This window comes from Mytilus californianus, unplaced genomic scaffold, assembly GCF_021869535.1.
Source record: "Mytilus californianus isolate M0D057914Y unplaced genomic scaffold, xbMytCali1.0.p SCAF_14, whole genome shotgun sequence".
NCBI lineage: Eukaryota > Metazoa > Mollusca > Bivalvia > Mytilida > Mytilidae > Mytilus > Mytilus californianus.
Genome location: NW_026262626.1, coordinates 41,524,879 through 41,813,236, shown reverse-complemented (window position 1 = coordinate 41,813,236; position 288,358 = coordinate 41,524,879). Strand labels below are relative to the sequence as shown.

The following is a 288,358-nucleotide window of genomic DNA, read 5'->3' as shown; positions in this document are numbered from 1 at the left end:
ATTTTCTTCGAAAATGCCTGTTCCAAGTCGGAATATGGCAGTTGTTTTTCACTTGTTCCATTGAAATGATTACATTTGATTTTGTCAGTTTAAATGGACTTCCCCTTTTTGACTTAGAGTTCCGTATTTTTGTTGTACTTTTTCACACCTCACTTTCGGTTCAAGACGGTCCCAAGCAGTCCTGTGCGATCTTCAAACAAAATAGCTGATAAAAAAAGAAAATAAAACTTTATTAATTTTATGCATCCAAAGCAATTTCTGGATTTACCTTCATGAGGAACACCTCTCAACAAAGCCATTTTTGTCAAGCTTGTGAAATTTATTTAGCGAAAGCGAGACAAAGCGATCCTAGATGTTAAAGTTTTTTTGGACATCAATAACTTTGTCAAACATACATGGAATTTTATGAAATTGGGACAGAAGCTTGTTTGAGACCAAAATACAGTATCCAGGGAAAAATTTTGAAAATGTTTATTATCATTTTTCGGTATTTTACTAATAAATGGACTTATTTTTTTTTTCAATTTACTTCAGATTTTGTCTGAGCTTAAAGTTTTTCAGTCATCAATAATTTTGTCAAACCTTCATGGAATTTTATAAAATTTGGACAGAAGCTTGTTTATGACCAAATGACAGTATCTAGAGCAAAATTTTGCAAATATTTATATTCATTTTTCCGTATTCTACTGATAAATGGACTTAGCATTTTTACAGTTAACACTCAGGCTCAGTCTGAAGTTAAAGTTTTTCAGTCATCAATAATTTTGTCAAACCTTCATGGAATTTTATAAAATTTGGACAGAAGCTTGTTTATGACCAAATGACAGTATCTAGAGCATAATTTTGCAAATATTTATTTTCATTTTTCCGTATTTTACTGATGAATGGAATTAGTATTTTTACAGTTAACACTCAGGCTCAGTCTGAAGTTAAAAGTTATTCAGTCATCAGTAACTTTGTCAAAGCTTCGTGGAAATTTATGAAATTTGGATAGAGGCTTGTTTATGACCAAAATATAGTATCCAGAGCAAAATTTTGGAAATATTTATTTTCATTTTCCCGTATTTTACTGATAAATGGACTTAGTTTTTTTAAAGTTAACAAGTAGATACAATCTGGGGTTAAAGTTTGTTACACATCAATTACTTTGTTAAACCTTCATAGAATTTTATGAAACTTTGGCAGTAGCTTTTTAATGGTTAAGAGATAATGTCTGAAGTAAACCTTTGAAAATATATTTTTTTCATTTTTAGTATTTTTCTGATAGATGGACTTCATTTTTTACAGTTAACATTTATAGACAGTCTAGGATAATGATAGATTTATAAACCTTAATGGATTGTTATGAAACTTGTACAGAAGCTAATCTTCAAGACCAAAAAATAGCATCTAAATAAAAATTTGCTGATAAGTCAGCGGGGCAGGACTCACTTCTTAAGTCAACATTACACTTTAACACTGACAGCAGCAATCATAGGCAAGACACAGGGTTCCACGGAACCCCTTATGAATTTTTTTTTAAATCCAAGGAAGTATAAGATATTTATAGAAATGCATTACTTATTTGTCTGTTGAAATGTAAATAAATAAGCATCACGATCAGAGAAAAAAAATATAGTCCTGACTACTGTAGAAAAAAACCCAACTGAAGTCAATTTACTCAGAGGTCTATTGTGATCGTTTTGTTTTGTATACTTTTGATTGTCTTTTGATTGTTTTTTTTTTTGCCATGGCTATGTCCGTTTTCTCTTGATTTATGAGTTTGAATGTCACTTTGGTATCTTTCGTCTCTTTTACCAGTATTAAATAAATTTTCTATTTTCGTATGTTATAATATTTTGATAGCTACATGTAATTTACACTTTAAATAGATCAATCAATCATACATGTGTGTCTGTTGTGTGTTATATCAACATTGATAATCTCTTTATTCCATCCCATCCTAGAATTTTCTGTGTAAATTAAGTTATTACAATTGATTTTTTATCTTTCAGAATAGAAAAAAAAACCCACCTGTTTAAAGAAAACTAAATTCTTCAAGCCATTATTAAATAGAATATCTGCCTTTTGAGTTTTTTTTTTTATCTTTCAGATATTATTTTGCATGTCATAAAAATATTGGTAATTTTTCAAATCACAAAACATTTTCTGAGTTATTTCCCTTGGTGTACTGATGTTTTATTTTATTTTTCAGGTAAGACTTTGTGTATTAAGAAATAGTAAGGTAGGATTTATATTTGATGTCAATAAGAGTTAAAAAACATTAATGTGTGTGATGTTTAATATAATGTTGATGATATAATCATGAGGAAATAAAATCTTGTTTTACTCAAGATATATATGCTTGAGTCATTCAAACAAGGTGTGCAGAGTGTCCAGATACCATAGATAGTGACATCGTTTTTATATATATTCACATTTTCCACAATGTTTTCCTCGCATCGAGTATGTAAATAGTCAACGGTACAAAAATACTTCCCTGGGAGGACTGTACTTTACCGGAAGAAGAAGAAGATATATAAATAGGTGTGAACATGCATGTGATGCAAATTTTAAAAAGTCCTTAGATCTCACACCTATTCATTTCCATGGCTTTCTCATTTCCTTCTATCAATATTGACGAGTCTGTTGAGTATAATTTGTGGAACTTTGGTTTTTAAATTTTCATAACATCCATTTTGATAATAACATAGATGTCTGGGAAAAGAGTAAGTAGTTATCTATATAATGCTCTTGAGGAAACCAGATTTTTACTTTTCAGCTTTAAAAACATTTAGAAGACAAGAAATGGCATTGGCATTTCAGAATATATATATCTCCCATTTCCATTTACACAAACTTGAAATATGATATAAAATTTGTTACTTATATCATAGACCGAGTGGTCTAAACAGTTCATGTAGGGTGGAAGTTGGGGCCATAAAAAAGAATATGTTTGTTTGCCCTAACCCTACCTTGACCCAGAAAATAGCTGCCTACTCAAAATCTTTTATTGTCCTGATGTGAAAAAGTTTTTTTTTTTAATTAGATAGGCATGAAGATTAAAAAACATCTGACACTTCAATTTCTCTTTGGGAAAAAAAAAAGAAAATTCCTACCTACCTTAACTCACTGTCTCTACCTTTGGGTAGGGTTTGGGCAAACCAAAATATTTTAAAGTGTGGCCTGAACGATTGGAATTTGAATTGACTTGGATTGCATGTTTTCATGCTGAAGGTTGGTGGTTCTCTTTGGACATTCTAGCTTCCCCTACCAACAAAAACTAGATGCCAAGTCACATACCCAATAGTTCTGAAAGTGGCGTTAAACATCAACAATCAATCAATCAAGGTTTCTTATGTGGCTTAGAATTGTGGCTGTACATTTGCTATACGTTATGTTCTATTTCTTAATTTATTATCCTGTTTTAGACATTTTACCTCCCCCTTTTTATAGCCACTTATGAATTAGTGTATAGGAGTCATGATCAAATGAAGCCTAACTTGAATGATATAAAGTGGGTTTTTTTTTTCATAAAAATTACCAAAGAAAGACAAGAATTATCAAACTTTGTATTTATAATACAACAATGAAAAAAATTGTACCCTCAAAACATCTGTTATGTGACTTTATGTCAAGCCAACTTGATATTATGTTTTTTTTCAAAGAAAATATTGGTTTTGCGATTTGACTGTAGAATTGTAACAAAATGTCTTTCATATTCCGGGAGATTTTGACTAGAATTGTAACAAAATGTCTTTTACTTTCTTGGAGATTTGACTGTAAAATTGTAATAAAATGTCTTTTATATTCTGGGAGATTTGACTAGAATCGTAACAATTAATGTTTTTCATATTCTGGGAGATTTGACTGTAGAATTACCCTTGAACCAATTTGCATGAAACTTTGGTGAATTGTTTATAGCTATTGACGTGAGCTCCTTTTCGATTTTTATAAATTTTAGATTTTATGTTTCCGAGTTGTGGAGTTTTATTCATTAAAAAAGGGTGATTTTCCAGTTTTCAGACAATAACTCAAAAACACTTTCACCAATTTGCAAAAAACTTTGGTGAATTGATTATATCTTATGGTGTGAGCTCCCTTTCGATTTTTATGAATTTTAGATTTTACATTTCCGAGTTATGGGGTTTTATTCATTAAAAAAGGGGGATTTTCCAGTTTTCAGACAATAACTCAAAAATGCTTTGAGCAGTTTTCATGAAACTTTGGTGAATTGTTTATATTTATTAAGGTAAACTCCCTTTTGATTTTTATAAATTTTAGGTTTTACGTTTCTGAGTTATGGGATTTTATTCATTAAAAAAGGGGTAATTTTCCAATTTTCAGACAATAACTCAAAAGTGCTTTGAGTCTAAGTTTTCATGAAACTTTGGTGACTGGTTTATATCTATTAAAATAACCTCCCTTTAGTTTTTTTTTATAAATTTCTGATATGACATTGAGGAGTTATGGAACTTTATTCTTTGGAAAAGCGATGGGTGTATCATGCGCTCATGGCGCAGCTCTTTATTTTTTCATTTTGCCTATTATCTTGAAAATAGTTATAGATAGAAAGAAAGTGAAAATGCAAAAATGATTAGCAAGACAAGTTCTACTAATAAGTCTGAAAGTTGATATTGTCAGTTGCTTCCTTATTAGAGTTATTGCCCTTTGATGAGGATTTTTACCAGTTTTTTGCGTTTTTGCCTTATATCTTAAAAATTCTAATAGATAGATAGAAACTTAAATAAACAAAAATGATCAGCAAGGCAAGGTCTACAATTAAGGTTATATGGTGGAAATTCTCCGTCGACTCCTTATTGGAGTTATTGCCCTTTAATGATGATTTTTACCATTTTTTTTGCGTTTTGCCTAAATCAATACTTTAAATCACAAAAAAGATCCACAAGGCAAGATCTACTAACAAGTAAAATTTTGCCAATATACTTAGTAGACTGTCACTCTTTATAGGAGTGATTGCCCTTATATGAGGAATTTTTTTTACCCTCTTCTGTGTTTTGAGCAAAAACTAAAGAAGATAGAGAGAAACTAAACAGACTTAATGAGCAGCCATACAAGATCAACAAAACAGAGATTTTTTTCATGAGTTCTATTCTCTTCTACAATGTTGGAGAGTGTCCTTTGTTGAATATGCACATACACCAAGGTGAGTGACACAGGCTCTTTAGACCCTCTAGTTTTATAAGCAAAATCTTCTCCTCCACTATTTAAAGCAACAGTGACTTTAGAAGTAGAGTTTTTGTTTGTACAGTGGTATTTAGTAATACCAACAGTTGACAATATCTTGGATGAATCATCAGGTCATAAAAAGTTAATATGGCTCATTATTAATGGTCAGTAATGATTCTCAGGACAATTGTCAATACTGGACACATCTGCTGGTCAGTTATATTGACATGGTGATGTGTTGATGTTATTAGTCTCAAATTAGAGGCTAAATAAGGACACTGGATGCTGATCATTATTCTGATATTTGTTTTGAAGTTGAAGGTTACGGGACAAGGGAATGTTACATGAAAAATGAGGACAAACTTTTAAAGGGCAGTGGGTAGCTGTTTCATATGTGAAAAAAACACCAAAAACAAATACAGAAATGTTATATAATTTTTTCATTCAAAAAATCTTTTCATTTTGTTGACTTAAGTAAAACAAACAGACTTGATTGGACAGAGCTTTAATGGGTCACCATTGTATATTGATATTGAAATAGGACGTTTATATAAAATATAAATATCTGCTTTTTATGTTAAATCATTTGAAATTGCTCACATGCAGATTGAGTGTTTATGCACACACAAATATGAATAAAAGAAGATGTTGGACAGAAAACTATTTGTTCACAATTTTAAAGACAAATTTTGTCCAGAATAAAAGATTCTATATGATTGATAGTCATTGAATTTTTGGGCATATCATTTTTCAAATGTTTTTTTAGGTTATAAATGTTGGGTGGCTGTCTTATTGACACATACTTAGGCAAATGTCCTTTTATTCTTATATATTTGAGCCATGCATTTGGTTATATTAGAAATTTTTCCTGTTAGATATTATATATATTTGATATTGATTTTTATGGAATATAACTTGAAGTTTTAAGTACATTACTTTGCTATTCTTTATGATGAACAAGGAATCCTTTGGTTTTTAATTAACTGAGATAAAATTAAAAGTTAGGAATAATTAAAGAAGATAAATGTGTCATCTCACTCATCTGTTGAACTTCATCATTACAAATTAATTAGTCTTTTAATCCTTGTAAATTGCCTTGTGGACAGGGATAGCCTAGAACTGCTGTAGATGAGGTTGGTCTTGGACAATGAAAGTGGTCAGTGATAGATCTATAATACTGGACATCTGTCTTGACCAATAAAATGGACAATTGATCAACTTTAACTTTCTGTTAATAAGTTAATAATTGATTTCAGTTAATTGAATTTTGTTCCAGAGAAAATGCCACATATATATTGGTATTCGGAGCCCTTGAGGAAACCCAATGAGTTTAGAAAAAAATAGAAGCCTGAAAATCTGAAATCTGTAGCCAGAAACTACTGTTTTGTGGTTTAAGGCTTGAAATTTCTGGAAATTGAACAGAAAGATAATTGCAATGAGAAATTACATGCAGTACTTAATTTTTTTATTTTTATAATAAATTCCACTGATTTATATAATATATAGAGAAAATATGACTTGAAGGTATGATGATATATTTCATAATAATTCATAAATATTGTCTTACTGTAAATCATTTGTCGTAACCCATAATACATTTTTGTATTGATTCCTTCCCCTCTTCCTGTTGGATTTTATCTTTTTAGTTTATTATTTTGAGAATTGAAAATAAGTTTTATCGGAACTTGATTAGATTTTCTGTTTTTTTTTTTTTAAGAAATAAACAAATGGTAAGAAAGGCAGCTACTAAACAACAATGAAAATATTTACCTGCAAACTTAATAGATATAGGAAGATGTGGTATGAGTGCCAATGAGACAACTCTCCATCCAAGTTACAATTTATAAAAGTAAACCATTATAGGTCAAGGTACGGCCTTCAACACGTAGCATTCCAGGCTCACACCGAACAGCAAGCTATAAAGAGCCCCAAAAAATTACCAGTGTAAAACCATTCAAACGGAAAAACCAACGGTCTAATCTATATAAAAACGAGAAACGCGTATGAACTACATAAACAGACAACAACTACTGTAATCAGATTCCTGACTTAGGACAGGTGCAAACATTTGCAGCGGGATTAAACGTTTTAATGGTACCAAACCTTCTCCCTTTTCTGAAACAATAGTATAACATCTCAACATAGAAAAACACACTATAAAATATCAATTGGAAGGCTTAACTCAATCAAAAAACGTAAATAAACACACAATAAACGAATAAATTTGACCTGTGACACCTGAATGCAAATACACAGTTAATAAAAAATTACAAGCGATAAATAATTAAAGTCAAAAGTAAATAAACAGGTTTAAACAAAGTTAATGTCTGTTCACCTTTTTGTTAGGCTATGGTATTACTTGAAAAAATTGTAAGTGACTCAGTGATTTGGGAAAAAAACAATACAGCATTTTCAAAGATGCTTTCATTAAAGATGTATTTCAGCAGACAAAACTGTTGCTCTAGGCTAGAAAAATGAAATTCCTATGGAAAGTGAAATTAACACATGGGATGATTCATCTGTTGATTAAGACACTTCTTCATTTGACAAAATACCCATAATTGGTCTAAATTGACAACCGTGCAGCAAATAGCTCTGCCGTGCACTAGACGTACAAGCGCTTAGAGTTATATTAATGAACCAATTTCCCTTTGTAAATCATCTTTTTGATTCAATTAAAAGATGTGGAGCATATTTCTGCTGTCATTTTTTTGTCATTTTTATAGCGGTCATTTGATGTTTATTATGAATTTTTTATGGAGGAACTTTTGTAAAAATGGAAAATCTGCTTAAAATTGGATTAGTATTTGTGAAGAAATATGTGATATTGGTGATTTTGACATAATTGATGCCAGAAAAATGAACCAAAATGTAGATTAATGTTAATGGACTTTAGAGGCTTTGACACTGGAAGATAATTGTCAAAAGAGAATTTTGCAAGTTTGCAGTGGGATTTTGATATCTTGCAGTGCATTTTTATAAAAGTACTATAATAAATATTTTGGATTTTTAATAAATCAAAATTATGTTTTATTCAGAAAGTCCTTATGAAGTCAGGATGACAAAATGAAAGTGATTTAAGTTTAACTTAATTTTCCTTGTTTTGTGATGCAGATAACTTTCCTAGCAATTAGAATAAAAATTACTGTGATTAAATGGAATTAAATGAGACGAAAAAATTAAAACATATGTGTCTATCAGTTTTTATTAAAATGGTACTTAGAAAAAATAAAAATCAAGTGTTACTATGAGTTTTATGAAATGGGAACATTATTAGGTGTTTTGGAGAAAATGTTGAAATTAATTTGTAAGGATTCGTCAGTAAGAAGAGTGCACGTCACAAAAAAGGTAAGTTTAAATGTTGTAATATTTCATGCATGTTGATAAAAGGAGATGTGTGTGAACTTCGGTGAGAGTATTTAAGTAACCACACAATGGAAGTTCACCAAAAATTAGTCACTTATCTGATATATCAGTGTGTTAGATCTTACAATTTGACATCAAACTTTGAATGTCCTAAACATGCATGAAATATTTGCTGCTGGACATTAAAACAAGGAATTATTTGAATTTGGAATAATTTTAAATTCTGGAAAATTGATGAGAACTGCCTGATGAAGACTAACCTAATTAAGGAGGGTTAGCCATGCATGCATGGCTTAAAGGGGGGGGGGGGTTAAGTTAGCTCATACTGAAATATTAGTAAAAGTAAAATGAACCTTAGCCATGAGCACATGGCTAACCCTATTTAGTTGGGTTTATGTTCTACATGCTTTGCTCGTTCAAACATAAATTATTTCAGGTTCTATATAAAGAAACAACAAAGACTAATATGGCAGGAGGTAACAGACCAAACAGTTTTATTTCTTTCGAAATAAACCAATTGAATATTGAAGTCCATACATCATACGTCATATTATTCATCTCACTGTTCATACTAATATCTACAAAAAGAAAATGCAAAGAATTAGGATTTATACAAAGCATAATATTACAATCTAAATGTAAGAAAGTTACATCAAACAAGTTTGGTGTGTGAAATCTTGATGAAATGAAAGGGGCACGTAAAATAGTATATAAAGTCCGAAAACCCATTTACTCAGTATTGCGCAACAGAAATAGTAAGAAATCTCAAAATGAAAAGAAATACAATTATCTAAGTTTTAATCATAAATTTTTAAGTAATTTTCCAGAATTTAAAATTATTCCAGATTCAAATAATTCCTTGTTTTAAGCAACCAACCGTCAATCAATCAATCAAACTTGGAATCAACCATAAAAAAATCAATAAAAACACATTAACAGCCACTTAACATATACCTTCCTACTTTTTCAAGATTTAAAGTAGATTATGTTAGATCTGGAATATGGGAATAACCACCTGATAATCTTGTTATCTGTTTTTAAGAATGAGATTTTTTGTTTGAGTCTAGAGGGAGGAAATTCCTTCTAATAATAGTTGAGCTTTCTTAAAGGTCCTCACTGGATATAGAGTGATTTGGAAAACAATTTATTTTTACACCTGATTTCTTAGTAGACATATTTTCTACTGAACTATATTGAGTTATCTCCCTTTGATTAATTCATAGAAATTTTCAGTGACTGATTATTTGGTTGAATCAAATTGCAGTTGAAATTGTTTGATGACCCCTAATGAAGTAATACTGTGGTAGTGAAGCTCACAGTAAACTGTTTGCTATTCTAATTTCTAAACAGGAGATTTCTCGGTTAATTTATGCCTAAGTTTTTAGGAGAACTTAAAATGAAAGTGCAAAAAGTTAATGACTTAAAATGAGTGCTTAATATTACTGACCATTCAAGATTCAAGAATATATTTCATAAAAATTCAAATAGAAATAAGAATAGCAAACAGTTTACAGCTCCACTGAAATAAACACAGAAATGCCTGATTCACCAGTCTAACCAATGAAAATTAGTACATGTACAATGTCAAATAGTTATTAAACAACAGTTATTGCAACCAAAACAACACATGAACAGAACATCCAGTTTACTGTAATGTTGTTTTGGTTGTCCAATTAAAAATAATTCTCAGCTTTATATATATATTGTCCATCTGTGAAGGTTTGGGAGCAAGAAGACAGGTGGGAAAGGGCACATTTGTCGACCCCCTTTTCTTTCACATGTGATATATATATAAACAAGTCTAAATTGAAAAAAACGTTCAAACCTATGATTTTGTTGCCAAATAAACGGATCACAAGATGTAACAAAATAGATCTTATTATTAATTTATTACCAAACAGAAAACAATAAACTTGTGGAAAAGATGGTATAACCGCAAACATGAGGTGCAAAAATTTGTACACCAATCTGGATTTCGACAATTAATGTCTCTTCAGTGATGTTAGGAATCGAAACGGTATTTGGAAGACCATATAATTTACCTCAATTTAGGATAGACTCTTGAATTTTGAAAGAGTCAAAATAGGATGAACGGATCATATAAACCCGAGAGGCAAATATAAAACAAGCCCAAACGAAAAAATATAAACAAGTCTAAATTGAAAACAATGTTCAAACTTATGATTGCGTTAAATAAAAACCGCAATTTTTATATGTGTGCATGCAAAATAAATCTCCTGGTAGAGGGGTTAAATACAGCACAAACAACATTTTCCAAAAGACCAAATGAGTGAAAAAGTATATTTTAACAAACGCATTTGACTAACAGGTCGAACAACTGATGTTCTTAAACCCTGCTGACTGCCGTTGGCGATTGCCAAATAAACGGATCACAAGATGTAACAAAATAGATCTTATTATTTATTTATTACCAAACAGAAAACAATAAACTTGCAGAAAAGATGGTATACCGCAAACATGAGGTGCAAAATTTGTATCTATACTATTAAACGAGAAGACCTCATTTTGTGTGTCGCTTCTCTTCCTTCCACAATAAATAAATCATCATGCCTCTGTGTCCTATAGGTACCTTGCATAGTGGCATTTGTCATCCATTCTTATGATTATTCAGTTTGGGTTATTTAGGGAGAAAAACGAAAATAAAGACGTCGGATATAATGTTTCCGTCATCAGACAGACTTTTAAGTAATAGACAAGACTTCCGGTTTTAAAATTACAATTAATTTTCATGAGTCCTCGGGGACAGGACAATCATTTTCGCGTTTATCTGCATGTATACTATGATTATACTACTATAATATATAGAGACTCAATAGATTATAGCAGTGATCGCCGTGGAGAAGAAACTTGAAATTGATAGTTAATAGCACATACACATTATTTATAATATACGTATGTTCATAGTAAACAGAAACGCGAAATAATGGAATTCAACAGAAAACAAAAAAAAATAACTGACTTTGGAAAAAAGAGAGAGGTCTTAAAAATATTGTCCTGTCTCCAAGTACCTATGATTTTAAATTTTGATACATTTTCTGAAATTGTCCAGACATAACAGTGGCGGATCCAGAAATTTTCATAAGGGTGGGGGGCACTGACTGCCTAAGAGGGGTCCCGCTCCAGTCATGCATCATTGATTCCCTATATAATCAACACATTTTTCCCACAAAGGGGGAGGGGTCGGAGCCCCCTGAAAAACCCTCTAAATCCGCCTCTGCATGTAATATTTTACAAAAATTCATCCTACAACAGTTTACATTACTTTCAACCAAGCTCTAAATGCCCTCTTCTTCGCGGGTGTGTTTTAGTATATATATATATGTATACTACATTAGGAAGGACACAAATATAAGTTGAATACTACATGAGAGTGTACACTTCACTTTTTTCAAGAGGTTGTAACTTTCCTTAAGAGGAGCCATAAGTCCCAAGATGTCATGAAGGGCGTAATGGATCCAAACCTCTTATATGTGCTATAGTGACTTGTGGTTAATTGGCAGTTTTAATTAGTTGAATGTTTTCTTCCGATTACAACATCTTTATGTACTCAGGCCTATATGTCATAATTATGAATAGACTGGTAATATTTCCCAAGTTATAATTATTGAACATTTCGTCTTCGTTAAGATTTTCTCCTCATAAAACCATGGCATCAAAGAATCTGGTAATACTTCACAAGTCTTTTTTCTTTATTGTAGTCACATTTTTTGGGGAAATGATCATTTCTAAACACATCAACACATTTGTGAAGTTGGTTCTTTATTACATGAAACATTTCAGCTATTGTACAAATTATATGACATTATACGTACCCTGTGGTTGTTTTGTTTGGAATTTAGAGTTATTTGCTGGACTAAAGTTATGATTTCTTGTTGGTAATTTTTCAAGTATTTTTAGCTATAAGTGCCAAGTAACAATCTTTTTACGTCGTAGCCAATCCTCATGAGCATTTTTGTACATTTTCTTGTTTGTTTTAATCACATTTTTCTTTTTCATTCTTGAATACAAATTACTACTTTTTCGGAAGGACACCGGTGAGATTTTCATTTTTCGTACTTTTATAGCATCCAAATGTCGGACTGACACTAAGATAGGATCTTGTTAAATACTTGATATGTATTTCCCTACTTTTTCGATTCATGGAAAATGATCATTGACTTCAATTATCAAGGATTGTATTGATACCATGGACTGTGTAAAGGTAGCATATAAATATTTTTTAATTTCGAAAACATTTTACTTTGAAGTTTTGAAATCTTTAAATTTTCAGTGTGAAATTTCTTGAAATTTAATTTCCACAAATGAGTGACGAGTGACACTACCCAGCAACACATCATTATCACAAAATGATACTGTGAACTTTTAATTAAATATATGTGTAAAATGTGACTTTCATTACTGGATTAAAAAATATAGTTAAAACATTACAACTTGTAAGATTTTGATTGTAGAAACAGATACTTTTTTAAAATATACCAAAAAAAAAAGAAACTTATATTTAAGAAATGATTTATGTGTTATAGTACCAGACATCAGATTTCAGAGTATGGGAAAATATGGGGATTGAAATTTTCTCAGATTGTCGAATTTCATCATTTTGGGATTAAATATACTTTTACTGAATCAGATATGTGGACAGTTTTGTTGGCATGAGAAATAGGACACTGACTCACTCATTAGAACTTTCGCCTATCCTGAAGTATCCATTTGGTATTGATGATGAAATTGATTTTATGAATGAATCAGCTGATTGAAGGGGAATCCCCTAATTCCATGACCTGCTGTGATCTTAATTATCCTCAATCAATATTCCATATCAAGTTACATCATTGGACTTTGTAGTATATGTGGTCACTGGCCTGGGATAATGAATTGACCAACTGACCATATGGTTTTCGTAGTTTTAGGTGTAAACAGAAGTTGTAAAATGGACTGCAATGTTTGGGTTTATTAAGATGTTTAGTAAACAATTCCATTTTGGAGAAAGTAGAATTTGAAATTATTGATCAGTGAGAATTTAATTATCTGCATTTAGTGCTCAGGAGGGATTATAAATTATTTAAGGATAAATATTTCTTGATTTTACTAACAAACTAAATTCAAGTTAACTGTGGTTAAGAAAATGTTTGTGAAATGAAAGTGTGTTTTAAATGCAAAAAGAAAATAGTGTTTATAATTGAATATTTCGAAGAAAAGTAAATATTTATGGATTTAATGGAGAATTATCAAAGGATTACATTTCATTGTGAAACAAATATTTGGAGAAAAATTATTAAGTAATTACTGACAAGATTACAGTGAGAAAGATGAAAGGTTTACCCAAATACTTTGAAAGCATTAAGGTAAGGTTAGATTAACTGATGAAACAGCATAATCTGTCTAATGGGCATGTCTTATAGAAATTATAGTTAAAAGTTGGGCTCCGCTGTCAGTCACAGTGGTGTCCATCTATTACAAAGCAGGGTATTTTCATTATCACATTAGCATGTTATCTTCCTCAGGTATTATGATATGTATGTAATATTTGCTGCTTGACATTAAATGCCCATCAATCAATTGATCTAGCTAGCTGTCCTACAATTTATATATTTTTAGTGAGAGAAATTTTTATACAGGAAATGAATTCTGTAAATTCAGAAATAATAATGTGCGCATTTATTATTATTGCGATTTTGGAGAATCTACAAAAATGGGAGATTTATTATTGTCGTTTCAGGAAAAACTTCATACAGATAGTATGTATCAGATATCAGAATGCCAATTCTTATTATTGTGATACTCTAACAGTCGCATTATTCACATTAATAAAAACCTTGAAATAATTTCTGAATTTACAATATTGCTCTAGATAGTAGAACAATTTTAAAAAACTAAATCTGACTGAGAATGGTCCAGTAAGTAGGAGATAACATGGTTTAGTCTTTTTGTGGAATAGTTTATGTCATTTATCAGCAGAAGGCAGTCGGACAGATGGCCCTAGCCAGGATGTCTCTGATAGGATTATTGTGAATATCTGACTTTGATAGTCTTTAAGATATTTTTAGGTTTCAGTGTTGGGTTTGTTCCTTTCCTAACACCCACTCCCCCGGCTTAATGGTAGTGAAAGGTTTAATCCATTTTCATTGTAATTATTTTGAAAACATTTAAATATCTGTACAAGACGCAGACAGACTGTTTAATTTTCATAAAGTAAAACATTTTAATAAATATTTTTTTATAATATGTAATGAAAGCAATGGAATAACTGGTGATAAAAGAAAATTCAGACTACAGAGATTGCTGTTGTATGGTTGCTGTCATCTGCTGTACTGTCCTATATTTTTTGGAAATTCCTGTTATATCCCTTTAATTCAATGTATTATCTTCTTGCATAAACATTAACATATCACAATAGAAAAAAATCTGGGATCCATGTGAATAAAATTAATTCAACAAGTTTGAGGTCCACATGTGACATTCATATTTATCATAAATTTCCTTAATAATGCCTCTAACAGTCACAGTCTTTCATGTCTTCTTCACAGAGGTCAACATGTTTCTTAAATTGTCTCCAACGGTCCCAGTCTCTGATGTCTTGTTCCTTAGGTCAACATGTGACCTTCATAATTTCTTTGATTATCTCCCAAGTTGTGTCCAGTCACACTGGACAACATCTGACCTTCCTGATTTCTTTAATCGCCTCCCACAGTCCCTGAGTCTCTCATGTTTTGTTCCCAGAGGTCAGCATGTGACCTTCATAATTTTTTTAATTGCCTCCCACAGTCCCTGTCTCTCATGTCTTTTGCCCAGAGGTCATCATGTGACCTTCATGATTTCTTTAATTGCCTCCCACAGTCCCTAAGTCTCTCATGTCTTGTTCCCAGAGGTCTGCATGTGACCTTCATAATTTCTTAAATTGCCTTCCACAGTTCCAGCCACTCATGTCTTGTGCCCAGAGGTCATTTTCTTTGATTACCTCCTACAGTCCCATCTCCTAAGTTGTGTCCTCAGAGGACAACATGATACTCTGACCTTCATGATTTCTTAAATTGCCTCCCACAGTTCAAGTCTTCCAAAGTTATACATTACCCTGAGAATTTGATCTATAGTGGAAATCCCCTAAAAGTTTTTTAATATTTTTGGCTCAAATACTAAATTGTCTGCATTATTTTTTGTGATGTGTTCATTTTCATGGATTAAGTTGCAAAAGGCAAAAGTACAAATTTAACTGTTCAGAGAAATATAATTTTCTTATATGCTCTTACAGAAGTATGCTGAATATCTTAAGAGCTCCATTTTTTTCCTGAATCAACAAGAATATATATGGTACCCATGATATAGAGAATTCACTGTCTTAAAATGCTGAGATAACTATTAATATTCCCCCTGGTCAGTCCTAATCACCAGCTGTCCAACATAACTTACAATACAACATGAGATGTACCTGATAACAAATTAGTGCCAGCAGGATTTACATACTCCCTGATGATAGGGAAATTGACCAATTAATGATTTGTGTATTGGGGTCAGTTGGCAGTTATTTTGTTGGATAAATGTACTGTTGATTTGGTCCGGGCATTACAATTCACAGTTCAGTCTGTTATATAGATCACAATATAGGAGAGTTTAAGGGGTCTTAATTTCTGTCTAAATTTTTTGCCCATAATATTCTTTGTTCTTTTAATTTTAGCACTCCTTTATTCTCTATTTATTAATTTTGTTGCCTTTTATTCTCTATTATCCCATTTTTTTGCCTGTTAATTATTCTCTATTCTGTATACCCCTTCCAGGCTCTCATTTTAAGACAACACATAATGGAGCTCAGAATTAAAACTGGTTTGAGGAAACTCAGACTCAGTATGAACATGTTCAACTATGATGATGATGATATATTAAGAACTTCATTTGCTGTTTGACAATTGTTGAAGACCATTGTTTGGCATATGTCCAAAATATCTTTTTATTTATGATTAAAAATCGACATTGCACTCATTTGAATTTTCACTTTAACTGACCTTTATCATGTTTATAAATAAAGTTTGCCTGAACTAACAATTTACAACTCATGTCAATCCTACCTACAGACAATTAAGAGGCAATTGTACATTTTCTAATATTTCTATTTGCACATCTGAGGATTTACCTCAGAATACACATTGTTAATTACATTATTGCATGTTTAGATGTAATTTACAAGATAAAAAACTAATCAATTATACAACAGCATGTTTAATGATAAGTATTGAAACATTCCAACCAAGTTTAATTACTACTGAACATGCAAAATATAGATTAAGTGGTTTCTTTGAACCAGATATGGGCATGTATAACTGAGTTAAACCTGTAAATAAAGATCACCCTTGGTAACAATTAAACTGACCTTACTAGATTTAGAGGACCTTTGAAATGAGGTTCAAAAAGTTATTACTACAGCACCGCAAGAAGAGGGGTGACCTGAGTGACAAAACAGGGTTTCCCTTAAAAAGAGGTGATCTTTAAAGCAGGTTTGACTCTATTTATGAGTAAACTGGAGATGTGGGGTTGAATGGTCTTCAGCAAAGACTAAACATTATATATGTATGCAGTACACATCAAAACAGCAAACTCTATATTGTCCTCAGTCTAGAAAAGTAATGAATGAATATTACAGAGACTATCTAAAATCTGCCATCATGGAAAGACGACTACAGAATTAGTTGTTGAAGCATATACATACATGAAAGGGGGTTCAAAAGGAAGTCTTGCCCTACCATAAACACCTCGAAGAACAAAAACCTTGTTCCAGAAATAATAAATCAATGCTCTTTATCATGTTTATAGCTAATTTCCCCTTGCTGTTCGGTGTGAGCCAAGGCTCTGTGTTGAAGGCCGTACTTTGACCTATAATTGTTTGCTTTTTATACATTGTGACTTGGATGGAGAGTTGTCTCATAGGCACTCATACCACATCTTCTTATTAATATTTTTTTTATGAAAAACGAATAAGTATAAGGTTATTCAAGTCACTTGGTAAAAATGCCACAGCCAACCTACATTAATGTAGGTCAAGCTTAAAATATATTGCTTATAATAATAGCTCTTTATGTTAAATATTATTTAGATTGAACTGAACAGTTGCTGTTAAACTTATTAACACCTGAATGAGTTTGGGTGTAAAAATATTATTAGAATTGTTATTTTGCACAATTACTTAGTTAGCTCAGGTGCTGAGACAAATGTTTCCTATTTTTCCTGATACTTCGAGAAACCACTACAGATAAGTTCCACAGCATTTGCCAAAAATTACATTGTCTACTTTGATACTAAAATCATACCTGTATAAAATATCTCATTAAGGAATATCATCTGTTTAAGACAAAAGGAATTAAAATGTTATTAGTGGATTTTTATTTATTTATCAGCTGTTTCTTAACTTCTTTTCTTTCTATTCTGGTATTTGTACAGGTGTGTGTGTTATTTCAAACATTTCTTTGTACTTTAAAACTGGAGGAGTTACTTTCCTTTTTATATAAGCATTAAAATCAGAGATTCAGAAAAACACCAAATAGGGTGATGGAGAAAGTTGACTAAAACTGGCATGATTGCCAATGAGACAGCTGAAGACTCCACCAGAGATCAAATGATGTAGAAGTTAGCAATTATGTGTTATGACCTTGAACAAAGCCCATACCTCATAATCATCAAAGTCATCAGTGATTGTCTCCAGTTACATCTATTTTTTATGCCCCCTCAACTGAAAGTTGGGGGGCATATTGTTTTACCCCTGTCCTTTTTTCTGTCCGTCCTTCCGTCTGTCTTTCCGTCCATCCATCCCATTATGGGTATATAGTTATTCCAGATACCCCCCCCCCCCTACAGTTTGAATGCTAGAAAGTTTTCACTTTGCTGGCTGTTTGTACATACATTGTACATACATTGAAGGTGTGCATGTGGTCAGAGTTTTGATTTTTATTAATATTTATGCTCTTTTGGGAGATAGTTGAACTTTGTCATTTTTTTTAGTATTTCATTTGCTTAAGAGGTGCATAGCGTTTCGGGATATCTCCTATTACAGTTTGAATGCTAGGAAGTTTTCACTTTGCTGGCTCTTTGTACATGTATTGAAGGTGTGCATGTGGTCAGGGTTTTGATTTTTATTAATATTTGCTCTTTTGGGAGATAGTTGAACTTTGTCATTTTTGGAGTATATACTTGCATAAGAGGTGCATAGTGTTTCCGGATAACTCCTCCTACAGTGAACCATAGACCTATGTGCTCCCACGCTCAACTTTGTGTATTTTAAAATAACACTTTGCATCCCAGACACAATAATATCTCAAAGGAAGTACTACATTGACTTTGTAATGATACAGTTACTTCAGAGTGGAGTGCAGGGGCCTCACTTTGTCTAAGAGTGGAGTGCAGGGACCTCACTTTGTCTAGTTTCTTTTAGTCTTTTATCAAATTTGGTGTTCATTGCAGAGCTTTGATGATTGAGTCATGTGTCCTCTACACTCAAGGTAATATCAGAGCTGTATTTAAAGTGTTTTATGTTGAAGACCAAACTTAGGTTGACCCTTAGATCTGTTGGTTTTTTCTTAAAACTTGAGGTCTTAAAATAAAAATATTTGTGTCGAGTATCAGTCTACCCTGTTTGTTTACCCCTCAATCTAATTTTTTTTATCATTTCTATTCAGGCCACCAATGGCTGGTCTTCATTATGCAGCGAGAAAATCCCACATCCAGAGGAGGGCCTAAACTGGCCTCTAAAAATAATTTATAGTAGTTCAGCAAAATGGACGCCACACTAAACTCTGAAACATACAAATGAACCAAAATAAAAAAAAAAAACAAAAAAAAAACACCAGACTTAAACACCAGCTAGAGATTCCTGACTAATGGGACAGACGCAAACAGTTAAACATGAGATCTCAACCCTGAGCCTCTATTAATACCTTTAGTCAATGTGGAATAAACAAACACACAGCAAAACGCACAGTAAGACTCACTTTAAAAAAAATCAGAGCATATATATGTCTATTTTTTTTTGGCCTGAATGAAATAATTAAGAATTGACAATTTGCTTTATTTTTGTATCTTAGATATTTATCTTGTTTACAAGTGCACTTTAACCACTGCTATTTTAACCTAAATAAAAAACTAGGCAACCACAAAAACCTCGACATGCATTAAAAATATATCTGATTAAATTGTAATCTGATTTGCAAACTGCTGCATTAGTTTTACATAAGTAGTGTTGTTTAGGGTGCAATCATATATACAGATCTTACGGCCTTTGAAATGATATAACTTTGTAGAAGATGCTTGGTTTAATTGAGTGCAGCATGGACAAGATTCTCTCAACATCTGGTTGTGTTTGTTTAAGGTACATCTATGGATCAATGGTTACACATAGAATGATGCTGTTGAGGGAGGATTTTAATCAGTTTTTGTCTTTCTGGAATTGATTTATAGCAGTTGCTTGACTTGGTGACTGAGCTAGAAACTAGAATGTTTTTTTTTTATGTATTACAGATTTTTTTAAAGCAAAATCATCTCTCCTGCTCCATTCCCCCACTCAACTTGTGTTGTTATATAGCATATATGACAAAAAAAGTGTATTTTGGAGGTGACAGCTTTGAACAGAAAAACTTTTTCTCAATTTTTGTTTTCAAATACATGAGCAGAACAATAAGTTACAATTTATATGTACATATTAGATCAATAGTATATGGTGAAAAGGGGGAATGTTGAAAAAGAAAAGGTAGAGGGGGTGGCAGCAGCAAGAAGATTTTCACAATAAGTTTATGCTGTAATAGACACATGTTTGAATCAATATTTGCAACATAAAAAGTTTGATTGATTGATTAATGTTTGCTTAATGTCATTTTATGCATGTTGAACAGGACAAGACTAGAAATACAAAAATTCATTAATATTTGTGGGATACCGTAGCTTTGCTGGATTATTCATTGTTATAAGAAATTTACAATTTAAATATTCAACAAATCAAAAATTTTCTATAGACTTGTAGCAGACTTTTGCAAAACCATGAAATGACGACTCTTCCTCTATCCAAGAATTATGGTACCAACGAAAAGTATATTAATCCACAGTAGGTACATGTAGGTCCTGCTTATAGAGTCCAGCAGGATCAGAAGTACATGTACTGGTCCTGCTTAGAGAGTCCAGCAGGATCAGTAGGTACATGTAGGTCCTGCTTAGAGAGTCCAGCAGGATCAGTAGGTACATGTAGGTCCTGCTTCATAGAGAGTCCAGCAGGATGAAGGGAGAGAAATTTGGAATGTCAATAGAAAATGAGAATATGTTTTATAAAGCGTGTCACTCTCTCTACACAAGGCATCAGATTTAATGTCCCATTTTGACAGGACGTGGCTGGGAATTATACATCCAACAGAGCCAAATGGATGTCCCACTTTGGCAAGGGTTTTGCTGCGGATCGGAAGAAGAAAAAGGGATGACCATAATTCTATACCCCAGTCAACCCTCAGGGTCTTTTAGATTTTTTATGTGGGAGAAGAAATGTAGGATGCAAAAATGGTTTGGGTGTCATTAATGGAGCATATTATGGATGACACGTATTATGGATGACACATATTATGGATGACTGTCTGGTAGAATGGGTAATATGATGACAACTGGACTGAGGAAGATTGATACCATGGACTTAGTTCCCCTTCCCTCCAAAAAATAAACATGTATACATTGAAATAATTATACCCCACGCAACGAGTTGCGGAGGGTATAATGTTTTTGACCCGTCCGTCCCTCCGTCAGTCCGTCAGTCCTGTTTCTTGTCATCGCAACTCCTCTCAAACCACACAACAGAATTTCACGAAAACTTTTTAGATAATAAGGACATACTATGTAGTTGTGCATATCGACAGGAAATTATGATTCAATTCTTTTTCTAGGAGTTACTCCCCTTTGAACTTATTACTTTAATGTACTACTGCAACAGTTTGTCATCGCAACTCCTCTCAAACCACACAACAGAATTTCATGAAACCTTTTCAGATAATAAGGACATACTACGTAGATGTGCATATCGACAGCAAATTACGATTCAATTTTTTTCTCCAGGAGCAGCCCCTTTGAACTTATTTGCCCAATATACTACTGCAACCTTTTGTCATCGCAACTCCTCTCAAACCACACAACAGAATTTCATGAAACCTTTTCAGATAATAAGGACATACTACGTAGATGTGCATATTGACAGGAAATTACGATTCAATTTTTTTCTCCAAGAGCACAGCCCCTTTTAACTTATTTGCCCAATATACTACTGCAACCTTTTGTCATCCCAACTCCTCTCAAACCACACAACAGAATTTCATGAAACCTTTTCAGATAATAAGGACATACTACGTAGATGTGCATATCGACAGGAAATTACGATTCAATTTTATTTCCAGGAGTTACGCCCCTTTGAACTTTTTTGCCCAATATACTACTGCAACCTTTTGTCATCGCAACTCCTCTCAAACCACACAACAGAATTTCATGAAACCTTTTCAGATAATAAGGACATACTATGTAGATGTGCATATCGACAGCAAATTACGATTCAATTTTTTTTCCAGGAGTTATGCCCCTTTGAACTTATTTGCCCAATATACTACTGCAACCTTTTGTCATCGCAACTCCTTTCAAACCACACAACAGAATTTCATGAAACTGTGTAGATAATAAGGACATACTATGTAGATGTGCATATTGACAGGAAATTATGATTCAATTTTTTTTCTGATACAATTTTTTTTTTCTTACACTTATTTTATTTCTCCAAAATAAATTTTATTGGAAATCACTTGTAAGTCCAGAATAATTTCAGATAAGAATTGTAAACCAACTTGTATTTGTTTTTCATTTATTCTTTTCAGTACATGAATCAGGCCGTTAAAATTTTCTTGATTAAATTGTTTTACATTGTGTTTCTGGGCTTTATTTAGCTTGCTTATATTATGCATTATAGGTTTTGCTCATTTTTGAAGGCTGTACATTAACCTATAGTTGCTTACTTCTATATCATTTGGTCTTTGATGGAGAGTTTTCTCATTTGCAATCATATCAAATTTTCTTATTTTTATATCCTATAAGTTGTGAAAACAAACTTTAACAAAGGCAGTACTTAAAAGTTGGTTGAAGGATTAGTGATTTCATTTGCTTGTTTTATATCTGTATAGACAATCCCAGAAAACCAGCAAAGCTTTTATATCTGTTAAACAAATAAGACTTTCACTATCTATATTGACCATCTATTCTGTTTTATAGTACAACCCAGATGGTTTCTTCTCATCTTCATAAACAAATGATCAGCTAACATATCTAATGGCTTTATAAATTTGTTGATTGAAGCATATTGCACTTTGTAGAGTACATGATAAATGTTGTGTTTCTTTGGTAATAGGATGTCTCTCAAAAGGTTTACTTCCTGTGTTTGCTTTTCTAAATGAAAATTTGGCAGTTAAGGGAAGAAATCTACAATTATGAACCCTTTTCCGCAATATTTTTTATCTTTTTTCTTTTTTAATCTCATTGATTTTTTCTTCCATTTCAATCGTTTTTTGAAATAATTTGAATTGAATATGCGAGTTTAGGAGCTCAAGTAAGAGGCATGTATATATGTTAAATATTTGCACAAATTTTGTTCATCCTTAGACTATATGCCGTCTTACTGATTTTGAATCAGACCTAGACTGTCATAATATGATGGCTTTAGCAATGGCGAGAGTAATGGCTTTTATTGTTAAGTGTCAAATACCCTAATGTCAATGAGCTTAAAGTGTACATGATCACATTATAATTTTTGTCCCAGGAGTGCAACACGTTGCGGGGGACATAGAAATACCGGGTGCCCGTCCGTCCAGTCTTGTTAGCGCTCTCACATGTACAATTCTGGCCAGAATTTTATGAAACTTATATCATAGGTTTATATCAGCAATGTCTTGGACAAGTTCGAAAAGCAGTGCTGATCAATAATTTTTAAAAGAGTTATGCCCTTGGAAACATTAATTATATGGAAAGTTGCATCGTTAGCGCTCTAATGTGTACAATTCTTGACATATTTTTATGAAACTTATATCTTAGGTTTATATTAGCAACTGTCTTAGATGAGTTTAAAAATCAGTGCCAATCAATTATTTTTAAAAGAGTTATGTCTCTTGGAAACATTAATTATATGAAAAATTGCATTGTTTAAGCGCTCTCATGTGTACAATTCCTGCCAGAATTTTATGAAACTTAAATCATAGGTTTATATTAGCAATGTCATTGATGAGTTCAAAAAATTAGTGCTGATCTATAGTTTTTAAAAGAGTTATGCCCCTTAGAATTATTAATTATATGGAAAATTGCCTTATGAGCTCTCTAAGGTGTACAATTCTTGCCAGATTTTTAGGAAATTTAAATTATATGTTTATATCATCAATGTCTTTGATGAGTTCAAAAATCAGTGCTGATCAATTAATGTTAAAAGAGTTATGTCCCTTTGAAATATTGATTATATGGAAAATTGCATTGTCAGCACTCTCATGTGTACAATTATTGCCAAAATTTTATGAAACTTTAATCAGAGGTTTCTATATCAGCAATTATCTTTGACACTTTCGAAAATAAGAGCTGATCAAATATTTTTAATGAGTTATGCCCCTTGGAAATATTAGTTATAATGGAAATCACACTGCATTTGCTCTGAAGCCTTCATTTCTCTAAGATATTGATAAAAAGTTTTAAAGAACGAAAAAAAAATATTTTTTTTTTAGGTATTGCCCTTGTAACTTAGGTAGATAAAATATGTGTAATGCAGGCCAGTGTTCTTTTATTATTCTTAACTGTTAGCTATTAAGAAAATAAAAAATTATACTTTTTTAATAAAAATGTATCCATTGAACTTAGTAACCAGGCTTTTTTCACCCCATTATATCTGGGATTGGGCCAGAGTATACCATGTAAGTCCCCAAAAAAGAGAGAACAAAATCGTAATACATTATTATTATTAAGTTTTGGTGCATAACAATTTAATAACTGCACTGACGAGAACACAGGAACAATAAATGTGATATTTCAAGTGGGCAAGACACATTAATAATTTAAGTACATTAAATGCCAACCGAACCCAACTTCCATCAATTACTTAATTTCCTACAGAAATTTGTTTATGACACAAGAGATCAGGAAGCCAAAAATAATCATCAGACTTAAAAGTTACCAGTAAGTTAACAAAAGGAAACCAGATCACCCATAACAAAAGGAAACCAGATCACCTTAGTGTCATCTTAAATTAAATGAATTATCTGCACACCTGATAAGCAATGGTTAAATCTGGGAAGGGTTTGGTGGAAAATGTCAGAATATGTTTTCACATTTATTTTTTCAGCAAAGGTTAGGTTAATAAATGATTACAGGATGAAAGAGTGATCATTGGAAACTATATTAACATTCAGACATTTTAATGAACGAATAATTGAAAAGTAATATTGTATCTTCAATTAATCTTGGTTCAAATGTTTACAGAAATTGAAGACTTATAATGATGATGATACTCCAAACCATGGTTTCTGGGTTCCTAACAATTTGGGTTCCAGACACCGCATATTTGATGTCCTCCACCCTTAAGAAAGGGTTGATAAGGCTCAATACACATGACTCTAGAATAAATTTCATTTTAGAGACTATGTCATTTCTCCAAAAGAAGAAGCTTAGTTAGTATAAAATTAGATGTATTTGCTAATGATTTTTGGTCTCTTAACGAGAAGAGTAAGAAATGTTAGATATGAAAGAAAATCTAACCTGAAGGACGTCTAACATTTTTATATGACCGCAAAAAAAATTTGTGGTCGTATATTGGTATGACGTTGGCGTCGTCGTTGTTGTCGTTCGTCGTCCGAAGACACATTAGTTTTCGCACTCTAACTTTAGTTTAAGTGAATGGATCTCAATGAAATTTTACCATAAGGTTCAATACCACAAAAGGAAGGTGGGGATTGATTTTGGGGGTTATGGTACCCACAGTTAAGGAATTAGGGGCCAAAAAGGGGCCAAAAATAAGCATTTTTGTAACTTCCAGACATAACTTGTGTGTAAGTGTATGGATCTCTCTGACATTGTACCACAAGGTTTCATATCACAAAGGGAATGCTGGGATTGATTTTGGGGGTAATTGCCTCCAAATTTTAGGAATTAGGGGCCAAAAAGGGGCAAAAAACAAGCATTTTTCTAGTTTCATGACAATAACTTGTGTGTAAGTGTATGGATCTCTCTGACATTGTATCACAAGGTTCCATATCACAAAGGGAATGCTGGGATTGATTTTGGGGGTAATTGCCTCCAAATTTTAGGAATTAGGGGCCAAAAAGGGGCAAAAAACAAGCATTTTTCTAGTTTCATGACAATAACTTGTGTGTAAGTGTATGGATCTCTCTGAAATTGTACTGCAAGGTACCATATCACAAAGGAAAGGCTTGGATTGATATTGGGGGTAATTGCCTCAAAATTTTAGAAATAAGGGGCCATTATTAAAAGGGCAAAAAACAAGCATATTTCTAGTTTCAGGACAATAACTTGTGTGTAAGTGTATGGATCTTTATGAAATTGTACTGCAAGGTTCCATATCACAAAGGGAAAGCTGGGTTTGAGTTTGGGGGTAATTGCCCTAAACGTTTAGGAATTTGGGGCCAAAAAGGGGCCAAAAAACAAGCATTTTTCTAGTTTCCAGACAATAGCTTGTGTTCAAGTGTATGGATCTCTCTGAAATTGTACTGCAAGGTACCATACCACAAAGGGAAAGCTGGGATTGAGTTTGGGGGTGATGAATCATAAGGGGGTTCAAAAAATTGGGGGGGATTTTTTTTTCCTTTTTTTTCTTTAGAATTTTCCATTTTAAATTGGTTATTTCTGATTTATATATAAAAGCAAATAATAATGATATGGTTTGAATAGGTAAATTAAAAAATTTTAAGTTCTTAGACCACTTTTATTCTGTGTGAGAAACCTATGCTGTGTCAAATATTTAATTACAATCCAAATTCAGTGCTGTATCAGGCTTGAATGTTGTGTCCATACTTGCCCCAACTGTTCAGGGTTCGACCTCTGAGGTCGTATCAAGCTGCGCCCCAGCGGAGCATTTTATCTAATATATCTTGCAAAATATCGTCTGGTATTTTATTCTTTTTCTCACCATTTGTCACAAGGATTTGCATTGTTTTGTATTTGATTAATATTGTAGTTTAAAGGCTTTTGAAACAGATGAATTTAACCAGATGTGACATTTTTTGATATTTTATAATAATGTTGAAATTCACGGCCATATATGACTCCAATGAACAATGGCCCTTCATCAGCTTTTTTTAACACATTTTATTTAAAATATTAAAGCTTTTGTGATTGGTTGATATTTCTGAGTTTTGAACAAGGTTGGAGATTCAGTCGACATCTAAAAATGCTTTATGAAAGTACATTTGTATCGCAATTTTATCTTCATATGTGTTTTAGTGTCTTCTTTTCTTTGTGTCTAAATTTTGATTTTCTTTGGGATCAGAATAAAAGAATATAAATCTATCATGCATCGTGCATTTTGAATCATAAAGTAGTTTTTGCAGGTGCTCGATTACATTTGATATGCACCTTTATAATTTGTAGATCTCATTTTATTTAAAAGTGATGAGCTATTGGCAGATAAATTCCTAGATTTGTATTTTATTGTTAAATCTATTGATATGGCTGTTGCTTTGATGAAAATGTATGTATTCAAAAGGTTCAGTTTCATGACTTTGTGCAGTATTTATACACTTTTGCCAAAAAAACAAATTATTGAGATTTCAAATTTGTATTTAATTTATAATAGAAAAAAAAACTTGGAAAAACTATAAACCTGGTATAATTTAGATTGAAGACTGTAAATATCTCATGAATGTTCCAGTTATAACACTGAAAAAAGATAATTTCAGTTTAAAAAAAAAACAAATCAATGAAATTGTGAGTCTTCAGATCTAATTACAATCACATTATGAGAAAGAAGAGATTTCACCATTGATTTTTATGGTTGGGTTTATTCAGGTGGCTCAATTTAAAAAAAAACATGTGTAATGTTTCTTGGACTGCTGTTTGTCTGTCTTAACTTTGGGTGTTATCTGTCTTCTCCACTTTTTGTTTCTGATATTCCCCTAGAGGTATTATCTCCCTTTTTATGCTCACGTCGTAGCGGATAGAGCATTTAGTGTTACCCTTGTCCGTATGTACGTACGTACGTACATCCTGAAATTGGTTTCCATTTTCTAACTTAAGTTTGCCTCAACCAAATGTTATGAAACTTATATACAAAATGCTTATTACCACAAAACACAGATCAAGTTTGAATTTGGGTCGCGTCACTTTTACCATTCTAGAGTTATGCCCCTTTACAAATGGAAAAATTGCTGAATTTTTCATTTCCATTCTTTAACTTATTTACCTCAATCAAATTTTATGAAACTTAAACACAATGCTTATTACCACAAAACTCAGATCAAGTTCGAATATGGGTGGCGTCACTTTAAAAGTTCTTAAGTTATGTCCCTTTATAATGATATATGCAAGCTGGGGCATCATAATAAATGTATCTCATGGAAACATTCTCAATTTATTCCTACAGAAAAGCATGAAAAGAAATATCGCTAGGACTCCTTAAATGTAGAAAAAAAGGGAATAATTATACCCCTGCTTTAAAAAAGGGGGGGGTATACTGTTTTACCTCTGTCTGTCCTTCCGTCAGTCCGTCAGTCCATCCGCCCGTCCCATGATTATTTTCGTCGCATTTTTCTCAGGAACTACTAAACAAGGGTTTCTGAAATTTGGTTTCAGGGTTTATATAAGTAAGTTACACCGTGTGATGCGTTTTCAGATTCATCACTCAACAACTTCCTGTTTACCGAACACTTGTATTATTTTACACATGATAGCCAAGTTGAAAATTTTCGTCACATTTTTCTCAGGAACTACTTGACAAGCATTTCTGAAATTTGGTTTCAGGGTTTATATAAGTAAGTTACACCCTGTGATGCATTTTCAGATTCATCACTCAACAACTTCCTGTTTACTGAAATATTTCGGCAGGGGTATCATCAGTGAGCAGTAGCTCACAGTTTTACTTGTTTTAACAGAATTCGTGACAGATCTACCTTTAACACAATATTTCCCAAAATGACAAAAAAACAACAGTTAAAAACAAGGTTTATGTTTATTGGAACTGTAAGCCACATGATCGTGCTCAAATTGAACCCAAAGTTTAGACATTAGGTTCAAATAAATTAGGTCCGAGTACACAGTTATCGTCCTTTGATTTTCGTTGTCCACGAATAAAGTCCCTAGTGTGGACAGTGTGTTGCTTGCCAATTTTTTTAGTACCCCTTCCAAATGTATTCCTTCATGTTTTATGCCTCAAATAGCAAGTAGGGGGATGAAATTACACTGTAAAAAAATTTGGGTCATGAATTGTAAAGTAAAGTAGTGATTTGGTCCAGCTGAAAAAGGTTAAAAATTAGCACTTCGGAAGCTGTCAAAAGATTTCAAGACCCCCTTAACATAGAATTGTCCATATTTTGAGTTAGAGCCGATGAAGTTTTCTATAATTTTGATATAATTTGTCCCAAAAGTAGTACAACACACTGTAAAAATATTATTGAGAAAGCGCAGGTGGGATTTTTTTTATTTTCATTTATTGTCTAAAAGAAATGCACTACGAAATAACTGTGTACTCGGACCTAAGAGGCGAAATCAGTAAATATAGAATCTGTACTTTGGCAACTTCCCTGAATGATTTAATGGTGTCAATTTGTCAGATAGCATGAAACTAAAGGATTTAAACTTTTATTTGATAGAAATTCTGCAAAAATTACCCATTTTGGCATTATATGGTCAAAATAAGCATTTCAAAGCTTTTTCAATTTTGATGCATAAGTGGCATTCTGACTTTCTATGTGACAGGTTTTCCTGTGTCAATATTTGTGTTTCTATGCTTTAACCCAGTTGTATTACTCATTTGTGAACTCTGAATCTACAGAAAATAAGATTATCTCAGACAATATGTGCAAAATGTGTTGTATAAATGACCCTCGTGTAACGGCCTGTTTGGATCAAGTTAAATGTGAGGACCTAGGTACATAAAAGTTGAAGTCCATAATAAAGATTTCACTAAATTTGTATTAAAAGCACTTCACAATGTCTTTTGTACCTGTTTCATTTCACATAGTATCTTTCTTTTCTTATGTTAAATAGCAAGTGGTTCAAATATAAGCCTGCTGAGGCTAAAATTGCATGCGAGTTTTTCACTAAAAAGTGAAAAATCTTTGTATCAGACCATACTGTCTGCTAAAAAAGTAGAATGCAAGAGTCCCTTTATGCTCAGATTTATTGTATCATGTAACCTGAGTATAGAAATTATAAAAAAGACACAAATTTTTATTTCCTATAGCTTCAGTATGCATTTTTAAATGTAAATATGTGCTACGGCCTAAATTGACCCTAAATTATTTTCAGTCTTACTTGGCTTAAGACCCTTTTATACTAATATGGTATGCTATTTGTAATTTTTCTTTCCATTTAAAGTACATTTAATACATATGTAAGGATTATTTATAACCAAAAAACTCCACAAATTTAAAATTGCTGGAAAATAATACATCTTCATGTAAGGCCCCCCTTCATTGGAAAACCTCCATTTTTTGGCACAGGCTCATATAAATTTGACTTTTAAATAATTGTGATAAGTCTGATAAATCAAATGAGTATTCTATTGCTTTAAATACATAATATGTCATATATAAAGCCCTTTAAAATGTAATTTTTTGCAATATTTTAATTTTTAAAGCCCCAAATGTTGATAGTTGAAATTTTTCAATTTAAACGTCAAAATTTAACACGCGAAGTTGAATATAGAATTTATCATATTGTCTATAATATATATCCTATTGCCATGAAACTTTGTCAGCAGTCTCATAATTTATTAAGCTTTAGTCATACCAAGTTTTATTAAGATTGGTCAAATTTTTCTATCCTATTAGGTCCGAGTACACAGTTATCGTCCTTTGATTTTCGTTGTCCACGAATAAAGTCCCTAGTGTGGACAGTGTGTTGCTTGCCAATTTTTTTAGTACCCCTTCCAAATGTATTCCTTCATGTTTTATGCCTCAAATAGCAAGTAGGGGGATGAAATTACACTGTAAAAAAATTTGGGTCATGAATTGTAAAGTAAAGTAGTGATTTGGTCCAGCTGAAAAAGGTTAAAAATTAGCACTTCGGAAGCTGTCAAAAGATTTCAAGACCCCCTTAACATAGAATTGTCCATATTTTGAGTTAGAGCCGATGAAGTTTTCTATAATTTTGATATAATTTGTCCCAAAAGTAGTACAACACACTGTAAAAATATTATTGAGAAAGCGCAGGTGGGATTTTTTTTATTTTCATTTATTGTCTAAAAGAAATGCACTACGAAATAACTGTGTACTCGGACCTAAGAGGCGAAATCAGTAAATATAGAATCTGTACTTTGGCAACTTCCCTGAATGATTTAATGGTGTCAATTTGTCAGATAGCATGAAACTAAAGGATTTAAACTTTTATTTGATAGAAATTCTGCAAAAATTACCCATTTTGGCATTATATGGTCAAAATAAGCATTTCAAAGCTTTTTCAATTTTGATGCATAAGTGGCATTCTGACTTTCTATGTGACAGGTTTTCCTGTGTCAATATTTGTGTTTCTATGCTTTAACCCAGTTGTATTACTCATTTGTGAACTCTGAATCTACAGAAAATAAGATTATCTCAGACAATATGTGCAAAATGTGTTGTATAAATGACCCTCGTGTAACGGCCTGTTTGGATCAAGTTAAATGTGAGGACCTAGGTACATAAAAGTTGAAGTCCATAATAAAGATTTCACTAAATTTGTATTAAAAGCACTTCACAATGTCTTTTGTACCTGTTTCATTTCACATAGTATCTTTCTTTTCTTATGTTAAATAGCAAGTGGTTCAAATATAAGCCTGCTGAGGCTAAAATTGCATGCGAGTTTTTCACTAAAAAGTGAAAAATCTTTGTATCAGACCATACTGTCTGCTAAAAAAGTAGAATGCAAGAGTCCCTTTATGCTCAGATTTATTGTATCATGTAACCTGAGTATAGAAATTATAAAAAAGACACAAATTTTTATTTCCTATAGCTTCAGTATGCATTTTTAAATGTAAATATGTGCTACGGCCTAAATTGACCCTAAATTATTTTCAGTCTTACTTGGCTTAAGACCCTTTTATACTAATATGGTATGCTATTTGTAATTTTTCTTTCCATTTAAAGTACATTTAATACATATGTAAGGATTATTTATAACCAAAAAACTCCACAAATTTAAAATTGCTGGAAAATAATACATCTTCATGTAAGGCCCCCCTTCATTGGAAAACCTCCATTTTTTGGCACAGGCTCATATAAATTTGACTTTTAAATAATTGTGATAAGTCTGATAAATCAAATGAGTATTCTATTGCTTTAAATACATAATATGTCATATATAAAGCCCTTTAAAATGTAATTTTTTGCAATATTTTAATTTTTAAAGCCCCAAATGTTGATAGTTGAAATTTTTCAATTTAAACGTCAAAATTTAACACGCGAAGTTGAATATAGAATTTATCATATTGTCTATAATATATATCCTATTGCCATGAAACTTTGTCAGCAGTCTCATAATTTATTAAGCTTTAGTCATACCAAGTTTTATTAAGATTGGTCAAATTTTTCTATCCTATTAGGTCCGAGTACACAGTTATCGTCCTTTGATTTTCGTTGTCCACGAATAAAGTCCCTAGTGTGGACAGTGTGTTGCTTGCCAATTTTTTTAGTACCCCTTCCAAATGTATTCCTTCATGTTTTATGCCTCAAATAGCAAGTAAGGGGATGAAATTACACTGTAAAAAAATTTGGGTCATGAATTGTAAAGTAAAGTAGTGATTTGGTCCAGCTGAAAAAGGTTAAAAATTAGCACTTCGGAAGCTGTCAAAAGATTTCAAGACCCCCTTAACATAGAATTGTCCATATTTTGAGTTAGAGCCGATGAAGTTTTCTATAATTTTGATATAATTTGTCCCAAAAGTAGTACAACACACTGTAAAAATATTATTGAGAAAGCGCAGGTGGGATTTTTTTTATTTTCATTTATTGTCTAAAAGAAATGCACTACGAAATAACTGTGTACTCGGACCAAATTATACAGAGACTACACTAAGATTCTGTCGTTAACACTTAAAATTCTTAACAAAAAAAAAAACCTAAGGTAAGACAACTTAAATGATGAGGTTCCTGACTCTTTGAAAGGAGTATTAGTTCCTTCAGTAAGGGCCATATTTTGGCTCGATTATAAAGGTGTAAATTACCACCAAATCATAGTACGTCACATCCAGTTGCATATGAAAAAAGGGTTGACAAAAAAATATTCCCTTGAATTTGACAGTTGTTGGAAATTAATCCTACATTTCAATGCAGTAAAAAATTTCTGAGTCATAAACATATATCTTGGGTGTTTCAAAGCACCATTCTTTTTTTATTTGGTGTTTTTATAGAATATTTTGGAAACTTGAGGTTACATGGTTACTATAGCTTGTACACAGGAAAAAAAGGGGTGAACATTTGATTGGTTAACTTCCAGTGATGGTTATTATCTTATATGCAATGAAATGTTATGTGACATTTTGTCTGTAGTACTGGAAAAGATAAAACTTTACTCATGTATTTCTTTATTTGAAACAAAGATAAATTCTGCACAATTTTTTGAAAAGTGCAAATTTAACAAAGACTAATAGGGGAAAAACAATGGTGGTACAAATTGTATTACACCTTAAGTTCAATGTTTCAAGATAAAAAATGTTTTAGTGTGACTTGACTGTATTAAGTGTTGCTTTCCACCTATTGCAATTTATTTAAAATTCTGACCAAATTGCAATTTGTTTTATCAAACCAAATTGTTCAACTGGTCAGAAATTTTAACAAACAGCAGTTTGTTAAAATTTCTGACCAGTTGAACAGTTTAAGTTTGATAAAAATAAATTGCAATTTGGTCAGAATTTTAAATAAACTGCAATAGGTGGAGAGCAACACTTACAGTCAACAAGGATTTGTATAGTAAGATGCAAAGTCTATGCAAAAGTTCATGAGATTCCAATCCTTCTTACTATACAAATCCTTGCAGTCAAGTGACAGTAAGTTGTTAGACATGAAGAGTGAGGAAAGTTAACCAGAACTATGTTTGTCAAAGTTGTATTTTAAAGCGTTGTTTTTTACATCCCAAATAGGTCATTAATAGATTTTTGCAAAATTGGCGGGATTTCAACCAATTTAATTACTATAGGAAATATAGAGCTACTCAGGCGTTGACAAACTAAATAGAGTTGTAAAATGTCGTAATAAACATTATTTTACAAGATCTTTTTTGTCAAGTAGTGTGCTCTAATAATATGTTTCCTGTTCAAAAATCAATGTTAATTTACCGTGTTTTCGTTTAATTTTCATGGAAAATCAAAATAAAATCAAAATGAGAGCTATTTGTGACGTCATGATGAGAAGGCAAGTATGTAAATTTTCAACAAAAAGACATATTTCCTATCTAGTCACTGTATTAGCTATGATTCAATGCAATATCGGTCAATAAATCCCATTTAGAATATAAGCTAAAAAAGGGGCCATTTTATGGCCTTATGGAACCTACTCCTTAAATGCCATCTGATTTTTCAACAAGGAAATTGTTCTATCAAAGAAATAATTGTCTCAGATATAAATCAAATATTGACTGCCCCATATTGAACAGAAAAGCTTATAAATATATGAATACATTATACATTTTTGATAACTTGATAGATAAATTAGTCAATATATAGAAATAAGAAGATGTGGTATGAGTGCCAATGAGACAACTCTCCATCCAAGTCACAATGTGTAAAAAGTAAACAATTATAGGTCAAAGTACGGCCTTCAACACGGAGCCTTGGCTCACACCGAACAGCAAGCTATAAAAGGCCCCAAAATGACTAGTGTAAAACAATTCAAACAGGAAAACCAGCGGTTTAATCTATATAAAAAATTAGAAACGAAACAATTAAGTAATAGGTTCCTGACTTAGGACAGGTGCAAACAAATGCAGTGGGTTTAAACGTTTTAACAGGCGCCAACCTTCACCCTAACCTGAAATAGTAGTGTAACATTACAACATAGAAAGACACACTATAAAATATCAATTGAAATATAACCTTTTCAGAAATTGGTGTTGTTCAATTCAAAATCTGTGTCCAAGAGATGTTTGACTGTACACTTGTACAGATGTGCATTTTTGCTTCTGTCATGGCATTTTTAGTGTAGAAGCATGCACATTTTTGTCATTTTCTTTGGTATGACAACACTAGAGGTTTATTACTGTTGTCAGCAAAGTATCTTGTCCTCAACATCTGGTTGGTAATTATACTGATCCACATCATAATTCCATTCTTTACTCTGTCGTGCAGTTTTGCTATTTCTCTTTTCTTGTCATCTCTCTATCTCTGTATTGTTGTTGACAGCAGATTGTCTTGTCCTCAACATATGTTAGATACATACAAATACTACTTACTTCAGCATAGATCATTGTCTCCCAAGGTTAAATGTTTAGGTGTCTCTATCTAGAAACATCTGGGAGCTATTGTTGGTAGATTATTTTAAAGATATTGTCTGAAGCATCAATATTTTCTCAGCTGTTTGTATTAATTTTTGAGGTAAACATTTTCCCCAGCCTATATTTCTTTGGTATTGCTTCTTTAACTCCACAGCTGGACACTTAAAGATCATTGACCAGGACGTCTTTAAACTTAAACTTTCATCAGAAACTTGTGTACACTGAAAACCTGCATCAGAAACTTGTGTAAACTGAAAACCTGCATCAGAAACTTGTGTAAACTGAAAACCTGCATCAGAAACTTGTGTAAACTTAAAACCTGCATCAGAAACTTGTGTAAACTGAAAACCTGCATCAGAAACTTGTGTAAACTGAAAACCTGCATCAGAAACTTGTGTACACTGAAAACCTGCATCAGAAACTTGTGTAAACTTAAAACCTGCATCAAAACTTGTGTACACTGAAAACCTGCATCAGAAACTTGTGTACACTGAAAACCTGCATCAAAACTTGTGTACACTGAAAACCTGCATCTGAAACTTGTGTTAACTGAAAACCTGCATCAGAAACTTATGTAAACTTAAAACCTGCATCAGAAACTTGTGTACACTGAAAACCTGCATCAGAAACTTGTGTAAACTTAAAACCTGCATCAAAACTTGTGTACACTGAAAACCTGCATCAGAAACTTGTGTACACTGAAAACCTGCATCAAAACTTGTGTACACTGAAAACCTGCATCTGAAACTTGTGTTAACTGAAAACCTGCATCAGAAACTTATGTAAACTTAAAACCTGCATCAGAAACTTGTGTACACTGAAAACCTGCATCAAAACTTGTGTACACTGAAAACCTGCATCTGAAACTTGTGTTAACTGAAAACCTGCATCAGAAACTTATGTAAACTTAAAACCTGCATCAGAAACTTGTGTACACTGAAAACCTGCATCAGAAACTTGTGTAAACTTAAAACCTGCATCAAAACTTGTGTACACTGAAAACCTGCATCAGAAACTTGTGTACACTGAAAACCTGCATCAGAAACTTGTGTAAACTTAAAACCTGCATCAGAAACTTGTGTACACTGAAAACCTGCATCAGAAACTTGTGTACACTGAAAACCTGCATCAGAAACTTATGTAAACTCAAAACATGCATCAAATACTTGTGTAAACTGAAAACCTGAATCAGAAACTTGTGTACACTGAAAACCTGCATCAGAAACTTGTGTAAACTCAAAACATGCATCAAATACTTGTGTAAACTGAAAACCTGAATCAGAAACTATGTAAACTTAATACGATTCACTTGAAAGCTGTGTCAATAATTTTCTATGATACAGAGTCGTATTAGCCAGTTTCAGTTTATTCAACAGTGTGTCCTACCATAGTTTTGTGCTGATAAATTATTTTATTATACAGTCCAGCAGCAGAACCCAGATTTTTTGTAGGGTTCAAATCAGAACATTGAACTAAAAACTTTTTTTTTTTAGCTGAAAAGGGGGATGGAGGCTGTCATGTTTGTGCTGCCCTGCTTGGTTTACCCCTACAATAAGGAAAAATCGACTTTTCAAAATCTATAATAATTTGATTTCGAAAAAAGAGATGTGAAGTAGAAAAACTTAACTAGCTTGATTTACATAATACATTTTGGGTGGTCACATTTACACATGCTCATGAATTTTAATTTGGCTTACTGGTAATTTAGGAGATTTTTCCCATTAAGATTAAGTGTTGAATAAACATGTTTGTAAAAAATGGAGAATTTTTCTTTTTTTGCTTCTGTATATATATACAATTGGTTACCATAAGCATTATTCCCTTGACAAATGTAAAATTCTATTCCCGAACAGGTGGCTAAATTCCACAGATATGATATTCTAGAAATCAGAGATAAAGTTTTTAAACACTTGAATAGCAATTATATTTGCATGCTCTTGCAATTTGAAATGTAATCAGGGGAAATCTCTTGCTTGAAATAGCAAATTTGTCATAATTAAAGGTTGACTTTCTCTTTCAAACCCATTAGGAAGTAACAGAAGATTTACTGCCAATTTTTTTTTATTCATTCATAAAAACAATAGCTTTGATGTTTGTGCCAGCCAATGAAATTGAAGATTTTGGTCGTCTGCTTGTGCATAGTGTAGTTATGGTGCATTTGAATAATTATTAGTCACTTAAGAAAGTGAATCAGTGAGATAATCTATATAATGGATTACAAATGATTACAAGACGTAAATTTGACCTTGAATGACATTGTAACATGGTCTTGGAGTATATAGTGACCGTCTGGGATGCTGAGGAACCAAAGATTTGTACACAAATAGAATATAATTGTCAGGTAAGAAAGATGGTTATTTTCTTTTCCCTTTTCAAGGAGGAATCGGTCTCACTGGTTTCAATAGATTTATGATAGGCTGAGCCTCCGTTTGTGTTTATTTTTTAATACCATGTTTTAAGGCACTGCATTCAGTCTATTAGGTAACCATAGATCCAAAAGGTGACCGAGTTGCATGTAAATAGTAAATTTGTGAAAAAATTTTCCATCAATTTTTTTACTACCAGAAAAGTTTTGAACATAAGGGAAAGGGCTCACCCAGAAAGGACTTAGGCACGAAAATCACTAATAAGTTGTAAGAGATTTTCATGAAAAGACTCCTTGCTGTATATACAGCTACAAAGTTCATCATCTCCCTGAAAGAGTACTATGTACTGATTTTAAAGACTGAGCCCTTTTTAAACTTTGATTTCATTGTTAAAATTGCTTTGTACTGCTTTTGCATAGCATTTAATAAATACACATGGTTACAAGATTAAAAAAAAACCTTCATGCTACATGTTGATATGCACATAAACACAAATTATAATTGTCAGGTATGAATGTTAAAGTATGTTTTTGATTAAATCTTATCTAAAAATTTCAAAAAAGATATTGTTTTTTTGTGTTTCATTCAGATTTTAATTTTCTAAGCCAATAGATTTTTGAAAACCTCTTAATCTTCTATTTTTTAAAGCTGTATTTGATATGAAGCAATCTATTGAAAATTTTTCAATTATTGAAAAGAAACATTGAATGTTATTTGCTTTTCAATATTCGGGCCTAAAGTTATTTTTCGTTAACTAATCTCAAGTCTTGCAGTTAACCTTTTCAGTATGAATAAATGTTGCAATTTTAAAAAAGAAGATACATGGGCCTCATGCAGTCATACCTTCAGACTGATAACAAGTTAAAAGATTCAAACTATTCTTTTTCATATTCAGATGTATTTCTTAAATGTGGCTTAAATTTATTAGATTGGATTTTTCTGTAATAACTGCACCAAATTTAAGGAACAGGAAAGAACCTTAATAAGGGTCTATCTCCTCTGGCTGAGTGTAGCTGGTATTGGGTCTCATTAATTACATTATTAGATGTCCAACCCTTTCTAATGTTCCATCATGTTCCAAAATTGTAATAAAAATGTTTTCCAGACACCCGGGCACCCTCTCTTTTAAAACAGAAGGCCTGTTCAGCAAATTGGTAGATCTATAGGTCATATGGAACTGATCTAGACCTTCAGTAATAAAAGTTTAAAAGACCATGCAGATGGGTTATCTTTGGTTTAAAATTATTCAGCATTATTTTTGGTATTTAAAAGCTTCAATGATCAATTAAAAGTTGTGTATTTTACTTTTTTAATCATCTTTGTATAATCTATTGATATTTTTTATCCTGAATACTTATACCTTTAACTCAACTTCTGTTTTGAAGGCCCCAACTTCAACAAATGGCCAGTTTTTCAGTTTCTAGTGGAAAGATACACAGGATATCAGTGACATTGAAGTTATTGGGCACCCCCATGACAGAAAAAGCGCTGTTGAGCAAACGGGCTTCATAATCTTTCAGGTCCAGTAGAACACCGAAGGTTCAAGGCCATCACTACCTATCTTTAATACAAATACCACAGAAATATTTATCTTTTTTTATTACATCATAAGCAAATAACATAGATGACTCTTCACAGACTTTTGTAGAAATATTCCTAAGGTTAATTTCCAAAGCATACTGTAGGATTCGTCATAAGTAAAACAAGTGTTCATAACATTTTAATAAGACGAAGGTGTTGAAGCATTACGAGCTATCCTTACGTCACAGCATCTGTTTACAATCCATGATATTACTGCGCTCATCTATTTTGATTGTAAATTGAGAGAGGTACATCTTATTGAGAGGATCTTGTCTTAAAGATTCATTCCATATTGTTTTTGTATTTTTTGTAGATTTTCTTCTAGAATATTTAAAATAAAATCAATCTTGATCTACTTCGTTGAGTGTTTGAAATCAGTGTTTGTTGAGTTGCTACAGTCTTCATTGAAAATGCTGTGAATGTCCTGAGAATGAACATTTTTTTTCCATAATTTTTTTTATATTTAGTTGTACTATTTACTCCAGCATTAGTGCTGTTATAATGTTGTGTATACCTTTTTCTCTTATTCTGTTTGCATGTAAAACCATTCCACTTCTGCATTCTATGGTTTTTCACCAGATTGTTTATCATGTTTACAAAATTATTATGCAGATGTAACCCAAATTATATACAGTATTTCATCGTTAGAAATTTATCTTTATGTGCATGTATCTTGCAGTGACATTGTCGGTCATTTTGTGGCTATTTGTAAAATTTTGTGTGGACATTATGACTGAAGGGTTCTTAAAACAATGACATTGATAAGATGGGACAACGATCCTTGAAATATCTTGCATTTATTAATAACATACTCCATGATGGAGGTTATCCCAAATTGGATCTAGATAATGAAGAAGAGGAATAATATTTGTGACATCACAGAGTCTACTGTTGGGGGAATTTCAACAAATAATTGCAAAGAAAGTCAAGGGGGAATTTCAATAAATTATTGCAAAGAAAGTCAAAGTCCACAAGAGGTGGTTTCAAATGTGAGAAAAACCTGCAAAGTTTGAATTACATCTTTTTTTCAGTTTAAGACAAATGTTTCCTGAAAGATTTGAAAATTCCTTTCTAAAGAATTATAACTAAAGGTTGTTATCAATAAATATGATTATAGCTGACTATACGATGTGGGTTTTGATCATTGTTGAAGATTACAGTTACCTATAGTTGCCTACATCCACATGTTTTGAACTTGTGAATAATTATCTTGAAGGGCGAATTTATACCAAATCTCTTTATTATTTTTATTATATAATAAAATAGTAAAAACACACAAAGCAGAAAATTTGAAAATATTAAAAAAAAAAAAATTTCCATCATTAGAATTATTGTGCCAAGTAATGCAGAAGATAATTACACAACTAATTGTTATCTGGAAATTTTTCGATGGTTACAGAACTAGCTTTTAAATTGATGAATCTTGTCAAAAATTACCATGATGGCCACAAATTTGTGATCTGATTGATGAACGAATGCTGAAACAATGTAAGTGATGTAATGTATGGACGAGGTTATACCTTAATGAGAGAAAATTGATTCTGAGGAAGAAGTTAACAGATAGATTGATAGGATCCTGCAGTAAAAGACCACAAATTGGGAATCTTCATTTTGTGTCATGTGAAAAGCTTTGAGTCATTCCATTTTGATAAATGAGTTTTACTTGTCAAAAATTAGGTTGATTAGGTTTCATATTTGCCTGTATTTCTAGCTGAAATTTCAAATTATAAAATTTTAATGGCATTTATAACACTGTATCATGATTAGATAAGAACTAGATGTAAAAGCTTGAAGCCATTTTTAGGAGTGGAAATTTTCAAAGTCCAAAGCACGTAATTTCGGCACAAATCAGCAAAGCATAACCAAACTTAAACTGGATCTGTAACTAATCATAGTAGACTTGCATACTAAAAATCAGCTCAATATGTGAAGGCGTTTAGAAAAAAAGTCTGTATAACTGTTATTTTCAGGAAGTTTTCAAAGTCCAAATCCCATAATTTTTGCAAAAATCACGGAAGCGAAACCAAACGTAACCTCGATCCGTAATTCATCACATACTAAGATCAGCTCAATGTGTGAAGGGCGTTTAGAAAAAAGTCTGTGTAAATGTTTGTTGTGGAAAGACAGAATGATGGACAAGGATAAAACTAAATTATGGCCCTTCCTAAGTTGGCGTGCCATAAAAATACCTTTTTAAAAATTAATGTAACAGCATTCTTTTTTTGTATCTAAAAAAATACAGCATAGATTTCAGTTTTCCACCAAGCTCAATGAAAGCATACTCATTTAGCTCTTACTGAAAACATACAGTGCAATTTTGTCACCAAGAAATATCGAGCATTTGTCCGTCCGGTGTTGTTAGCGTTCTCACGTGTACAATTCTTACCAGATTTATAGGTTTATATCAGCAATTTCTTGGACAAGTTCGAAAATCAGTGCCAATCATTTATTTTTAAAAGAGTTATGCCCCTTGGAAACATTAATTATATGGAAAATTGCACTGTTAGCGCTCTCAATTCTTGCCAGATTTTTATGAAACTTATATCATAGGTTTGTATTAGCATTTAATATTTATATCAACAGTTATCAACCTCACCCCTTCTTAACCATCCATATGATATCTCATTCACTGTAATAATAAGTCGAGGAGCTATTCAGTGAAAAACTTTATCCCAAAGTTTAAAAATCTTTTACACCCAATCACGTTTACCAATCCTTATTTTTTCTATGTCAGTTTTGATAAACAGAAATGGGTTAGTAAGTAATTAAATTATTCTCATTTTTCAGTAGAAGCAATAAAAATTAAAAAAAATTCAAGATTTCTTTTGAATTGAACATTACATAACAAAAGTTCTGATAAACAACTGTGCAACTCCCACCTTCTATAGGCATATCATGTTTGTTCTGCAGGGCTAAAAAATGTTAGTCACTTGAATGTTTTAAAGCATATTAATGAGCTGTAAGTATCAAAGGTCTTTCCCTGTATCAACATGTGGTTATTCTTGACAGGACCACCTCTCAAAGACTCCCAGAAGTTGTAATTGGTATATGATAGCAGGAAATTGAGCATTTGAATGTAGTTGGGTGGTTCAAAATTTGAAAAATTGTTGTCTCTTAAAAATTGACTCAATCAAAATTTGGTTCAACCACAATAATATTTATTGAACAAGTAAAGAACAGAAAATTTATTGTTATCAGAAACATCAGAAACAGATATGTCAGCTTTTTAAAGGAGTACTGTTTCACCTTTGGGGGGAGGTGGATGGAAGAGGTCTGGGAGAGCGGTTCCACCTTTTTGCTGATTTTTGAAACACCTCTTGACAGGTTGCTTTGCAAATTTGTTGAAGTAAAATATTGTGCATAATTATGTGTAATGGGATGAAATGAGAAAATATAATATAATATATAAAGGGCGGCAATCATAAGTAGACATGGGTGACTTTTATGTGGACTCATACTTTTCCAATCTTAGAGGGTGATTTTTTTTTTAGTTTAAAAGAGTTACTGTTCTGAGTTACCACCTCATATTCAAAAGCCTGAGTTGAAGAAAAATGATTTATTTTGATCATCCAATGACAAAAGCAGCCTTATTTCTAGTGGCAGTTATCCTACTTATCTTTCATACTTTCTCTCTAATTTGTTCTGGTTCTAAAAATTTTCCCATTGGACGTTGAGCAAACAAAAATCAAACTGACTAAAAATTATTGCCTCAATGGCATTTTTAATGAGATAATGAATATCTAGTGATATATAAAAAGGATAACTCGAAAACATACTACACAATGCAACCACCAACACCTCAGAAAAAAGAGACGTACAAACAAAACGAGGTTACAACTAACAACACATTGTTCAGATAGCGACTCGCGGTACAGGCTCAAAATGGGGTTGCCAGGTTTATCAGTTTTACGGTATATATTTAAACTTTGTTTCATTTGGGATTTGTCTGAATACCATATTATTCGCAGAAGAATTTAGGTTGAAATCAAACAATAAATGATATGAGAAATCAAAAGATCAGAACAATTTTTTCATGGTCGATGATCTTCCAAGTAACGAAAAACTTTGATACAATGTATTTTATCTGACACACTTTTATCTCTGAGCTTCTGGAGAACAGATCAAACTCAATCGTTGATTCCAAATTGGTGCTGTTATTACACAAATTTACAAACACAAAAACCTTCACCCTTGAACAGCACCAATCTGCTAACAGGTACATCCAATTACCTAATTTCAAACTTCAATGAAAAGCCTTCACAAACAGTCATTGATTTGTTTATCATATGGAAAGATATTCATAATTTTCAAATTAACGATTATGATCAGTTGTGACATCACTTGGTGGGAGGCTGAGTTGTTAGATGATTTTCTTTAACACCTACCATATTAAACTCTGTAGGGCCCCTTAGATCATTGACAAATTGACCAGTTAAGCTGCTGTTTTGTTTGTAAAAGTCTGCCAGGTTCATCTAATCTGTTTTTTGTATAATCAATGTTATGAGAGTGCTTTGAAGCACTCTTGGATTTCTTGGCAATTAAAAAAAGATCTGTGTATAGAAATGGATTTTATTCATAAGAAGATATGGAGATACCTAGAGGTCACTGTCAATGTATATTTGTTCCGCCTCACAGATGTTCCACTGGATTAAACTTTGTTATAAACAATGTCATAACATCAGTTCCTGTTGGAACAAATATTCTATACCATTTATTCCGTTAGGAACATATACTGTAATATTTATTCCAGTGGAAATAATATTCCATAAAATTGAGAATGGAAATGGGGAATGTGTCAAAGAGACAACAACCCGACCATAGAGCAGACTACAGCTGAAGGCCACCAATAGGTCTTCAATGCAGCGAGAAACTTCCGCACCCGAAGGTGTCCTTCAGTCCTTCACTCAGAATACTTTTTCCATTTAGAACTTATATTATGAAGGAACTTTCTTAATAAGGAGTTGTGTAAATTACTTAAATTTTACAATTTGTTAAAATGTTCTGTTGACTTGTAAAGAGTTATTTCCCTTAGTGATATGTACAGTGAATCTCTATGATAAAGTGAAATCAAGTTGTGGTTGATAATTGATCGTTTTATTTCTTTCTTTTGTCATTAAAACTTAACATGATGTCTTCCATAAATATCATCTTGGAAACCTGGCGAAACTCTAATACAAACTATGTCATCTGTTGCAAGATGTTGAACTAATAAAAAGATCATTGCCTTTCACTGAAAAAAAAACATATCACTTTGAAAGTGCAGTGTTCAGTTTTTTTCAATAAATTCAAAGGAAATAAAAAAAATGCTTATTTTAGTGTCAGTCGCATTACGTAATGAATGTTTTAACCCAAGCTCATAGGTAACCCAGTTTTTTCTTGTTATATCATTGGCAGCAATTCAGAACAATTGTATGTATATTATAGGATATGACAAAATCTTGTCTTAGCAGATGATAATAGTAGCAGTTATCTTTCACATCTATCATCTTCAGGAACATATGTAGCTATGATTTCTCACTGACTATCATCCTGCTCAATTATTACAATATTTTTACGATAAAGATACGATAAATAGATATGGCATTAATTGTATATGTAAACAAACAAATGCATATATTAACTTACTCTATACATCAATATGATTTGGTGAAGGTTGAGAAATTTTTAAAGAGATGTTAGACAAGGCAGTTTGAAGCTTGACACATGTCTATTGTTGAAGATTGTTTTTTAGTCCCCTATCAACCATGTTGAAGGTGACTAGGTTTGCACTGCATCCGTCCGTCTGTCTCTCACAGTCCATCCGTTCATCCGTCATGCAGTCCTGCATATCAGTTTTCCACACTTTTTTTCTTTGTGCTTGGAAATATTGATTTGATATATGGTGTATTGTTTTATCATGACAAGTCATGAAGTTACAGATCAGTTTGAAATTTAGTTCCGGTCTGATGATTTTGTGCAGAGTTATGGTCCTTGGACTTAGAAAATTCACTCAAATAATCATTTTTCCTAGCTTTTTCGTCATGCTTGAAGATATTGAATGGATAATTGGTATATATTATTTATCCCTTATAATTTTTATTAACTATGTATTTGCATTCAGGTATCACAGATCAAATTTATTTGTTCATTGTGTGTTAATTTACATTTTTTGATTGAGTTAAGCCTTCCAATTGATATTTTATAGTGTGTCTTTCTATGTTATGATGTTATACTATTGTTTAAGAAAAGGGAGAAGGTTTGGTACCATTAAAACGTTTAATCCCGCTGCAAATGTTTGCACCTTTCCTAAGTCAGGAATCTGATGTACAGTAGTTGTCGTCTGTTTATGTATATAGTTCATACATGTTTCTCGTTTCTCATTTTTATATAGATTAGACCGTTGGTTTTCCCGTTTGAATGGTTTTACACTAGTAATTTTTTGGGGCCCTTTATAGCTTGCTGTTCGGTGTGAGCCAACGCTCCGTGTTGAAGGCTGTACGTACCTTGACCTATAATGGTTTTCTTTTATAAATTGTAACATGGATGGAGAGTTGTCTCATTGGCACTCATACCACATCTTCCTATATCTATATAGTTTTATCATGACAAGTTACAGATCAAGTTCAAATTTTGTTCTGGTCTAATGATTTTGTGCAGAGTTATGGTCCTTGGACCTAGAAAATTCACTTAAATAACCAGTTTTCAACACTTTTTTTCATCATGCTTGAAGATATTGACTTGATATTTGTTATAAAGTTTACACCATGACAAGATATAGATCAAGTTAGCATTTTGTTCCAGTACAATGAATTTTTAACTGGTACAGGACTATGTATTGCCATGCAATACTCTCAGAATGCTTGTTTATATTCAAATGTCTTTTGTTTTGTTTTTGTGTGTTTAAGGTTGCTGTCTCAGTTAGATGTAGATAAAACAGACATCTCCATTTTTTTAGACTAAATAGTTATGGTTGACAGGGGCTAATGTAAGATTTGAGATGTTTTGGGGGGTTGGGGTGTTCAACCCTAAAATTTGAATTAGCTGTCTGTCTGTCTGTCTGTCCATCCGTCAGTCCGACAATTCAGTTTTCCACACTTTTTTTCTTTGTTCTTGAAGATATTGATTTGATATTTGGTATAATTTTTAATCATGATAAGCTACAGATCAAGTTTAAATTTTGTTCCCGTCTGATGAAAATGTGCAGAGTTATGGTCCTTGAATTTAGAAAATTCACTGAAATAATCAGTTTTTTGCACTTTTTTTCGTCATGTTTGTAGATATTTATTTGATAATTGATATATAGTCTACACCATAACAAGTTATAGATCAAGTTAGCATTTTGTATAAGTACAATGAATTTATATTATGTCTCTGACATGACACATATAAAACAGGAAAAAGCACTGGTATAAAGAAAAGACAAATTTAGCTTACCATTATTGCTTATAGCTAAGTGTTAAAACCCAATAATGATACAGCAAGTCTTTGTCAGATAGATACTTGATTGAGTCTGACATTTCTCTGTCCAGACAAACAGACAGTAAATAACATCTTCTCCATAAAAATATAATGGTTTTATGTCTGAAGGTACTTTGATCATATATTGGTTAGCAGATTGACCTGACTTAAAAGTATTCTGCTCTTTGGAAGATTAGCTTGTACTCAGACTATGAATTATTTAGTCTGAAGTCAAATCAGAGTTTTTTCTGGTACTAAAGTATTATTTATGGGGGTACCAGTGTTGATGTATAAGCGGTTATAATTAAATCAACACATTTTAAAACTTACACAAAATGCAAATTGTTCATCAATTTTGATGCCATTGTTAAGTTTTTAAACCTTTGCAAGTCAGCATGATATAATAAATATACATAAAGGAAATGGTGATCCACTGAGAGCAGATTGTTACCCTGAGAAAGTTACTTACCAAACTTGAGGTTTACAGACCATTTTTTTCTCATGCAGGGTAAACAATCTGCTCTATTGGCCACTCTCTCAGCTATGTGTATCTTATTAAAGCAAATGTTCTGTTGTTATCTTTTAAATTTGAAATCATGGTCTTTTAAATTATTTGTGCTAAATATGAATATTTTTCAACAATGTCTCAAAATTTGATAGTCAAAAATTTCCTAAACCCTTATAATTATGCTTTGATTTGAAAATTGTCAGATATATTAAAGACTGCAGAATTTTTGAAACCTAAGATAAGTGTTAAGGAGAGATTGGTCTGATTACTTAACAATGTTTCAAGGGAGATTACTCCAATTGCTTTTTTAGTATCACTGTATTGTATCAAGCTGCTTTCTATCATTAAAATTGAAAAAAAATATTTTAACAGATGGAAAAACTAATTTATCTTAAAAAGTTACAAATTTCAGGATGAGAATTGATTCAAGATTTAGCTTTATGTACTTTCGCTGATGAATACTTTTTGCTGTACTTAATGTATTATGATTTCCTTTTTTATTTGGTGGATCAGGTGTTTGAGTTTATTCAGAAGATTAACGAGAACATGCACTAATACAGATCTGTGTCAGTTGTAAGCTTTAATTTCCTGTTCAAAAATCATCTGAAAAAGCATCTTAAAAACCCATAAAGCTTGATTAATTGGATATTTGATTGATGCTGTGTTTTATCTTTTAGGATCAAGATTTACCTCCCTTTCTGTCAGTACTTTGTAGTTCTGTATCTTTTGTTTTAAAAGGTGTAAATAGCTTATTTTTTAAAGATTGTTACTGACTCTCAGTCTAAAGATTTATTTGTTTCCTTTCCATAAGTCATTTCAGAATTTCTATTTAGCTCTAACCGTGAAATAAGAATTAATATGTGTAGGATATATACTTACCCTGTTTTTTATTTCTCAAAATTCCTACCTTAAGTTTTTTTTGTCACTATCGGTGGAGAAAATTGAAGGTCTCTGTCACCATTATACTCATGGTTTAAAAAAAAGAGCAAAATAGAAAAGACTTCCTTGGTTGACCGTTATGGAATATCTGTGTTACAGTTGACCACTGATATGTTCCAATTGTTATAACTAAAATACTGTCCTCTTTTCCCCGATCGTGACATCACCGAAAGCAAATTGTCACCAAGTTTGTACCTTCTTTCAATGAGTAACACGACGGGTGCCTGACTTAAGTGGAGCAGGATCTGCTTACACTTCTTAAGCACCTGAGAACATGTGAACCCCAGTTGTTAGCGGGGTTTTTTTGCTTTGTCTTTGGGTTTTTTATGTAGTGTTTTGTGAATTGTTTTTGTCATCATTTGTTTTTACCATGGCGTTGTCAGTTTCTCCCGCCTTATGAGTTTTAGATGTCCCCTTGGTACCGTATATTCCGCTTCTTTCTTACCTGCCCTCTTTTTCACTGTCATATAACCAATAGTATTTGTTTATAATTTTAAAATTGCAACTGACTTTGTTAGGATAAGCACATTTTGTGGAAAGAACTGCAGAAGGAGATCGCTTTAAGATAAGATTTGTCCCAGTAAATAACATTTCCTTTATAATTGTCTAATAGTTTGTATCTTTCCAATAATAGATATAACTAAATACATTAAACACGACTTCATCAAGATTTCTACGATTATGATATGTTTATATTTCATTATGTTTTCTTACAAGCTACAATTAAGCTTCTTTTAATTACCGATCGGTTGTGCAAATTAATAGCAGTCTTTTGCTTTCTACCTGAAATTACCGGTATTAGAAAATGTAAAAAAAATTGGCAAATCTCCAGGTATAATCATATGTCAATGTTTCAACACTAATGGAGAATAGTAGAGATTTTTTGTACACAGAAGACTTTAAAGATAGCTTTCATTCAAGTGTAATTACCGATCGCTTTTCTTTACTTCTAAACAGCAATTAACAAAGAAAAAATTCTAAATGTTTTGTTTTTGGTTTGAGATATGTTTCTGTCAAAAGTTTAATAAAGACGTTATGATTGATTCCCTTTGAAATTTTTCGACATGAGCATATTTTATATGATGTTCTCCATCAGAAATTTTGGCACAAGTTATTGGTTTTGTTTTGGAAAAACTATAAAGCAGGTTTCATTCATTATTTTAACTCCTAAAACATTTCTTGTGTTATTTCAGCTGTTTAATAAATAAAATTCAAAATGTTCAACCATCAAATAAAATGAAATAGTAATAGATGTTTCTTACTGCAGCAACTAAAAATAAAATGTTTTGCCCTTGACCTTAATTTTACTTGCCAAGTAGGTTACAGTATGTTAATATTTTTGACATCACACTTAGCCCTGTTTTAAAATGGTATTGGACCCTCTGAAGAGTCTATGATGTAGTTAAATATAATTGGTTGAATTAGTCCACCATCATTTCAATATGATATATCCATTTTCTTCCATTATGTTGGATTACAGTCTTTAAGTTATGGGTAACCCACATATCCCTTTATGCTTGTCATTGAGTTCAACTTTGGTTATCTGTAGTTAATCTGAATAATTCAGCCCCTCCCCCTTAACCCTTTATTCTTGTCATTGAGTTCAGCTTTGGCTATCTGTAGTTAATCTGAATAGTTCAGCCCCTCCCCCTTAACCCTTTATTCTTGTCATTGAGTTCAGCTTTGGCTATCTGTAGTTAATCTGAATAATTCAGCCCCTCCCCCTTAACCCTTTATTCTTGTCATTGAGTCAGCTTTGGTTATCTATAGTTAATCTGAATAATTCAGCCCCTCCCCCTTAACCCTTTATTCTTGTCATTGAGTGCAGCTTTGGTTATCTGTAGTTAATCTGAATAATTCAGCCCCTTCCCCTTAACCCTTTATTCTTGTCATTGAGTGCAGCTTTGGTTATCTGTAGTTAATCTGAATAATTCAGCCCCTCCCCCTTATCTCCCTTATCCATCTTTATATAAGAGGAGGGGAAGATAACAACTGAATAAAATAATTTGTTTTGATTTCCTAGTTAATAGTATTTGAGTCAGCTTAAGATTTTCTGATGAACAAAGTACAGCTAAAACATGACAAAGTACACCTAAAACATGACAAAGTACACATAAAACATGACAAAGTACACCTAAAACATGACAGAGTACACCTAAAACATGACAAAGTACACATAAAACATGAAGACTGTTAGCCCTCCTCTCCCATTTTTCACAATTCTCAAAATGCCAAACAATCAATGTTCATAGTGTTTTCATGGTCAGGTGAAAATTTGGCATAAAAATGCCACTAAGCTTGTAGTGACCGGTATGTAATCTTTTCTCTCCATCAATTAATTACTTAAACATGTCTGCCTAATTGAGATAAATGAAAAACTTAAAAAAGATTCAACAAATGTAAGAAAATGTTGAGAGCAAATAGAAAAACAAAACTTGACAATATAGAATTGTTCTTTATAATCACAGTCAACAGGGAAGTTGCATTAATTATAAGTAAACAATGAAAAAATTCCTATAAATACTTCCCATTCATCAAAAAAAGCTGTGGATATAATTATTGTACTAATTGTATTGTATATGTGTATCATCAATATGCAAAAGTGATAAAAAATGGCAACTTAATATAATGACCCCAGCTGTTTGTGTGTTAGAGTGGTTACAACAGGAAGATTCTTTTCCTTTTGCTCCGTCAATCATACTTGAATATTAATGATGTTTTTGCATACCTGACGATTTAATTATTTTGATTGTGTTCGCATATTGCACAATTATTGGGATTTTTAATCAATTTTTTCCTTGAATCTCGACCTGAACTTGATATTGAAAGGATTATATACTATGAATGTGTGATTAATTTATTCATAAACTGATTTTGATAAGTCTGATATCGATATAACACAAATTGTGAAATGGAAGATGAAATCGAGAAAAAATGCTCAGTAAGTAATTATTTTTTGGATATCTTTTATGTGTTTATATTTATTTAAATGATTGTTACATGATTATAATTTTTGAAGAAAATGACAAAGGGAAAATGGGTTAATTTTACATTTTACAATTGCATTTAAGTGCTGTAATATTGACAACTGAAAAGAATCAAAGTACTGAAGTACTGAACATCGGATGACCGCAGGTTCTTGTGGATGGTCAAAAGCACATGTCACAGAAACAGATCACATCTCTATACCTGAAACTGACGTTAATTTACAGAGATTTTTTTTTCTTATACAAGTTCGTGCTTGGATGATGAATAAATGACAGGAAATTCAACCTCACCGTAATAACTATTATATTGTAGTGATACAAATCAGTATACCTTAGACTATTATACTAATATAATAATAGTTCCAGAGAATACACTGGTTTGTTGTTATATATTATATTAATATTACGGTTGCATGTATATATAATGTTCATCTATTTGTATATCATACTATTCTACTATTATTATAGTGTAATGCAAGTGCATGGTGGACACTCTTCTGTAAAAAAAAATCAAAGTCTTAAAGGCTGTAAAAGCAATTGCTGCCATGTTAATGTTTTGTGGACTTTTATTTTTCATCCATATATATAAGAATTAAACCTGACAGGACAGGAGTGTTGACTAGTGAGAAGCAAGACGGTTTTAACTTTATATCAATATAAGACTTTAGCAGGAAATCATTTTAAATATGTTTTATATTTTACAAGGAGACAACAAGTTTACCAGGCTAAAGTTGGGGTTAATTGTACATGTGCTGAAACATATAACTGAAAAAAAATCATTATGGATTATCCCCTGGTAGTGTTTGTAACTGGGCAATAATTTCCTTTATTGATTTAATTTTAACCATTTTCATAATTAATTTAAATTAACCATTCAGTTCAAACATTTCAACTTTCCAGACGCAAATGTTGAAAAACGGGACAGAAATAAAATATCTTACAAGACATAAACATGTAAAAAATAAATATATATTTCAGCTTACTAAAAATATTTTCATAATGTTACTTTGACATCATTTCTTAAAACTAAGTCCCAAACATAATTGCTCAGTTGACATGCGTCATCCTCATGCGATACGAGATAACTATAATTCTGATGCAATCCCGAAAAGGGGGGTCATCACAAACAAACATGACATTAAATTGTCATTATACGAACTAGAACAAACAGCTCTATGTTGCTTTGATATTTATCAATTTTCAGGAAACATGTGAAATAAATTTCAGGTCCATTTCATTATAGTGCCTAACAAGATTGTGTGAGGTAGACGAAATTGACCTTAAAACGATCGTATTGTCTTTTGATGTCCAAAAATAGGCAGATCGGACATATAAGGACTTTATCTAATGACTACATAAATTTGGGAATTATTATTATTATAATATTCTAATGAAACTGAAAATTATATTTTTTTTTTAGGATAAACAACAATTTTACCTGGCGTAGCCGTTCATAAATGTTTTTCTGCATTTATCTTCGAAAAATGGCGTATTTAATGGAATAGAACGTTAATACAGTAAACTTTCTCTTTTTTCTCCGCAATAGGCTATCAAAAATAATTTATCTAATGTGTATGTGGAAAATTATGTGAAAAGATAAAAAGTGGCAATTGTTACCTTTCATACCTTAAGTTTCGTTCATCTGATTCTGACCAATGCTTATATACTAAATATCTATTTATATGCCGCTATTATTGTTGTTGTTACCAATTATGTAAATCAATTGTATCTGATTTTATGCCCTTTATGGGCCCTGTAATTTGGGAAATAAAAAAAAATCTATTCATTGATAAAACGTAATATGGACTGGTCCAGTGTCCAGTTTGCAGGTCATTTAATTTTCTGTACACATTCATGCACGCTCTGATTTAATCAATATACTCGTACGAAAAAGCATGAACAGTTTGAAGGTAATCTAATAATTATAACTTAATCCAATCAAATTGCATAAGATTCAATAACAATGTCAAGTCCACATCATAATGAATTATAGAGGTAAACTGGGTAGGGAGAAAATGACAGATATTTCAAGTTAATATTTATGCAATAACGAATTAAAATTTGTCAACCAAAAGTTTTGCTACAATTTCAAAAACATGTCGTTCTGTATGGGTATAGTTTTCGGATCTTTCATTAGCGTATTTAAGGCTATAAAAAGTTTGGGCTTCAAAAGTTCACACAATTATTGACTTTATACAGAAAATTCGTCCTTGTAAAACATTTAATAGTTCACAAATGATACTCGATTTTAAAGTAAAATTATTTCTTAAAACACTGCAAAAAATTTCATTCATATTGATAAAATGGTATCGTCATAAAGTGCGTTGAAATGAACAGTGGTATAGCAAACATCGAATTCCCTCACAAAATGTTATCACACACTACAGTAAGGGGAGTCAGTTAAGTTTGTCTATTTTTAGATACTATACAGGTAATCTGCGTATACAACCTGTGTGACCGGTGTAGTGATTTTGATTTTACGATAAATTCATGAATGAACGATAATTTTATGAATGAACATGAGCACCTGACCTCTTTCTTAAACACCTATTAAACATATAAAACCGTATTTAATAAGGAGATAATTCAGTCAAATTTTCAGTACTAAATCAACAACTGAAATGATTCCATTTTTTGATGAAACATCGTACGAACGGAGAACGGAATCGCAGGTATAAAAATGCACTTTTTTCCCTTGTAATGACCGCGGATCTATAATTTTTATAGATCGGTTGAAATCCCAAAACTAATTTGCATAATGGAAATTTAGGCGATAGCAATACATCGGAATGACCTCAAGGTCATCCTCTGTAATAAAAAGGATTATAATTCTACGAAATAAATTTATCCAACTAGTTTGGGTTACATGCTGATGATCTTCTACAGGATTTTCCATCCAGTTGTAGTTGACTTTTCAACCATTTGTTTTTCTATAAAACAATTAAATACTTATACAGTATGACGTTTTTTATTTTCTTTTTCTTATTGTAACTGAGCAGTTTGATTTTAAAGACACTTGGTTTCCGGACAGTTACTTTAGTTTAAGTGTATGGATCTCTATGAAATTTAATCAAAGGGAAGGTTCAATACCACAAAAGGAAGGTTGGGATTGTTTTTGGGGGTGATGGTCCCAACCGTTTAGGAATTAGGGGCCAAAAAGGGGCCCAAAACAAGCATTTTTCTAGTTTCAGGACAATAACTTGTGTATAAGTATTTTGATTGCTCTGAAATTGTGTAGGATTTAATAATGTACCCCATGAAATAATGTCCACGGGACAATATTTACTTATTTAAATGTGTCCGGACACAATTTCCTATGAAAATATGTCCTCAGGTATGAAAAAGTGTCCATGAACATGGACATTATTTAATACTATAATTCTGTCCAGATGGACATTTTTTCACAGGACATTATTTCCACCAGAACATTTTATTATATGATTAAAGTATTAAATGATATCCATTGCCATGTTATTACTGGACGTATTTTAACCTATAATTGCTAACTTTTAATACATTGTTACTTTGACAGAGAGTTAATTGTCTCATTGGAATTCATACCATCCTTATCTTCTTATTTATATTTTTTAATAAATATACATGTATGATGATTTAAATTCAAACAAGTAACAGATGTTAATTGTTCAGTAATATTTTCCTTGGAGGACACAATTCAATAACAATTACTACGAAAAATTGTCCTGTAGGTGGACCATATTTCATAACTGTTGCTGTAAAATGCTGTCCACTTAGGGGACAATATTTCATGGCAATGGACAAAATTAAATATCAAAATTCTTTTTTTCTTTTGCCTTCTTCTCATAATAAATATAGTAAAGTTCTTCACATTTGATTTTATACTTTACACACTTCCTTCTTGTTGTTCTTCTTTCATTGTCATTTATAGCATTAGCTGGGTATTTCTTAGAACTTAAATGTCTCTATATTCACTTCCATCCATTATTTGTTTGTTTACATTTGTATATTAATCAATTTCCAATCAATCGTTCAGATTTTATTAAAATTCAAGAATAATAAAACTTTTTAAAGACCTTTGTATTACTTCCCTTGGAGGACACAATTTAATAGCAACTGCTATGAAAACCTGTTCTGGGTGGACACTATTTCATAACTTTTGCAGTAAAAATCTGTCCACTTGAGGGACAATATTTCATGGCAATGGACATTGTTTAATACCAAAATTCTATGAAAAACTCCAGGTGGACACTTTTTCACAGGACACTATTATGTCTTACAATTGTACCACAAGGTTCAATACCACAAGTAGAAGGTTGGGATTCATTTTGGGGGTAATTGCCCAAACCAAAATTTTTTTTGGGGGAGCCGGGGGGTGTCAATTTTTTTTCCCTCAAGATTTAAGAAATTGTCAATTTTCCAAAGAAAAATTGGAGGTCACAATTTATTTTGCTAATTCTTTGTATATCGTCTGAAAACAGATTTACTAAGTATTGCGCAACAGCACAGTCACTTGTGTATTGCACAACAGCAAGAAATCTTCAATTGAATATAAATTCAAATCATATAACCAATTTCAAGTTCTTTGACTACATTTATTCTGTGTCAGAAACCTATAATGTGTCAAATATTTAATTACAATCCAAATTCAGACCTGTATCAAGCTTGAATATTGTGTCCATTTTTGCCCCAACTGTTCAGGGTTGGACCTCTGCGGTCGTATCCAGCTGCGCTCGGCAAAGCAGTTTATTAGATTTTAGATTTACATTCTTCAATAGGGGGAGATGATCATTAAGGTCATGGTATTGTCTGTTTTCCTTCGACTTATGATTTATGATTTCCCCTGTTGTCTTTAACTCCCCTTTTTAGCTCACCTGACCTGAAAGGTCAAGTGAGCTTTTCTCATCACTTTGCGTCCGTCGTCCGTCGTCCGTCGTCCGTAAACTTTTACAAAAATCTTCTCCTCTGAAACTACTGGGCCAAATTTAACCAAACTTGGCCACAATCATCATTTGGGTATCTAGTTTAAAAAATGTGTCCGATGACCCCGCCAACCAACCAAGATGGCCGCCATGGCTAAAAATAGAACATAGGGGTAAAATGTAGATTATGGCTTATATCTCTGAAACCAAAGCATTTAGAGCAAATCTGATGGTATAAAATTGTTCATTAGGTCAAGATCTATCTGCCCTGAAATTTTCAGACCAATCAGGCAACATGTTGTTGGGTTGCTGCCCCTGAATTGGTAATTTTAAGAAAATTTTGCAGCTTTTGGTTATTATCTTGAATATTATTATAGATAGAGATAAACTGTAAACAGCAATAATGTACAGCAAAGTTAGATCTACAAATAAGTCAACATGACCAAAATTGTCAATTGACCCCTTAAGGAGTTATTGCCCTTTATAGTCAATTTTTTACAATTTTCATAAATTTTGTAAATTTTTGTAAATTTTTACAAAATATTTTCCACTGTAACTACTGGGCCAAGTTCATTATAGATAGAGATAATAGTAAGTAGCAAGAATGTTCAGTAAAGTAAGATCTACAAACACATCACCATCACCAAAACACAATTTTGTCATGAATCCATCTGTGTCCATTGTTTAATATGCACATAGACCAAGGTGAGCGACACAGGCTCTTTAGAGCCTCTAGTTTCTCAATGTTTTTAGACATCTTTTGATCTCAGAATATTCCACTTTTGGAGAAGTAACTGCTGACCATTATAAACACCTGAGTCTGACCTGTTTTGGGGGAGTTTTTTTGTTCTGCTCAGTTTTTGGTTTTCTCTGATTGTTTTGTGGATTATGTTTTTTGTCTGTTTTTTCACCATGGTGTCTTTCTTCAATTTAAAGTTTTTGATTCTCGATTACGTATCTTCTATTTATTATTTTTAAACAAATGAAAATTGTTAAAAATAACTTTTTCTAAGTTCTAGCAATCAGTTTAACAAGTACTAAATTTGTTGATTTTATGAAAAAAATTGTGCATGTTGTCATTCAACATTCAGACATCAAAGGGAAATAACTCTCATGTCAAATTATATTAACAGAACAAAAATGGATGAATCTTAATTTGTCATTGACAATGCCTTATATATAAATCCCTTTATCAAATATTCTTTGAAAATTATATATTGATAAGACTTGGTTCTTCTTTGCACAGATGAAGTGTTGAAACATCTAGAAGACAATTCTGTTCAAACTTGTAGTAATGTTTGAGCTTTTATTCAATGTTGAAGGTCTCACCGTAGTTATTAGTGGAAGAACAGCAATAAAAGTACTCATGTCATAAATGTGTAGGGATTTACAGTGTCATGAATTAATACACAACATTCCTCCTTTCCCTTTGGTAATAAAAAAAATCAAAAACCCATAAATGGCCTCATACCTGGTAACAAGATTGGAGGTAAATCCCTTTGATGTGCATAGTGTTGATGCTAGTTTTACATATTGTATATGTCATTGAAGCTGGCATGACAAGACTAATAGATATGTAGATAATATGATGTCAGGGTGATATGATTTTATTAGAAGCTAATGTCAGAGTTCCTCTTTTACCTGGTTGATGAGGTAAATTCCTCTGCAATTTGTCTTTTTAGAATCTTAAACATTCTGGGAAATATATTTTCAAAAGAATGATATAACATTGCGATTTGTTAATTAGGTCCTAAACAATGAAAATTGAACCAATGATATGGTGGTATTTTTATTTTGGGGTTTGAACAATGATATTTCTCTAGGCCTGTAGGGGAAGACAAATATTTTTTTATTAACCCTCTTTACACTGTCATTCATATCCGTAATATTTACAGAAATTGTCATGGTTACAGAAGGGGAATGTTATAGGTCAAATATTTTCAGGGTTGTAGGATGTTGTAATATGTAAAAAGCTGTTAAAGGGTGACAGTATGGTTAAGGCCAGAGTTGGAATTGTTACTGTCCTGGCAGTTAAAATGGTAAAACAATTAATTCATGGTCATTATAAAAGGTCCCATAAGAATGACTAAAAGTTTATCATACTTGAATGATGCAATACCAATATGGCTAAATGAGATTATCAGTTGTCATGGGGTCAGGGGTCACATGGTATAAGACTCGCAGATAATTGTCGGGGGATATTTTTGAATAATTTTTTTCATTTTTTATACGACTGCAAAAAAATTTTGAGGTCTTATATTGGTATGACGTTGGCGTCATCTTCGTCTTCGTGGTCGTCCGAAGACACATTGGTTTTCGCACTCTAACTTTAGTTTAAGCGAATGGATCTCTATGAAATTTTTACCATAAGGTTTAATACCACAAAAGAAAGGTTGGGATTGATTTTTGGGGTTATGGTACCAACAGTTAAGGAATTAGGGGCCAAAAAAAAGCATTTTTGTAACTTCCAGACATAACTTGTGTGTTAGTGTATGGATCTCTCTGACATTGTACCACAAGGTTCCATATCACAAAGGGAATGTTGGGATTGATTTTGGGGGTAATTGCCTCAAAATTTTAGGAATTAGGGGCCTAAAAGGGGCAAAAAACAAGCATTTTTCTAGTTTCATGACAATAACTTGTGCGTAAGTGTATGGATCTTTCTGAAATTGTACTACAAGGTTCCATATCACAAAGGGAAAGCTGGAATTGAGTTTGGGGGTAATTGCCCAAAACGTTTAGGAATAAGGGTCCAAAAAGGGGCCAAAAATAAGCATTTTTCTAGTTTCCAGACAATAACTTGTGTTCAAGTGTATGGATCTCTCTGAAATTGTACTGCAAGGTGATACAATAACTTGTGTGTAAGTGTATGGATCTTTATGAAATTGTACTACAAGGTTCCATATCACAAAGGGAAAGCTGGGTTAGAGTTTGGGGGTAATTGCCCTAATCGTTTAGGAATTTGGGGCCAAAAAGGGGCCTAAAAACGAGCATTTATCTAGTTTCCAGGCAATAACTTGTGTTCAAGTGTATTGATCTCTCTGAAATTGTACAGCAAGGTACCATACCACAAAGGAAAGGCTGGGATTGAGTTTGGGAGAATGAATCATAAGGGGGTTCAAAAAATTTGGGGGAGGGATTTTTTTTTCCTTTTTTTTCCTTTTTTTTTCTTTAAAATTTTCCATTTTAAATTGGTTATTTCTGATTTATATATAAAAGCAAATAATAATGATATGGTTTGAATAGGTAAATTAAAAATTTTTAAGTTCTTAGACCATATTCATTTTGTGTCAGAAACCTATGCTGTGTCAAATATTTAATCACAATCCAAATTCAGTGCTGTATCAAGCTTGAATGTTGTGTCCATACTTGCCCCAACTGTTCAGGGTTCGACCTCTGCGGTCGTATCAAGCTGCGCCCAGTGGAGCATTTTATTTAATTTTCAGTAAAAAATATTTGTTTTAGAAAAGACAGGCGAAAGATACCAACTAGACATTCAAACTCATAAGTTGAAAATAAACTGACAACGCTATGGCAAAAAAGAAAAAGACCAGAAAACAAATAACAGTATACAAAACACAACATAGCATAAAAAAAAGACTGAGCAACACAAGCCACTTATAAAACAATTGGTGATCTCAGGTGCTCTGGAAGGGTAAGCAGATCCTGCTCCACATGTGGCACCCATTGTGTTTATGTAAGTACAAAAATGGTGATAAGTCTAATTCGATAGGTCACATCTGGGGGTGGAGAATTGAATAGAAGGAATGTGAAAAAAATCAGTTTGTAATTATTGAAAATTAATAAACAAGAAAAATGATTTATTTGAAGAAAAAATTTCTTGCCCAGAAAAAAAAATCTTTTGTTAATTAATTAGATTGGGAAAAAAAATTGTCCCAAAAAATTGCTTTCCCCCACACACTTAAATAAGACAAAAATGGATAATCTGCCTCATAATTCCAGGGTGTGATTATAGTGTTGTATCAGGAGAAAGTCATGATGAACAATGATAATCATTGAATCAGACAATTGATAATTATCATTGAATCAGACGATGATGATATCATTGAATTAGATGATCGATGATAATCATTGAATCAGACAATTGATGATAATCATTGAATCAGACAATTGATAATAATCATTGAATTAGATGATCGATGATAATCATTGAATTAGACGATCGATGATAATCATTGAATTAGACGATCGATGATAATCATTGAATTAGACGATCGATGATAATCATTGAATTAGACGATCGATGATAATCATTGAATCAGACAATTGATAATAATCATTGAATTAGATGATCGATAATAATCATTGAATTAGATGATCGATGATAATCATTGAATTAGACGATCGATGATAATCATTGAATCAGACAATTGATAATAATCATTGAATTAGATGATCATTAATAATCATTGAATTAGATGATTGATGATAATCATTGAATTAGACGATCGATGATAATCATTGAATTAGACGATCGATGATAATCATTGAATCAGCCAATTGATGATAATCATTTAATCAGACAATCAATGACAATCAATTTATCAGATAGTCATTAAAGTAGATGGTTATCATTGAATCAGGCAATCAATGATAATCATTGAATCAGATGATCGATGGTAACCAATGAATCTGATAGTTATGATAATAGATAATAATCATTGAATCAAGATAATCTATGATAATCATTGAATCAGTTAATCGTATATAATTAATGAATCAGATAGTCATGATAATCAATGATTATCATTTATTACAGATTGAGATAATCCTTGGAGTGTCTAGTGTTTTTGTTGTAGAGTTTTTTGTACTATTCAACTAAAACAACAAATAATTTCAACTAAAACGACAAATAATTTCAACTAAAACAACAAATAATTTGCGAAAGTATTGCTTTGTTATGCATCTGATGTGAAAATCCATGGTTGGTACCAGCGGGATTCGAACCCTCAATCTCGGGATCTAAAGGCAGCGCTCTAACCAATTGAGCCAAAGAAGATCTTCCCTAACTCAACTAGTTAGACTACCTTTATAATCTCCATAAGATAAAAATTAAACAAATGAAACTTGAGCCTGGCACCATAATTTTCTGTATATTAAATCTTTGATGTAAATTGATTTCCAATATAAGATAAATCTTGACTGATTTCAGAATGATAATTTAAAACTTTTGTTATTAGCTGTAACTTCCTTATTTACTTGGAAACAGTTTTTTAAGTGTCGTGTCACGTTCTGTATCCTTTAAATCAATGGCGTACTTCCTATTTAGGTCAGTTTAATTCACGATTAATGGACGTCTCAACCATGATGTCATTAGTGGCCAGGATCTTGAAAACAATATTGATTTAAAAGATAATACACTGCATTGTTTATATAAATACTTATTTGTGTAAGATATAGTTTTGTTTTCTGTCCCAAATATGCACTTATTATCTGAATCTTAGGTAAAAGTACATTTCCACTGATTTAGATAACAGAAATTTGTTGTAAATTTTAGGTTTTTACAGTGTTCTTGATAAAGGTATATCCAGAAAAGTATTGCAAACACAATTTATAAAGTGCTATTTTCATTTACTCTGCACTGGGTGGATGCTAATTCTGGTGGAATGTTTAGTCCCTAATCGTATCTTCAGCTCTGTAGTGACATGATTTAAAGCCATATTTTTTAAGATTCCCTGTTGATGAATTAGGGTTCCAACTTCCTATATGGAGATTTTTTGACCTTACGATCTCAGGCATCAGGTTCACTGACATTGAAACTTGAATTAGCAAAGTTTTCATGTTAAACTTTGTGATTAGATCAGTTTAAGATGAACCACTAATGGTAATTAAGTCATTGATGTTTGGTATGCAGTTGCATTAGCATAAGCACATCTCTTTCTATGGGTATTATTATATACTTGTCCCCTTAGTCATGATTTTTCAACTGTGGAAAAAAAAAAAAACCAGCACTTAATAAATTTCATGCTTCTGAAACACTTTTCTGGATTTACCTTTATCCGGAATGCTCAAAGCTGAATATTTGAAAGCCAAGGATTTATAAGAACTGAAACAGTTGAAGTCTTGCTGATATGACAAAAAAGAATTTGAAAATAATAGCCAACTCCATCTAAGGTCAACTTTGCCTGATGGTGTTGCAAACTAAATAAATTTATAAACGGACAATTTTAGGAGGGTTTGTTACAAATTAAACTGCCGCCGTTGGAAGCAGTAATACCTTAGTCTGAGATCATTTTTGACTCCCTCATGATGACCACTTATTGGAGTTGTTCTTTTTGATGATGATTTTTACCATTTTTTGGTGTTTTTGCCTACTATCTGAAAAACTATATAAAATAGATAGAAACTTAAATAAACAAAAATGATCAGCAAGACTATATCTGTCATAAATTCTATTCTAGTCCACAAAGATGGAGAGTGTCCATTGTTGAAGATGTACATAGAACTAGGTGAGCGACACACCCTGGCTCTTTGAATTAGGCCGTTTACGTTTTCTCGTTTGAATTGTTTTACATTTGTCATTTCGGGGCCTTTTATAGCTGACTATGCGGTATGGGCTTTGCTCATTGTTGAAGGCCGTACAGTGACCTATATTTGTTAATTTCTGCGTCATAAAGTGGTCTCCTGTGAAGAGTTGTCTCATTGGCAATCATACCACATCTTCTTTTTTATATCTAGTTGATTTATGTAAAAACTATAAATCAAATTTAATCTAATCAACATGATCAAATCAAATTATTTATTGATGTAAAATCCAAATTATGAAATCTTACAAAGACATACATTACATACAAATGACAATATTTACAAACATAAAAAATACAAAGATAACAAACATTTATAGTAATAATAAGTATATCATATATATATCATATTTTGGAGGACTGGTGATACTTTTGCAAATTAAAAATAAAAGTTCAATATTCTTATTATTTTTTTGAAAAGATTGTTATGAAATATGACACAACAAATATATATGTAATAAAAAACTAATAATCACAAATTTGTATAACATAATTCTAGTTTTTCTTGTCAGCAGGGTTATTTCTAAGTATATATAAATCACTAACCCCCTTACCAATAGCTTAATTTAGTTACATCTTACTCTTTAAATGTAAACATAAATGTAAATTTTTCATTATCAGACATTTTGTTGAAAGATTGAACAATACTTTCTACTTCCTAAAAAACTAAATGTTGCCTATGCTTTTCTAAAATTTGACCTTATCAAGCAAAATGAAGTTCATCTTCAATCCCCTTTCTACAGAGGGAACATGATATACCTGTGAATCCCTTTGTTAGATAATTTAGCATTTATTTGACCTATATGATTATTATTGATTTGTGTAACATCTATCTTATAGTAGAACTACCATGAGGAAACCCCTTTAATACTCATTTTTGTAACATCTCTCAGAGCTACCTTCAGGAAATCCTCTTTCTGTTAGATTTTCATCTTTTTTATATGTATTTAATTGACCTTTATAACATATTTAACTGATCTACAACAATGTGAGACCTATAAATCTGCTGAGTTAATCACCTCATTAGAGTAGCAACATTCAATCTTCCTGTAAACAGATGGTACTGGTCAACTTTTATTTTCTATGATGCAGTTTGGCCAGGTGGTGTAAAATAGTTGTAAAAAACCAATTGCAAAATTACTTGTAGAAGTGGAGTGGGATATGGAGAAGGTGGGGTATGGAGAAGGTGGGGTGTGTAGAAGGTGGGGTGCGGAGGAGGTGGGGTATGGAGGAGGTGGGATATGGAGGCCTCAGGCAGGGTATGGAGAAGGTGGGGTATGGAGGAGGTGTGATATGGAGAAGGTGGGGTGCGGAGGAGGTGGGGTATGGAGGAGGTGGGGAACACTAATTAAGATGTAATCAGGTGTAAAAAATCAAATGACACTTTCTTTAAAGGAACAAATATTATGAAACCATATGACGTTTTAGTTCCAGGAAAATATCTTATGAAGGTGGAAATAATATTATTTATCACATATTTGTTACGAATACGTTGGGTTTTGCATATGTAATAACCTCAAAATTGCCCGGGGCAAAAAAGAGGTTATTGGTTATTGTGCCCTGATTCCAAATGACGTGACGTCATTGTGTCCTTAATGACGATGCACAACCAACAGTTATAGATTTAGCCCCAATTATGCCAAATTCTCGCGTTTGTGTATTGTCATATTCCAAAATAAGTCGAAATGTGACAATAAATTTCTATGAAGTAAATGATAAAAACTAAATTTGAAAATGTGATAAAACTTTTGTGATAAAATTTTTAAGATGTTACCTGTTATATTTCATTAAATTGTTATAATTGAACTTTTTTCTCTTTTCTGCAGAACTTAAATATGTGATAAATAGATTATAACATATCTTTTCCATATTGGCCCTGGTATCATCCCTCGACCCATATTGGCCCTCGGCTAAAGCCTCGAGGCCGATATGGGAGTCTCGGGATGATACCAGGGCCAATATGGAAAAGGGCATGTTATAATCTATACGTAATGTTTGTTCCCAAGAACTTTTATTATCCATAGTTTTGTTCCAGGGGGAACAAGTATTATGCGGAACAAATATATGTTCACACATGTAGGTCCACTTGGTGAAAATATTTAAGTGCAGTCTAAATAAGTCATTTTGGTAGGTTTGATAACAGAGAGTACTGTATATTGAAAACACTAATTTTATATGTTAATAAGAAACTACTGCATAAAAATCTTGCTCACTAGAATGATATTAACCTTTAATGGCATTTTAATTGACTACTTGTGGCAAAAATATAGAGTCTAATGTCTAATCTAATGTCTTTACTAACCTACTATTATCAAAACTTACGAAATAATATTTACCTGTAAATAATAGAAACATTGAATGATAGAAAACACATTTAAGTTAACATGTCATATCAGATTTGTTTCAACTTATTTTTTTTTTACTATGTTGGACATCAATATAGATTATTGACTGTCAATATAAATAAGAAGATGTGGTATGAGTGCCAAGTGTCAAGGCTATACTAAGACAGGTAAAGATAATAAATAAATCAAGGTACACTTAATCTATATATAAACTAAAACAAGGAAGTAAAATCCAGCAGACATATTAGATTTTTACACTAATTAGTTATGGCCCATGGAGGTGGACAGGTTCCAGTTTTCTGTAGCCTTTGTGAGGAGGATACTAGAATAACATGGAAGTGCTTGAACTGTGACATGCTCATGTGTGACAAGTGTAAAGAAAAAATTCATGTGAAATTCAAATTTGCAAAGGATCACAAAGTTGTTTCAATTGAGGAGTTGGGGCTCCATGAGGATGAAATAGATTTGTCTAATATAAATTGTAAAACCCATGCAGGCCAAACTTGTGTTTTGTTTTGTCAGTCTTGTGTCTACTTAGTATGTCCACTATGTATCTCTGAAACCCATAATGGACATGGTTTGGTAACCATAAAAGAGGGATATGAAATCCTGATAAGCAAATTAAAGACAAGAGGAAAGAATATCGGAACTAATATTCATGAATTGGAAAAAAGAAAAGAAGAAGTGAAGGATGTCGATAGAGCTGAACTTTCCCAATTTGAAAACACTCTGAAGAAAATCAAAGATCAGAATGTCCAGCTTAAGAAGGAAGTCGATCAACATACTAAAAAATTGGAGACTGAGCTAATTAAAAAGTGGGAAGATTTACATCGATGTACTGAAACAGAAGAAAAAGAGGTGTCCCTGCTCATTGAAAGTCTGGCATCCAAAAAGTCAGTAGTTGATGATATCATCCAATCCAATGATGGTAAAAGAATTTTTGTTGATGGTTTGGAGTTAGTTCAATCAATGGAGGAAACAGTCACATCACCTTGTTCAAAGTTTGATTCTATTCCAACATTTCTTCCTGGAGAGATAACTGCTTATAACATTGGTTCACTAGAAAATGTTTCTACTAAGGGTGAAATTAAAATTATAAAACAATTTGATACTGAAATCTCTAATGTTATGTTTATGGCAGCTTGTTCTGAAGATACATTGTGGATTACTAACCAGGAAGTATTACAGAAAGTGAAAATAGAAGGGAGGAGTTTGAAGATAATTGATCAAAAAAACATTAAAATCTATGGTATGGCATGTACTCCATCTGAAGATCTTCTTTTGGTTACTGCAGGAGGATCTGTACTGAAGCAGATCAGTGGTCAGACAGGTGAAATGACTGATTCTAAGTATAAGGTAAAAGGTTTTGTGCTATCAACTGTTCATGTTAACTCAGATGGAAAAGTCACTACTGGTGCTTATAGTGGGGAAATAGTTTACCCAGCTGTAGGAAGAAGGGTTGTGGTTGTGATGGATAAAAGTGGGAAACATGATACTACTATTGAATATGACACTCAAGGAAAGTCTATATTTACATATGTGATGAATATAACCAGAACAAATAATGGTAATATCTGTGTAGTGGACCAGTTATCTGAAGATTGGAGAGGTAGAGTGGTAATACTGAGTGAAGATGGTGATGTTCTGAATACCTTCAATGGCAATCCAGAAGTTAACACAGACAAAATACCTTTCGAACCAATATATGTATTAACTACTCCATTTGACAATATTATAGTTTCTAACCGAAACCATAACATTTTATATTTCCTAAATAATTCTGGGAATTATATCAGATATTGTGACACAAGAAAACCGGGAATACTATATCCACGCCCTTTCTGTAGTACAGAAGCCGGACATACTTATGTAGGATGTGTCACACCTATAGACAGTAGTGATAAGGCCAAAATATATGAAGTGGATATTTTGTGAGTTAGAAAAGTTTAAGTTCATGTGAGGGAAGTTAGATTCTTTTGATACTTGTTCAGAGACCGTGTTTGACATTGTTGTAATTGCCTTGTAAATAAATATGATTTAGATATTTGTTACAGTATAAATATAGTAAAAAATGTGGGGTAAATATTAAAGGGATATATATATACACTTAAATTTATCAAAAATGGACTCCGGAAGTTTATCTTATAGATGTCATGCAGACAAAACCTTCACCATTTAAATAAAATTTTATATCCATTCGAGACAAGACAAGTTCACAGTTATTGAAATTAAAATTCAGAGACAGCGAGACCCTAGATTATATAAGTGTCTGACCACCAATTCAAAATCTCTATATTCAAACAAATTTTACAATTTTCACAGCTTTCTTAATATTTTACCTTAAGTTTAACTTCATAGAAACAAGGTATATCCTGAATTGTACATGTATCACCTTTCTACATGCCAACAAAGAACTGCCTTTGGAGGCCGAGTTCTACTACAAATAACATATGGTTTTCTGGCAATCTTAAATAAGTATACTATGGAACACATTAATCCTCAATTTTTAATGCAAACTCATAGACAAGTATATTTTGGCTCAAAATGGTCTACATATATTTCTCTTTCACCAAAAGTTTCATTTCTTCAAATTTGTTGGTTATAGTTTAAGTAAACAATGACATCAAAAGCACCATTTTTTGTCAGAGGAGGACTACTTTTACATAGGTTCTAAATTGGAGGGAGTAATTGGTGGTATGACACCTAAACGACAATATGATAGATATGGACATTTATATGTTTTTGAAATCCTCTTTATAACTCCAGATGCACCCTATAACTTAATTGAATTCTATTTATTTTTGAAATTTTTTTAAAAAAAAATCAGTGAAGAAAAAAGCTAAAATGGTAGAATCCAGACATATGAAGAAAAAAAATGTATTTGTGTGTATAAATGTCAATCATGCTGCCAATCAAGGGCCCTTAAATCGAAACATTGAATTATTATATTGACTTCTATGATTGGAACAATAAATATTCATTTTACCTTTAATTCTTATATATATAAGTACAAACAAAATGTATTAGAATGACCACCTGTGCCAAATACAGAAAAGAATAAAACAGAAACAAAAAATATGATTGAAAGGATCTTGGTTGTTTTAAGGACATTGAATAAAACTGTACAGGATATATATGTGTATAAAGTTTAAATTCCAAATTTAAAAGAAAAAGGTGACAATAAGGTGTAATCCAACAAGTTGCAAAAGGACATAAAAGTGAACATTTTATTACAGGTTACTCTATTGATTGTAATAATCATTTTGTCTTAAAGAAGGAGGAGACACCAAGGGGGAAATCAAAAACCATAAGTCTAATAGTAAGAGAACACCATAAAGAAAATTTACAATCACACTACACAGATAACTTGAGACTGAAGGAAACGAACCCCATCAAAATCCAGGGGAGTGAACTCAGGTGAATATCTGAAGGATATGCAGATCCTACTCCACTTTAACCACCCATTGTTTAACACCTGATAATTATTTTTCTATAAATAGAATAGATTTTTTTTAATACTTGGAACTTCATAGTTTTGACTGGTTCTAATTGGTCAAAGTGAAATTTTTGAGGATGCTTAGATTGAAATTATTTTTATACCCCCGTTATATATAGTATACCGTTGTCCGTCCATCTGTCCGTCGTCAACATGTCGGACAATAACTCAAAAACGCTTCAACCAGTTTGCATGAAACTTTGGTGAATTGTTTATATCTATTGAATTGCGCTTCCTTTGATTTTTATAAATTTTGGGTTTTACGTCTCCGAGTTATTAGGTTTTATTCATTAAATAAGGGGGATTTTCCAGTTTTCTGACAATAACTCAAAAATGCTTTGAGCAGTTTTCATGAAACTTTGGTGAATTGTTTATGTCTATTAATGTGAGCTCCCTTTCGATTTTAATAAATTATTGATTTTATTTTTCCGAGTTGTAGGGTTTTAATCATTAAAAAAGGGGAATTTTCCAGTTTTCGGACAATAACTCAAAAATGCTTTGAGCAGTTTTCATGAAACTTTGGTGAATTGTTTATATCTATTGACGTGAGCTCCCTTTTGATTTTTATAATTTTAGATTTACTTTTCTAAGTTATGGGGTTTTTAATTCTTTAAAAAAGGGTGACTTTCCAGTTTTCAGACAATAACTCAAAAGTTCTTTGAGCAGTTTTCATGAAACTTGGTGACTGGTTTATATCTATTAGAATAACCTCCCTTTAGTTTTTTTTATAAATTTCTGATATGACATTGAGGAGTTATGGAACTTTATTCTTGTTAAAGCTATGGGCTTATCATGCGATAAACCATGAGGAAAGCCCAGGGTGTAGAAGTTTGCCCCATGCATCCCAACTCCCTATTCCCTCAACTCGTCTCCAGTGTAATATTTGCACCCTACCTTTCTCTGATAAGATGGAAATTTTAAGAATTTGAATGACAATGAATGATGAAGAAAAAAACGGGAGAAAAGTTTTTTCCATTAACAGGAAACAAAATTGTCGATCAGAAATTAAAGTATGAATTTACTCTATAGATATTTTCAGTGTCACAAAATAATTTACAATTTATCATATGACCATATAACTCATGTTTCAGCCTCCTGATCAGTTTATATTTAATTATAAAACATCCAACATGCATGTAAACATGGTTTTTCCATTATTAAGTGTGGATTGTTTTATCAGGATGTGGTCATAATATAACATGGACTTCATTGTTAATTAATTGTTCAAGTGTCAATACTGTCTGGGCTACAGACTGAATCAATATCTGGAACAAGTATGATAGAATAACCTCCCTTTATAATCTGATTCAGCAGATGTGTATTTTTAAATAGAAACAGAGTTATCTCCCATATGGGATTATTTTCAGAAATTTGAAATTGAATTACTTCCCTTTGATCATATAAATAATCCTAATTCATTCTACTATTGATCTGATAATTTTAATGGGAAGCTGATGTATTTTTGTGAGCAGTATCCTCTGGAGATGAATAACATTTAGATCTTGGTGAAGGATAAAACCTTAGGGATTTCTGGTGTTTGATCTGCTAAAGATGTGACTAATAACCTATAAAAGTTCTGCATTCTAATGCAGTTTGAGTGTCTGCTAATAGGACATAAACATGACATGGTTGGATTAAGATCTTCTCATATAAGTGCATAATAGCTCCTCAATATTTACATTCCCCTCTTTCTTATTGAGTGGTATATAGTTATAGGTTAGTCCTTCCATATACCTGTCCAGTTGTTTGTTTGTCCTTCTGTCCCACTTTGATATCCACAAATGGTTCTGAATCGTTTCACAGAATTTTTATTCACATGATGTACTTTTGCAGCTCCTATTTTGTTTTATGATCTTAATGATTTTGGGGGTTTCCTTTGTGATAACATGGACTTTGTCATATCTGCACATTAAAGTACACATTTGTATTTGCTACTCCGTAACCATGACTTATCAAACTTAACCCATTTTATTTTTTGGTCAAAATATTTGTTAGGGGCATTTAATTCCCTTAAGCAAATCATGAACTTTGCAAGTGGCCATCGAATCGTTTTGTGAGCTTTGCATGCAGTACCTCTAGGTAAAGATTATATTTAGTTGAAATATATTGCAAATTTCCAGACAAAAAATGAAAAAGGGATTTCCATCTTCAGAAAAACACAGAAAGCTTCACAACAAAGTTATAATCAAATTAACAGATAAACCTGTGACAATTTCTGCTTCCTATATATGGTACTTAAAGAAGATTAAAAAACCTAAAATGACCCCATGATTATTTTTGGAAAAAATGAGCCGGCTTTCATGAATTATGTTGTGAAAATTGTAAGTTGTGTATATATACTTATGTCCATGTGTCCATGTATATTTGTACCTCCTAACAATACCGAACTATGTTATAAATAAACAATATCAAATATCTGTTCCTGTTGGAATAAATATTCTATGTCCTTGATTCCGTTAGAAACAGATACTTGCATTTATTTGCCTCATACTAAATGACTCCATGCCAAGTTTTATTTATTGGTCAATAACCAGATGTTTACATTTGACAGATGATGGTAAGGACTATATATTCTTATGAAGATGACATTTTTGTATCTGTCTAATTATTAAGTTCTGTAACACACATTTCTATTGGCTTTGCACTATACCATATGTCCCTCCTACAGTGAAGAGTTAACACTAACAATTTACAAATGACAAAATACATGATAAAATTCATCTGGTAGCATATCTGGTGTGGGCATATGGTGAATAATGTAAAAAGATGTAGATATGATGAGTTTTTTTCATAATTAGACAGTTCAGCCTCAGTAACAGTATTATTACTATGTCTTTATACAATGAATGACAGTATTTGTAGTAAAGCCTTATCAGTTATTTATATGATTTATTGAACTTTTGTGATTGTTGATTCTAGAACTTTTGTGTGCTATTGTTTGTCTGTTTGTCTTTTTCTTTTTAACCCTTGGGGTTGTCAGTAATTTGATGTTAAAGGGGCACTAGCTGTCAAATTCATGTTCACCGAATTGACTCAAATTCTCATGTTTGATTTATAACAATGTAAAACATTTATCCAAACTATTAAAAGTCTAAAATAAACAGTTAACAGGACATGGGCATGATAACACGTAGCTTCGTTTCGTGTGTATTTTAGTCTAGACGCCATCTAATTAACTATCGAGTTGACCTCCAAAGTCATCCGATGGCCATATAAGCGATGTAAATATAAATAAAGATATAAATAGATTAAGCGAACTCGTGCTATTGGACTTTTCTAGGTCTGTTTAATTTCATATTATAGATTAAAAATATATGTTTATCATCGTTTTTACCTGTATAAGAATGATTTTTTGTGGATCGGATCAGTCAAACAAATGATTTACCTTTGTTTCACTTTCAATGTTGACATTCTTTTCCTTTAAATAACTTTACACATACAATTCATGTGTTATCCATCTCTAGGGGGTTAGGGGTTAAATTGAAGTTCACATGAATACGGATTCAATGAGGTCGAATTATTCACTTATAAGTGAATAATTCATCATCAATGTTTCTTAGCTTATTTTGACAAAATTGAACCATACTGGCGGCTAAAAGCGAATAATTATTTCACTATTTCACTTTCATTAATAATTGAACAAAAAAAAATCATATATTAGATTTTTTATATATCTCGTAGCTAGTGTCCCTTTAAAGAAAAGCAATAAGTGTACCCAACTCTTCCATAGATTTTAGTTTGTGTTAAATTTATTCACAATTTTTTTAGACAGCAATCAATTCAAAGTTTGTTGACCTTTGGAGGTCTTTTGGTTATTAATATTGTAACGTTTGCTGTCTCATCAATGTATAACCCAACATATTTTGATGCCACCGATGTAGAGGAGGGTCATTAAGTTTTTCCCTTGTCCATCTGTATAACAATGTACATCCGTACGTCCCGAAATTGGTTTCCTTTCTCTAAGTTTAGTTTGCCTCAACCAAATGTTATGTAACTGATACACAATGCTTATTACCACCAAAAAAACAGATCAAGTTTGAATTTTGGTGGCTTCACTATTACCATTCTAGAGTTATGCTCCTTTACAAATGGAAAAGTTGCTGAATTTTTCGTTTCCATTCTCTCTAACTCAAGTTTACCTCAACCAAATGTGATGAAACTTAATAGAATGCTTATTACCACAAAACTCAGATCAAGTACGAATTTGGGTAGCGTCATTTTTACCGTTCTTCAGTTATGTCCCTTTGTAACGTTATATGCAAGCGGGGTCATCATCTGTCCCATGGACACATTTTCCATTTATTTTTATATTTCTTGATGAAAGCAGGACTTCCCTAAAGAAAAAGTGAGTTCAGCTGTACTTGTATACCTTTGAAGTACTTTACTCTAAACTTGTAATAGTTTTGTTATTAGAACAGTTTTGGAGTCAGTTTTCACATAGATTTAACTTAAGATGAAAAGTTTTGACAATTTCCAGACATTCTAACTCCGATATATACCGCTACACCTCAAAGTTTTGAATGATACAGGCACATCATCTAGAGGGAACACATACTTCAATGATTCAATGAACACTCTAAATATCTTTTTTTTTGTAATTGTGTTGCTGTCTCATTGATATTATACCAGCATTCCTTTTATTCATTCTGTGTGATTAAATGTCAAGGACAACTTCATGAAATAGTAAAACTGATCAAGATCTACAAAAATGTCACTAAATAAAATTTACAAATAAGCAAACATATCTGATTGCAATAAATGTCAAAATGGCATATTTTTACCAGGTGAGCAATTCAGATTCTTCAATGAGCCTCTTGTTTTATTGCCAAAACAAGAGTATGACTACAATTATTTTTAAATTTGTATACCTATCTAGTCCTTGTACACAAATATCCCCCCCCCCCAAAAAAAAAAAAAAAACCAACACGAGAATTCTGGATTATGTCAGATAAACATGGTAACAATTACATATGAACATCACATTTTTTTTTCATTATTTATTTTAGTTATATATTTCAGTATTTTTAATAATTACGCAGAGTGCTTTGCTATTAATAATAAACAATATTAAGGAATATACTGATATTTCATAAATTTTAATGACATGAATAATATTTATGATTAATATATCTGTTTTACTATAATTAAATATCAGAGGTTACCATATGGTTAGAAAGGCAAATGTAAAATGTGGGATTGCATTGTGGAATGGTTTTGTCATCTATTGTTTCCATGCTGTATTTAGGGCATTGATATGTCTTCTGAGTACCTCCTGATATTCTTTTGGCGGAAGTGGATATATTCTTTTTTTTTTCAGAACTCTTTACTGAAAAAAGCCTGCCTTCTCATAAATGATTATCATGAGATTATGTACGAACACATGGAGCTACTGAATCAAGGGGGCATGTTAACATAATGAATGATAACTCCAGTTTCATTATTAATTCCTTTACTTTACTGTCTGTTAGAAATGTGTCTTCAGGTCAATGTTTGTTTGTCACTGACCAAGGCATTAAAGCTTTTAGATTTGTATAGAATTTTTTTTGATAAATTTGGGATGAAAAATGAAAAAAATCTTTACTCCTGAGAATAAATTCAAAACACACAATTTCTGTTTAATTTAGTATAATTTTTTATTTATCATCACTGATCTGAGTTCCATTCTATGAGCAAACATTCCAGAAGATCATCCACCTTTTTGCCTTTACCCTTTTACAAAAGATTTTCTAATATAATTGAACATTAAATTGTAGTTGTTTCCCTGAAGCAGTATAATCAGAAGAAAACAGTGTTGTTATATTGGCATGGATTCAAACAAGAAACAAGTCTGTTGTCGGAAACAAGATATCGTCTTGGTTTTTTTACATTTATGAACTTAAGCAAGGTTTTTTAATTTGTTGGTGTACGGATCCGCCTATCTGAATTTTCCCATTTTCAGAAGAAAAAAAAATTAAAATTAAAATTTATTGGTTTTTTTTATTCGGCCTAACTCTAGGACAGGCGCAAAAATGTGGCAGGGTTAACAATTTTTTGTGAGATCTCAACCCTCTTCCTGTAACCTCTAGCCAATGTGGAATAAACAAACACACAGCAATGCACACAGTAAAACTCAGTTCAGAAGAAGTCCAAGTTTGCTGTTAGAATACGGGTAACAGAAGAAACTAAGCAAAATGACAATAATCAACATAAATTAACAAAGGAGTATACATGCAGTTACTGACAGTGCCTGCTACATGTTGAATAGAAAATCTATTTAATTTTTGTTGTTGAAATTATTATCAAGCCAAATTGACTACAAAAGTTTACCGGGAAGACAGTGTTTTCCAAGAGTAATCCATATATATAATGTTCAACACACGAAAAAGAAGTGAAACTAATTAGGAGCTTATGAAAGAGCTAAAGACCAAGGCATATTAATGTAAACTACAGGTCACTGTTATGGTCCTTAACAAACAGTATTATAAATAAATATGCTAGTGATATTTAAATATAAAACAATTTAAAACGAAAAATACAACTGCAAACATTTTTCAAAACTCTTTTTAAAAGTTGTGAGTAAAGTAACAAGATAATTTTAACCAAGATTCTGCTAACAATTTGATGTTATGTTTTTAATGTTTTCTTTGTCTGTTGTGGTGTCTCAGAAGCAGAGAGAATCAGGGATGTGTAATTATTCATGATATAACAGTAGAATTTGTTCACTTTACAATAATTATTACCTTAATTAAATGCATATTGCTATCTATTTACTTGTTTAAACATCTGGTCGCTCAAAAATACCATTTGCAATTTTTGTTTTTTTATGTATGAGATACATGTATGTTACGTATTCAAGAGTTAAGTTAATTTTTTGTTGTTGATAAAACTGATAATTAAAAGTCAAATTTTATTTATTCTTTTTCTTTTTTTTAAGTTAGAAAAAATGTCAGCTTTCATTTAAGTCAAAAAAACTTATAAAAGATACCTGGGCTTATAATTTTATACGCCAGACATACTGTTCATCTACAAAAGACTCATCAGTGACGCTCAAATAAAAAAGGTTAAAAGTCCAAATAAAGCAAGATGTTGAGCGTTTGAGGACCCAAAATTCTGAAAGGTTTTGCCAAATGCAGCTAAGGTAATCTATTCCTGGGCTAGAAAATCATTAGTATTTCAAACATTTCATTTTTTATAAACGCTTCAGCGAACAAGTAAGTAATTAAGTATTAATTACTATTATCCTTATTCAAACTGGGAGAGTAATATTCTGATGGTTCATTCCTCCTATTCCCACTTTTTATAAATCTTGTAAGAAAAGTTAAAATTTCATGTGGGAATAGGGGGAAAACTTGTGCAAACAAAGGATTATACTGTATAAACATTGTTTATTCAACTTTTAATTGACAAGTGTTTTTTTGGATAATAATAGGTTATTTTTTTATGTATATGAATTCAGTTTTTCTGACTATTTTTAAGTTATTCTTTGAATAAGAAAAAAAAAACATATTACAAATAAAAAGTGTTTTAAATTTTTTTTTTAAATAATATTATACTTAACAGTGTAAGAAATATGTTTTCTTTTAAAAAATACAGGTAAATCTTAGGTGAATTTTTGATTAACCTTGATTGTTATAAAAACAAATTATTTATCAAAACATCTATTGTTATTTTCAAGTGGGAATAGAAGGAATAGTGATTTTTAAAAAGTGGGAATAGGAGGAAGACACCATTCTGATCTTTTTAAGCAATGAATTAGAGAACCAGAAAATCATATAGAAGCAACATGACTTGTGGAAATAGATTTGTTTAATGTATTTCATGATGTTATTATCAATACTTAAAGTCAAAGGACTGTTAAGATTCATTTGGCTCCAGTTCATTTCTAAAAGATATATCATGTCCATTTTAATATGAATTTGATATAGAAATAATTGGATACCTTAAAGTGAAAAATTGTAGAAAAGTGTTTTTTTTTTTTACTGTTGTAATTTTATTATTTTAAGCATTCGGAATAATTGGTTAAGAGGTAGAAAAAAAATAAAAGTGATAGACTTATTTATGAAGAAAACGAGAATTTCATTAGGTTAGATGACTTAGCTGTAACAAAATGTATAATGAAACAAGCAGTTTTTATGGTCCTATGAAACTGATTAAGAAATATTTTCCCATAAGAACCATTATAACATATAAATTTCAGTTTCTGTGTTAGAATATGTACATCTTATAAACATTCATGGTCAAATTAACTATAAAAGCTATGGAGAAATCGATTGTTTTAGGAATAAACAGTTATGAAGGAAGCAATGGTAGATATAACACTAGGATTTTTTTTCTTCACGTTATTATCCCATCCGATTATATTGATTTGACAATGTTTCTATTTACTGAGGTCCAATTTATCAATAATATCCTGTTTAGATATTTTATCCTATCTTATCCTTCGTCTAATAACTTCATCATTATTCAAATGAACGTGGAACTTTTACATTTAACGTAAACATAAGAAAACTTCACCAGGAGTCAAACTGATCTAAAAAGGCTACATAATTGCATTGAAGATGGGTTTCGTAAAACATCTTGTTGATTGCTAATGTGACTTTGATTAAATTAGATGCACACACCAGGTCGTGTAACGGTTCTAATAATAAAGGCTCGTGCTAATGTTCCATAGATCATGACTTTATGTTTCTGAATATTTAATAAAATGCTTCTAATGAAATTGGTTCCAGAGAATGAGGGAAGTTCTCTTGGATCAAACTGTTTGATGATATATTGGTTGAGATGGAATGGATTTATTTAGTGTTCTTTGACTCATAGTGCTATTAAAAACAGCAGTGCTTTTTTTTTCCTTTAAGTAGGAGGGATTTGTTGCTCAAGATTGTTTATTATTTGCTGAAAATGAAAATTTTCATTAATTGCTTTTATTTTCATCATTAAAGCAGATTTAAAAGTTGCAACCATGCAAATGATGAGATATTTCTTGGCAGAAATTTTTTATGGATTTTAATTGAAAAGTGTTATTATTTGTTAAACAGATACAGCATACATTAATTATTAAAAAGTGAAATATAAGAGTGCATTTTTGCTATTGATATTATTATAAAAAATAGGTGAATTGGTAAATTATCTATTTCCAATGTTTTGCAGAACAATAAATAATCGTATAATTCTAAACAGTAAAAGCAGAATATTGGAAATAAACATTGTTGATATTGACATAATTGGGGAGGAAATGAATATGTGGATTTGTGTAGAACAAGAGGGGTTATTTAGTTAAAAATAGTAAATGCTGCATGAATATTGGAAATTATAAAACAGTGTTCAAATATATATTGACATGATGAATTTGTGAAGAAAAATGGCTTAGAAAGGCATTGAGGTTAAAGGCATTATTCAGCATGGAATACTTATTTAACATATATGGAACGCTGTGATTTGTACAGTTAATTGAGTAATGTTTTGTTTTTGTTTAATTTGTGCGCTGATTGGATATATTTTTTAAAATGGGTACTTCATCCAGTACATTAGAAAGTCCAAATATAGACATACATGATGTGTTTAATGATCAATACAGGATTAAGGTAAATATGTCTTTTGGTTATTCTTGTCATTGGGTTGCTGTCTCATTGACACATACCTCACATCTCTTTGTTTAAATGAGTTGTGTATAATTGTGCATTTTAGGGATCCTCAATAAAAGTGATACTTAAAGATTTAAAGAGGATTAAGTCATTTTAGAGCGAAGGGAGTTGTTTGAATTTAAGGCATACAGTTTTTAAACAGGGGTAATAACTTGAATAGATGATTGGGATATCCAAATATAGATGTACATCAGGTGTCATTGAATATTGGATTTAAAATGAATGTCTCAATGCACTCAACTTAATATCAATGCTATTGACTTGGAAAACCATCAATTTGAATTTGAGTGGTTCTTAATTTAAAAAAGAATCAAAATTGAATTATTTTACTTGGTATTGGTGAAACATCCAAATATTATTTTCAGCTCTTGATTCAAATTTGAAACTTTTTAGATATCAACCACTGTGTGTTCAATGTTGCATCTTATTTTGCACAGTATTAAAACATCTATTTTCTTCTTTTTCGTGTTTTGCCATAATGGCGTCAGCATTCTTCGACTTATGAGTTTTGAATGTCCACTTGGTATCTTCCGCCTCTTTTTTATGTTGTGAATCTTGCATTTGTATATTTGAAAGAAAGTCAATAGTTTTTTAAGGAAAAAATTTGTGAGTAAAATTTATATTGAATTGAGTGATATTTCTAGTAACTTTAAGATTAATAGTATGTGGAAGTGTTACCTACAGACGTATGTGAGTCCAAATATTTATTTTCTGGTTCTTAGAGGATCTGACACTTATGTGGGTGGTGTTAATACATTTGAAAAGATTTGTTTTTTCACCATCTAAAGGACAATACTTGTAACATTGTTGTTCACTGGTGCCATAAGGCCTTAAAGATGGAGGATTGTAGAAGTAGATAATGACAGAAATGTTTTTCTTATTATAAATATTTGTTAAATGAAACTATTATGCATTTGATCTTAGTGAATCTTGGTATGTAGGTGATGAGATTGGAATTTGTTTATCAACAAATGTAAGTAATTGTTGTCAATCAATTGATGTAAACAGTGGTACTCTCTCAGTCTTGATACTTTGATAGTAATGTCATTCACTGAAACACTTAATTGCTAATTGACAATATAAGAACAGAACTATTAACTTTTATGAAATTCTTATAGCTTTTTACAACAGTATATTAATAAATCTGAAAATTAATGAGCAATGGCATTCATGGCAGATCTTTGATAATCCAGTGTCAGATCCAGTAGATGTTGTATTCAAACCCCCTCTGATCCCTTAAAAAGTTTTAAATCTCATGTTTCTAACAAGTTATATGATTTTTTTACCTTAAAATCATCCCAAAAAAATTTGCAGTATCTTAATTATCATGTTTTTCAGAATTACACCCCAGCCTTTCAAAAATCCTGGATCCACCCCTGTAATCTGTGTTAAATTTGTTATTACTTACAAAGAGATTGACATATTGTGTAGAGGCTGGACTATTCTTAAACTTGTTTATTGACTTCTAGTCTTATGTCTGTTGGATTACATGTTTTCTGTCCGTCATTGAGAATATAGCCCCCCCCCCCCCCCCCCCAATCCCACATCTTGTTGTATGTGTAGTGAATTGAAAAAGTGCTCTTGAAGGATGAAATTAAAAAGGAAGAAAGGAAAGAAAAAATTTGGTAAATTAAGAAAATAAAATAAAAAGTGGGGTGTGATAAACTGCACAAAGGGAAGCATTAGGTTAAATCATCAAAACTTTGTCATAGCATTGTATTTTAATGTGTTTCTTTTTGCATTAAACTAATGTTATTTTCTGATTGTAGATCTATACAGATTGGGCAAACCATTACTTGGAAAAGGCTCGTAATAAAAGGTTCATCAGTGATCTCCAACAAGATGTTTCTGATGGTGTCCTCTTAGCAGATGTCATAGAGGCTGTCAGTAAGTATCTCTATCATTCCTCAACTCACACCTCCAGTCATAGCTACCTAGACATTTCTGATGGTGTCCTCTTAGCAGATGTCATAGAGGCTGTCAGTAAGTGTCTCTATCAATTCTCAACTCACACCTCCATCCATCAGGCCTATACCTACCTAAACATTTCTGATAGTGTCCTCTGAGCAGATGTCATAGAGGCTGTCAGTAAGTATCTCTATCATTCCTCAACTCACACCTCCAGTCATACTACCTAGACATTTCTGATGGTGTCCTCTTAGCAGACGTCATAGAGGCTGTCAGTAAGTATCCCTATCATTCCTCAACTCACACCTCCAGTCATAACTACCTAGACATTTCTGATGGTGTCCTCTTAGCAGATGTCATAGAGGCTGTCAGTAAGTATCCATATCATTCCTCAACTCACACCTCCAGTCATAGCTACCTAGACATTTCTGATGGTGTCCTCTTAGCAGATGTCATAGAGGCTGTCAGTAAGTATCTCTATCATTCCTCAACTCACACCTCCAGTCATAGCTACCTAGACATTTCTGATGGTGTCCTCTTAGCAGATGTCATAGAGGCTGTCAGTAAGTATCCATATCATTCCTCAACTCACACCTCCAGTCATAGCTACCTAGACATTTCTGATGGTGTCCTCTTAGCAGATGTCATAGAGGCTGTCAGTAAGTATCTCTATCATTCCTCAACTCACACCTCCAGTCATAGCTACCTAGACATTTCTGATGGTGTCCTCTTAGCAGATGTCATAGAGGCTGTCAGTAAGTATCCATATCATTCCTCAACTCACACCTCCAGTCATAACTACCTAGACATTTCTGATTAAAATATCTGATAAAAAACAGTGAATGCAAACGATATGGACCTATGAAGTCTTATACTATAGGAGTAGAGGTCAAGCTATTTTACCTTACAATACTGAAATGGACATTGAGAAATTTTTTGAATAACCCATGTTAAAATTCAAATTGAACTGACCTGATTCAAGAAATTAGTTAACACATGAACATTTTCTGGTGTAAAAAATTACCATTCCACTGTAATACACTTACAGTAACTACTTCATAATTGAATTGATTAGTAGATAATTATTCAATGGTGTAGATACTTCACTCCCTCATTATGATGGAGTTGACAGGTTTATATATTCTGTAATTACTCTAATATTCAAACAATGTACTTTACTAATAAATACCAATTAACTTATATTACTGCTTTGTCTTCCCAGCATGCATAGACTTCGTACTAATGGGGGCTTTTAAAATTATTATAGCTTGCTATGCTGTATGTGTTTTGCTCATTGTTGAAGGCCATACGGTTGTTAAAGTCTATGTCATTTGGTCTCTGGTTGAGAGTTGTTTCATTGGCACTCATATCACATCTTCTTATTTCTATATTTAAAAATAATTTACAATATTGTAGATGATTATCATGGGTGAAAAATGAAATAATTCCACACTCTGCAACTTTGGGTACCTTAAAAAAATAATAAGAATTTAATGCATTTAAATGAACAGTGAAAAGTTTATGTAGGTTAAATTTTGCAGTAAAAGACACATTGAGGAAGGTTTCCCATATACGATATAATAGTTTGTTATTGTAATGATGTTCGATATAAACTTGTATCTAATGGCACAACTCATTATATCGGTAACTTGTTTTGAGGATAGGGTATCAGGAACTGGGTGGACTATTTCAGTTTTTAACAAATATGTTTGATGGCTTTTAAGCAAGTTTTTATAGCTTGCAAAATAAATTTTCAATAAACTCTTGATCATGCAGTGTTTTATATTAAATAGAAGACCTCACTAAAAAGAAAGCCATTACATGTAAAAGATAGTATGAATTAAATACCATGGGAAATCTATCTAATTTTGTATTGGCTTTATGCGTTAATTGTTTTCTTAATTGTCCATTGATTTTCATGAAGATGACATAAAAATGGCTTCTTTCCCTGATTCTGATATTACTACAGAATTAAAAGTGTAAAGTCCATTTGCTATTTGTTATAATTGAAGTTGTTGATTTTTTTATCTATGAGGATCTTACAGGGAGGTTTCAATTATTATTTGTTTTACGGAAAATATATATTTTATGCTGGGTACATGTAATTTGTTCCGTCCAAAATGTCTGTTTATTTGACATTGTACCAACGAAATTTACAGACCTATCTAATGGCAGAATTTACTGGAATTGACTGTATTTTAATTGACCTTTGACCTACTATACGACTATGGTAAAAAGATGATGTTGACCTTCTATTTTGACCACTGGTTCTGCATCTTAGGCAATTATAATTGATATACTTATAATGTGGAAGTTATTTTGTTTTCAGGTCTATCCACCTGTGAGTCCTTCCATTATAAAGTTAAAATTGTTTGATTTCAATTAGTTAACCATTAGTTTTGTTTCGAATAGAATGGAAGAATTAGTCATTGTTACATTGTAAGAGAAATTACCCTTTAGGAACCTCATCAAACTTGCCAAAGTTCAATGGAATTTGTGTATTGGGTTTCTTTCTGGAGATACAATGTTCTTTTTCAACACCTGACTTCATTATTTTATTGAAAATGATGGATCCTAATTACAATATTCTTGGACGTATTACGATTACAGTCATATCCTGCCTCAGTCAATCTAACCAACTTCTTATACATTTACCCTTAATCAATCTCTCTAATTGGTTCTCATTATGTAAACTCAGTTTTGATTGGTTAATTCAAATTTTACATCTGAAATGATTGGTTGACATAGATTTGTTTTGAATTATGATGGAATTTCTCTTTTGTTATAGTAATTGGTAATTAAATCATGGTTAAGGATGTGGTTTTTAGTTGTTCTTATCATATTTTATTGTCCATTTAGTTTATGAGGTTTGTCAGAAGATGTATTTAGACAGAAGATTGCAACACTAGATGTGATTAGTTATAATTTAGCTTTTCTTGCAATCCAATTATGAGGACATTTTTATGAAAGATAATATCTTGTAACAAGAGTGAAATGCCAAGATTATGATCTAATCAATTTTTTTAATTGGTCTGAAATTTTCTCATTTTAAAAGATTTTGTTAAGATTAAGGTACTTGTAATATGGAAATTTAAAGTACACACATGCATATAATATGGCCAACAATTTCATGAATGGTGACAATTGTTGTATATTCATAAAAATAGGGAATATAAGACTTTACAAATTCAAACACCATGATATTTAAATAAAAAAATCAGTGTCCACTTGACTATATTGCTTTAAACAAAAGTCTCTAATCCTACTGCAGTCATCACTTTAAAATAAAGTTCTGCTAGCCATTAGGCAACTAGTAACTTTAACTTGAGCAGTAGATCCTTTTCACAAAGGAACATTCTTGAATAGAAATGTAACATTTTTCACCAGAAATATACAGTACACTGGGGTTCAAATTTGCTTAGAATAATTAAAGGTCCGGGACGATTTGAAGTTCTAAGTAAAAGGTCCTCCATAAGAAAACAATGTTCATGTATAAAGCATCAGTGTAAAGAATGATAGGTCCTTGACTTTTGTAATTTAAAAATGAAAAGTCCTCTCCTAGAAAAGACAGGTCCCTGACCTTGGACCCACACTAATTTGAACCCCTGCAGTAATGTTCATTCAACAATTTAGAGGAAGATATATTATTCTTGTCAACCTGATGTTATTCTTGTAATGACAACAATTATCCAATGATTGCATGCCTGGTTTATTACTCAATAAGTCTATAATGCTTTCATGTATCTGACTGATTTGAAAACATACAAAAACTTGATGATGATGGATGGCTGTTTAACGTCCAGCGACAAATTAAATGCATATTCAGGACGAGAACATGTTAATGTAATATGAATATTAACCCTGCTTTGTACTAGACGCTGAGCTGGATTTTTTACGTGCTAGTTCTCAAGGTAACAGTCTGCAGGAAGACAATGTTACCCTACTTGAAAATATTATTCTGACTCTGAGCCAACCAGTGTTTACTTTACTCTTACTCCTTAATGCCTTGTGCTAAGCAGAGAAGCAGCAAATACCAATTTTAAAGTCTTTGGTTTGAACCTGCCGGGGTTTCGAACCCTCGACCTCCTACACTTGAGGCAAATGCGAGACCACCCAGGCGGTCATAAACTTAATATGTTAACCTTTAGATGTCACCTGGTTTTGTTCTGTTATTAGGTTGCTGTCTCATTGACTTCTACTGATCATATACATGTACACATAAAAAAAGATATATGTATATGTTTGTATTTGGAATACTCTCTTAATGGACACAATCCAAATCTACATAATTTGAATGAAAATTTGAAGGATTTCTATAGAAAAAGAATCAAAATTTTAAATCGTCTAATATGATATAAAGATTAAAAAAATTATTATGATTGCCAGTGAGACAACTATCCACTTGAGAGACCAAAAACATAGATGTAAGCAAGTCCATTCTCTTGATTAAACTCATTTATTCCAGTTCAAATTTATGACAAAAAGTCAGTGTCACATGACATATATAACCAAATTTAGGAATAATAACTGTACTCTATAAAGATAAAAGGATGATGTGCATCAGAAAATCGTAGCAGATGTTAATTACTCAATGGTCTGTTTCTAAGATTGAAATACTCTTGCCTTAGAGATTATAGTATGTTAAGACTCTTTTAAAACTCTACAGTACTTCAGGTTCCCTTCTCATACATGTTTAGTCACTATATGACCCTTAACAATGAGCAACCCGTATCATATGAAATAAACTATAAAATGCTCAGAGAAAATAAGATGTGAATCAATTCACAAGAGAAACTATTTATGATAGCCTGATTAAATGTTTGGTAAGTAATAAGATTTTAATTCACTGCTAATAAGTAGACTGTATCCTTGTTGGGTTAAACAGTATAAAGAGTAATTTATCATGTATTATGCTTGGCACCAGTTCAGACAATAATTCTCTACTGAATTATTTAGTTGAACAATTAATCGCTTAAGAGCCGATTGTGAGAAATATTTTCTGTGTATTTTATGATTTGGTCAGACAATTGAATCGCTGTGAAGCGGACACTTTATATCTATAGGTTTAATAATTACTTCGGAGAATAAAATTTAATCTTCATTTTCTACTAATTCAATCAACTACAATTGTAATAAAGTTGTATCTGCAGCATTTTTCTCCATTAACCCTTTATCAGGAATATCTGAGAGTGAAAAATTACAGAGAAAAAGATGCACGATTATATTTAGTGGGAATAATTTTTAAAAGGGTTCTAAAATAACAAGGTCATATCGACCTTTCTATGAAATAATATGGATTAATCAAGTGCCATTGTTGTATTAAACTGGGATATTATAAATAAAAGGAGATTAGGGGTTTTATTTCAATGAAACAGAAGATTTCAAGGGACAATTAGAGGCCTGGCCATTGGGTCTTCAACAAGTTATATGAATAAAAAGAACATTAAGTACATAGGTTGAGTAAGATGGTGAGCTGAGCTTAAAAATATGGCATCTAAAGATCAAGCTCTAAATTGTCCCAAGTCTCTTAAAAAATAAATTTTAAAATCTGCTATCAACACCAAATTCCATAAATGTCAAAACAGTAAGGTATAACTAAAGATAGTCACAGGTGAGGTTCAGAATCTAGGACAGGCACTAGTCTGAGATTGCTAAGATGTCTGCATGACCCCTAAACCTCTCCCCCCCAACAATAACAAAAATGCTGTCAGATATCAAAACATGGTTGGAGTAGACAGGCACGCAAACAGTATCACATGGTGATGAGGAAAAGCCATTGAAATTCTACACATGACAGCCATCTGCACACGAAATCGTAATACATCATTAAACAAAGGTTTTATAAATTATAAACACCAAAACTACCAACTGTTTTCATACCTATTCCACCTGGATTTGTTGATAAGGTATATTTTCAAATTCTGTCTTTCTTCTCTTTTCAGCAAATGAAAAAATCAGGGAAATAAAGTCCAAACCAAAGAATACAGCTCAAATGGTGAGTCATTTTGTCTATATATATATATATATCATACATGTGCTATACAATAACATATATATATATATGGTATACAATAATATATATGTGTTATACAATAATATATACACATGTACGTATTATACAGGATTTAATAGAGTCCAGTTGTGTGTAACTTTCAGTATAAAATTATTTTAGATATTAACAGCTAATTTAATTTTGGATGTAACACGTCTTCTGATTGGCTGACATTGTTTTGTTTATCAGTTCATAGACATAATTTTGTCATTTGACCGTGACGTCTTCAACGTTTTTTCATGGTTTACTACGGTTTAAAATGGAATTTAGAATTAAATTATAAGAAATGACTGTAATATTTTTTCTGTCTATTTGAAATAACATAAAAAATGTGGTGCACACTTTAAAATAACCCGCTACGCGCGTTATTCAGTGTGTACCACATTTTTTATGTTATTTCTTCATAGACAGAAAAAATATTACAGTCATTCCTTAATTAACTTATGGAAATTTGTCATATTTTATGCTGTGTTGTAAAGATGTTTTTGTGTTTTTTTTTCTGTTTTCTGAAAAGTGAAGCAGTATTTTTATTGGGGTGTTCAGAGAAAGCATTGTTCTATTGGGGTGCTCAGAGAAGACATTGTTTTATTGGTGTGTTCAGAGAAAGCATTGTTTATTGGGGTGTTCAGAGAAAGTATTGTTTTATTGGGATGTTCAGAGAAAGCATTGTTTTATTGGGGTGTTCAGAGTAAGCATTGTTTTATTGGGGTGTTCAGAGAAAGCATTGCTTCATTGGGGCATTCATAGAAAGCATTGTTTTATTGGGGTATTCAGAGAAAGCATTGTTTGAGGTCTTTAATGGTATTTTAGATAATGCTTTGCAGGCCAGAGATTATTGTCATTTCCTGAGATGTTTAAATTGATTTTCTTGGTGTTGTTCAAAGATACTATTTTCTCACTTGTTTTGAGATATTCTAATTGTAGTGATAACAAATAGCTTTTTTCTTAGATGTCTTGTGGTTTCTAATGGTATTTTTTATTGTCACTTTTGTACTTATTTATAATCATTTCCTGCATTTTGTTTGGCAGTATTCATTAGCATCCAGTTTTGGGCAATATAAAAATAAGATGTGGTATGATTGCCAATGAGACAACTATCCAACAAAGTTCAAATGAAGTGGACGTAAGCAATTATAGGCAACCGTACTGCCTTCAACAATGAGAAAAACCCATACAGTATAGTCGGCTATAAAAGGCCCAGATATGAAATATATTAAACAATTAAGTTTTTTTTTCAGTTCTAAGCAGGCCAGAATATTTCATTTTCCAAAATCCTCCAGGCCTGACCTACCCCCTCCCCCCATTCTCCCACAGGATATCAAATGATCGTACCCTAGGTAAACAATTTTCCCTTTTGAAGAGAAAGAAAACACAGAATGATACACACAGTCGGAATTAAAAAGTATCCTTTTTGCCACATTTTGAATTTTAAAATTTGCTTGAAAAACTGAAAATTTGATTTGTATGGCCTTTTGAGGATTTATTTTTGCTATTGAAAAGTGCAACAGTAGTCACAATAGATTTTTTTTTTCAAATCATCTAACAATTTTTAATGTTATTTTTACAGAATTTTTAAATATTGTTTTATACTGCAAAAAATTATGGCCTTTTGAGGATTTATTTTTGCTATTGAAAAGTGCAGCAGTAGTCACAATAGAATTTTTTTTTCAAATCATCTAACAATTTTTAATGTTAATTTTACAGAATTTTTAAATATCGTTTTATACTGCAAAAAATACAGTTTGGCCTTGACTTTAGGAATTATTTTGAAAAAAATATTGATTTACCTGTTGTTTCTATAGAAACAGTTATCAATCATCAATAATTATTAAATATGGATTAGAAATTGTAAAGCTGCATGTAACAATTGAATATTTATAAATCTTTGATTAGCTTCATAGGAAACTGGATCGCATTATTGATAAACTTGTTTCATTGTGCAAGGTGTTAGCTCCCTTTCTTCAAGGTAACATGACCATGTCGATATCTCTTCTCACCTGGTGGTAATTAAAATTTTAGGAAGTACAGTTTACCTGGTGTTAATAATGTCAACATCTGTTTTTCGCTTCATATTTATTTATTAAGTTTAAAAAGAGCATAGAGTCAGTCGGGTGGCATGACAAAGGCATTGTGTGTACCACCCTTTGATCTTTGATATTTATCTCTGATGACTGTGGTTTCTTTCTTTCCTTAGCCAGTTTTCCTTTAAAGTGCTTGAACCTAAAGATTAAAGTATAATGATGGTAAAAGTTTTAAAAGATAAAACTTATTCTTTACTGGTGTTGGGTGTAACACTGTGATTTAGAGTGATAACACTGTGGTTTAGAGTGATACAACTGTGATTTAGATTGATAACACTGTGGTTTCAAAGAGTGATAACACTGTGATTTAGAGTGATAACACTGTGGTTATCAACCCTGTTTTGTTTGTTTGTTTGTTTGTTGGTGTTGAACACCACTTTTAGCACTCTTGGTTAATATCACGATGGCCAGTTTTTATTGGTGAATTAAGGACAATGTAGTATCATGGGGCAGAGAGAGAGAGCTGTCAACCATTACTGGTAGCAGACTGGCATTCCTTGTCAATTAAATCAGAGTCGAAAGCTCTTTGCTACAAGCAGGGTTGGAAACTGAGTGTTGACAGGCTATGTTATCCCTAAAGATAACCTACTTGTAGCACTTGACCATCGAGGCCCAGATTAACAACCCTGTTATATATATGTAATACTTACATGATATATACAGAGAGACAGACAGTGGGAAAAATCACCCTCTACAGTATTTCTACCCTAAAGCATAGACATATTTGGCCAAACTTTTATGAACTTTTAGGTTTTCGATGTGTTTCCCCTTTTTGAATTGATTTGTGTAAAAACTTGAGCACTGATGCTGAGTCTTGTGTAGACAAAACCTGCTTCTGCCATACTAAAAGGTATGAGGGTTTTTTCAGATTATTTTAACCTTATTTGTATTGTTCAATATTTTTAACTACTGTAAATTCAGAAATTATTGCGATTTTTGTGGAAAGGATTGCGATTGCAGGAAAATCTGAATATCGTTATATATATCTGATATCAGATTATTGCGATACTCACTCAATAGCATTGTTCGCATTAATAAAAACCTGGCAATAATTTCTGAATTTACAGTATTTGTTCCGGGTTATGATTCAAAATTTGAAAATTTTTAGATATACATTTTGTTTGACAATGTTATTGTAGTAGTTAAATGTATTCCAGCTGTCACTCAGCTTTCTACAGAGGCCCCAGAGGGAGACCATAATTTGATAATTATAGTTTTTTTGTTGATTTTCCAATTTCAACGTTTTTCATTCTGATCCCAAATGTAATGATTATTTTGCTATAAAAGCCATATGACAATTGACAATTTTCAGTTTTATGCCTTTTAACTTAATTACTGATGCCAAGAAAAAATGAAATTGATTGACATTGGTGAAATCCTAACATCTGTCTTCCTCATTGATTGTAAACAAAGTAAAGTATTACTTTAACACCTGTAATCACGATTACATCACGATTCTGTAACTTTTGTCTGGAAGGCAGGTAAGATGCTCATGTTTGTTTTTATTTTTGTTTGTTTATTTTGAAATGAAGGTTACAAATGAATTGCTGACGCTGTTAATTCAAAACTGTTACTGATTTGGATTAAATGAAGGTGTATTTTTTAATCATCTACAATTTAAACATGTGTGAATTTAGTTAGTATCAAATAATATTGAAAATTAGATAGCATTTAGATATGAATAAATGGAAGTATTGCTTACTATAACCTCAATGGCACAGCAAACCAACAAGACAAAAAGCAAAAAGAAATTGAGAGGTCAATTTTTAACAGTGGTTAGCATAGACAGGTGATCATACAATATGTCACTATGTCATTTCATTGAGCATGTTTCACACAATATAACAGATTTAAAGGACAGGACATAGGCTGTTGGGGAAATTGAGGGGGGGGGGGGGGGGGGCAAGGTGTGAAGAAGAACATTACAAAATTTCAAATAGTTCAAGCACCTGTCAAGCATTATAAAGTTCTAAGCTTAACTGAGGAAAGCATTACTACTGTTACATGTTTTTCCCATTGAGCATATTAAGTTAACTTTCCTCAGTTTCATACTTTTAGAAGAAAAAAATGGGAGATATATTATGATTTGATATACACTGTTAACCTCTAGAAATTATTTATGTATATTTGTGTCATTGGGTTACTGTCATTTATATATATATACCCCACATTTTCTTTATTTTATAACCATATTAAATGATGATCAGCCACAGAAATCGACTGCTGGATATAAAAATCGACAGTTGGATAGAAATTGACCGTATGCACATGAATATCAATTACTTCTATTAACTTATTTCTGGTTGAAAATATCTTGATGAAAGTCTGTAAACTTAATTACAGTTATAAAAATGAGTCGATATAAGAACCCTGCAAAACAGACCGAAATTCATCTTTTATTTAGTATTTGAATGTTCCAAAATTAATCAAAGTCTTATGCTTGTTGATTTCTATCCGACACAGCTCACTTGTTTAAATGCATTAAAGAACAGTTTCAAAATGTTGCATTCATTTGATGCTGCCTCAGGGAATAGAGTTGAAGTAGCTTTTTTTTTTAATTTATATCGTTTTGGATGGAGATCTTCAAAACTAAGGGCCATTTGTCATAGATTTCAAATGTTCAGACCTATTAGGGCAGCAATTTTTTATTGGTTATAATTAAAGATATAGCCATTTTGTTGTCTTTCATCTCTGATTTTACAATGGATTGAGTCAATATTTTGTATTATTAACATACTTTAATTAGAGAACAATCAAGTAAGATGTTTGACTAATTTAGTAACAAATGTCAGAGTGAATCCAATAAAAGTCTCATTGAACTTTTCCAAACAGAATCCAGCAGAAGATAAACATCCCTGATTTACAAGGTTCGGAATATCTAATTTGACTTTAACTCAATTATCGAATTAATTTTTTTTTTTAGAGAAAAATGAACTCGAGGGAAGAATGTTTTTCAAAATTAACTTCTTAATCAAGATATATTCAAAATCAATACTGGCATGACTCAATTCTTCCGATTCTTGGAATGACTAGTGCTTTAATAGAAGTACATAGAATTGATTGTTGTCCCTTTTTTTCTTCATTCTGAACTTTTGACTTGACAATGGTCGTGTCCATCTGGTGATGGTAAAGTGTCCACTTCAGTATGACCGTGAACGAGATGGCTAAAAGTGTCAAAACAATAGAATCCATCAGTATTAAGTGCAGGCATGTCTCTCACAGGGATTCGTAGAAATTTCCTCACAGGAGTGAAAATCTATCATTATAATCATGTAAATATCATAGGGTATAATTTACAAGGAAATTAGATACAAGTCAAATGATGCTTCATTAAGCTGATTAATCCAGAGAGTTTGAGAAAAGAAAGAATCATGGACATGGATTCATGGTCTCTGTTGTTGCATTGGAAAATACCCAATGTTCAGATATTTTAAATATCACCAATCAACTGTCTTAGATAGAATCAGTGATTACATGCACCAATTGTTAGAAAATTAATGAATGAATAATTTAGTTGACCTTTTTATGTCACATTCACAGATCTGAGGATTGCAGAGTTCATCCTTGGCTGCAGACAAAAAAAATATTACTTGGGAATTGTAGTATCAACTAAAATGTTTATCTAAGGTACTTAATGATTTTGAAAATATATAAGATTGCAAAAAATAAATGAACAAGATTTGACAAAAAACAGAAATTTTCAGTATTTAAGTTTTCAGAACATGTAACCTTAACAAAGGTGAAGGTCGCAAGCACTCAGAAACCATTTTCTATTCAACCACTTGAAGTAAGATGATTGCTATTAAGTTAAGCTTACAAATTTCCATTTATCTGGTTTCTTAGATGATAAAACATCTTTAAGAATTTCAATATAAGATGTAGAACTGTGGGATGCTTCATTAAAAACCTAAGATTATTGTAAACAGAAGATAGACCTATCTTACCATTAGTAAATATAGAAGTTTGATGAATTGTTTATATATCGCATGGGTATATTCAATCATTCCTGGTAATACAATGGTTATTGTCACTGAACATGCAATGGTGATTGTCACTGAACATATAATGGTGATTGTCACTGAACATGTAATGGTTATTGTCACTGAACATACAATGGTGATTATCACTGAACATACAATGGTTATTGTCACTGAACATACAATGGTTATTGTCACTGAACATGTAATGGTTATTGTCACTGAACATACAATGGTTATTGTCACTGAACATACAATGGTGATTATCACTGAACATACAATGGTTATTGTCACTGAACATACAATGGTTATTGTCACTGAACATGTAATGGTTATTGTCACTGAACATACAATGGTTATTGTCACTGAACATACAATGGTTATTGTCACTGAACATACAATGGTGATTATCACTGAACATACAATGGTTATTGTCACTGAACATACAATGGTGATTATCACTGAACATACAATGGTTATTGTCACTGAACATACAATGGTGATTATCACTGAACATGCAATGGTTATTGTCACTGAGCATACAATGGTGATTATCACTGAACATGCAATGGTTATTGTCACTGAACATACAATGGTTATTGTCACTGAACATACAATGGTTATAGTCACTGAACATACAATGGTGATTATCACTGAGAATGTAAGGGTTATTGTCACTGAACATACAATGGTTATTGTCACTGAACATGCAATGGTTATTGTCACTGAACATACAATGGTTATTGTCACTGAACATACAATTGTTATTGTCACTGAACATACAATGGTTATTGTCACTGAACATGTAATGGTTATTGTCACTGAACATACAATGGTTATTGTCACTGAACATACAATGGTGATTATCACTGAGAATGTAATGGTTATTGTCACTGAACATACAATGGTGATTGTCACTGAACATACAATGGTGATTGTCACTGAACATACAATGGTAATTGTCACTGAACATAAAATGGTTATTGTCACTGAGCATGCAATGGTTATTGTCACTGAACATACAATGGTTATTGTCACTGAACATACAATGGTTATTGTCACTGAACATGCAATGGTTATGGTCACTGAACATACAATGGTTATTGTCACTGAACATGCAATGGTTATTGTCACTGAACATACAATGGTTATGGTCACTGAACATACAATGGTTATTGTCACTGAACATACAATGGTTATTGTCACTGAATATACAATGGTTATTGTCACTGAACATACAATGGTTATTGTCACTGAACATACAATGGTTATTGTCACTGAATATGCAATGGCAACAATCATTTTATAAGTGAGGGGCCAGCCATGTGCAAATGTTTGTAAAAAAATGTATTGGAAAAATATTCATGTTTATATTATAACCTATATGGAGTTATATCCTTTCAGAACAACAGGTTATTCTTTTGAAGAAACAACCTAGGTCAGTCTTTCATTTGATCAATCCTGACACCCCTCAGTGTGTAATATGACAAGAAAAACCTATAAATATGTATTATCTATAACGTATTTTAACTATTTTATAATCCATGGATAAAAATTAATTTAATGCTATTTCTTTATGCTAATAATTTACAGCAAAATTTACAAAAACTCCATACCACTGCCCCAGTGACCTCCCCCCCCCCCCCCCCCCCCCCCCCCAGAAAAAGAACTTTGCTATTTATTTCATTGTCCTATACACAATTGTTTTCAACTTGTCATATGAATACAGCTCTGCATTATAGACCATAAAATACTTACTATATTATTGTCTTTATATTTGAAAATAAGAAGATGTAGTATGATTGCCAATGAGACAACTCTCCACAAGAGATCATCAAATGACACAGAAATTAACATGTATAGGTCACTGAACGGCCTTCAACAATGAGTAAAACCCATACCGCATAGTCAGCTATAAAAGGCCCGAAATGGCAAATGTAAAACAGTTCAAACAAGAAAACTTAACCTCCTGATTTATATGTACAAAATGATAAATGAACAAAAAAACAAATATGATATACAGCAACAAATGACAACCGCTGTTTTTACTCATTTGGGAAAATTTGTTAAGAATGCATATTCTTTCATTATAAGTCTGTATTTGATTTATCTACATTTTTTTCTAGACAATGATTTGATAATTGTATTCTAAGATACTTGTCTATTTATGAAACTATGTATGTTTTTGTGTTGTTAGATTGCTGTCTCATTTACATATACCCCAATCTTCCTTTTATTCATACAAACATGTACTAACATGTAAAATTGACAAGCTTTCCATTACACCACTGATATATTGCAGCATCATTTTGCAGATTCAGATACTTCAGTTTCAATTTGTTTACTTTTTGTATTAATTGTTTGATCTCTTTAATGAAGACTTTTATTGCATCCTGTGTTGGCAACATTTTATTTCATGGAATATTTCAAACATTTTATAATGCTAATTAAAATCATACAGATTCTCATCAAAGTCGGTTAATTGCATAATCTTGAATTTGGTTTTCTTACTTATTTTGTTGAAGATGGGAATTTAAAGTTTTGACTTTCATTTTAATTTTAAAAGGTTCACATGTACTTGTTTCAATTTGTAGAAGGAGAAGAGAATTCAATAGTTTTATTATTGATTGTCTCCCCTGGTATTATCTTTCTTTTTTTATAGACCTATTTTAAAAGTTGTTATGAGATTGAGTATTATTAAAAAGAGATCATAATAATGCAATGTTCAATGTCAATGGGACACTCACTCATGCTTCCGAACAGTTTTCTGTAAAGAATATCAAGTAATCAGTGATGGTCCGTATATGGGGTTCTTAATTTCTGTATTCTTAAAATATTTTTAGTTCATCATTCTGTATCTCTGTTCTATAAATAGCTCATGAAAATGATGTTACTATCAACTTTTCTATGTATTTTATGATTTCTTTTATATCATTTTTGCTAGCCAAGGATTATGATCCAGTCCCCTCTTTTCCACCCTTGGCAGATTAAGCCAAGATTTGTATTTACAATGCTTGGGCATCTACAAGTGGATATAAGTCATGCCCATTCTGACTACACCATTCTTGACCAATCAGGCAGCACTTGAACTCTCTTCAGTGTGGAGTTGTAAAAAAGGTTGTGTCTAGTGATTACAAATTTCGTGAAGCAGAAACCGAAAATATACGTTGACATGCCAACATTTGCTAGAGAAATATACACAGGAACTGTAATTAGTTCATTAAGAACTTTAAAATTGTCAGTAACTATTGTCCTATGATTTGGGGGTAAAGACTTGTTTCACAATCAACACATGGCAATTGTTTATTTAAATTTTCTACATTTTCACCTGATCATCTTAAAGGGGCTTGTTTGATTGGATGCAGCCAGCTACATTACTGCGACCAATAGAAATCATTACCTCTTGGATCCACAATTCTATCTTAATCCGCCAAGGGTGGACAACAGGGGACTGGATCGTAACCCTTGGCTAGCGAAGATGCTTTAATCAGTATTATCATTCATTTCTGTAATCAGTATTTTAATTTATTACCTAATTCTTTTATTTTCTGCAATTATTCTTTATACTATTGCACCTCATTATTCTCTATTTTTTTTTTTTTTTTTTGCTCATTTTTCACTATTCATTATTTATTTTTGCGATTATTCTCTATTCTATAAACCCCATCCAGGCCCTGTTTAGCTCATAGCTCAGATTTTTTGGTAATTTTTTCAAGATATTGTTTCATATCATGATAAAAAATCTGTTTATTATTCTGTGTCTTAATTTTGATGTAAGCTCCTTTTAAAGATTTTTTTTATTATTTTGAAGTACACAACTTTATTGGGTATTATAATCCTCAGCTGTCGGAGTTCTCCATCAATACAGCTGTTTAATAAGAATATGACAACATCTGCAAGTCTCTTTTAAAATCTTCTCTAAGGTATTATACAGTTTTGAAATGTCTTATTCTCTGTGTGTAAGCAGTCTCTGTCTTCTAAAATGAGGGGCCTGATGGGGGGGGGGGGGGGTCTCATCACGATTCACGAGTTGATTTTTTTGTCAATCACGATTCACAGAAAATAAATTTCCATGATCACAGATCACGAAAATATAAAAAAAATAATAAATCTGTAGAAAAACAGATCACGATAGCGAAAATGCGCCGATCACGAAGAACGAAAATAACCCATCAGGCCCCTCTAAAATGATTACTGTGTTTGTGTCCTGTAAATAAATGTATGGGTGAATTAAATTATTTTTCAGGTTGATTAAAGAGCTTTTAGCAAGTTAAATTGATATTAAGCTTGTAGCAGAAGAAATGTACTTTAAGACTTTTGATGAATACAGGATAAATGGATAGCACATAATCAAAACCATAATCCTTATATTATGTTTTAGTGAAAACTAAGAATATGATTTAAAAATCTCAAGACTAACATTCAATGTCAAGTTTAAGCAGTCTTAAAACCCTGGGCGCATATATATATATTTTTCAAGCCAAGATGTTTGATAAACAATTGATGTTTGTCAGCTATTTAAATCTATTGAGTTGTTTAACTACTAAAATATTACAATTCCTAGTTTTACATTAAAGGAGATGAGACTCTGAAATTCTCAGCTTCGGTATAAAGGTAATCAGAGGCTGAGACTCTGTGATTCGGTTCTTAGAATTTATTCACAGAATGTATACACGTGTACCTGTTTATGTTTTGTTTTGATACAAACATGGCTATTGTATAACTTTCCAAGGGTCTAGGAGGCATTATTTCATATTAGAAAATTAATTTTTTTCAGCAGTTTTTGTTCAGTAACTTTGAGCAGTGTTTGTCATGGTATGTTTTATTGTCTGGTTTTGTTTTTGCAATGCTTTTGCTGTCTACATGGTACAGTTAAAATCATTGAGTTAAGTGCTTTACTTGAGTTAAATTTCCTGTACTGAATTTTATTGCATCTTTTGTTAGTCCTCTGATTGATAATAAAGAAAAAAGGGGGAGGCTAACGTTCTCCAAAAACTAGTTTCGGCCTGCCATGTTGTCAAGTGTCTGTCCAAAGTCAGGTACCATTAATTTATTTACAAGTTTTCGCACTTCAACAATTAAGGTAGAGAATTAAACTAGTTTTTATAGTGAAAATTTGGCTTTTTTTCATAGTTTTATCTGACAGAAGGTAGAAAGTCTGCCACACTTCAAGTTCTATTATACTAAGCTTCATGTTTATGCAATTTGAAAGAAATAGTCTAATAGATTTTCAAAACTTGCAAGATTCTTTAAAACTGAAGCCTTCCAGCTCACAGAATTACTCTGTTGCTGCTAAGCAATCATAATAATAACCCCAAACATTGATTTAATGGTCATTTTACATGCAATAAAGTTATTTCTGGAAGACCTAATATTCACTGCAGCAGAGCTGACACATGTAAAAAGTCTTATTCAATTATTCCCTAAGAAAATAATATCTGATTTAATTATCGCAGTACATACTTAATAGAAGTCTGTAAGCCAACCTTTAACACCTAGCTTCCTCAGAAAATCGTAATTTCTTTTGATGTCTTACGGCCTCTATCTTGTATCTATCTATTATCTGCGGCTAAATGATGCCAAATGATTCGGAAGGGAGAATATCTAATCATGTAATGGCCAAAGATAAATACAAAAAAGTAAATTGTATTTTACCTAAAAGTTTGAGAATGGGTCTATTCTAAATGAACTCGCCTGACTCATATAATATATAAACTCCCATATATGATATCTGCATTCAATGGAGACACCATTTTAAAATTCCTCTAAATTTATACAAGTTGTAAAAACTTAAAAACCCATATGAATAATGGAAGGTGTGTCTGATTTTATGACAATGAGACTGAGCAACCTAACAATACAAAACAACAAAAGATATCTAGATCTAACTACTGTAAATTTAGAAATTATTGCGAGGTTTTTATTAATGCGAATAATGCGACTACTTTAGTATCGCAATAATAAGAATTCTCATTCTGATATCAAATACATATATCTGTATGTAGCTTTTCCTAAAATCGCAATAATTAAACTCGCATTTTTGTTATTTTTTTTAAAATCGCAATAATAAATGCATGCAATAATTTCTGAATTTACAGTAAGTCACACAAATTCTTGTCTTCATCAATTGCAGATGTCTTAAACTGTTGTATGTCTATATCAGTTTAAAGGAAATCCAATCCTGGTTTTTGGCCAATAAACAAATTTGAAAGATTTCATTCCTTTTCAAATTGTATCCACTCATAATGATTTTCATATATCGCTCTCTATCTTGCCAACCAATGTTACCTACTCTGGTAACATGATAACCTCTCTCTCTATCTTGCCAACCAATGTTACCTACTGTGGTAACATGATAACCTCTCTCTCTATATTGCCAACCAATGTTACCTACTCTGGTAACATGATAACCTCGCTCTCTATCTTGCCAACCAATGTTACCTACTCTGGTAACATGATAACCTCGCTCTCTATCTTGCCAACCAATGTTACCTACTCTGGTAACATGATAACCTCGCTCTCTATCTTGCCAACCAATGTTACCTACTCTGGTAACATGATAACCTCGCTCTCTATCTTGCCAACCAATGTTACCTACTCTGGTACCATGATAACCTCGCTCTCTATCTTGCCAACCAATGTTACCTACTCTGGTAACATGATAACCGTGCTCTCTATCTTGCCAACCAATGTTACCTACCCTGGTACCATGATAACCTTGCTCTCTATCTTGCCAACCAATGTTACCTACTCTGGTACCATGATAACCTTGCTCTCTATCTTGCCAACCAATGTTACCTACTCTGATACCATGATAACCTCCCTCTCTATCTTGCCAACCAATGTTACCTACTCTGGTAACATGATAACCTTGCTCTCTATCTTGCCAACCAATGTTACCTACTCTGGTAACATGATAACCTTGCTCTCTATCTTGCCAACCAATGTTACCTACTCTGGTACCATGATAACCTTGCTCTCTATCTTGCCAACCAATGTTACCTACTCTGGTAACATGATAACCTTGCTCTCTATCTTGCCAACCAATGTTACCTACTCTGGTACCATGATAACCTTGCTCTCTATCTTGCCAACCAATGTTACCTACACTGGTAACATGATAACCTTGCTCTCTATCTTGCCAACCAATGTTACCTACTCTGGTAACATGATAACCTTACTCTCTATCTTGCCAACCAATGTTACCTACTCTGGTAACATGATAACCTTGCTCTCTATCTTGCCAACCAATGTTACCTACTCTGGTACCATGATAACCTTGCTCTCTATCTTGCCAACCAATGTTACCTACTCTGATAACATGATAACCTCGCTCTCTATCTTGCCAACCAATGTTACCTACTCTGGTAACATGATAACCTTGCTCTCTATCTTGCCAACCAATGTTATCTACTCTGGTCACATGATAACCTCTCTCTCTATTTTGCCAACCAATGTTACCTACTCTGGTAACATGATAACCTCTCTCTCTATCTTGCCAACCAATGTTACCTACTCTGGTAACATGATAACCTTGCTCTCTATCTTGCCAACCAATGTTACCTACTCTGGTACCATGATAACCTTGCTCTCTATCTTGCCAACCAATGTTACCTACGCTGGTAAACATGATAACCTCACTCTCTTTCTTGCCAACCAATTCTACTATAATTCATTAGATATGCAAATTTTCTTTGTTCTAAATTTCTTATATTCATTAAAATTGAAATCCCTTGGCGCTTGAATTCTTAATACTTAAAATACATGTACTGTTTATGTTAAAATGAATATCATTTTGACCGGGACTATAAAAAAGGCAAATATTGAGCCTTCGACTTGTTTGTGACAGTTTCCAATATACATATAGAGTGGACCAAACACTACAAGTAGAAGAATTATATCCCTGCACTTCCAAAATCTAGAGAGGATTTTACGCACGAATCGTTAACAAAGATGGATATTGAGACAAATAAATTTGATAATTTTGTACAGGTTAATGATAAACAAACTGGAATAATTATTCTTACATGTGTAACCAATCTTCAATGTTTATGCAGTGTGCAAGAAATTCTTCTACCTCCCCGTGGTGAGCAGGCGGTAAAAATTTTATATCTGGCGATCAGAAGGAGTACTCCTTCATCATTCTTAATTTTTTTTCGCTCAAATGTACTATGCTTAATTTTATTTTTCCTCCAATGTCCTAAAACTTTCGGCACTCAAATGTCTTATACTTCTCAAATAAGGTATATGAAAATAGCACTTAATCAGTTTCGGGTGACCACCGTGCTTTTCTGGACTTCCCTTCATCAGGAACTCTCAAACTAAAACATCTGAAAGCCAAGGATGTGTAAATGTATGACTAAAGTAATTTTTCTCTTTTACCAATGATAACCTACTGTATTAAAAAGTATCTATGAACATTAAGTTGGTTTACAGTAAAGGCATATAGAATATAAAACATCATTTATGCAAATTTCTCATGATTGAAAACTTGTTTGCTTAAATGGTCATCATGTTTACCAGAGTAGGTAACATTGGTTGGCAAGATAGAGAGAGAGGTTATCATGTTACCAGAGTAGGTAACATTGGTTGGCAAGATAGAGAGCAAGGTTATAATGTTACCAGAGTAGATAACATTGATTGTCAAGATAGAGAGCAAGGTTATCATGGTATCAGAGTAGGTAACATTGGTTGGCAAGATAGAGAGAGAGGTTATCATGTTACCAGAGTAGGTAACATTGGTTGGCAAGATAGAGAGAGAGGTTATCATGTTACCAGAGTAGGTAACATTGGTTGGCAAAATAGAGAGAGAGGTTATCATGTGACCAGAGTAGGTAACATTGGTTGGCAAGATAGAGAGCAAGGTTATCATGTTACCAGAGTAGGTAACATTGGTTGGCAAGATAGAGAGCGAGGTTATCATGTTACCAGAGTAGGTAACATTGGTTTGCAAGATAGAGAGCGAGGTTATCCTGTTACCAGAGTAAGTAACATTGGTTGGCAAGATAGAGAGCGAGGTTATCATGTTACCAGAGTAGGTAACATTGGTTGGCAAGATAGAGAGCGAGGTTATCATGGCACCACAGTAGGTAACATTGGCTGGCAAGATAGAGAGCGAGGTTATCATGTTTACCAGAGTAGGTAACATTGGTTGGCAAGATAGAGAGCGAGGTTATCATGGTACCAGATTAGGTAACATTGGTTGGCAAGATAGAGAGTGAGGTTATCATGTTTACCAGAGTAGGTAACATTGGTTGGCAAGATAGAGAGCGAGGTTATCATGGTACCAGAGTAGGTAACATTGGTTGGCAAGAAAGAGAGTGAGGTTATCATGTTTACCAGCGTAGGTAACATTGGTTGGCAAGATAGAGAGCAAGGTTATCATGTTATCAGAGTAGGTAACATTGGTTGGCAAGATAGAGAGCAAGGTTATCATGGTACCAGAGTAGGTAATTAAATCAATGTTTGGGGTTATTATTATGATTGCTTAGCATATTTTTTTGTTGCTATTTAATGTTTTCTTTTAAGAGAAGATGCAGTAAGTTTGACATATTCACATCATTTCTATGCACAAAATTCCCATTTATGATTTCTTAGAAATTAAGTCGCTTTACCCTTTTTATCTTAATGTTGCAGGCTGTTTTTTTAAATCAACAGACAAGTTACGGTTTGATTAAGTCCATTTCTATGAAGGAAAGGAGTTAATTTGTATAATTTGGCATTTTCTGATGCAGTCTAATTTTATCTAATGAGAAAAAGGGAACTTAATATGAAGATCACATTGGTTTTTGTCTAGACTTAATAACATCAGACTGACTTATATATACTCAAAAGTGTCACTAATAAAAGGTACATTAGCCTTTTCTTAAGTCTCAAGAATCTTATCCTTTTTTAATTAAATTCGTCTAGGCAGAAATATCCAAACTGATTTCCAGAATTTATTTTCATTTTCAAGTTTGAATTTGATATGTAAAGGTTATACAACAAATGTTGTAGAAGAAAGTAATAATACATTTGAATTTTCTGCTGTAATAACTTCATATGAAAAAGTTACATATATATGTCAATAAGTCGGCAACCCAGGCCTACTTCGATTCGTCCAACTCTGGTTGACTAGAGTTATAAAATGAGTGTTATTACCCATGTGAATTCGCGAAATCAAAGTGAAAAACTCTTCTCGAGTTGACTCTCAAAAGGGTGGATATAAATATGCAGTAGTTAATTCTTTTTATAGACGTCGATAATAAACAACTTTATGTTTGTTTAAATTTGTAACATTAAATTAAAGAACTTTTATCATTTAATCATTTACAGTTCTTCCCATGCAGGTTACTACATTCATTTTAAAACTTGCGTTGTAAGTAAAGAGAATGGATTGTCGTAATTACATTCACATCTTACTCTCTAAGCAACTCAAATTCACGAAAATATCTTTTTTCTCTGCTCTATTTATAAACATCACCGACAGTATTTACACACAAAAAATATTTATTTCATACTCTTCTTTGCTGTTCTTGTTTTTCACCATTTTGTAACTCTAGTAAACCTGCCTCAACCCATGGTTACTGTCGAGTTAACTCAGGTAGGTTCAAAAGGTCAAACTCGGGGAGTTTGATTGTCAGTCGAGTTTACTTGACAGACTCTACTAACCCGAGTTGGACCAATCAAAGTAGGCCCCAATGACACAACAACCCAATAGACATCTAGAGGTATGATAATGGTAAATGGCAATTTTGTCACATGATGACCTTGTAATCATACTTGAACTTTGTCTTTAAAAGCAAATCATTCTGATATCCAAAAATTTGCTGTAAAATTAGTTCTTAGCTGTATGACGAATAAAAGGAATCGTTGCAATTTCATCTTGAAGATGACCTGATTTTACTCAGAATATTATCTTGCAGAAAAATTAATCATACAGATATCTTTGCCTTGTTGAACTTTCATAATTGACCATACAAAGTCATCTGCAATTTTTCATCCTAACTTTTCGACATTTCTTTAATTCATCATAAAGTTATGAGGGAATTCTGATACAAACTTTCAATATTTACAAATGATTCATTTTCCAATGATTCATTGTGACAATTAGGAACATCCTCGGTGAAGTGGTGCCGAGAGATCTTCGATAAGTCTGGCAGAGCTCCGCTCTGACTTACAATTTGATAATGTCTGAATTAGCAAGTTCTGCAAATATCAGTACAATTGTGTGTAGTCTGTTTCATCATATATCTTTTACAGATGGGAGTCAAAATTATATTGGATTTTTTCGTAACATATAACTTCTTGCTAATTAATAACAAATGAGAGAGCCTTATATTATTGGTGATTCATGGAAGATGTTTTTGGTAGAAGGGGGCGTGCAAATTAGAAATGTCGATGAAAGAAGTAATTTTTTTTATAGACAGGGATATTAAATTGATGTGAATCATAGGAGGATTTCCTAAAGTAAAAATTTCTTAAGTGAGGATACATCACAGAATATAGGATTAATTTAATGTTCCCTCTTAAAAATGAGTGAAAAAAAGGAGGAAGAACATTTCTTTCTCCAGCTGTCTTTTCTCTTTTCACTGTTAGCATAAATAAGTAAGAGAATTATCTCCCCTTTTAGGTTTATATTTTCATACATCACTGATAATTTTGATTTTTTGTTGGTTTTTTTTTTCAAAATTTCTATTTCATTCACCTATGACCTTCTGCTATAATACATTGAACCTCTGACCCCTCCCACCAAAAAAAATATATAAATTTTACAATAGCTAAAAAATTTCAACCATGCAGCGACACTAGATCCTTAAAATTGAGTGTGGGTGTTTATAAAATATAAAAAATATGTAAACAGTACATGCTGAATGTTACTATATGTGAGGGGCCTGATGGGGGGGGGGGTCTCATCACGATTCACGAGTTGATTTTTTTGTCAATCACGATTCACAGAAAATAAATTTCCATGATAACGGATCACGAAAATATATAAAATAAAATAAATCTGTAGAAAAACGGATCAGGATAGCGAAAATGAGCCGATCACGAAGAACGAAAATAACCCATCAGGCCCCTCATATGCCACAACAACATTTAAAAGCACCTTTTTACCATGTCATTTTAATTAAACTGTCAGTTAAAGATAACAAATTGATAATTAACGACTTTTATTGATGAGTCTGATTGACAAGATTGATGATCTAATAACTAAAAGTTTATACAATAATTTTATGTTTTGAATTTACAGCAAAAGGACTATAGTCCCTTTTCTAGGAATTTGTCTCCTTTAATTATTCAAATATGATGTAAATTGCAAAAATCAAAACTGTCAAAATAATTTGTAATTATAAATGAAATATTTTACTGTAAAACTTAATAATTGCTGATTCATTGATTGTTGCAGTAAAAGCAGCATTTCAGATCTTTTTGTTCAAAACAGATCACTAATTAGAGCTTTCATGCGGATTGCAAAGAATTTCTAATTTGTATAAATGCAGCCGAGATAATTAATTTAAACAATTTCCTGCAGATAACAACTAATTTCAATTTAGTCCAGCATTATCATTTGAAAATCTTGTGTCCTAGCTGGTTTAGTCTGCTGTTCAGAGAAAAACTGTTACTTTAGTGAAAAATCGATAGAACACATTTGCTTTGTTTCATTGACAAAGACTGTTATGTTGGAGGGATGTGTTGAATCCTTTAATGAAGACTTCTTGAATTGTCCCAATAGAAAATCGAAAAAATCTTTCAATTATCTGGTTTAATTTCATAGCCAAAACATATTTTATAATCCTTACACATGCACTGTAGTATATAAATGGATTAATCATAATTAATATTTATAATGTTTGTGTCATGGTGATTTAAGATTTTTGATTGAGAACAAAATCAACATCAGTTAAGGTCATGTTCGCTCCTCTTGTTTTTGAATTTTTGCCAGATATTCAGAATCCTCTGGTTTTATCGATGTAGTACCATTAAAAAATTTTGCCCACAAACCCCTACTTTTCTTTTCATATTTTAATTATGTATAGTTTTAAAAGCATTTTTTGAAAATCTTTAAAAATCCTTATTATTTTTTCATAGTTTTTGAAAGAGAAAAGGTGCAAATGTTAAATGCATGAAAATCTAGAGAGAATCACTTCCCGCCAAATTTTCAATGGCTTATATCTTGAAAACAAGCACACGGACCCTTCATTTTTTTCTGCTTTGTTTAAGTTCCTTTATTCATATACTTTCAATTTATAACAGTCTTTTAAAAATCTTGTTATAATTTTGAAACAGAGTAGAGAACATCCTTAAATATGCATCTGCTACCCGAGTTTACAGACTTAATTACTTATGTTTACCAGCCAATGATAAATGCTATGAAACAAAGATAATAAATGCATATTGTGCATATAGTTGCACTTTGTTTACATTGGCTGTTAAATAAATATTTGCAGTCTTTTAATTTTATTTTATATCCTCATAATATAATCAATCATATTTTACCTGATAAATAGTAAATTGGGAGACCAGTGATTTTGTAGTGAGTTTTAATATTAACATTATCAACTTTGTAATTTGTTTTGTTTATATTGAGAAAATATTTGCAAACTATTAATTTTATCATAAGAGTAAACTTTGCAGTCAAGGGGAGCTATGCAATGTGTTACTAAAGCCTCAGGACAACATTGAATTGAAGAACAGCAATAAAACTGCTGTTCCTTTGCTTTGGGTTTTGTGTATTGGGATTTTGTGTCATGTCTTATTATGTGTCATGTCTTGTAATGTGTCATGTCTTATTATGTGTCATGCCTTGTTATGTGTCGTGTCATGTCTTATTATGTGTCATGTCTTATTATGTGTCATGTCGTGTTATGTGTCATGTCTTATTATGTGTCATGTATTATTATGTGTCATGTCTTGTTATGTGTCATGTCTAATAGTATGTAAAAAAACAAACTTAGACCTATCATCTTCCATTTTGTTCCCATCCTTCTGTTTTATGATAAGAATTTTATTCACCAGATTAGGACCCACAGGACAGAGCATATAGAACATAAACAATATGATTGAAGGAACATTTGCAGAACAATAATATATTCTATCTAGACATAAAAAAAGCATGTATTGTAAGTTCAGAAATTATTGCGATGCTTTTATTAATGCGAAAAATGCAGCAGCATCCGAGTTTCACAATTATAATAACTTGCATTCATAATTTCAGTAGGGATTTATCATCATAATATTTTTGCAATTGCATTAATTAGATTTTGTCGAAGATCAATTATTTGCAGTTATAAATGCACATCAATTTCAGAATTTACAGTAATATAATTGAAAAAAAAAACCAAAAAAAAAACCAGCAACATATACATCATTCAGTTTTTCAAATGTTTTGAGATTGAGTCTTCCTGATGAAGATCGATCCAGAGTAGCACTTAATTGATCTGCACCAAAAAGTTGGTGGCGAAGTGGTCAAAGTAGTTTAACTACTATATCACTAGCCTGTCAACACTGAGGTTGTTGTAAGTTCAAAACCTGCAGGTGTGTTTGACTCCAATCTTAATTGACTAATATGGTCAGTTTTTCTGCCTAAGGTTGGTGGTTTTCATGGTGCACATCAGCTTCCTGACCACCAATACAAACTGGTAACCAAGAAATAGCCTATTAATGATTCTAAACACCAATAAATAGACCAATCAATCAATTTTTCATTTTTTTTTTCTTCTTAAAAACTTCAATGAACAGCAATTTAAACACCAAACATCTTTCAGTTATTTGTTTTACGAGACGTCCTGTTAATTCTGCTCTTTGAGAAATAGTAAGCTTATAGATGGGTAATAAAAAAACCAAAACAGTCCAGTATAAACTACTTACGGTGACCTATAGTTGTTAACTTCTATGTCATTTGTTGTCTGGTGGAGAGAAAATGATAATGTCTCATTGAAAAAATTATACCACATCTTTTTATTTTTATACTTATTTTCTCATGTTAGAATAAACACAAAAGGTGGTTGAAAAAACATTTCACTCTATGTCTGTATTGCCTAAAGGTCAGAATTCTCTAAATACTTATTTCCTCATGTTAAAATAACAGAAAAGGTGGTTGAAAAAACATTTCATTCCATGCCTGTCTTGTAAAAAGGTCAGAAATTACTTCAATGATAGATTTCGAGTGTTGAAACATTTGTAAAAAGTCAAGAATTGCAAATAAACCAAAATATTTAGTTACAAGTTAACATAGAAAGATGTTGACCTTATCAGGTGACCTGTCAACACTTTGATATACATCACCTGTATCTTTCACCTTCTGTAACCTTTCAAAAAAATTACCAGATAAAACTTATCCTCAAATCTGAAGTTATCTGATTAGGGTATATACCTATATGTGGATGCCTATTCTGGATTGGAGATGTATGAAAGTAAAAACTTTCCTTCAAACCTTGTTTTTTTATCAGTGCAAAATTATAGTGTTTCTAAGATATATGTGCAAAAATTTGTTAAAACAGCTACTTCATTATAGTGACAACCGATTGCAGGGGGCAGATCCAGAAATTTTTTAATTGGGGGTGAGGGCGTAATTTCATAAAATGAATTAAATATAGCAAAATTTTGGATGATTTCATCCTAAAAAAATGATATAAATCGTGGAAAAAATGATATAATACTTTTTGGCAATCAAGGGTGAAAGGGGGGTTACATCCTGTACACCCCCTGGATCCGCCACTGGATTCTTGTGACTGACAATGTAATATTGTAAACATAAACCTTGTTTTGGAATACCTCAGATGATTGTCAGTGACCAGACTAGGACCCATTAAAACTTTGTGGAGAATTGATCAATAAATCAACCAAAGATTTCATCAGTATGCCAGTCAAAACTGTTATCAAAAGGGAACAAGAGTGTCTTCTAATAGGTTCTCTTTGATTGATGTGCAAGTGGTGTCTTCTCATAGATTCTCTTTGATTGATGTGCAAGTTGTGTCCTCTTGGAGATTTTCTTTTTGATTGATCAGCTGATTTTTGTTGACATAGACTGCACTGAAACATAGATATGTCAATATCAATTGCTTAAACGTCAGTTTCATTTCCTGAAATATACATGCTTCAGGAAATTTGTAAGATATTTTTGTCTAGGGTTAAATGTCCAAATCAATACAAGGTATTTTGGGTCCATTTAAAGTAGAAATTTATCAACAAAACATGACTTTTACATTATTTTTACACAAATCAGAGAAATTTATGGACTTTTCCTAATGACATTGACATTTTAAATGCAAGTTAATTTGGAAAGAAATTGGTTAGCAGTTACCAATATTTGTAGAAATTGCACTTTGGGGGATTTCCGTACAATTTTTTTTTTTTTAGCAAATTAGAAAGATAGAATTTGATTAGATAGAAATAAATAGTGAAAGTTCTGTCTTTTTTCTGTTTTATACAGTTTTATAAAGTTCAGTCTGTTTTCTCAAATTCAGAGTTTTATATATCATGTATGTTTGTTAAAGCCATTGGCCCATATAGGCGTAAAGCGCTTTTTCATTAAAGAATAAAATTAAGATAAAAAATTTAGAAGAAAAAACAATTCGTTAAAAAAGACTCAGAGTTAAATTTTGACAAAAAAAATCATCATTGTAAAGAAAAAGATCAGTAATAAAAGAGAGTTGAAAGATCCAAAAGTGACATTCAAACTCATAAGTCGAAAATAAACTGACAACGCCATGGCAAAAAACAAAAAAAGATCAAAAGACAAACAACAGTATACAAAACACAACGTAGAAAACTAAAGGCTGAGCAAAAATCGAGGGTGATCCCTGAGGTGCTGCAGAAGAAAATAGACAATTATGCTGTTTATGATAAGTAAAATAGGGTAAAACTCATTTTATGCTAACTAAATGCTATCCAGTGATCTGTAGTTCTTAACTCTTTGGTCAGTCACTAACAAAATGTTTTAAAAAACATTACTTCATTGTTTTTTGTACACACTGAGGTATAAATATTTTTATATACCTATAGGGAGTTATTTCAGAATGTTAGGTCATTCTAACCTGGACGATTAATAAGTTTCAATGAAAATTCTTCTTTGGGTGTCAGGATTGCCCACAGGAAGTCCTCCTTACAGTGGTCGGTCTTTCATTTGAACAATTTTGACACCCCTCAGCATGTTTTACAACAAGAAAAAATATGCATTTATCTTTTATGTAACTATTAGCAAAGTCTGAACTGAATTGTACTGAGACATTAGTTAATGTTTATCTAGTTATACCTATTTGTATCCACATGGTATAGATTTTATCTCATTACATAAAGCATCATCAGTAATGTCTTCAATTGTAACTCTGTTGAAAAATGTATATACAGATTTACATGTTTTTAGCATTACAGAAGATGTGACAAAACCTCAAATTAACAAGCTGCTGTAATTAAGTCAGAATTAAGAATCACATCAAACAGATGTGGATGGCTATTAACTTCCATCTTTAGATTTTACACATGATGGTTCTACAGTTTATGATGTCTTCTCACATAATAGTAAAATTAATGGTATGGTTTTTGTAGAACTGACTGACCTTTTGTGACAGGACTTTCATGTTCTCACTAATATTGGTGGATTTTGTTGTCTGTAACATTAGATTTTACAATCACACACCCCCCCTTCCCAGCCATGGTTCTCCCCTTATTACATGTTTGGTCAGCAATATCAATATCTTTAATGTACAGAGTGTTTGACCAGTTGTGGTAGGTAATTGACTTCAAGGCTCCTGCTTTAGTCTTCAAGTTTATTGTAAGTGTGTGGTGCTATCAATTTCAAAATAAAAATGTTTTTTCCAGGTTCTTTTGAAATGAGTGCTGTTACAAGTATGTGTAGTCATACATATAGACTAAGGAAGGGGATGACACACTATGAGATGATAGATAATTAGAGGGTAAAAAAATAGGATCTGGGAAAAAGAAAGGGGGAAAAGTGGGGTAAAAAAAACTGAAATAGCAGGATTTGGTAATGAGCATCCCTGTGTTAAACCACCCCACCCACCCCCCTTTTTCCACTAAGGTAATTTACTTCCTGGCGACTAACTGCCAGTTTTGCTGTTGATGTGTGTACTGTTGTGTCACAGGAAGTTGTGGAAGTATTTATGCTATTATTTGGTAGTTTTGACTTCAAGCCTCTTTCAGTTATACTTGTAGACTTAAGTTTTCATACTGACAATTGTATGAAATAATAAAATTATATTATAAAGCTGATTTTCAATTTTACCATTGAAAGGTTTAAAATTACAGCTTTTCAATGTTTGTATAAGGTTTTTGATTACAAATATTTTGGCCTCTAATATCACTGAAGAGATATTAGTTGTTGTAAATAGCATGTAGTGAATTACTATAATACTTGATTGACAGTTAAACTGGTACCCTTTAATGTCTTGATTGACAGTTAAACTGGTACTGTCTTGATTTACATATTGAGGTTAAGATCTCACCATTGGGTTTAAAGTACTACTGTCAATCAAATTAAATTGCAGCTTTATAGTAATGAGGCATTCATCAGATGTCATAACTGTTTCATATAATTCTTAATCTATTTGTGCATTATACTTCCAATTGTATTAAAAGTATGATTTATTTGTTATTGCAGGTTGAAAATATCAACACTTGTCTTACATTCCTGGCCAATCTTGGTGTAAGTGTAGAAGGACTCTCAGCTAAAGGTTTGTATGTTAGGGAAAAAAAGGGGGAAATAATTTATCATTAACCTTATTACAATATGTTTTACTTCTTACCAGTAATGTTAAAACTAAGCTAGTATTATTAACACATGCAGTATTACTAGCAATATTTTAAGACAAATAATTATGGTCAAGAGATTTTTAAAGTTTTCCTCATCTATTGATTGATTGATTGTTGGTTGCTTAACGTCCAGTGGCTTTCTTCATCGAAAATCATTGACTAAATTGCAGCTGAGTGAATATAATTTAACATCAATATTTAGAATTTAGCACAGTTAGCTTTGGTTTGAAGATCTGCATTTTTAACAAAAGTGACATTGAGTTTTATATAAAGATATGGGTAAGTGCCTTGAATTTCTGCCTAAATATGTACTTATAAAAATCAGAAGATGTGGTATGATTGCCAATGAGGAACCGAATGATGTAGAAGGTAAGCCATTAAAGGTCATCCTAAGAACTTCATCAATGAACAAGTCCCATTCCGCATAGCAAGCTATTCATATATATATTTTTCAGATAAAAAAAGATGGAAACTTCAAGCTATATTCATTAGTACAAGAATAAGAAAATGAGACAACTGTATCCATAAAACCAAAGGATGTAATTAATTAAAGGTCACTGTATGGTCTTGAACAATGAGCAAGCCCATCTAATAGCATCTAAGGTTCCAAATGAAAATATATGTGTGGTTCCAGTTACATCCTGAAAAAAAATAGGGTCTGTAGGTCAGAATTTTTTTTTTTTTTTTTTGGATTGTCAAAAAACAGGAGAAAAAAATTGTGTGTCCAATTCTGAAATTTATACATCCCTACCGAAAATTCACCATTTTCTATAATCAGTAAAATAACAAAAATACCGAACTCCAAGGAAAATTCAAAACTATATGTTTGGTTGTAAAAATAACGTGTTATGGTTTTAGTTAATTTTGTTGAATTTTTAGCCGTAGTGGATACGTCTAATGGAAATTCAGATGACAGAAGTCTGTGAATTTAAATTATTGAAATTCACATTCCACAAAATAGGATCTTTCAAAATTCATTTTTATACGACCGCAAAAAAATTTTGTGGTCGTATATTGGTATGACGTTGGCGTCGTCGTCGTCGTCGTCGTCGTCGTCGTCCGGCGTCGTCGTCCGAATACATATTGGTTTTCGCACTCTAACTTTAGTTTAAGTGAATGGATCTTTTTGAAATTTTACCATAAGGTTAAATACCACAAAAGGAAGGTTGGGATTGATTTTGGGGGTTATGGTACCAACAGTTAAGGAATTAGGGGCCAAAAAGGGGCCAAAAATGAGCATTTTCTAGTTTCCAGACAATAACTGTGGAACGGTGTATGGATCTCTCTGAAATTATACTACAAGTTTCCATACCACAAAGGGATGGTTAGGATTTGCTTTGGGGGGTTATGGCTCAAACCGTTTAGGAATTAGGGGCAAAAAAGGGGGAAAAACAAGGTTGTCCTGGTTAATGGACAAATACTTTAGTACAAAACATAATTTAAAGCAGTGTAAGGGAGATAAATCAAATACATCATTGAAATTATCTCCCTTACACTGCTTTTAAATTATGTATAAAGTAATGGTTAATGAACAATAAAGATAATCTAAAATAGTGTAAGGGAGGTAATCCAAATACAACGTTTTGGTTACTTCCCTTACACTGCTTTTAAATTATGTTTAAAGAAATGCATATTTATAAAGGAAGACCAGTAAAAATATCTGCAAATGTTTTCATCTTTTTTTTTTACAAAAAAATCCATATGAAAGATTTGACACTATATTTTTATTAATTCTATTATAAATTAGATTAAGTTAGCACTATGGTAAATTTAAATGGGTAATTATGGTTGCCAACTCCATTGGAAATTTGAATTGAGATTATGACCATATCTTGAGGGAAAGAATTTTTTTGGGGGAAAAAGAGGGGGGGGGGATAAAAAGAAATTGTGGGGGGCCAATTTTTTCTCATTTCAGATTTCAGAAATTAAAAAGAATTATTCTTCAAATATTTTTTTTTTTTTCAAATTTCAAATATTGAAAAATTTCAAGAAGTAATCTTTAATTGCACAGTATGGCGCATTAGATTTGTAAAATCTTTGATCACATTTATTTATTTGTTATGCCGAATCTAACAGTGTATTTAGATTTTTAATTTTGGGTCCAGTTTTCAAATTGGTCTACATTAATGTCCAAAGGGTCCAAAATTAAACTTTGTTTGATTTTAGCAAAAATTGAATATATGAGGTTCTTTGATATGCTGAATCTAAACATGTATTTAGATTTTTGATTTTTGGCCCAGTTTTCAAGTTGGTCCAAATTGGGGTCCAAAATTAAACTTTGTTTGATTTCAACAAAAATTGAATATATGGGGTTCTTTGATATGCTGAATCTAACCATGTATTTAGATTTTTTATTTGTGGACCCCGTTATCTAATTGGTTCATATTGAGGTCAAAAGGGTCCAAAATTAAACTTTGTTTGATTTCATCTAAAATTGAATTATTGGGGTTCTTTGATATTCCAAATCTAACTGTGTATTTAGGTTTTTAATTTTGGGTCCTGTTTTTTAAATTGGTCTACATTGAGGTCCAAAGGGTCCAAAATTAAACTTAGTTTGATTTTAACAAAAATTGAATTCTTGGGGTTCTTTGATTTGCTGAATCTAAACATGTGTTTAGATTTTTGATTATGGGCCCAGTTTTCAAGTTGGTCCAAGATAGGGTCCAGTATTTAAACTTTGTTTGATTTCAACAAAAATTGAATAAATGGGGTTCTTTGATATGCTGAATCTAAACATGTATTTAGATTTTTGATTATGGGCCCAGTTTTCAAGTTGGTCCAAATTGGGGTCCAAAATTAAACTTTGTTTGATTTCAACAAAAATTGAATATATGAGGTTCTTTGATATGCTGAATCTAACCATGTATTTAGATTTTTTATTTGTGGGCCCTGCTATCAAATTGGTTCATATTGAGGTCAAAAGGGTCCAAAATTAAACTTTGTTTGATTTCATCAAAAATTGAATTATTGGGGTTCTTTGATATTCCAAATCTAACCGTGTATTTAGATTTTTAATTTTAAGTCCCGTTTTTTAAATTGGTCTTCATTGAGGTCCAAAGGGTCCAAAATTAAACTTAGTTTGATTTTAACAAAAATTGAATTCTTGGGGTTCTTTGATATGCTGAATCTAAACATGTGTTTAGATTTTTGATTATGGGCCCAGTTTTCAAGTTGGTCCAAGTTGGGGTCCAAAATTAAACTTTTTTTGATTTCAACAAAAATTGAATATATGGGGTTCTTTGATATGCTGAATCTAACCATGAATTTAGAATTTTTATTTGTGGGCCCCGCTATCAAATTGGTTCATATTGAGGTCAAAAGGGTCCAAAATTAAACTTTGTTTGATTTCATCAAAAATTGAATTATTGGGGTTCTTTGATATTCCAAATCTAACCGTGTATTTAGATTTTTAATTTTAAGTCCCGTTTTTTAAATTGGTCTACATTAAGGTCCAAAGGGTCCAAAATTAAACTTAGTTTGATTTTAGCAAAAATTGAATTCTTGGGGTTCTTTGATATGCTGAATCTAAACATGTGTTTAGATTTTTGATTATGGGCCCAGTTTTCAAGTTTGTCCAAGTTGGGGTCCAAAATTAAACTTTGTTTGATTTTAACAAAAATTGAATATATGGGGTTCTTTGATATGCTGAATCTAACCATGTATTTTGATTTTGGACATTGGACCATAATAGGTAAATTAAAAAAATTCAAGTTCTTAGACCACATTCTTTCTGTGTCAGAAACCTATGCTGTGTCAAATATTTAATAACAATCCAAATTCAGAGCTGTATCAAGCTTGAATGTTGTGTCCATACTTGCCCCAACTGTTCAGGGTTCGACCTCTGCGGTCGTATCAAGCTGCGCCCCAGCGAAGCATTTTATTCAGAAATGGAAAAAAAGAGTACTAGGGTAGGTCAGGTAACTGGAACCACACATATGTTTTTATTCCCCCGCCATAGCAGAGGGGCATTAAATTTTACCCTTCTCCGTCCGTCTTTACATCTGTACGACCCAAAATTGGTTTCCATTCTCTAACTTTAGTTCACCTCAACCAAATGTTAGGAAACTTATACACAATGCTTATTACCTCAAACACAGACCAAGTTTGAATTTGGGTGGTGTCACCTTTACCGTTCTAGAGTTATGCCCCTTTACAATAGAAAATTGCTGAATTTTTTGTTTCCGTTCTCTAACTTAAGTTTGCCTTAACCAAATGTTATGAATCTTATACACAATGCTCATTACCACAAAACTCAGATCAAATACGAATTTTTGTAGCGTCACTTTTACGGTTCTTGAGTTATGTCTCTTTATAATGTTATATGCAAGTGGGGGCATCATCTGTGTCCCATGGACACATTCCCCATTTATCTTATTTAGCCTTACCTATAAAAAGCCCTGGTGTGACAAAATGTGAAACAATTCAAAAGAAAATATCATGTTTTTCAGTCTGTTTGTACATATTACTATTTTTCAGATATAAAAGATGGGAATCTTAAAGCTATATTAGGCCTGTTCTTTAGTTTGTCACGATTCAAACAACAGCAGAAGACACAGCAGAAACAGGAACACAATAAATGTCATTCAGGGGAGACAACTCACCAGTCAAGTGGCAGCAGCAAAAACCAGCTCAGTAGTAGTGATTCACAATCAAGGTTTATATCATATTATATTATTATATATTATTATTATCAATCTGTTAATCGTCACCTGTTAGGATCTTGACTTTTTTATGTTATTTCAAGAATTTGTTTTTCATGCGAGATTTTTGTTATGCCCCTGCCATGGCGGAGGGGGCATTAAGTTTTACCCTTGTCCGTCTGTACGTCCGTACGTACGTCCCAAAATTGGTTAACATTCTCTAACTTTAGTTTGCCTCAACCAAATGTTATGAAACTTATACACTATGTGTATTACCACAATACACAGATCAAGTCTGAATTTTGGTGGCATCACTTTTACCGTTCTAGAGTTATGCCTCTTTACAAATGGAAAAATTGCTGAATTTTTTGTTTCCGTTCTCTAACTTAAGTTTGCCTCAATTAAATGTTATGAAACATATACACAATGATTATTACCACAAAACTTAGTTCACAGTGGCGTAGCTAGACTTTTATTGAACTGCACGCAGAAGTTGCTGAGCGTAGCTAGGCAAAAAATTTTGCTGAGAGGAGCGAGGCGAAAAAAGTTTGGACCCTTTTTTACAGAAAATGAATCTTTTTTCGATCTAAGATGGTTAAATTTGAAGTGAAGTATGCACAGTTGAGTGTTTTGCTATACTAGTATATCAAATCAAAGACCTAAAACTGACTAAAAAATTCTAAAAACTTTGCAATGCTCGCCAATTTATTATGCTTCAAAGAAAGAAAGGGCTAGAGAACTGGATCCTCTCATGACATATATGTTAACATACGAAAACAAAGCAATTCAAACAATCAATTTTTAATTTGGTGATATATGAATGTGACGTTCGTATGTAAGACCGTATGTAAGACTGAAGTTAACAACCGAGGTCCTTTAGGAGAGTAACATTTTCATTTGCCTAGCATTGTTAAACGTGTCAATAACTTCTTTAGTGTCAATGTCAAAATCAGAATAAACGTGCAGCAGTGCAAGTAAAGAAAGTCTTTCTTGTCCCATGGTCGATCTCAGATACGTTTTTACGCATTTTAGAGCGCTGAAAGAGTGTTCAGCAGTAGAGGTTGAGGGTGGAATGGTGAGAAGTATTTGCAGAATACAGAATATATTTGGGCAAAGTTCTTTCGGCATCATCTTCAATGTTGCACAGAGATGGTCTGGTTTCTTAGATGGATAAATATCCCATCGCGCAACCCACCTTTTAATTTTGAGAAGAAACTGATCTTCTGACTGAAGATCAGACTCGTAGGCGCGAAATATGCAAATTTGATGGTCCCGATTCAAACTTTTCCGATTGTTTGGAAGAAGCATCTGGGCAAGAAAACGTTCTTCCGAATAGACAAGACGATCTCGTTGTTCGTTTTAAATTAGTAGATAGTCTAAAAATTGTATATACCGATGTACGCACAACAAAACTGAACTGATAGAAAACACGGAAACCTTTCTGACAAGTTGAAACACCTATATATACAAAGTGACAGTCAATCGCACTCTTTCTTTTTTTGACTGCTATGATTTTTTAATTATGATTTTTTTTGGGGCCATTTCGTTTGTGCACGCTAGTGCGTCGTTGCGTCAATGGTAGCTACGCCACTGGTTCAAGTACAAATTTGGGTAGTGTCACGTTTACAGTTCTTGAGTTATGTCCCTTTTTAACGTTATATGCAAGAGGGGGCTTCATCTGTGTCCCATGGACACATTCCCCATTTATTTGTCTCAATCAAGGTTTATATCAGTCTGTCATGTGTCTGTACCATGTTAGGACCATCTTTTTCTTTCATATTTCTTTAAAAGAATTTATCCCAAAAATGTATCTTCTCCTTTCTCCTATATTTAATGTAACTAAAGCTTCTATTTTGATCTCTCTAAATTCACATGGCATAACTTATCTTTTACTAGACCATCTCTTCGCCAATAAAAATGGATTACCTTTCAAACTACCAGTACATGAATTTATAAAAAGTCTTTTTTCTATTTTATCCTATTTTGTTTGCCATTTGTTGTTCTTATTAGAATTATTAATATTTGTCATAGCACAATTCCTTGGATTTTATTTAGAATAGAAACAGCACATTTGTGAGTTTATCAAGCTTGAGATTGAATTGTTTAAATTAGTCATTTTTTGTGCTAAAACCATTTAGCTGTTAACTATGCCCATTAAAGTAAGAGACATCACTATAATTGAATAACATCCCTCCTGAGGATTTCTTGTAGATTTATATTCATATAAAAATTTGATTATTGTCCTCAGCAGACGTTTTGAATATATTTTTTGTGTCTTGTACATCATGAATAAATTTAATTTACTGCATCTGACAGTAGCATGATAACTTCCTGTAATGGAAAAAGTTTCATTTGATTTTATGATTGAGAAAATGTGTCGATCATTCATTTGGATTGCCAGACATGCCATTCGTCTACCAAATAAAGATATTTTGTTAATTTTAGCATTTTACATCATTTAAAAAGATTGTGGTTAAAACTTAAATAATAAAAGTGACCTTGAAGTGAACTTTGATTTCACTGAACATTATAAAAACAAAGACTGCAAGAGGATGTTCAAAAGTTATAAGTCAAAGATACCAAGAGGAAGTTTAAAAATTATATAAGTCAAAGATACCAATAGAATGTTCAAAAACTATAAGTCAAAAATACCAAGAGGATGTTCAAAAAATTATAAGTCAAAGATACCAAGAGGATGTTCAAAAATAAATTATAAGTCAAAGATAAACTTGCAATGGCAAAAAGAATAAGACTAGATACCAACAAGTCCACAAAACACTATTTAAACTCAAGACTTAGCAACATGAACCCCACAAAAAACTGGGGGTGCTTTTGAGGTGTAAACACCTTATCCTACATCTGAGGAGTTGTTCCATTGGCTGTTCAACATGTTGTAAATAACTAATCAATTGTTCGTTCATCTTTTATCTTTTTATAGGCTTCCATCTCCATTTAAGTCAGGGAATAGTAAATGTCCTACCATAACTAATCCATCAACCAAACCATCATCCGGTAGTAAATCAACCAGCAAATCATCAGCCGACAAGCATCTCAACCAACAGAACAACAACCAACAATCAGCTACATTACCAGCAGGTAAGTAAAACAACCGACATGAGGGTCGTAATGGGGGTACCTTCATGACCAATAATGGTATCAAATCTTGCTAAATAAAGTTAACGGTTATTTTTGGTGCATGACGATAAAATGTACATTTTCTGTATGACATGTTATTTTCGACAAATCATGTTAAATTCTTTCCAAAAATAATGGTAACAGATAATTATTCAAGACTTCTGACAAATCATGATAGGGATAGTTTGACAAATCACGATAAAATTTTAACCAATTTGACGCTAACAGTAGACGAAAATGATCGTTTGAAACCTGACGGTAAAGGGCATTCCTACCCTCCAACATCAAGGTTGATTGTAAATTCAAGCAACAGTCAGCTTTAGAAGATCTGTACTAACCTATGTATCATAAAAATCACTAATACCAAAGATAAATTATCAAATTGGAGGGAAAAAATTAAGGGTCATGCACTGTTCATCTTAGCAAGAAATCGGTTATACAAATTATATTCAGAAAAGTTTACAACTTAAAATCTGATATTGCAGCTGACAAAGTGTTAGTCAGTGATTAGCATACAAGGAGATCATGACAGACAAAGCTGTCAACCATCAGTTACCATAAACATTAAGCATACCACCAAAAATCATGACAACAGCTAGCAACAAAAAACAACAAATTCATGACCTAAACAACAACATTACAAAAGTTGCCAACATTCAGCATACAACCAGAATTCCTAACCAACAAACATCAAACAACTAGAAATCATAAGCAACAAACATTTCTACTATGGTAAAACCCAGACATATTCTTTTCAACTTTTAAAAGATGAGACGTTAAAATTAACAATTAGGAATTATAATGTTTAAAAATGGAGCTGTCTTTATTGGATTATCTTTGTACTGTCTATGAATGTCACTTAAAAGCCTCTGTGCATTATGGGTAAATCAGATTATATGAAATGATTGTCAGAGAATCTTTTCCCGTGAGACTTGCATGATTTGAGAATAAATGGAGTTATTTAGGAATTCTTCTAAGAATTCTTATGAAATAATGTTGATTTACCATCTGTCTGCAAATGTTTCTATGATTAAAGATCTTGTTCAATAGAAAGTATTATTGTTTATGAATTCCTTTAGTTATACTACTTGAAACATATTAGATTTGATGACCATTTGATATATAATCCTAAGAACTCACTAAAAGCTTACAAGTTTAATTTTCAAAAAGGTGAAGTTTTCAATTTAAATCTTTGAAGTGTATTAACAAAATTGAAAACGAAGTTGAAAAGTACTTTAGTTTGTAGACGTTGTTGACCCTGATTTGAGGTTAATAATGCAAATTGAAAGAATTTGTTTGCTGTTTATTGACGAAGTCTGTCAAGTGTTTTTCTACATAAGAAACGGAACCAGTCGTGTTGACACAATTGACATTTAAATTGGCATATAAGTAGTTGTAAGAAAAGAAAGCATTTTTCAAGTGCCATAATTAAATCAGTTTCACATAAGGAAAATTTCAATTGACTTTTTGCCTTTAAATGAGACAAATTAAAAGTGTCTCCTATAAGTCCAGAACATTCTGGCTTTAATTATTCCAGATTATAATTTATTTACCTAAAAGTTATGTAAAGGGAGGACAAACATCAGGAGTTCATTGTCAATCTACATTTTGAAATTGACAAGTGCGTAACTTGACATTCGTTTATAATTGATGTGTGTAGTATTGATGTGTTCTTGAATAAATGTTGCAGTCGACACCCTGTTCATGTCACTCAGTGTCAAATTCTCAAATTTTTATCCAAAATTGATTTGAATCATGTTTGGAAACATACATCAAACTTTTTTACCCCACAAATTTAAATGGTATCAAAATGTGTTTTTGTTTCCGTATATAGTTCTTGTTGTTATTAAATTATGAAAAGAAAAGTAGGGGTTCAAGCGGGCAAAATTTTTATTGGCACTAAATGGATAAAACTAGAGGATTGACAACAGAATATATGATGAAAAGTCAAAAATAAGAGTAGCTGACATCCTTAAATACTTTTTTTGTAATTTGGCATACAGGATGCAGGATTTTCAAAAAGAGAGGGGAAGGGGGAAGTTGAAAGCATTACAAAAACAAATAAATGTTAGGTGCCTAGGGGTGAGGAGGCTTTAGCCCTCCCCTAGATCTAGCCTTAATATACTAGTTACTGCTTTCCAATATAAAAATAATATTATAAAAAAGGCAGTAGCAGTACTAAAAAAGTTTTAAGCTAGAATTAAACTTGCCTCAGGCTTTCTATTAAAAAAATAATAAAACAAACAAAAAAACATCATACATCATCGCCCTTTTTGTTAGAATAAATTATCAAGGCTGAATGGTTAATCAATACGTACATACCTTACTGACCCAATGAGATATACATGTATTGGAAATAGATTTGACCACTTAATAAGTATTCAACATAAAACCATCATAAATAGGGAAAAATAGAACTGGATAAATATCCAATAGTCCATCAATGTCTGCTTAGTGTAAAATTTGATACCAGGTTAATTGTGTATCTATCAAGATTTGTGTCAACCTAATATTTACTTTTGACACTTTGATGAACATTTTCAGCCTGCAGCTCTTTGGAACCTTGAGGTGTGATAAGTTTGAACAGGTAGTAAATATACATGGAAAGTCCTTAGTTAAATCTCATTTCACTTTATTATCAGCTGATCAAAATTAATCGAAAGGTAAAAATAATGATAAAACCTTTAAACAAGAGAGATTTGGTGCCCACCTGGACATGAAGACGTAAGTGTTGTTGTATATAGCTGAAAATAGATCGAAGATATAGTAGTATGAAATTTAATCAATTAAACCAATTTTTCTTTGTATTGAGTGTTTTCAGATGAAGTTATAATTACTTATCGGAGGTTTATTTTTACTTAAAGATTTTTTGCACTGCCTGCATAAAGGTATATTGAGTTTGATTTTTATGGCGAAAAATTGATCTGTGAGTTTTTGTCTTTCACAGCTGTGGCATTTTTACCTTGTTTGTATATATAGGAAAGTGATATGAAATTTTTCATTTTTCTTCGGATGAAATATACAGGATTACTGGTTACAAAATTGAGCAATTTGTTTTATGAATGTGTGAAAAAAAGATAGAAAGACAATCGTTTCTATATGCTTATAAAAAGGCTAGTGTAAACACTTTATTGTGGAACATTTAATACTAACAATGGTGCTGGTGGATTAACAAGTTTTTCTCACATACAGACAAATAAAGGCCTGTTTGTTCAGTAAATAGACTGTACTGATTCTCTTCTGTCAACAAAGAGAATTGATTAATGATTTTGAGATCTATATCTCTAAAAGTATCCTAGCCATTTTATGCAGTTGGTTTAATTATATTTTATTTCACAAACAAATACTTTGATTTTAATGCCTGCAGTTTTTGTTTTGACGAACTGATTGGAATCTTAATAGCAGATCTGAAAATAGTGTTTTTTCACAAACAGCTGATGTTGTATGAACGATATTGATTTTTTTTCTCGGTACATTTAAAGTGATGTGGTTCTTTGTATGCCCAATAAAGACGTGGATGTAATTATTGACAATTAAGGCTAATATTATACACTCGATTTGGACCTTTTTCAAAGAACGTGAGTAGCTAATATTACATTCGTGTTATTATATTTATAAAGCAATGATATTTTATATATGATGGACATCAAATAGTAAGGAAACAAAGGGGGGAGGGGAGGGGAGATAACTGGACATACACTATTAACCCAAACAAAGAGAGAGGTTTTGAGAGAAATTAACATGAAATAACAGGCATAGTTGAAATAATATAAGCATGATGATGTATACATAAATATCTAAGGGTTCCCTGTTCTCAGTTCAAATGTCAGCTCTTTAACAAGTAAAGGAGCTTAACTTATTTTGCTGATACTGGCGTTGAAAGGTATAGTAAATATAAAAGTTTTCCCACTTAAGACAAGATTTTTAAAAATTTCATTTGTAAATAATCCTTGGTTATTATCAGTATTTTATATTTGATATTATATGATAACCATCTTGTAAGCACTGTCGAGGTAACTTTGGGATTTTCCCAAAAATTTAAACGAAGTTTTCTTTTTTTTCTGGCACATTTCAAGGCACAAAATCCCAGCACACTTAATGGACAAAACCGAAAGCAATGAAACATACTTTATTGCTGTATTTCACATGAGAGTCATATGGTCAGGCTTTCAATGCAGAGCAAAGGCTGACACCTTACTGCAAGTACAAGATGCCCCTAGCTTTGATTTATATTCCTCCACAATGACTTCGCTTGTTTTTGGCATGTTTGGTTATTTTGTATTTTATGTAATCAAAATCTCCTTACAGCAAATATATTTGGATATAAATAATCGTACATAGGAAGTACATGGTATAAAATGCATTATTTTTGGACAGGTAGATCAGTACACCTATAGTTTTACCTATAACAGGTAAATATATCAGGAAACAATTAGGAAGGATTGGGGATCACTTCAGGTGAAAATGACAGCATTATAATTATATGGTTTAGTTCCATTGATGTCATTCAGTGTATAAAAGTGGTTATTATTTAGCTGAAATAAATACCCCATGTTTATTTTGACAATTTAAAGATCAGGTACTCACTGATTTCAATTGTGATAAAGACCACTTTTTTGGTTAAGACATAGAAATTACTCAGATATACATGTAGGTTTTTTCTCTGTGGTTGAACCTGGGAACAGTATATCTAACAATATATATGTTCCTGGTTGTACAGATTGTAGGGAGAAAAGTGTAGTAAAAGTGGATTTTTTTTCTTGAAAATTGTGGCATTGAATGAAATATTTTCTAAAGATTGTGAATAGAAGTTAGAATATTACAATAATTCTGTGGAATATTTGTTTTAGTGGAAAAACACTTGTGTAATATTTTTTATTAGTGAGTATTGAAATTTCAGTGGAATAAAATATATTACAAACCCTTGTTTGTAAGGTGAAGCTATAGAAATTCTAAAAAAATATTCTAAAGATTCTATAGAAATTCTAGAAAGTGGAAATAAGGCTTTATAAATTTCCTCTGCCCAATGCGCTTTCTGGATTTACCTTCATCGGGAACGTTCAAACCTAAATAAAACAGAAAATGTATTCAAGGTATACTGTACCCCGAGGTAGTGTATGTAATTTTTGTAGATAATATTTATGTTGAAAGTTACCTTGAGGGACATAACATGTTGGCACCAGCTGTAAGACTTTCATAATTGTGTATCATAATGTTTCACACCTCACTCACACTTGTGTGAAGTTATACAGAGGTTTAATTTGACAGTGGAGTTTATTTGTAGTCTATTCTGTGAATTTCATTTATTTTCATTGGTACCAATTTTCAGGGATTTATAAATAAAGTATTTTTGTGGAAACATGATTTTTTGCATTCTGTTACAAGCTTAAAGGTAATTGTATTTTGTGGGAAACTTAAAATTTGGGGTTCAACTATGCATATAAAATTCATAAAAATGAGTACCCACAAATAATTGTAAACTCACAGTATTTTTAAAAAGATGATAGCATTATTTAAATGCAAAATACTTGATTCAGTGATGGATACAGTGTTTTGCCCCTTAAATGTATACAATTTTTCCAATTGTGACTTTATATGTAAAAAAAAAAAGAAAAATGGTATTTCATCAAGATGAATGGAAAAGGGGCTGAACCGTTCTCATATTTTAAGTGTTTCACAAGATAAAGGGGCTAAAGGGTGTGACTTTATCTCTTTTTGTTACTGATTTTTTGTCATACTAAAAGCCAAAAAATTCCTTTGCCAAATTATGTCAGGTTCTTTGGTAAATTAACTTCTCTCCCCAACACCTAAAAAAAAAAAGAAAGTAAAGAATTAATGGTGTGAATATCAGAAACTACAATTTGTTATCTGAAAAGAGATATAATATTACTAACAATTATAGTGGTCATCAGGAAATGGCAAAATAAATGGTATTTCAGGAAAAAAGAAAATTGTCTTGTATCAAAACATTGATAGCTGTCAGTTAGATAGATAAGTCACAGCTGTTGTTCTCTACTGGTTCACTGATTCTAATTACTTTTTTATCTTAACATTTCAAAAAAAGAAATGGACATGCACATGTTGATTTCAAAGTTTTTTGACATTACAGCTTGGTCTGATCTTTCAACCTGGGTAATGAAAGGTAAACATTTGGACTACAAACAATAATAAAAAATGTTTTTAAAGCTGAGATTTAATATTTGTGTTTATTTTATGGATTAGTTGGTACTAGCTAGAGTTAAGGATTTGTATATATTTTTTATGTGGACTACAGATGTTGTCCAGTACCAAGCTGTGACAGTAATAACAATATTATATAAATATTGAATATGAAAAATCAAAGAGAGAAATTTATATAAAAATCTTCAAGGACAATATTGTTGATTAATCTTTCAATTAGTTAGAATTTTTATTTAGATTAGTAACATTAGTGGCAAAACAAAATGAAAAACTTTATAAAGCTGAAAGAAAACTATTTATGTGTATTTTATGGATTTATTGGCAATGTTACACCATCTGCAAAGTGGGTATTCTTTCCACTCATCTGCAAAAGTTGCAAATTGACTCCACTCCTGTACAAAAAGTGGCAAACTCATTCACTCCACTCCACTCATATGCAAAAGTGGCACACTCACTCCACTCATCTCCACTCGTCTTTTTTTGCTCACTGTAAAAGTGGCAAACTCATTCACTCCACTCCACTCATCTGCAAAAGTGGAACACTCCACTCCACTCATCTGCAAAAGTGGCATACTCACTCCAATCATCTGCAAAAGTGGCACACTTACTCCACTTCACTCCACTCACATGCAAAAGTGGCACACTCACTCCACTCCACTCCACTCATTTGCAAAAATGCCATCATTTTGCTCACTGTAAAAGTGGCATACTCACTCCTCTCATCTGTAAAAGTAGCAAACTCTCTCTTAGCAGATCATCTGCATAAATGACAAGGCAGACCTCATTTTTGTAATAAAGTTTATCAGGTGTGTGCATAAGATGGGCTGTTTACCCACATCATAGATTTGTTTTTATTTGTGACGCAACCAACTATCATGAGTATAGGTAAACCACAAAATCAAATATCAATGAAATAAAAGATGTCTTTAGGTTAGTATTATGAAGACTTTGGCAAAGATTTGAACCACAAATCAAATATCAAGGAAAGTACATTTAAATTATTTATTCTTAATTAAAAAAAAAACAGATGAATCCACAATTAATAGATTCATTGATTTACCGCAGTAGATCAGAATTATAGGAATTGAATCTACACATGTCCTGTGCACTACTAAATGAAAGGTTATTTGGATTTTTTCTGTCTATAAACATGTCAAGTTTTGTCACAGTATACACTTCTATACTTCTTAAAATAATATAACTTAATAAGATAGGAATTAGCTTTTGTTTGAAGTTTCTAAAAATTTCTGTCTTCAAATGAATTTGAACTGACCACAACTGTCTTACACAGCAGGTGCTAAACCATGGGATAATTATACAAACAAGGAGCCCTTTGACCAGTTCACAGTTTTACATTGTAATAATTTTTCTCCCTCAACCATGACTAATTTTACTGCTGATTGTTTTTATTAGAAATAATTTGGTAAATCATGTAAGGCCACACCAAATAATTATGATAATTGCACCCATCTTCCCTTCAAAGGCCCTGATTATGTATTGATTGATATCATTTATTACATGTTTTTTTTTTTTTTTTTAACTTTATAATATATATAACAAGTTTGTATTCAATTATGGCAACCCCCCCCCCTTTTTTTCTCAAAAAGGTTTCAAATGAAATAAAATTTAAAATTTAAGGATAAAAAAGTGCTGATGACAAAACAGAAAATCAGGATTAACAATTTTGAAAATCTCTTCAAACAGTTATCATTGAATGTTAATGTTCAAAGGGGGGACGAAGGATACCAGAGGGACAGTCGAACTGATAGATCGTATATTTGATAGTTCAGACCTCAGTAGCAGAGGCAGATTTAGGGGCCCCCTTTTGTTGGAAAAATTTGGTTCATTATTTAGGGAATCACTGAAGTATGACTGGAGCAGTAAATGTTTGTACACCAGGAAATGTTTGGCCTTGCCTGGTAATTTTGGTCATATTTGATAGTTCTGATCTCTGTAAATGTTTATACACCAGGCAATGTTTGGCCTGGCCTGATTATGGTTATATTTGATAGTTCAGACCTCATTAAACGTTTAAACACCAGGAAATGTTTGGCCTGGCCTGATTATGGTTATATATGATAGTTCAGACCTCAGTAAATGTTTAAACACCAGGAAATGTTTGGCCTGGCCTGATTATGGTTATATTTGATAGTTCAGACCTCAGTAACAGTTTAAACACCAGGAAATGTTTGGCCTGGCCTGATTATGGTTATATTTGATAGTTCAGATCTCTATCATTTGTTTACCTAGGTGTTTACTGAGAACACTGCTGTGTTTTGTACATTCCTGATAAACAGTTAATTACATGTAAACAGAACAGCTGGCCCTTGTCTTTGTCCCTGGACAGTGGTCATTTTAATCTGACCAGCAGGAAGTTTGACCATTTTATAGACAGGATAATTTTTGTTGGGATTATATGCTTGTCATGGAGGTAGGAATTACTAGGATGGTTTAATTTAAAATCTGTTTAATTTGGAATGAATTTTAATGATTTTGAATTAAACTCCAGTTTGAATGGGTAATTTAATGATTTTAAATTTTGATTAAAGTTTTTGTTGAACATTGAATTTATAATTTTAAGAGTTGTAACAGAGGTTATAAGGAACATATTTTAAATATTTTTACTGGATTTTAAGAAGGAAAACCTCTAGTTTCAAGTAATTTATATGCAATTGCTCAAACATGTAGGAAATTATAAAAAAATATTTTATAAATTGTTGGTAAAAAGGAAACAGCAAGGTACATAAAAAGCTAATTTTATGAAAAATACTTTTTTTCTCACCCGTCTCCTCAATGAATCAAAACTTTTAATCTTTAACGATGAATACTTGATTAATTTGGGTTTTATTTTGAAACTCTATAGATACAATGTAGGTAAATTTATTTTGAAAATGATTAACTTTGACAATCCCATATGTAAAGAATTATAAATAGAACTGCCACCCTTGTTAAATATTACCCCTCCTGACAAGATAATCCTGCAGATCTAATGAGAAGTCTTATGTCCATCCTGATTATAGACCAAGGTGATAAGCCTTTACAAATAAACTGCCAACCATAATAACTATTACATGTTGATGTCACTTCCTTTACTATCCTGGGGGAGGGGGGATAAAAGTTTGATTTGTTCATTTCTTATTTAAGACTTTTATTATTATTACTTTCAAAAATAAAAGTGTCTCCTAGTTTAAAATTTTTAAAAAGCTAATTTAATGAAAAATTATAAATTTTCAGTACCTGAGTATTGGTCCGTGGGACGATATTAAAAACCTGTATGTAACAACAAGGCTGTTTATGATCTGGCTTTTTGCATGCTCATGGTGCTAGTATTTTTGTATGAATATATTTATAATCATTTTGAGCTAATACAAATTTTGTGTTAAACATATTTAATAAGCTATAGGGCATTAACAAATTTAAATTTAATTACTCAGCAACAACATTATGCACTATTAAATTAAATGTATATATTCCTGGAATTCACATCAAAATCCATATTAAATCTTTTTTGTGAAATTCACATAAAATAAGCAAAATAAAGTAAATTTTAAAGAAATTTCAGATGTAAGCTTGATTCTGGTTACTGTACTTGAAATTTATCATATAGATTTCATAGAAACCCTGTACATGGAATTAAATTAGTTTTGTTGGTTCAATCCGAAAAAAATGTTCCACTTTATATGGTAATTATTGAATAAAGGATAACATGCCTCAAGGGCAACAATCATTGAGCTATTGACTGGTTCCTGAACAAATATTATCCCACTGGTACGGTACTATCCTCCATTGTTTTTGTCCTGAGGGCAAGAATTAGCTCATGGTTTTCACATTCCTTGACAAATCAGTGGAGACATATAGATCTGCTGGTTTAAAGAAGTGTGCTATTGTATCTACTCTCCTGGAAAATGAAAACATGTCAATTCCAGTTGATTTGGAGAGAGAATTCTTGGGTATTTAAAGGATTTGGTGTTTTAATCTAGATATTGCATGATGTTCAAGGCAAAATTTGTTTGGAAAAAAATTCGTTGTTTAGATTATCATACAGGAAGTTAAGAAATTTTTTTCTGTTTCAATTAGAAATTTCTCTGGTTTTCATTCAGACAGCAACCCAATGATACAGATAACCAATAGTTATCTAGAGGCCTGTGATTCATTGGATGCTCTATATTGTCTTGAAACTAAGTGAAAATTTACAGAGACTAAAATGTACTTTTGTTTGTATTGTTGGGTTGGTGTATACCATATCTCTCTTTATTCAGACATAAGAAAAAATAGCTTGCTTCAATAAAATCACCGATTTTTTTTTTTCGCACAATAGTAAATCATGGTTTATTATTCCATTTTTCACAACCACATTTTACACTTAAATATGTAAAAATGATTGTATCCATCTCAAGGACAACCTTCGTTATAATTTATAGATTTTCCTGTTTAATCCAACCCATTTATTTTGTAATAATTCAGAGGGTTTTAATTTTCAGTTTACTGGTGAAATTATAATGTTTGCGTTTAATTAATGGCTTTATAATTAGAAGGTTATTTGCCAGAAGTCAAAGGTCATCTGTAACTGAGTTAATCGATCAATCTAAAACTGATTTTAGGTTAAAATTTCAAAGTAAAACTGTAATTGAACACAGTGCAGCAGATTTTATCACAGATTCATGTTTCAGTGGAGGCTCGTATCGTTCACTCTGTTCACTTCGTGGTTTAGGTTGCCCTGATCATTTTCAACAATGTATTGTGGTCACACATGTTATATTTATATGCTAATTAAGCTGATGTAGATCTTTTATAAATGTTTTGTTTTGGATATTTGATAGGAGTCCTTGGAAAAGATATTATATATTTATATGTACATTAATTTTGCACATCTGTTGCATAATCAGATATTACATGTAAATATTGCATGTTATTTGCAGTTGTTGCATGGGATAATATAACGAATTGGGAGGGGGAGGGGGGAAATAGCTATAGGTATGTTATAAAATCGACACGAATTAGTATTAATCTGTGCAAAAAGTAAAACCCTGACAGGTTAAAAGGGGAGCCAATGTACAGGCACTTGACATTAGAAATATTTTCACCGAACTGAACCCCAACCATCATGTGCATATATCTCCATACACCCAGCCAATTTTTTTTTAGTGTATTTTTGCGAACATTATTTTCAGAATAAATGTGTAATTGACAGATAAAAAGTTTGAACAGGGTATTAATTAAATGTGTTACTGTCATGACTGTAATCCTCTTTTTCCATAAGCCTGGATACACAGTCAGATTAGAGTTATCTTTCTTGATTTCATTCTGCATTCTTTATCAGAATGGGATTTTACGACCTTTTAAATTGTGTAAAGAATGATGTCATTGTGACATTTTATTGACAAAATTTGGTCTAGTTACAAAACTTTAAGAGACAGACACTTTTATGAGACCAATGTTTATGACCTGCCCAAAGAATTTCCACACTATAATTACCTATATTTTATCAAAGCAGCATGGTGCCTCTTTTTACCTGCTCAGGTAATCTTCAGTTGCATAAGAATCTCGTTAATTACAAAGTTTGCAACAGATTTCGTGTTTACCCTCACCATAGGAATATTTGTCTAAGTCATAGCAGATAAATATTGCTTGTTGACATGAACTGACTTTGTGTATGATAATTCCATGTTTCTTTTGAGAATGAGTAAAACCATCTTTGAAATTTTACCTGATGCAAACAGTATTTTTCTTTGATAGTTTGTGACTTTATAAAGAAATAATACAGACTCAAATTTGGAAAGACTTCCTTTTTAACACCCCTCTGTTTACACAATTAGCATGTTTTCCTCAAATTTATGTATTTTATTTGACCAATCAAAGACTTATGACATAACAGTGACCCAGTGACTGGGACATTTTTTTTTTTATACTTTACTTATACATGTACTTCACTTTATCAGTGGTATAACCGGGGAGGGTGGGGGGAGCATATTGTGTACTATGGTTGCTTGGCTCCACGTCATTTGTCTCCATATCTCCTTAATTATATATTATTCCTTTTGTTTTCCATGAGTTAGGAGAAAGACGAAATTAATATATATTTGCTTTTTTTTTTGTGTTTATTTAGACTTTCAGACATGCTGAAATTTTTATTCCAGGTTTAACTTTTTTCAATAAAGGTTTGAAGATTGATTGATTCCTCATATTTTGAAGGTTGCTATTTGATCAGATAAAAACACCAGGGATCAAAAAAAAAAATAAAACCCAAAGAATTTTGGAAATTGTTACCAATATTTGAAGTGTTATTGGCAATCTAACTTTGAGACTGTTGACACATTAATCTTCATAACAAAAGGTTAACATTTTTCAAAGGTGAATCGCTGATAAAGATCAAATTTGGACATTTTAAAAAATGATTGAAGATGATTAGGTAGATAAGGGGGTCAGAAGCCAGGTGATAGTCCCTGACTAAGGAATGTTCTCACCTGTCCAAACATTTCTCTTTGAAGTTTACCTGAGGGATCGTTACAGGGATCTATTTAATATTATATGCGATTAGATCAACAAGATATTGACAAGTTCATCATATTTTATTTATTTAATATACATGACAAGTGATTTGTAAATAACAGGATTATTATAATGAAAAACACATAAATTAGGGATGATTGCAGCTGCCAAAATAACAGGTATTGTTATAATTTATTTTTTTAAATAGAATTTTCAAAGAATTTATTTTCTTTTAATTAGGGAAAGTAGCAAGTATCATAGGTATTGCTATCAGTAGAATTATACTTTAAAAACCCACAGATTTAGATAGTAAAATATAGATAAATTTATTTCCAATAGAGGGCCCATTATAGGCATAGTCACAGTACATTAATATATTTTACTATATAAAAATGGACATTATAGGGGCCCCCAGAGGGCCTGCATCCGTTCCTGGGCATTTGAAACAGAACAATATGATTGGAACATTTACATAACAATAATATGTTTTCAATAACAATTTTAAAGCTACATCAGTATTAAAGGTGACCCTTAATGCATGGACTGTCCTGTGTACGTTTGACCAGAAACATATAAAACTCTTGTTAGATTGGCAACATGACAAAATCTTGTAATATCATGAAAGTTTGACACAAGACATTATGAAACTTCGTAAAATCTGATGAGTTCATTGAAAATGGAAAAAGTAGAAATTAAAATCTCATTTCCTTAAGAATCAATAAAAATTTTAAAATGATAACTGCAATACCCTATCAAGAAATCATTTTAGATTTCCATGTATTATAACTTTTACCCTTTACTAAAATGTGTTTATACTTTAAGGTTTAATGTTGGAATGTTATGTAAAAATATTGTATTTTGTGATTAACTCGTCATATTTGTAAAGTGTATAGCCCTGCTGACCTAATTTGTAAAATGAAATATCTTACCTTATCTTGTAACATAAATATATTTTTATTATCAAAAAAAAAAAAAAAAAAAAGAAAGATTGTTACCATACCATATTGAATGAAATTCAGATACATTTAAAAAAACATCTATATGAGTAAAAAGTCTCAGTATACCTCTGTATATATCTTTAAATTTCATTCATCTTAGTACTTAAAACTTTTCAGATTTACATGTTAGCATTTAATTGTAAATTCAGATTTTTATTTTTCATTTAAAATCATAGTCCTTGACATAGGTTTATATCACAATCCTTCAATACTTTCAAAAGCCATACAATTTTCAGTGCAGTTATTGTGACACATTCCCAAATTACAACATACCATTCATATAAAAAAAATCACTCTTATTTTCTCATTTAATGGTTCATTTTCTAAACTATTATGGAGTGTACAAAAAGCCAACATTTTTACCGATCCTACATAATGTTTTGGCTGTTACAGTTATGATTGATATTAAAGGTTACATACTTATTGAAAACACAAACGATGCTGTAAAAGTAATTTAGATCACATTTTATCAGGAATAAAACTGTCAACCAGAATATAGACATGTGGTTTGTTTGTAAATCTTACAATAGTTAGGGAGGAGTGTACAGAGACAAAGACAGGTACAGTTTTCATTTGTTCTTACCATTCTTTACAATTGGCATAATTTTCTTTGAACTCATAAGAGCTTAATTTTATGCCCCTGCCAAAGGCAATATGGGCATTAAGTGTTTCCCTTGACTGTCCTTCTTTGCGTTCCATTTTCGTTTGTTTAAAGCTTGAGTGGGGGCATTCATGTCCTCGGCCACATTCTTCTTTAGCTATATCAAATACACAACAGATGTGGACCGGGATTCGAGAGGGGTACAAAACCAGTTATGGCCACTATTAAGGCTAATTTTTCATATATTTGTATTTGTTACCTAAAATTCAGGGGTCAAGTGCATACTTAGGGCATCCCAGATCAGTCCCTTTGCTTAGGTACACTCCTCACAGTATATGATTTACTCCAAATAATTGTTTTAGTTATATTTAGGTAGGATTTATAGAAAATTAATATTTGATTAATAATTCACATTTTCACATTATTTATTAAATATACTATTATACTTATTGACTCTTAATGCAGAAGTATTGATTTGTCACCAATAAAAGTGACATTTAAAAGTTTACATGTAATATCATAAATTTGTATACTTTTGATAAATTGAATTAATTTGATATAGATATTTAAATAATTGAAATTGATGACCCTCTTTATAGAGGTTAATACCCCATAAAAATGGAAATCTTAAATAGTTCTTTGACCCATTAGTCTGACAAAGAGAAGATTTGAGAAGATAATGAGGGCCTATCATATTTTCGGAGGAGATAATATCTAAGCTACCCAGCCTTGCTATAAAAACTCACTTTTATCTAGAATCTTAAGGGTAAAGATAAATAATCTTTTATAATTTCAGTGAAAATGAACTTTTATCTGATGGGAGTTAATCTTGATGTATAGGGGTTTTAGTTATTTGGGAAAAAAATGGGAAATATGACACACTTTGTTTGTTATTTGACAAATTTGATATATGAATTATTAAAAGAGAAAAGAAAGCCATTCGACCATCTTAAAGAGATTTCACAGTTATAATTGAACTGTCAGTTATGCTTAAAGAGGATGGTATACACAAAAACAAGATAAACATTTTGGAATGGGTATTCTAGATGTCTTTACTGTTATTATATAAAAGTGCCGTTGTATTCCAGTGTCCGGACATTATTTATTTCTATTATTCGTAGTTTTTGGCTAGCCCTTTTATAACCTGAATAATTCAGTCCCTCCCCGTGATTGACTCTCCCACTCGCGAGGGCCTGAACTCTTTATACGATAAAAACGCGTCACGAATCCAGGATTTTGATTGGTGCTCTCTGTGAGAGAGAGCCAATCAGCTAATAGCTAAATGTTATCAAGATAGGTAAATCACGAGCTAATTCCGAATGATTTTTTGATGATTTTTCATTGACTAGGCCTTCAGGCGTTAATGTAGCCATCGTAGAGCAGTGGAATATAACGACTGAATTATTCGGGTTAGCCCTTTTAATGTCTTGATGCTTTGTAGTTTGGATGCTGTCACTTTGATATACATAAATCTATCATTTGGCAATGCCTAGCCCTTGAAACTTTTTGATTCTCAAATTGCAAGATCAACTAAAATTATTTCAGAAAAATCTACTTCTCTTTTTAAAATGTGTAGAAATTTTCCATTTTTATAACAACAAATGTTTTGTTATGGAGTTTATAACCCATATTGGTACTTTTTCGTGGTTGAAACAGAAAGTTTTGTTTAGAGTATACCCCAGCTAGGGTTAATTGTTTCATAGTGACGTGTTATCAATCAATCAAACAATAAATTTTGTTTCATAGTATAAACTTTAAGTAATAACTTTCTGGCAATCGTCCATTAAGTTCCAGTCCAAAAGTCCATGCAATATTTTAAAGCTGTTTTTCTTTTATCAGAGTTTCTAAGGTGAAATCAAAATTATGCAATGATCAATTATTTTGAAATAAAATACTAGTTTACAATTTTGTACATAATTAAGAGAAAAATGGAGGAACTTGCTATTTTCTCTTGTGAATTTACATATTGAATGTCTTTGGTATTTCAACTTTTATCAGACAGTGTTAAGCAAAGTAAATTCCTTGTTCTAACTGATTGATTTGAGTTTTTGGAATGTCAGGTAAAACTTAGGTCAAAGGTCATTCAGGTAAGTTTTTGTTTGTTTTCATTTTAATGTAAAACACTTAATATCTCTAATTGTATATAAATATACAGTATTACCTAAAGGGAATATATTTTTTGTGGTAAATTAATACAAGTTTATCTGGTGCCGTTCTGTTGTATGTGACTTAAGTTTAGATGAACTTGATCTACATGGAGATATACATGTATTGTTATGAGTAAGTAAACTTCAGAATTTAAAAGTTAGACAGTCACAAATAATTTGACTCTATTTTGAGTTAGCAATGATGCCGGATTGATTCTGCTTGACATTTGGTCCAGTGAACAATTATTATAAACGGGTCCCATCAAAATTCTGACTAAAAAATCTACAATTTATATATTTCTGAAAATTTCAAAAGTTTTATCCAACATTTGGACCACTAAAAGTTTATAATATTGTTCCGACAATTTACATTTTATTTGTTCTGTTAATCCCAGTGAAGTTTGTAATGTTGTCAATGTATATTTGTTCCGCCTAACAGAAGATCCAGTGGAAACTTTGTTATAAATAATGCCATAATATCTGTTCCTGTTGGAACAAATATTCTATACCATTTATTCCATTAGGAACATATACTGTTATACATATTCCTGTGGAAATATTATTCCAGAATATTTTTTTCTATTTTGAACTTATATTATGAAGGAACTTCTATTTTGTGACAATGTGAATATTGTTATTGATATATTCACAATGTTTCTATCTGGAGTCAGAAGGGGGAGGAAGGGGGTTCAGATCTAGATATGATGTGTGGTGCTTCACAATTGTTGAAATTTGTATTGTAACCTGCAGATTTCTCATTTTTGGGTAAACTTGTATTGATGGGTTACTGTGCCATGTATATCGTGACAAATCGGAATCCATACTTTTTATACGTTTGCATGTCAGATCAGATAGCTGAATCAAAGGAGAACATGCATCATTACATTTATGATCCAATCTAGTCCCTTGATAAAGCGGGCCAACTTAAAAGGGGTTCAAATCACTTTCTAACCACTTTGTGGTTTAGTGGAAGTATTTAATTGCTGTAATGGTACCAATGTTTTGTCAAAATGACTTCCTAAATTATGTTTTCACAGATCATTAGGCGACCTTTAATTGTTTACTATCGGAGATTTCGAGGTTCGTGTATATTTGTTTAAACCCAAGACCACACAGTAAAATTGGGACAAAAACAAAAACAGCATGGGGTCGGACAAAAGACATGGAAAGTTGACATTGTTTGTTTTGTCTGATGGCCATTGTGACTGATGGTATAGTTCAAACTTCACAAAGAAGCAGACGTTTAATGACTTATCCTTTACAGCCCGCCAAATATCATCTTCAGTTGTGCGTTTTACCTGATCCAAAAACGACACACCTGTTGTTGTCACATCAAAACATCAAAAACAATATTTTCTTAGTCTCTAAAAAAAAAACCACAGCTGGTAATATTGTCCAAAGGGATTCGAGTTATAAGGATTATAATACTGCATTCAGGCCTTTGATGTGGTGAAAAATTCGAAATTTGAAACAAATGTCCTGTAAAAATTGTATGCGACAATGTGAAATTTTTATCATCTAGATTAAAAAAGATTAATCGTATGGATTTTAGTCATATTATGATATTTAAATGATATGATACGGTTTGGGGATGTTACAGTTCACCTTAGGAGACATTGTTTAAGAATGTAACTTGGATTTTTACGATACTTTGTTTAAGAACATAATTTTTTAACGTAACTGTTGGAATTTTGGGGATATTGTTTAAGAACATCATTTTGAATGTAACTGTTGGATTTTAAAAGACATTGTTTAAGGACATTATTTTGAACGTAACTGTTGGATGTTTATAGGTTCAACAAACATGCATGATAGAGGTAAGGAGAAAGAATATTTGTTGCTTTTTGTATAAATAGTTAATAGAAATTTATCTTTAATTTTATACAGCTTTACTTATTGTTGGAGAGGGGTGTTGCTATCTTTAATATAGATTTTGTAAAAATATGTATATATATATATATATATATATTGAATATCCTTTTTATGCCCCTGCTGTAGCGGAGGGGGCATTAAGTTTTACCCTTGTACATCTGTCCACAACCAACTGTTATGTAACTTATACACAATGCTTATTACCACAAAACACAGATAAGTTTGAATTTTTGTGGCTTCACTTTTACCGTTCTAGAGTTATGCCCCTTTACAAATGGAAAAATTGCTGAATTTTTCGTTTCCGTTCTCTAACTTAAGTATGCCTCAACAAAATGTTATGAAACTTATACACAATGCTTATTACCACAAAACTCAGATCAAGTACGAATTTGGGTAGCATCACTTTTACCGTTCTTGAGTTATGTCCCTTTGTAACATTATATGCAAGCAGGGGCATCATCCGTGTCCCATGGACACATTCCCTATTTATTTATACATGAAATGAATTTGACAGTGATATTGATTGTTGGGCAACTTACATGTATGACTGTATTTGTAAGATTTATTTGTCTCATATAAGTTTTAATTTGTTGATAGTCCCTGCAGCTGTGTTTGTCAATAAACACATGTAGGCAGTGTGGTCAGCATCTAGCATAGATTTCACCTCAAACTCAGATGCAGTCCAGGATTTTTAAAAGGAGGGGGGAAGGAGTGGAACAATGTTTTGGTGTGGAACATGTAAAAGTCTATGTATTAACCATATATGTAGCTCCATAAGGGGCCCTGGGCACCCCTTCCCCCCTCCTTTTTCCCCTTAATCTGCCTTTGAAACTGATAGTACTGTATGAGCACCTTAAACTTGAAATGATGTAGAGTTTTTGGCTTGGTGTTTTTAAGACCTCAAGATTATTTATACCTAAAGGATTGAAATGACTTGAAACCAGCAATTAGAAATATACCAGGGAAAAACGATTAATGACTACAAGCTTTCTGTATTTACCAATATTTCAACAATACCGGTATTTGGGCAAAATGAATATTTTTTAAGGGTACTGTTTGTCAAGAATATTTAATACACTAACTTTTGCCAGGATAATTATACACATGTAAAATATTTTATACACAAAGGTTTGCAAATAGGATGGTTACTTAGTACCATATATGATATTACTTTCGATAGATTTTTGTTGAAAAAAGGTTAAATTTTTATTTTCATTGAACAACGACAGCTGTTATAAAAAAATTATTTGACACTCTTATTTCTGTAAATCTTACGATTAAAATTGATCCTTAATTATACTGAAATGTGTATTTTTACTTGTAAGATTTTATGTGAAAAGCGCTGCATGTCCTTATAACAAATGTATAATGGTTGAAAAGTAAAAGAAAAAACAACACTGCAAAGAAGTACTTCCCTGTGAAGACTAAAATAGCACAAAGACAATCATAATGACAAAACAGATTAACTTTGTTGTCTGTTTTTTACCTGAGACAATATTTAACTACATACCTGGAAACTAATAAGTTTTTACCTGTTGACCTCATTGTACTTTTCAATAAAAATCATTTACTATGTCATTTGGTTAAATACCTGTTAAGAGAAATAAAGTTAAGTAAATATTCGCATGTTTGATTAAAGAATAAGAAATGTATTTGATCTTACTGACAAATTTAAAGGGACCAACTTTTATGTTGATTAGAGTGCTGAAAATATGTAGAATTTGGTTGAGACTAAATCACCTGACCAATGAAGAGTTATTTATATAGTTTTTGTGCTGATGAGGTGGTTTTCTCTTGGAAATGAATTGAAATTAAATTGTTGGTTATATCTCTTTGGTTTCATCCACCACCTGCTGTTTATTTTACAAGACTAATGGTTTTGTTGATTATACATGATTTTTTGTTGTCGTACTTGCAACACCACTTTCAGCTACTATGGCTGTATCGTGGTGGCCATTTTTTATTGGTTGAGAGATGATTAAGCAGGAGTACCCTGAGAGAACCACGACCCATTTTCAGGAAAATTGGCAATCGTTCTCTATTACAATTGGAATAAAACAAATTTCGCAGGGTACAAACTCATAAACTTAGTGTGGACAAAATATCAACTCACAAACTTAGTGTTGACAAATTATCATAGTCATTAAAACGTACTTCACTCTTTTTCAGGTTCTTCTTTGAATACTGTTAAAAGCAGTCATCCATCATCCCGAGCTACATCACCCGCTGTTCCAGGATCTGGTATTCCAACTCCTGGTGGTCGCTCTTTGACTACACCGAGACCATCTGGAGAGAAACAGCCAAGAGTCGTCAGTACAGGAAGTACGACCTCAACAAGTTCAACTGCTTCAAACAAAAGTACTTCACAGAAATCGGCACCACAAAATAAAAACTCTATGTTGGATAAATTTAAATTTTTCAACTCCAAGGACAAATCCAAGGGCAAAAGTGGAGTTCCTAAAAGCACTTCAAAAACAAGTACTGGTAGTACTGCGAGCACAAGTTCCTCATCCTTAGCTTTGAGTAGCGATAGGGATTCTAGAATCAGTACAGATACCAGGTCAAGTACTGCTAGTGCAAGAAGTTCAAGTTCTACTGATCCTGGTGCTATAAGTTTTTCACCAGAATCAGAAAGTCCCAAACTTCCACCAAAAACTAAGTCCCTTGGAAAAACGGTTAACAAGAAGGAGCACCCATCTACGTTGCCTTTGGCACAGAATGAGAAACTTTATTCATCATCTGCTTCTGATCATGGATCTGGAGTTAAAAAATCATCAAGTAAAACAGATTTAAAATCAGGACAAAAAGGGACAAAAATTGGAACTCTCATCCCATCAAAGTCTGCATCTAAATCATCGAAATCCACATCATCAACGCCAACGAGCACAGGTATACGGACACCGACAAGCATTCCAAAACCAGGAAAATCTCGTAGTAAAGATGAGAAATCCAAAAGTCATTCTCAGTCGTCGTCTGCAGCTACATCACCATCAGTGTCAGGAGTGCCATCAACAAAACATTCAGGATTAAGTGCATATGGGTCACCATCAGTAGGGTCACATTCAAAACAACACTATGAAACAATAAGTGACCACTCAAAAACAAGTGTGCAGGATTCAGACAAGATGTTACAGATGAAAGGTAGATACACAGAAATTGACTATTCTGACGGGAAAATAGACCGAGTTGGTGATGGCCAATATTCTAAAAGTAGTTCCAAAATGTCTGGATATCAGAGTGGTATTCAAAAGCCTTCAGTGAATAAAGAAGGAAACTTACAACAAACAGTCAATGTTGTAAAACCAACATGTTCGGTGGCTAATACTCAAATGCATGCCATGACTGGCATATCTGATCTCAATACACAATCAGGAATAATAAACCGTGCATTACCTCCACCTCTCCCAAAGACAGAACCGCCCCCTAGGAGTAACACACCCTCAATGAAAGATCATAGTAATAACTCTGTGCCACATGGTGCTAAAAACGAGAGTCCCGGTTCTCCGACAGGACAATCATCAATATCAGGCCATAAAAGTGATTCCACATCGTCATCGTCTAGTCATAGCGGACCTAGTGGTAATAATAGTAACTCGTCAACGGAAAGTGTGATATATCGTCCGTCAGACTCAGGCTCTGATGTTGGAAGTATTAGTGCTACAAGTTCACCGAGGCTAGGATTGAAAGTGTTACAGCCTCAACAACCAATAAATAAATCAGCAAACAATGTGGCAATCGTTCAACCACGACATGGTGAAAAAGTGGAAACAACATTTGATTCTGAAGTCAGGACAAAAACTGTGAATAAAGACAAAGAAAAAAGTTCAAAAGAGACTACTTTTTCTGAAAAAGAGACAACATTTGTGGACGATTCTGGTGAAGCAATGGATATTAAGCCGATGCAGCCGATATTAAGAGCAATGCCATATGGGACAGGATATTTACGAGGGTACACTACTCCACCAGGAAAAATCTTTCACAATCCAGGTTATGCTACTCCTACTGCAACTTACTTCGCTAGCACAAGCCGGTTAGGTATGAATCGTCCTCTAATGGATCATGGGAAATTTTATTCTGGTCCGATAAGAAAAACACCATCTAGTGGATTAAATAGTTCATTTGATGGAGATTATAGTTCTGATTATGAAAGCTTTGATTACATATCTGGATATATGTCAGATGGGGATATACTTAAAGGAAGTCAAAACAAAGTGGATGAAATGAATTGTGGGTACATGAGTGAAGGTGGCGCTTCACTTTATGCCAGACGTTTACAACAGAGGTTCAGAGAAGGGATGCAAGCTGTTAAAGAATCCATGCAGAAAAATAACGGCATGATTGATGATGATAGGTATTCTACTTTTATTGAATTTTGAACTTTGACCTCAATTGACCTTAAAGTTAAAAGAAAAAAAGTAACCAATAACCACACAACAACTTAAAAAAATAACAATAAGAATGAAATCTTTAAAATAATCTTTAAGTTTTGATATTTTTAGTGTTAGCCATGTTATTAAGCCATAAAAGGGTTGTGAATTCAATATCTGATTTTGAAATTGGTAAAACCCATATTTTGCTCCATCTCTGTCAAGCATACAATATTTTGGTCAGTTCATAACAACACAAAATACTTTGCCTAACCTTTACTTACTCAGCAAAAAAAAACATATGTTTTAAGGTTGGTATGGAGAAGACTGTCTGACACTAAAAAATATATGTTTTGCCTTAGCAGTTCTTATCAATAAGTTAAAAAAGAGTTTTTAGTGGACATGGGCAGGTTGGTCACTGTGAACTGGTGTAAAAGGCAAAATTGATACAAGATCATAAAGATGTAGTTTAGTTAAGAACACATGTATTAAAATAGTTGCCTTATCAATAATAAACAATACTAAAAGTGTGAAAATAGACAAGTTATCAAGTTTATAGAAACTATCAATCAAAAATTTCAAACAAAACTAAAATTATTTACATAATATTTCACACTTAACAGCTATTTAAAATCAGGATTCCCATGTGGGCTAGACAAAACAAATGTTACTGTATGTTAATTATGTAAATATTTATTTATAATGGTGTTTAATGTTTATGCTAAAGGATGATTGATTGAAATTTAGTTCCATTTGGATGATAGATGGATAGTCTGTGACATAATCAAAGTTAGAGTTATCTCCCTTCCCTGCCATGTTGGAGGGCAAACTGGTTGATTTGACTAACAAAATTTAAATATGGTATGAGCCAATCTGATAAAAGAACCTTACTAAATAGTACTGATGATTTGTAAAATGTTCAGAAAATAACTTTTCTAACGTTAAGTGGTCAATATGTCAAGGTGAATTTTGTTGATTTAGTGTTGGAACTTGCTCATTTTGCCCCTCGGAATGCAGAAAAGGGAAATAACTCTTAACTCAAATTACATTATTGGAAAACTATCAATTAATGAGATTATGATATTCTTCTGTTAGACAACATCACAGAAAGTTTCAGCCAAAAAGGAGGCAATCTGTTCCCAGATCTGTTCGGTAAATTTTGTTACAAAATATCCTTGGTGGAAAGCTGGTACATGATCTGGTATACCCTGCTTGGTTTAAGGGCTTAATTTTGTATGAAGTTAAAAAAAATTAAATATGAATATATTTTTTGCTTAGTTTACAGCAGAATAAGCCAGGAATTGTTCATCTTTAAATATATTTTCTTTCAAGTGGTCAGTTCGTTTTCAATATAATTGATAATTTTAAGGAATTGTAAGATATGAAACCTTCATCGGATGTCACCAAACCTTTAGCTCTACATTAATGCATTCAACCTAATTGAATATTTTTTTTAAAAATAGCTTATTGATTTTTTTTCTTCAAATTGGTCTTAATAGAATTAGAATTTCATTGACTGACCACTTGCAAGTAAATAGATATCCTCACAATGTCAGGTGTCCTGTCATGCCTGTGTCCACTTTCTGACATGAGAGGACACAGGACACCTGCCAATTTGAAAAGTGGAACTTGATTAAATTGTGATGTCAGAAGTGAATTGTTTCTGATGTATAGGCCTACCTAGGGTTGCCCAGTCCCTATAACTTTTGGTGAAAAGCTAGATCATATATCCTATATAATAAAAGTAATAAATAGATGGTGGCAAAGTATGTGCATGAAATTGAAAAAAAAATTGTCTGGCATGAACATGGTAGATTATGGTGAAAGGGAAGTAACTCTAATTATTTTTGCATGACTTCTGTGAAAGTTTAGGTGATTATATATGTTGAGCAAAAAATCACTCTGAAACAAATGAAAATTTCTGGTATGAACATATTCTGTTGAGTTAATGACAGAAACCTCTTAGGAGAAGTGAAAGAGATAATTTGTTGAATGATTTTACCATCTTGTGGATGAAACACTTACAATTAATGGAAATTCCTTGAACAACAAAACATAAGTGTTTCCAGATTATTATTTATCCAAAACATTGTTTATTTTCGTTTGTATTTGTGTTTTTGTGTTTTTCATTAAAAGAAAGATAAAAGCATAAGTACTTTTGGTAATTGAAAAATTAAACCAATTTTAGATTGGCAAAAATAAATTAGATTTAGAAATTATGGCTTGTAAGGGACACTCAAGTATGAAATAAGTAAAAGCAGCTTAGTAAAGTTTTGTGTGTGATGTAACTTTACGCTATATTTGCTGGTGTACACATAAGCAAGAGCTTGTATCATCATAACCTCTTAATATATTATTCTTTAAATGCAATATCTTGACAAAATAGAGGTCTCCAAAATTAACAATTACATTTTAATTTTCAGTCATGAAATTAAGTGGAAAATTCTATTTTCAATTTTTTATTTGTCAAATTTTACCATGATGAAATCTTTGTCGTAGCAGTTTGGTAACTGTATATTTAAAACCTAACTCCTGTTTTTAGAAAAAAAGATATACTTATATTCATATTTTGTTTTTATACTCTCTTTGAAAGTTTTCCGTTATATTAAGTTTAATGGTTTTAAATTATACTACTTTTGTTTTTCTTGATGCGCAATGAAATCCGACAAAAATATGGAAAGTTGAGAAGATGCAAACATCAGCGTCTTTGAAAATATAAGAAAAAAAGTTAATTAGCAGAAAAAAATAAGTTGGATATGTTTTGAAATAGTTTAATCTCTGTTACCAAGGGAGTGATGTAAACAATGGTAATGACACGGCTTATTATCTCACAGATTACTTATACAGATAGTCGTTAACAGACTTTAGGTGGTTTTAATATAGAAACTCAGTATTGGAAGCTTAAACATTAGACCCATCAACATCAGATCAATTATATTTTGAATTGAGCAGCGAGCCAGAATCCTAAGATTAGAAAATGCCATCATCCAGTTATTCCCCTTTGTGTAAATTAATTAAAACTAAAAGAGCATACAGAAATTATTTGTAATAGATTGATTATGTTGTGATATCATCTGATAAATGTTCGGTCTGTCTGTTGACAACAATGGATGTCCAGTTACTCCAGTAGCCAGATGAATTATGGGTAGTTCATGGTCATGGTAATGTTTTATCTGATGATGATGAGGGTGGTTTTAACGACCTTGACTACCCATGAGGGTCTTGCACGGTCGGTTTATCTGATGTCCCTGCATTATAATGTGGTGTTATAAAAAGTTCAGTGTCATTTCTGATTGCCATTTATTAAGGTTTACTATTTCAGCTTTACTTCCTCAAGGTCATTTGTTGCAGCTTTTTGCTATGTTTTTTTTTCAGACATGGCATATGAGGTTGCTCAATGGAAAATTCTTATTTTTTTTTTTTTTTATTATTTTAGAAAATTTACACAGAAATTCAAAACTAATGCTCAAAGTTAAAAAAAATATTAGAAACCAAACATATGGAAAGAATAATTGAGCTGAAGTTTGATAAGACAGCAAGGCCAGCTTTTTGTTTTACCATGTTCACTGAGAATGTTTGTACAGTGTACATTTTAGGATATTCTCTCATGTTCCATTTACTGCTGTTATCAAATCATTTTAAAATATTATATTTAAGTTTTATCTCTGACAATATCTGAAAATCTATCATCTATTTTATTGAAAATCATTTTGAAAGTTATGTATTTTTATTGGAGAACTGAAAAGGCTCCCAATGGAAATTCAGTCCTGAATAATTTATAGCCATCACACACTTTCTACAATATGATGGTATAAAAGTGTTCATTTTAGAACAGAAAACCATGTGAAATCGTGTTGGATCTTGTCAGTGGTTGACGGCTGCTGGGTGTTGGGTAGGAATAATTGATATGATGATTGTAAATCAAGGATACGTTCAATAGAGTTTGGATTACTCATTCTCTATTGATCCAGTACCTGCGTCTGAGGTTTCCTATAAATTTTATAAAGTGCTATAGTTTCTCATAAATATCTATAAAATGGCGCTATTACGTGTAAAATCAAGCCAAATAGACGGATTGGGCTTTTCTATTAAGTTTCCTGAATCAATTTATTCAATTTCATTGGAAAATCATAGAATTTATTCAAGTCAGTATAGACGTGTTTGATACAATTTACAATTGCTATGGTCACCAGGGGTCTGAAATTTTTTAGTTTTACAAATTATCAGTTCCAGATGGAAAATTATAAACATTAAAGTCTAAAGTAATGGGTTCAAAGTTATTTGACTTTTTTTAAATGGAAATGACTTTGATTGATGAATGACATCTCCATGGTATCTTTTTTTTATTTTTCCCCTGTTGTGAATTTTCATTTGTTTGGTTTTTTTTTCATTTTACATTGAGCAGGTCCAACTCATTTGAAATATTATTAAAGTAAATAAGTTTTGAAGTGTTTAGAATTTAACAATGATATTTACTACAATTAGTCTCTGAGTCATAGGTGTTATGGTTGATTCAGTTGGGAACCAAGGATTACAACTAAAAATAACAGAAGTTAAGAAAAATCATGTAGTTATCTCCCTTGGCAAAATTAATTGAAAGCAAAACATTTAGTAATTAATTGTGACATATTAATTAATGTTATGATAACATCGCCTGTGAATGTTGATATGTTTATATCTGCCTTGTACATTAATGCTTCCTGCATAATAAGTCAGCAGGGTTCCCTGACAAAATCATTGTAAGGTTAACCAGAGTTTTCAAGGTAAGACACAAGTTTATTTTTAAATCATCAAATTACTGTAAGGATTTTTTTTCTAGTCAATTAAACTAAGAATCAGAAATAATGTCTTTTTCAGTAGATAATGTACAATACCTTAAAGTTATGAAACAATAGAGATAAGTCCAACTGTCCATGGACTCATGTTATCTTTTGAAGCTACAAAAGAGGCATGGCTAAAAAAAAGTTTGCATTTCAGTCTAAAGGGTTTGAACTATACATTTGTGACTGATTTGCATAAAGCTTGGTGTATCGGTGTATCACATTCTGTAAATTCAAGACGTATATGTATTGGTTACGATTCCTCTGCATTATAAATGTCATCAGAAAATTTTGAGTAGCAAGACTTTTAAATTCAGCTTATATATAGGTGCCCTGGAATTTGCTTTGCAAGATTTAATTGTTGTACTCAAAAGTTCTTAAACATAACATTTGCATAGAAATGAGGGTGATCAAATCTATGATAGCTGTACACATGAGTTAATGCAGGTTTTTGTGTAAAATTATTTGTCACCCAAATTTTCTTGAATGGAATCTTTTCACATTTCAAACATCAGTTGTATTATTTTGTCAGCTCTGAATAGAGGTACAAAACCTGGCTTAAATCTGACTTGAACATTTGTAATAGGCTAAGGGCCGTAACTTAAATAAAGAAAAAGCAAAGTTATAAATGAATTGTAACGGTGACTATATGTTTGGATATGTCTATTTGGCTTCCTTAAGAAAATGTACTGTATATTAGGATTGTAGTTAAAGATTAGGAGGGGCACATGCAGTAATATTAGGAGGGGCAAATGCAGTAAGATTAGGAGGGGCATATGCAGTAAGTTTAGGAGGGGCACATGCAGTAAGATTAGGAAGGGCATATGCAGTAAGATTAGGAGGGGCATATGTAGTAAGATTAGGAGGGGTACATGCAGTAAGATATGGAGTGGCACACGCAGTAAGATTAGGAGGGGCACATGCAGTAAGTTTAGAAGGGGCACATGCAGTAAGTTTAGGAGGGCACATGCGGTAAGATTAGGAGGTGCACATGCAGTAAGACTAGGAGGTGCACATGCAGTAAGACTAGGAGGGGCACATGCAGTAAGATTAGTAGGTGCACATGCAGTAAGACTAGGAGGTGCAGATGCAGTAAGATTAGGAGGGGCACATGCAGTAAGATTAGGAGGTGCACATGCAGTAAGATTAGGAGGTGCACATGCAGTAAGACTAGGAGGTGCAGATGCAGTAAGATTAGGAGGCGCACATGCAGTAAGATTTAAAGGAGGGCACATGCAGTAAGATTAGGAGGTGCACATGCAGTAAGATTAGGAGGGGCACATGCAGTAAGATTAGGAGGTGCACATGCAGTAAGATTAGGAGGTGCACATGCAGTAAGATTAGGAGGGGCACATGCAGTAAGATTAGGAGGTGCACATGCAGTAAGATTAGGAGGGGCACATGCAGTAATATTAGGAGGTGCACATGCAGTAAGATTAGGAGGTGCACATGCAGTAAGATTAGGAGGGGCACATGCAGTAAGATTAGGAGGTGCACATGCAGTAATATTAGGAGGGGCACATGCAGTAAGATTAGGAGGTGCACATGCAGTAAGATTAGGAGGTGCACATGCAGTAAGATTAGGAGGCACACACATGCCATATCAGATTTTTGTTATTCTTATGGGCACTTTACGAAATTTTTTAGTATGGCAAATGGTAGATCTATGCTCATCCATTTAAATGGACTTTTGACTTTCAAATTAAAACTGCAAAAGGTCTTCAATAAACTTTATAAAGTTCCATATCTGGGACCTACACATTTTTGGGCCTGGGTCAAACATTCCAATATGAGGAAGAGCTGTTGAGTACTTTATGGTGAAAGTAAAAATTAATGAGGTACTTTAATGAAAGTGTGCAATATAATGTAAGAAACAGATGCTAGAAAAAATAATTTTAGGATGTGTTTTAAGAAAATATCATAAAAATCAATAATTAACAAAGACTTATGGTATTTCTTGATAATTTAACCACCATTAGACACATGTGTTGAATGGATTTTCGTCAAGGCTGACAGCGAAGGTTTTCATGTAGATTTGGCACCTTGTCCTACTATTCTTGGCTGCTTTTCAGCAACGTTAAAAAGCATGATAATGTAATAATGGAGAAATTTATGATTTAATTGGTAAACAAGTACTTTGATCTTTTAATGTAATTATGTATATTGGATAACACTTGATAGGTAATTAATAAATGTCTTGGAGAAATTCCTGGGTAAATAACATGTTCTGTAATTTGTTTTTATATAATTTTTTTTGGGGGGAGGGGGGGGGGTTGTTGTTGTATAGAAAAGGAGTTAGGCCCTACTGTCCTGTGTTATGTTAAGTGGCCCTCATTTACTTTAGAAGACCCTGTACTTAGAATTAGGCTTCCCAGGGTTTTAAGGAATAGGGTACTTAGGATTAGGCTTCCCAGGGTTTTAAGGAATAGGGTAAGGTAAGGGTTCTCATTTATGGTTTGAGCTGAGTCCTTTGCCTCATGGATTTCACGAAAAACAAACATTTTCTATTCAGAGATGTAAAGTATGATAAGACATTTAGTGCCCAAAAACCATGTTATCTATATAAAAATAAAGTGATGTACTTGTAGTATGATTTCCATTGATACCACTTTGGCCCAGAGACCAAAGGAAATGTATGTTAAGCAACTATATACTTGTTCATGGCTGTACATCCTTCAACAGTGAGCAAAACCCATACTGTATAGTAAGCTATAAAAGGCCCGACATTACAAAAATGTAAAACTATTCAATCCAGAAGACCAACGGCCTGATTTATGAAAAAAAAACAACAAACAAAACACACAGCAACCAACGGTAACCACTGATTTATAGGCTCCTGACTTTTGGACAGGTACATATAGACCACTGATTTATAGGCTCCTGACTTTTGGACAGGTGCATATAGAATGTGGCAGGTTAAACTATGGTTGCAAGCCCTCAATCCTCCCCCTAACCTAGTTGGACAGTGGTATATCAGCACAACATCAAGAACAAAGTGCACAAAACAATTTAAAGTGGGCTATCAGATTGGACTAAAGTACAATTAACATTTAACAAGAAGCTATCAGATTGGACTAAAGTACAATTAACATTTAACAAGAAGCTATCAGATTGGACTAAAGTACAATTAACACTTAACAAGGAGGGGAAAGACACCATCTTCCTTTTATCAGCAAGATAGTGATACAGAAAAAAATAAACAAATGATTACTTTATCTCTTGTTTTATCATTGTTTGAAATTATCATTTTTTTAAATTTTACAATATAAATATCAAATTTTATTCTGGGAATACTCGCTCAAAAATTCTAGTTATAATTTCACTGGTTATATGGATGTAACTTTATTACTCAAATTGCAATTAGTTGAGTAGCTTTGAATAATTTTCAATCAATACTTGAATAATACTAATGTTAAAAATTCAAATCTCTGGAGAACCCTTAAGCACTTACATTTCTGTGGTAACTTTGAATTCCCTGTAAAGGCATGAAATATAAGATATATAAATGATTCCAATTTTGTCAATTACAGTAAAAACATAAATTGAAGAAACTTTTCATGAGTCAGTGCCAGTTTGGTTGAATAAAATAAATAGTAAGTTGATACATAAATAGATTCAAATTGACCTTTTAGATAAGATTTTATTGGTTTAATTTTTTTTAAGATGACAGTGGTGAAAAGTTTACATTTCATGTTTTATCTGGCTTGTCAATAAGGTTGAAATCTCTGAATGTCAGTCAATAAAACAATAAAAAAAAAATAATTGAAATTCCCATTGGTAAAGGTCAGACTGGTCGTTAAAGGTTTGAAATGAAAGTGCTATATTGATCATGACCTTAGCATAAAAAGATGTTGTGAATACCAGACCTGACAAGATGCTGCAGATCAATACACAGAATCTGTATTCTATCAATCAGACAGAAACTCTACAATCAATATACACAGGAAATGTATATCTAAGAAGCCATTAAAATGCATCTTCTCGCCTCAAAAAATGTTGATGCTTTCTCTGTTTTAATTTAATTTAGGAAAAATTAATTTTGTCAGACTTTGATGACTCATATGTTTAAAAAATAATTGTTCATCTCTAATTACCTCCCTTTGTTGGTCTACTGAAGACTATCATGTTTGTTTGTCAGCATCGCTATTAACCCTGTGATAAAAGTCTTCATGCATAGATTATACTGCACAAGATTGCATGGGAAACTAAATTATTTATCAAGCATTCAGTAATTACAATAAATTGGAATTCTTATTGGAAGTTACAAAAAGACTTTTTCTGTGGAGTCTTAATTTTTTATAATGTGATTATTCTGTCAGAATTATAAAATTATCTGCTAATGAATCAGCTGTTTAAGGATTGTTGACATAAAAAGAATTATCCATTATGAGAACTAATGGTGCATTTCTTCGAACATCATTTGATTCACGGAGGCCAAGAAGGGGTACAAATGAGGGTTCCAAAAGTGACGGGGAACAGCCCCAATATGGGGCTTCTTACTGGAATACATCTTCCTCATCTGGGTAAGATTTTGTATACTATAAATCTATGAAATTAAAAAAAAAGGGGGAGGGTAATTGAAGAATTTGTTTTTAAAAGGAAATGTAAAAAACTTATTATAAATTTATGTAGAAAATTGACCTTCAGTGATTGTATAGTAATAAACCTATCTAAGTTTAATGTAGTTACTTTCGGTTAAATTCTAACTTAACTCATTTATTGTTATTCTTTGGTGTAAGAATCAGAGATTTGGTTGAATTTGGTCACATGTAGTCAAGATGAGTTAAAACTCTCAATTTAATGTCATAGGTTGTCTATCATTTAAGACTTAAGGTACAGAGCTTGCTGGATGTTAACTTAAAGTGATTTAGCTAGACTTCAGGAGTCTAGATGAATTTCTGTTTATATGCCCACCTACAGTAATAGTGGGGCATTATTTTTTCTGGTCTGTCACATCTGTCAATCCTGTTCATTTTGAAGTGATTATTAGCCAATTTATGGGTTTGACCCAAATTCTACAGTTTACTGACCATGGAAATGTGATTATATGTGAAACCAGTACATTCTAAGGTTAACTATTTGGTGTAAGTAAAGTTGTGGTCACATCAACTTGAAACTTAATACACATTTTCATTATGATGTGTACTTTTTAAATTATCTATGTCAAATTACAGTTCATGTTTCACTGAACAAGGACAATTATAGTGCATTTTATTATTTAGTGGGGCTTGGTGTGTTATGGACATATTTTCTTGTTGTAAAAGTTCTTTTTTTGTCAGGTTGTGCTGTTAGGTAGATTTTCATTGATGTATACTCAGGTACCCTAAATTTGCTTTTTGTTCATAAATATGTAAGGAGACATAAAAGCATAAAATCCATTTCTCCACAAGAGACCAAATGACACAGAAATTAACAACTATAGGTCACCGTACGGCCTTCAACAATGAGCAAAGCCCATACCGCACAGTCAGCTATAAAAGGCCCCGAAATGACGATGTAAAACAATTCAAACAAGAAAACTCACGGCCTAATTTATGTACAAAAAATGAATGAAAAACAAATATGTAACACATAAACAAACGACAACCACTGAATTACAGGCTCCTGACTTGGGACAGGCACATACATACAGAATATGGCGGGGTTAAACATGTTAGCAGAATCCCAACCCTCCCCTTACCTGGGACAGTGGTGTAACAGTACAACATAAGAACGAACTATAGAAATCAGTTGAAAGAGGCTTAACTCATCAGATAGATAAAAATACAAACACAAGTGGACGTGGCCGGGTACTTGTACATCCAAACAACAAAAAGACACTAAGTACAGATCTGAGAGTACTCGCAGTTACTGATAGCTAGTTCAAAGCCACTAACAACTAATAAAAAAAATCATGCATCTAAGAAACTTATTTGTATTGAACCCTGAATAAACTGGATGTCTGTTTAGATTGAATTGAGTCCTATATATTAACTGAATACCTTGAAATTGAGTGTTAAACGAAATGAAAAATTATCATAGAATTTAATGCAGAATTTGTCAATTAATATCAATGAGAATAAATACAGTCCAAATAGTTGTTAGGTCATGGATCATGTCCATATTCTGTACTTTAAATAAATAAGTTGTAAAGTTAAAAAAATATTGAAAAAATGAAAATACTTTAAGGTCACTTATAAGATAAGATAAGATAAGATATTTTATTTCCAATTATGGGCCCCAAAGGGCATAAACATTACAACATCAATAATTTTTTCATAATACAATACAAACAATGAGATAAAAAAAAAAAAAAAAGTTAAACGAGAACTATTTAAGTTCTTAAAGAATACGTAGATAAAGAATCTATAGTATGTTGTTTTTTTTAATACTAATGCATTTTATTGCAAGTGTGGTTGATATAGATAACAAACAAGCAGCCCAAAAAGAAAAAAAGAAAAATAGATATCCACATATGTATAGTACACAAAAAGTTGGATCAATTAAATATATAATAAATAATATAAGTAAACCAAGATGCTATAAACTCCTTAATGATGTTCGCTCTTCTTGTTTTTAAATTTTTGTCTGATATTTAAGAATCCTCTGGTTTTTATCCATGTAGTATGCCTTAAAAAAATTTGCCCGCTTACCCCAATTTTCTTTTTATAATTTTATTACATATAGTTTATAAAGCCATATTTGAAAATCTTATAAAATCCTTCTTATTTTTTCATAGTTTTTGAAAGAGAAAAGGTACCAATGTTAAATGTATGAAATATCTAGAGAGAATCATTTCCAGCCAAATTTTCAATTGATTATATCTCAAAAACAAGAACACATACAGGTTATTTTTTTTAGACTTTTTAAGTTCCGTTTAATATAATGTATATACTATCAATATATATCAGTCTTTTAAAATGCTTGTGTAATCTTAGAACAGAGGAGCGAATATCCTTAAAGGACAAAATAGTTTCCTAGAATAACCCCAAAATCCTTAAGATTTTAGTGAAATAATTGATATACATTGTCTATTTCATTTCCACCTTTTATTAGCACCATATCTGTAAGAAATGAGACTGCAAAGAAAAAGTTCCTGCATTAGGAATCGAGGCTCAGACAAAAAATAAACGGTTTTGACTTACCCTATTAAAAGCAAGTAAATTTCAGACAATGTCATCTTGATTTAGACCTCCTAATTTTCTTTGCATTATATCTGTATTTTTTGACAAGTTTATTTCCTGTGCATTCAGACTGCAGAACAAATATGTTACCTTTGGGAAGCTGTGATCCTAGCAGATGGATTTGGAAGACATCTTGGATTAGCAGAAGATGTTTTTGTGTTACATAATAATGACAGGATTGATTTTAAAGTTACAATGGGGCATCTGTTAACTAGCATTAATTGTTATATAATACAATGCCCCCTGAGTAAAGAGTGATTAAGTCTAGGGGTCTTAAAAAATCTTTCTTTGTTCCAAGAAATTTACAAAGAAAATTTTATTTCCGAAGTTTTGTATTTATGATTGACAGGCTGAACAAAATTAGATTTTAAAACTTGGATTATTTACTAATTTGGTAAGTTATGGGCCTTAATAACATACAGATTTACAATTTTTCCTTCAAAAAAATTAATGATTTTGCATTGTGCTTTTATGGTTGCATCAAAATTCTGCAGGTGTTAATCTTAACTGATCTTAATTTGTTGGGAAAGTTTACAATTTTGAAAATGAATTAATTATATTTTATCAAAATTCATAAATCAAATATATTTGTGAATCATAACTCATAAATTGGATGAAAAGAAAGCTGTAAGGAGAGCATACTTTATGTATAAGATACACATTGAGTCTGTGTTAGCCGGAATGGGTGTATCTTATTTACACAATATTTTATTATTTTTATTGTTAATGCAGAATGATAGTTTGCAATAATTTAGGAGGGAGTCTTTACCATATGTTATTGAAAGTTTATTATACAATTTCATTTAAAGACATCTTGGTGTAAACTCAGAAATTTTTGCATGCATTTATTATAAGATTTGTTGAACAATGAACAAAAATGCTGCATAAAAATAATGCTAACAGAATTTAAAATATGACGTTATTTATGAAAAATATACAATTGCAATTTATGCAATAATAAAAACTTTTAATTGCATAAATTTAACAGTATGTGTAGTTCTATGACAGCATTGTATAGTTTTTCATTTTCTTCTTGGGTTTTTTTTTCTCTTACTTTTTATTACTTCTAAGAAAGGTTTACTTATTATACAGATTATTTTCTTGTGAATAGTTAAGTAAAATTGCCATTGCAAAACTCGACACAATCAAATTTACAATTACTTTCCCTCCGTTTAAGTGAGCTCTATTTTAAAATCGTTTAATTTTAGTAAATCTATATTTGATGGTATTATGCATAAAGATTTGTAATTGAACATCACCGATTTTGAAAGTCTTATGGCAAAACCTAAAAAGTAAAGAAAAACCCTGCAGCTGAATACTGATAGTTTATCATTGACTGTAAGATACCAGCTGACAGAAGATGCCATCATTTTCTTTGATGTTTTCTACCTCATTTACCAGTTCTTTCACTTAACATTCAATTTTCTACACAATAAATCTGACTTATCATTTGTTTGATAAGCTTTTGACATTTCTCAATAATCAAACGCACCTCAACCTAATTAATGGCTTTATAGAGTACACCTTAAATGTGTCTACCTGTGATAAACTAATTTGATTAAGGATGTCTATTTCTTATATCAGTGTTAACTTGTTTGAGGTGGGCTTCAGCTGGTCATTACACAATAATGTATACTAGTTCAGCGAAATAGATGTCATGCTCCAAAACATACAAATGACGGAAATTTGAAAAAAGAAAAGTATTATATAAATTGCCTGAAATTTCTTAAAGAAAAATATTAGTTCCTAAATAAGGAAGAACCCAATTCCAACATCTGGCCTAAATTTGAACAGGTATTTGATTCAATCCCTGCATACCTGGTCAAAAATTTTTTTTTAAATTTTGAAATTTGGGTCCTCAATGCTTTTCAAATTCGACTTTATTTGGCCTTTTAGCATTTTTGATTTGAGCGTCACTGCTGAGTCTTCTGTAGAAGAAATGCCTGGCATATAAAATTTTAATTTTGATCTGTTCATTTAAGGATAAAAATGTTCAAGAAACCGAAATTGAGTAAATGTCTAAAATTTCGCCCCCATTTATCTCTAAAAGTAGTACATGAAGGTATGTTTTTTATTACATATTTGAATTGACTAGGTTAAAAAAAGCTTGTATGCACATTCACCGTGGGATCAAAACTGTATCGTATGCCCTTAAACCTCTATCTATCCCTGCTAGAAACTATTTAAAGGAAGCATATTTTAAGGGATGGAGGCTGATAAAGAGTTTTATCAATTTGAAAATTTCTAAATTGAAACGGATAAATATCTAAAATAAAGAATGGGGGCCCAAATATGCACAATCCCTCTAGGGAAAAAATGTATCTTACACCCTTATAATTTATTCTTTTTCATTCTGCCACATACAAAGTGAACACTGAAGGGAATTTTGAAAATACCAAACATTTTTTTAAGTAATGCCAATTGTCTAGAAAGAGTATACTGTTGAAGAAGTAATTCATCATGTTAACCTTGTTACAACATCAAAAAGTAAAAATCTCATTTTAAATCAGAAACCATCCTTTCCCTGGGGATACAGTTCTTATGTTTCCATTCCTGAAACAAGAGCTAGGTCATGTTTTCAGTTACAAACATACAGGATTTTGCCTGGGAGCAGTTGTTTTTCTAAGAATTTGCCTAGGAGCAGTTGTTTTTCAAAGAAGTGTAAATAGACGAATGTTTTAATGATGAATTATAATATTTAAACAAATGACTACAAAAGGAAATTAACTTTTTGTATATTATGAACACATTAATATTAGTTCATTGTCAAATTAATAAGTTTTGTGTGTGAGGTTAGCAGCTGCTTGGAAAACAACATGAAGTTCATTGTGAAGCCTGCAGCTCGTAAAAAGTTGAGGTAATTTCTTTTTTTTTTTTTTTTTTGCTTTTTACTTTGAATAATTTACGTTTTCAGAAACTTATAAGAAACGAAAACTGAATTCTTCCAAAATTATAAATTTTAGTATTGATAAAAGAAAGAAAATGATTATTTTGTGATTTAAAATTAAATAGTAAATATCAAAACAAGGACTGGGTTACACAAGATCAGTTTGAGTTTCTGATTCTTTCATCCTGAAAATACATGAAAGATTTGCCACTGGACATATATGAAGCAAGCAAGTTAGCAATCAATAAGAATTTAAATTTATTTTCTTCTAAATAAACACAGTTAAGTTGGAAATCCCAGAAAATGTATAAAATATATATCAACAAGTCATGAAAAATTACCTCCATTTACTAAAGATTTACAGTAGAAACCATTAATGTGTTAATCAATTGTTGTTGTAAGTATCAGTATATATCAACACAGAAGTGGTTGAAATTAAAATTATTTAAGTTTAAGAAGTACCATCTTATTAATTAATGTTGATTGCAAAAACTATTAGTTTTTAGGCAGCTCTCGTAAAAACTTGCATGCGGTAAATTGAAAACTTGCAAAAAATGGGTAATCAAAGGATTAGTTTTTGTTGTGATCATACAATTGAAGTCATATTAGTTATTTACATAAATATGATTAATGAAATCTTAGTGATATCAGACAGTGTCTTGAATCCTTGGAGGGAAGTTTTCTGGATTCTTGTGCTAATATACAGGAAAACTGATAGATCTTTTGCAGATATTTTAATATGTTGCTAAGCAACTGTAACATCAAAACGTTTTCCATCATATAAGCAGTAAATGATCTTGTCTTTTGATATGATGTCCTATTGTGTGAATAAATGATGAAGACTGTTAGAGTTACTTCCCTTTGTTTGTTCTGTGGTTATGTAATATTAATTAATTTTGTTTGAGAATATGATCTTACTGATATTTTGGTTTCCTTTTCAACAATAAGATTAATAGCCTTGATGAAACTTGAGTGTATAATGGCTGATTTATATAATCATTTCCAAACAAAGTGAGAAAATCCAGGGTGTGCAATAAATATGAACAATCTGCTGTTTATAATTGAGTTTTTGACCTTTTTGACTTTATTTTCATGTAAAGTAAAACATCATTTACAGTTAAAAGAAAAGTTTTTATTTTGATAAAATATTAAAGGCTGGTTGTTATTTACATATAAGGACATCTTGATTTATGGACAAAATGGAAAACAAGGGATGTATGAGGTTTTGGATAGGGTGTACAGAATAAACAATAGAAGACATGAGGGTCTGAATAGGGTGTACAGAATAAACAATGGAAGACATGAGGGTCTGAATAGGGTGTACAGAATAAACAATAGAAGACATGAGGGTCTGAATAGGGGGTACAAAATAAACAATAGAAGACATGAGGGTCTAGGTAGGGTTTACAGAATAAACAATAGAAGACATGAGGGTCTGGATAGGGTGTACAGAATAAACAATAGAAGACACGAGGGTTTAGATAGGGTTTACAGAATAAACAATAGAAGACATGAGGGTCTGGATAGGGTTTACAGTATAAGCAATAGAAGACAAAAAACAAAGAAAAAAATATGGGATTTTAAATTTTTTTAGAATAGAGACTTGTGAGCAAAAAACCCCAAAGAATAGAGATAAATGGCCTACAAAATTAAAGAATATAAAAATGATGCCCTTCCCCATTCAGACTCTCACAAAATTGTCCCTTCTAGTGTTTGATCTTGATCTTTTCTGCTGTCCCTGTGACATCTCCACTTAAAGCCGAGATTTACCCTTTTGTGAACCAAAGTTTTTAGGAACAATGAATTTAACATGCACACTGAATTTAGCTTTATTTACAACTGTGTGATAACTTGATGTATTCTAGTGAACAACAAAAAAGCATTATCATTAAATTGAATGATGAAGTATGATAACTTCGAAAATAGTGATAATTTCTTTTCAATTATAAGTTCAAGCATTATAGAATTTTATTTAAATGAGATATTATTTGTAATTTTCAGTTTTGATGACAGCAGTTCCATCAGTAGCGGTGAGATCAGTGATGCTGTCAACGAGATTAGTACAGATGATGGAAATTTAACGGGAGGATCATCACAAAGTGATACCAATCCTTATCATAGTCTGAAACGAGCTCCTCAGAAAGATGTACGTCAACAAGGACAGTTTCCCGTCAAAAGGGCACCGAATCTCGGAACCAGTGCTTTTATGGGTTCTGACTACGGTGGTGAAAGTGGTCCAATTTCTGGTTGGCGCAAATACTCACTACCTCAAACTAATAGACTGCTAAGCAGCGATCCTGCTGATTATGCATATCTTTATAATAATTATGAACAGTTACACTCGTGGCGGACTAATCAAGCAAATCAACTGAGAAAATTGTCTAACGTTAGTCAGCCAGAAATACATCATTACCGCAGACATAGTGATGATTACGCAAATAGTGAAACATCAAATAAACGGGATTCTGAAACAAACACAGACCAATCTCATCTGCTAGAATCAAGTATGAGAAGAATGCAACAGGGACGTCCCGGTTCTGGTGGGTCAATAGGTCAGGGCATATATGGTTACCGAAGACCAACAAGTAATACGAGTACGTCATCAGCAGGAAGTGGCAAAGGTGAAGAGGTCATTAAGAGTTCAACTGTTGGAGGTAGACTGGCTAGACATGCAATAGATTCCAATGGTAACCGGAATGAAAATGCACATGGCATACCACGACCGGGGAGTGCTCAGGCTCTGCGTTGTACCACACCAGTGAAAACAGATATGGGACCCGATGGATATGGAGCATCAACTTTAGAGAGGCGAAAGAAAGGCAGCATGTCAAGTTTAAAATCCTCAAATTCAGCACAGACTGATAGTGAAATATATAAATCTAATACACTTGGAAGAACTAAAAAGGGATACGGGAACGGAATAGTGAAAGGGCCCCCACAAGGTGAAAATGGAAATATGTGTTCTAGTACTATTATATCTAATCCTCATGCTACATACGGTAAAAATTTGACCAATGGTAGCGGGAATTATGTTGCTATGGAATATGGTAGTCCTAGAAACTCAAATCATGGTATATGGTTGAAAAGTGCTAATGGGAATGTTAACACGGCTATGGGGCATGTTCCATCCCATCTGTCTGAAACTGAGAGTATGGATTCCATATCATCGCATGCTTCTAGTATCCAAGCACAGATTCAGCAAGCTCGTGCTTTAAGTGGCGCTAGTGCACGAATCCTATCCAGAGACAGTTTGCCTGGAAATGGTATGGGACTATCACGGTCCAATAGCGTCAAATCTACTCACTCAGATTCGGCGTATGCCAGTGCACAGCAATATATGTCTGATCATGAAGCCTCATTTTCACAAATTCCCAGTCCTCAGCCTCCTTCCTCACCTACACCTAGCAATAGTTCGTCCTCACGCTTCACGTATCCCATGACTGCTTATGGTAGCCCTAGTGCCTTTTCCAGTCCTGGTATGTCACAAAACATGGTGCGATCCAATACTCAGACGAGTCTTCCTCCTTATGGTAGCTTGGCACTATCCAAGATCAATCGGGACGAAGATGGCAGTCGTAAGTTGTCAGAGAGAACTGTGTCCCTGAAAAACCAGTTCAAAATGTTTATAAATTGGGGAACACCATGCTTTATCATACCATTATTTTAAATTTTTTTGAGTTTTTTCCCTTCAAGGAGCCTTTTGATTCATTCACACCAGGTTTAAAAATACCATTGGAAGATTTGAATATCAAGTATCAAACAAACTTTTTTGGTGTTTGTTCCTTTTTGTAGATCACAAGCTTATTATTCTGTAATAAATCAGCAGTTGTCTAGCATTTTTGAAATTTTGACCGCTAACCCCTACTTTTCTTTTCATAATTTTATTACATATAGTTTAAAACTCCATTTTTGAAAATCTTATGAAATCCTTGTTATTTTTCATTGTTTTTGAAAGAAAAATTGTCCTATGTTAAATGTATGAAAAATCTAGATAGAATCATTTCCAGCCAAATTTTCAGTTGATTATATCTCAAAAACAAGGACACGGACCTATCATTGTTTTTTAATTTTTAAGTTCCCTTATTTATATTCTATCAATTTATAACAGTCTTTTAAAAAGCTTGTTATTTTGAAACAGAGGAGCAAACATCTTTAAGTCAGTACATTGTCACAGACCTGCCAACTATCCCGATTTTGGCGGTATCATCCCGATTTTCATGCCTCAACCCGAATCCCGATATTGGGATCGTAAAACAAGTCAAAATACCAATTTTCACAATGATTGTATAAACTTATTTGAGAATTTCAAAAATTGATAGCTGTTGAAATTGAAATTTCAAGTAAAAAACTTTGAAACTCTTGGAACTATAATATAATTTCATTAGCTGGTAATTTTTTAAATAGCTCTTGATAAAATCAAATTACATCTTACTTTGGCAAGAAAATATGTGTAATATCAGTACATTTGATTCTGTTTAAATTGATTCTGCACTAATTATTATAGATTTAATTACACCATGCTGACAAATGTGATTTATTTACTGCCTACAAGTTTACATTTGAATTTAATTAGATGAAATAATGATATTTTCCTTAAGGGATTTAAGATAACTCCACAAAATGCAAGAAGATTGTTGTCAAATTATTTTGACATTTTACTTGTCAGGGAAAGAACTCAAAATCTCTATTTTTTTTTGTTTTTTGTTGTCACTTTACAATATGCAGAAAATATTATATTTGATATTTTTAAGAATATTTACATATTGTGTAATGTTCTGTTATAGTATAGGGGAGATAACTCTAATTTGAACTGGTTGACATTTTGAACTGATATTTTTCAGAGAAATTCATGTGTATATTGTTTGTACTTTACCAGTAATTTACTTATGATTAACTTATGTTTATCTGCATGCTTAACTCTATTTGCATTTACTCTTATTGCACAAATCTGCCTTTAAAATAATATGTTATGTGACCAAAAACCTTATTTCTAAGACTTGAAAACTATTCCATTTAAAGGGGTATTTAGCTGTCAAATTCATGTACACTGATTTGACTCAAATTCTCATATTTGATTTATAACATATTAAAGCTTACATCAAAATAATCAAAAGTCTAAAATAAACAATTATCAATGCATGGACTAGATAATATGTACCAGCATTTCGTTTTTTATTTTTGTCTAGACGCCATCTAATTATTAAACCATGGAGATGACCTCAGAGATGACCTCCGAAGAATTCCGACAGTCATATAATCCGATATAAACATGAATATAAATATAAATAGATAGCCACCACATGCAATTTTATTTTCCTAGGTCTGTTTGATTTCATATTGTACGTTTAAAAAACATGTTTATCATCATTTTTACCTGTGTAAGAATGATTTTTTTTTTGTGAATTGAATCAGTCAACCAAATGGTTCATCCATGTTTCACTTTCAATGTTGAGGTTTTATTCATTTTAATAGCTGAATACATGCGTAACCCATCTCAAGCTAAGGGGTTAATTTAAAGGTCACTTGAATATGAATACAATGAGGTTGAATTATTCACTTGCAAGTGAAATAATTCATCAGCAATGTTTCTTAGCTTATTTTTGACAAATTTGAACCAAATTGGCCACTAAAAGCAAACTATAATTTCAGTATTTCACTTTCATTCATGATTGAATAAAAAAAGTTCATATAATTTTTTTTTATATATCTCGTAGCTAATGCCCCTTAATGTTTAAGACTTAAAAAGATAATTTTCCTCTGCCCTTAATATTCAGTTACAGTTTGAATAACTGTAAAAATGTTGGAAACTTTGAAATGATATCACATCTTTAATCCATTTATATTTTATAAGGTTTATTTGTTTATATGACTCAATCAAATATTACTATAAAGTATGTCAAGTTTTCTAAGACGGAGATCCCCACAATCAATAAAGTTTAATCAAAAAGTGACATTCTATCTTGCATGAAAAATTGATGAACCAAGTTTACATGTTATGATGGAAGGAAATCTTAAGTAATCAAAAAGGGTCTTATGTAATAGTTAAACAGGGTTAAGATCTGTGCAGTGGATCACAGCAATTTGTCATTGTGTCATGTTACCAATTTGGGAATATGATCGACCTTAGAGTACTGATAATCAACTGCCTTTATTACATTTTATAATGTTTCATTTGTGACAAGTCATAGATTCTTTATTTAACCAATTTAACAAATTGCTTTCCATTTATAGAATCTTTTATTTAACCAATGAAACAATCTCTAAGAAGTCACAGCTAATGAACCAATGAAACTTCTTCTTCTATTGCATGGATATCCTTCCAATCATGGAACACCACATACAGCTGTGTATGTGTATTGAAACGTGTCACACAATTTGAAAATTTATTTATACTAATAAATTTAAAATCTAAAAGGACACTTTTATACAGTATAAGTTGGGGAATAAATTATAAAATTTATATATACAAAAAAATCTCTAAGAAGTCACAGCTAATGAACCAATGAAATAATCTTGAAGAAATCTCAGATTAATGAACCAATGAAACAATCTCTCAAGAAATCACAGATAATGAAACAATTTAAAGTTGATTGGCATATAATGCAAAGTACCATTTTGAATTTGAAATAAAAATTATTTTCATCAATCTTTTGAAGAAACTTCAGACCTGCCAACTATCCTGAATTATGGGGGATATCCCCCATGAGAGGTGTTGACCTCAATTATGAAATTCTTTATTATACAAACTGAACACCTAAAAACAGGACTTCAAATGAGTTAATACGGTATTTAAGCACATACATACTCATCCAAACAATATAGAAGTAGATTAAGGACACTTATGACAATATAAGAGGAGCATTAGGTCCTTTGTGCTTAAAATCCCCCATGGAGATTTTGAAAAGTTGGCAGGTATGAAACTTTTAGTCCTGTTAATTTGTATATTAATAGTTGTATTATCTGAAATTAAAACTTTTTTTGAGAAAAAAATGTTCTGTTAGGGAGTGAATTAGATACTGTAAAAAAAATATGTAAGAGTTTGACTCTAAAAATATTATTATGTTACAAGTTATTTCCCTCTTTAGAATGTAACGATTGTTTTCTTGCAATGAGAGCAAGGTTGGAAATATACTTTTTACTCAGAAATGATTTGGGAAGAATTAATAAGGAATATGTCCCTCTAGCTGTTGCTCTTCACTGCAGCCAAACAGTAATCTTATCAAATTATAATTTTAGAGTCAAATTCAGACTTGAGGAAATGTCTTTCAGGAAAGTTTTAACAACATTACTGTCTTAAACTTACTAATTAAATAATTAAGGTGATTGATTAGTAATTTATCAACCAGTTTCATTTCAATTTTTTAAAATGATGAAATGTATGGAATAATATAAAATTTTATATTTTTAACCATAGAACATTTGCATGAAGTAGAAGTAGATTTGTAGATCACATTTTAAGGTCACTGTAACCTACTTTAAGATTAAAAACTGGATCACTTCAAGCTATTTTTATTAAACAGGTCTAACAAAATCAGCGACTTTGGATTATTCTTTTTCTGACTATGACTACACCTCGGGTAAGTCGTTGTCAGATTTCTCGGTCAGTGTTTTCCTGAAATAATTTATATAAGTCTCGTTTATAATTTCCAAGATAAAGCAAATTGAATATCATGCAAATATAAGTACAAAAGTGTATAGAATGCATGTAAAGTATATTAAAAGATTTATGAATAATTTGACTTAAAATAGCCTTTTCAAAAACCATCAATTAATACTTTTAACATCAAAATTGTTTTACATGTAGAATTTCTTTGTAAAAATAATTTTCATTTATTTGAATTTTAAGGGCCACCAATCTTTTCTCTTGTTCTGTGTCTTTTTTTTAACAGGGAAAACACTGATTCTGTTGTGGACTATATGTTGTTTTGTCAATTCATATTTTAACATAGGAGACAGAAAATATTAAAGAATAGAAAATCATTTTCACAAAATTTCAGATTTGCTCAATGTATAGAGTTAAATTGAATTTTACAAATAAACTTTAACGTTAAATGGATTAAAAAAAGTACATTTGTATAAGAAAACTATTTTACCATTGTTCAGAATTTATAATTTTCATTTTGAATATGATAAAAAAGATGCATAAAATTTGAAAAAAAAACTGAGGAAATAGCAAAAATCTTTTAGGAAATAATTTAGAAAACACTGGTTCTATAGATCAAAATAACGCACTGCTCTTTATTCTGAAATTTACTCATCATAAAAGATTTTCATTTTAAAGATTTACTACTTACAGAATTTAAGAAAATCCAGTTTAAAGTTCCTTAATTAAAAGGTGTGAAATACCTGCAATTTGGCAGAAAGGGGTAGAAATATTGAGCCAGTTGGGAACACTGAATTGGAGTAAAACATTTCAAGACTGCTATTTTTTAAATGGTTTTAAAGATAACCATATACTAGTACTGTGGATTCGGGGTTTTTTTCAGGGGTACAAATTTTTGTGAATTAAGGCAAAATCATATTTTCGTAGATACTTGATTTCGTGATATTGCCAAAGTTTGCATAGAAGCCAAAAGATAATTCGTACTTTGTAATTGAACATTTGAATTAGTGGTTAGCCCCTAATGAATCCACTGTAGTGTTTTTGGATACCCTTGACATTATATATACACTAATGCATGTATACTTGTTTGTCTGTTGTTTATTACTGTAACTTTATCATTTCAGTCCATGGATCCAATCTATCTCTGGTGTCCAGCGCTTCCTCACACTACTCGACAGTAAGTCTTCATTATAGCAGTATCACTATGAACTTATGATGAAAGAACAGCAATAAAAGCACAGTTGCTTTGCTTCTGGTCTTGTCAAATATATGGATTTTGTGTTGTGAATTAATACACCATATTCATTCTTTTCTATTATAATAAGATATTAATGGCTAAATAATGAACTTTGAAGAGACAATACTTTAAAGTATGCCAACAAAAAATCCCACCAAAAAAAACAAAAAAACAAATGTAGATTACAAATAAAAGCAAATTCAAGCTGAAGTTTCACATTATGAAAAAAACAAATTTCCCTTCCTATTTACACACATAACAGAAATCAACAAAAATATTGAACGTATATAAATAGACCTCACTAACCTCCAAATCCTGTAAAAGAATAGACATACAAACAAGGACAAGCTACGTTTTACAACATGGGTTAGATATGCTAATCGTAGATTTTCATGTTAAACATGCTTGTTTTCAACTAGAAAACAGCTCATAAGAGTTGCTTATTTTCTACAGATTTCTAAGAGAATGAAAGGTTTTGGCCTGAATACTTCTGAAAGTACCAATGCAAACTACTCTCAATATTAATACCAAGACTGAATTGACTATTTTCATCATTTTTACTGTGAGAAGTAAAGTACAAAAACGAACTGATCTGAAGTGATTATTTTTCAATGTGAGAATTAAGGAATTGATTAATATATGTATTTTTTGTAGGCTGAAGAGAAACAGAATGCTGAGGTATGCAAGAGTTATCTTTCTTTACACACTTACATCAAAGATTCTATCTGCATCTTGTATTATGTATAAATGACTCAATTTGACTATTTTTTACACTAAATCTTGTGTTGTACATTTAAAAAAAAATATGCCAGAATTTATTTTGATTATATTACATCAGATGGTTTAAAAGTTTGATGAAAAAATGTACAAGTTACTTTTCTACAATCTAAACATTTTGTAACAGCAAAAAGTCTAAACAATTCTTTTTTACCTTGTCACTTTCATGATTTCAATAAATTTAAATTTATAACATTCGAAAGAGAATTATAAACTTCATTAGCTCTTATACTTGTCTTTTCAAAATGGATACAATAAATTACTGGATATCCTCAAGGATATACTTGATTTACCTCCCTTTTTACATTGAGTTGCTTGCCTGTCATGCATCTATAAAACAATGGACATACTTATTTGTAAATGCAGTAATGCCATGATAAAACAATGGAAAAGTGATTAAGGTGGATATATTTAACCATAGTCACACTTCAATAATTTACCTTATCACCATGTCACATTTAGTTTTCTCCCTTATAATGTTTAGTAACATCACCTCTAATCTTTGATCTTTAAAACATGTATCATTGGTACAAGGACATCATTTGTAAATATAAATCAACATGCAGACATCTTATACATTCAGGTATTTCACATCCAATCTTTTATGGTAATATTCTATACAAAGCACAAAAATGTCGACATTCACCTCAAAAGCTAACCAAATCTTTAAACAGACTTATTCAGAAGGGATATAGTTATGATACTGTTGTCAGGTCATTAAAGATGGCATATTTTGGTATTAATATTGATTCACTCATAGGGTCTTTGCATCGGAAATAAACACATTTATTCTAAAACCAGTTATTGGCATGATACGGGTTATGTTCTTCTCATATATTTTATGATGGTATGATACTGAGCCCCTAACGGGAGGGATTGTACTTGATTTTCATATGATGAAGACATAATCTTTCAATCAGTTTAGTTGAGGTCTGGAGCTGGCATGTCAGTAACTGCTAGTAGTCATTGTTTATTTATGTATCATTGTCATTTTGCTTAGTTTCTTTTGTTACCTATTCTGAAATCGGATTCAGACTTCTTTTAAACTGAGTTTTACTGTGCGTATTGCTGTGTGTTTGTTTATTCTACATTGGCTAGAGGTATAGGGTTGAGGTCTCACAAAACATGTTTAACCCTGCCGCATTTTTATGCCTGTCCCAAGTCTGGAGCCTCTGGCCTTTGTTAGTCTTGTATGTTTTTTAATTTTAGTTCATTTATATGTTTTGGAGTTTAGTGTGATGTCCATTTTCATTGAACTAGTTCACATTTTTGTTCAGGGGTCAGCTGAAGCCAGCCTCCGGGTGCAGGATTTTCTCGCTGTGATGAAGACCCATTGGTGGCCTTCGGCTGTTCTCTGCTCTTCAGTCAGGTTGTTGTCTCTTTGACACATTCCTCATTTCCATTCTCAATTTTATGAACCAATAAAAGGTGGATACATTTGACTTACCTCCCTTTTCAAATTAGAATGTGTCCATTTTCAAATGGATTTGCTTTCATTATCATGTATACACACTTCAGAACTAAGGTGCATAAAACATTTGTACAGGAGTTGAAGTGAATAAACTTGACTTGTCTCCCTTTTCACATTAAATACTTCTCTTATTGATAGATACCCACACTTCAGAACTTTGAGACATGATACATTAAAACATTTGTAAAGGAATAAGAGTTGTCTCCCTTTTCACATTCAATGCTTCTCTTATTGATAGCAGCCCACACATCAGAACTTTGATATAGGATACATTAACACATTTGTAAAGGAATTAAAGTTGTCTTCCTTTTCACATCAAATTGCTTCTCTTATACTTCAGAACTTTGACTTATCAATCAAACAGTGGTGATAAGTGATTAAAATCACTACTCAATTATTACTGTATTATTTATTTCAATATCTCATTAGAACATAGTTGTTAGATTTTTTATCAGAACAAACAATTTACAAAGTTCTCAATCTTTATAATGGACATACCATTTGTTCCATATAACCCATTCAGTATTTAGGCTATCCTGCTGTTTTTTTTGTCTGTTTGCCAGAAAAATGATATATTTGTTATATTTTTATGAAGAAAATACAGAAATAAGAAGTTGTGATATGATTGCCAATGAGAGAACTCTCCGTCTGACCAAATGACATAGAAAATACAGTAATAAATATGTAGAAATAGAACATTGATATAATGGGAAATGTAGACAGCTCTCTTGCAAGCTAAAAACTGTAACTGTAAAAGTATGTTTTTGGGTATAGAACAAAGAGACAGCTACCCAAAAAGATTTGGCAAAATGTTTTGGAATTTTGGCTTCTCAATGCTCTTCAACTTCATACTTTATTTGGCCTTTTAACTTAATTTTTTGAGTCTTTTGTAGACAAAACATTTCTGGCATACAAAGTGATTTTGTTGTCACCTAATTGACAGCTATGGATAATCTCCCCCCTATCAGCAATTTGTGAGGGGATTCATTTTGCAAAAATTGCAAGTTAGGTGCAGAATGAGTAAAAGAAGATGTGGGGTACAATGTCAGTCAGACAGCAACCCAATGACAAAAAATAATACAAAAAACTAAAAGGCTAAATACAGGTGTTAATACCATATACTAGTGTACCGGCTAAGGAAGGGTCCACTAAATTATAACTCGACTCCGAGTATAATCTAATCAATAGATAGACAAGGGAGGATTGCCTCACCTGACTCACTGTGACACAAAATGATGTAGACATGTATAAATAAGTGTAATATGTAAATCCAATTATTATTATTACCTGCCATCAACACTAAACCTTCGAAACAATAAAGATTGGACATCAAACACCATAACTAGGTTCTGGACATAGGACAGCCAGATAAATAAACACTGATTTTAAACAGCAAGCTTTGTAAATTCCAAATTCACGGTCAATAGTACTGCAAGAACTACAGAATATGAAGTCAAAATTCAGGGTTACATTAAACATGTTATATTTGAAATACAGGTATATTTATCATAATTTTTATTTTAAAAATGACTAAAAGGTTAGAGATAAAAGGTTATTACTGCACAAGGTTCAAAGTTAAGTCAATGCCTTCTTTAAGATGCACTTTAGATATGCTATCGGAATTATGTTTAATGTGTTTTAATCATTGATAACAAATATAATCAATAAAAACATGAATCTCCTCAAAATGTTATTGTTTAAACAAGTGTGTAATCATATAAACACTGCTTAGTTGTCAGGAAAAAAACGGAAAAAAATGCTCTGGATACAAGCTTGTTTTACTGATGCAGTATTTTTAACGATTCTCAATCAATGTTATCATTTCGGCAGATAAGTGAAATTACATGGTAATATTGCCTGCTAAAAATATTCATATTAGAATTCCTTTAATTTCTTAAAGATCTACTTAACAGAAAATTACTTTTTAAGTTGATTTTTCTTTTTGAACTTTACTGGCGGACTTTGAAAAGCAATTGGATTTTTAGATGTACTGTGGATTTTGTTATTGTACCCTCGTGGATTGTGGAAATTATGAAATATTTTGTAGTTTTATTATGACATAATTTGAATAAAATGAAGATAGAGATGTTGCATTGATTGCCAATGTTGTTATGACATAACGTTAATATCGTTGATATCGTTAATTAGCCTGTGGTTTTGAACTTGATGGAGTACATTTCCTACTTGTAGGTTCGTAAATTACGCAGAGAGCTGGAGGCTGCACAGGAAAAAGTGTCAACGCTGACAACACAACTCAGCACAAATGTAAGTTTTTAATTATTATTTTCTAGAAAAAAAACAAGATTCCAATTTTCGATTTTATGAATTAACTGCCCCGGTTGACCTGGGGTCATTTGGGGGAATACTCATCATAGCACAGTGTGACATAAAGATATTTGCTTTGTGAAGTCAAATTTTTTTGGGAGAAAGCATCAATTGGAAAATCATGTATAGAGGCTTTCTAAAGACAAGAATTATTTATTATTGATCCTTGTGAAGGAAATATTTAATCACCTGTAAACATTAACAACATGAGGACTGAATTTTTTAGTTCAGCAATAAAGTCAAAGATATTTGTTTCTATAAATTTCACAAGTTATAAATAAATACAAGGACAGGATAATGGCTCATATCTTGAGGGTACCATTCGAAACAGTTATTTGTAATGTAAACCCGAAAAAAATGTTTTCTGAAACAGATATTTGTACTGTTAAACTTAAAAAATATTATTTGAAACTGACGTTTGTACTGAAAAACCTAAAAAATATTATCTGAAACAGATATTTGTACTGTAAAACCTGAAAAATATTATCTGAAACAGATTTTTGTACTGTAAAACCTGAAAAACCTTTTTTTTTAAATCATTTGTGGCAGTACTGTCAGTAAGATGTAAATATGTAGTATTCTGTTAGGTTAAGTTGCTGAGGTTTGGTAATATGTCAAGTAAGGTGAAATGTTGAGAAACATAAGCTACTCATAAACCAATTTGTGTGTGTGTGTGTGTGTGTGTGTTTTGTTTTTTATGTAAGTAGTTGAACTAGAGTTTAAGTAACAGAACTTTGTTAATTCCTAAGGAGCACTGAAATGACCAGCAGCCGGTTGTACGAACGTGTCATTAGTCTAATCAGTCATTAAGTCTTCATTAGCCTAATGCATCATAAAGGCTTAATGAAGACTTAATGACCCATTAGGCTAATGCCACGTTCGTACAACCGGCTGCTCAACAAAAGTTTAGAAAGCTTATCTGCTAATAACTTTGTTTTGGTTCCTTTTGACAGAGAAAAAGTCTTCAGCTGATGAAGAAAAATTAAAGCAGATGAATTTTCATATTTATAATGTTTCACATAATTTTATTCGTCTACTTTGGAATGAAAATGATAGAAATAGTTATTATAATCTCAATAACCAATTTCAATCAGGACTTGTTTGCTTAATGTTAGTGAAATTGAAACAAAATATAATGAGATAAACTGAGGTCTTTTACTTTATAATCCATTGAAATTGATTCCATGTCTGTTCAGTTTTTCTTGTAATGGCTCTGCATTTAATGTGTGTATTATCTGTACAACTTTGAAGGAATATTATTTGATAACCACAAAGTAACTTTGAAAGTATCTGAAAAATATCCAACTACTGATAATGCTAGAGTTACTCCCCTTTGAACAGTTTCCAATATCTGACACTTGAATGAAATGTACTCAAATAGCCTTGATTCAGATAAAGTTCTATATTTTGATGAAAAAATGAGATAAACTAGGAAATCTGAGGAAATCTGCCAGTACATTTGATGAAAACTTGATAGATATTTTATTAGAGGTAGTCATCTGTATTTATCTCCTCCAACTGTTTTATGCAGGATAGCACTGTAATTAAGATATATTTCCCATTCAGTTTTGTTAGATATGTGTATTAATTCCAGTAGTTCTGGTGGCATGTCTTTATGATAACCATGCATGTTAAAAGTAGTGTCAGCTGATTGGTACTTACTTTTTCAAAGCTTTAAGTTCAATATTGATTTAAATGCCTTGGTTGTTTCGTGGCAGCATGCTGACTTTCAGTGGATGAGGTAATGGGTTTGATTCATGGACGACTTTAAAATTGGTGTTTGCTGGTTCCCTGCTGAGCAAGTAACATGTAGGAGTAAGAGCATAACATTATCAGATTGAGAATAAGAATAATGTGTCATAGTAGGATGACATGTCTTCCTCCAAACTGTTACCTTGTGAACTAGCACATTATAAATTGGCTCATTGTGTCATAGTAGAATGACATGTCTTCATACAAACTCACTAAACAGTTACCTTGTGAACTAGCACATGATAAAGCTGGCTCATTGTGTCATAGTAGAATGACATGTCTTCATACAAACTCACTAAACAGTTACCTTGTTAACTAGCACATGATAAAGCTGGCTCATTGTGTCATAGTAGAATGACATGTCTTCATACAAACTCACTAAACAGTTACCTTGTGAACTAGCACATGATAAAGCTGTCTCATTGTGTCATAGTAGAATGACATGTCTTCATACAAACTCACTAAACAGTTACCTTGTGAACTAGCACATGATAAAGCTGGCTCATTGTGTCATAGTAGAATGACATGTCTTCATACAAACTCACTAAACAGTTACCTTGTGAACTAGCACATGATAAAGCTGGCTCATTGTGTCATAGTAGAATGACATGTCTTCATACAAACTCACTAAACTGTTACCTTGTGAACTAGCACATGATAAAGCTGGCTCATTGTGTCATAGTAGAATGACATCCTACAAACTGTTACCTTGTGAACTAGCACATTTTAAAGCTGGCTCAATATGTCAGTGAATTTCAAAGCAAGGTTCATATTGATATCATATGAACACGCTGTCGTCCTGATATGTATGTAATATTAACCACTGGACATTAATCACTAATCCACCCATTCTTCCTTCAATTTATTTTTTGGATTATTACATATTACATAAAAATAAATGAAATGTTGAATAGAGTTAAAATCATATTTAAAAATTTTTGAATATTCCTAAATTGTAAAGATTTCTTAAATTTCTTGTTAGAAAACTAAATTATAAAATTATGCTGAAAAATATGAGTTCATATTAAAACGAACCCCACAATTTACATGATCTATCCAATGTCTTGAAAAACACAGCAGAAGATGTCAGCTATGAAAATTTACATCGATGCATGTAATTTGTTTTAACATTACATGGTGTTGTCTCCCTTTATGCTATAAACCAGTTGAAAAAAAAGATAATTATCTCCTTTAAATGCTATTATACAATGTTCCATTGCAACTAAATTTGGAAAGTTTATGATTTTAATGAAAACTCGTTTGCATCCCACATGAAAACATTCAAGAATTCCTTCATGTTTTTATTTTGATATTCAAAATTTAATGAATTACAGTTTCTCCATCATCTGAAAAATAAATTTGAAGCAAGAGTTACTCCCCCTCATATATGTATATAGCATAGGGAAAACATTAGACAATGTTCAAAATTTTTCTTATCACTACAGTTCCCTTGCATTACAATGGAGACAACCTAATTGTAAGTTAACATCATCAGTCATCAAAACAAGAAATTGTCAGCAGGATTCTGGTGATTTCTTAGCAGGCAAGGTTAATTAATGGGAGAAAAACAACATTTTTCATGTGTAAATTATAGGTTAATTCTTCAGGTGAAAGACAGCAGATAGCTCTATTAATAGATAATAATGTTCAAATCGTATAAATATTTAGAGGGATTACTGCATAAGCTTTGTATCAGTATAGTTTAATGCAATATGTCTGATTTTATTACGATATTTACATCAGTTCATTAAAAAATAATTAGTGAACTCTTACTTCTATTCAAGATGGAAATTGGTTCATAAACTAAAATTTACAATAGCAATATAATATGAGTGTTAATTATGGTTTTGAGGTTTATAAAATCCTAAATATGCATTTAATTTGCCACTGGACGTTAAACAGCCATCCGTTGTCATCCTTATCAAGTTTAAAGTCCTGAACATTCATTTAATTTGCCACTGGACGTAAAAAATAGCCATCTTATCATCATCATCTTTATCATCATAGTCATCATCATCGTTAAGTTTAAGTTTTAGAATTACTAGTTCATGATACTGTGGATACTGTAACTTCAGAAATGTTGACTTATCTAGAACATATATCATATAGGTAAAACACTCCATAAAAAACATCCTTACGTCCAGCTACAAAAAGAGGAATATTGGTAGAAATGTAAGATTCTGATTACATAAGCATTGTCTAATGCAATGTTGACTTTTCTTGAAACATTTGGGGAAATCACACTTTTTGAGTTAGGGTATTTGTAAAATGTAGGAATGTGTAAATAAGAATATGTTAAAAATTATAGAAAATTTGATTTCACAATGATTGGAATATTGTTTAAAGACCTGGACAGTGGTCACCTGTGTACAGTGTAGGATGAATGTCAGCACAAATAAGATAAAATGATAAGGAGACAAAACTTGTTTCATGAAAGAAATTTTCCATCACTTTGCCACTGAATAAACAGAAAAGAAAGGGGATTTTTTTCTCTCTTTCTTCAAAATTGAGAAAAGTTTACCAATAAAATTGAGAATGGAGACAGAGAATGTGTCAAAGAGACAACAATCCAACCAAAGAGTAGAAAACAGCCCAAGGCCACTAATGAATCTTCAACACAGCGAGAAAATCCTGCACCCGGAGTTGGGCTTCAGATGGCCCTAAACAATAATGTATACTAATTCAGCGTAATACACGTCACTTAAAACTCTGAAACATATAAATGAACCAAAATTACAAAAACATGCAAGACTAACAAGGCAAGGGGTTCCTGACTTGGGACAGGCGCAAAAATGCAGCAGGGTTAAACAATTTTTGCGAATTCTCAACCCTCCCCTCTAGCCAATGTGGAATAAACAAACACACAGCAAATACGCACAGTAAAACTCAGTTTAAAAGAAGTCTGAGTCCGATGTTAGGATAGGGAACAGAAGAAACTAAGCAACATGGCAGTGATACATGCCAAGTTAGTTTCCATTAAAAGGACTAAACTGGTTCATCACTTCATCAGATTTTCTCATGTTCATCAAGAAAAATAATGTTTTTTACTATTTTAATGAAATGGCTTTTAATAGCTTGTTTATCCATGATGAGGAATTTAGGGGAACAAAATGAATATTGCTCTTGTGAAATTGCTGAAAATTATGCAGCTGGAAAAGTGTAAGAGCCTTTGATGTGAAAATGTATTTCTTTCATGGGTTATTATTGATTAAAAATTTTGAATTAAAATAGAAACACAAATATTTTGAGATGTTTTCCATGGTGCTGAAATTATTATATTACATAATCTTTCATCAAAATCACATAAACTGATGTATTTAAAAAGATTTTATTGTAATTACATCCAGAAGTTTAATTTCAATGAAATTTGTAATTTTTTATCAGCTGGGAGATTAAATTAGTTTGTGTCTGCTAAAAATAGTGATCCCTGCCCAGAAATAAGATCAGATTAAAGTCTTCTTAAATCATGGAGATAAAAAGGGTTTAAAAAATCTTCAATGTGATCATCAGATCTAAAGTTACTGAGACATATTAAAAGGTTCTTGAGTGTGAATCATTCCAGCTAAAATAAATGTCTTCCTGAATGAAAAACAATGAATCATGAGAGAATTAGATGTTCATGTAGAATATCTTCAAATTTAGATAATTAAAAAATTCATAACTGTGTTCTGTTGCAATTAATCTAAAGGCTTTGCAGGGAGAATGACCATTTAATGAAATCCATCATTGAACATGACCAATGACTTCAACTATACTAACATGAGGTAATATTGCAAAGATCAGGTGTGGAATTATGTTTTTTTTTATTATTCATTCATTATTGCTGTCCTCACAATTTGACTCTTTATACCTGTCTTAGTATGTACAGTTTGACGCTTTGTATTTCCCTGAGTACAAATTGACTCTTTACAACTGTCAATGTACATTTTGACTCATTGTGACTGTCCTTGTACAATTTGTATCTTTGTGAATCTCTTGTACAGTTTGACACTGTGTTTGCCAGAGTACAATTTGACTTATTGTGATTGCCTGTATACAACTTGACTCTTTGTGATTGCCAGTTTACAATTTGACTCTTTGTGATTATATATATATACACCCAATTTTGACTCTTTTGACTCTTTGTGACGATTGGTGCTCTTAGACTCTTTTTGACTGCTAGTGAACAATTTAACTCTTTATTACTGGCAGTGTACAATTGACTCTAAATGGCTGCCAGTGAAATCAGTTTGACTCTTTAGTTTGTGATTGCTGGTGTACAAGTTGACTCTTTTAAATGTGTGATTGCTGGTGTACAAGTTGACTTATAGTTTGTGATTGCCGGTGTACAAGTTGACTCTCTAGTTTGTGTTTGCTGGTGTACAAGTTGACTCTTTGTGACTGTCAGTGTACAATTTGCCTATTTGTGACAGCTAGTGATCACTTTGACTGTTTTTGACTTCTAGTGTACAGTTTGACTCTTTGTGACTGCCATTGTACAAGTTGACTCTTTGTGATTGCTGGTGTACAAGTTTACTCTTTGTGACTGCAAGTGTACAATTTGCCTATTTGTGACTGCTAGTGTACAGTTTGACTCTTTGTGACTGCCAGTGCATACAAATTGACTCTTTGTGAATGCAGATGCACAGTTTAGCTCTATGTGATCACTAATGTACATTTTGACTCTTTGTGACTGCCTGTTCATTTAACCATTTCTATTTGTACATTGGCAGTTTGTATTTGTATTTTATGTTTTGCATAAAACCTGGATGTATTTGGATAAAATAAAAAGAGTAAGTTATGTTCTCCCATCCCTACATTATGTAGCCTTCAACTTCACTCCCTTTTGGTAGAGTTTAATATGGTTTGAGCCAATTAAATAGATACCTGCAGGATAGAGGTGATATTTTGCCAATTACCACTGGCTTCAAACATTGTGAAAAGTGTTCAGTAGCTATTTTTGAATGTTGTGTTTTTGTCAGATAAGATGAGATGTTGCAGCAGTTATGTGTCCATACATACCAAAGAATCCTTATCTTTAAAGAACAGCTTATCTTTTTTCCTTGGCAGCAGCACTGAACATATCATATCACATAGAAAAATCGGCACACAAACTTCTAAAAGATAGCCCATCTAATGCTTAAAGATATGAAATATGCTGATATCTTTACCCTAAAAAATTCTCAAATATTTTATCATATAGAAGCTTTTCTAGTTTTTAAGTTTGTTCTCCTTGATAAGTGTGGATTTTAATTATTTCGAATTGAAGAGGTTAATGGAGGGAGATAACTCTCGTTGTAAGTCTATGTATGACAATGAATGGAACACCAGAGCTGAGATGTATAACCCTTATCATTCCTACCATGATGATCAGGCAAGTTTTATTGTTTTATTTTTCTGAGATAATAATTCTATGAATATCTATAATATTTACATTCAAAAGCCATAAATTTAGAAAACCTTCATTGTGATATCTCTTAAGGGTTTCAAGATCACTAAAAACATTTTTTTTGTAAGCTAGTCAGATTTGGATAAAAGCTAGATGTGGTAAACATCAATAAGATGGCAACTTAACAAAATGAATAATGGAAAGACTAGAAGAGGGCAAAACAAGGTATTCAACAAAAGACAGGTGTCTATACAATATAGTTCTAAAGCATTCCTTAAGTCTAAAAGGTTGTGATTAAATTCAACTGAAACTAAATGTATGTCATCAAAATCTATAAATAACAAACTAATTGCCAAGTATTTTCATGACAACCACTGACATGGTTCCTGATTTTGAACAGACACATGAATATGAGGCATTGCCTTTGTGTAAAGAGGAAAAGTTACTACTTAAATGGGATTAATGAATTGCACAGCATATTTTGTCGAAGAAATGTTCTTCTTTAAATTAAGGATGTCATGCTGGTTCCTCAAAGGGAAATAATTCCTTTTAAATCTATAACTAAAATAATCTTAATTCATCAAGACTAATTCTTATAATACAAAATTTGAAATTGATACATGTAGTAAGGTTTGTTTTGACACTGAGTTTCAGTTTTTAGATTTTTTAAACTTTTTTAATATTTTTTTAAATACTTCTCATATATGATGAACTTTAGTAGTGTCTTGTTTTGTTTTGTGTTCTATTGGATCATTCCCTTGAAATTATTAATTTTAATTTTCTATAATGAATATTCTGTTCTGTCATACTAGTAGTAACTATAGAATTAATTAAATTTTCAATGTTCAACAGTTTTATAAAAAAAAACTTTCCTGTAAATTGGAAATAATTTTAGAGTAAGCTTCAAGAGTTGTCTCCCTTTTAAATCTACAGCTTGTTTTTATATAATTCTCTGGAATTATGCCCTAAAAATCAATCTAGTTAAAAACCACCTGCAAATATCAGTAGAACTCTAAATACATTTGGAAATTTCATGTGGTTATGGGTCACTTCTCACGTAAGATATTTAATCACCATCTGTGCAACGATAATCTGTTCTCATCATTTGGAAAATTAGTTAAGGAAATGAATGCCATCATCAAATGCAATCCTTTCTACACTTTAATGATCATGTAGAAAATTTTCTAGTGCGTTTTCTTCCTCAACCAAAACACCAACATTTAGATTTGATATGATGTTTTACAGGATAAATGGGAAAATCATACAGTACTTATTTATTTAGCTTTAGTAGTGAATTGGAAGAAAAATTAAATCTTTATGTGATTTCGTGTGAAAAATAGTTGTTTTGTACAGCAATCCAAAAAAATTATTTAGCTTTAGTCTCGAAATGGAAGAAAAATTAAATCTTTGTGTGATTTAGTATGAAAAATAGGTGTTTTGTACAGCAATCCAACAACACAAGCCTTAAATCATCTGAGCTTCAACAATTATAATATCTCTCTACCATATCGATGTCAAGGCAACATTTATGGGAAGGAAGGGAAACATGTAATTGGTTGTTTAATTAAGCATCATGCTTCTTGAATGCACATGTGTAGTGTTATCCACATCTAGAAAAGTTTTGAGCTCATGCTGGTGCTGTGGAATGTGTAGATCTTCCAGTGAAGTGTGGGCCTTTCCTAGCATTTTGAAGGCCTCATTGTAACTTTGAGTTTAAAAAGTTTTGTTTATTTTCTTTAGCTTTGTATGTGTAATGATTTTGTGTCATGAAATAATATACCATCTTCTTTTTGTCCAATTAAAGTAAATTAGTTTAATCTTCATTTCAAGGTCATTTATCTGCTGTTGTAAAAAGTTCAAGGTCAGAAATAGGATAACTAGGAAGGATGTTATTAATGTTGTTTGTTAGTCACGAAGTTACCTTGGAAATAATTTATTTACTTGTTTTAGAATTGCTTCTTTTAATTGCTAACATGTATTTGAAAATTGTCAGCTTTAATATTTGCCAAAACAAAATTTGGTAAAAATGAAAAGATCAGCAACTCAAAATAAAAACAAATAAAATGGCATCTACTGGTCAAATGATTATCATGATCAACAAGCTGAGAACATAAATGTATAAACCTCATCAAACAAGCACCTCTTTTGAAAATTTCTTTAACCTCTTTGCCCCCAATCCCGCCTGTAGTCGTGATGGCTACCACCATTCTTTGATGGCCCGTATGACTCTCCATACTTTTTTAGAACTGCCCCAGCTGAACTGTCTTGACAGCAGGGACTTCAACCATGCAATTCATGGTCCATAAACTCTTCTCAGATGTGTTTTTGTGAAAATATGGCAACTTTAACGGCCTTTTAGGTTAAGAGTTCAAAATCGGAAAAATGTGAAAAGTAGCCAAAATCAGGTGGGGGTGGGCGTTGTTTGATGGCCATAACATTACTAGTATGGGCTGTAGGTATAAACTATTATCATAAATACATGCATAGGTGGTACAGGAACACAAGGAGGTATAATATGGCCAAAAGAGATCTGGTCTGTAAAATCTAGGTAACCGTCTTGGCTTGAGACCTTAAGTCTTGCCGATATATTATTTTTGTGGGTTAATATCTCATACAACACATATCCTTTTATTCCTATATATCTTATTACAAGTATTTCTTTATTAATCTTATTTCAGAAATTATATAATCATATTAAGAAATAATTCATTTCCTGATTATCATCAGAATCTATGTTATTTATTAGTAGTGTTGTCTGATTCATAATGATGTTTTTATTATTTCAATTTTCTTACACAAATTAGACCCTGTCTAAAGAACATGTGTGAATCTAATAAAATAATTAGAAATTGACGATATTGTAAAAAACATATGGACAGATTGTGATTTCATCAAATTATAACCTGATATTTGATCTGAATATTTATTAAAATAACGTCTTGTAAAACATAAGGTGTTCTCATTTCTGATTTCTGGTTTGTTATTATTTCATAACGTTTTCATCCAAAGTTAAACAATATTTGCAAAAAATGCCAAATTGATTTGAGTACATACTAATCAGATTTGTATTTTTAACAATATTAAGCATATTAATTTGTAAAATTACAGTATTTGAACTGGTTCCCTGCTGAGAAATCTGTTTCTGTTATGTCTTTCATAGCGGTGACATGCAGACAGAATATAAACTGTAAAAGAAACATGTCTGTATGTATGTAATCCATTCCACAAAATAAGAGTTCATTTATGTCTCTGCATTCTCTGTAAGCTGCTCCCCACGGGGCATTTCAATCTAGGTTTTAATCAGGCTATAGATATAAATTAATTTATGTTTGCATTGTTTATTTTAAGTTATACCAATATCCTGATTAAAACATAGAATGAAATGTCTCTTATATTTCAATACAATTTCTTGGCAAAAATTTTTAGGTAAGGGTCACAGACAAAAATCAAAAGCATTGCAAACTAAGAATTTTGAAAATTAGAAAATATGATAAAAGGATGCATCCCTATATTCAGTTATATTAATTTTCGTTTTTGGTGGAGTTATTTCCCAAATCTATTCTCTCAGGTAATAACTCATTTTGTCTTTTTATGCCCAACTTAGGGGCATTATGTTTTTCAGTCTGTGCGTCCGTTCGTCCGTCTGTCCCGCTTCAGATTAAAGTTTTTGGCCAAGGTAGTTATTGATGAAGTTGAAGTCCAATCAACTTGAAAGTTCGTACACATGTTCCCTTTGATATGATCTTTCTAATTTTAATGCCAAATTAGAATTTTGACCCCAATTTCACGGTCCACTGAACATAGAAAATGATAATGCGAGTGGGGCATCTGTGTACTATGGACACATTCTTGTTTTATTCAGCTTTTCATTCAATGTAACCTTCCATCTTATTAGATAAAAAATATGTCTTTTAAAGAATCTGGGTTGTCATTTGAAATCAGTTGATAAAATTTGACCTTTATTAGGGTCAAGGTTAGGAGTCTTTGAGCAGAAGTCGTTTAATAGTATAAGCATGACAGAATAGACTTGGAATTTATATGTTCTCACAAAATTGCACAAAAAACAGAAATGTTCTGACATAACTGATCCATCACAACATGATCTGATTATGTGTTACATAAAACAAAAGAAAACAGCAGGATTATGGTTATGTATTGTTTATAGGTAAACATCTGGTTCTTTACAGTGATATACATGTATAAATTTAAAACCTGAGTTGTCTGATGGTGTCCTGTCAATTATAAGGAATCCAGATGTTTTCTACAGCTTTTTCTCAGAATGTTTTGAGTTCCTTGTTAGCCTGGCTTTTCATTCTCATGATTCTGTCAAAAAGTAAGTTTTGTTCTTTTGTACTTTGTTGTAAAATGAAATCTTGCCTTTATGTATTATTGTGTTGGTGTGGTTATTGAGAAAATGTTAATCTTTGATATTTTCCAAGCTGATGAGTCAAACTTAGCCCTTTTCAACAGCTTTTTAGGATGAGTTTTGAGCTCTCAGTCAATATGCCAGTCTGAAGCTTAGCTAAGGAGCAACAATAGTATTTCAATGCAGGCTGTTTTCAGTCACCAAACCATTTAATGTTAGTCCATATTTGCACAGTCCTAAGTCAGCTAATCTAGTTACAGACTGGACTTTACTGATTAAGTTTCCAGTTTCATATAGCCCCCCCCCCCCCCCACACCTCTTTTTTATACAAAACTTCAAAGTCTTTGGGGTTGAAATTCAGATATTTTGATAAAAATATTTAGCTAAGTACAGAAACATCTCACTCATTTTATGATTTCTAAATCAATGGTTGGTAAAGTCTCTGAGTTTGAAATCAACATTATCCTTATAGTGCTAAACTCTTTTAATTAAAATTTTTGATGGTAAAAAAAAAGAGAGATAAATTCCAAATAAATTTCTTCAATGAAACTAGATTATACAGGTGATTAAACATCTGTTGTCAATTTCAAAAGAGGAGGTGGATTATTTTGTCAAAAAACATCAAAACCGGACAGAAGTTACGATTTTTACCTTAGATTACGATTAATAACATGGAATATCGTTTGTCTTTCACACGTGAAGATGTTATAAAAACATGTTTTTATATCTGAAAACTTGGGGTTAAGGTCTTGTAGATTTTGGCACATTTTCAGCTAAAAAAGGGAGGCAACTCAGTACAGTTTTTGTGATAACTTACACGTAGGCACATGCATGTACTGTAGTATCATTTTTGCAGTCAGACATTGATACAATTTATGTGAATTTTTGGCTTTCACCTGTTTCTGGATTAGCTGATCAGACAATCGATAATTTAATAAATGATAAACGATCTGCTATGCCAAACAAAATCTATACAAAGTATGATTGAAGATTATTTATTGGTGTTAAGTTATGAAATGTTTCAGAAGAAAAAAAGAAAATTTATGACTGATTTATCATTGGCCCTTTTGAATCTTCTCTCTCTTTTAAAGTAACATAATCATACACCAATCACTCAGTGTGGCCCCTGGGCCCTTGGCAGTGGCGGATCCAGGGGGGTTTGAACCCCCTTTGTTTTACGATCAATGTTTTTGAATGGGGACATATGGTCGGAACCCCCATTATCCTGTGTTGGAACCTCCCTTTTAAAAATGGCTGGATTCCTCCTGCTTCACTGGAGATCACATATATGATTGGTCTCACCATCTGAGATAATAAAAGAAATTTTAAAGTCACCCTAACCCTTAAATCCATTGCAAAACATGCAAGATCCACCATGAAATCCTAACTTGGAGATCCACACCAGTAATAGCAGTCTCAACATTGTAGAAAAGGAGTAAAATTTGTGCATGATTTATCATCATTCTTGACTTATAGTTTTGTCAGTAATTAACAGAAAAATGCTTAATTTTCATCACCTAGTATACAAACAATTTCCATAGCAGTTACATTGATGTATATTTCATGTATAACAATGACAGCTATGTTGTCTATTACATGTAAGGATGAGAGGTCGTACAAGGTCAAAGTTGTCAGCATGTGGAAAATCCATCATTCTAAGGCTTGTACCTCTTTTCTTCATTGCAGAGGATACTTTAAATACTCACAGATGAACACTGTATACAATATATTTTTAAAAAGTTCAAGAAAAAAGGGGGATATCATGTGTATTAATTTATGACACAAAATCCCAATGACATGTGACAGAGTCCTTATGCATACTTTTCTTGCTCTTCCTTTTTACATGATATAATTGGTTCCATTGTGGTTTAAAGGAAATGTCTGTAATGTTTCTATTGCTGGAAAGTAAAAGGTTTGATAAACAATGTGTACTCCCTCCCTCCCTCCCTCTTTCCACTTTTTCTGCTTTTTAATGTTAATTTTTGGCCACATAGGTTTGAAGTATGATTAATTTGAATGAAATGTGAAAGATGTATCTATCTGTTTTCCATCTGGAAATTGGGATTGAGTTAAAAATGTTTTTACTTAGGAGAGCTTAGCTAAATACCACAAACATAACTTTTATTGAAGGTATGTACAAGAAAGAACGTTAGTTTGAGTGAAAACATTATTACTGAAACAACAAGCACAAAAGCTGGAGAAAATATTTATTTAATGACATCAATTTCGGTTCAATGGTCATTGTCCTATAAGTGTATTGATATAACCAACTTTCATCCCATCATTTGAATAAAAAGAATGGGGTTCAATAATGATGAAATTGATGAATAACAACGAGAAGTAGAAAGATAAATATGGGATGCTAAGGGATTAGGTTCTTTAACTAAAAGTAAATATTTGATGTCATATGCGTAGAAATTCTGCTTAGAATTTTAGTTTAAAGTAAATATTTGATGTCAGGATATTAGAATTGATGCTCAATCACTTTCTATAATGAAATTCAATATTTGCTGCTCTTTTCAGCTTTCTAGAATAGCAATAATGATTGATGTATGTATACTCTCAGAATGATAAATGGTCCTAAACGAGGACAGAAAAATAGATGGAGTTAAGGGGGCATTGTAGTCCTGTAGTTCTACTGAAAATGAACTGTGCTTGTAAAAAATGCAATGTTTTTATCTAAAAGAGCAAGATTTCATTCATTTATCTAGGTATATAAGTGATATAGTAAAAAATGAATGTCATAGAAATAAGAAGATGTGGTATGTCAGTGCCAATGAGACAACTCTCCATCCAAGTCACAATGTGTAAAAAGTAAACAATTACAGGTCAAAGTATGGCCTTCAACACAGAGCCTTTTAATGAAAATCCCAATGTTATAGTCTGGAATACCAGTATGTCAATTTGTATGAGAGTGCACTGAAATTTGTTTTCCAAATTCTTAAAGACCATTTAAGAGTTCCAGCTCCCTTTCCCTGACTGATGACACCTAATTACAACCATAAGTACCTACAGTATTGGAATTCAAGATGTGTATGCCTCTTTTTCAAATCAAAATTTTTAAAGGAGTCCAAAACTTTGATTAGTGCAGAATGCATCATTTTTTTTCTCAAACACATACAGATAGGTCTTCAAATACATGTATTAGTATTAAACTTATTTGTAAAAACAGGTTGTATTTTTGATACGTTTTGTTTATTTCAGTAAGGATACTCCCTTCAATCTGCAGTGTTCTGGTGTCCTTGGTTATAGGGTTATTATTGTTTATTCATAGTTAAAGTTTTGGATGATTTTCTGGACCATTTGGTATCAAGGTATTTAAGACACCTGGAGCCAGATGTTGACACAACTTTCTCTCACCTGCCAGTTTCTGCATCATTAGGAATCCTAATTTTAGAATACACCTGTTTGACACCTGATTTTGAGTTCAGAGGTTGTAAGCTTATAAAACATTGAGTAAAGAAATACCTTTGGGGAAAAAATGTTAAGGTCATTTGATATTCAAAGTAAGATGTTCATTAGAATCTGAAATGCTACAACTTTGTAAAAATCTTTTTGCAATTGATCAGGAGTGTTTTGATTTTTAAATAGAGCTATTGATATTTTATACTTTTGAACATATGATTTTTTTTATAGGGCGTTTTTGGTCAAATCACCTATAAATTTTTACGCCATTAACTGAGTGGCTGGGGCATATACTGTAACTTTGTCCAAGATTGCTCTGATGTCTGACAGTCTTCTCTAAGGAGTGGCTTAGGGCCAGCTGGTCACGAAAAAGGCATTCAGAATCTCTGACTAACTGTAACCATTCCTTTCCTTCAATTCTAGGAAATCGCAGTAACGTCCTGGTCCTTTTTCTTTAAGCCTGTAAATATTGAGTTGTTTTTTTATACCCGTGTAATTGTGAGTTTTGTTATCAATTCCATGTTTGTTAAGGATAACTTGCCTTTACAGAATTACAAACTTTAGAATTCAGCGGTACACATTGGTAACATTATGTTATCCAATCATATCTTGTTAATATAAAAATAAGAAGATGTGGTATAAAATTATTGCCAATGAGACAACTCTCCACCAGAGACCAAATGACATAGAAGTTAACAAACTATAAAATCATTGCCAATGACACAACTCTCCACATTAGACCAAATGACATAGAAGTTAACAAACTATAACATCATTGTCAATGAGACAACTCTCCACCAGAGACCAAATGACATAGAAGTTAACAAACTATACAAAGCAGAAATACATGTAACAAAAACACAGACCGGAAGTGGCAGAGTACTTATATTTTATAACTGTTAAATTTACTTCTATTGAAATATGAATAAATTTGAGTTCTTGCAACAAAGCATGATTGAAACATTTTGGCTGTAATAATACAGGTGTATAAAATAAAGAAGTTTAGCAACACCTGTAGCTCAATTTAGCAACACCTATAGCTCAGTACACACTATCTGTTTTATCTTGTCTGGAATGTCAGGTATCTCTTTAGAAATTCACTGGTCAGTCTGCAGGAACCATAAAACTTGTTACAAGGTGAATGTAAACAGTTTGTAGAGATGATGAAGATTTTAGAAAAAAAAATGCATTGAGAAAAAAGTCCTGGCTTAGTACATACAACATGTCTCTCTTGGTGGTAATTTTTTACTGTGAATACTGTCAATTTTGATTGTGTCTTAGTTTATTGAAAGCTTGACCCTCCCCCTTTTTATCTTGATCAGAGGAATTTTCACTGTCTTAACTTATATGGCAGCTGGAAGATACCAAAGTGATATCACAACTCAAAAGTTGATGATAAATTGACCAAGCCATGATGACAAAAAACGAAAAAACAACCAAAAGACTTTAAAACAACAACATACAAAACTCAACATAGAAAACTGAAGCAGCAGGAACCTAACGAAAAACGGCGGGAGAACGCAGGTTATCTGTTGAATTGATCAGCTGGATGTGGGATTATTTCTGAAGTGTTTCATGATGTAAAAAAAAGAAAATCACTTTAGACTGTTTCAATTTTATTGTACTTTCATGATTACTTAATTTATTTTCAAACATTTCGCCACAGAATTGTGCACTCAATAAAATTGAAAAAGATATTGATAAAACAAATTTTGATAGCATGAAACATACGAGTAGGGTGTTACAGCACATTAACTCTGGCATTTGCTAATACTCTGATATTTATTTTCTACTCTTTCTAATTTGTTTATTATGAAGATTTGGTTCATCTCATGACATTGTTTATTGTTTATTTGTGTTACTTAGTTATCAGTACCTCTGATTTGTTTTGAAGTTTTGCTTCAATTTCATTTATTGATTATGTTGATATTTGACTATTTTGGAAACTTGTTTGTTTTTTAATGTCATGTAAATAAGAAAAATCAACAGATACAAGATATTTAAAGTACAAAGATTTGTTGGAGGCACAAGAAAAATAAGTGCAGAAAGGTTACCTCCATAAAAATGATAAAAGATGAATCTTAGCTAGTTAAAACTTACTTGAGCTCTTTGAAGACCTTCAAAAAACTTTCACAACCTTCCACAACTAATTAAGATGAAATGTAACAATAAATATTTTGCCAATTTTACTTTTTTCATTTCAAAGTTTTGCCCCTTGATAATACAGAAATGTATGTAGCAAAATTTTTGGTTTCTGCACTATAACAAAATTTTTTTTATCATTAAGGTAGATCCCATTTAGATCCTATCATTTTGTTATTGTATAGGAACGATGTAATTTTTTTGTTTTCAGGGAAGTTATAATTTAGAGAGGGGAGACTTGTAGTTGTAAATTGTGCCTTGGGAAGATAGGATTTAAAAAAATCTATCTTAAATAATTTGTATTTGAAAAAGATTCTGCATGTATTGATACATGAAACACATTTATACTGAAACTGATGAAGAGTTAACTTATCTATGTGAGAAATTGTAGCTTTCTCTTGCAGTGAATACTTAATTATTTCCCAGACAGTTCTACTGTTGCATCATTGATGTTATCTTGCTACTTCACAAACCTACAAATCTGCTTCTGTACTTCCCACCTTTACGATGCCATACCTGTGTTAGATAACTCTTCATAAGAGTGTAACACTAAAACTTAGCCAGCCATAAACACACATTTTCAGGACACTTAATCTTTTAGATTTTTCTTCATTAGGGCATTGTAAATAACTCCCACGTTTACCAAGCCATACCTGTGTTAGATAACTCTTCATTAAAGGGTGTCACTAAAACTTGGCCATTTGCTTGAAACCTTTTTCAATTGACAGATATAACCTTAATCTACCTAGTTGAATAATAGAGCCTGAGTATTGGTTAGACACAAGTGTCTATTGTTGAAGGCTGTCTGTTGACCTCCATATATTACTTTTATTTAATTGTTGCCGTCTCTGACATATACCCCATATTAGCTTTTATGTCCATCCATCCTAGTTGTTGACCTTTTCCATGTTTGGATATGTTTCGTATTCCCTAAATTTATAAGATCTTTTGTGTTATTTACTTCCTGCTTCAAAGGAGCACCCAAACAGCTGTCATTAATGCTGATATATTCCATACCTTACTACCATGCTGAATTATGATAATGTCTTCTACAATATCTCTAATTCTGCACAACTGTCATCTCGTGCAGTGCACAATTTACACGTGCAGCTGAACAGCTTAAGACATGTTTCAGCTTTTAAGTGTCTTTTATCAATAAATTAAACCTGAGATTTGAAAAGTTTTGTTTTAATCTGTGAAATCAATAAGGTGTTTCCTGTAATCAAAATGAAACTTTAATTTTGCAATAATTTGTTTTCATTTTGACACCTGCAAATTGTCTGGTTATAAATTTGATCTTAATTATTCTAATTTGATTTTATTGAAAACTAGGTGTACCCCTTACTGAAAATTAGTTATATTTCCTGATGAATATTAGATTAGGTATATTTGAAATGAATTTACTGGAAAGTTATTCCAGGTGAAAACTAATATCTAAAGCATGATATCTAAGTAGAAAATTTTGAAAAAAAATTCTGATTTTGTATTTTGAATTACTAATTTGTTAAAAAAAAAAGTCAATGCATTTTGGTAATACTAACATCTCTAGAACAACTAACCCACATCTTATTTAGATATTTATTTGGATGTGTTAATGAATTGGATAATTTATGCTAGCACAAATACAAAACTGAGCTACCACCATGAAGCAAAGTATTTGGTCTGTTTTGTCAGATTAGCACAGACACCCACAGAAAACTATATGTTTAAACACTAAATTTGAAGTTGGGTTTGAAGATGTGAACATTTCAACTACAAAGATTAAAACAAAAGTTACGTAAGACACATGTTTGACCTTTTGAGGAGAAAAAACTTGACTCCATTAAACATTGATTGTCGACAAGATAAGCATGGTTGAATCTTCCCACCCTTCCATATGCCATACTATTATCTTTCCAATTTTTGCCGAGTTCTAATCTCAAAATGATTTTTCGCACACAATATCAGTGATTTATTACATCAAAATGTTATATTTCCATGTAAATGAATTTAGAATAAAAGAACTGCACCATTTTGATGTGTTTTTTGATAAAGAGTATTTAGAGAACAAAGCATAAAATGCCCAAGGGGTACGTACAAAGTATTTCACTGTTGTTATGTACAGTGAAAAAAGGCTATGAAGCTCATGTGATGTTTCAGGTTCAGTTGATCTGGAGTCCTTTTGAAGAATTTGTTATTGCGATTTTGTCATTTTAGACCAAAATGCGATTATTATTTTTGGGATACTGAAAAAAATCCCGCTTCATTCATATAAAAAATTCCAAAATGCGAGTTTAAATTATTGTGATTACAATCCTGTCACATTTTTTTTGCAATAATTTCTGAATTATTAAAATTCTGAATTTACTGTATATAACATACATGAAACTATCTACCCTGAAGCAGATGAGCATGGTTTCAATTCCTGTGTCAACAGAAAGTTAGATAGCCAAATGTTCCTTTCAAACATACAAACACAAACAGACACATGCAAGGTCAATCAAAATACATAGTAGCTGTATGATCCATTGTATTACAAGAGACAGTATATAATAGATCACAACATCAATGTTGTTGTCAGATTTACCTCCCCACAAAATTCCAATCCTCACAGACATCTTTTTACAATGATTACACTGTTAGTACAATTAGTCATTCATAAATCAGTACACATATTCATTTTTAGCTTTTCTTGTATATTTGTTGAGACAGCAAAATTATTTGTATTAAGTTCCAGAGATTTTGGTTGTACAGTGGTCTTTGCTTCTTGCATTCATGGAGGTGTCAGTGACCCGGTGGTCTAAGTAGTTCAACTACTGTATCACTAGCCTGTCAACACTGAGGTTGTCAGTTCCAACCCGGTAGGTGCTCTCGAATTGAATCTTAATTGGCAAGGAAATTGTCAGTTTTCCTGCCATTAAGGTTAGTTCTCTCCGGACACTATGCCTTCCATCAATAAAAACTGACCAGTCATGTGACTTAGTTGACAGTAGCTTCTTTCAAGATAACTTTTATAGACTCCAGGCAATTTGCAACCTGCCATATTGTATAGACGCTTATCTATGGCTGAAGATGGTATATTGCAGTTGTCCTTTAGTTTCTTGTTGTTGGGTTGTTGTCTCACATCTCTTTTTATTCATACCCATCATAACCATAATTTTTTTATTTAAGGCATGTGTATTGTTTGTTTGCTGTCTCATTGATGTTTATCCCACATGTCCTTGTTTGGTTGCCGTCTCTTTGATGTTTATCCCACACGTCCTTGTTTGCTTGCTGTCTCTTTGATGTTTATCCCACACATCCTTGTTTGTTTGCTGTCTGTTTGATGTTTATCCCACACGTCCCTGTTTGTTTGCTGTCTGTTTGATGTTTGTCCCACACATCCTTGTTTGTTTGCTGTTTGTTTGATGTTTATCCCACACGTCCCTGTTTGTTTGCTGTCTGTTTGATTTTTATCCCACATGTCCTTGATTGGTTGCCATCTCTTTGATGTTTATCCCACATGTCCTTGTTTGGTTGCTGTCTCTTTGATGTTTATCCCACATGTCCTTGTTTGGTTGCTGTCTCTTTGATGTTTATCCCACACATCCTTGTTTGTTTGCTGTCTGTTTGATGTTTATCCCACACATCCTTGTTTGTTTGCTGTCTGTTTGATGTTTATCTGACATGTCCATTTATTCATTTAACTCAGATTATTTGAATTTTGGAAAGTGTTTATTTTAAAACATGATGTTCGGCAATCAGCAATCATTAATTTAAAACACAGGCTTTTGACTGATTTGATTTAAGTAAATGGAGGGTTAAGTCCCTTTAATGAAAAAAACATTTGGAAGAACTTGATGTCTCGTAGTAAAGTTTGGCTCAGAACCAGTCCAAAATTAAGTCAGTACCAAGGAGCCTTGTGTTATCTTGTTTAATTTCAATTAAAGCGTGAATAATTCAATCAACTAATTAAATTTAGATAAAAACAACCATCAAAATACACTGAAATTCTAATTAGACTGAATGTCACCCAGTACAAACTAGAATAGAAGCTTGTCATTCTTGGATTGTATTGACATTCTATTGACAGATGTGTGTGTGGTTCATCTGGAAATGCAATGATATATCCTAATTTTGTAATGGGAACCAATGTAAATTTAGTTTCTAGTTATACACTGTTGTCAATATTCCATTTAAAGTAATGGAGACTGTTAGGATCAGTGAGTTCTCTTATTTATTTATGTACATAGCTGGTTTCTGGATAAGCACATTTGTTTTAAGTAGACAATAAGATATGTTTAAATAGATATAAGAAGATGTGGTATGAGTGGCAATGAGACAAATCTCAATCCGAGTCACAATTTGTAAAAGTAAACAATTATAGGTCAAAGTACAGCCTTCAACACGGAGCCTTGGCTCACACCGAACAGCAAGCTATAAAGGGCCCCAAAAAAGACTAGTGTAAAACAATTCAAACAGGAAAACCAACGGTCTAAACTATATAAAAAATGAGAAAAGAGAAACACTTATGAACCACATCAACAAACGACAACCACTGAACATCAGGTTACTGACTTATGACAGGTGCAAACAAATGCAGCGGGTTTAAACGTTTTAATAGGTGCCAACTTATAGAAAAAACTTATCAAATGATGGGGTTTTTTTTGTGGATGGACATATTTATTGTTGATTGCTGATCTTTGAAAGTCTCTGTTAAATTTTATTTAAATGGGTAAAAGTTTAGAATTTAAAAAAAAAATTGATGTACCGATAGTCAAGATATCATTTAAAAAAATACATATAATGTTTTTACAACCCTGCATACCCTCGGTATTCACTTGAGGGAACTCTTATTTAGGAGGTGTTGGTTCAACAGCTCTTTATTAAAAAAAAAATAGAAAAAATTGACATGTCTTACTTTTTTGTCACATACAAAATTTAATGTTAATAGAAGAAAGCTGTCTCCTTTAGATTATCAATCACTTTTTTAGATTCATTTCGGTTTTTGACCATGAAGCTTTAAAGGAATGGAAATAAGAAAAAAGATAACTCCTCTATGGCAGTAAGAGTAGGAATTTTGTCTCAATAAATAACTTTTATATACAAATTAATTCAAAACTGTAATTATTTGTGAAATTGTATGATCACTGAGACCTCATACCTGGGGATATGTCTGGAACTCTTCATCATCAATCCAAATTATAAGTCATTAACATTTAATATGCTGACTTGATGGAAAACTGTAATTCATATTTATCTCTTCTTAAGAAGATAATTGCCAGACAAATAAAGGCAGGGGGAAAAAGTTCTCAGTGCCATCAGTTCCAAAAAAGGTCAAAAACTGAAAAAGAGCAGACGTAATCGATACACTATTGTCTCTCTGTGCATGAATTTGGCTAATTACATTTTATATGGTTAGAAATAAGTATCCTTAGGGACTGAGAAATATATTGTTACGTAAGGTCCATTGGCATGAAATGGTTTATTTAACAGGAAAGATATAAAGGCATTGCAGACCATATTCTGAATGTCATAAAATTACTAAAAGAATCATGAAACATTAAAGGTTACATTATATTTAGAAATGGTTGGTTTCCCTTTAAATGGCAGAGACCAGCAGAGTAACTTAAATATCTAGATGTCTAGAATACTAGTACATTTTATGTTTCATAACTCAATAGTACATACCAATTTAGGTCGAAAAAAAATGAATTTATGAGCAAAAGAGTTTTTATGATTTTCTTGTAATTTGTAATGTTAATGCTAAATAAAAAATGTTACATTTGATTTTATGCAATGGCTAAAAAGGGGGTATTGGGGGGTTTGACCGTGTTTTTGGTTAATATCAGTCAAATTTTTGTTATTGAATATTTGAATTTTTAATTTTTATAAAGTAATGTGTGGTTGGGTTGCTGTCGCTCCATTTAATTTCCTTTTACGTCTTTTTACAATCTCTCTATAAGAACAGAATATTCAACAAATAAATACAAATGTGGAGTGTAAGTTTTTTTTCAAAAGTGTAATAGGATAAACGTTTGTTAAACCAAAAGCAACTTAACAAAACAAGCTGATTATATAGACATCTTCTGGTCACCTGGCTGCCCGTTTTTCAGAAAGAGGTTTACATTGTTTTTGTCAGTCATAATATCGAAGATTTCCGTAAGGCCTCAGTTTAACTTGTATTAATTGGATATATCTAAAATGGTTAGTGTTATTCAGAATCGACAATTCTTCCAATTTTGAAATGATTCCTACGGAACCTAGTGGTCACTATGAATGTAACCACATTGATTTTAATCAAGTTACGATCTCAGAGGAATGCTGGCGCCATGTCCATCTTGAGAGCATATAACAAATGAATAAAACGGACATTGGACTGAATTGAAAAAGATGATTGTGATAATATCGTTAGTTCAGATGTGTCAGATACGTTTAGAATCAAATGATTGATCATTTATGAAAATGTAGTATTTACGTTGTCAAATATCGGTGATTTACATCTGTGGATGGTACTAAATATGACATGTATAATACTCCAATTGACTCAGTAAATGGCAAGAGTATCTTCAGAAATTAGATATTGTTATTTTTTAGGATATTATGAATTTTTTATTGAAAAAGCAACTTATGCCAATATTGGCCAATGGTTTACAACAATCATGAATGAACAAATGGAAAAATGCATAAATATCATACAGAAATACACTAAAAAAATTTCTTAATTTACTTGATTATTTGAAAAAAGAGCAAAATTAATTAGTGTTATGTATTTTCAGGATGAATAAATTGTTTAAATTTATCTATAATATTATTGTTCTATGATACAGATCAAATATAAAAAAAAGGTTTTTTTAATTCTTCATTAAAATAGTACATGAAAAAAAGAAATGAAATTCATCTCTTATGACACTAAATAGTTAGAAAATACAGAAATAAAGACCAAAATCCAGACCCTCGATTCTGCCCCTTCAGGTATCATATTAACTCAAAATTTAGTAACAGGGTTTAAGACAATAATTGTCATTTTGAAAAAACTTGATCTTGACTGATGTAAATGCCAGTTGGTTCATTATTTGTCTATACAACAGTCTGATAGTACCAGTACATTTTACTTTAATTGCCTTGATTTCAACCATCATAATGTAGAGAAGCATTTTTATCCCAAGCATCAAAGTAATCCTTACATAAAACAACAACTTAATTTGAATCTCCTTGTAACCAATTATGATTGGTTAGCTTGAGGTTAATTAAGGGAGATAATGTACTTGGTTAATTACCCTCTTTTTTCTCTAAGGTAAATGTCTGTTCAGGGGTTAAGAAACAGCAAACTTTGGAAGAGTAGAATCTAGGTGATCTAAATAGGAACAGCAGGGGGTTCCAAAATGATTTTCAAATACTGGTGATTGACTTTAATTTTCGTGGGTACCAATTTTTGTGGATATTTGATTTCATGATTTTGCTACAAGGCTATAGAAAATATGTATTTTGTTGAAAATTAAGTTCATGGTTTACCTAAATTTGCCGAAGTCTGCATACAGGCATGATAGAAAATTTGTATTTTGAAATTTTAAGTTATATGCACAAAATCCATGAGATTGGAATCCACAGTAATATTTTTACTTTTTGGGACTAAAGAATTTTGGAGTTCCTACATCCATGACAACCAGAAGTCCCGTTCTAAATTTTCTACCTCAGATTGGAATGACCTGAAGTCTATCAAGATTTCAAACTATAATTTGCACTTATTTAAATTTAAACAGAATTTTTACCTGTAATTGGTACTTTGATTAAACAAAACTGTCAGTCAACTAACATTAAGAAAGATACCCCTAAAAGGACCCCAATAATTAAAAAATTAATTGAACAATTACGATCTAAACAACTTCATGATAATTGGTTCTTCCTTGTTTACACGGTGGCTTGAGGCCTCACACAGAAAAATTTCAAAAGGGATTTTGACAAGCTTAAAGATAATGAGAAGTCTAAGTAATTAAGCTTTAGTTTTGCTTCGTTTGTGGCTAACAGCCATTTTATTTGAATGCTTGTTGTTATAGAGGGTTAATTAATTACTACCGTGGGGGTTTGTGTATTTAGGTCTTTACGTTTTTACGTTGGTCATCTATTCTGTAATTTACAATTAGGGGTAAAAGAAAACAACTTAAAAACTGGTTAAACTGTCTGTGTGTCTGTACCGATTCAGGCTTACGGAAGGAGGGGGGGGGGGGGGGGGAAGGTAATTCTGCTCCATGTATTGTTCACTGTTTGCGTTTGTCTGTACATCTATTTGTGGGAGCAGTCTGTACATCTATTTGTGGGAGCAGTCTGTACATCTATTTGTGGGAGCAGTCTGTACATCTATTTGTGGGAGAAGTCTGCAGGTGCTTTTGCTTGATGTTGCTGAATTTTGAGCAACTGACACATTTTCTTCAATATGGTAGTCACTTGACTGTCACTCATTCAAAAAAAAATTTACTTGAAACCCTCAGCCTAACAATTGTGAGAAATTGAACTGATTTTTATTTGAATCGATCTTATAAAAGACCAGGTCACATTTACATACGCTCAAGCAAGATCAACGGACAAGATTTACTGAAGTTCTTGACATTTAAATTATGAACTCTTATGAGTATGTATGTTGACATCTTTCTAAGTTGATGACATGTTTTTTTCGGAATCATTAATTCATCTGCAACCTTCAATGTCTCTCTTACTCTCTCTCTCTTTAATTCTTCGGAAATTAGATCGTAGGAACAAAGATGAGATATAACATTGGACATAGAATGGATTGATTGGTTTTTTTCGCATTTACCACAAACATGGAAATGAATTCACAAATTGTCTCCCTTTGATTGATCTGTCTTCTTATTTACCATAAACATGCAAATGAATAATATAATCACAAATTGACTTCATTGGTTTATCTAGGAATAGCATAATAACTCAATTATTTACCCAAATATAGACCTCTCATAAAAGATCGCCTCTAATGAAGAAAATTAAAGGAAGAAATCTAAATTGAAGAAAATCTTTGATTGAAAAAGGGGAGATAAAAACATTCTCTTTTATTAAAGTCATGATTTAAAATCAGAAGTTCTCTTCACTCACATGTTAGGAGTGATTTTTTTCTTTTGAAAAATGATTTCGTATTCCAAAGCTTTGAAACGAGAAATAACTTGATTGCATAAAAGAGTTTTTAATGATTTGTTATGAAACCAATGTTGAATAGTTACATGAAAGTAAAAATCTATACCATAATAATTCTGGTAGATTTGTGTAAATTTGTTTTGTACATTGGAATGTCATCAAAGATGAATTAATGGTATAATAGGGAATCATTTTATTATGGCCTATAACACGGCAAATTATTCATATCTAATGCCATGGGACGTGTAATCTTTTGTCCATTCGTATGATTTTCAGTGCTTTTTCAATAATAATAATAAAATGAATTGAAAAATGTTGAATGGCATTTTAGCATGTTTTAACACTATAAGCACTCAGTAAATATAAAGTTTAAAATAATTAGGGGGGGGGGGGCATCTTAACCAGAGGGTTAAAGAGTATGAAGGATTCCGGGATCATTATGCACCCCTTACCTTACCTTATTTTATGTGCTTTTCGTTGTTCAAGAGTAATAATAAAAGTGAATTAAATTTTTTCTTTTTTCTACCTTGATAGGTAATCAAACACACCTTAAATGTGCAAATTCAATTTATTGATGTATCAATAGGCATTAATAGACAGAGTACAGGTTTGCAATTTCCATTTAGGGTGTGTTTGATAATCAGTGTAATGAAAAGTTTGATCGTTCTCACAATGATAAAGATTTGTAAAAAAAAATGCTGTCTATGTCTTTAATTTGCTAAATTGAGAATTGTTTAATATTAGGTCATTCATAAATGTTAACCTAAATTACTATTCCAACCAGATATGATGCAGTGAATTATATTTGATCAATATAAATATGACTAATACTTATTGATGAATATATTTATAAAAGATGAAGATCTAAGTTGTTACATTACCATGGAAACAGATTCCCCATTCTGGTTTTGATGTTTAATTATCTGGAATACAGTTGGATGCCTCTTTAGTAAACAAGTTTCATGATAAAATGATATTTGAATAACATTTAACTGATTTTGATAAGTAAAATCAAAATTCACATCTCTGTAAGCATTTCCTGTCTTGTAAATGTGTATGAAAGATTGCAAGGCAGTTACTTACTAATTACTTATATCTTGTATTGTCTCCCTTGATACCTTTAAAATATTGCTTTGAACTTTGTTAATATTCTAATGTAATCTAAAAGTAGGATTCTTAAGGTAGATACATCTGACCTTTGTATGCTTTTGAACTCTAATAAAGATTGCATTGCAATCCCATGTTGACCACAAAAGTAAGTAATTGATGGGTATATTGAGATTAATTGTCTCCCCTGATACTCTTTCTCAAGGCTGATTTTCTCACATTTCAGGATAAACAAATTTGTTTTGGTGTGACAGGCATGTATCTGACCTTTTGATGCTGTTGAACTTGAGTTTAGTCTGAAATGCAATCCCAATAACCGGTTAACCACAAAATTTAGTATTTGAAGGGTATATTGAAATGAATTGCAGTTCAGTCTCGTGTTGATCACATAAAGATTTTATGTGAATGTTATTGAAATGAATTGTTTCCCCTGTTGATCTTTCCCAAGGTTCATATTTTAATCTTTCGGTATAAACAGCGTTGTTTGTATTTTCAGAAATTGACAATAGAAAAACAAGGGATATGGGGTATCCATCCATGACACAAAATCAGTACATGCACTGCAAAAAAACACACAATAAGCAAAGGAACAGTGCTTTTATTGCTGTTCTTCATCTCAAAGTCACAGTAGATATAGTAGTTCTTTCACATAAAGTCCCAATTGATTGATTTAAATGATATGTTCTGAAGTTGGTTATCTCTCATGATTCAAAGATTTTAGATTTTGAATATCAGGATGATTGCAGATAAAATTTTATAGTGTAAATAATTTCTCTGAAGAGGTGATATAGCAGCAGACATAGAAGAAGGCATAGATGTTATTTTCCAATAATACTATCTTTATAAATTTCACAAGACATGTTAAAATAGACTTGATTTTTGCATTGGCTTTTTCAAACTCCTGAAACTTTGAATCAACCACAAGGAGTAATAAGAGGTGTATTATAAATCACATTCATACAATGAAAGCACACAAATAAATGTAAAAATATAAACAGATGTTAAGTCATAAAAAACCTTAATTTAGAAGAGAAATATTTGAACAGCTCTTTAGATACCTAATTATAACGCTGTACAAAATAAAAATACATCTTCATTTGGTCATATATATTATTTGATATGCAATTGATTAACATTAGAAAGTTGAATTTAGCTGAAATAAATGGGGCATAATTATTAGAATCTGGTTTTAATTAAAAGTTAGGATGGTCACCACTTAAATCTATTATGTCAATTATCAGCCAACCGAATATTCAAGAGACTTCCAATTTTGTGATACTGATATGCAAATGAGTTAATTTTCTAAGATTACAGTCAATAACATGGTTAGACATCTACTACTTTTCTTGCATAATTTGTTTTGTAAATCCTCTTAACTTCCAGCATTTGAAGAGATTCGATGCTTATAGCTTCTTGAGTTCTTAGAGTCTGCTAAGATTTAAATGGGCACCCTGTTCTGCTGATTGCAATAATTAGTTCTTGTGTCGTCTGCTGGCATTATAATTAGTCACTTCTTTGTTGATTAATATTTTTTTCTGTATTGATTGTTGTCTCTTTATTATTCATCTTTATGAATAATTCAGAAATCTTTCTGATTCTGCTGAACAACTACAGGGATCATATTTATGAGGGTCTAGATGGGGTTTGCAAAATAGAGAATAAAGAAAAAAGTGCATATGATAAAAAATGGAAAATAGTGTGCAAACAAATAATGAAAAGAGAAAAAAGACCTAGAAAATTAAAGAATACAGAAATGAAAAGAGAAAAAAGACGTAGAAAATTAAAGAATACAGAAATGAAGACCATTCCATCCTGACCCTCTTATATTGGGTCAAGGACAATATAATAATAGAATATGACTTATATCTTAGTTCTCATGCTCGCCCAGGGCTCTGTTGAAATCTTTGCAACGAAATTTTCATCAATAGAATGATACAATCTTGATTTTTCTCATTTCAACTAAGATGTATATGTGCAGTGGGCTGCGCTGCACTTTTTGGCAAAAAGGCCCAAAATTGTGTGATATTGACAATTATTTGTTCATTTATGTGTCTTTTTGAAACTTTTAATTTTGTCATACGACCTGCACAAAATCAGTTAGCTGACTCAGCTAATTTGTGACTTTGAATTTTACTGTGAATTTGTTTTAGATCCTAAAGTTTGTTCAAAGCAAAATGATTTAAGTTAAAAAAAATTGTAATGTAAATATCATGGACCACAAAATATGAGTTTTATATGCCAGGTGTAACATTGTGTTAAAGAGTTATAGCCCTTGTTGTGATTTATTTCAAGATGATAATGGATGTTATACCCAGGATGTTGTTTGATGTCAGCTGTGTGATAGAATACAATTTAATGAGATTTTCAATATACTTGACATTGGTTGTTTTACAATGATATAATAGCACCTGAAAAAAAAAAGTTCACAGGTTAAATTCTTGATACATATTTGTAGAGATCATCACAAAACATTGATTATTGTGGTTCAATGAACTGGAATTATGTACCTTAAAATAGTCAATTTATGTGTACCAAAATAGAAATTTACTGTGTTACTTAACATCATTTTATAGATTTTGACCTTGAAAGGTCAGAATTTTTAATAACAATCCTTACAAGTTGGAACATGACATCTATGGTTTCAAATGTCATGGTTTGACCCTTCAAAATTCATGAAGTGACATATTTTATTCAAGCATTACATTGTATCCTATCAACTTTAATCCAGACAAGCTGAATTAAATAACATATATTAAGTGAAAAACAGTTGTATTGAAAAACATTATGTTTTTTTATGGTTTCACATTTTTTACATTCTATGAAATATTGATTATGTATTAATCACATACTAAAATGCAGATTGCAGAAAACTTATACAGTCCTGTTGTAATGTGAAAACTATTATTGCTGAAAATATTAAATGATTTTAACACTCACTTAAAATGCTAATAGATAAAAATAAATGAAAGATGGTATAAATGTAATCAAAAGATGTCAATTGCAGATTTATGGAATATATTTTATTTTTACCACACGCCTGGATCTAATTTTTGTCCCATTAATCAACTGCTTTCAGAAGATAGTGAGATTTTTTCTGTATAGAATTCAACTCAGCATTTGCCATAAACTTGCTGGCTGCCATGTTTTTTTTGTAAACCCATGTTTTAATGTAGTATTTTTTCTTTACCATTTGCAACAGAAGAATAGAGTGAGTATATTTGTTGTATTTGCATGTTGTAACTATGGAAACAGCTTTTGAGGGTCTGTCTCATTACCAGTTCCAAAATCCTCAACCAAGTACGCTATAATATGTATGGTAATGAACAGACCTCATCAACAGAATTTAATAATGCAATCCCAAATGACCACTGGTTTTTGGAAATGTAGCCTGTCAGTCTCAGCTATATCAATAATTACTAAAGCATTATATAAGAAATAATTGAGCTCAAAATGAAAAATACCAGGGTTAAAAGGTTTTATACAGGTTACTCAATACCCTTTGATTATAAGTTCTATCAGGGTATTTTTTCCACATCCAATTTTTCAAAACTGTTTCCTCAGACCACTGGCATGATAATTGGTTCACAAAGGTCAGTGTCTTCAGTCACGCTTTGCTTAAAAATTAACAATTGTAAGAAAAATGGAAAATACTTTTTCTCATTTACAAAAACAATTACTTTTAAAAATTATTTAAGCAGTCTAAAAGATTTTCAAGCACTGTTTTCTATCTATAGTTAAGACTCAATAGGTTAATTAATTGAATTTACATTTTGCTTTAAGCGTAACAGTTGCATCTCATTGAATGGCATATTAACCATTTTCACCAGTTATGATATTTCAACTGTTGATTTGACTTTCACAGTTGCTTTTGCATCTGTTTAGGACTGATTCATGCTATTTTGCCATTTTTCGTTCATCAAATTCCCTAACAATGTTTCACTGTTTACAATTTAAAGGTCCCCTATTTAGCATGCCATGTCATTATTTATAGAAACGGTGGAGGTTTATATATACTATATAATATACAATCATATAACCAAATTGTATGTCTATTTTATCACAGATACATCATGTACATTAATGAACTCGTTCAAACTAACAGTTCATGACCTGATAGTTCAATAACATTCAATTCTATGAATTTGAATGTAAGGAGATGTTTGTTATGAGTCAATTAGACAGTAACCTAGTGACATAAAAAATCAAAACTCAGCATTATGATGGTTAATTGTATTCCTCTTTTTATGCCCCTGCCGTAGCAGAGGGGGCATGAAGTTTTACTCTTGTCACGGGTCCATATGTCCCTAAGTTGGTTTCTATTCTCTAACTTAAGTTTGCCTCAACCAAATTTTATGAAGCTTATACACAATGCTTATTACCACAAAACACAGATCAAGTTTGAATTTTGGTGGCGTCACTTTAACCGTTCTAGAGTTATGCCCCTTTACAAATGGAAAAATTGCTGAATTTTTCGTTTCCGTTCTCTAACTTAAATTTGCCTTAACCAAATATTATGAAGCTTATACACAATAATTATTACCACAAAACTCAGATCAAGTTCAAATTTAGGTAGTGTCACTTTTACCGTTCTTCAGTTATGTCCCTTTATAACTCTATATTTTAGAATTGAATGTGGATTTATGTAATGAATATGCAATTATGCAATATGAAAGCTGGCCCCAGCAAAGCGTTGTTATAATGAATCTTTAACATGTATAGAGACTGACACTGATTGACCCTTCATTGGCCTATTAGCTAACATGGCAGATTTAGACCATCATTGGACCATTTTATTTTTCAACCATTTTTCAGATCTATCCATTGGGTATTTTTTGAACCGGAATCGTAATTGATGTCATATTTTACATGTCATTTCTGTGTTATGCAGTTATAACAGTGGGTTGAATAATAATTCCTCATATAAAGCTCAGTCATGATTAAATATTATATTTTCCAATCACACAACATTAAAGCAGCTTTCATTGTGCTTAAAGTAGATAGTATATAATGGAAATTAAAATTGCATGCTGTCAAACTTAAATTAAATTATAGTCTGCTTCTTAATGTCACATGTTAGACAGATAATGCATATTGAGTGCAGAAAGGTCTTTCGGATTTTTTTTTTTTTTTTTTTTTTTTGAGCAATTTCATCTTAGAGTAGGACTTGATCCAGAATAAATGAATTTGATTGGGATTTTTTTTTTTTTTTTTTTTTTTTTTCGCATTTCATCTCCGAGGAGGTTGATAGATGAATCCTTATAAAACATCTGATTGTAGAATTTGAAATCTGAGGAATGTATTTTTTTTTGGGGTGATTTTTATTGAAGATCTTGGCTATTGAATACAAAGATACTTGCGTTATCATGGTTTAATGAAAAAATATTGCCGTCTGCCTTATCTTTCGATGACTAGATAATCAGAATAACACAGCAGATGTTTTGACTTTTTGTCTTAGTTGTGCCAGGAGTTAGTCATAGTGTTGTAATTTTTGGTAAAGTTTTCTTCTTTTATGAAAATGTACTATGTATTTATCAAGTATTAGCCAAAAAATTGGGTAATTGCTTATTCAGTATTTTTCATATTTATAGATAGTTTGTAAAACCTGGATTGTTAAATTAAATTCAACCTGAAGTTTCACGTTTTATAATGTAGTTTCCGGGATTTAAAGTAACTTTTAAAGAGTCTGAATTATACAATAAAACTTTGCCACAATAAATAGCTTCCTACTTAGTAATGCACCTGAACTATATCGCCACTGAATGTTAATTGCAAACGACAACAAATCTTATGAACTATAAAATGATAAAATATTATTATTACATTGTAGTCAGTAGATATAAACTCAATTTTAAATAACTCTTTCCTGTCCAGCTGACCTGCATCATAATAGAGTTTACACAAAATTTCATTTGGATTCCTCATGAATCTGTTAAAAGATCTTTTAACACATTCCATTCCATTGTAAGAGTCCATATATTGGTAATGACCAACACTTTTTTCATTCAAAATGATGCATTGTTTTTCAAACCACAACTGAAAAAAATATCCGTTTATGTAAATGCAATTTAAGTTGTAAAGTTAACTTTCTAAGAAGAATTCATTTGAAGCTGCCAGAGTTGTAAGAAATTCCAATAATGGAAAAAAACTTCACTTAGCTAAGTACCATTTTGGACATTGTCTAATCCATTCAATATATATCTATTCTCCTTGGGTAAACTTAATGATGATGAAATATTTTATTGTTCATGTAAAAAAAACATTTATATCTGTGAGTAATTATTACAATGGTTGACACTGATGGGACCAGATTGATCTTTATGTCATGAAACAATTCTTGTGGTTAATTTTTATTTTTGTCTGCGGAAATGAATTACATAGTACACATGTCCGCATGATTACAAATTTCATTTCGCTATTTTATTTTATGATTATTAATCTATATACGTTTAATTTGAACTATTAAATAAAATTGAGAAAGGAAATGGGAATGTGTCAAAGAGACAACAACCCGAACAAAGAACAAAGAGAAGAAAACGGCCCAAGACCACCAATGGGTCTTCATTACACAGCGAGAAAATCCCGCACCTGGAGGCGGGCTTCAGCTAAAAAAGTATTTTTTGTTCTACTTGCAAAAAGACTTTTCTTTTTTTTTTTCCCCCATTCCCAATGTCCTTAAATTTCCCTTCAGATTTATTCTGTCCTGTTAGATGTTAGATGTTGTACCAAGATGGTTAAGCTACTCAGGTTTCTTTTTAAAAAATTACCAAAAATATTAATTTGTATCATCAATTTCTTTTTTTTATCTTTTGTCACAAACTTTGTATTGTATTGTAATAAGTTAACAGCTATACAAGTTGAATCGGATTGTGAAAGGTTGTTAGAATTGAAATAAATTCTTTAAGCTTTGTCCTGTTTAAAGACATGATTAACCCAGGAAAATTGTAAATTGTGTTTCTTAATGAATGCCCTTTATTTCACATAATTGTCAGTTTTATGGGTTTGACAGATTATGTTAATATTAACAATAAAACTTTTGTCACAAGTTGCCAGTGTTATTGACAATTTACACTTCATTCAGTTCTCCATTTTATATTTCTGTTAAATTTCCATACTATTTCATTTAAACTGTAAAATGCAGTTTTTAAGAAAATAATTCTTTCAAAGTCACGAACACATGGTTTTAAAATTCTGCACATTTTCTTGTATGACACAATATTTCTGAAGTTCTTTGTTGAATTAACTGCAAAGCTGTAAACGTTTTTGTTTATGAAATTCTATGCATTTGTTTTTTGTTTCCTGGTTAGACATTGACATTGATTGCATTATACAGTGAAACCTGTCAGAGTCTTATTGAACCCTATGTAAACCAGAATTCTGTCTTAACTAAACTCTTCATTCAGATCAGGTCAAGCCAAAATAAAAAATAACTCTGTTTAGGATTTCCATATCTTAAATGTTTTTTATGCTTCAATTATATAACTGATTTTTCAGATAATAAACAGCTGAGTCATGCAAAATTTGAAATTAAAAAAATGCAAGGTAAAAGTTTAACAAGACAATAAATTAAAGAGCCAAATTTCAGATGAGGAATTTAAATAAAATGTTTATTCAAATTAAAAGTGATACATCAATACAAAAACAATACTAAAAGGTTTAATAAAAAAAAAGTTAAAATTATTATTTAATGCTAGTGTATATTTATCTTTAAATATACTGACTTAATGGATTAAAAGAATCTATTATTTTGTCTTGATAGCATATTTCAGCGATAAAATAAAAATTTGAAAGTTCTATTAGTTGTAAAGAAAAAGTCATTACTGGAACAGGCACAGGAAATATCTACAGTGAGGGAGAATTCTAGGCATGTTTCCATTATTTTGATGACGTGAGGGAGAGAAATAAAGCATACTTTCCATATTTTAGTGATAATTTTATTGACAAAAACTAATCATATTTTCAGTATTTTGCTGATAATTTGATAAAATCTGCTATTTATTCTGCAAGAGATAAAAGGGATCATATCATAAGTGCACACATGTGCTGGTGTCTTTGTGAGCTTGAATGACTGTTTGAAATCTTAGTAAAAGGGATAATGTCCTGACTGCTTTTTTATTTTGAAAAAAATATTATCATTATTTGAATAAGGAATTTGTAAAAGAAATCTATCTGACTTGTCAAAATAAATCTCACTGGGGGTTAGCTTTGTAAGTGGTTGCTATGGACCATTGAGGAGATCAGTGTAGGACAGGAGCTGTAAAACATATGTTAAATTTCAAGATAAAAAACTTTAGAATAACACTGATCACAGTTGTGGGTCAGAGAAGTCAGAAGGCACTTTAAGTTCTGAGATAATCCTAATGATTCCTACACATCATTGGAGAAAAAAGTTCTATTAATAAAAAATAGTTGCATCTGGTATGTAGCTTAATTCTACAAGTACTGATTAATATGGCTGGTGGTTTGATGAATTTACTATGTAACTAGTGACACAAATTCACTCTATGTTGATCTTACCACTATTCTTATGATTTTTTTTGCTACCGAAAGTACTGTGACTTTGGGATATTAGTAGCAAACTGTTTTTGTTTGTATATATCAAGCAGATAATTTGTGTCGGGCAGGATTTCAGATGCATATTTTCTATAAAGACCACTTTGCTGTATAAATGAATAATTATGTGTCTTTTGAATGTACTATTCCAAGGATTAGATTTATAGGATAAGTAGAGAAGTGATTTTCTGCAGCTAAAAGGAAAAGATTTTGAGGACAGAATTTTATTATGTGTTTTAACAAAGAGAATTTTCAAGGAGACTTCTGGTTCTAAGCAATTATGCTAATTAAGAAATAAGAAAAGACATTTAAGGATACATTTTTTTCTGTGAACTTATTTTGCACTTCAGAACATTTTATGTTAGTCAGTAACAATTAGTTTACAACAATAGAAGATTTGAAGCTTTCCAGTGCTTTGCAGGATTTTACAATCATCGGCTAATTAAAACACATGAACTTTTTATCCAATAATTTCTAGTGGTTTAATTGTTTGTAAAAACATCAATCATATTTTATTATAAAAAGGATGATTAATTTTCGACATAGCAATAAATCTGCTGAATCAGATTCATATTTTGTAATTGGTGATATTTAAATTATTGTGAATTTTTTTTCTCTCCTATTTACAGTTCATTGATTGTGTTTGGTTCTGTAGCTGGTACTGTTTATTGACATATCGTAAACAGTAGTATATATCTATGATAAGGGCACTGCATCTATTTACACCTAGTGGTACAGTGGAGGTCGTTGGTTGTATTTGAAATTAATCAAGGGATTTGATTGGAATATTTCTAGAAAGAAGTTGGTCACAATTTGATTAGAATTTTTTTGTACCAGCATATAGCGGGAGGTTTTTCTCTAATGGTTCCGTATAAATGAAATTGGAAGTCAAAACAGGATCGGTTGATTTCTGTTTTTTTTTTTTTCGTTTTATGAGACCTTGATTGCTCTGCCATTTCCACTTCAAAGGATTAATTAATTACATAAGATTGTGCTGATTAGAAGTGAGAATCCAGGTGAAGGTAACGAGATTTCCAAAGGACAGATCATGAGAGGTAGATATTGGAAAAAATGAATTGCTTAGTAAATAGATGGAACAATGAAATATGATTCCGTTCAATTGGTGATTGTTATCTTGGAGAAAATTGGAAACAAGATTGGATAACATCTTACATTGTAATTTTTTAATGTGTGGGATAATTCCAGGATAATTCCGTCAGTTTTTGGCATCAATTTTACAGGAGATATATAATTGGTACAATTTGGTCAATATTTTGATCAGGATGGAATCAATATAGTGTAGTTACCTGTGTAATAACTCATTAAGGTACAAAAGCTTGACAAAGATGCAGGAGAAAGCTGAATATGAATCATTGTGTGATTATAACGATAATGACGGCTATATGGTTTGTATTGTTTATTTTTATTGTAAATTTTTAAATAGTTTATGTAACTGGAAAGGGAGGGGGAGGGGGATTAAGACTTTGCAGCTGGTCAAGTGTTAATAAATATACAGGTATTTCTTCTTATGAACTGAAAGGATCCAATCAAGTTGACCTTTGATATTTTTAGCTGTTGTGTTTAGGGATTTTTCGGCTTGTTAGCTGCTTGGATCAAAGTTATGAGTAAAGATGCTCAAATAGTCATTACTGGACAGTGTTTTTACTTAAACTTATTGGAAGTCAATCTTTGTTGAATTAACTGCAAAGCTGATTGTAGATTTTTTTACAAACATGATATCTGAGTAGTCACTTGTCTTTTGTTGAAGATGTGATGTTGTCCTAATGTCATTCTAGTTTTTTTTTTTATTGTTAGTTTATGTTGGGTCACTGTGTCTTTTACTTTATGCCTCAATATTATCTTCAATCTCACAAATTGTTAGCTATTGACTATGTTTGATTTTAGACAGTTTAAAGTTTTTGTTTTGGTATTAAGGTTGAATTTTGTTCAACAATTTGTCCATCCATATATACTTGTCATTTCAAGAGCCTAAAAAATAATAAAGGAAATTGGTGATCTTATTCTTATTATGGATAAGCATGTACCAGAGACTATTTGCCATTGGACATTTAGTAACCATTTATTCATGATATTTTCCTCTAATGAACGTGTACCCTATATCATGTTGACTGACAGTTCACACAACAGTCAAAAATATTTTGAAGTTTTCATAACAGAAGTTTCATTTCAACTTTTAAGATCGTCAGGATGAATTTAATAGACACTTCATTCATGATTCAGTCAGCAAGATAAAAAAAGATATTGGCATCATTCATGGTATCTTTATCAGTGACAAACTATAAGTCCTAAATTCTATTTTTGGGATGAAATCACTTTAATTTCTTAGTTTATCTACAGTACAACAGGCTGTGAACTCAATATTCTTTCAGTTACATACTTTGTATATCTATAAATTTTGATTATATTGTTGAATTTGTTTATGATTTGTAATAATAAATTTCAGATCTGTACTTTATTATCTATAAACCTTCCAAATCCTTTTGTACCTTCACATAGGATATTTCTTCTTCTTTTTTTAATGATATTCGTGAAAAAAAAGTTTTAAATACATAGATATTTATAATTCGAAGTCTATAAGGTGAACTTGATTACCAAGTAAACAAACTGGTACAAACATTGATGACAAACTGAAATAAGTAAGATAACCCAAGCAATATACAGCCAAAGATAAACAAACTAAGTAAGAAATCTGTAGGAAATATTTATTATTATTGAGTCAGAGAAAGTCGGTAGTGAGGAATAATTTGTAGAAATTAAGATATCATCTTTAACATTTATATCCTCCCAAAGCTATCTACGCTATGTTGTCTCCACAGGACTCTCTGCCATTTCAAACGATTCAGACCTTTCATCTCTTATTTTATGATTTTTTGTGCATTCTGAAATTATTCCTAGCTGATCAGACAACAGGTTATACGGCAAACTGCAGTTTAATGACATGTGTTAAGTTGTCTTGGCAGGCAAACAGGATTAGATTTTGTAGATAGTGATATTAAATTCTCCCTACTTTGATTGTGATTTTCTCCTAACTTTAAATAATTAAGCTTGGACTTATGTTGAAATCATGTACTAATAATAAAGCTACCCTTTTGAAACAGAATGCTAAAACATGTAATAATTGTACATTATTGTCTGGGTTCAGCTTCTACAACTGATCTATAATGACATGACCTTTGTTTTATCAATGAGGTATTCATAAATCAGAGGAACAAAAATAAGCAATTCGTTAGCACATTAGACAGATAATTTGTGAAGAACATTAGCAGACTGACAGTTAAGTTGATATTTCTCTGAATTATTTATATCCTAATACAATAAGACAAAGCTTAAGGCTCTGAAAAAGTCCAAAAGATATTTATCTGTCTGGTTGGACACAATGTTAAGAGTCAGAAACCATTTGTCAGTTCATGATTTTAGCTCCTGTCTACTCTTTATTCAGAATTGTAATCAAATAAGAGTATCTTTTGATGATGCAAAATATCTGTCTTAAATAAATAAAGAAACAATTGGACACGTTATACAATAGTAAACATCTTCCTCCATACTAAAATAGTTTGTCCTCAAATATGTTTTTCCTTCTAAACGACAACTGTTACTAACATATATATATGAATTCAGATATGATCATGTAGATGAAGGTCAATATTTTATTCTCAGAAAAAGATGGCATTCAATTCAAAAATTCTTCTTTTATTTCAAATGCCCAGTATATCAGTGTGTATATATAAGTCTAATATATATAAGTGAATACAATTTGTCAGATTTATGAGTGACATTAGTGTGTTTTTTTTTTTTTTTATTTGCATTAATCCTGAACAATTGGTATTTTGCCAAGACAATTTGTCTAACAATGTGTTTTTTTTATTTATTAATTGATAGTTTATGAAAAAGAATTGCATTATTTCAAGATTAAAGGGTAAATAATTAACAATTCTGGTCTTTACACTTCACTACAAAACCTTGTTGTTAGAACTACTCCAGACAACAAAATAGCCTCTTGACTTTAATTGCTGTATACAAGTTCTTTTCATAGTAATGGCTCTGCTACAGGATTGCTTTAAGTACAGTGAATGTAATTATCATTACTTATTCATCAAAAATACATATTCTGTATAAAATATGAATGACTGTGCTAAGATTTTGATCATGCAAGGAAACTAATTTGTCTCCTTTTTGCAGAAGCATTATGTCTGTGTTTGAAATAATACAAATGTCTTTGTAAATTTAATGAAAATATACAATAATTTGTAGTGACTTAAAGGATTTTGTTTCATGTTTTTATAATCATAAGGTGAATCAAAACTGTGGGAGTTATCTTTCTTTGTACATAAATAAAGTCATTTGCATTAAACTTTATATCTAGTAAATCCAAGAAAATCATGCAGCAAATAAGATCAAGGTGTTTTTTTGTCTTAAATTCTCTTGATTAATGATTCTGTCATGTCAATGGATGTTGATGTGAAAAAGATTCTTCCACATGTAATAATTCATAATTAAAACCTTGCACACATTCCGTCATGAAAGATATTTATCTGTAAAATATACCTCAGTATTCTGGAATAATTTGCTGCACAAAAACATATCTATTTCAGAATCATGTCATGGTTTTATTCTGGTAATTGTGATATATGCTATTTAAGAATGGGGAACAATGAGTTTTATCTGGATGGGGCTATTAAGATGTATGAATTTGTCAGAAATAATGATCAGGAATTCAAAAATATATCTTTTTCAAGTAATAAGCGAAATGACAGAATGTTGAGGTCATGGTGACACCATGTCATAGTTGTAATCAGTAACTTTTTGGGTTTGTATCTATTGACGAGAAAGAATTACCTCCCTTTTGTCTAGTTAACCAAATTATTGACTAACCAATATAATACAATTACATTAATTGTCCTGATCTATGGAGACCGTTATCAAAGATTGATTTTGTCCTGAACTGAATGCAAATATCATTAGCGATAATTATTGGCGATGATTTAAGTTAATACAATATAACTGTTTTCATCATTTTGTATGTAAATAGATTATGAGTGAGTATAGAACTATATGGTAAATGTATTGATGATTATTTTTACAGTTTTGTCCCCCAGTCATCATCAGCAGATGTTTGTTTCGACACAAATATCAGAATCTATTTCAATTGTTTTATCAGAACAAAGTTTAATATTGTCAAGAGAAAAGGACAGTACTCAGATTCTGATTTGCATTTGAAAGAGATGTGTAAAACCATATGGCATAGTAACGTGATGCATTCTTTTGTCATAATTATTTGAAATAACACTGTTTCCTCATTATCTGGTTAAAGCCATTGTTCAGGAAATAAAATAAAAACATTTGCTGGGGTTACAATGACAAGAAATTGAAGGCTAAAAAGCATTTGAAATTATAAAATAATTCAAAGAAAAAAGGAATTTTATGAAAAGAGGACACTGATGTGTCATTAAGCTTAAAAGAGTAATTTGAATTTTTATTGAAGACAGCAAGTTAATGTTGGAAGTTTTTCTAAAGCAAACTGTTCCAAAAAAAGTTTAAAACAGAGAGATGAGATTACCAAGGTCCCTTAAGGGCAATTGAAAATCATGTTCCAATAAAAAACACAACACTATGGCAAAAAATAAAAACGTCAAAAAGAAAAAACAACAATTTTGTAACAAAACATTACGAAGAAAAATAGATTGGCCAACACCTGAACCCCACCAAAAACTGAGTGTGAACTCAGGTGCTCCGGAAGGGTAAGCAGTTCCTGCTCCACATGTTACACCTGTCATGTTACTCCTGGTAAGGCATTTGTTCATCTACTTTTTGCTTCCTGTTATTAAGGTCCCTGGTGAGTTTTCCTTTTCCTTAAAAATCTATCCTATTTATTCAAAAATATTCATTACTTTTGTGTATTAGAATAGAATGATGGGTTTGTTTATCAAATAGCTGTCTATCTTGATGTACTGGTCCATTTATCCCCTGACAACTGAGTTCTCTTATCAATACAGAAAATTACTCATGTTGTTTGAAAACCATTATCATTAAGGGAAATTCTGAAATTCCATTGATAATTTATGTTAATCATCCTTGGACTCCATTGATATTAATATGTTAATCATTCTATGTTAAAAATTAAAATTTGTAGGCTAGAGGGAAGAAAATTTGAAATCCCTCTTTGTTCCTCATTTTTGTTTGTGACCTGCTCATAAATTGGACACTGTATTCATGATCTGGTTTATTTATCCCATCACCAAGAGAGTTTTATTTCCAGAACTTTTTATATTGCAGAATTATTACTTTAATGGTTCCTTTATCCAAATAGCATACCATAATCTTTCTTTTATTCCACATTAATTGTGTATTAATTGACAGTGTCAATAAATCCACAGTAAAAATGTGTGTATGGTGTTTATTATATGTAATTTTAATGAGAAATCCACACTTCAATTATCCAATTAAATACAGGCTAATTTTTGGATTGAATTAAATAGTGACTTATGATTTTTATCTTAGCCTTGAAGTTCACAATTATAAGATTGAGAGGTTGGGGGGATTGCTAAATGAATATTACTGGCATAACTTGATTTAGTTTGCTTGGAAACTGGGTCAGAATTTCCCTGGGATTAGATAGAATAATATCATACAATTATCTCTGACCCCTCTTTACATCTGGAAATTGTAGAACCAGAGACATGTCTCTGGTAGAACCTACTTTTAGTATTAATTGTCAATATGGTATCTACCTAGATTAAATGCATGAAATACTTGCCATTGGACAGTAAGCAAACGACAATTAATTAATTGAAACTGTGTTAATTTTCTTTTGATTCAGAATTTGCATTTCTGACATATTGGATTATTAGCCAGAACTCTGACTGACTGAATTGAATTTTTAGGATCTCTATACAGTCACCCATTAAAAATTTTAAAGTACAAATATGTATTCATCTTGCTCAAATGGATAAAAGTTTCTGAGCTCTTTTCCACTTGATCATTGAATTATCTAAAAATGAACATACACAAAATTGAAAATGAGTTGACTGACAGTCAGTCAGCCTTAGACAATATTTGATATTAATATCAACAATTTCTACCATATATCATCAAACATTTGATGAATTTTTGTCAGTTTAGGGTTTCATGGAAATCTACAACCTTTGACCTTCTTGATATGATATATATCCATATCTTGATTGAGGAAATGTAAATAATGTTGCTTATGATTCATAAGAAATAATATATGCACTTTATCGGGCAGTAAGATAACAATCTGAGAGAGATATGAACGTGCAGCTTTTAAGATAAGGGGAAGATGTTTTCTAGATGGGAGGGAGATGTTGAGACAACATGATGAGAAATTTGTTCAGTTTGTAAGGGATGCAAAATTTGGAATTATTGTAAAAATTTTTAAGATTTGGATGTTCAGGGTTCGATTTAAGTTACAAAGTATCAGTTATTGAGTCAATATTAGATTGTTGGAAGATTTTCTAAAATTGGCTTTAGGATAGAGAATGTAAAATCTTTAATAAGTTTGAAAATTTGATGTGTCTTGTCTCTAAGAATGAATTTGATTAAAGCATCAGTGTTTTAATTATCAAGAACAAGAAGATCTTTTAAATTTAATCATGTTATAATTATATGAACAAAATCAACATTTAGGTGGTCAGGTGTAATGTATAAGAAGTTGATTTCAGTGCGGGAGTGTGCTTCTAGTATATCAGCATTATATTGCATAGATGAATGAAAAGATATCAACAAATTTGAAATACTGTATGTCATTTCCTTCTCAGCATGTGTCCATAACCTACATGAAAAGTTGCAAGTTGCTTGATCTTCTTTCTGGTCATTAGATAGATTAAAGTTCAAACAACTGTATTTATTTAAGATTATCATATTGAGGGAGCAATTTGAACTGTAAATTGCTGTAAAAGTAAAAAAAACACAATTTCTTGAAATTTGATTGATCATGCTTTGAATCCAGCTATAAATAGATATTTCCCACAATTATTAAAAATAAAAAATGCACTCCTTTGGATTCTTTTTATGCCACACTACTGAATACAAAAAATATTTAAAAAAAAAGCAAGATCTTAAATTGGTTGTGAACATAAAGCAGCTAGAGTTAGCTCCCTTTGTATGTAAATCATCATGTTGCTGATATCCTGAGGCACCTTCATCTAATGATATTATAAAGAGTGGATTTAGAACTGGTACTAATTTCTTCTTTTATTTTGCAAATTAGTCATGAATAGCTTTGAAATGACATTTCAAATGTGTTGAAATATGACTTCTATTTCAAGTACAAGTACAAGAAAAACAGAAAAGAACAATTAGTAAAGGTCACTCAAACTTGAAGGCACATTTCACTGAGGACACAATTTTCAAAGTTAGGTGACATTGTGTAAAGTAATGACATGTAACACCCCTTTTGATTGGCTGACATCTGTCATCTATTCTATGGTTGACAGTAAGGAGTCATTGACTACAATGTTGCACAATCCCAGAGGATGTTCCTGGGATATTTTAGATAAATTATTGGAACATTTTACTTTATTGCATACAGTATTGTATTTGAAGGATTGCCAACTTCTGTTGAGGATTTAACATTGGTAATACTTTAATAACAGTGCACATGCACTGTCATACTCAAAGTTCTTTAAAGGAATTGATCAAGTAATTCATCTATAAAAACAAAAATTCTTATCCATTAAAACTATAGACTTGATTCACTGTGATCTTTTTTCAATTGCATCATATTCCTGTTTGCTACTAAAACTTTTACCAAGGATTTTTTTTGTTGACTATACAAATCCTATTGCTTTTACCAATTTTGTGGATCATTCATAAACTCTTTGCTTACTATGGAAGTTATTTCTGAGTTAAATGATATGCCACTAGACAGAAAACAAACAACAATCAATCAATCAAATTAAAATATCATCAATTCTAGGAATCAATAGCAGAAAACTGTATAGTTCTATTGAGAATTCATTATGGTTGATTGTGTATTCAAATAAATGACCCTGAAATGGCTCATAAAGGTCAAAATAGAAAATATACCATAAAAGTCTCTTAGTACCGTCATCAAATATTGATGTCCATTTATGGCGTAATCCCGCTGAATATTCCAATTCAAGTTAAACATAGCGGTATGAATACATAATTTCCATTTGTAAAAACCTTTCCTGATCTTTTTTTCAGCAAATTTTTTCTGATATTGGTATGCTTAATAAGATCAATGTCGGGATAAATCTTTAACATGGCGTCACTAAAATTAGGTTATGTAATATTAAGTTGTGTTTCTGTGACTTGTGGGATCTATAAAACATATCAGTGACATTGATTCTGCATGTAAAACTAGAAACTTACAGATAGATAATAATTTAGTGTGTGAGTTTTTGTAGACATGTGAACATGTAATCATCACTTTAGTCATTTGCATTTTGCAGCAATTCTGCACGTAGAATTTGAAAGTATGGATGAGTATTTATTCAGCTAATGGACTGTCAAATAACTTTATCCCCCTTTTTTTACAGGCCCATGTCGTGGCAGCATTTGAACAGAGTCTATCCAACATGACCCACAGGCTTCAACACCTGACGTCGACCTCCAATCAAAAGGTAAGTTATTTTTAAACAATTACTGGGAATTGGCCTGTTGTAAACTTTTTAAATTGAATTTTACAAGCTCTCCTTAAAAAAGTTAAAGAAACATGACATGTTGGCAGGATGCCTTGTACACTTCATGATTTGGTTTATATCATAGAAAATAAAACCGGATGCATTGATTACATCATAGCTTCATTATTATATCATTTTTCGATTGAAGGAGATACAATATTTGGAATGGTTGGTTGCAATGTTTTCGTTGATACATCTTGGTGGTAAGATTTAAAATGTCATTTTATAGATTGTAACATCATCACTTTCATTTCAGATATTTGTCATGTGCTTTGATAAGGATCTTAATCTTGATCTATATACATGTAAAATAGAAAATGCCAGGTGTCATAGACCATAATCTTTCATGCAGGTATAGAATTAAGCCAGGTGTATAGTAGAAAATAATCTTGAATTTCATCATTGATACTTTATCTAAAAATATATCTTTAGTCCTGAAAATAACACTTTATAAATTTGGTGCCATTGTTACTTTATCTAAAAAAAAGAATTTTTAGTCATGAAAATAACAATTTATATATTTGGTGCGTCTGCAAGCTTTTTTCTGGATTTACCTTCATCTGAGGAACACTCAATCCATGAAATTTTAATGATATATATGGCGCATATATTTATTCAAATTCAGATATCTGTTGTGTAAGTCAAAGCTCATTCATTCCACAATATGCAATTTTAATTACTAGACAGATCTTGGTGGAGTCTATGAATAGATAGATGTCTACTTCCTAATATTTTTGAAACATTAAAAACTCTTATTACATTTGATATCTCTCCATAAATCAAAGCAGAAATGGTATCAGAAGAATCTTGATCTTTATCAGAAACATATTGAATGTCTATTAGGTTGTGACCATTAAGTTTATGATGCTATACACTTCAAAAATCTGGGAGTTAATCTTGATGTTTATCCATTTCTAGTACAGATTTTTAAAGTGTTTATGTTTTGTAGCTTTTAACAAAGTTCAGGATCAGTTTAGATTATAAATAGGTTCATAACTATCATTTTTGTGTTCTGAATGAACCTTAAGATTGTGATTTTTTTTGTGGCCTGAAGGAATCTAAGATTGTAAATATTTTTGTGGCCTGAAGGAATCTAAGATTGTAATTTTTTTTTGTGGCCTGAAGGAATCTAAGATTGTGATTTTTTTGTGGCCTGAAGGGATCTAAGATTGTAAATTTCTTTGTGGCCTGAAGGAATTTAAGATTGTAAATTTTTTTGTGGCCTGAAGAAATTTAAGATTGTAAAATTTTAATGATACACACACATATTCACATTTGAAAAAAGAATTGTACTTCACAGCTCAAGTTTCTGGCTGTGTGTACAGTGTTCTCTTCATGCTGTACTTGTTTGTGCTTGCCATTTATCTGCACAACATTAAAAAAATATTGGTTTTATTTCAAGTTTTCATTGTTTTTCAAAAATTTGACTTCCCTTTGGTTGCTTGTTTGCAAGAGTTATCCTTCTTGGAAACAGGCACTTTGTGTGCAGTTATCTGTTTAAATATTGAAATGTTTTCAAATTGTTTAAGACTTTAGTTTTCAACCATAGATGAAAATGTTTTTGTATGTTTATTATATTAAAATAAAACTCTTAATCTTCAGCCTTAAAACAGATTTTGAAAAATAAAAAAAAAAAAATTGTGAATAGGGGATAACTTTTATAAACCCATGTAAATGGAAGGGTTAAGTTTAAGTGTTACTTTGACTTTATATATAATGGTCGGTATTGTAATCAGTATAAAGTATCATAAGATAGAGACTTCCTGTAGATAAGAAAACAAATACCAGAATTCCCAATAGAAACATATTTTTATCACAACTAAATAATACTTGTTCCCTATTGAGCTTTCCTGGTGCCTGGAATGGATTAGATTGGAAAGCCTTCTCATGGAATAGATCATTGTCTAATAAATAAAGACAGGCATCTTGTCAGACTTTCTATTGTTATTACCCTGGTATATTTTAAGTTTTGTTTTGATCAATATGGTGCTATTCAAGCATAAGTCATTTGTCTATTTTTTTATTAGTTCCTTTTGTGATACAAAATTATTAGGCTGAAAATTTCTATGTGATTGCATTTGAGTTTTGAATTCTGTCTTGAAAAGAGGTCTTAATGATTTGTATTCATGATTTGACAGGTTTTCTGACCTCCACATATTTTTTTATTAGATTGTTTCCTATTTTTTTTAATCTAAGCCTGAAACCCTACCCTTCTGATAATTCTATTATCATTTATGAAACCCTACTTTAAAATGTTTTTCTATGCAGTAAAAACAGATGCACACAGAAAAGTTTAAAGCCCTAAGTTTCTTAACTTTCATTTACATACTTTTTGAAGAGTACACCTTATCCAACAGTAGACAACTTTCAATATAAAGAAGGAATTATCAAATAGATTGAAGAAGAGAATACAGTTGATAGTTTTCCCTCTTTGTGGGTGCATTTATCAGTCTTCAGGATATTTAACCCAGTTTAAGGATAAATAACATAAAAAAGGGGATGTTACAATATCCAATAACTGTTTACTCTATTCACTTCTTTAAGAACTGTTGTTCTTGGGGCAACTGAATGACGTAATATTATGAGTCCCTTTTAACATTCTGTTATTTTTGTATCTAGAGACTGTTCATCTAAAAAGATTTTATCTTTGAAATTTATTTTCTTTGTTATGTTTCTCCATTGTTTATTTTGATTTACTTATCTTCCCTTAAGGTCTTATCTCTCAGCTACTCATCCAAAAAAACACCAATTGTCAGATATTTAATGTTTCTAACAGTACTTTCAGCGCTTTGATTGACAGTCTAAAAACAGGAAGGTAAAAAATGTTGATGCAGATTTAATTAAAAGTACATGAGACTTGACAAATGTTCTGATTACCTCTATATGAAGTTTAGATGGCTATAGACAATGAAAATTAATTATTTTCCTTTGTTCGTTACATAGATGACATCACTACTCCCTGAATAACTTCGGTAGCTTGTCATTCTCTTGATATAACTGCATGAATTGTTTGTCTTATGAGCAAATTCTTGTAGTACAGCTTTCTCCCAGTCATTTCGTGCATTATACAGAAAGTTTTATATAGTTAAGAGACATTTGAGAACATCCCAATTTCATTTTTTCTGATTTTTGATGTGTGGATTTCAAAATGTGCAAAAGTGGATATTTTTCTGCAAAGTTACATATGGATGTTTTGAAAATGGTAATGTATAACATGCAGCAAATTTGCTTGTAAATGATGTATTCGTTTCCGACTAAATAAATGTGGCTTTTCCGACATACAAATATATTGATGTTTCTTTCAAAATTTTCACTTTTATAGTTTGGCAGTATCTATGGTGGGGTATTTGATTAGCCAGCTGTATAATTAATTTGAGTAGGGAGGAGTGTAATGAATCAGACATGCATTTTTTGTTTTCATATCATGCTTCGTTTATTAATGTATCCTGCTCATGCCTACTTCTCTAGGGATATAATCTAGAGCCTCAAAACATCATAGTTCTGCCGCTCTTAAAGTCCAAAAAAAGTGATTGCATTAAAGCTCTTGTATGAAATATTTTTGGGGTTTTTTCTTGTCAGTATGATTAAGATATTCCTATGTTCTCAGAGTTTTAATTCACAAGATTTCTAGAACTAAATTTGAATGTTAGGTTTTATAACTGCATTTTTATTTGTCAGCATGATTCTGCTTTTACTTCTAAAATAGCAGGAAGAATTTTCACTTTACAGAACTCAACTGTTGCAGCTGTCATATGCCACTTAAATTTTATTGTAAATAATTTTTCCACTTCTAATTTTTTAATAACTGTTAGAAAGATAATACAGTCTTAACATTATTGAGGCCAAGTTTTTAGATATTGCTTCTTTTTCCCTGATGATTTTGGAGGGAGATTTATCTCCCTTGTTTGCCACATTTCTATGGATTATCAGATTATCTAGACATAAATTGTATCTCATAAATCAAAGTAAACTTGTATTATCTGAATTATTATGAAATCTACTGATAAAAATTGTCATAAATTTAAAAAATCTCATAAAACACAGAAGTTTTTCTGTCCAAACAGGTGCTTGGACCAGATGTGAATACAATATATTATTAATACATAATTTGGAGTTTAGTATGACGTCCATTATCATTGAACTAGTATACATATTTGTTTAGGGGCCAGCTGAAGGACATCTCCAGGTGCGGGAGTTTCTCGCTGCATTGAAGACCCATTGGTGGCCTTCGGCTGTTGTCTGCTCTATGGTCGGGTTGTTTTCTCTTTGACACATTCCCTATTTCCATTCTCAATTTTATGTATATTTGAAATAAACAACTTTAACTGTATCTGTTAATTATGAGTAAGAATAAGGATTTTGTTTTCCTATTTTGGGGCCTGGGAAAGCATTCAACACAAAGCAGAAATATTTTTACAATGTTGTCTAATAATTTTCTGTAAGTTTGAATTGGTTAAAATTTTTATGAAAGGTATATTTTTCTGAGTTGAGAAATTTTAATGAAAACAAAGTTACATCAATCTTTCAAAAACATGTGCTTCAACCTGACGTAAAATATTGTTAATTTGCAATTAATTAAAAAACACTTACCATCAATCTGTCAATTGCATGTTGACTAACTAATTGCAATAAGTGTAGGTCGAATAAATTATTCAAATTATCTTTTTGAAAAAAAAACCAGGTGTTTCCATGCTATGTGAGGAATTGTAAATAGATATAGGAAGATGTGGTATGAGTGCTAATGAGACAACTATCCATCCAAGTTACAATTTATAAAAGTAAAGTTTGTTAATAATTATAAAAAAAAAAAAATTAATTTATTAGTTGGATGTTGATGAAGAAATTACATTAAGTGCAGATCAATTAAATTTTTCTATTTTTTAAAATCTGTTAAAATTGAATTCTTCTAATTTTGAAGCAGGTGCTTTGACCAGATGTGAAATATTGTTAATTTGTAATTACTTATAAACACTTAAAATTGTATTGAGTCATTATCACTGTATCTGAGTTAATTATATGCCAGACTAACGAGTTTCCATTAAGTGTTGATCAGGTATCTGACTGTTTGTTTAGTTGAAGTGCCATGCATTATTATTGGCAGGGGACCAGACAAAATGGAATGGTTTTACAAGATGGGGAGCTCAGTCTAGCTCATAATATTTACAGTTGGAAATATTGTTTTAACGTGTCCATATGTTTTTATAATATTAATTTAACAGTTTATAATCAACAAATAGTGAATTTGAATATTTGACTCACAGATCTGATGGGGGAATTTGAGGACGCTTTCCAATTTGGTGTAGGAATTTGTACTTTTATTTTATGTGGAATGTTTTATGCGTAAATTTGTGGAATTTTGATCAGTCTTCTGCAAGGTAAGGCTTTGTCTTAAATATATAATGTGTTTCTTGGTTTTTGGCCTATTCCTGAGACGATATATAAAACATGGTATTATACCAGAGATTTCCAGTGGTTCTTTGTTTTTGCTTTTTTCCTGAGACGGTATATAAAACATGATATTGTACCAGAACTCCAGGATGTAATGTTATTTATTGTTAGCAAACGTGTCAAAAATAGTGGAACAATTGGAAAAATGTGTCATAATTTCATAAATGATGGGACAATTGCAATCTGATGCAAAAATGATGGATCTGTTGAAAAATGAGATAAAAATGATAAAATAATGTGAATATTTAGGTCTTATTACTGTTTTGTTAAACACCAAAGATAATACCAATATTAAAGGAACTTCAATTTTATTGCTGTTCTCCATCTTAAAGTTATTTTTATAGGCCTTTACTGTACCAACATGTGGCAAGGCCTTCCACCTAACTCTACATTGTCTGTATTCATAAGCCTTTTTTATTTAATTGTTTGTATTTGTACTTTTAATATCAAAGAAAATAAACACTCGACCCCTCCATAAAAATGTCTAAGGATATGATGAGATTGTGTATTAAGATTGTTTTTGTCTGCAGGTCATGTTTATTTTGGAGAGCTTAAGCCATACTGTCTGTCTGAACAGAGAGGAAAATATCTTTTGTAATCTATATTCTACGAGTTGGGTCTAATAGTTATAAGAAGATGTGGTATGAGTTCCAATGAGACAACTCTCCATCCAAGTCAAAATTTATAAAAGTAAACCATTATAGGTCAAAGTACGGTCTCCAACACAGAGCTTTGGCTCACACCGAACAGCAAGCTATAAAGGGCCCCAAAAATTACTAGTACACATTTGCTCTCCAGGTGTTTGTACCTAGCCTTTCTGAGTCCAGCTACTAGACTCCTGTACCTAGCCTTTCTGAGTCCAGCCACTAGACTCCTGTACCTAGCCTTTCTGAGTCCAGCCACTAGACTCCTTTGATTACAGAGGTTTATACACATTTGCTCTCCAGGTGTTTGTACCTAGCCTTTTTGAGTGCAGCCACTAGACTCCTGTACCTAGCCTTTCTGAGTGCAGCCACTAGACTCCTGTACCTAGCCTTTCTGAGTCCAGCCACTAGACTTCTGTACCTAGCCTTTCTGAGTCCAGCCACTAGACTCCTGTACCTAGCCTTTCTGAGTCCAGCCACTAGACTCCTTTGATTACAGAGGTTTATACACATTTGCTCTCCAGGTGTTTGTACCTAGCCTTTTTGAGTGCAGCCACTAGACTCCTGTACCTAGCCTTTCTGAGTCCAGCCACTAGACTCCTGTACCTAGCCTTTCTGAGTCCAGCCACTAGACTCCTGTACCTAGCCTTTCTGAGTCCAGCCACTAGACTCCTTTGATTACAGAGGTTTAAACACATTTGCTCTCCAGCAGTTTGTACCTAGCCTTTCTGAGTCCAGCCACTAGACTCCTGTACCTAGCCTTTCTGAGTCCATCCACTAGACTCCTATACCTAGCCTTTCTGAGTCCAGCCACTAGACTCCTGTACCTAGCCTTTCTGAGTCCAGCCACTAGACTCCTGTACCTAGCCTTTCTGAGTCCAGCCACTAGACTCCTTTGATTACAGAGGTTTAAACACATTTGCTCTCCAGCAGTTTGTACCTAGCCTTTCTGAGTCCAGCCACTAGACTCCTGTACCTAGCCTTTCTGAGTCCATCCACTAGACTCCTATACCTAGCCTTTCTGAGTCCAGCCACTAGACTCCTGTACCTAGCCTTTCTGAGTCCAGCCACTAGACTCCTGTACCTAGCCTTTCTGAGTCCAGCCACTAGACTCCTGTACCTACATGTAGCCTTTCTGAGTCCAGCCACTAGACTCCTGTACCTAGCCTTTCTGAGTCCAGCCGCTAGACTCCTTTGATTACAGAGGTTTCTACTTTGGCGTTCTGAATTTTTTGCTGAAAATGTTCAGAAATTATTCATGGTTAACCAACCTTTCTTGTTTTGACACTCTGGTGAATTGTGTCCCTCTAACTTTAAATACAGATTCTGCTCTTTCTCATCAGAACATACATGTACCTGACTTTTCAGTTTTCATCAGAAAACATTGAATTTCAGTATTATTTTCTGGAAGTGGAATAATTGATTAATCTATTTGATTGCTCAACATGCCATGGATAACATTTATATATGTTTGCTGTATGAATGAAATAGATAATCTAATACATTCACTGGGGAATACCAGAGAGAGAGAGTTGTATTTCCTCACTATGAAATGTTTACATACAGTGGACTCTCAGGAATGTTAATTGTTACTGTTTGTGATAACAAGTTTGCATGCACTTGGTCAGTTCAATATGAAAAAGGGGATATTGTATGATTGCCAATGAGTCAGGTATCAGTAAAGACCAACTTTAGTTCCATGTTCATTCAAAGAGCTGTTAAAGAAATTTATATAAATAGAAACCAATAATGTTCAAATGACCTTTACCCTAGATTTTAGATAAAGGTAACAGTAGTATACCTCTGTTCAAAAGTCAGAAATCAATTTAGCGAAAACAAATCTATGTCACAAACCAAAACCGAGGGAAACACTTCAACTATAAGGGGAAAACAACATCAACTATAAGGGGAAAACAACGGAACAACAAACACTGAACTGCTACAAAAACAAACACCAACATACATAGGAATGGACTATTTGATAACAACTGCCATATTCCTGACTTTGTAGAGGACATTTTAAGAAAAAATGGTAAGTTGAACCGGGTTTTATGGCTAGCCAAACCTCCCGCTTAAATGGCAATGTTAAAAATAACCACTAAAATGACAACATTACGTGACAGGAATACAGTACAAATAAACGCAAGAACATTCAGGACAGAGAAATACATAAATAATATAATAGTACATTACAACATGTAAACCACAGAATAACAACAAACACCTCCCATGGATTTACGACAGTACACCAGGACACCACAATAGAATTATGAACTGTGAGTTTGGAATAACTTTCAGTAAAATTTAACAAGAAAGTTGATTAACATATATAAATGTTGTGTAGAAAAATTGCTCTAATGATACAGCCTGTTTTTTGTCATTTCAGTTTAGTAAGAGTAACACCTTTGAGTGTGATTTGATCTGTTCATATTCAGTTTTTTGGTTCAGAATGTGCTGTTTTTCATTAACGGCTAAATTTATGTTTAATCATTAAGAATATTATACTCAGATTTGCATAAAAGAACTTTAAATTTCACAACATAAACTTATGATCTACTGTTTAGACATTGGAAAGTGATGTACCTTTCTTCAAAGCTTCTGATGTTGATAGAAAATATCAGCAAGATAATTAAAAATAAACAAGTAAAGTGTTGGTTTTAGGTGGAATTTTGTTTCTAGAGTTGTTGATAATTTACAGAATATTTATGTGTGTATATTGGCAGTTGATATTAAGAAATGTTATTCCAAGTGAAGATCCTTGTATCAAACTATCAGATGTTTAATGTAAAGACACTTGCCAAATTTTCTACATTAATTTTCTCTTTAAATTCGGTAGTTAATTTCTCTTGGCATCCTCTCTGGGTGATATTTACCAAGTGTAGATCATGTTATTCTGTTGAACAGGAATTGTTTTGAGTTTCCCTCATATTGCAGATTATTGCGGAATAACAACGTTTATTTGTTTCAAAGGGCAAAAAGAAAAAAACAAACAACATTTCTATAAACTTTTTTTGTAATGAGTACAAAGATGTAATTTGAATGACATTTTAATATTTTGTTTGATGTGTAATATTATGAGAATATTATATTTGATACCAGACATCATGCAGCCAGTGTAAATAATTAAGTGACCTCATTTTGAGGAAAGAAGTAATTTGAGGTACTGTATATCAAAGTCTGCATGAATAATACAGTGAAACTTTGTCAACCTATTTGCATGAGACTAAGGCACTGACGTATACAGTGAGATCTAGACTTGCTACATGTCCCTTCCTAGTTTTCTTTTTTTTCTTTTCAATTTTGCCCCTTTAACAATTTTACTGCTATAACTAAGAGATTACCATTATACTGACATCTGCAGAGGAACTCCGAGGGCAATCAGTATACTGGCAGTTTTCAGTAAACATATAAATTAGTAAGAAAGAAATAAAAGAAAGGGAATTGTAGCAAGTCTAAGTGAGATCTTGTACACTTGTTTCATAAGTGGTTAAGTTTAGAGACATTTTCTGTCTTTTTGGAGACTATGGAGTTGATAATTGATCTTTTATGGTCTCAAGTTATAAATTTTTGGACTCAAGGTTGTTCAAAGCTTGACCTATTGTGTTAACACCTGGCTTAATTGTTAAAGACTTGTGTTGACTCTTAGATGTCTTTGTGTTTGTATAAGTTGGGTTGCTGTCTCTTTGTATATCTCACATCGTTCACAATTCATTTGGCAGTTGTATACAGTTTTCAGAATTCTTTAAGGTGTTAAAATAAACATAGAGTAACGTTTTTTTTTTTTTTTACAGGACTCTGAACTCAATGAACTACGGACAACAATAGAATCCTTGAAAAGACAAAGTGGCTTTAATATACCAGACCCAATCATCAGCCCCAATGTAGGACGTCGCCATACATCCCCTGGTATGGTCGCTAAAGTTGATATTCATAGCTCTCCAAACCATCAAACACACCAACACCATCACCACCATCACCAAGGAGGTAGGGCGTTTCATACCCTGCCGATGCCTGCTGGTAATATAACATGGAAAATTCTTACTAATCAATGTAGTCACACTGTAGTCTAGTACCCAGTCACACCTAACCCTGCCAGGAACCAGCTCTCATGTAATCAATTGTCTCCTTGTTGAATTTTATAGAGATAGTTCGTTTTATGAATCTATTTTTAATAGTTTTATCATTTTTTACCAACTTAAAAAAAAAAAAAAACGCTAAACAAAATTCAAATTGGTTCCAAATAATTTGAAAAATGAAGTACATAATTTTTTATAGAAAAATCTATTGAAATTTTTTTAGCCGTTCGTTTTCTGTTTTAAAATATTTCACATTTTTATACGACCGCAAAAAAATTTTTGTGGTCGTATATTGGTATGACGTTGGCGTCGTCGTCGTCGTCGTCCGGCGTCGTCCGAAGACACATTGGTTTTCGCACTCTAACTTTAGTTTAAGTGAATTGATCTTTATGAAATTTTACCACAAGGTTCAATACCACAAAAGGAAGGTTGGGATTGATTTTGGGGGTTATGGTAATAGCAGTAAAGGAATTAGGGGCCAAAAATAAGCATGTTTGTAACTTCCAGACATAACTTGTGTGTTAGTGTATGGATCTCTCTGACATTGTACCACAAGGTTCCATATCACTAAAGGAATGCTGGGATTGATTTTGGGGGTAATTGCCTCCAAATTTTAGGAATTAGGGGCCAAAAAAGGGGCAAAAAACAAGCATTTTTCTAGTTTCATGACAATAACTTGTGTGTAAGTGTATGGATCTTTCTGAAATTGTACTACAAGGTTCCATATCACAAAGGGAAAGCTGGGTTTGAGTTTGGGGGTAATTGCCCTAAACATTTAGGAATTTGGGGCCAAAAAGGGGCCAAAAAACACATTTTTTTCTAGTTTCCAGACAATAACTTGTGTTCAAGTGTATGGATCTCTCTGAAATTGTACTGCAAGGTACCATACCATAAAGGGAAGGCTGGGATTGAGTTTGGGGGTGATGAATCATAATGGGGGTTCAAAAAATTTTGGGGGGGGATTTATTTTTTTTTCCTTTTTTTTTCTTTTTTTCCTTTTTTGTTTCTTTTAAAATTTCCATTTTAAGTTGGTTATTTTTGATTTATATTTAAAATCAAATAATAATGATATGGTAGGAGATACACACCAAACAGGATGTGTAAATTATTATATAATAAGTATTGTGCAATAGCAAGAAATTTTCAATTGCACAGTATTGCACAATAGCAAGAAATCTTCAATTGCACAGTATTGCGCAATAGCAAGAAATCTTCAATTGCACAGTATTGCGCAATAGCAAGAAATATTCAATAGCACAATATTGCGCAATAGCAAGAAATTGTCAATTGTACAGTATTGCGCAATAGCAAGAAATATTTAATAGCACAGGATTGTGCAAAAGAAGATACTTCCTATAAATTGCTTATTTCTTGACCAATTTCAATGGGGTTTTATTCTTGATTTCATGGGGTTCTTTAATATGCTGAATCTAACCGTGTATTTAGTTTTTGGATTTTGGGCCCCGTTTTTAAATTGGTCCACATTGAGGTCCAAAGGGTCCAAAATTAAACTTTGTTTGATTTCATCAAAAATTGAATTATTGGGGTTCTTTGATATGCCGAATCTAACCGTGTATTTAGATTCTTAAATTTTGGTTCCGTTTTCAAATTGGTCTACATTAAGGTCCAAAGGGTCCAAAATTAAACTTAGTTTGATTTTAACAAAAATTGAATTCTTAGGGTTCTTTGATATGCTGAATCTAAACATGTATTTAGATTTTTGATTATGGGCCCAGTTTTCAAGTTGGTCCAAATCGGGGTCCAAAATTAAACTTTGTTTGATTTCAACAAAAATTGAATATATGGGGTTCTTTGATATGCTGAATCTAACCATGTATTTAGATTTTTGATTTTTGGGCCCCGTTATCAACTTTGTCCACATTGAGGTCAAAAGGGTCCAAAATTAAACTTTGTTTGATTTCATCAAAAATTGAATTATTGGGGTTCTTTGATATGCCGAATCTAACCGTGTATTTAGATTCTTAATTTTTGGTTCCGTTTTCAAATTGGTCTACATTAAGGTCCAAAGGGTCCAAAATTAAACTTAGTTTGATTTTAACAAAAATTTAATTCTTAGGGTTCTTTGATATGCTGAATCTAAACATGTATTTAGATTTTTGATTATGGGCCCAGTTTTCAAGTTGGTCCAAATTGGGGTCCAAAATTAAACTTTGTTTGATTTCAACAAAAATTGAATATATGGGGTTCTTTGATATGCTGAATCTAACCATGTATTTAGATTTTTGATTTTTGGGCCCCGTTATCAACTTTGTCTACATTGAGGTCAAAAGGGTCCAAAATTAAACTTTGTTTGATTTCATCAAAAATTGAATTCTTGGGGTTCTTTGATATGCCGAATCTAACCTTGTATTTAGATTTTGGATATTGGACCATAATAGGTGAATGTCCAATTTAAAATTTTTAAGTTCTTAGACCACATTCATTCTGTGTTAGAAACCTATGCTGTGTCAAATATTTAATCACAATCCAAATGCAAAGCTGTATCAAGCTTGAATGTTGTGTCCATACTTCCCCCAACTGTTCAGGGTTCGACCTCTGCGGTCGTATCAAGCTGCGCCCTGCGGAGCATTTTATGTCATTTGGTGTTTGGTAGATAGTTGTCTTAATGGCAAACTATAACACATAAACTTTGTTATATACACTATTTTAATTGTTTGATGTGCAAGAAAAAAACCAACAAAAATGGCTACATTATATTTTCATGACATTTTCATTTAAATGTATATATTTCTAATGCAAAGTCTGATTTGTTTTATAGTTTTTTGGATAACAATGTTTTTTATCTTTTGACCATAATTTTCTGGAAGGTTTCCCTATATTTTAAATTTTGGTGTATGTGTGTTTGTGTGTATATGTTTTGGAGTTTGTTACAATTTTGTAGAAAAATGATTATTTTAGCATGTGTTTATTTATTTATTAAGATGATTGGGTCATTTCAAGAATGTTGTTACACAAAGTGCCTGTATCAAAAATCCTATATTACTATATGTACTTGACAGTATTTACACAGTTACGGAAAACAGGGGATATAATTTCATGCAATTTTATTTTCGCTATTTGCCAACTGCTTTTGAAATTGCTTGAAATTCAACAAATGATACCCAAAAATAATTATAAAATTATATTAAAGAATTTAGATGCAGATCAGTACAATAAAACAATACAATATTCCTTTTATACAATATTTCACATTCATGACAATTTTAGACTTTTCCCATAGTTAGAATAACAACTACAGTCAAACCTGTTTATAAAGGCAACCATAGAACAATAACAACTACAGTCAAGCCTGTTTATAAAGGTCAACCATAGAACAATAACAACTACAGTCAAACCTGTTTATAAAGGCAACCATAGAACAATAATAACTACAGTCAAGCCTGTTTATAAAGGTCAACCATAGAACAATAACAACTACAGTCAAACCTGTTTATAAAGGCAACCATAGAACAATAACAACTGCAGTCAAACCTGTTTATAAAGGTCAACCATAGAACAATAACAACTACAGTCAAACCTGTTTATAAAGGTCAACCATAGAACAATAACAACTACAGTCAAACCTGTTTATAAAGGCAACCATAGAACAATAACAACTGCAGTCAAACCTGTTTATAAAGGTCAACCATAGAACAATAACAACTACAGTCAAACCTGTTTATAAAGGTCAACCATAGAACAATAACAACTACAGTCAAACCTGTTTATAAAGGTCAACCAAAGAACAATAACAACTACAGTCAAACCTGTTTATAAAGGTCAACCAAAGAACACCATCTGACCTTATAAGAGAGATGGACCTTTGAACTGAGGTTCTAAATGCATAGATATTACTTAATTTGAGACAAGAAAAGGTTGACTTGTCGAAGATGGCAGATTTTCTCTTAATTGATTGACATTTAAAGCCAATTTGACTATAATTGTAAACATTTTTACAACTAAAACACATGTTTAATTTTAGCAGTTTTCATATTTTACACAATATAAAAATAAGAAGATGAGGTATGATTGCCAATGAGACAAGTATCCACCAAAGTTCAAATGAAGTGGATGTAAGCAATTATAGGCAACCGTACGACCTTCAACAATGAGAAAAACCCATACCGTATAGTCGCCAATAAAAGGCCCAGACATGAAAATTATGAAACAATTCAATTGAGAAAAATAACAGCCTAATTAATAACAAAACAATTAACGAAAAACAAATATGACAGTCATGAACCACCTGAACTACATGCTCCTGACTTGGGACAGGCACATAAAGAATGTGGCGGGATTAAACATGGTTGTGAGCGCTCAACCCTCAACTCTAGTTGGGAGCCAAATGAATTTGACTAGTTGCATGAAAAGATGAATACAGATCAAAATTTTTCATGTAAAATTGAAATTTACTCCTTTTTTCCATGAACATTTTTCTCTCCCCCTTCTTGGGTCCTATGCATATTGTCACAATCAATTGTTGTCAATTACTGTAAATATTAGAAAACTTACAAAATTTGATCTTTTGTGGCCAAATTTTAACAGAATACTTCAAACAATTGTAATGTTACTAATTTAACATTTCTAATTTAATCAATGTCATGCCATTTTCACAGGCCTACATTATGAGAGAAAAAAAATTTAGTCAATAATTTTCTTTATAAATTTCATCGCAGTGTTTAATTACTATGATGGTACTTGAAATAAGAGTTGACATTAAACAGATTTTTTTTCTTTTATGATATTTGATTTTCTGTTGAATTTCAGAACCACAAAATGGATTTAAAGTTCTTGTTATAATAAAAACCAATGATATTAAAATTCTGTTTGTTACTTTTAAACATCAGAAAATTATTTATAATGTTCAAGCCATTTTGATTATTACAGCTTGTTACCTAATTTTAATTATTTTTGACATTTGAGTCTGTTTGAATTTTACAGAGGCTCGGATTACGCGTCAGATGTCCTCTGATAGTGTGTCCAGTATAAACAGTTTATCAAGTGCCTGTAGTATGACGAGCCAACAGTCGGCAGCGACAGACGGGGATGCAGGGAAGGGAAAGAAGAAAAAGAAGGGCTGGGTAAGTAAAAAAGTTAAAAAAACAATTGACTATTTCAGAATCTTACGGTAATTTTATTGTGTGTATCCCTGAATTAAAATTATGTCATTTCATTGGTCAAATTTCTGTTTTAGAAAGTTTAAACTTTTCACAACACTTCAATGTTCATCTTTGAAAATATTACCCACAATGCTTTGGTTACCATGGATACTGAAATAGCAAATTAGAAAGTACTGAAGAAAGAAAAAAATGTACATTTAGGGGCCAGCTGAAGGAAGCCTCCGGGTGCGGGAGTTTCTCACTGCATTGAAGACCCATTGGTGGCCTTCGGCTGTTGTCTGCTCTATGGTCGGGTTGTTGTCTCTTTGACACATTCCCCATTTCCATTCTCAATTTTATACAAAGATAAATGAATCCACAGTATTTCTTTCCCACTTTAACTGTTTTTTTGACAAAATTCAATAATCTGTTGTGTTGGTAACTATGGAAACATTAGCAATGAACAACAGCTTTTTCTTCAGCAAACAAATCTTAGATTGTCAATGTGGTGGTCACGATGAAAAGTATTTTCAGATCAGAAATAAAACTGCCAGTTTCTATTACACACTTGTATCAGTCAATGTGGGGGTCAACAATGAAAAGTATTGTCAGATCAGAAATAAAACTGCAAGTTTCTATTACACACTGGTATCGGCCAATGTGGTGGTCAACAATGAAAAGTATTGTCAGATCAGAAATAAAACTGCAAGTTTCTATTACACACTGGTATCGGCCAATGTGGTGGTCAACAATGAAAAGTATTGTCAGATCAGAAATAAAACTGCAAGTTTCTATTACACACTTGTATCGGTCAATGTGGTGGTCAACAATGAAAAGTATTGTCAGATCAGAAATAAAACTGCAAGTTTCTATTACACACTGGTATCGGCCAATGTGGTGGTCAACAATGAAAAGTATTGTCAGATCAGAAATAAAACTGCAAGTTTCAATTACACACTTGTTTTTGGACATTTTAATGTGCTTAGAGTGTGTAAAACATGTTAAGTATAAACTTGGTGACAGCAACCCAAAAACACAAAAATCCACAGGTGGCATTAAAGAAGGGTCATTTTATCTAATCAGGCAACAGATACAAATCCTTTATCAAACTAAACTATTACTTTGGGCCAAAAAGGGCACGTAACAAAGTTATAATGGTTATCAATAGAAATTAGTAATAATGTTGAGCTAATAATATAACATTAACTATAGCAGTTGTTTTTTTATTGTAAAACATTTATAACAAATCAAAGACACAGTGTTACATATTTCTTCAACCACTTGAAAGAAGCAAAATAAATCTTGCTGGCTTTGATGTTGTTCAAGATTTTTTTGTAATATTATATCTGAAATGGACATTTTCTTACCATGTGAAAAAAATGAACAATAATGCAATATATTTTTGTTTTGCAGTTAAGAAGTTCCTTTAGTAAGGCTTTTGCCAAGAAAAAGAATAGGAATGGGTCCATGTCAGACTGTGAGATGGATATGGGAAGTCTAAGGTCCAATGCTTCAGCCCCGAATTCTCCATTGTTACAGGTCCACATGCCAAATGGTCCAAGTTTTATCAAAGGTTCACATTCATCTGGAGCGTAAGTATAGTAAACCTCTATTTCCTACTACAAACAAAGTGAAAGAGATGATGATGATGATGATGATGATGATGATGGATGACTGGTTGACATCCAGCGGCAATTCAAATATATATTGAGGACGAGAACATGTTAATATAATATGATTATTAAACCTGCTTTGTACTAGACTGACACTCCAAGCCGGATATCTAACATGCTAGTTCACAAGGTAACAGTCAGCAGGAAGATATGTCACCCTACAGGAAACATTATTCTGACTCCGAGCCTAGTGCTTAGCGGAGAAGCAGTAAATACCAATTTTAAAGTCTTTGGTTCGACCAGGCCGGGATACACATCAATGAGACAGAAACTAAGAGACATCTAGGAGAATTACCGGGAGAATATGGATTCAGTTTTAATGTCAAATGCAAAATGATTTTTGTCAATGTTACAATTACAGTTAAATTTGTGGATTCATAGATGTATAAAGACTGTTCATGAAATGATCCCTTTTTCCGTTCTTTCCTACATGCACAATCACAGCAACACTGCCGCAAACACCAAAAAGTAAAAACTAGAAAATAAGAATTAGAAAAAAATCACTGCATTTTTTTTTTTCAGTTTCAAACCATTGTCAAGGTTGATCACCCACTTTTCAATGTCAAGTTCTAGGTTCCTATTTACATTTCTTTTATTTTTATGAACCATAATTGGCTGGAATTATGTAACTGAATATTTTGTCATTTGCAATATTAATTTGTATAGATCATTTTTCTATAACATATAAGTTGTAACAGTTATTTATAATTGAATTATAAAATCATTTATTTTGTAATTAGAACGATATTAATGCCACTTGTACAGATTGAATTTAAGCCAAAAAAAAATTATTATAAATTATTTGATGAAACTTATACAGCTTTGTTACTATTTAATGAATATTTGTAAAGTATTTTTAGACCAAGAATAGTAGGAATCTGATAAAGAAACTAAAATAGAAATGAAATTTATTATCCAAGAGAAATACAATTTTTTTGCCAATTATTTGGAAATCAGGTTACATTTTGTAATGTGCAAATAATAAATCAAATGTGAAAAATAAACATTGTAATATTTATAAATAGCTTTTTCTATTAAAATTGAAAATATCTGAAATGTACGTTGACATTTCATTGGCTGTGCATATGTTGGTTGTTCACCTTTTGAACATGTAGTTTTGTTAAGGTGGTACCAAACACCTTGACTAAAATTAATTTGTCTCGTTTAATTTTCATAAAATTTTGACAAAATATTTACTTTGAACCTTTGACAAAAATATAAAAATTTAAAAAAACTTGAACCACACACTTTATCAGAAAAATTTATTCAGATATATAGCAGATTGACAAACACTAATTTTGATCATTGAGAAGCTTAATATTTCCTTAACAATAGAACGTGATTAAAACGTTGAGCTGATTTTTATACGACCGCAAAAATTGAAAATTTTTTGGTCGTATATTGGTATGACGTTGGCGTCGTCGTCGTCGTCGTCCGGCGTCGTCCGAAGACACATTGGTTTTCGCACTCTAACTTTAGTTTAAGTGAATGGATCTCCATGAAATTTTACCATAAGGTTCAATACCACGAAAGGAAGGTGGGGATCGATTTTGGGGGTTATGGTACCAACAGTTAAGGAATTAGGGGCCAAAAAGGGGCCAAAAATAAGCATTTTTGTAACTTCCAGACAATAACTTGTGTGTAAGTGTATGGATCTCTCTGACATTGTACCACAAGGTTCCATATCACAAAGGGAAGGCTGTAATTGATTTTGGGGGTAATTGCCTCAAAATTTTAGGAATTAGGGGCCAAAAAAGGGGCAAAAAACAAGCATTTTTCTAGTTTCATGACAATAACTTGTGTGTAAGTGTTTGGATACTTCTGAAATTGTACTACAAGGTTCCATATCACAAAGGGAAAGCTGGAATTGAGTTTGGGGGTAATTGCCCGAAACGTTTAGGAATTGGGGGCCAAAAATAAGCATTTTTCTAGTTTCCAGACAATAACTTGTGTTCAAGTGTATGGATCTCTCTGAAATTGTACTGCAAGGTACCATACCACAAAGGGAAGGCTGGGATTGAGTTTGGGGGTGATGAATCATAAGGGGGTTCAAAAAATTTGGGGGGGGGGATTTTTTTTTTTCTTTTTTTTTCTTTTTTTCCTTTTTTTTTTCTTTTAAAATTTTCCATTTTAAGTTGGTTATTTCTGATTAATATTTAAAAGCAAATAATAATGATATGGTAGGAGATACACACCAAACAGGATGTGTAAATTATTATATAATAAGTATTGTGCAATAGCAAGAAATTTTCAATTGCACAGTATTGCACAATTGCAAGAAATCTTCAATTGCACAGTATTGCGCAATAGCAAGAAATCTTCAATTGCACAGTATTGCGCAATAGCAAGAAATATCCAATAGCACAATATTGCGCAATAGCAAGAAATTGTCAATTGTACAGTATTGCACAATAGCAAGAAATATTCAATTGCACAGTATTGTGCAAAAGAAGATACTTCGTATAAATTGCTTATTTCTTGATCAATTTCAATGGGGTTTTATTCTTGAATTCTTGGGGTTCTTTAATATGCTGAATCTAACCGTGTATTAAGTTTTTGGATTTTGAGCCCCGTTTTTAAATTGGTCCACATTGAGGTCCAAAGGGTCCAAAATTTAACTTTGTTTGATTTCATCAAAAATTGAATTATTGGGGTTCTTTGATATGCCGAATCTAACCGTGTATTTAGATTCTTAATTTTTGGTTCCGTTTTCAAATTGGTCTACATTAAGGTCAAAAGGGTCCAAAATTAAACTTAGTTTGATTTTAACAAAAATTGAATTTTTAGGGTACTTTGATATGCTGAATCTAAATATGTATTTAGATTTTTGATTATGGGCCCAGTTTTCAAGTTGGTCCAAATCGGGGTCCGAAATTAAACTTTGTTTGATTTCAACAAAAATTGAATATATGGGGTTCTTTGATATGCTGAATCTAACCATGTATTTAGATTTTTGATTTTTGGGCCCCGTTATCAACTTTGTCCACATTGAGGTCAAAAGGGTCCAAAATTAAACTTTGTTTGATTTCATCAAAAATTGAATTCTTGGGGTTCTTTGATATGCTGAATCTAACCATGTATTTAGATTTTTTATTTGTGGACCCGCTATCAAATTGGTTCATATTGAGGTCAAAAGGGTCCAAAATTAAACTTTGTTTGATTTCATCAAAAATTGAATTATTGGGGTTCTTTGATATGCCAAATCTAACCGTGTATTTAGATTTTTAATTTTGGGTCCCGTTTTTAAATTGGTCTACATTTAGGTCCAAAGGGTCCAAAATTAAACTTAGTTTGATTTTAACAAAAATTGAATTCTTGGGGTTCTTTGATATGCTGAATCTAAACATGTGTTTAGATTTTTGATTATGGGCCCAGTTTTCATGTTGGTCCAATTGGGGTCCAAAATTAAACTTTGTTTGATTTCAACAAAAATTGAATATATGGGGTTCTTTGATATGCTGAATCTAAACATGTATTTAGATTTTAGATTTTTGGCCCAGTTTTCAAGTTGGTCCAAATTGGGGTCCAAAATTAAACTTTGTTTGATTTCAACAAAAATTGAATATATGGGGTTCTTTGATATGCTGAATCTTACCATGTATTTAGATTTTTTATTTGTGGGCCCGCTATCAAATTGGTTCATATTGAGGTCAAAAGGGTCCAAAATTAAACCTTGTTTGATTTCATCAAAAATTTAATTATTGGGGTTCTTTGATATGCCAAATCTAACCGTGTATTTAGATTTTTAATTTTGGGTCCCGTTTTTTAAATTGGTCTACATTAAGGTCCAAAGGGTCCAAAATTAAACTTAGTTTGATTTTAACAAAAATTGAATATATGGGGTTCTTTGATATGCTGAATCTAAACATGTGTTTAGAAATTTGATTATGGGACCAGTTTTCAAGTTGGTCCAAGTTGGGGTCCAAAATTAAACTTTGTTTGATTTCAACAAAAATTGAATATATGGGGTTCTTTGATATGCTCAATCTAAACATGTATTTAGATTTTAGATTTTTGGCCCAGTTTTCAAGTTGGTCCAAATTGGGGTCCAAAATTAAACTTTGTTTGATTTCAACAAAATTTGAATATATGGGGTTCTTTGATATGCTGAATCTTACCATGTATTTAGATTTTTTATTTTGTGGGCCTGCTATCAAATTGGTTCATATTGAGGTCAAAAGGGTCCAAAATTAAGCTTTGTTTGATTTCATCAAAAATTGAATTATTGGGGTTCTTTGATATGCCAAATCTAACCGTGTTTTTAGATTTTTAATTTTGGGTCCTGTTTTTTAAATTGGTCTACATTAAGGTCCAAAGGGTCCAAAATTAAACTTAGTTTGATTTTAACAAAAATTGAATTCTTGGGGTACTTTGATATGCTGAATCTAAACATGTGTTTAGATTTTTGATTATGGGACCAGTTTTCAAGTTTGTCCAAGTTGGGGTCCAAAATTAAACTTTGTTTGATTTCAACAAAAATTGAATATATGGGGTTCTTTGATATGCTGAATCTAACCATGTATTTTGATTTTGGACATTGGACCATAATAGGTAAATTAAAAAAATTGAAGTTCTTAGACCACATTCTTTCTGTGTCAGAAACCTATGCTGTGTCAAATATTTAATCACAATCCAAATTCAGAGCTGTATCAAGCTTGAATGTTGTGTCCATACTTGCCCCAACTGTTCAGGGTTCGACCTCTGCGGTCGTATCAAGCTGCGCCCAGCGAAGCATTTTATTACAGAGTTATCTCCCTGTAGTGTTATGTACCACCTTAAGAGGTTAATTCTTCTCCAAACTAGACTTGCAACACATCCTTCGCATGCATAACTTTGTTTATAAATCTGCTGTTAGAGTAATTGAATGTTATGTGGCAACAATTATTTATTGACCAGGAGACTTTTCCCTGGAGTTATCAGTAAAAAACATGTATCGTGTCACTCATAAAATTGTGCTACATAAGGGCACACCCACAGCAAGAGGGGTTTATATAAGTTCTTCTTGTTTCCAAATCCCTGTATTTCTATTGTATAATTGTAATTTGTGCACTTTTGAAAAATAAAATATTGTTTAAACTAAGAGGGGTTTGGATGAATCCCCCTGAAAACAAAAGACTTAAAGTCTAAAGTCAGAGTTTCAAAATCCTAAGATACGTACTGGCTACAATATAAAGATTAAGAGATGTGGTATGATTGCCAATAAGACAACTATCCGCCAGAGTTCAGATGACATGGAAGTAAGCAATTATAGGCCACCGTATGGCCTTCAACAATTAGCAAATCCCATGCCATATAGCCAGTTTTAAAATTCCCCGACATGATAAAATGTGAAACAATATAAACAAGAATACTAATGGCCCAATTTATAACAATACAATTTATGGAAAACAAATATGACAGATATGAACCAAGCCTGTTAGGTAGTGCAAATGAGACAGCGGCACTAGAATATTATCAATTGTGTGTTTATTGCAAAAGGTGTAACACCATTCAACCTTTGGTTTTTCTATTGAAACAATACTTTACAAGTTTAATAGCCATCTTTTTCTTTTTCCAGAATTTATGAAGCTGAAGATGTATCAACAGTATTAGATTTACGGAAGCAACTTCGTGATAAAGATATGAAATTAACAGACACTCGTTTAGAGGCTCTGTCCTCTGCACATCAGTTAGAACAACTCCGAGAGACAATGACTAAAATGAAAAATGAAATGAGTGCCTTAAAAGCTGACAATGATAGACTCCAACGTATGATGGTGTCGCGAGGACTTAACACGTCTCAGTCTTCCTTAATTGTTCACTCACGGACAAATAGTGATTCGTTGGATAGATCTATTAGTGTTCAAGAACAGCCTAGTTTAGGTATGTTGAACCCTGCCTTAATTGCTCACTCTAGGAAAAATAGTGTTTCATTGGATAGACCTCATAGTATTGAAGAACAGCCTAGTTTAGGTATGTGGAATCCTTTCTTTAATATAGATCAGGTTTGAAAAAATAGTGTTTCATTTACTGGACATTTTATTGAAGATCAACCTAGTATAGGTATGTTGAAACCTTCTTTAATATAGATCAGGTTTGAAAAAATAGTGTTTTATTTACTGGACATTTTATTCAAGATCAACCTAGTATAGGTATGTTGAAACCTTCTTTAATATAGATCAGGTTTGAAAAAATAGTGTTTCATTTACTGGACATTTTATTCAAGATCAACCTAGTGAAGGTATGTTGATAGCTGCTTTTGTTGGTAAGTTTGCAGACATATAGTGATTCATTAGACAAATATCTAACATTAAAATTAGTCTTGGTATATCCCCACTCTAACTGGTAACTATATTTCATTTACATTGTCCATCCATCTGTCTGTCCATCATTTTGTCTGTTAGTCCATCAAATACTTCTGTCATACTTTTCATAGGTAGTACTAAACAGAGTGACTTAATACTTGGTCAGCGGCTTGATAGTGATAAGTTGTAATGTGTGACCACATTTCCTGTCTGTTGGGACACCTGCTTCCTGTTTGATAATACTTTTAAATATTGAGTTAGGGTATGCTTAGGAAAACATCACCTGCAATCTTGTTTAAATTGATATTATACCCTAACTTTTGTAATACATTATTTTGTATAAAATAATGAAAAAGTTAGATGTAGGTGTGTATGCTCCTGCTGTGATCTTTCATTCTGATTCAAAACCATTTTTTCCATGATTGATGGTTGTCAGTATATAAACTCATCGTAGATACCAGGATTAAAAGTGTGTACGCCAGACGTGCGTTTCGTCTACCAAAGACTTATCAGTGACGCTTGAAATGAAAAAATTTAAAAGGCTAAATAAAATACAAAGTTGAAGAGCGTTGAGGACAGTAAATTCCAAAAGGTTTTGCCAAATACAGCTTAGGTATTTTATTCCTTGGGTAGAAAATCTTTAGTATTTCGAGTAATTCAAAGTTTTATAAACAGTTAATTTATAATTATGACCATATTAATGATAATTCATGCCAATACAGAATTGCTGACTACTGGGGGACAAAGGTTTGAAAAGATGACACCTATGGATTTCCCATGTAGACCCCCATATTCCTTTTTCAAACTCCTTTTTAAATGATTTATTAATTTTAATGAAATTTATTTATTTAACATATGTCAAGGTGGTCTCAGTGGGCCAGTGGTCTAAGTAGTTCATCGACAGTTATCATTGGCCTGTCAAATCATCATAGGTTTAAATATAAAAATAAGGACATGTGGTATGATTGCCAATGAGACAACTATCCACCAAAGTTCAAATGAAGTTGATGTGAGCAATTATAGGCAACCATACGGCCTGTAACAATGAGAAAAACCCATACCGTATGGTCGGCTATAAAAGGCCCCTATATGAATATATGAAACAATTCAATTGAGAAAACTAACAGCCTTATTTATAACAAAGCAATTTACGAAAAACAAATATGACAGACATGAACCAACGACAACCACTGAACTACTAAACCCTGATTGTGGCAGGGTGTGCTTGACTATTATCTCAATTGACAAGGATTGCTAGTTATTCTTTTCTACCAAAGGTAGGTTGTTCTACTATGGGTACTCGGAACTTCTTCCACCAATAAAAACTGGCTGTCATGATACAACAAAATTTGCTGAAAGTGGCGTTAAACATCAACAAACAAACAAAAAAAGAAGTATCAGAATATCAAGTTATACTGATACAAAGAGTTTTTTGCTCAAAAGAAAGTCATTTTCACCAGTTTAGATGTATTACTATTGTATCCTTCCATTTCAGAAATGTTATTATCAGAAAGTCAGGATCGAGAAGGAAAGAGAGTGACAATGACTGTGTATTTAGGTTCTAAACCAAGTCCTTTACGGCTGTGTACAGATGTTTTGGTAAGTCAACTGAAATGGGTCTTTTTCTAGAAGTAATTGTTATCTACTATTCCTCCACCAATAAAAATTGTCTTTTAAAGCCACAATTTCATCCTTATTATGCAATTTTACCAATCATAGGATGAGACTTCACTCACAATTTGTACTTGAGATTACCCCTGGTTTTAGGTGGGGTTAGTGCTGCTAGGACTTTACTTTTCTATATGTAGTGATTTTTAGGCTATTTTTTGTCTTTATGTTGTTTTCGTTTTTGCAATGGTAAGGTCAGTTATTTGATTGAATTTTGATCTCCACAGCAGAGGGGGCATTCAGTGTTATCCTTGTTCGTTTGTAAGCCCCGAAATTTGTTTCCATTCTCTAACTTTAGTTTGCCTCAACTAAATGTTATGAAACTTATACATGATGCTTAATACCACAAAACACAGATCAAGTTTGAATTCGGTTGGAGTCACTGTTACCATTTTTTAGTTATGTCCCTTTATAACGTTGTAGGCAAGTTGGTGCAATAGACACATTCTCCATTTTTTTTTATTATCAGTTTGGTACTTTCTACTTAATTTTTTCCTGTGACATCAACAGAAAAATCAGTTCACAAATCTTATAACTTTAAACTTTCAAAAATTGATTTATAAATTAAAGATTAGATAGCTTTGTATTATCTTCTGCAATGAAAGATGTAGGATAGAAATGTAAAAATAAAATGTCTGTCATGGTAGACTTAATCTTGTCACTCATTCAAATATTTAAGTCAAAGGCATGCCAGAAAACATATACCTGTTTCTTTTTAATGAGTCTGCATTCTTTGGCAGTAATTTAAAGTATTGTATATTGGAAATGTTTTGTTAAAAAATAAAACACACATTTTGTCATGTCAGATCATTTTATAGCTTTCTTTACGGTATGGGTTTGATTCATTGTTGAAGTTTAGTTGTTTACATCCATTTCCTTTGGTCTTTGATGGATAGATGTCTCATAAGAATCATTTCACATCTTCTTTATTGTTATATCAGTTATGTTGAAATAAATTCCATTACTAAACAGGAAATATGAAATTTAAAATAAAAAAAATCTTTGTTATAAATATTTTATCCTCTTTTGAGAAACCAAGGGAGGTAATTGTAGAAAATTTCTTTTTCAGAAACCAGCTGAAGTATTAATTGGTTCATTATCCGTCAGTGGGAAGACAAAATGGGATATTTTAGATAATATTGTTAGAAAAATATTAAAGGTATGTATTTCGGGATGAAAAAAACTTTGTGTGTTAAAAGTTTACAGTTTTATTATGAAACGTTGAACCTGCTGTAAGATTTGCATTATGGGAAATTATAGATAAAACATTGTGTTAAATATTATTATATGTTATTTGTAACTGAATAAAAATGTAAGAGTACACTCTAAACTCAAAACAATATTATTCAATCAGAATTTTTTGACTTTTTGCTGAGATTAATTCTAAGGCCTAAGGGGTCAAATGAATTTAATTTCAAGTTTGATTGCATTTTATTGAATGAAAAGCAATGATTGTGAGCATAATATTAAATATTTTTATTTTGGTTTCTGAAAACAAATTTTAGCAGCACTTAGTTACATTTAATGATTGATTGTATTTTTACAAGAAAATTCATTGGAAAATCATGATTATAGTGCTTAACTATAAACATAGAAATTTTTGTTTGAGTGTAGCATTAATATGATTTGTTAATTCAAAGCTTCATCTGAAAATTAATTTGATGTTGCTTTCACTGAGATAATGAAATCTTAAAAGTCACTGTGTTCCAATCTTTTTAACTTTTAGGTTTTCTTTTGCCACATTTTGACTTTTGTTGATTTATCATGTGATCCTGTAAATAAAACCAGCAACTCTTTTTGCAAAATATCTTACGATTAAAATCAATTGTAAGTTATACTGAAATTTGTATGACTTACGAGTATTTTTTCTCTTAAGATTTTTTGTGAAAAGAGCCACTGAGATTTACTATAAATAATAGTGTTCCTACAATTTGCATCTTTCACAAGCCCACCAATGTCCACTTAAAGGAGGGTATGATGAAAGCCAATATTTGGCCCCTAAAATTTCTAAATTTGTAAAGCTTTTCTACTCTTTCCAAATTATGTCAGTTCTATTGATAGATGAATAGAGTTCTTTAATCTGGACACTTCAGGCCTTGCAGTCATAAAACTTTCGAGCACGATTTTTTGTACTCAGACTAGGAAATCAACCAATCAAAATCCTTGATTTGGTGTTTCGAGCACAAATTTTGTACTCCGAGTACTGAGTAAAGTTTTATGGCCGAGGGCCCTGTAGGAAAATTCAGTTGTGTTGTCACTGACCATGTTGAAATGGACATTTTTGACCAAAAAAAGCCTTTTTACATATAGTTATAGGTAAAATTAATGATGAGCCAATGCATTAGGATGTTAGATGGGCTGAATATTATGCCCATTCTGCAACTACTTATATGTGGATGAGTGGAAAAGACAAAATCTTAGTTTATTTGAACAAAAATGTAATTTAACATTGTGTAAAATAGACATTTTTAATCCCTAATTTATTTTGTTCTGTAGGAATATGTTTTACGGGTAGATCCAGTCACTAATCTTGGTCTAAGTGCTGAAAGTGTTTATTCATATCATATTGGTGAAATCATGCGAACGAAGGAAGCAGAATTACCAGAGTTACTTCCCATTGGTTACTTAGTAGGGGAGACAATGCAGATAGGAATCTGTTTGAAAGGTAAGGATGATTGGAATACTGAAATTGATTCAGATTGTTGGGAACGCAGTATCAAAATTGTATGAATTTGTGAAGGAAAACTTGCTAGACCAGAAAATTGAGTTTTTTACTAGAATGAATGTTAATTTCAAGTTCCACAATTCTTGATTGTCCAGTGATATTTTGTACAGACCCGCAAATAATAATTGTCCTTGTGGCCTTTGAAACATTCAGGACCTTATTGAACGTTGTTGTTTGTCCTAAGATTGTAACACTGACTTGAAATGTACATGAGATAAAAATGTTAATTTTTTAATAACAAAAAACAGAACATAATGACATTTTTATTATTTTGCATTAGCTTCAAGTTTTGTTTCTGAATGTTATACAGTGGATTAATTATTATTTGTGGGATACAGATTTTCGTGGAATTTGTGGATAAAAGGTGAATCATAAATTTCAATGTTTGACTGAGAACAAATTTTCTATAAGATTGTATGCAGACTTCGGCAAAATCACCAAATCAAATTTCCATGAAAATACAATTTTTCCTCAATCCACGAAAACAGATGAAACAACAGTATTAAATAAATTTACTGAACTAATGTAAACACCTATCACTTCATCAAAGACATCTGGTACCTGTTTTTTTCATTTTCTTGGATTGCTCATTATTACCTGAGTGACCTTGAGATCATAAGGAACAGTTGCTCAAAATGAAGTAGTTTATTTAATGATATTGATGGCAGAAAATTGTTACATCAATATCTCAAAAAAATGTAAACCTCAGGTGCTGTTTTCAAAATTAGTTTGTCAATAAAATTCCTTGAATTTTCAATAATCAAGTTAAAGAGTCCTTTTTTCTATCACAAATTTCTGAATTATTCATCTGTAAGGTAAAGTGTTGCTCTTTTTCTTTCAGGTACCAAACAGAACAGCGTGGATTCTCTGGCCTTCGAAACATTAATACCAAAATCTATAGTGCAACGATATGTATCATTATTGTTAGAACATCGAAGAATTATTCTATGTGGTCCCAGTGGCACAGGCAAGACATATTTAGCCCAGAAATTGGCAGAACATTTAGTTCTTAGGTAAGCTTTTGGTTAAGAAATTGATGTGTTGTACACTTGAAGTAATGAAAACATATTTTGACAAGATATTGTCAGACATAATAGTGATTGGTTATTTTGGAGCTTTGTCTGATTGAGTTATCAACTAAGTTTTGGTACAAAAACCTTGCTAATGAGCTGAAAAAATGTGCATCAAAATGAATCAATTTAATAATGGAAGCACTGTCTACTGGGTGTATTTTATTCTGGCAGCAACTTCGTAACATTTAAGTATTTCTTGCAACTTGATGGTTATAGATGGACCTTAAACAAAAACAGAAATATTAAAATAACCATGAATATTATTAATGGTATCTAATTATATAAATAAGAAGATTTTCTATGATTCTTAAAAGGACAACTATCCACCAAAGACCAGGTTACTGTACTGCCTTCAACAATGAGGAAAAAAAATGCAAAACAATTCAGAAGAGAATTCTAACGGCCTGATTTATCATACAACATTTAACAACAAACATTTAAGGCAGACAGCAAGCACCAATTGTAAGCTATTGTTAAGTTTCTATCACAGTTCAGTTGTTTATTCTACATGTAGGTCTGGTAAAGAATTAACAGCAGGATCAGTAGCCACATTTAATGTAGACCATAAATCTGCCAAAGAATTACGACAGTATTTAGCCAACATTGCTGATCAGTGTGAGAACAGTAGCGCTGGAGAACTTCCAAGTGTTATAATCCTCGACAACCTCCATCATGTTGGTTCACTTGGAGAAGTGTTCAATGGTTTCCTTAGTGTTAAATATCAAAAATGGTAGGTAACTTTAAAGAATAAAGAAAATAGAAGAAGTTGGTCATACAGCTCATTGTGAATATATTTAGGATGATAATTAATTCAAATTCACTTGTTGGTTTAATTTGTTTCACCATAAATCTTTACCCTTGTCTGTCCATATGTTCCAAAATTAGTCTCTGTTCTCTAACTTTAAGTTTGCCTCAACCAAATATTATGAAACTTATACACAATGCTGATAACCACCAAACTCAGATCAAGTTTGAATTTGGATGGTGTCATTTTCCTGTTCTCTAGTTATGTCCCTTTATAAATGGAAAAATAGCTAAACTTGCTCTTTCTGCACTCTAACTTTAGTTTGCCTCAACCAAATGTTATGAAACTTATACATAATGCTTATTACTACCAATTACAAATCAAGTTCAAATTTGGGTGCCGTTCTTGAGTTATGTCCCTTGGTAAATTGATAAATTGCAGAATTTGCCGTAAATTTACAAGTGGGGCATCTGTGTCCCATGGACACATTCTTCATTTATTTTTTTTATAAATTTGAAGATGTTTCAATATATACCTGTTGCTTAGAAACTGAATAAAAAACACTTATTGATCTTATTTATTATAAAAAAGATGAATATTATTTTTTTGGGTTTTTGTTTATGTATTTGTTTTCAAGATATATAACAACCTTGTTCAATAGAAAATGTTAATATGTATCAAAAGTAATGCATTTGAATAAGAAAAATGTTAAACAGTTAACTAGTTCAAATATCTATATGCTATTGGAATGATGATGAGGATTTCCAAAATAAATTGTTCTTCTAGTGCTGTGATCATTAAATTATTATAATCTTCCTCATTTTTTCTGTTTTTAGTCCTTACATCATAGGAACAATGAACCAAGCTACATGTTCTACAACAAATCTTCAACTTCATCATAACTTCAGGTGAGAAATTTATAATCTTGAAACATTATCACTTGTAGGAAACATCTAGGGTATAAAATTTAATCAAATGTTGTACAGAACTAATGTTACAATGTTAAAGAAAATTCAATATTAAAAAGGTCATCGAAGACATAAATTTATGTACTGAAAGTAATTGGAGAATGAATTATATTCAAAGTCATGTTGTATTGAATTTTAGGACAATTTGAACTTCATTGATATTACCTCATAGTATTTTATATAAAGTATCATCCAATAAAATATGTCAATTATTGGAAAAGGAGAAAGACATATATTGCACAACGAATACATAAAATTTATATGCATTGAATTATATTGAACATTTTAATTTATCAGGTGGGTGCTGTGTGCCAATCATATGGAACCAGTGAAGGGATTCCTTGGCAGGTTTTTGCGCCGGAAGTTGGTGGAAGCTGAAGTACGGACAGGAATTAGAAATAACGACCTGAATAAGATAATAGACTGGATTCCAAAAGTCTGGTTACACATAAATAAATTCCTGGAAACACATAGTTCATCTGATGTTACAATAGGTCAGTGATTTAACAGATTATCAAGTGATTTTTATACTCCAGATTCAATGGAGGGGGTGTACTGTTTTACCTCTGTTCATCCATCTGTCTATAACACAATATTGTCTCATTTTTCTCAGCAAAAACAAGTTCAAACATCTAGATATTTGGTGGCACCAAGCTTTATCTTGATCTTGCATACCATGTGACATGTTTTCAATTTCATAAAGGTTATTCTTCAGGTTGTCGAAAGTATATATCTTTGAGATGTTATGCACGTATATAAGATTTTCATCACATTTAGTTAACAACTTTGAGTTAGACCCCTTTTGATATGCAAATATAAAAGTTTGTGGAAACAATAATTACTTTCATAAAGTTAGTATTTTTCAAGACTTTTCAGGGGACAGTATGACAGTATTTTGATTTGTATTGTAGGTCCACGGCTGTTCCTTACATGTCCCATGGATATAACAGCTTCACAGATATGGTTTATAGACCTGTGGAATTATTCAATAATACCTTACATGTTAGAGGCTGTCAGAGAAGGGTTACAGGTAAGAGAGTTAATTTTGAGTTGAACATTTTTTTGTTATGTAGAATAAAGACTTAGCTTAAACCTGTTTTCAAACTTCTGAGCTTCTTTTAAATGAGCATATGTGCCAATAAGGTTGAAGAAGGTCAAATAGATTGACCTCTAATTTTTTTTTTAACATTTATTTTTAATCTGTAACCAGGGAACATGATTCTTATTAGAAAATCACATCTCCTCTGAGACTGGAATCCTGGACCTCTGTGTTCGAAGTCAGCTCTTTAACAGACTGAGCTAAAGAAATACTTCCTTAGCTCAACTGCTTATGGCTGGCTAAGTATCTACAATTCAAGGGAAGCAACCCCGTCACAAATCACTGCCTGTTTGCAGCTACATTGAGTACTTTGAATGCTATTTTTAGATTGCCCTGTTTTTAAACTTTAACATGTATTACAAACAAAAGACTGCAAGAAAATACCTTTACAGAAATTACCTGTGAAATATGTCTAAATTCATTCAAGGAATTAAAACATGTTCTTATCTACCGCATTTGGTACTATTCATTTATTAATTAGGTTTATGGCAGAAGAGCCCCATGGGAGGACCCCACAGATTGGATCATAGAGACGTATCCATGGACTGTATCCAAGGAAGAAGATTCTCAATTACTACGGATACGACAAGAAGATGTTGGCTATGATACCCCTGGAATCATCACTAGCACCCCACAGCCAAAAGCCAAATCTGCAGAAGCTACGACAGAAAATGGGGATCAGCTGGTCAGTGATGTGTAACAACTGTTATGGTTGACTGAACACAACCAGACCATGAACCTTTCACAAACCCATCCCTTCCTTGTAGAAAAGAATGCTTAAATGTTTTCTGTTGTTGTGTACTTCGTGTTAGAAGTGTTTTAATTTATTATTTTGATGTAGTATTTACCCTGTATTCTCCTCACTATTTTGGTTTGTCTTATTTTCTAGTAATTTAGTCATTTCTTTATTAATTGTGCCTGGTTTTACTTGGCAAACACAAGTTGGGAACCATTTACTATTTTGAACTTAAGACTGTATTACAAATTGTCAAATTTTGATGTTAGAAAAGCTGCTATTTATTTTGACATTATGGAATTTACACAACACACCGTTTAAGCATTCTTAAAAAATGGAAATTCATGTTTACTTTGTGTTTTGATGTTGGTTTTTTTTGTTTAAATGGAAAAAAACTGTTAGCACACCATCACCATCACCATGTGTATTTGTCGTGGATAAAGGCATGATTGCATGCAGCATGTTTTCATTTTGGTTTCGTAGATCCTTCATTTATTTTGGATCATGTGTTTTGTGCATTGAAGAAAACTTGTTGTAGTACATGCATGGGGAACTTTCTATTTAGTTCCAGATTAAAAAGGAAACTGCTAGAAAATTCAATTATTTTCAAAATTATCATCAAAATATTGTACACATTTAGATAAACATGAGGCTAAATTTGATAATAACCATTCAAACTGATAAAAATTCATCAAGCTTTCTTAATTTGATGTTTAACTGATTCTTACAAATGTTTCCATGATGGGTTTCTTATTAGCCAAGGAATTAGACCTCTTTCAAAAATCATTTTAAAATACGAATTATAAAAATTTTAATAATGCAACTTAAATCATTCTGCTTTGATACAGGATGAAGAACAGCAATCAGAATGCTTTTTAATCCAATCAGAATATGTCATGAACATCCTTCCAATGTCCATTCTTATTCAATGCAAAATTGTATGACACCCAAAAAACCTCCATGTGTTAACCAATATTCTTACAAATAAAAGATTCTTAAACTTTATCAAGCTTGAACTCCAATATTTATGTTTTTAGATAAAAATTGCTGAGGAGAAATTTGTCTTTCTTAAAGGGAGTTACGTTCTCGTGATCAATATAGATTTTAACATCAAACAAATTGTTTATTTTAAAGTGCTTGATAAAGTTTGAATTAAAATAACTTATTGTAAGAAAAGTGGTCAACTTATAAATGGTTTCTTTCGTAAGATAAGGGAATTTTGCATCAAACTGCATGATAGATGTTATGAGTTGGACCTAAAAATCACCAAAATTATGTGCTTCCCTATCTGTCGCTTCACCAATCATATTTTTGTTCACACTGGTTCTTCAAAAAAAAATGGATGAAAAGACACACATTTGTTTTCATGTTTTCGTTATATACAAAGAAAATCAAATAACAATTTTAATTTTATTATTTTTGTGAAATATTAGAAAATGGTGTTTTTAGGTCTGTGATTAATGGGGTAGACCTAGAAAAAGGGAGATAACCCTTCAAATCACTTATGTGTTTGTAACAGAGAGTTTCCGCATTGCTCTTAAGCATTCATGTGAAACAATATTCAAAAAATCTGTGTTTCTTAGAAGCTTGCAATTTGTTATGAAAATAGTGTGAAGACAAACATATGAGTGATTCATAAGAGTTATGTCCCTTGGACCAGGCCAACCTCCTAGTAGCTGTTTGATTTCAATTATTTTAAATCTGCAAGAAAATATTTGGATGAAATTATTGAAATTTTGCAGTTATTTTACAAGAAAAATATTAATCAGCTTATTTTGATTTTGAGGAATGCTTATGTTTTAAATATAACTATTTCAGCTGAACATGATAAAGAGGCTACAAGAAGCAGCTAATTATAGCTCACAAAGTCAAGATGATGATTCCGCTAGTATTGACAGTCATAGCAGTAGTATACAAGAAATTTCCATCTCGAGCATGGACTCCACATCATGTGACATGTGATGTCACAAACCCATGTGACATATGATGTCATGAACCCATGTGACATACGATGTCATGAACCTATATGACGTGCAATGTCATGAACTTTTTCACATTGTTGATATAAACTTGTGACTATGTCATTTGACTTATAAAATACTCGGTGCTATTTTTAAGAGGCCAAAATCGGAATTGTGCAATGTTAAAATTGTTACGCAGTATTTCTGTATGATCTGAATGATTTTTATAATTGAATTTTCATTGAGGGCAGCATTTGGATTTGGTATTGGTCAGTTTCTGTTGTCATTTTGTTTCTCTCTACATTAAGGGAAAAATTACTATAAATTGAGATAAATTTTCCTATAGGACTTTTTTTCTGCCATTTTTTTTCAAAATTAACTTTGGAAAATTTTTAGGAACAAAGTGAAAAGAAAAAGAATTTACAAATACTTACAAAAATTTGATCAGATATGATAAATGATGTATTAGTAAGAGAAATAAAATAGCTGACAGACTGAATATTTTTGTATTTTTATTTAATGCATGATTAAGCATGTTTATTTTACCTATCCTTGGTGTTGTTGTAATATATGTTCTTAGCTGTACCATGCTGGTACTTGTATTCATTAAACTATACAGGGAATCAGTAAATTACTTTATTTTTTGAAGGTAGTACTGGGAGGGGCGAATGATTTCTCATGGTTTGATGAATACAGGTGCTTTACCCTGATTTTTTTTTCTGGGTCATCCATTATCATGAACCTTGTGAAAATCTGTTACTATGTGTTAACCTTCAGATAAATGCTTAGATATAAAGGTAAAACTGGAACAAAAGTCTATATTAGGTCCCAGTGTAAAATGTTGAGGAGAAAAAAATGAACTAAAAAAAAAGAAATTTCTCTGAACTCATAAAACTATTTTGATGAACATAATTTTTTTTTTAAGAAAAAGGTTCAACCATCAGAATCAATGTCTGTTTCTTTTCTCCATTAATTTGATACTCTTAAGGATATCAGTATCTATCCACCTATCAATGGATTTGCTTTTCTAAGGCAAAAAATTGCTTTTTACAGCATTTTTTTAGCGTTAATATCTCATATGAATATTTAGAGATTTGAACAGTACCAAGCCAAATATAAAGAAAGGCAGAAGAAAAGGATACCATTAAATGATGAAAGAACTTGTAAATGATTTGTTCTATTTTTTTTTTAAATTTAATAAACTATGAATTCTTGTACAGATTGTAAAGCATTAAGCTGTGATAGTAGCTAGACTCTTTGTTTTTAATTTTAGAAATGAGGTTATCGTTTGAAAATCAATATTTGTTATTGTGTGATTTTTAAAAAAAAGATTTTATTCTTCTTAATTGAAGAGGCCGCATTTCAAAATTATAATAGCCTCAATTTCATTTATGTGATGGTATCTTTCAGAATTTTGAAGAGTGAAATTTGAAACCATATCAATTATAGACTAAGAGAGGAAACATATATATATTTTTCAGTTACTCGATTAAAAGAAATCTTTAAATCCCCAAACTATGTTATTTTTAAATGGCTTCAATTCTTCTCAAACAGGTCACGACAGACAATGGAAAGACAGTGGTGTGAAGAGGAGGATGGTTGAGGGTCATATCGGGGTTGTCGTCATGACGAATATTCTTTTGTTTGATATTGTGATATTTATTTATTCTGTCTTCTCCTAGCTTGAGTGGACATAAAATTGTTATTGTACACAAATGTATTAATGGAATATTATGGTATTTATTTATTTACAGAAAGGGGTTTTCCAATTTGGATCTGATTGAAATCTGTTATATATAGGGTTGAACAAATATTTATATATTTCAATTCATATTATTTGGCACTATATGGGGAAAAGTTGAAATGTTTTAAAAGTTTTCTTGACCTTTTACAAGCACAAAATTAATATACATGGTAAATTGTTGCATATTTTTATTGCATATTTTGTTAGTTAATTTCTTATTAAAGTAACTGTGAAACCTGTTTACACTTATTCCTTGGTAAATCAGAAACAAATAAATAGGAGCACCAGTCCCAGAGAAGAAAAAAAAAAGAATTATTTTAGAAATTTTACATCTTCAAAACCAACTCCTTTTAGTTGTGAGCAATGGTTTCAGTCTTTGTAAGTATAAATAGGTTTCATTAAGCTGGAACAATGTAGATTTGTTTTGTGCTTTGTATTTTATTAAGGACAGAAAAATGACGAGTGGTTTATAATTTCTCAATGTTTCAAATTATCTCTCGTATGAAATTTTTGAAACTATAAAATGTGTAAGCATGTGTATTGAGTTTTATCTTTTGTAGTAATGCTTATTTGGCTTGTAAGAGAAGCTTATAGCAGGAGTTAAACTCCACTTTGAATTTAATGTCTTGTCTAGAGTTACCTCCCCTTTGAACTATAGAATAACCTCCCCTTATAGTGCAGTTTCAACAGCTTCACAATGCAATGACGGTTTAGCTTTGCAATACATTGGGAAATCCATGGTGTGCAATATTTAGAGTGAATTTTGTTACTGGAAATGCAGTTGTATATTTAACTTTGAATTTGAAGTAATTCATCTTTTTTTATGAATCTCATGTTAAATTAATTAGTAATTTTAGACTCATTTTTAGACCATTATAACATTTTTCCATTATTTATGTAAATGGATCATATGTATTTATTCCATATTACACATGTTCATTTTCGAGCTTTTAAGACATTCAGTGAGTAAAAACAAGAATACTTTTCTTTTCATAAATGTTCCTAACCAAGCAAGCATAATTGGTTGTAATTATGTTGAATCAATCAATACCTATTCTATATAAATTTGACCACTTATGTCTGCTGGGATGTTTTTCACATTAACATTCATGATTTTTAGACAAAATTGATTGATTTGTTATTACACCTTAGGAAAATTTTAGGTTGGTCAGACAAGTCTTAACGTGCCTGACAAAAATTGTACCAAAAACTTCCACTAGATATATAGTCATCATGAAAATAAGGAGATGGGATATGCGTCCGGTAGACCAGCCCTTCAACGTTATTATTAGGATTTGAATTTCAAATATTTTGCCTCAATCATCACTGAAGAGACATTAAATGTCTAAATGTTCATCTGATGCTTGAAAATTGGTACGTTCTGACTGGATATCTGTCGAAATGTATTAGAATATGTCTGTTAATAACCCAAATAATTCAGTCCCTCCTAATAACCGATCTCTCCTACTTGCAAGTAAATGTAGTAATGATAGATCAGCAGCATATAACGACTGAATTATTCGGGTTAGTCTGTTAAACGATATTGATTTACTAGAAAAGCTATAGAAATCCATAGGTCATGTCATAGCTGTAAAATCATGTCAATGTCTGTTACATTTCTGTAGGATGTCTAGCCATCCATCCCTTCAAAAATAGGTCAAATGTCACATGTGTTGCTTAGTGATCATGTGACAGCCACTATGTTTTTATAACATTACATAAGATAAATACTACAGCACTTTTCTGATACATTCTAATCTTTCTGTGTAAGGGGTTTTTATAATCTATTTTTCAAAGTTATCTTTGTCTATTTAGCACAGTTTTTATGCATTTTTATTTTAGAAAGATGTAGTTATTTTTGTTGAATATACCAGAAATGATTCTTTGAGCAATTTGCTTGAATATATCTTGTGGAATGAGTTGCTTTAAATTATTCATCAAATTTAATGGCTACGTTTAATTTAAATTAACTAAATTAAGGTCAGATTTGAAGTAACTTTAGGTGACCAAGAGTATATAAAAACTGTTATATTAAAGCCATGTTTATATTTTTTTTGGAAAAAAATATTAATGGATTTTGGGGTGGGACATATTTTTTATAAAGTACATAAAAAATGTATCCCTGAAAATTATTATTGTGTCAAAATATTAAAAAATTCATCATAACTAAACATTCCAACACCAGTCAATGAAGCTATGACCTTGAATGTAGTATATTACTTCAATCTGACCTTGAATTCAAATAATATATTAAATTTGATAATTTACTTTTGGGTTTTTGCCATTTTAAAACTTTCACTCATTTATGAATAAAATAGAAGTAATTATATATTTATTTATTTTTCATTTATGTCATTGAGAAATCCATTTTGTTACCATGTGACCATGTTTACGTCATGTGACCATGTTTTGTAGGTATTCTTCTTTAGGTGCTGTATGTATATAAATGATTGGTAACTTAAAGCTCAAGTTAAGTAGTTTGTACATACATTAAGTATGTAAATTTATTTAAATTCATGTAAATTTATTCACTGCCAACTAACAGTGTAGATCATGTTAATTATAGAGAAATATGAAGGTTTTTCATGTTTGAATAAATATTTATTTTGATCATGTGAAAAATGTGTTCTTTTTTGTTTGTCTAGAACTTGGTAATTAATATTTCCAATGATGTAATTTGAGTTGGAGTTATTTTTCCCTTGTCTGCCATATAAAACAAACTTGTTGAATTTCTTATATGACTAACTAAATTTATATTGAATGAATAAAGAAACAAACTTCTTGTAAAATCTAGTTACCAGTGAAACAAGGTAAATTTGGTTGATTTATGATGGAATTTGTAGATGCTGCCAACGATTTTTGGTCAGTAGCTTAATATCTATTTAAATCCTTAATGTTGGCAAAGCGGGAAAACTCTTACTCAAATTACATAAATGGAAAACTATATATAACAGTTTAAGTTGATGGAAATATATGGCAGCACTTAACCACTCATTGACAACAACAAAATTTAAAGGTCAATATATGGTCTTAAAAATCATGGACAAGTTGTGAATGCAACAGGGACAAACGCACCATGGGACAACTAAACAGCAGTTGACGAAACAATGCACAGAAAACATGACTACACAAACCAAACAAAAAACACAGGGATGGTCTCAGGTGCTCCAAAAGGGTAAGCATATCTTGCTCCACTAGTGACCTCTGATATGTTGCTCATAGCACAAAAAAAATCGGTGAATAGTTATAAAAAGTCATAATCGAAAAAATAGGGAATTGGAAGGCGGCTACGACAAGTGAAACATTTTTGCACCTTTTTTTAGACAATGCTTTTCTGGAATAACATCAGAAAAGAATCATACCTAAAGTTATTATGGTCCAATATCCAAAATCTAAGTACATGGTTCGAATCAGCATATCAAAGAACACCAAGAATTAAATTTTTGATGAAATCAAACAAAAGTTTAATTGAGGACACTTTGGACCTCAATGTGGACCAATTTGATAAAGGAGCCCAAAATCCAAAATATAAATACATAGTTAGATTCAGCATTTCAAAGAACCATATATATATATATTCAATTTTTGTTGAAATCAAACAAACTTTAATTTTGGACCCTGATTCGGACCAACTTGAAAACTGGGCCCAAAAATCAAAAATCTGAATACATGTTTATTAATAGACAATAAAAGCTTAGTTTTTAAAGGAGTTTGCTTCATCAACAAAAAATATATTTATGGCATTCAGAAAATTAGTTTATACAGATTAACAAACAAACCTACCACAAAATTCTTCAAACAATTTACCAAAGAAAAAAACATTTTTTTTTTCCAAAATATCATTTATAATTAATGCAATGTCTTTAAAAAATCTATAAAACTTATCTGTATAATTATCTTCAAAATATCTAATAATGAACAGTAAATTTCAAACTATATTTATACCGTCCTACAGAGCTGATCATCAACAACACTTAGTAAAAACACATAATTTTCAAATAAATCTGTCATTCCAATTATAATTGTGTGAATGATAATTACCACATGTCTTGATAATAGGTGAAAAATTATTTAAAAACACTTAGTGTAATCAATCTTTATATATATAATTAATAGTTCCCAATACTTTTTCCTTCATTTGTCACAAACTAATATATGCAAATTATCTACCAATGTCAACAACTTTATCTACACAATCTATTGTAATGAAATATATCCTTTAATAAAAAGATTATTATCTAAAAATAACAATTTTTTTATTAAGATTAACATTACATAATGTATGGCACAGTTATATTTAAAAACTTCACTGACCTACATGTACACTTCCACTTCAACAGATGGACAAAGGTCTATTTTAATTTCCAGGAGAATTTTCAACCATAAGAAAATATTCAAACATGTAAACAATCTTCAAATAAAACACATTGCATACACAATTATTACCACAATTAATATATCTGAAAAGCAAATCTATTTTAAACTATGACTCACCATTAGTTGTGCAATAAATCTATAAATGTAGAATTAATTAACTATTTAATATCCCAACCCTCCTATTGTGGTATGGATTTTTGTGCTAAAATTTCTTACACATCCATACACTTATACTAAAGTTATTGTCTGTAAACCAGTTTATTTTCCATGAACCAGTGATGTAAGCCACAAAAATAGTTCTCTAAAATTAGATATGATGTTATAAATATTTTCAACTATGACCAAACTTAAAATTTCTGTTAATTATCCAATAACATCTCTGAATTTAGATTCTGAGCAAATACGTATTAATAGCATAGTTTCTGACACAGAATGAATGTGGTATAAGTTCTTAAATAATTTTAAAATTAGACATTTACTAATTATGGTCCAATATTCAAATTCTAAATACATGGTTGGATTCAGCATATCAAATAACTACATTGTTTAAATTTTTGTTAAAATTAAAAACAAAGTTTTATCTTGGATAAATTGGACCTTTATGGGGTCCAGTTTGAAAAATGGACCAAACAATCAAAAATTTACAGCACTGTTAGATTGGACACTGTGATTAAAGAACACCAATGATTTAAATTTTGAAGAAATCAAACAAAGATTAATTTTGGACCAAAATTCAGACCAACTTTGAAAACAAAGCACAAAATCAAAAAATCTAAAACACTGTTGGATTGACCATATCAAATAACACAAACAATTCAATTTTTGATGAAATCAAACATTCCATTTTGGACCCCAATTAAGTTCATCTTGAATACTGTGCCCAAAATCAAATATCTAAATACACACTTAGATTCAGCATATCAAAGAACCCCAACCAATTTTTGATTCAGCCATGCTGGATCTATGCGATCACTCTGGTTTTAGAGATGGTGCAGAATACTAAGTTGAAGACGTATCATGAAACTAGGTATGTGTTTTAATGACTTGCAGAAACTTTCTACACCATTTTAATCATCAACTGCCAACTTTTGACATGTTATTTGCCCTTAAATTAAGAAAAGATTGGTCGAACAACCCTTTTATTTTAGATATACACTATCGTATAGTTCCTTTGTAAATCAAAATTTATAATGATTTACTATATATGAATTAATTTGAAAAAGTATTTGTACATCAATTGAATCAGTTGATAAGAATTTTGAAAGTATTATATTAGTATCTTATGCTTGTGTAAGTTGTTGTTCAATGAAATGAAGGTCAACATGTGTAAATATCTAAGTTGATTCACACCCTTTTTTGAAATGATATTACTCCAATTCTTTCCATAGGCAAGTAAGAGTCAGTATGATTATCAACTGTCATGATTTTCAAATAAGTTTAATCAAAGTTGTAAGTATTAAATGGAAATGACCCCAGGCTTAATTCACCACAGTTAATATCTCAAGACCTGTTACATAATTAAATAGACACAATTTATAACACACCTAACTGAATAGTTTTCACAAATTCTTGACCTCAATAGTAAACCTACAAATGTATAATTTATTTTAATCTACACTACACTAAAATATTCTCACTGTTAATTTTGCTAGCTAGCTGAATGATTAATCAGATGTGGGTTTTTTTCAAAGAAAAGACAAAAAATTTAAAAAATATGTATAAAAAATGCAAGCAAATTTTATTTCACTTGTAAAATCAGTGTCATTAACATCTGACATAAGTCAATAATCAAGTTCTAATTAATTACTTACAATTATCAGAAATTTGATTGAAATAGTATACAAAATTGCATAATTCTTACCTGAGCATTTTCTTCAATAAAATTTATTTGTTTGTTCTACATTTATATCCCATTATATTGCTATTTAACAGTAATTGAAAATATCTCATCATTTGGTATTTGTACATTTAGATTTGAATACAGGAAATGTATTTTTTCTTAATGAAGAATAAAACACCAATTTAGATAAAAAATAGTTATTATTTTTTTTAATTTTTGTTGTTGAGAAAGTGCATTTCTGAGGCCTCTTTCTGGAAATTATTATGCCAGTTATTATTAATGGCATATAAAAAAATATATTACTTATTTGAAGATTTCCCTTTCCATCCTTGTAAAAAAAAAATCTGACAGAGTTTAAAATTGAAATATCTATATATATACGATGCTTTGATTTTTCTTTAAAATCAAACAAAGTTTAATTTTGGACCCTTTAGACCTTAATGTGGGCCGATCATGCCTCAAATTAAAAATCTAAATACATGCTTAGATTCAGCATATCAAAGAACCCCAAGAATACTTCTTTTTTTTTTAAATAAAAAAAAGTTGTATTTTGGACCCTTTGGACCTTAATCTGGACCAATTTGAAGACAGGCCTCAAAATAAGGTAAATCTAAATACACAATTAGATTCAGCATATCAAGGAACACCAATAATTTAATTTTTAAAGAAATCAAACACAGTTTCATTTTGGACCCGTTGGACCTTAATATGAATCATATCAAAAACAGACCCTAAAATCCAAATTATAAATACCCAATTAGATTCAGCATATTAAAGACTCACAAGAATTCAAGACTTTTGAATTAAACCCCATTGAAATTGCTAAAACAATAAGCAATTTACATAAAGTATTGGTTTTGGCCCCTTTTAACTAAACCAATAGGGTCATAACCCCTAAAACAGATCCCAAACTTTATTTTATGGTAAAACACCGTGTGGCACAATTACATAGCAATATATAGACTTCTACTCAGGTTATTGTCCAGAAATCCGAAAATCCTATTTTTTGACCCCTTTTCAGCCCGTTATCATTGAACGGTTTGGACCATGACCCTTACAATCAATCCCAACTTTCCATTTAAAGTATTCCACCTTGTAGTAAAATTTCATAGAAATCCAAACTCTAATACACAAATAAGCTTCCTGAAACATGAAAAATGCTTCTTTTTGGTCCTTAATTACTAATCAGCTACAACAATAACCCCCGAAATAAATCCCAACCTTCCTATTGTGGAATGGAACCTTGTGCTTAAATTTAATACAGATCTATACAGTTATTCGCAAGTTATTGTCTGTGAACCGGACAAATGATTGTTTTTGTGAGGCCCTTTTTTGGCCTCTAATTCCTATACAGCTACTATAATAACCCCCCCCCCCCCCAAAAAAAAAAACCCAACATTCCTATTGTGGTATGGAACCTTGTATTAAAATTGAATAGAGATCCATGCACTTATACTCAAGTTATTGCCTGCAAACCAGAAAAATAGTTGTTTTCGGCCCCTTTTTTGACCCCTTATTATTAAATGATATGGGCCATGACCATACAAAAATCATTCAAAACTTTTCTTTTGAAGTGTGGACCCTTGTGGTAAAATACATAGAAATCTATACTCTTATACACCAATTATTGTCCTGAAACATGAAAAGTGCTTCTTTTTGGCCCCTAACTCCTAAACAGCTACGAAAATAACCCCCAAAATAAATCCCAACCTTCCTATTGTGGTATGAAACCTTGTGCCAAAATTTGATAGAGATCCATACACTTATACTCAAGTTATTGTCTGTGAACCTGACTAAAAAATGTTTTTGTTAGACCCTTTTTGGGCCCTTATTCCTTAACAGCTATAACAATAACCCCAAAAATTAATCTCAACCTTCCTATTGTGGTGTGGAACCTTGTGTTGAAATATTGACCAAATAAATATCTCTTATACTCAAGTTATTGTCTTAAAACCAGACAAATAATTGTTTTGGCCCCTTTCTGGTCCCTAATTACCAAACCGCTAGAACAATAACCCCAAAAAGCAATCCCAACCCTCTTATTGTGGAATGGAACCTTGTACTTAAATTTCTTACACATCCATACACTTACACCAAAGTTATTGTCTGCGAACCAATTTATTTTCCATGAACTAGTAAAACTGACGTTTTTTGGCCCCTAATTACAAAACCGCAAGTACACTAGCCCCCCAAAACAATCCCAACCATCCTTTACTGGTATGGAACCTTGTGCTAAAATGTCATAGAGATCCATCAATTTATACTCAAGTTATTGTCTGAAAACCAAAATGTCATCAGACGCAGACAACATCATAACATAATACTACCGCTTTGCGGTCGTATAACATTGCAAAACTTTAAATATTGATTGAAAATTGGCATATAGAAAGATGATACATGTACAATTCAAGATATACCTGGTTACGATGAAGTTAAACTTAAGGTAAAATATTTAGAAAGCTGTGAAAATTGAAAAATGTGACACCTTTATTAATCTGCACCACGAATGAAATGATTTCATTTCATTCAAGCGATTTTGTAAACGGAAAAGTAACCACAGTTATAGAAGAAAACTGATTTAAAGCCATATAAATATTTCTACGCGATCGCAATGGAGAAGTATGCACCCTATGTTTTTCGTCACTTAAATTATGTATATATATAAATGTTTTTCTTTACCACAAATATTGATGTGAAGTAGAACTAATTTGCTGTCACAGAATTTCAAGATCAGGAACGGAGACACAAAATGAATGTAATGTTTTGTAAGAAGATTTATAACATGTTGCTCTTCATCCACACCCTCGTTTTTCTCGTATCCGTTATTTAATTTTGAAGTAATATGCAAATAAGGAGATTTGGTAAGATTACCAATGAGACAACTATCAACAAGAGCACAAATGACAAATATATAAGCAATTAAAGTTAAACCTTTTCACATCAAACTTAGACAATTAACATAGTTATATACATCGTATGTGGACAAGTCTTATTTTAAATCTTGTTCGACACAAGGTCAGCATACTTTTAGAAATTAATAGCAGAACAAGAGTTTTTTCATATATGTTTTCAAGAAGTGGTACATCAAACGCATGAAATTATACTTGACTTATATTACTCCTCAAGGTTGTCAATTGCATACATGTCATACGAAATAAGTAACAAAATTTTATTAATCTGGAAATCCTATGACAAATGTGGTTTTTTATTATAAATATAAATATTAAAGTAATGTCTAATCATTTGACGATTGACCCACTGTGAAATTCAGTTGACAAAATATACCTGAAATGAAATAAAAAAGAAATTAAGGTATACATAATCCAATTATATGAAATTCATTTCAGGATGATTTGCTGTATTCAAAATCACAGTACTGATTTGAGACAATGCAAAACGAAAGCAAATGACTAGCTGCGCTTAATTCCTAATCAATTAAAAAAAATATGTCTTTGAATTTTTAGAAGAGATGCAAATGATACCAAAGGGACATTCAAAGTCTTAAATGGTAAATAAACTGACAACGCCATGGCTTAAAAAGAAAAAGACCAACTGACAAAAACAGTACACAAATCACAACATAGAAAACTAAAGACCAAGCAACACGAACCCAACCAAAAACTGGGGGTGATCTCAGGTGCTCCGGAAGGGTAAGCAGATCCTGCTCCACATGTGTCACCCGTCGTGTTGCTCATGTTATTACAAACCCGGTAAAAAGTCTAATTCAGGAGGTCACATTCGCGAAAAGGGAACGGGATTGTAGTTACAACATAAGGAACATATCCGATATCATCTGTGAAAAGGATATTTTATAACGGTCAACCAACTCGTGATGGCGTCCGTAAGATAGTTTTACCTTGATAGACACATTTTTATCCTTTTCTTGGATTTGATGCTGTTCCATAGATAGTAAGATAGTTTTACCTTGAAAGATAGGGTTTATCCTTTCATTGGATTTAAAGATGTTCCATAGAGAGTAAGATAGTTTTACCTTGATAGATAGGTGTTTATCCTTTCATTGAATTTAAAGATGTTCCATAGAGAGTGAGATAGTTTTACCTTGATAGACAGGGTTTAATCCTTTCATTGGATTTAAAGATGTTCCATAGATAGTAAGATAGTTTTACCTTGATAGACAGGGTTTTATCCTTTCATTGGATTTGATGATGTTCCATAGAGAGTAAGATAGTATAACCTTGATAGACAGGGTTTTATCCTTTCATTGGATTTGATGAAATTCCATAGAGAGTAAGATAGTTTTACCTTGATTGACAGGCTTTATCCTTCCATTGGATTTGATGATGTTCCATAGAGAGTAAGATAGTTTTAGCTTGATACACATTTTTTATTCTATTATTGTATTTAATAATGTTCCATAGAGAATAAGATAGTTTTACCTTGATAGACAGGTTTTTATCCTTTCATTGGATTTGATGCTGTTCCATAGAGAGTAAGATAGTTTTATCTTCATAGACAGTTTTTTTCGTTTCATTGGATTTGATAATGTTCCATAGAGAGTAAGATAGTTTTACCTTGATAGACAGGGTTTTGTCCTTTCATTGGATTTGATGATGTTCCATAGATAGTAAGATAGTTTTACCTTGATAGATAGGTGTTTATCCTTTCATTGAATTTAAAGATGTTCCATAGAGAGTAAGATAGTTTTACCTTGATGGACAGGGTTTTATCCTTTCATTGGATTTGATGATATTCCATAGAGAGTAAGATAGTTTAACCTTGATAGACAGGGTTTTATCCTTTCATTGGATTTAAAGATGTTCCATAGAGAGTAAGATAGTTTTACCTTGATAGATAGGTGTTTATCGTTTCATTGGATTTAAAGATGTTCCATAGAGAATAAAATGGTTTTACCTGGATAGACAGGGTTTTATCCTTTCATTGGATTTGATGATATTCCATAGAGAGTAAGATAGATTAACCTTGATAGACAGGGTTTTATCCTTTCATTGGATTTAAAGATGTTCCATAGAGAGTAAGATAGTTTTACCTTGATAGACAGGGTTTTATCCTTTCATTGGATTTGATGATATTCCATAGTGAGTAAGATAGTTTTACCTTGATAGACAGGGTTTTATCCTTTCATTGGATTTGATGAAATTCCATAGAGAGTAAGATAGTTTAACCTTGATAGACAGGGTTTTATCCTTTCATTGGATTTAAAGATGTTCCATAGAGAGTAAGATAGTTTTACCTTTATAGACAGGGTTTTATCCTTTCATTGGACTTGATGATGTTCCATAGAGAGTAAGATAGTTTTACCTTGATAGACAGGGTTTTATCCTTTCATTGGATTTGATGAAATTCCATAGAGAGTAAGATAGTTTAACCTTGATAGACAGGGTTTTATCCTGTCATTGGATTTAAAGATGTTCCATAGAGAGTAAGATAGTTTTACCTTTATAGACAGGGTTTTATCCTTTCATTGGATTTGATGATATTCCATAGAGAGTAAGATAGATTAACCTTGATAGACAGGGTTTTATCCTTTCATTGGATTTAAAGATGTTCCAGAGAGAGTAAGATAGTTTTACCTTGATAGACAGGGTTTTATCCTTTCATTGGATTTGATGATATTCCATAGTGAGTAAGATAGTTTAACCTTGATAGACAGGGTTTTATCCTTTCATTGGATTTGATGATATTCCATAGAGAGTAAGATAGTTAAACCTTGATAGACAGGGTTTTATCCTTTCATTGGATTTAAAGATGTTCCATAGAGAATAAGATAGTTTTACCTTGATAGACAGGGTTTTATCCTTTCATTGGATTTGATGAAATTCCATAGAGAGTAAGATAGTTTAACCTTGATAAACAGGGTTTTATCCTTTCATTGGATTTGATGATGTTCCATAGAAAGTAAGATAGTTTTACCTTGATAGACAGGATTTTATCCTTTCATTGGATTTAAAGATGTTCCATAGAGAGTAAGATAGTTTTACCTTGATAGACAGGGTTTTTTCCTTTCATTGGATTTGATGATTTTCCATAGAGAGTAAGATAGTTTTACCTTCATAGACAGTTTTTATCGTTTCATTGGATTTGATGATGTTCCATAGAGAGTAAGATAGTTTTACCTTCATAGACAGTTTTTATCGTTTCATTGGATTTGATGATGTTCCATAGAAAGTAAGATAGTTTTACCTTGATAGACAGGGTTTTATCCTTTCATTGGATTTGATGATGTTCCATAGAGAGTATGATTGTTTAACCTTGATAGACAGGGTTTTATCCTTTCATTGGATGTGATGATGTTCCATAGGGAGTAAGATAATTTTACTTTCATAGACAGTATTTATCGTTTCATTGGATTAGATGTATTCCATAAAGAGTAAGATAGTTTTACATTGATAGACAGGGTTTTATCCTTTCATTGGATTTGATGATGTTCCATAGTGAGTAAGATAGTTTTACCTTGATAGACAGGTTGTTATCCTTTCGTTGGATTTGGTGATGTTCCATAGAGAGTAAGACAGTTTTACCTTGATGGACAGGGTTTTATCCTTTCATTGGATTTGATGATGTTCCATAGAGAGTAAGATAGTTTTACCTTGATAGACATTTTTTATTCTATCATTGGATTTGATGATGTTCCACAGAGAGTATTGATTGTTTTACCTTGATAGACAGGTTTTTATCCTTTCATTGGATGTGATGATGTTCCTTAGACAGTAAGATAGTTTTACCTTGACAGACAGGGTTTTATACTTTAATTGGATTTGATGATGTTCCATAGAGAATAAGATAGTTTTACCTTGATAGACAGGTTTTTATCGTTTAATTGGATTTGATGATGTTCCATAGAGAGTAAGATAGTTTTACTTTGATAGACAGGGTTTTAGCCTTTCATTGGATTAGATGATGTTCCATAGGGAGTAAGATAATTTTTCCTTCATAGACAGTTTTTATCGTTTCATTGGATTAGATGTATCCCATAGAGAGTAAGATAGTTTTACCATGATAGACAGGGTTGTATCCTTTCATTGGATTTGATGATGTTCCATAGAGAATAAGATAGTTTTACCTTGATAGACAGGTTTTTATCCTTTCGTTGGATTTGGTGATGTTCCATAGAGAGTAAGATAGTTTTACCTTGATATACAGCTGTTTTATCCTTTCATTGGATGTGATGATGTTCCATAGAGAGTAAGATACCACTCCTTTAGTTCCGCTGAAAAAGACAGAGGTTTAAATTCTCGTAAGCTCATAATTAAATGAAACATTATACTTTTACATTTTTACATTATTTTGTTCGAAAAATGCGGTACCAAGCCAGGATTTTATCAGTTATATGAGCGTTTGGTTTTGTCTGTTTTCATGCACGTGCTTTTTCAATTTTTTTTTTTTTTTTGAAAAAGACAGACTATACTGTTCTTGAAAGGAAAACGACAGACTAAATTGGACTGAAAGGGAAAAGACGGACCTTAAACATAGTTGTGAACTTAGCGCTATTGACTAAGGTAAGGAGGTTTTGCTCATAGAAAGACACATGTTGTTAATCAACAGGTTTGGGAATAAAAAGGTCCACGAGCTTATTTCATCCACGACATCAGTGGATTTCTTTTTAAGGTAAAAAGAATTTCAATTTGAGGAATAAACATATCAAAAAATAAAAAAGGGTGATTGTTGGTCGAAATTTTTGTTTGATCCCTTATTTACCAACTTTACTTATCTTTTCGAACACGCTCTAGAGATGACGGCTCATTGGCTGTTAAAGAAGACACAACATCTTAATATATTGATGAATAAATTATACTGTAAACTTCAGTTTTGGATGTCCGTATTCCTGCGGTTTTTTTTAACTCTTTGTTCCTGGCATAATAAAAATATACTTAGTATAGACTGTAATATGAACGACTATTCAACACATATAAAAAGAGAAAAATATCACCCTTTTGAACCTCAACTCATGGCGTATCACCTCATTGATGTCTCTTTAACCAAGAGTGTCAAAGGTCTACTTATTCGGGCGTCAGCATAGTTAACTGTGTTATCGTTTAAACTCCATGATTATAAAAATACAAAAAGCTGAAATGTTCAATTTTTTTATTAATCAACCGAGTTTGTGAATCAGTGTCAACTGTCAAAGACAGTGTCTCATAAACCAAATGATTTATCAAAAATTAGATGGCCGATAAGGCTTGACTGTGTTTCAACTCGGTGACAATCCGAATTCGCGGTCTTAGATCCTAAGCAGCATAATCGTCCAATCTGCGAAAATATCTTTTTTTTTATTTGCGGATTGTTATTTGTGATTAAGCATGGTATGTGATAAATGCATATCATGAGACGATTATCCTGTCCGAGATACCCGATGAAGGTCAATTTGAAGTCCATGCAATTTCCTAGTTTTGTTTTCAAATAAGATGCGTTAGCATGTTTTATCAGGGCCTTAAATGCCGACCGGCATTAAGAGGATAGGTGAGGTGAGGTGAGCATGTGCGCTAATAGGACAACTATCATTAAGAGACCTTAATTTGAGAGTCATGAATTCTCTTCAATTTCGTATTTTAAACTTTTTTGATTAGAGCGTGATTATTTTTTTGAAGACGAAACATGCGTCAAGCGTACACAATTTTAATCCTGGTATAAATGATGAGTTTATTTGCCTCTTCTTAACGTTATCATGATATTTGAAATTAGGAAAACTGATATCGTCTCTAGTAAAATTGAGAATGGAAATGGGGAATATGTCAAAGAGGCAACAACCCGACCAAAGAGCAGACAACAGCCGAAGGCCACCAATGGGTCTTCAATGCAGCGAGAAAACATATAAATAAACTAAAATTAAAAAACATACTAGACTAACAAATGCCAGAGGCTCCTGACTTGGGTCAGGCGCAAAAATGCGGCGGGGTTAAACATTCTAGTATTTGTTTCAATAATTGAATGATACATCCCCCTGGCTATCATACTGTTTAACTTTAATAAAACATTCCATTTTCCTAAAGGATTTTCTCCCCATAAATGAACAGCTTTGTAAGTCCAAGTAAAGGTGCCTGATTTTGTGAAAGTGACTAATGCGTCATTGATTCGTTGAGGAAGTAGAACTACTTTGGTCCCACTGGGAGACACCAGGTATACCTCAACTGCTCCTCTACAGCATGAGTAATTAAAACTCACTGTAGCCATTACATGTTCTAAATGACGAATTGGACAATCATTGCGGGAAACGTAAATTTTGCTTTTGGCTTTTGATCTTTCTTCTAAAGTCCTACAAGTAGAGTTAACATTTATAACTTAAGATTTAGTAATTTTCATATCAATTCAAAAAAATCCTTTTTTTCGCTGTAACAATTTTTTTAATCGACAATTACGCAAAATAGTGTTTTTTTGAACTAAAAAAAGCGTGACGACGTTATAATCAGCCTCGAAGCCGCACTTGGAAACTGACATGAAAATACTCGGATTTTGCTATATTTCGTCTTGTTTTTGTGTTGGAAACCAATTCTTTTGATAATACTGATTGAATACATATGCAGTTATATGACAAGCTTATTTCTAAAATAGAATGGTTAAAAATCAGGAATCCAGTTTAACTTTGTTTCCTTATTGTTTATTGCTCATTAAGAATGATTCATTATGGGAGAGCATCGCATCACAGGCAATTTTTGGTCTGTCAAAGATCAGTTGAAAATTACCGTTAAATTCACGAAAAATACAACAACCAGTTAAACATCTTAAAGTCATGACTAAACCTTGTTTTATCATTGGTCGACTTTAAATTAACAAAATTGTTAGTGATTGGTTGATAACATCATTCGCTCGCGAATCAGCCGGATGACACAAATAAATTACTGTCCGAGTTAGAAGCGGCCGGCAGATGCCCGCTAACAAATTGGACCTCAATATATTAGTAGTATAAATGTGATCCGTTGAACTGTTCAATCTCTTATAAAGGAGATTGCGGGGTTTATTTTTTCGAGTGTTGTTTTTTTTTTTTTTTTATCTAATTAGAAAATTGCACACTGAGTTGCTCTTCAAGTAAACAAAGTGTATTCTAACATATCTTCCTATATTAGAGTAAAAAACTAAGGGACTCGAAATAACATTTTCATATTCAATTTACCAACAATTAGAAAATGGAAGCGAAAACATTATAATAATAACACGACGCTAAGTTTTAACTTCTGACACTTTTACTTACATGTTTGGACTGCTGACTTTTGATTGCCAAGTTAGTTGTTCTGGAACAGTTTTCCACTCTATTGCCTTCTTAACCATAGCCTCAGCATTCATCAAACCGAATCCCATTCTGTAATTTAAAAGATTGATTTTAATAATTACTATATACAATTGATGTCATATTGATGCAACCATTATAACACAAAAACAGGGGAAAACCAAAAAAACCGGGGAGGGACGTAATCAAAACTATTCAAACGAAAAAAAACTAGCGCGGCCTGGTGTATTTTCAACACAAACACGAGGCCTGTTCGAACTAGTATGCTGTTCTCCCTCGACAAACGACTTCACATTGTGACTTGCAGCTGACAATTATCAATATACAGGAAACTAGATAATCGGTTTTTATTTATATTCAGAAATACCAAAGAACGATGGAACGTTCAAGTGTTACCATAACTCTCCCGAGACGAGCAGTCGACTCTTTTCGGTCTCAAAGAAAACCTAACAGCTCCTCAACTTCGTTTATTATTCGACCTTTTAACTATTTTGTTTGAACCACCACCGATGATAACCGATGAGTCTCGTGTAGACGAAACACGGGTCTGGCATACACATTTTTTTCATTAATTGTGAATCTCTCAGATCTGTACTTTGTTTGTTTAGTTTATATACTTGTTTATTGTGCTTCGCGTCGATCTGATGGGTCAGTCCTATGATTAACTGAATTTTATGGTTTGTTCTTATGTCGTACTGCTACATCAATGTATCAGATTATGGGAATGGTTTCGCACCAGCAAAAACTTATTTATCCTCGCCCACCACATTCTATATGTGCTTGTACCAAGTCAGGCGTCCATAATCTTTTGTCAGTGGTTTTCGTTTATTGCTGAAAATCATATTCACTTTTCGCTTATAATTGGGTTCATAAATCTGTGCGTTAGTTTACTCGTTAGAAATATTTAAGGATGTTCGCTCCTCTTGTTTTTGAATTTTTGTCAGATATTCGAAATCCTCTGGTTTTATCCATGTAGTGCCATTAAAAAAATTTGCCCACTAACCCCTATTTTTCTTTTTATAATTTGATTAAATATAGTTTAAAATGTCATCTTTGAAAATCTTATTAAATCCTTGTTATTTTTTCATACTTTTAGACAGAAAAAAGGTGCCAATGTTAAATGTATGAAAAATCTAGAGAGAATTATTTCCCGCCAAATTTTCAATGGCTTATATCTCGAAAACAAGCACACAGACCCTTCATTTTTATTTGCTTTTATAGTTCCTTTATTTATATACTATCAATTTATAACAGTCTTTTAAAAATTTTATTATTTTGAAACAGAGTAGCGAACATCCTTAAAACTATCAAACACTCTTTTACTCTCAAACTGAACACTAAGTTCTGAACACCAAATTCAGTTTGAAAGTTAAAGACCGAATTGAGTCAATGAAAAAAACCTTTGTTGGTATATAATTCACGTTCCACTACATATATGATGCGCATGATATGGCATAGAAGTGATAATACTACGACATTGAGATTCATCTTGGACGAAACAGTGAGGTTACCAGTAATCAACAATACATATTTTACGATAGCAATATTTATACCCTTACATATTACTGATCACACTTGACTAATTATACCATTACATTTGACTGATTATATCCATTACACTTGATTAATCACACCATTACATTTGACTGATCATACCATTACATATTATTGATTAAAGCATTACATATTACTGATTATACCATCACATTTGAATGATTATACCATTACATGTAATTGACTATACCATTACAAATGACTAACCATAGAATAACATATTACTAATTATACAATTAAATTTGACTGATTATACCTTTATATATGACTTATTATACCATTACATGTAATTGATTAAACCATTACATTTGACTAATTATACCATTATGACTTTATTATACCATTACATGTAATTGATTTTAACATGACGTTCTTCAAACGCTTTGAGTACACACCCGTGGTAAAATATGAATATATTGTTTCGGCTGTTCCGATCGTACTCCCGCGTCATATGCTTTTTTATGAACGAGATACCCGACGTCATAGAACGATGACGTAAGAATATAAGCATTTTACGGGAAAATACACGCATGTGAAACCGAAAATTCTCACAACAAGGAAACGTAAACAAAAGATGCTAAAATGTGTTATATAAGCCATTTTTGTATACATATAAGACATATAAGTACAATTATCATTTAGATTCATTCAAACCTATCTAAATATGTTATTGTAAATAGTTTACGCATGTCATTTATTCAGTTTGCTCCGGTCTTTTACGTCAATTTGATAGTGCGTTTATTTATGGGAACGGCAAATAATGCCTTCATCTAGAGCCTATCGATCCAAAACAATTGCCGTATTTGTCCTATTAGAATCGAAATAATTCATGGGGCTTGAATATATCGTGATTTTACCACGGGTTGTCCCTTTATGCCGATATTTTACCCCTCGCAATAAAAATATTTGTCATAAAGGGCCAACCCGTGGTAAAATCACGATATATTCAAGCCCCCATGAATTATTTCTTAATTATATCATGACATTTGACTAATTAAACCATTATGATTTATTATACAATTATATATGACTGATTATACTAGTACATGTAATTGATTATATCATGACATTTGACTAATTATACCATTATGACTTATTATACCATTACATGTAATTGATTATATCATGACATTTGACTAATTATACCATTATGACTTATTATACCATTATATATGACTGATTATACTAGTACATGTAATTGATTATATCATGACATTTGACTAATTATACCATAACATTTGACTGATTATACCATAACATTTGACTGCATTTAACTGCATGACATGATAATATCATAAATGGAGGCAACAGTAGTATACCGCTGTTCAATAGTCACAAAACTATTTAGCTAAAACAAATCCGGGTCAGAAAACCAAAACCGAGGGAAGCACATAAATAGAAAATGATGATGTTATAAGAACTACAAACCCCTAAAGCCTGCTCCAGTACGTTGCCATTTGTTCTCAATATTAAATCTATCCTTAAATCCGTATGGTTTCGAAGTTCTGACTATTAAATGCTGAACATCTCTCCAGGTAAGATCATTGCTAGAAAATGGGAAATTTTTAGAAGCATGTTTACTTGTTTCACCTTTGTTCCATGCAATACTTCAAGTAATCCTTTTTGTTTTAGATTAATTGATTGGTGGTAGTACAGTATACATTATCACAACTGGTGTTAATGTATTAAAAATATTTGCAAAATAAGGTTAAGGTCTTTGAAGACGTGTTATTTAGTGATATTGTGTGTTGCTGTATATCATATTTGTTTCTAGTTTGATGGTTTGTACAAATGTACCTAAATCAGTCCGTTTGGTTTAATTCATTGAATCATTTCAGGGTTTGAAATAGCTTGTCTTGCCATATGGGATTTCCTTATTTTTCAAGTCCATATGATGACTAATGGTTGCTTATATCAATTTCATTTTCGTCTCTAGTGAATAGCTGTCACATTGGCAATCATATCACATCTCCTTTTAATTTATATATGACAGGAGACGCTACCCCTGTCGTAACATCCAGTCTTGCTCCGTTTTGAGTCCATGCGAAACCATCAACTTTAGTTTTTAAATGCATTTGTATATTTTTACAGGAATCTCGAGAATTCTTTTGAAAATTACGTTTCAAAGAGACTGGCTTGAAAAAAAATTGTTACATTTCTTTGAAAATCAACTTAATCTAGAAAAAGTGAAAAATAACTAAAACATTTCATAAAAGATTGCACATCTTCAACATTTGTGCAACCTGTATAAGTTGCAAGCAACCGGTTAGATACTGTTATAAAAATTAATTTCACAAAAATCTTACCATCTTCTGTAAATTTTACTGAAAAAATTTGAAACCCTTAGTTGGGGAAAGGGGAGGAAAAGTTCCTCAACATTTTCATAATCCAGGTGCAATCGTTCAATAGATATGGGTAGGAAATGTTTGGGGAATTGATAACAAAAAATAAATATCTACTTTGTAAATGTTGTTGATAATTCACAATGTTCCCAAGCATTGCAAAATGAAAAAGAAATAATCAAAAAATAATTTAATAGCAGGTGCACCATTTAAATCTTTCTGTGAAATGACAAGGATTTTGGAAGAAAACTGTAGTACATGTTGATTAAACAGTTTAGGTACCTTATTCTCAAACACATCATCATTCTTAAAGCAGGTTTTGGACTATTTCCAACCCGTCAAACAAAAAACAAAAACTCGTCGGAGAGACGACTAAGTTTTTATCTCCCTTTTCTGGAAGAATACACAAATGAAATAAAAGCAAATGTCTTAACTCTAACAACAAAATGAGATATGTGTACAGCTGAAATGAAAGAATTTTCCGGATTCATATTTTACGAAGATGTGCGGATTCAGTATTAAAATCAACATGCAACTATTACGGAGCACCACCCTTTTCACGTGATCCCTGTCATGTAATTCCTGTCATCGTCACATTCTTAAATTGTCTTGTTTATCCCTTCGGTATTTTTCAGACTTTAATGAAACTTACTTTGCCTCTAATGCAAGTGCGATGATTCCTACTGCAATTGGAGCGGAAAAAGAAGTGCCTTGTAAACCATCCTTACACCCAGAATTAGTAGAAGTTGATGTCTGTAAAGGTTGAAAATACATATTGTTGAAATAAAGGTTTAACTGTAATTTTTACATGGTTCGGCGTGGCTTAAATTTGTATGATCATCTGATTGATTTGTAAATTGGACAATTCTCACGAATTCCTTCTCGTGAAATATCTGATTGAGTTTGAATTCTGAGGGTTGTCAATGACTGCAATGCAGGAGAAGGTGACCTGTCACTGCATCAGTCTCGTTCTGGTTTGCATACATTACATCATGTTTTAGCTTGAGTATAAGAGATGATTTAAGAGTTTTGAACAGAGGTTAACAATTTACAGTTACCTATCATTTGCATTTAAAAAAATCTGGTCTGTAGCGTTTGCCACCTTTCCATGTCAGATTAAATAAGTGGAGCCATACATTTGATATAACCCCCGGTTTTTCGTGGTGGTCATGTTGCTCAGTCTTCAGTTTTCTGTGTTGTGTTTTGTATACTGTTGTTTGTCTCTTGATCGTTTTTCGTTTTACGCCATAGCATTGTTTGTTTGTTTTCGACTTTTGAGTTTGAAATTTGTAATCTTTCGCCTCTCATTTGTAAGTAATGACATAATTCATAATAATACTTCTAAAATTCCCCGTTGATAAATTAAGAGCTATTTCGAAACTTCGAAAAATTTATGGTTAATATATGCACTTATACTTCGGGATATTTCAGGTTAAATGCAATATAAATATAATACGCTAAAGAGAGGCGGGAGCTATTAAAGGGAGGCGAAAGATACAAAAGATAGGAGAAAGATATCAAAGGGGGCAAAACCATATATATTGCGAAAAAGACAAACAACAGTCCACCAAAAAAACAACATAAAGATAAAAGCAACATGAACACATCAAAGACCGGGTTGATAGCAAATGGTAAAAGTATCTAATGAATATTAAATGAAATGAGTCATTGTATTATGAGGATTAAAAAATTAAAAAGTATAGGGTTTAATAATTCATGACACAAAACTACTGCAGGCTCTTGATAGGCAGAGTCTTTAACATTAGTGAAAACAGCCACCAAGCGATCTGCTTTTAACATCTAGTTGAAACGAGGGTTACAGAGCATTAAACAGGTTAAGTGGTTAATCTATAGAATCTATTAGATTGACTATAATGTGAGTAAATAGAACTTGATGGCTTATTCTGACATTGGAGAAAAACACCATCGACTACCATAGCATTGCAAAGATGTTTTTAAAGATTATAGTATTTCAATTGAAATTTCCAAATTGAACAATGTTTTAACACAGGAAACTAATGCTGCCTTGTTTATAATTACCAGAAATCTGTCAAAAGCGCTTCCTCCATAAGCACTGGCCAATATACAGGATCCTATTTCTCCATACCGAGCAACATAGTCGTAACCAACGCTTTGTATAGCGATAGTATAAATGGTTGTATGAACGGACTTTGTATTAGGTGTTGCAATTGAGCCACTATTTCCGGATGCAAAGACATGTATATTACCTTTCCCTTGTCTTCCCTGCAATCAGAAAAAAAGTATTCATCAAAGAAAGTCCCGTTTTATTCATCCAAATATGGAGAGTACAGGTTTTACTGTAAATGTGTATAGTCAAGTTTTCTTCGCTTATAACCTTATAACCAGTAGAAATGCAAAGCAAATTTCTCTTTTCAGTTTTAAAATTTAAAACCACTGACTTTACCATAAATTGCGTTATTCTAGAATACGATAATAACGAAAATTACCAATTTTACAATGATTTTACAATGATTGATTTAGTATTCTTTCTTCTAAACTCTCTTTTTTTTATGTGATTTTCATAGTTATTTAAACGCTTGCAATAAAATTTTTGATAAACTTACATATTTTGCCGCGTTTTCAAATGCTGCTTGACGCAATGGTCCTAATAATGAATAACTATACGTTCCAGGTGGACCATAGCTATTACAGTAAATGTCAATTGTATCATACATATGAGATAATGATCTGGCATATTGCGAATCTGTTAAAATATTAGGGCCATTCAAGCCTAGTAATCCAATAGCTGAAAAATATAGGAAAAACGTAAATTTGTAAATTTATATATACAGTAAAAAATTAGACGTGTCCATAGGCCCGGATCTTAGTTATAATGCTATATAATAGATATAAGAAGATGTGGTATGAGTGCCAAAGAGACAACTCTCCATCCAAGTCACAATTTGTAAAAGTAAACCTATATAGGTCAAAGTACGGTCTTCAACACGGAGCCTTGGCTCACACCGAACAGCAAGCTATTAAGGGTCCCAAAAATGACTAGTGTAAAACCATTCAAACAGGAAAACCAACGGTCTAATCTATATATATATAAAAAAACCGAGAAACGAGAAACGCTTATGAACCACATCAACAAACAACAACCACTGAACAACAGGTTCCTGGCTTAGGACAGGTGCAAACAAATGTAGCGGGGTTTCAACGTTTTAATAGGTACCAACCTTCACCATTACCTGAAACAATAGTGTAACATCATAACATAGAAAGACACACTATGAAATATCAATTGAAATGGCTTAACTCAATCAAAAGACATATTAACACAAACAAGTGAACATACACTGAACGAATACATTTGATCTATGACACAATGTAAATACAAAATCAATAAAATATGGGGTGAGATGTTAAACAATATCAGAACGACAACCATAACCTTGGACAAAACGCCGCCAAATAAAATAATGTGCTCAGGTAAATGAAAATAATTTTGTTGTAAGGTATACAGTAATGGAGAACGGAAATATTTTTTACAAAATAAATAATTTTGTTGTTCATAGTACGAGAACAGAAGTGAAAATTTATAGTCATACCAAACACTTATCAAAGCTGGTATATATTAAAAATATAGAGACGAGATATAACGCTAAATAAGTAAACATTAAATAACAAAAAAGCATTACAAATTGTATCGACATTTCAAATTAACACGAAAGTACGATTTGATAAGTCGTGATAAGTGAAAAGCTACATGATGAGGGTATGTTGATTGATTATTGTTACGGATTAAAATTTGAGTGAGGTGTGCAAAGCTGAAAACACATAACAGCCTAGTAGAGTTTTGAATAGACAAGGAATCTCCAAATGGTGACATTTTTTTTTTATTGAAATGTACGACAAAAACAACTGAAGCGTGCATACAAATGTACAAGTTTTTACCCTTTTTGTGTTTCGGACAAAAACTTTAGTAAATAGAAAGAAACTGATACAATAAAAAATAATCTACCAATATGCGTGCATGCCCGAAATTCGCACATAATTCCGGAAGGACAATGTTTACGCTTTAAGTGTTTTAGCGAGATAGAAAAAAATTTAAAAATAAATAAACCGATCAGCATGATAAGGTTTGCTAATAATAAGACGAATGAGTTAATTTGTCTGTCTACTTCTTAATTTAACGTAGATAAAGTGAAAAAAAATAACACTAAAAATTGTGTGAATCCTCAACGCTTTTCGTGGTATCCTTCACCGAGAGCGTACATACCCCACAAATTTAAAAGACAAGATGTACTAATATATATATTAGGATACGTTTTCCTGATTACCATTGAAAATCTTTAACTATCTTGATTTTAAATGGAAAAGTGGAGTGGAATGTTACGAATGGATATGATGGGAAAATATATGAGATAAATTTAATTAACGTGTTGTTAATCTATCAAACTCAAACTGTTCAGAATGTTTGAATGTATACATAATTACAGAAATATAGATTCTACTGTTCAGAGTGTGATACATGTACTATAGGTCGTCATTAGGGATAGTTAGATTTTTATATTTAAAAAACGAGGCTTGCCGAAAGTTTTTAATATTTTGAAGTATAACTTGTCGAAAGTGGTCAAATATCGTCTTGCACGATGATCGATGTAGAATCTGTTTCTCTAATGATTGTAAGATATGCTATGTAGGTAAACTTTAAAAAGGAATTTAATGATCTGCAAATTTTTTTTTCTTTAATAAGTTGATATGGTTTATACATACAGGTTAATTACATTTATAGAGAACAAATAAAGGCAACAGTAGTTTGCCGATGTTCCAATCTCATAATTCGGTTGAGAAAAACACAAATACAGGCAACAAACACAAACAGAGGGAAACGTATGAACTCTATAAAAAGAAGTGTGATCGAGTGTGTCGACATAGTAGGCGTCTCTTTTTGTGCATGGGGGTTAGTAGTGGTAAGCGTCTCCTTTTGTGCAAGGGGATTAGTAGTGGTAAGTGTAGACAAAAGTTTTGGTATAACTGCAAAATTGTAAAGATTTTGATTGAGTGATATTTAGTATCTGTTTAGAATATTAAAGAATACACATCTGATTGGCACCTCTGGTTTAACAAACCTCATTGTAATTTTTGTGTATACCATCTTTTACCATACATAGAATTGTGCAAGAGAGTGCAGTATTTATATCATATTTGCAAAAAACAGGAGTATCAAATACTATGTAATGTCAAGAACGCTTTGTATGGAATACATGGCCGGTCAACATGTGACGTCCTACCACCAAATGAGTTTTCATTCGGATACAACAAAACGAACTACTAAAATATAATAGATTTAGAAATTACGGCCATGATGATGGAAAGGCGTTTAACGTTCAATGACAAATGTAAAAAGTAAAATCACAAAAATATTGAACTCCGAGGAAAATTCAAAACGAAAAGTCCCTAATCAAATGGCAAAATCAAAAGCTCAAACACATCAAACGAATGGATAACAACTGTCTTATTCCTGACTTGGTACAGGCATTTTCTAATGTAGAAAATGGTGGATTGAACCTGGTTTTATAGCTAGCTAAACCTCTCACTTGTATGACAGTCGCATCAAATTCCATTATATTGACAGCGATGACTTTCAGGACGAAAGTATCTTATTGCTACTAAGTAACTATTACGAAATGTAATTTAGATGGATGATAGTCAAAATAAATCTCAGGTTCTCTTACCTATTAGTGTTGCATTATATGCAACACCTACAGCACAATAGTTATTCCCCTTTGTTGCACCTATAACACCCGCAACTGATGTTCCGTGACTAAAAGAATACAAAATATCATTTATTCATGCGTCACCAAATGAGCCTTACAATTGGATGAAGCATTGAATTTGTATAAAAACCATGGAATTTAACTTCTTCATGAGCAACGCAACATGCCTTGTCTGTAAGCACGCAACTCCTTTTCCTACATTGCTTCAAATTCAACCATAAGGTTGATAAAGCGATAATCTGTGTGTGTGTGTCTGTTCCAAGTCAGGACCCTGTAGGTCAGTGGTTGTCAATGGTTCATGTCTGTCATATTTATTATTCATTGTTACATTTTTTTTTCAAGTCGTGGTCTTTTGTAGCCACTATACGGTACGGGTTTACACATTGTTGAACGCCTTACGTTTGCCTATAATTGCTTACATCCTCTTCATTTGAACTTTGGTGGATATTTGTCTCATTTACAATTATACCACATCTCCTTATTCTTAGATATAATTTTTTTTCTTGATGCAAATCTGTACAGTTTTCTTTGTCATTTTCCCTTTTTCCCTTTGGTCATGGGTTCATTTTTTAATTAATAACTCATAACACATAGCCAAGAGGATAAAAGAGCAGATTGCTACCCAAGAAAATATTGTCAACTGGAGGGGAGGGGTCGAATCCAAGGTTGACAATGTTTTTTTCGAAGGTTAACAATCTGCTCTGTATTATTTAATTTCTTATAATGAATATTCTGTCAAAGAAGTTATCTATTGTATGTAACAACGATCCGTCTTTAATAAAGGGCATATATAATTAATCAATGGTAATAGAGTATTAGCCATAGGATAGAGTAAATTATCTCCTTCGCTTTAACCAATCAATATATGACATTTTAACATGAAGAATGATAAATCTTTATCTCAACCTAAAGGATTGACCAGGGTATTGTGGACTTCTCTGATAGGATAAAAAAAAGGGCCTAATGTGGCAAAATGAAAAACATAATTTCTTTTCCTTAAATGTAACTTCTTTATTAAAATGACAGTCTAAATTCCTTTCAATTTCTATTCGGGTTGACCCACTTTCCAGAAAAAAGATATTTGCCACAGAGCTTAAGGCAAACACCAAACAATCATAATTACATCTCAAAATTTCCCGACTAAGTATGTTGTTCGTCAATGATTGAAACTGACAGACAATAACTAACTCAATCCCGCCATTTTCTAAATATATTTGTCGACTTTTCAAGTGTTCGTCCTTGTAGTATAACCCGAAGAGTTGTCTGTCTTTTTTTGTCTGTCCTTGTCGTTTTACCCATGGAGTTGTCTGTCCTAGTCGTAATACCCATGGAGTTGTCCGTCCTTGTCGTATAACCCATAGAGTTGTCTGTCCTGGTCGTATTACCCATAGAGTTGTTTGTCCTGGTCGTATTACCCATAGAGTTGTCTGTCCTGGTCGTTCTACACATAGAGTTGTTTGTCCTTGTCGTATTACCGGTACCCGTGCAGTTGTCTGTCTTTGTCGTTTTACCTATGGAGTTGTCTGTCCTGGTCGTAATATACATGGGATCGTCTGTCCTTGTATTATCCATGGAGTTGTCTGTCCTTGTCGTATTACCAATGGAGTTGTCAGTCCTGGTCGTACTACCCTTAACGTTGTCTGTCCTTGTCGTATTACCCATAGAGTTGTTTGTCCTGGTCGTACTAACCATAGAGTTGTCTGTTCTTGTCGTATTACCCATAGAGTTACTTGTCCATGTCGTACTACCCATAGAGTTGTCTGTCCTGGTCGTATTATCCATAGAGTTGTCTGTTCTTGTCGTATTACCCATAGAGATGTCTTTCCTTGTCATATTACCCATGGAGTTGTCTTTCCTTGTCGTAATACCATTACAGTTGTCTGTCCTGTTCGTATTACACGAGCTATCTGTGCTGGTCGTTTTACCCATGGAGTTGTTTGTCTCTGTCGTTAAACCCATGGAATTGTCTGTCCTTTTCGTATTACTCATAGAGTTGTGTCCTGGTCGCATAACCCATAGAGTTGTCTTTCCTTGTCGTAATACTCTAGGAGTTGTCTGTTCTTGTCGTTTTACCCGTGGAGATGTGTTTCCTTGTCGTAATACCCGTGGAGTTGCCTGTCCTTGTCGTTTTACCCATGGAGTTGTCTGTCCTGTGCGTATTATCCATAAAGTTGTCTGACCTGGTCGTATTATACATAAAGTCGTCTGTCCTTGTCATATTACCAATTGAGTTGTTTGTCCTTGTGAAACTACCCATGGAGTAGTCTGTACTTGTCGTTTTACCCATGGAGTTGTCTGTCCTTGTCGTATTACCCATAGAGTTGTATGTCCTTGTCGTAATACCGGTACCCGTGCAGTTGTCTGTCTTTGTCGTTTTACCTATGGAGTTGTCTGTCCTGGTCGTAATATACATGGGGTCGTCTGTCCTTATATTATCCATGGAGTTGTCTGTCCTTGTCGTATTACCAATGGAGTTGTCTGTCCTGGTCGTAATTACATGGAGTCGTCTGTCCTTGTATTACCCATGGAGTTGTCTGTCCTTGTCGTATTACCAATGGAGTTGTCTGTTCTCGTCGTATCACACATGACGTTGTCTATTCCTGTCTTAATACCTGGGCCATGGAGTTGTCTATCGATGTCGTTTTACCCATGGAGTTGTCTGTCCTGGTCGTATTACCCATGGAGTTGTCTGTCGCTGTCGGTTTATCATGGAGTTGTCTGTCCTGGTCGTATTACTCATGTAGTTGTCTGTCCTTGTCGTACTAGATTGGAGTCTTCCTTTTTTCTTATTTTATTCCCACGCCTTTCTTTAACTTGTTTTATTTTTCTGTTGTCCTTTACCCTCTAAGCAGTAAATCCCTTTAACCCTAACCATAAGAGGTACTTTTAGAATTGTTTACAAGTAAGTCGTTTTTGGTTTAAATGGTTTCTCCCTTATATGTATTCATCATCTTACTATAAGGTTGAATCTTGCGGGTTCGGGTCGTCGTCATCGTTGTAATAATCATATGAACTTGATTCATCCTACAAAATAGTTCTATTGTTAAAAAAGATAAGAAACAAATACGATTAGATATGATAAGATGAGACAAGATAAGATATGGTCCAGTAAGATACGATAAGATACGACAAGACAAGATAAGACAACATAAGACAACATAAGATCACATGAGATAAGATAAGATAAGATAACATAACATAACATAACATAACATAACATAACATAACATAACATAACATGAGATAATATGAGATAACATAACATAACATAACATAAGATCAGACAAGACAAGACAAGATAAGATAAGATAAGATAATATAAGATGCGATAAGACAAGACAAGACGAGATCAGATAAGATTCCATTAGAGGACTTATGATGGGCATAATCAGTACAGTGATTACAATAACAATACATCTAAAAAAAGGTTTTAAAGTCAAGTTAAACATTATCCTGTGAAAAGGTCACTACTATTTTTTTAAACAAAATATCCTAACTTCCTGCTAAGTTGTGTCTTTTGATACTTTTCATTTCTAAGTTGATTGCCTATTCCCAAAACTACAAACGTTTTATTTTTTTTATTAATACCATTGTCGTAAATTTTCAATTATAACCAGAAATGTCTTCTTTCTTATAAAGTGTGAGGTAGATTGCATGCTCAACATGTAAAAAAAGAAAAAAAGAAAATAAAAGATATGTATCTTGAGACAAATCTTACTGTTGCTTGGTTTGGTAGCCAAAGGAATTATCTCACCATATTAGTAGGATCGGTATGTATATTAAGACAATTTGAAACCTCACTTTTGCTTGGTAAGGAATTAAATCACCATGTTAGTCAGATCGGTATGTATCTTAAGACAAATCTAACTGTTGCTTGGTAACGAACTAACTCACCATATTAGTCAGATCGGTATGTATCTAAAGACAAATCTGACTTTTGCTTGGTAACGAACTAACTCATTATATTAGCCAGATCGGTATGTATCTTAAGACAAATCCAACTGTTGCTAGGTAAGGAACTAACTCATCATATTAGTCAGATCGGTATGTATCTTATTTAATAAGACAAATCTAACTTACTCATCATATTAGTCAGATCGGTATGTATCTTAAGACAAATCCAACTGTTGCTTGGTAAGGAACTAACTCATCATATTGGTCAGATCGGTATGTATCTTAAGACAAATCTAACTTACTCATCATATTAGTCAGATCGGTATGTATCTTAAGACAAATCTAACTGTTGCTTGGTAACGAACTAACTCATCATATTATTCAGATCGGTATGTATCTTAAGACAAATCCAACTGTTGCTTGGTAACGAACTAACTCATCATATTATTCAGATCGGTATGTATCTTAAGACAAATCTAACTATGGCTTGGTAACGAACTAACTCACCATATTAGTCAGATCGGTATGTATCTAAAGACAAATCTGACTTTTGCTTGGTAACGAAATAACTCACCATATTAGCCAGATCGGTATGTATTTTAAGACAAATCTAACTGTTACTTGGTTAGGAATTAACTTGTCGTATTAGTCAGATCGATATGTATCTTAAGACAAATCTAACTGTTGTTTGGTAACGAATTAACTCACCATATTAGTCAGATCGGTATGGTTTGTTTGCATCAACGTGTCTATTACACCAACTTTGATACCTTTTCCTGTGTAGCCTAAGGCCCAAGCTTCTTGAATGTTATGTGGGTATTTCATTACACCGTTCTGTAAAATAAACAAAATCTTCTTTGAAGTACAGCCATCAATCTGAATAAAAAAATGTTTCTTATTTTGTGCTATGAAGTCGTAAGGAGATATTATTATCATTATTATTATTATTTTAAATTTTATTATCATCATTCTAGACTGCATTTGGAATAACACTATACAAAACACACATCAGTATATTGTAAACATGTCTTTCAGATACGAAATGACTACATAAGAAATATCACAACCCTTTTAGCAATAATTACGTACTAAATGCCACATATCAGTCAACTCAGGGTCTAGATTTGCTGTGTCAGCATAAGGCATATTGATTTCCTTCCTGTCTATCTCCAGAAACTCGACCTAAAAATGAAACACAAATATGAATTTAAAAAAACCATCTTTATAACATAAACTGACTACCTTTCTGTTGTAATATATCGACCTGTTGTAATATATCGACCTGTTGTAGTATATCGACCTTTTGTAATATATCGACCTGTTGTAATATATCGACCTGTTGGTCATGAACTTAAGATGTATCTATTTTTTAGTCGCGGGGTTGCTCATTGATATAAAAGCCACATCATTGAAAGGACATCATTAACCAATATGAATTTAATTTTCATCTAAAAGAATTACAATTTTCCTTCAACTTCTATTTTGTTTAGGTTATAAAGTCTTTTGTTTTCATTTTTCTTTTAACTTAGGCCAAAATTTCAGTTTTGAGTCATCTCAATACGTCACTTTCTGAATATCTTTAGTCTGCAAACCATGTCCAATTATGTCAGTACATGCGACTCCGATTGTCTACGCACTATGAGTCATTATTCATTCTGTCAGTTTATGAGACTCCGTTTGCCTATGCAAAATGTCCCTTCCTGTCAGTTCATGAGACAACGTACCATGTCCCTTTCTGTCAGTTTATGAGACTCTGATTGTGCACGCATATATATGTCTGACAATGTCTCCTTATCCTAACCCTGTTTATGATGCTCATCATATTGTCTATGCACCATTTATTATTTCGTCAGTGTATGCGCCTCCGATTGTCTATGAACCATGTCTCTTTATGTTGGTCCATGGGACTCCGATTGCCTACGCACCATGTCTCCTTTAGTTGGTTCGTGTCACTCATATTGTCTACGCACATTGTCACCTTATGTTGGTTCATGTAACTCCGATTGTCTACGCACCATGTCTCTTTATATTGGTCCATGTAACTCCGATCGTCTCATTTCAAATTTGTCAGTTCATACGACTGTGATGGTGTATGCACCATATCCCTCGTATCCTGTCAGTTCATGCGACTGCGATTGTTTATGCACCATGTCCTTTCAATCCTGTCAGTTCATGCAACTGCGATTGCTTATGCACCATGTCCTTTCCATCCTGTCAGTTCATGAGACTGCGATTGTTTATGCACCAAGTCCCTTCCTGTTAGTTCAAGAGACTCCGATTGTCTACGTACCATGTCACGTTTTGTCAGTTCATAAGACTTTCTAAGCACTATGTCTCATTCTGTCAGATCATGAAACTCCGATTGTTTATCACTCTGATCGCCTATGCACCATGTCTCGTTCTATGAGTTTAACCGATTATCTACATACCATGTCCAATAGTGTCAGTTTATGGGACCGCGGTTATTTACGTACGCAACATGTCAAATTCTGTCAGTTTATGAGACTGTAATTGTCTACGTACCATGTCTAATTTTGTCAGTTCATGCGACTTCGATTGCTACGCGCCATGTCCAACTCTGTTAGTTCATGTAACTCCTATTGTCTACGCACCATGTCCAATATTTTATGTTCATGCGACTGCGATTGATTACGCACCAAGTCGCATTCTGTCAGGGCGTATATGAACTTTATATCGACATCAAATGTAATAGTTACTAATCTCAATACAAATTTAAATTCACTTTTGAAAGTATTGATATACCTAGGCAACCAGCATAATTACGGTGCTGACATTTCAATATTTGATAACTATTCAAGATTTAAGATGAAATATAATCAACTTCTTGACACCGTTTAATTGCTTCCTCAGAGTCTACTCTGTCGTGGTTGCATGCAGACTTGTTCAGTAGCACCATTTTAACGAACTCTAGTGATAAAAATTTAGAAGGGCCAGACCGTAAAAATAAAAATTAAGACGTAAATACAGTTAGGCAAAGACACTCAATTTTTTTAATTTCCATTTAACGCAGTCCCGGTTCTAAAATAGAGACCATTAGATTAATATGAGCAATAAAAACAAATAAGTATGATTTGTGTTAGTACCTTCTTTTCATTAGTCATGCGCAGTATATCTTTGTCATCCTCATTCAGTCCTACTGTACCATCTACTAACTGACTTGGAATCTTGGACTCGTCCAAAGACAACTTATAGTACTTATCTCCGAACAAATCAAACTGTAATATTCAACAAATATATTATGTCTATAACTTCAAATGTATACATGTATATTATATGTTTATAACTTCGTATGTATATATGAATATATGGATGTAGGCAGGTTTGTACATATGCATGAATTGATGAATGGATTTATGAATCGACTGATGAGTGAACGGACGAATGGATGAATTGATGAATGGATTTATGAATCGACTGATGAGTGAACGGACGAATGGATGAATTGATGAATGAATTGATGAATCGACTGATGAGTGAACGGACGAATGGATGGATTGATGAATGGATTGATGAATCGACTGATGAGTGAACGGACGAATGGATGAATTGATGAATGGATTGATGAATCGACTGATGAGTGAACGGACGAATGGGTGGGTTGATGAATGGATTGATGAATCGACTGATGAGTGAACGGACGAATGGGTGGGTTGATGAATGGATTGATGAATCGACTTATGAGTGAACGGACGAATGGGTGGGTTGGTGAATGGATCGATGAATCGATTGATGAGTGAACGGACGAATGGATGAATTGATGAATGGATTGATGAATCGACTGATGAGTGAACGGACGAATGGATGGGTTGATGAATGGATTGATGAATTGACTTGTGAGTGAACGGACGAATGGATTGGTTGATAAATCGATTGGTGAATTGACTGATGAGTGAACGGACGAATGGATGAATGGATTGATGAATCGACTGATGAGTGAACGGACGAATGAATGAATTGATGAATGGATTGATGAATCGACTGATGAGTGAACGGACGAATGGATGGGTTGATTAATCGACTGATGGGTGAACAGACGAATGGGTAGGTTGATGAATGGGTTGATGAATCGACTGATGAGTGAACGGACGAATGGATGAATTGATGAATGGATTGATGAATCGACTGATGAGTAAAAAGACAAATGGATGGGTTGATGAATGGATTGATGAATCGACTGATGAGTGAACGGACGAATGGATGGGTTGATTAAATTGGATTGATTAAATGCATAAACTGATATAATACTGATATGTACGAATAATAACGATTTAGCTGATAGACGTAAGGACAAAAAGACAGACGGATGGATTGATGTCTGTCAGTCAGACTGACGGAAACAATGTTATCGAGTCCTAGAAATGATAAATCACTGTAGTCTGTATTTATCCAGCAATCGAACTTTCTACTATACAAATACAAGGTGGCATATTACATGAACCGGTAAACATAATTATAATAGACGTTCATATTCACCTGGTATACTGCTTCTGTTGCGAGCGAACGGTTATGTTCAAATAACTGTTAACGTAACAGTTGTATTTGGGGTCCTTATTGCCGTCCGCGTTGAAGTAATATCAATTTCATTCAACAACGATTGGAAGGGGGAAACTATAAGTTTAAGCCCAATGTTAGATTGCAAGATAAAACTATTTTCGTACAGTGTATGAAAATATAAAATTTATTTGTACTTGCTACGAAATAAGAGAAAAGCTCGGAGAGCCTCGCTTTTCTCTCTGTTTCTTAAGCTCGTCAAATACATTTTATATTTTCCCGCTCTGTATGAATATTGTATATGTATTTACTGTTTATTGTAATAGCTTTTTCTACCAATTCCTTATCAACCCAAAAGCAACAATATAATCCTAAGAGGTCTGCGCGTTGTTTTTTATTGGTTGAGGGTTGATACGGTGGATTATCTTGAAACAGCCTTATTATATACGCTTTAGAATATACTTGAAACATATGTTTTTTTCTGTTTTGGTTTAATAAATCCAATACAACTGTGACTGATATCGATGTCATGGCGCATGGCTTATACAGAACGAAGGCCATTGGTCGTATTACACAAACCCGATGTCATCGCACATGGCTTATACAGAACGATGGACATTGGTGGTATTACACAAACCCGATGTTATCGCGCATGGCTTATACAGAACGATGGCCATTGGTCGTATTACACAAACCGGATGTCACCGAGCCTGGCTTATACAGAACGACGGCCATTGGTCGTATTACACAAACCCGATGTCATCCCACATGGCTGTATACAGAACGACGGCCATTGGTCGTATTACACAAACCCGATGTCATCGCACATGGCTTATACAGAACGACGGCCATTGGTCGTATTACACAAATCCGATGTCATCGCACATGGCTTATACAGAACGACGGCCATTGGTCGTATTACACAAACCCGATGTCATCGCACATGGCTTATACAGAACGACGGCCATTGGTCGTATTACACAAACTTGATGTCATCGCACATGGCTTATACAGAACGACGGCCATTGGTCGTATTACACAAACCCGATGTCATCGCACATGGCTTATACAGAACGACGGCCATTGGTTGTATTACACAAACCCGATGTCATCGCACATGGCTTATACAGAACAACGGCCATTGGTCGTATTACACAAACCCGATGTCATCGCACATGGCTTATACAGAACGACGGCCATTGGTCGTATTACACAAACCCGATGTCATCGTACATGGCTGTATACAGAACGACGGCCATTGGTCGTATTACACAAAACCCGATGTCATCGCACATGGCTTATACAGAACGACGGTCATTGGTCGTATTACACAAACCCGATGTCATCGCACATGGCTTATACAGAACGACGGCCATTGGTCGTATTACACAAACCCGATGTCATCGCACATGGCTTATACAGAACGACGGCCATTGGTCGTATTACAGAAACCCGATGTCATCGCGCATGGCTTATACAGAACGACGGCCATTGGTCGTATTACAGAAACCCGATATCATCGCACATGGCTTATACAGAACGACGGCTATTGGTCGTATTACACAAACCCGATGTCATCGCGCACGGCTTATACAGAACGACGACCATTGGTCGTATTACACAAACCCGATGTCATCGCACATGGCTTATACAGAACGACGACCATTGGTCGTATTACACAAACCCGATGTCATCGCGCACGGCTTATACAGAACGACGGCCATTGGTCGTATTACACAAACCCGATGTCATCGCACATGGCTTATACAGAACGACGGCCATTGGTCGTATTACACAAACCGATGTCATCGCACATGGCTTATACAGAACGACGACCATTGGTCGTATTACACAAACCCGATGTCATCGCACATGGCTTATACAGAACGACGGCCATTGGTCGTATTACACAAACCCGATGTCATCGCACATGGCTTATACAGAACGACGGCCATTGGTAGTATTACACACTGCTTCCTTATATTCAAGACTAAAGTATATAAATTATTTAATATTTCTATTCAGCAAACTTTACAGCAATGTAGAATGTTTTTAATTAAACAAATGATGATTTAGCTCATTTATTTTACTAAAGTTCAAAATATACACTTATTTCTAGGTTCTGAAAATATTTGATGGAATGTTTTTGTATTTGATTTTCTACTCATTCCACAATTATTATACCAGCAAAGCCGACCAACATTTTAATGCGGTAGACGAAGTTAAAGGGATTCAACCCGTGAAAATTAACTACTTTTTAATAAATCCATTCTAAGCTATTCACAGAATCATTTGGCCTTACCTGCTTTGACAGTTTAAACTTAGGATATCTAGATAGAATATCTTGGATATCTTCTTCAGTGCCATCTGGTTGAAGTTTGATGACAATGTCTGTTGATTCAGAGTTCTGTTCGACGTTCAAATTACTTTCTGGCTTAGTTACATCGTCTTTGTTGTTGAGCTCAAATTGATTGCTTTGTAATCCGTTGACTAGAATTATCAGGACAATAAGCAGTGATGAAGCCATACTGTCAAATAAATAAGTCAATTATGCATAACGAATATCATGAATATATATATCACTGAAACAGTAACCCAACGACAGAAATAACAAATCCATATAGAAGTCAACAGTCTTCATCAATAGAAAGGTGCCTGTATATATCATTGATTTTCCCGTTTGAATTGTTTCCCATTTTATCATGTCGGAGCAATTTATAGTTTTCCCATACATGGTATGAGTTTTGCTCATTGCTGGAGGCTGTGCCGTGACCTAAATTTAAATTGTACTATAGTAGCATACCTATATAAACTTCATTTGGTCTGATGTGGATGTTTGTCTCATTGACATTAATACTACATCTTCATATATAAAACAGATAGAATATCTTGTATTCAAAATTGCATGTAACTTCCAATGGTGAATTGTACAGCTGTGTGTCGATCCTTTTTCGTAGAAAATAGTTTAAAATGACTTGAATTTTCAGATGTACTTACATTTTGATTTAAGCAACTGGTTACAATGAAAGTTTATAGATATACATACATAGCAGTGTA

The 288,358-nt window shown here is 32.0% G+C and overlaps 3 protein-coding genes across 3 annotated transcripts; 2 read left to right on the top strand and 1 right to left on the bottom strand.

The window, feature by feature from the left end:
* Positions 1 to 65,047: 65,047 nt before the first annotated feature.
* Positions 65,048 to 66,856, top strand: LOC127724561 (uncharacterized). Its single transcript, XM_052231544.1, has one exon. It carries the CDS (start codon positions 65,082 to 65,084, stop codon positions 66,747 to 66,749), a length of 1,668 nt encoding a protein of 555 aa, XP_052087504.1. The 5' UTR covers positions 65,048 to 65,081; the 3' UTR covers positions 66,750 to 66,856.
* Positions 66,857 to 77,483: 10,627 nt separating this feature from the next.
* On the top strand, positions 77,484 to 253,459 carry LOC127724559 (neuron navigator 3-like). The gene is made up of 28 exons (XM_052231542.1): positions 77,484 to 77,870; positions 79,700 to 79,817; positions 85,781 to 85,833; positions 110,550 to 110,622; positions 115,178 to 115,355; positions 118,280 to 118,437; positions 138,933 to 141,114; positions 142,226 to 142,282; positions 158,002 to 158,942; positions 163,521 to 163,577; positions 164,728 to 164,780; positions 165,495 to 165,518; positions 169,279 to 169,353; positions 214,751 to 214,834; positions 224,778 to 225,003; positions 230,004 to 230,143; positions 231,575 to 231,753; positions 237,392 to 237,786; positions 239,614 to 239,717; positions 240,856 to 240,945; positions 242,283 to 242,451; positions 243,353 to 243,524; positions 244,099 to 244,314; positions 245,166 to 245,237; positions 245,595 to 245,791; positions 246,209 to 246,327; positions 246,878 to 247,081; positions 248,951 to 253,459. The coding sequence occupies exons 1-28, from the start codon at positions 77,793 to 77,795 to the stop codon at positions 249,092 to 249,094; spliced, it is 6,558 nt and encodes a 2,185-aa protein (XP_052087502.1). The 5' UTR covers positions 77,484 to 77,792; the 3' UTR covers positions 249,095 to 253,459.
* Positions 253,460 to 264,736: 11,277 nt separating this feature from the next.
* LOC127724968 (neuroendocrine convertase 2-like) lies at positions 264,737 to 283,911 on the bottom strand. The gene is made up of 7 exons (XM_052231969.1): positions 283,894 to 283,911; positions 281,879 to 281,971; positions 281,498 to 281,623; positions 278,585 to 279,070; positions 271,804 to 271,904; positions 270,259 to 270,356; positions 264,737 to 264,780 (listed from the first exon to the last, which is right to left on the bottom strand). Exons 1-7 carry the CDS (start codon positions 283,909 to 283,911, stop codon positions 264,737 to 264,739), a joined length of 966 nt encoding a protein of 321 aa, XP_052087929.1.
* Positions 283,912 to 288,358: the final 4,447 nt, after the last annotated feature.

Bases quoted from the DNA above. Each gene is read 5' to 3' on its own strand.
- LOC127724561 (XM_052231544.1), top strand. From the start codon at position 65,082: ATGGCCCATGGAGGTGGACAGGTTCCAGTTTTCTGTAGCCTTTGTGAG.
- LOC127724559 (XM_052231542.1), top strand. From the start codon at position 77,793: ATGGGTACTTCATCCAGTACATTAGAAAGTCCAAATATAGACATACAT. The intron at 79,818-85,780 runs GTAAGTATCTCT...TTCTCTTTTCAG, and splicing joins AGATGTCATAGAGGCTGTCA to CAAATGAAAAAATCAGGGAA. The intron at 239,718-240,855 runs GTAAGTCAACTG...TTTCTTTTTCAG, and splicing joins GGCTGTGTACAGATGTTTTG to AAACCAGCTGAAGTATTAAT.
- LOC127724968 (XM_052231969.1), bottom strand. The intron at 279,071-281,497 runs GTGAGTTAATTC...CGACCAGGTCAG, and splicing joins ATACCGATCTGACTAATATG to ACAACTTTATGGATAATACG. The intron at 270,357-271,803 runs GTAAGTTTCATT...CCCATTTTCTAG, and splicing joins GCACTTGCATTAGAGGCAAA to CAATGATCTTACCTGGAGAG.